The 288,358-nt window shown below is 44.6% G+C and overlaps 4 protein-coding genes across 6 annotated transcripts; 2 read left to right on the top strand and 2 right to left on the bottom strand.

Moving 5' to 3' along the window:
- Positions 1–35,210: 35,210 nt before the first annotated feature.
- Positions 35,211–53,736, top strand: Cmas (cytidine monophosphate N-acetylneuraminic acid synthetase). The gene is made up of 8 exons (XM_021164521.3): positions 35,211–35,536; positions 42,699–42,841; positions 42,965–43,120; positions 46,160–46,293; positions 48,904–48,998; positions 49,398–49,569; positions 50,376–50,529; positions 53,155–53,736. The coding sequence occupies exons 1-8, from the start codon at positions 35,283–35,285 to the stop codon at positions 53,343–53,345; spliced, it is 1,299 nt and encodes a 432-aa protein (XP_021020180.1). The 5' UTR covers positions 35,211–35,282; the 3' UTR covers positions 53,346–53,736.
- A 10,011-nt stretch (positions 53,737–63,747) lies between these two features.
- LOC110295832 (sulfotransferase 1C2-like) lies at positions 63,748–81,914 on the bottom strand. The gene is made up of 7 exons (XM_021164204.1): positions 81,882–81,914; positions 79,875–79,944; positions 79,543–79,727; positions 75,718–75,844; positions 68,474–68,568; positions 67,983–68,169; positions 63,748–64,079 (listed from the first exon to the last, which is right to left on the bottom strand). Exons 1-7 carry the CDS (start codon positions 81,912–81,914, stop codon positions 63,946–63,948), a joined length of 831 nt encoding a protein of 276 aa, XP_021019863.1. The 3' UTR covers positions 63,748–63,945.
- Positions 81,915–99,640: 17,726 nt separating this feature from the next.
- On the bottom strand, positions 99,641–242,551 carry St8sia1 (ST8 alpha-N-acetyl-neuraminide alpha-2,8-sialyltransferase 1). 2 transcript variants are annotated; one of them, XM_021165388.2, is made up of 5 exons: positions 241,641–242,551; positions 192,474–192,618; positions 161,786–161,895; positions 154,268–154,360; positions 99,641–106,893 (listed from the first exon to the last, which is right to left on the bottom strand). In XM_021165388.2, exons 1-5 carry the CDS (start codon positions 241,871–241,873, stop codon positions 106,407–106,409), a joined length of 1,068 nt encoding a protein of 355 aa, XP_021021047.1. In that variant the 5' UTR covers positions 241,874–242,551; the 3' UTR covers positions 99,641–106,406. The 2 variants fall into 2 exon arrangements, with proteins under 2 accessions (XP_021021047.1, XP_085695922.1); XM_085839796.1 differs by lacking the exons at positions 161,786–161,895; positions 241,641–242,551 and having other exon boundaries at positions 192,474–192,612.
- On the top strand, positions 172,641–173,466 carry LOC147003769 (histone H3-like centromeric protein A). 2 transcript variants are annotated; one of them, XM_085839551.1, is made up of 2 exons: positions 172,641–172,962; positions 173,106–173,466. In XM_085839551.1, exons 1-2 carry the CDS (start codon positions 172,693–172,695, stop codon positions 173,190–173,192), a joined length of 357 nt encoding a protein of 118 aa, XP_085695677.1. In that variant the 5' UTR covers positions 172,641–172,692; the 3' UTR covers positions 173,193–173,466. The 2 variants fall into 2 exon arrangements, with proteins under 2 accessions (XP_085695677.1, XP_085695676.1); XM_085839550.1 differs by having other exon boundaries at positions 172,669–173,466.
- Positions 242,552–288,358: the final 45,807 nt, after the last annotated feature.

The raw sequence follows: 288,358 nt of genomic DNA, 5'->3' as shown, positions 1-288,358 counted from the left end.
CAGTATGGTCCCATCTGTGAGAATAAAATAGTACAGTATTATGAACATGTGACCTTAACAGTTTGTCCTTTTCTGTGCCCATGAGAAAGAATCTTTGCCCACTCTTTGTTTAATTCTCTGCCTCAGATCGTGGCCTGTCCTTAGAATGATGCTGCTGGTTTCCAGTGGCTTCTAGATCTTGAAAGTGCTTGCCTTTTAAGAGAAGGAAAGAGTGTTGATGTAACTCTGAGTTCCCTGGTCTATAAAGGACACTGAGACAGATGCTGAACTCACAGTACCTCAGAGAATGTGGTCCACGCTGAGGGCCGTACAGTCAGTTCTATGAACCATACAGACAGATCTCTGGACTGCCCCATCCACCTGCTGGAAAGTCCACCATCCACATTTGTGTTTCAAACTGCAGGAAGGAAACAAGAGCTGGGGCAGAGCAGCCAATGGGTGCGCACCAGCTGTTCTTCAAGGAAAGTTTCCAGAACTCACACATTTCCACTTCTATTCATTGGCAGTGCTGGATGTGGTAAAGCAGAAATAGGGACTACTGAGCCAACAATCAGAGAACTCTGTAGGGCTCTGACATTTTGAATGGATCGGTCCCTCCATATTCATGGTTTAATGGTCTTCAGGTGGGTGGCAGAAACTTTTTTTTTTAATGGAGCAAGATGTAGAAGAGGGGATGATGGTGCATGCCGAAAGGTACCTTGAAATGCGCAGGTGAGTGACAGGAACGTACCATGGAACAGACCCAGCAATGGTCACCTCTCTCTTCCCTATAGAACATGACTGGTGAGTTCCCTCCAGTGAGCCCTAGGATAATATGCAAAGATTGTCACTCCTGACTCTGGGACAGCATGGGTTTAGAGCTGGCATCTAACTCCTCCTTCCAAGAGGCAAAGGGTTTTATTAAAGTGATAATTGAAAGTTTAAAAGTATAATAGGGGACCTGCTTTCTTCACTCCCCTTTCCTGTATTTTTCTTTTGTTTTTCTTCTCCACCCATCCATTCTTCCCTATGAACTTTAGAATCACTGTATTATTTTTATTATCCAAAGGAGTTAGTGTTTCAAAATGGTAATTTTTAACTTCTCAAGATAAGGTGTGGCCACAAGCCCTAGCTTGGGATGTACCTTGGCTGCTTGTCAGTAGGTAAGTGTTAAGTCGTGATTTTAAATAATGAAATAAGCGATTACAAACTTACCAAAGTGGGAGACTTCACCCATTTCATCTCCAAGCTTCTCTCACCTGTTGTATCAGGAAGCGTTCGTGAACCCCAAAAGACCGCCAAGGAGCCATTTCTGATGCAATAGCATTAGGGTCTCTTTATTACAAGCTTGGGCTCGGGTTCTTCTCCAACTGAACCCTGACACAGAAGGACAGAAAGAGAAGACAGAGCAGCCCCCAAGCCCTCAGCAGGACAGGGTTTTATAGGAAATGGAAGTAAATGAGGGGTGTCTATCCCGGCAAGCATCTAACTGAATGTCTATTGCAAGCCATATACAATCACAAACGGTCTGAAAGTACAACTGAAACAATCAGACTAATCTTTGATTAACTGTTGCCAGAGGTAGCTAGGGAGTAACTCTGGCCAGGGACAAGCCATGGGGTCCTTTCTGGTACTTGAGTTCTGCTTCAGGTCAAGTTCTCAGGCTTTTTTTTTTTTTTTTTTTTTAGATGGAGGCCTGTTCCAAGATGGAGTAGGTTTGGCCTCTCAGCCTATAGCACCATTCTATTTCAAATGCTTCTGGAAGACAATCTTCAATGTTACAAGTATCTCACTTATTTTAGCCTCATTTTTATAGGCCCAAGAGCAGATGTTAAATCATTCTATGCATCGTGCAGTTTAAATACCATTTATGGCAGAAATCGCTCACTTTCCACATGAACAGCCATTGTTTCCTTCATTCTTAAAATAGTTCTTGATTTCTTTCAAAGTCATAAAATGCTTCAGTGCCAAACAAAACCTACAAGGGTAGAACCAGATGACTCTGAGCAAGGCTCGTGTGCCTGGGGTATACATACCATTTGTACTGGCTGGTTTTGTGCGTCAGTTTGACATAGGCTGGAGTTATCACAGAGAAAGGAGCTTTAGTTGGGGAAATGCCCTCAGGAGATCCAGCTGTAAGGCATTTTCTCAATTAGTGATCAAGGGGGAAAGGCCCCTTGTGGGTGGTACCATCTCTGGGCTGGTAGTCTTGGGTTCTATAAGAGAGCAGGCTGAGCAAGCCAGGGGAGGCAAGCCAGTAAAGGACATCCCTCCATGGCCTCTGCATCAGCTCCTGCTTTCTGACCTGCTTTGTTGCGGCCTGCCTGCAGTCCACAACACGAACGGTTCAACTGAGAATGGCAGTTCAGGCTGAAAAGAGAGGAATCTAGACGGGGCGGAAGAAACAATGGAGCCAAGACAACAAGTTCTGATCAAGGCTCAATTTTACTAATTCCAGACACTCAGTTATAAAGGAAGGGGGAGGGAACCCAATATCCCGCCAAGTAACTCAGGGTCCAGTAGCAGGACGAACACGTGTGTGCCTCCAGGCAGCAAAGGCAGGTTCCAGCAGTGGGCGTGGCAGGACGAATGAGCCCGTAGCTCCACCTTTGAGCAAGCAGGTTCCAGGCTGGGGGGAAGGGAGGCCACACTGCTTGAGTTCCAGTCCTGACTTCCTTTTGTGATGGACCCCAGTGTGGATGTGTAAGCTGAATAAACCCTTTCCTCCCCAACTTGCTTCTTGGCCATGATGTTTTGTCGAGGAATAGAAACACTGACTAAGACAACATTTGACTGTATCCATTCCTTCCAAGCATTGTGGACTCAATGGCTGGCCCTCCAACTGCCACTGTGCACACGAGGTAAACCTGATGCTAGAAAACTGTTTTGTGAGAATAGCAGAGCAGAAGGTGAGAGGAGAATTTGATACTTGGGTACCATCAGCCCCAGACTGACTATCTCTAGAAGTCTCAGTGAAATTTGTGACCTTCTACCTGATTTATGTGCCTTTAAGTTTTAATCCCTGTGGACCGTGGGTGCTGGGAACAGGATTCAGGTCCCCAGGAAGAGCAGCAGGCACCCTTTATCACAGAGCCATCAGTACAGCCCTCTGATTTTTAAATTTAACAGATCGCTGTTCATACAATCTGCCTGGAAACAGACACATTTACTAAACATATAAATGTTATTATTTTAGAGTTTTGCTTTTGAATTCTTGGATTTCTGTCTGTTTTGTTATGTGGAACTACAAACACAACACTTCTTATTTTGATTGCACCTCAGTCATTCTGAAGTTTTGGGGTTTTTGTTCTCCATTTGCTTGTTTTTTGCTTTTGTTTTTATTTTTGTTTATAGCCATGAGTTCGGGCTTCTGCAAAGCCAATCCTGCCTTCTGTCACTGTTCTCTCCCGTTTGCTGCTGTTTTTGATTCTGCTGCAGACATCCCTGTCAGAAGCCTACTTGACGTGCATGAATGGTAGAAAAATTCTTCCTTGATGCAAGGTAAGACCATAATTTCTGATTTGAAAGTAATCGATCCATAATTCAATCACTCAAGGTTTTTCTTCATCCATTATTTTTCATCCCCTTTCTTAAAGTAAATCTACATTTTTAAGCACTTAGATGTGGTTCTGCAATCAGCAGAGGGCCTCTGCCTTAGTATATGGCTGCCCATCACAGCCAGGCTGCCAATGAAGACCATTGGTACTGCTGGGTCCAAGCTCACCCACTGGCTTTGGTCCCAAGGCCATGTTTCCATTTTTTATTAATTAAGTTTTGTTTTACATCTCAGTGGAGGCTTCCTCTCTCTCTTCTCCTCCCAATTCCTCCCCCTCACCCACTCCCCACCCACCCCTCCTCTCTTTCTCCTCAGAAAAGGAGAGGCCTCCTGTGGACATCAATCAGGCTTGGCTATCAAGTTGCAGTAAGACTAGGTGCATCTTCTTCTACTGAGGAAGCCCAGCTATGGGAAAGGGGTCCAAAGGCAGGCAACAGAGTCAGAGACAGAGAGACAGCCCCTGCTCCAGTTGCTAGGAGACCCAAAAGAAGACCAAGCTGTATATTGTTACATGTGTGCAGAGGGCACAGGTCAGTCCCATACATACTGTCTGGTTGGTGTTTCTGTCTCTGTGAGCCTCCATGAGTCCAGGTTAGTTGGTTCTGTAGGTTTTCTTGTGGTGTCCTTGACCCTTCTGGCTCCTTCAATCCCTCTTCCCTATCTTCCACAGGATTCTCCACAGCTCTGCCTCAGTGTTGGGCTGTGGGTCTCTGCATCTGTTTCCATCAGTTGCTGGGTGAAACCTCTCTGGTGACAGTTATGCCAGGCTCCTGTCATGTTTGCCTTTCTGTGTCTGGGTTACCTCACCCAGAATTGTCTTCTCCAGTTCCATCCATTTGCTCACAGATGTCATCATGTCACTGTTTTTAATAGTCGGGTAGTAAGTATTCCATTCTGTAAATGTACCACATGTTTTTATCCGTTCTTCCCTTGAGGGACATCTAGGTTGTTTCCAGTTTCTGGCTATTATGAATAAAGCTGCTATCAACATACTTGTTGATCACAACTTGCTTGAGAGCAAGTGTCACAAGGTCATCTTTTCTGAACCCAACTCGCTCCAGGCTCTTGCATCTTTAACTCCTCCAAGTTCCCACTATTTTGGGAAGTCAAGGGTTCTATGTGTGTCTGGAGTTAGGACATAGGTATATGAAGTTAGGAGAAGGTTAGGTCAAGGAAAGAAAAGAGAAAAATCCAGGGCACTATTCCCAGCCTCAATCAACACAGGATATCTTGGATTAGCTTGAACTACAGAGTGATTTCCAAGCCAACCTGAGCTATAAAAGATATGTGTGTGTGTGTGTCTGTGTGTGTGTGTGTGTGTGTGTGTGTCTGTGTGTCTGTGTGTCTCTGTGTGTGTGTGTCTGTGTGTGTGTGTGTCTGTGTGTTCTGCCCCCATACCCCCACCCAAACACCTTCTCATACTGAAAATTCATGGCACTGTTAGGGACTCTGGGCATGAGCTGAGGGGCTGCACAGCTGGCTGAGGTGGGCTCTGGCTAACTGAAAGACTGTCACGGGTTGGTTCTTCTTTGCAGCTTTCAACAAATGCAGCTATAAAAATATTTCCTCCTTCTCCCATTGCTAACCACAAAATCAGGGTTACACTAAGTGGCCAAAGGCCTTCCTGATCCTGGGCACCAGTGGTTGGTTCATAATCCATGCCTTTGTGTTTCCAGTACCTTGCTTGTGTGGAAGAGTCATGCAAGCTTTTGCTACTGTGGGAACAACTCCTTGCTGGAAAACAGATGTCAATGGCAATTTGATTACAATGAAATGTTAAGAAGTTAAACCGGCTGTGGGAAAGCAAGTCTGTACTCCTTGGGGTTAGAAAAACAGAACCACACCGCACTGACACACTTGGAGAGCTGGTGTTGGATGCTTCTTTTGGTTGTCTGTGCATAGGAAGCTGGCTCGCAGCCATTTGTACACTTTGGGGGACATTTTCATAAAGGACGCGCTTTTAGCATTGTCTGGGGAATGAATACCAATGAAACACTTTCCCGATTGACTCCCGGTCCCTTCGCAGCCATCCTACAGAAGCCATGGCAGAAGGAGCAGAGTTACAGGCCCGCTGTCACCTGAGAATGTGCTGTGCAAGATTCCCCTTTTCTTCCTAAGATGCCTCTGATGAACCTTTCAGATATCCATCTGTCCAGCCAGCACTGGGACAGTCAGGGGCTATGCCACAACTCTGGTCCATCTCAGCTCAGCGCCATGTGTCCTCCACCAAGGTCTTCAGATAGATACTGCTTTCTACACTGGACCTTTCGAGGTAAATTCACAAACTTTCCTTGGAGCATCTTCTCCTTCCTTCGTGAGGCTTCTCTACAAATGAAGGGAGTTAGGAATACACCCAATGGCCTCATCACTTTTGTCCTGGACAACTGTATACACAAAGAAGCTCTATTTTCTGCCACTGCAAAGTGAAACTGTTGAAATCCACCTGCTATCTGGTATCACACCTCATCCCTCACATTGCTTCCCTGGTGACTTCAGCTCTGCTCATGAGCAGTGGTGACTACTCAGCATATGTTTTTTAGTGAGGTGCCAGGGAACTAAGTCCTGTGGCCCTGCAGCCCTGCAGTACCTTAATTTATAAGACCCAGAGGGAGTTCACAGGAAGGTGATGTAGGGGACCCAGAAGAACCCTGAAGCACTGAAAGATCACCTGGGAGACCATCTTCTTCTAGGAAATGGTGACACACCGAGGTGAGCAGCTAAGTCTCCAACTTGTTCAATCATTAGCTCTCCTATGGGGAAGACTAACAGCAAGTCTGAATTCTAGAATATTTCACTCTTTCCTTTATGTAATCCCCTTGAATTTTAAGAAATAAATTTATAGTAATTTTTCATAGTTTTTATTTTATAATTATGATTTTTTTTTGTATGTGTAAGTAGGTTGGTACATGTCACAGTACACATGTGGTCATCAGAGGACAGAGGTCTGAGAGTTCATTCTCTCCTGCCACGATGGGTTCTTGGCACACCAACCTCGGGTTGTTAGATTTATGAGGCAAGTGCTTTTTTACCTGTTGGATAGTCTCATATTTAAATTTTAAAATTCACAAATACCCAAAAGTATAAATCGTATGGATTAATAAATACTACATATCAAGACACACTCACTTTGTGTAATCACTTAACTGTCCCCTTCTTAAGAGCATGCAAAATAGTATCCGAGGGACTAACCCTGCCACTGGAGGAACGGCTCAGCAGGTAAGAGCTCTAGACACTGTTGCAGAAACCATTCAGTTCCCAGAACACACATGGTGGCTCACAACCATCTGTAACTCTAGTTCCAGAACTCCGGTGCCCTCTTCTGGCCTCTGCAGGCTCCAGACAATGCACACAGATACCTGAACTCAAAAAACACGTAAACTCATAAAATAAAAATAAACATTTTAAAAAGAACCAAACCTAACAATTTATTAAATTAGGATATTGCTACGTGCTAAAAACGTTAACTTTTTAAAAAGAACAACTCTAATTTTGAGAATTGTTAGCTCAGTTGTAGAGTACTTGCCTAGCATGCAATAAGCCCTACACTACAGAAATAAAACTCTTTTTTAAAAAAAGAAATCTTGCAGGACATCACTTATCATTTTTAAGTTAATAAAAGAGTAGAGTTGACCAAAAGGAAAATCAAGCAATTTGCATTTCTCTGAACACCTATTCATTTACTAAACAGAGGGCACTTTAATTTCGCCTTTATGCTATCTGTCAGTCTCTCATGATAGTCTGATCTTACTTGCTAACAGGTTAAAAGAGAATGGTTATAGCACCTACTATCTTTGTTCTTCTCAGAAATACAAACCAAAACCGTGACAAGACTGTTGAGGTTGGCCTCCTGCCTCCAGCATAGCTGTAGCCATTTTGTTCCATGCCCACCAGCTATTTCATATTGTTCCTGTAGTATGCCTGCCAGTCATTGACACAGGAAAATACCTTGACTCAGAGCAGGGTCATGCTGACCACACGCTCTGTTATGTTCTGTATGTTATGGGGTTTATAATCTTGTTAAACTTTATAAAAGAGTAGAGTTGACCAAAAAGGAAAATCAAGCAATTTGCATCTCTCTTTGAACACCTACCCATTTATTCAACAGAAGGCACTAATGATAAAGGTTGTTAATCTTAAGAAATTCCACAGCTGTAAGCTTCATGGAGAGCCCACCAAATTAAAGGTCAATATGAACTGTTATGTCTAAAGTGGCTTGTGTCTGCCTTCTTCTCCTGAGAAGAAAGGCAGACAAGAACTTTTGAGGTTGTTTTACATGACCTTAAAATTGGTCCCTTAGAGCCTAGGACTGAACTAAAACTCTGACATGTGGGAAGTGTCACTCCCGTGGGACTTGGAGTAGAGCAGTCCAAATTTAAACAATATATCTGGGGAAATGAAAGAGTGTGGGAAAATTAAAGGTTGCTCTTGTGTGTTTGTATAATTTCCGCTTCGGGGCCAAACGGAGTCATATGTAATCAATGGTTTCACATTTTCTGGGACTTGGTCCAGAGCCAAATTGAAAAATAGCTTGTCTCCCACTGAAGACAATCCCCAGGCTTCGAGTCCCCTTTGTGTTGTGAGAACCGTGGTCCAGGACGTTTCCCTCATTCTGAGAGTGGGAGAGCCGAGAGTGGAGAGCGGACGTGCAGACCTGAACGCCTGTGCTGGCCCATTAACACTCTCCAGCTGTTTCAAGACATGCAATCCCAAAATAAAAGTTACAGAACATCCATGGGCCTAAAAAGTCACTCGAGGAACACCGGGGCATGAGAGAGGAAGGGACTTTGTGTGACTCTGAGCCATAGCTCAAGTACCGAAGGAAGGATGCTTTCTCGATAGATTAGCTTCAAAAGGACCATGGGGAATGGGGGTGATCTGGGCTCTATTTGGTCATTAGCTGTCTCTAGAGACCCAGGTATGGAAGCGAATGTGTCATTTCATCCCCAGAGAGTTTGGACACCAAGGGACTGACTGTGGGAGTAGAGGAAAAGTCATCTTCACACACAAGTTTTTGGTTCCGCACCGATGATGGCTCAGCCGGAGAAAGGTGCTTGCTATTAAGTCAAATCCCAGGGACCTGAACGGTGGGAGAACTGACTCCTGCAAGTTGTCTTCTGACCTCCACATGAAAGTCATACTTGCACATACACACACACACACACACACACACACACGATAGATACATAGATAGATAGATAGATAGATAGATAGATAGATAGATAGATAGATGATAGATAGATAGATAGATAGATAGATAGATAGATAGATAGATAGATAGATAGATTAAAAAATACTTATATTATTTTTCCATCCAAATTTGGGGTAAGAAAAGAGTTCCTTTTTCATGGAAAAAACAAAAAATGGAGTGGCCCGTTAGACTGTCTCCTATTAAAATAGTGTCATTGTGTGAAAATTGCTCTGTCTTCGTGTAGGGATCATGATGCTATGAAATAATTCAGCTTCACATTTCCAGGTCTAGGTTATGCAGAGGCCAAACACAAATATGTCTAACCTTTTTTAATATCTAAAATGAATAAGTCATGGCTGAGCCAGGATGCCTCAGAGATGGACCCAGAAGCTGAGCTACGGATGACCGATTTAAGACAGTGGATTATCTGATCCGAGAGTGACCGGGCAGAGTGGTGAAGAGAAGCACGGGGTGGTCTGTGGGGCGTTGAGCAGAAAGGTGGTGTGGTCTGGCTTCCGTTAGGACAAGGTCACACTGCTTCATCTGTGCAAGGCAAGAGGAATGGAAATGGCCAGGCTACTTGGAAGGCTAGCTGGATAATTCAGGCGAAAGATGATGGACTTGCAGGTGATCCTGCAGCAGTCAGAGTGTGGGCACGTGTTAAAGATGTGGTCAATGGGAGGATTGTGGGTGGGCCGGAAATAAGTGAGTCAAACGCTTTCTGCGTTGTGGCTTGAACAATTACAAAAGCAAAGTTGATATTATCTGAGATGATAAAGAGGAAAAACGTGGAACACGTGCAGTTTGAGATTTTTAAAGGTGGTCTAATTATTTGTCTGGAATCCAGAGAGGGGTTTGGGGCTGCCGTATCAAGCTGGGCATTGTCACTGAGCAGATGGTACGTAGAACTCCCCATGTAGCACACCCCATGGCTTTGTAGAACAGCAGGATAACTGGATAACTGGATTGCCTGTGAGTTCTCTGCAGCGGTTCCTGTAAAGTTAAGCCTTGAGGATAAGATAACGCTCAGAGCATGGAAAGAGTCCTCACTTCAACTATGGGCATGGGATGATACAACTGAGATACAATGTATACAGAAGGAAAAGAATTCCATAGAGGTGGTTTCCTGAGACACTCCCACAGGTCAGGAAGAAGCAGAAAAGCAAGGGAGGTAGGCAGAAAAGGAATCTATGCAGGAATCCAGAAGGAAGTGTTGTTTGTCCCGAGAGCCACAGACATGCCAGTACACCACCTATCCAAAGGAGACCTGAGGTCTGTGCCCCAGATGGAGAGTAGAGCTCATTAAAACTTTAAACACCGCTGAGCAAAGCAAAGACAAAATCCTATGCCAAGCTCAGTGATGCCCACCTGTACTCCCAGCTACCTGGGAGGTAGAGGCAGGAGGATCACAGATTCAATCGGCCTTGGCAAATAATGAGACCAAAACTAAAGGTTCAAAAATAAGTAAAGACAGGGGTTGTAGCCCAGCGACAGAGTGTTTGTCTAGCAAATAGAAGGTTCTCGGTTGAATCCCTAGTACACATAAATTAATAAACAAATACATAAATAAATAAGCGAGCGGACAAGCCTAAGGAAGACAAGCAAAATTCTGTTTTGTATACTGAGTCAATTATGATTTTCAAAATATTGGTCTTTCTAAAATACATTAAACCTATTGGTTAGTGCTCGGGGAGTGGTCTGTCTGCAGCTTAAGTAATGTGGCACTGACGTGATGAATTTATTAAGTTATCACATAAAATTGAATGCAGACGTGGACCTTATTATTGGGGAAAAGTTATAGATGAGACATAAACCAAAACATACAGTTTCACAAATAAAATTTCATTTTAAAAATTCTGATAAGTCACAGTATAGAAATTTACACTAGAGCTTTCACTTTGGGGGCAGCATTATACACTTTATTAAATCTAAGTCCTGTGATGGTGTGCCTTAAAAACTCAGGCTCTCACCATTGTGTGCTAATAGTGCCATCTACTGGCTCACCAGACAATTTTCTTTCTGGAAACAGATTTTTGAGTGTACATTTGGAGAGTTACACTGTTTCACTAGAGTGCATTCTTTCTATACAGCACTCCTAGCTTGTTTCTCTCTTCCTGTGATAAAAAAACAACCCAGAGAGATTTTCAAGGTGTACTTGGCTTACAGGTTTCCATCTGTCATCGAGGGAAGCCAAGATAGGAATTCAAGGCTGATGCTGAATCGGAGACCACAGAGGAGTGCAGCTTACTGGCTTGCTCACCAAGGCTTGCTCACTTTGCTTCCTTAGGGGCTCAGGTGGTTCCAGGACCACCTGCCCAGAGCTATCAATGCCCACAGTGGGCTGAGCCTTCCCACAGCAATCAGGAAAAGTCTCCGGCAGACAGACATGTCCACAGACTAATCTATGGAGCCCGTTCCTCTACTGAGCTTCCCTTTGCCCGAGTGTCTCTAGTTTGTGTTGAATTTTATTTAACGATATAGAGAATTAAAATGTTACTAATCAACCCAAACCCAGCCAATTTTCTATGGTGTACAAACACCAGCTAAAACATATACAAATGCAAAAGCTACTGTTACAATATATGTAGTTAAGCCATCAAATTCTGATTACCAACTGATGCAATTGTGTGTGGTGTGCATGTGTATGTGTGTGTATATGTGTGTATGTGGTAATAGATTTCCACAAAAGCCTGCAAGGGATCCCAATTTTACTTGGTAAAATATTCAAGCTATTTCTCCAATCTTTTCATTAAATGAATATATTCACAATGCTACTATAGACTTACACCTGTGTATATATTTAAATGAAAAGAAATATATGCATAACCCCATCACTTATTTAGGAAAAGTGAGAAAACAGAATACATGAGCATATATATAGGAGTGTGTGTGTGCATATGTGTGTGTACATATGAATAAGTGTGTGTGCACATGGGCATGGGCATATGTGTGTGTGGTGTATGTGTGTATGTATATATGTGTATGTGTGTATATGCGTGTACGTGCGTGTTTAATGTGTGTGTATATATGTGTGTGTGCACATATGCGTGTGCATGTGTGTGTGTGCATATGTGTGTGTGCATGTTTGTGTGTGTGTGTGAGCATGCATGTGTGCTGAGTACTATCCTACAGAAAGCAGAAGAGACTAAGTGGAAAAAGCAGGGCCAGCAACAAAACTCTTACTACGTCTTTCGCGGTGTGGGGTGTAGCGCAGTTGGTAGAGTACTTCCCTAGCACGCAAAAAGTCCTGCACCCCATACTCTGGACAGGATGGTAACATGCCTAGAAGCCTATATTGCTTAGATTTAATCGCAGAGTTTGGGAGAAGATACAGGAGGATCAGGAGTTAAGTCATCTTTGTAGATATATATGTATACATGGCAAGTTTGAGGCTAACCTGGGCTACATGAGGTTCTGCCTCAAAAGTAATATACATAAATGAATGAACCTGACCAGCTAGAGTCAGCCTCATAAATATAAATTTAGAGCACAATTCAGTGGAGGAAGAATTCGAGTTAATAAGGCTAGAGGACTAAAAGCTATGTGGAATGCTAGCGATGTAACAGTAGATTTACATAAAGCAGATCTGGCAAAATGTAAAGCAGGAAGCTGCTCAATAAGGAGAGCTGTGTAGGGCTCTGCGGGCTCTCATCCCCTTGACTAAGAAAACTAAGTAAAACTGATCCAAAAAACATACTTTGAGAATGAATTCCCAGTACAATTTATTTAATTATAAATCCATATGACTTGTTATTTATTAAAAAAAAACCACACATTTAATTTGACCTTAAAACATTCTGAGAAATTTACTAGTCAACTCTTGTGAGCTGGCTCTAGCCAGCCCTGAAGGGAAAGAGTCCAAAGCACAGGAGACTCCTCCCCTCCCTCCCGCTCTCTCTCCCTCCTTCTGCGTGGACTTCCCAGCCTTCCAGCCATGCATGTTATCTCGGAGGGACCCAAAGTACCAGATATGCTTTCATTCTGCTGAGCTTCTCAGTGCAGCTCCCAACTGCACACAGCATGCTCTACGGCAGTGACAATCACAATGACAATAGCAATGAGCTCAACTACAGTCACTAGACTCTAAGGGCACACTATCTGCTGGCCACTTGTGACTTCCATTCAGTTTTGTTAACTTTGACATCTCAAATTAGTCAGCTAGGAGAGCCACAGAATGGGGTTTAAATCCAGGTCTATCTATCTTCAGCACAAATATTTTCAACCGAAGTGAAAGGCAACCGAGGATCGAGGTCCTTTCTGTGTGTCAGGAATTATTTCATGTAGGGGACCGGAGTGAAGAGCACCAGCTGCCCTTACAGAGCACCCAAGTTATGTTCCCAGCACCCATGGTGGGTGGCTCACAACTGCCTATAACTCCAGCTTGAAGAGATCCGATGCTTTCTTCTGCCCTCTGCAGGCACCTGCCTTCATGAACACATAATTTAACATAAAATAAATATTCTTAAAATTATCTCATCTTAGCAGAGTTAATATCATGATGCTAGGCCAGGTGCTTGAAGAACCGACTTATGTGGAGCTAAGGCCTTAGCTAGTTAATCCTAGTGAGTCTAGGATTAAGGTAGACAAGTCAGGCTCAATTCTCACCCCATACATGACAAAAGAAACTTCCATATCAAGCCAATGAACCTCTAATTCAAATCACAAAAAAAAAAAAAAAGCCTTTTGTCACAGCCTTTTGCCCAATTCCTATATTTGTGCCAGTTTACAAAATCAAAAACTTTGGAATGAGACAGAAAACCTTTGTTCTCAGTCAAACAGTTTGTGTGGTTAATATTTCTCCCAGCCTTTCCCTAGAGGGATCTCTAGCTTCTAACCAGGGTATCTTTACACAAGACAAAACCAATTGCTCAGAGCTATGGGAGACTTCCAGAGGCTGCCTATGAAATAACAATGGCTGTAGGTGACCATAAGTGCTGCTCACAAGAGTAGAGGCTTATAGAGGCCAGGGACCACTCTATGTCCATATCACAGACCCCTGAACAGAACTTGTGTGATTTTCACAGTTCCAGAACATATAGTCGGATTAAGTACTCTTAGCAGTAGGTGTAATGTCAACAAGCATTCCTTGATCCACGACACTCGAACGCTGGTGGTGGGAAAAGCCAAACGTGCCCGCCAGAGACCCTTTCATTTAAGAGCAATGGCGACCTGAGTCAAGGCTGCATTCTTGGAGAACTGCCAAGGTTAGTGTGACACCAAAACCATGAAACATGCAAGAGAGGTCAAAGGGCTCTGGCAGAACAGAGCATAGCCAGCTTGGTGCCCGCCAACAGGTTTTGCCTTTCTCTCTGCCCCCTGGCTAAACCACAGATTACATGCCCTATGCTATCCACCAAGGTCTAGTCCCTTGTTTGGCCACTTCCTCCTCCTGAGGCTGACTGCCAAGGTCCAACTGTCAAAGTATTGATGTCTGGCAACCAGAAGCCCCCTTTTGGCTGCCATAATTAACATGCCACAGAAGCTGACATAGGAGGTCACCGTTTCAGAAGAAAGAATGCTCTCAGCCAGAGACACAACAATGACTCCACTGATTGTCACCTCTCCACTCTGCACTCCTCAGGCAAAGGCTGAAGTATGGTGTCAGCTTTTGCGGCTGGTCCTGTTTCTCAAAGGGAAACTAAGCAACTATGCCACAATAAAACCAGAGTCTCTCTAGAATGCAGACAATCTATGGGAGCATTTCGGTGCCTTGATGTTAAGGTCAGTGGGGAAAAACCACAAATCCTTCAGGAGTCAAGGCTTGGGTCATCCTATCCTATACTGAGGTGCCTGGTAGAGAAAAAAAAAAGACTATAAATTGAGTGATATAGGAAGGTAGTGATAAACACTAGCTAAGACATGTGAGCAGTTATTAGACAATAACCTGGGATTGTGTAGGTCTTCTAACGTTGTGATATAATCAAGACGCTTGGAATTTATTAGGACCACGTTAACTATTCCCCCTCCTATTTAAGTTACAAGATGTTGGGGGAAGAGTAACCCCCCCCAAATCCTTCCAAATGAGGAGGGATGCGGCCTCCTCATTTATTTGCGCACGTAGTGGTCGTAATGCCTAGATGGAGCCGTGGCTTCCCTGTTACACTGGTCTGAAGATTAAGTGTGAACTAGCAGAAGGTGTGTGGGGCCCAGCTGACAGCAGGTGGAGCTTGGGTGGTTCACTTTCATTCGCTCGCTCCTTCGACAGGGTGTAAGGATGTATTGGCTGGCGTTCTGCAGTGCTGTTCCTGAAAGGTATTGGAATTGGAATGGATAGGCTTGGGAAGGATGCTGTCACCAGTGTGTGTGTAATGTTACCTATCCCACTGACAGGCTGAACACGGAAGTACAAAAGAGCTGTGAATCTGCTCGCTGTCAGCCGGGATCCAATCTTCTCTTCCTTTAGATCTGTGCTCCCGGGTCTGAGGCCTGAAGACTTGAGCCAGGCAGGGCTCAAGCCCCATGGCGTCTTGTCTCAAGTCAAGAAAATCTGAACTGGGACTTACCTGGAGGTTCCTGGTTCTCACATCCTCAGGCCCTGGAGATGGCCCTGGAACCACCCAGGCCCCCAGCCTATGGACAGATGATGCTGGGACTTCTGAGCCTCCTCAGTCATAAGAAACCATGTGACAAGTCACCCACACAGATTTTGTTTTGCGAACACAAAGCGAGTTTCATAAAGAAAAACTGACAACTTCTGGAACGTTTGCAGTGAGGTCTGCGATAAATTTTCCAAAGACAGTGTGAGACTGGAAGTCAATAATATGAAGATATAAAATTTCACAAATATGTATAAATTACACAGCATATTCCTGTAACATTTTAATTCTGTGAGTCGACTCCTTAAGATAATCAGGCCTTTGCTGTTGTTAGACCATTGTCGGTTTTCCTGCTCACTTTAAATGCTTTCTTTCTGTAAGAATGCGTACAACTGTTGTCTTTAGATGAAGTGGAAACTTAGGGCTTCTTTGGAAAGTTGGTTGGATGGTGTTTTACTGGGGCAAACACGTGAAGGGACATTTCATTACAGTGGGCACAGGTGTGAAAGGCTAAGGCAGACTCCTGAAGGAATGTTTCGCTGAAGCAGACACAGGAAGAGAAGATGTTCTGCTAAAGCAAGCACGTGAAAGGACGTGATGAGGGATTCTTTGCTAACAGCACACGTGTGTTGGTCCGCCTTACATTGTGTAGTTGAGCTGCATTTGTCGGGATGCCATAGAGAGAAACGCAGCAAAACATTTCTGGTGGTGTGCTGCAGTTTGTTGTCGCTCCCAAGGACGTGGGCTGATTGGATGCTCATGCTGAGGCAAGGCACGTGGAGAACACGTCATGTTTGGAGGGTAGAAATAAGACTTGACAGAGCGATGGAGACAGAGCTTGACCTGCTGCTACAGCTGCCTGTGCAACGCTTGGGGCTCTGCATCTTTACTTCTCTGAGAGGCACAGCCAAGAGCTTCTCCGGGTGTCCCTTTTGGTCCCTCCTGATGAGGAGGCTGAGGCCTGGCTGTCTCTGCTAGGTCATGTCACCACTGTCCCTAACCTGACTCTACTGAACTGAACTGCTGGTGTATCCGTGAGGTGTTTGGTCGTTGATTGAGCTGCTGCTGCCTGCCGACCTGTGAACTGAACTGCTGATTTCCAGACAACCCAGACGGGAGTTGCTCCAAAGAACCTTTCTTAACAGGTCCACTTCCTCTCCCCACCCTGTATCCTTTCTTTTCCACTATCTCTGGTGGGAGGTGGGCTACAAGAAAGGTTAAAGCGTTTAGGAACCATCATTAAAAATGGGATTTGAAAAATAAAAATTGAGTTTAGGAAATCACTGAATCCCGCTGTCAGCTACTTTGCGGTACAAGGAATTGACGCACAGCCTTGTGTATACTGGGAAAGAACCAAGCCCCTGAGCTGCCCCCAAATGTTCTCTTTGCACCATCTGATTTTCTTCTTATGAATTGTAAGGGCTTCCAAAAGTGAAAAAAAAGAACAATATTAACCAACCAATATTAATATAATAATAGTAGGCTATCATTTAAAGAAATACAATGTCTCAAAAAAACAAAAAAAAATAGGAATACAATACTACATCTAAACACATTTAAGTAAGCTTATTATAAATAAAAATTATTCAAATAAAATTAAAATTTATTTTTTAATATGTTACTTGACATTTTAAATGACTTTGTATCTGTTTGTTAATTGGATTCTGAATGCTGTCTGGTCTTTGATGGTTTGCACGTCTTAAGAAGAGAGCTGAAGTGGTTTGCATTTAACAGTAAGCAAACACTCTGGTTGCTTCTTCTCTCTTTGCTAATTATCATGTTCATTTGATAGCTGTCACTTAAAATTTATGATCTGGCTCTAGGACTGCACTCTTCTTTAAACTCACAAATGTGTTTCTCCACATTTGCAGTCTCTTCCCAGGGATATAATTCTTACCCGGTTTTATTTTGTGTCCTGTAAGGTTAAATCAGCAAAGACAGTGTGAGAATGTATGGCTTCTCCGAGGCCCTGGGGGTGGAGGAGGAGATACAGCTGCTCACCCCAGCCCAGGACCAGAGCTTGTCCTCACTGTACTTAAGTGGACTCTGATTTGTAAAGTGTTCAATCTTCTTCTTAGTGACTTCCAGCTCCCTGCTGCTGTGCAAAGTAGCTGTGTACTTGAGGCTTTAATTTCTTCAGGTTTATGTTTTTCTGTGATGTATCTTCATGGATATTCCATGAAGCCTTGAGAAAAAAGTTTTATTCCTCTCCCAAGGAAAGGAAGTGCCCTGTCTGCTGGAACCATTTGGTCTAAAGCACAGTGGGGGTTCAGGGTCTCCTGATTTCCTGATTGTCTGCAGGTGATGAATGTATTGTGGAGAACAGGGCAGAGTTCCCCATCCATCCCCTTTCTTTTGGGTTCTGTAGTTGTCACTTGGCTCTACTGTGTCAGGTGGATATTGTAGCAGTGGTTATGTGTTGTGTCCGGCCAGCAGATCACAGCCTGGGTTCTAGCCTGGAAAGGCATTTTGGAAACCTGGAAGAGAAGAAGAGCTAGGTGGGCGAGAAAAGATGCAGCTAAGACAGGCATTCAGATCAAAGCTCAATTTTACTATTCTGCACGCAGTTATGAAGCAGGGAAGGGGGAGCTGATTCCCGCCAAATAGTCCTGGGGTCCAGTAGCAGGGTGACCACGTGTATGGCTCCGAACAGCAAAGCAGCAGGTTCCAGCAGTGGGCGTGGCAGAATGATTGAGCGGGAAGCTCCACCCCTGAGCAAGCAGGTTTCAGGCTGGGGGAGGGAAGACTACAGCTATGTCTTCCTGATGATCTTCCTCATTCCTTCCACAGTATTTGCCTTTCTTTCACTTTGCTCTGTCTGATGTGAGGGCCGCCACCTTGCCGCCTTTGGTTAACACCGCATGACACAGCCTTTCCTACACTTGGACTCCACAAGTGCCCTTAAAGCTAAATGAGCTGCTGGCACAGTAGACAGCACATGGCCAGAACTTACATTTTTGCTTTGTTTAATCCATTTGGACACTATTTGTCCTCTGACTGACTTGGAATTATCAATGAAGACCAAGCTGGCCCAAAAACTCTGCCTCTCAGGTGCTGGGATAAATGGGTGTGTACTACCACGCCTGCATTCATGATATGACTTTTTGACTGGAGAACCTATTTCATTTACCGCTGACATAATTAATAGTTTAAAAGCAGGGCCGGGCGTGGTGGCGCACGCCTTTAATCCCAGCACTTGGGAGGCAGAGGCAGGCGGATTTCTGAGTTCGAGGCCAGCCTGGTCTACAAAGTGAGTTCCAGGACAGCCAGGGCTATACAGAGAAACCCTGTCTCACAAAACCAAAAAAAAAAAAAAAAGTTTAAAAGCTTACTATTGTTATTTTGTATGTCATTTTCTGATCCTTGATAGACAAGCATGCCAAAGATACACAATAATTAGATCCTCGTACCATTCACAAAACTCAATTCAAGGTAAACATTGAAGGTAAGATTCACACACATAAAGCCACTCTAAGAAAACAAAGGGAGAGAGTGGCCTTCTTTGTTTCTTTGTGGCAGTCCAAGCTAGCCTAGAACTCATATACTCTAGTTTGGCCTCAAATTTCAGGACACTCCTGCCCTTGTCTTCTTTTTCTAAGTGCTGCAATAACAGTTGTAATCCACCAGGTCTGGGAGGGTAAAGCTTCTTGACATTAATATTTATTTTAGACTTGACACCCAAACACAAACAATTAAAACTTGTCAAGAAAAGCTATATCAAGCAAAAAAAAAAAAAAAAAAAAAAAAAAAAAGTCTATAACAGCAAATTGGAAAAAAAAAAAAAACTAACAGAAAGCTAACAACACAAGTGGGAAGATGTGTTCAAACATGTCTGGAAGGGGTCAAAATTCCACACATGTAAAACCTCCTGTAAGTCATAACTATAAAGTTAAATTAAGGGTAAAAGACTTGAAGAGATATTTGTTTACAAAAACCAAACTCAACCATTAGAGACAGCATATTAAGCCCAAAATGAGACACTATTTCACACGTATTAATGTCAGCCTTGTGGGACCATGTTACCAGACAGACGTAAGAACTGGGAAGAGTGAGTGAGCTCAGATCCCAGGAATCACAGAAAGCTGAGACCAGTAGGAGTGGAGCTGCTCCCTTCCTGTAGTTGTACCTGCTCTGGAATATGTCACCATGACACCCCACTGAGAGGAACCAGGGGCAGTCAGTCACATAAAGTAACAGCTGGAGTTCTCACGTTAATGAGGTTATCTGGATAGCCTTTGCTTTCAGCCCATAATCCTCCCTTACCAGGTATTCCTCCACTGAAAGGTATTTAATCCCTGGTTCACCCTGAATAAAGTCTACTCATCCAATATTCATCATCATATAAAGCAACATAAACAAGCAAGGATAGCCTTAGAGAGCTGCTTCATTGAGGATCGCCACGGATAAGGCCGGCAACTCAAAGGTTGTTGTGCCTAAGACTCTGGAGGAAGCCTTTCTCCCCTCCAGTCCCTCTGGTATACTCCGCCCTTGTTTCCAATCAGACCACATTCTGCCTGACCCAAGCTCCACCTCCCCTCTCTACCTGGGCTCATGGATGCCCTGAGAGCAAGCATAAACCATGGACCCCTGATCCTTACTCAAAGTGGTACCCCAGAGGTGCCCAGATACCCAGAGAGAAGACCAGGAACCACAGCCTTCATCCCAGATTCTGCTGTTTCCCCCTCCAGTTCAGTAAAGGAAGACACTGGGCTGTGGACACCTGTGCCCAGGCACCCCTAGTAGAGAAGCAGAATGCAGTATAACATATTAAGTTAGATATTAAAAAAAAAAAAGACACCAAATGTCAAGGTCACTTTAAATTTAAAATGGAGCTGGGGTATAGCTCAGCGGTAGAGAACTTACCTAGAAAAAATGAGGCCCTGGATTTAATCTCTAGCACTGAAACAAATTGTCACTAGAACCGACATATGACCTTGCAATCCCACTTATTTGTGTGTGTACAATCAAATGGAAACAAGAATCTCAAAAAGAGATCTGTGCCCCTGAAGATCTTCATTGTGAAATTGTTCATAATGACTAAAACTTGGAAATAAATTCAGTGTCCATCAAGAGATGTGAAGTAGGACAGGGAAATGTGATGCATCCCACAGTAAAATATTGCATCTTGTAAGAGGACAATCAGGGGGTGGATAGCTGGCATAGAGCTTAAGAGCACCTGTTGTTCTTCCAGTGGATCAGAGTTCAGTTCCCAGCATCTGCGTAGGGCGCCTCACAACCACCTACAACTCCAGCGCCAGGGGAATATGACGCCCTCTTCTGGCCGCCACAGGCACTGCACTCACATCATGTGTACACACACACACACACACACACACACCCCTTAAAAGGAAAATCCTTCCATTGGCAACAACAGAGTTCAGCCTGGGGAAACTACGCTAAGTGAAGGAAGTAACAAAAGAACAACCTGAATGCTTTCACTGAGGAGAACTAAACTAACGAAACTGTTTGAAACAGAACAGAAAAGAGATTTCCAGGTCTGGGAACAGGAAACCGAGGAAAGTATTGCTCATGAGCATAAAGCTTCAGAGATATAAATGAGTAGATTCTAGAGATCTCATCTTGAACACAGAACTTGTGGTTAATATAGTGCTGTGTGGAAAAGACAGGAGAGCTTATGGTAAATGTTCTAACTCTCACAAGTGTGTACGTGCACACACTCACACACACATACACACTCATACACACACTCACACACTCATACATACACACTCACTTACACATTCTCACACACTCACACACATGCACACTCATACAGACACTCAGACTCACACACTCATATACACACACACTCTCACACACATACACACTCATACACACTCACTCATATACATATACACTCACACACTCATACACAACTCACACACATACACATACACACATATGTGCGCATGACTCGTGGAGGTAATGTGTGTATTCAGCACTTTATGGTGATAGTAGCACAGTTGTACATATCTATTCAAGCTCAGCAAATGTATAACTCAATGTGTACAGCTTCTTATAGTATATTTATTATACTCCAATAAACACTGATGAGCTGGGCAGTGGTGGCGCAGGCCTTTACTCCCAGCACTTGGCAGGCAGAGGCAGGTGGTTCTCTGAGTTCAAGGCCAGCCTGGTCTACAGAGTGAATTCCAGGATAGTCAGGGCTACACAGAGAAACCCTGTCTCGGAAAACAAAATTAAAAAAATAATAATAAACAAACAAAAAAATACAAGAAACAAAACAAACAAACAAAAAACCCACTGATGTATTACTAAATTATATTCACATTAGAAAAGCTGACAGCAGAAAGAGAGAGAGAGATCTATCATTATGACACTTAAAAGCTATCAACATTATTATTTATCTGCACATTCAATCAAAGAGAATATTTCATTATAAATGGATATAAGTATGCCAGGATCATGTAAGCCAAGAATAATAGACTTTTTCAAGTAATTCATTACCTTCCCACGCCCTGCCAGGTTACAGAGTCTTAAAATTTTGCAATGTTGCTTATTTTTTTTTAATTTGTCTGTGTGCACATGCACACATAAATTTATATATTTACATGCAATGGAATTTAATTCAGCCCTTTAGTGCAGGAATTCTGCAGTAAGCACTAACTATAATGAACCTAGACAATATAACCCTATGCAAAACAAAAATCCCTTGTAACTTTAGATTTATGAAGGATCAAGTTCTCTTGCTGACCCCAACATCAGAAATAAGAAAAATTTGTCAAATAAAAAGAAAGAAACCTTATACAACTAGACAGAAAACTTTTTACTTATCGATATGTTAGAAAGCTTATGATACATTTTGAAGGTAATAAGTTGTCTTTAATAAGTGTCATTTAAGCTGACCCTGCCTCTTTGTAAGGCAAGGCACAGCTAGGTTTCTGTTTAGAAAAGACACAGCAACAACTTGCAGTGACTGTACGCTGCGACTGGAAAAGTGAGTTCCTACCATTTTAGGCAAAGAAGCACTTAACTAAAGACAAACAAAAATGCTGAATTTCAGCACAATCAAGTCTGAAAGCACTGATGTTTCTTAAGAGCATATCTTTTCTCTCACTAGCTCATCCTGGCTTTCTCGCAGTTTTAACGCACGCAGATGAACATACCCTGAACCGGAGAGAGTGTGCTTAACAGAAGCAGCAGCAAGCTAGTCTGGGTCTGGCTGTTGGCAGGAGAGGGAGCCCCGTCAAGGGAGCTCCAGAGCGCTCTCTTTTCTCTTAGAAAAAGAAGGAGAAAGAAGGCAACATTCAAGCCTTGGCAAGGAGGAAGTGAGGAAGAACCGTGAGACTCAACGGTGGGCGTTGAACTGCTGCTGAAATAGCTTACTCAGACGCATGCAAGGAAGCTTTAACTCTGCAACTCAATGAAATGGACAGAGAAAGAAACAAAAACAAGTCATGTGTAGGCAACAGGATTTACAGAGTCACGGAGCAGTCATGATGTTCGTGGGAAATGAAGAGAACCAGAAATCAGTACATGAAACAAAATATGCCAAACTCAGAAAAACAAATGACACATTTTCTCTCATCTGTAGAAACACACACACACACACACACACACACACACACGGTCTCTCTCACATACTTTCTCTCTCACACACATATACATACACACTCATATACACACACACTCAAACATACTCTGACACTCACACACACACACACACACACACACACGGTCTCTCTCACATACTTTCTCTCTCACACACATATATACATACACACTCATATACACACACACTCAAACATACTCTGACACATACTCACACACACACACACACACACATATATACATATATATATATATATATATATATATATATATATATATGTATACTATATTTGTGTTAAGTACATGAAACTAGAAAGAGGTCATGAGCAAAGAAGATGTACTAATAGAGAGGAGGAAGGAAAAGGGAACTGGAACACATGAGTCATGAGAATAGAGTGGGGGCTGTCTAGAAGAAGGAAGGGGTCCACCATAGGGAAGCAGGGGCTGGGGGAGGGCAATGGGGGACGGGATGAACTATGACAAAGTCCAATGACACACTTGTATGAAAATGCTATGATGAAAGCTGATACTTCGTACGGCACTTTAAGAAAAGACATTAATTTTTAAAATAAATTCTAGCTAAAGGGATGGCTCACTGATTAAGAGCACTGACTGCTCTGGCAGAGGACCCAAGTTTGGGTCTCAGCACCTAATGGTGGTTTACGATTGCCTGTAACTCCAGTACAGAAGATCTGATGCCCTCCCTCTTCTGACCCCTGAGAAGATCTATCTACAGATACATTGTGTACTTGTAGGTACAAACACACATCTACATTAATAAACTAAATAAAATAATAAGTAGAAGAGAATTTCAGTATGCCATCCAGACTAGATGTCAAAGCAGGAGATGCTTTGAATATAAAATGGACCAAAAGCAACATCAACTGTAACCTTGAGATGTTCAACCATTTTAGCTGTGAGAACCGATTCTACTGACATAAAAGTATGGAGGGCAATTTCATTGGAACTTCCTTAGGGCATAACAATACATTAGAGCAAAGGGAAAGTTCAAAGATAAAATCTCTTAACTCATTTGTTAAGCACAAAACAAAATCTACAAAGAAAAGGAATGGGAAGACAATGTGGCAAACAGCAAGAAAAAGAAACATTGAGATTCAAGACTGGGATGCCTTGTTTCAAAACAGTGGCAGCGGACTGGCTGTCTTGGCTGACACTGTCTGGAAACCCTCCAAAAGCAATGAGGGAAGAGAAAGGAACGCAATAAATCTATTTTGGGTGAACATAGAAGACAGTTTATCTTATCCAATTTATCCAAACAACAGAGCAGGTGGAAGGGCCTTTGATTGCAGTGAGAATCAGGCAGGCAGATGATCCCAAAGAAGTGGGGAGAAAAATATTGAAACTGGCTATCTCAGAAAGAGTCAGAACAAAAGTACATGAAGCACAAGAGGTGCGGGGTGGGGGTGGGGGTGAGTCACAGCCACTTGTGTCCCTGGGAAGTGTGAACCAACTGTAAGAATCAGCTTCTCTCTAACGCACCGGGGCCTGAGGAACAGAAAAGGAATGTTGGTTTGGTTTTTTAAACAAGGTCTCACACAAGCAAGGATGGCTTCAAATGTCCTATGTTGCAAAGGATGGCCTTGAACTTCTCATCTACATCCCTAGCGCCAGGATCATATATAGGCCCCATGCCTGGTTTCACGCAGTGCTAGGAATTGAACCCAGAGCCTCACACATGCTCGGTGAGCACTCTATGACCCGAACCACAACCTTTGCTTCCTGGCGGTGGAAGAGCAGCTTTGCCTCCCTTCAAGAACCAAACAGACCAGCTCGAGAGATGGTTCAGCTGTCAAAAACTCTTATTGCTCTTCCAGAAGACCTGAGTTTGGTCCCCAGCATCCACGGCTAGTGGCTCACAACTACCTGGAGCTCCTTCTTGTTGAGCTATGACACCCAGTTCTGTTCTGGACTCTGAGGACACCTCTACACATATGGTATTAACTCCCTCCCTCTTTCCTACTGTCCTACGAACTCCCTTGGATGGAATTGTTTCCTGAGAGACAAGAACATGTAGGAGGGATACAGACGAGCAAAGGCATGCTGAGGAACTGGCTTGACAGGCAAGGGCAGGGTAAGCATGGGAACCTGAATGTGATGCCCACCCCCACCCTGCCCCCATCCTTCAGCCCTGCTCCTGCCCCCTCCCCTGCCCTTTGCCCTGTTCTGCCCAGTGCACCTACAAAAAACCAGTGAGCATTTATAACCTTAACATTTGAGGTCAGAGACACGCAGATCCTGGGAGCTCACTGGTCAGTATGTCTCTTATAATAGTATAAAGGTAAGTTTTGGGTTCAGTCGGGGAGCTTGGCTCAAGGCAGTAAAGAGGAGAGCAATAGAAAATGACACCAGACATCTTGTGGTGGCTTCTGCATATGCCAGCCCCAGTGCACATACCTGCACACTCACACACAAAAATACATACATATGTGCGTGCATGCATGCATGCATACATACATACATACATTTTAAAGGAAATACAGAGAAATAACAGTGTTAGAAATCAGAAAAGAGGGGGAAGTTGAAGACCAAGTACAAGGTGGCACCAGAAGAAGCAGAATGGGGTTAGGTACTGCTGAAAAATACGATAAACGGCATGAAAGATAAATGTGAAGTGAAGTCACCAAGATCAAGAGAAAAGATATTAAAAGTTGGGCTGGAGGTGTGTCTTCACACCCAGAGTGCTGATGCAGCACCCAGGTTTGACAATCCAGTCGAGCCAAGAGAAAGAGGAATCCATGAAAGGAAGTCCCAATTCTCACCTTAAATAAAAGTTCAGTATCAGACGTAACTTCCGAGGAAAGAAGCCAACACTATGAAATCAGCAAGAAGCCAATTCCGTGGATGTCATATAACATTAGGAATACAGGTGTGCACATGGGGAACCTATGGGCGTTTATTGAAATATTGCTTGTTATTAGCATTTTGTGACAAGTTCTCAGGTATCCCCCAGATAGACTCAAACTCACTTTGTTGCTGAGACTAGCCTTGAACTCCTGACCCTACTGCCTCAGTCTCCCAAGTGCTAGAATTAGGGACAAATGGCTGCTGGAATTTGAGCAAAAGTTAGTACTGATAAAGATGGATATAATCATGCTTTAAATAGATTAGACAACTTAGGTAAAAACAAGCTCATTGAAAAACTCACAAACTGCTGAACTGACTCAAAAAGAAATAGAAACGCTGGGAAATCCCTTTTTAAAAAAAAAATCCTAGAAGTTGAATTTGCAACAAAATATTTGCACAGAGTCCAGGCACAGGTAAATTCACTAAGTGTGTGCACATATGCACAGCACTCACAGATGCTTAAGGAAGTAGACAAGAGAATTCTTCCTCATCCAAGCCAGGCAAATATCACAAGAAACTAGAGATGGAAGATGTCAATTCGGGAACTTTAGAAAATTCCACTGGAATTTTCTCCCCTCTTGGAAGCAAAGGGTCATAAAGACCACAGGCACCTCTCCTGTCTGGAAGGGAGAGGCTAGTTACAGTCCTCAGACCACAGCGGGGAGGGGCCAACCAGAGCTCATAGACACATTCGGATACCATTGGCCACCCACCTCTTTCCCTATAGGCCAATCAGTTTAAACGTCACACTGTTCTGCCAATCACATTGTGCCTAATGGCTGCTGCTTGGAGAACTGTATAATGGCTCAATGGACAGGCTGTGTGTGGTCATTCTCTCTCTCCATGTGCAGGGTGACCCCAACATGTTGGAACAATAAATTCCTCTTGCTTTTTGCATCAGTTCCCAGCTCTCACTCAGGGAGTCCCCAGTAAGCTAAAGCTCTCCAGCGTCTTACAAGACCACTAGACCCCATGGCAGTGATTCTCAACCATCCTAAGGCTGTGGCCTTTAATACAGTTCTTCATGTTGTTGTGACCCCCAACCATAAAATTGGCTTTATTGCTACTTCATAACTGTAATGCTGCTGCTGTTATGAATCACAATGGAAACGTGTGTGTTTTCTGTTGTTCTTAGATGACCCCTGTGAAAGGATCATTAAACCTCCATAGGGATCGGCACCCACAGATGCAAACCATTGCCTTCTGTCCTTCTCTGTCCCCTTGCTTTCTCTGCCTCTTCTCCCTTCCCCAGACCTCCTTTCCCATGTCCCAAATAAACTTCCTTTTATACTGGACCCATCATTGGGCTAAGATGGGGGGGGGGCACTAAGACACCCCTTCCCACGGCGTCATACCTCGTGTTACAAAGCATCAGTGTGTGTGTTCATACGTGCATTTGTAGGTCATAAGTCAATAGCAAGTGTCTTCCTCACTTCCTCTCCATCTTATTTTTTGAGACACTGTTTCTTTCTTGATCCTGGAGCACAGGACTGGCTGACCAGCAAGCCCTTGCATCTTCTGTCTCTGCTTTCCCAGCGTACAGGCTTGCCCCCGGCATTTACTGAGCTGTTTGTTTTTGTTGTTTTAAAGGGTGCTGGGGATCAAACTCTGGTCGTCATGCTTACGGGCAAGCATTCTACCTACTGAACCATTTGCCCAGCCTTTGAAACTGTTTGCCATCAACCTGAAAAAGTCACAGACCTCTGTACCCAAAACTGGTTTCATAATGGCATTAAAAAGCAAAGTTGGCAGTGACTTCCAGTCTAGAGATGAAGGGCAAAACACTTTCCTTTTCCTTTTCAGCTTCGGAGGCATCTGGCACGTCTTAGCCGGAATGTAACAGGAGGGGAGCCCCTCCCAGACCACAGATACCAGAATGTAACAAAAACAGAATCTGCAAATAGCACATGCCCTTAGAAAACAGAACCTGCTGCCCCGTGTGAAGGACAATCCGGGCCTGAGTAGCTTCTAATTACGACCTGCATTTTCAACATGGGATCCTGCTACAATCTACTTATTTAAATATATTTTATTTTCATAGGGGCATTAACAGGGCAGAGTAAAATTCTCCGGTTTCCTCATTTTCTAGGCTTCCTAATACGCTTCAGACCCATTTTATTATGTCTCAAACTCAGGACAAAAGGCTAACTGGGGTGCCTTTTTAACATATCAAAGAGGACCTGGCCACCAAGTTCTCCCAGACTCTTTCAGTACTTGTTAGGACTCCTCCTGACTGGCATACCCCATCCCCCTACCCTAAACTCTCCACCCCAGGGGCTGAGCTTACCTTCCCTCACCTCCCACCTCCTCACCCCCCAGCTTCTCGAATTCCTATATAAATTCAGCAATTTTGGTTACTGGTCCTTTTTTAACCTCTTGGGCTCTTGGTCTCTGGGTTCCCAGGCAGTCTCTCTGCTCCTCTCTCCTCCCACCTCACCCTCCTGGGTCAGTCTGGACCCTTCCAGATGCCTCTGGCTATGCTCTGCATCATTTCTACAGTAAAAGCTCTCCTCCACCATACCTAGGTGAGTCCTGTGGTCCTTACTGTTTTTAATAAATGCTTGTCCTTTACCAATGAGTGAGGATACAGGTGCAACAAAAGGGTTGTGTTCCAAGATTTCTGTCAGTCATTGGGAACACAGATGTCCTTCTAGCATTAGCAAATGTAATTGAGAAGAAATATCAGTGTATGGAGGGTGAGAATAAAGATGATATTGTTGGCATTTCGTCTAGGCTCCGCCCCACAGTTACCTGGCAACAGCCAGGTGTGCCTGACTCCTCTTTCTCTTGCCCTCTCCCTGCTCTCTCCTCTTTTTCTGCTCCTCCTCTTTCTCCATTCCCCCCCCACATGCTCATAGTCAGCCTCTTTTCCTCCTCCTCCTTCTCCTCCCCTCCTCCTCCTTCTCTTCCTCCCTCTCCTCCTCCCCCTGCCCTTGCCCCTGTCCCTGCCCCTGCCCCTGCCCCTGCCCCTGCCTCTGCCTCTGCCTCTGCCTCTCTCTCAGCACCCCTCCCCATGCCCTGAATAAATTCTATTCTATACTGTACTGGCCTGTGACTGGTCCCTCAGAGGGAGAAGGGATGTGTAAGGAGCCGTCCTCACACTCGCCATTACAAGATGGCGCTGATAGCACTGACACCTGTGTTCTAAGTAGTAAACAAGCAAGCTGCGCATGTGCCGGGGTAGCTTTCCACGCCATGTGCTCTGCCTTTCCCGTGACGACAACTCTGGCTGATGGGCTGCAGCCAATCAGGGAGTGACACGTCCGAGGCGGAGGACAGTCCTCCATAAAAGGGAGGGGGCTCCGCCATCTCTCTCTCTCTCTGGCTCTCTCTCTGGCTCTCTTCTCCACTGGCTCCTGATGGGGTAAGCAATAAAGTTTGTGCTGCAGAAGATTCCGGTTGCCCTGAGCGTGTTCTTACCAGGGGTAAGTAAAGCGCGGGCAATAAATGGTGCCGGAACCCGCGAGCTACTGCATCACGGAGAAGGAGCGGTTAATGAAGTGTTCCCGGAAACAGACTGTTGAGAAGGACCCGGTGTAGGTTCAGAACTCTACAGCTGGGGAACTGTGGTAATGAAGTGTTCCCGGAAACAGACTGTTGAGAAGGATCCGACGTAGATTCAGAACTCTTCAGCTGGGGAACTGATGCGCGTTTGTTACAGCTTTACAAGGTATGTCTGGTCTTGAACTTTCTCTAGTGTTAAAAGCCCTTTTATTTCTTTTCATATGTCAACAAGCAGTTAAGACAGGGTGGAGAATTCTGAACGAAATTCAAGACAGTCTATCAGAAGTAAAGCGGGGAGAGAGAGCAGGAAAAAAGAGAAAGCATGGCGCGCGAAATAAGTATACAGGCCTTTCCACGGGTCTTGAACCCGAGGAAAAGTTAATGTCAGGGAAGAATACCTGGGGAGAGATTAGAAGGAAAGAGGAGAAAAAACAAAGGAAAAAAGGAAAAGTTAATGTCAGGGAAAAATACCTGGGGAGAGATTGGAAGGAAAGAGGAGAAAAGAGACGAGTTTAAAGAGCCAGTTCTTAGTAGCTGTGAATCAGATAAAGAAATTAGCCCTTCTGAGAAAACAGACTTGGAGGAGGGAGCAGCTCGTTATGAGAGAGAAATTCGAGCTTTTAAGTCAAGAAAAAAGCCAAAAGCGGCTGGCAAAGGCCAGCTTGCTGCTTGGCCTCAGGGCAGTCGGCTTCAGGGTCATAGTGCACCTCCGCCCTATGCGGAGCCCCCGCCCTGCGTAGTGCGTCAGCCCTGCGCAGAGAGGCAGTGCGCAGACTCGTTCATTCCAAGAGAGGAACAAAGGAAGATGCAACAGGCATTTCCGGTCTTTGAAGGAGCCGAGGGTGGGCGTGTTCACGCTCAGGTTAAAGAGCTTGCTGAATCGGTCCGTAAATATGGAACCAATGCTAATTTTACCTTGGTGCAGTTAGACAGGCTTGCTGGCATGGCACTAACTCCTGCCGACTGGCAAAAGCCGCTCTCCCCAATGCGGGCAAATATATGGAATGGAGAGCTCTATGGCAAGAGGCTGCACAAACGCAGGCCCGAGCAAACGCTGCTGCTTTGACTCCAGAGCAGAGAGATTGGACTTTTGACAGGTTCAAACCTTGGCAGCCACATCTAATGATTGGGCAGTTTTAGTTACCTCCTTTTCAGGACAAATAGATAACCATTATCCAAAACATCCAATTTTACAGTTCGCCCAAAATCAATCTGTTGTGTTTCCACAAATAACAGTAAGAAACCCACTTAAAAATGGGGTTGTGGTATATACTGATGGATCAAAAACTGGCATAGGTACCTATGTGGCTAGTGGTAAAGTAGTATCCAAACAATATAATGAAAATTCACCTCAAGTGGTAAAATGTTTAGTGGTTTTAGAAGTTTTAAAAACCTTTTTAGAACCCCTTAATTTTTTAGAAATGGCTGGAGTGATTAAGCCTTCCAGTAAAGTTGCCAATATTTTTCAGCAGATACAATTAGTTTTGTTATCTAGAAGATTTCCTGTTTATATTACTCATGTTAGAGCCCATTCAGGCCTACCTGGCCCCATGGCTCTGGGGAATGATTTGGCAGATAAAGCCACTAAAGTGGTGGCTGCTGCCCTAACATCCCCGATAGAGGCTGCAAGAAATTTTCATAACAATTTTCATGTGACGGCTGAAACATTACGCCGCCGTTTCTCCTTGACGAGAAAAGAAGCCCGTGACATTGTTACTCAATGTCAAAGCTGCTGTGAGTTCTTGCCAGTTCCTCATGTGGGAATTAACCCACGCGGTATTCGACCTCTACAGGTCTGGCAAATGGATGTTACACATGTTTCTTCCTTTGGAAAACTTCAATATCTCCATGTGTCCATTGACACATACTCTGGCATCATGTTTGCCTCTCCTTTAACTGGAGAAAAGGCCTCACATGTGATTCAACATTGCCTTGAGGCATGGAGTGCTTGGGGGAAACCCAAACTCCTTAAGACTGATTCCAACAGTTCTGCCGTCAGATGGACGTGACCCACCTGACTGGACTTCCATCTAATAAAACAGAAAGGGGGAGTCGAGGAGGCTCTACCCCGAGTACCAAGAGTGTCTGTGTCTACAGCACTTTTTACACTCAATTTTTTAAATCTTGATTCTCATGGCCATACCGCAGCTGAATTACATTGTTCAGAGCCAGATAGGCCCAAAGAGATGGTTAAATGGAAAGATGTTTTAAATAACAAATGGAAAGGCCCGGATCCTATTTTGATAAGATCCAGGGGAGCTGTTTGTGTTTTTCCACAGAATGAAGACAACCCATTTTGGATACCAGAAAGACTCACCCGAAAAATCCAGACTGACCAAGGGAATACTGATGTCCCTCGTCTTGGTGATGTCCAGTGCGATAACAACAAAGGGAAAGCAGCATTGGGAGATACAGAATTGGACGGCTAAATTTGAACAGACCCTTTAAAAAATTGAGACTTGCCCCACGCACTTGGACTTGTCCCTGACCTAAGGACTATCTTTTCAACATTTTCCTTCTTTAAAGAATGGGTGGGGGTGGAATTATTTGGAGCTGTTCTTTGCTGTGGATTAGTGTTGCTTCTTTGATTGGTCTGTAAGCTTAAGGCCCAAACTAGGAGAGACATGGTGATTATTTCCCAGGCACTTGCAGCACTAGAACATGGTGCTTCCCCTGATATATGGTTATCTATGCTTAAGCAATAGGTCGCTGGCCACTCAGCTCTTGCACCCCACGAGGCTAGTCTCATTGCACGGGATAGAGTGAGTGTGCTTCAGCAGCCCGAGAGAGTTGCATGGCTAAGCACTGCAGTAGAAGGGCTCTGTGGCATTTATGAGCCTATTCTAGGGAGACATGTCATCTTTCAAGAAGGTTGAGTGTCCAAGTGTCCTTCCCCCAGGAAAAACGACACGGGAGCGGACCAAGACCCCTTTGGGTGATGAGCCTGGGAGGAGGTTTTGTGTAAAGCCCCTATTTTACACACTGGGGATTTGACCTCTATCTCCACTCTCATTAATATGGGTGGCCTATTGCTCTTAAATAAAAGAAAAGGGGGAGATGTAAGGAGCCGTCCTCACACTCGCCATTACAAGATGGCGCTGATAGCACTGACACCTGTGTTCTAAGTAGTAAACAAGCAAGCTGCGCATGTGCCGGGGTAGCTTTCCACGCCATGTGCTCTGCCTTTCCCGTGACGACAACTCTGGCTGATGGGCTGCAGCCAATCAGGGAGTGACACGTCCGAGGCGGAGGACAGTCCTCCATAAAAGGGAGGGGGCTCCGCCATCTCTCTCTCTCTCTGGCTCTCTCTCTGGCTCTCTTCTCCACTGGCTCCTGATGGGGTAAGCAATAAAGTTTGTGCTGCAGAAGATTCCGGTTGCCCTGAGCGTGTTCTTACCAGGGGGACACAAAAGCGGCGGGCAATAGGGATGCCTCAGCCTGGGCCCCGCAGAGGCACCCTCTTCCTCCACACCTTACTACACTCTACCTCAACTACCAAACAATTCCTTCTCTCTTATCTTTTTATAAAACACAACAGATATGACGGTTGGATAAATGGAGACCCAAGGCGGTTTATAGTTTACTTCCAGATATGAAACCTTACAGGACAGGTTACACAACAAATATCCTAAAATGTTTTGACACAGCTTGCTTGACCCATACACTTTATCTTTACTGGAGAGCCTCTCGAAGTATTATGCTGTTAAAAAATATGTTACCATGTGTAAAACACTACCTTTTGTGCCTGTTTGTAATCTAGCCCTCTTTTGCAACCCACAGTTATTTTAAAGCTCTCTTTTGGAGCTATGACTATATTCAATTAGCTATACTGAGCATTTTTTATATTCTATGCACTGTACTGAGCATGTTTATGCATTGCCACAGTCCTCAGAACAACCTTTGCAAGTGATCATCATTATTACCATAGAATTTAGGTTCCAAGAGGAAACGTAATTTTCCCAAGGTCACTTAAGAACCATAGATCACTGAGACACTCTGTTTCACTCGCAGGATCTTTCTGTCCCGTGCAATGATCTCTGTGCTCTGCCCACACAATAAGATTGTGGCAGTTAGAGAAATGGACAGCGTGCTATCTGGGGCATTCTGTTATTTCTGGCTTCCTCCTAGATCACAGACTCCTACACACTTAAAAAGAACAGTAGCGCCCAGCTCTGTGGCTAGGATCAGCCAGAGCCCAGCTAGTGAGCATGGACACAAGCAACAGTGTGACCTTCTTGTAAATAGTGCATCTCTCTTCTCAGCATCCTGTCTCTGACATGGGGACAAAGGAACAAAGGTAGCTCCTGCTGACTTGGCACTGTGGGAAATGGGACCAGCAGCTGTCTTCAGCTCAAGGCTAAATCAACAAAGAGCTTCTCTCTCCTTCAGGCTTTGAGTTTAAATTAGCTCCGTGTGACAACAATGTTTCCACCCAGTGCTGTTCCAGACTTTGTGTCTCTAAGGCTGATAGGCAAAGAACAGTAGAATCCAACTTGGGTCCACTTTAGAAAGGACTTGGTGAAAGTGTCCAGTACTGTCAACATTAGCTCCCTTCTTGGTTGAAAGGGGACAGTGTCTCTCCTCTCTGTATATCTTGGGTTGGCTTTCTTCAGAGTAAGTGTAGACCCCCTGGCCCTTCCAGAATACCAAATCTCTCCACCCCTTTACTCCCAGGCTTCAGACTTACACAGTCTTTTAACATCCAAAAACTCAACAAGAGAAGGATTTTTTGTTCTCACAGGAGCCTGGAAAGAGGTCTACCTTGTAGCTGTGTTCAGGAAGATAGGACGTTTCAAGGGCCAAGATTGTCACACATTGTTACTATGAAAAGAATGTGTGTTTACATGGCACCCGCAGCTGGGGAGAGGCAGCGGTTTCTCAAAGGAATATATTTTATCAGACAATTTTTTAAAAGTTTTTTTTTTTTAGAAGGGAACAGGTGTGCACTACACTGGAAGGGATTAATAAAGCTGACACACCAGCAGAAAGTAACACTGTTGGCTGAATTAGCAGGGAATGCCAAGCCCATGGGAGAGGGACGATGGCTTAAAATGTTGAGTTTGAGGCACCTGTAGGACATTAAAATGGGGTAATTTCTTGGAGAGGGAGATGAATCAGGAGCATAGGGAGATTAATGTTTAATATATAAGCATTAAATCATAAAAATAGATCCATGCTATAGTATGGACTAAGAAGTTTCCAAGTGGGGAGGATCTTCAGTTCATTCATTCATTCATTCATTCATTCATTCCTTGGGAGTGGCGGCTCAGCCAGATTGCCTCCAGTTCCAGGCCACCCTGAGCTATGCTATGAGTTCCTGGCTAGTCTGAACTATATAGTGAGTTTAAGGCTAGCCCCAGTCAGAGAGCAAAGCAGAGGATGATGATAATTGTAAGAAAAGTGAGGCAGAGAAGATAGACTTGATCCCCACAGGTTGAGACTGATTTATTGCAACAGTGAGGGGCCCCAAACTTTCTGCTGTTGCAGGTTGAGCTCATTTACAGACATATTCTCTCTCTCTCTCTCTCTCTCTCTCTCTCTCTCTCTCTCTCTCTCTTGTACTGTTTGAGAGCCCAAAATATTGTTTGTGAAACAACTAGGCTGGGGACTAAGCAATTCTTTATGGCTAGGGGCTGTTGCCCAGTAAACTCGACTCAGGTTCTCATGACCTGAATGAAGTTACATAGTATGTTGATGGGGATGGGGAGTGGTTGGAGAAGGAGAAGAAAGGGAAGAAGGAAGAAATGGAGGAAGGTGTAAGGGGAGGGAGAAATGGGAAGACGGAAAGAGGCTGGAGGGGAGGGGATGAGTAGAGGAGGACTAATTCTCATTTATTTTAGAAATCTCCAGACATTATTGAACACTGCACAAAGCGCCATTCAACTGGAGGCTCCTCTGAGCTCACCTGGCCAGCCCCACTGCAGGGTGACGGCGCAGGGAACTACAACTCCCAGCGTGCCCCGGGGCTGGCGGAGCCGTGGGCGTGGCCTACAGCTGCCACAGCAGGCGGGCGGTACCGAGAGGAGTCGGCGGGGCCGAGCTCCCGGATGTGGAGACGTTGGAGCGGCGGCGTGGGAGGAAGATGGACGCGCTGGAGAAGGGGGCCGCCACGTCGGGGCCCGCCCCGCGTGGACGGCCGTCCCGGGGCCGGCCCCCGAAGCTGCAGCGCAGCCGGGGCGCGGGGCGCGGCCTAGAGAAGCCGCCGCACCTGGCAGCGCTGGTGCTGGCCCGCGGCGGCAGCAAAGGCATCCCACTGAAGAACATCAAGCGCCTGGCGGGGGTTCCGCTCATTGGCTGGGTCCTGCGCGCCGCCCTGGATGCGGGGGTCTTCCAGAGGTGCGCATGTGCGGGAGCCGGGCCCGGGTCGGGGGTCGGGGTCCCCAGGCCTGACCCTGGGTCGCCCCTGCTTGATGGGCGCCTGTCACCTCTGGGCTGCGCAGACTGCCGGGTGCTGCAAGGCCCGGGAGGCAGCAGGTGCATGAATGGAGTCGAGTTGGGGCTCCCCAGCTTAGAGAGTCTTCCCTCACCTTTGAGAAAAAATAATTCTCTGGCTGTGAGGCTGTGAGTCAGCACAAAGAGGAAATGGTCCCTACGTGTGTATGAGGTATGACTGTTTTATGGGTGTGAATGGGTTTAGCCTACCTCTTGAACTTTGGCCTCACTAAAGGCAGTTTTATCTCTGCATCCTCTCGGCCTCCGCCGGATTGATCAGGAGTTACAAGTTGATGCCATTCATCAAAGAAGGGAGAAAAAAATCCTTTGCCAACAAGGAATTTAAATGCCCATGCTGGCTGCAACCTAATTCTGCTTGAATTTATTGCTACCTTTTGATGGTTTGGCTTTTAAGATGATTGATTCTGAAGACTATTGATTCCCCATATTATGAAGGCAGATTTTTTTTTTCACCCAACTGACATTATTTAAAGATGGGATAGCAAAAGATATAAATGTATGAGTTTTCTTTGTGTTTTGATTCAAAGGAAGCTCTGGGTGGAGCTAAAGAAACAGCTGGCTTCTGAAAATAACACGTAATAGGAAGTGTGCTGTGGAGAGATAGGGGAGTATCGTGAATTTGGTTCAGCTCAGTAAACATTTCTTGAGCCCCACTTTTTGCCATACACACGCAGGAGATAGCAAGATGGTCCGTGCACAGTTCTATTCCTTACGGAGCTCACGATTGGTTTTTGTTTGGTTTTGTGTTTTTAAACCTCTCAGAATGCAGACTGCAAAGGAGTGGGCAGTTAATTATGTATAGGCCACAGGGACAAAGTAACATCTATGAAGGGAAAAGAGTTTGAAGTCATCCTGACCATAGATTGAGAACAAAATTATTATTTATGACTCTCAGGTCCCATGTCAGGAAATGACTTTCAGAGTGGATTCAGAAAGGGTAATGGTAGAACTGGAGCAATGGCCCAGCACTTAAAAGCGCGTACTGTCTTTCCAAAGGACCCAAGTTCAGCTCTCAGCACCATTGTTGGATAGCTCACTACTGCCTGAAACTCCAGCACCAGGAGATTGGATATCCTTTTCTGGTCTCCACAGGCCCTTGGTCTCACGAGGACATATTCACACTATACAATCTTTTAAGGGAGGTGGGAGGGTAACTGATAAAGGAGATGGCTCAGTGGACAGAAGGCTTGCCATGTAAGCCCGAGGAACTAAGATCTCATTCCCTGAACCCACGTAAAATCCAAGTGAGAGACTAGTGCATCTGTAATTATAGCAGGACAGGAGAATCTGGAAACTCGTGGGACAGTCAGTTTGGTGTACCCAGTGAACAACGAAAGAGAGACCCTGTCACAAACAAGGTGGCATGTGAGGACCAGTGCCCGAGGTTGCTCTCTGACCTCCACACATGTACCAAGGCACTCATGCATGTAGTCACACAAACACCCACCACGTACACACAGGTAAGTCTTTATGTCCTGTAATTAGGTATAAGAACAAAAGATGAATCTTTCATTCAGCACATGCTGTCTACTACTATGGGACTGGTATTGCTGTCTTGAGCCAAGGGTTAGAGCAGCAGCAGGAGCCAGCCATGTAGAACCATTGACAGGCGCAGCCCCATGCCCCCTCTGGAGCCATGGACACTGATAGGAAGAGTAAGGCTTATTGGGCACAAGCCTCGGATCGAAGGTGACACCCCTGTTCCATCTCTTAAGAGGTGACGCTGTGCAGCACATGCGGGGCTTCTGAGGAGTCAACTTTAGCCCTATTCACATGGACACAAGATGGTCATCTGTTTTCTTGGTTGTCTACTCTTGATGGTGTGACATCCAGGTGTGAGCAGGCATTCCTGACCCTTGTAAACCTGAAGAAAGGTGACTGATAGGAGGTGATGTGACGGATAGCTGTCTTCCTGACAGTTCCCCTTACCCGTCACAGGCAAGGCTGCCCTATTGGTTAGTTCTTTGGGGAGTGTGGTTAAACAGTGAAAAACACACTTGTTAGTCCATGCCACATGCTGTGATGTCCAAGCTCATCTCTGCACTTCCTGGCTGCCATGAGGTGGGCATCTCTGCTGCACTGTGTTCCCTCCACCATGATACTCTGCCCCATCACAGGCCTCAGTATTTGAGCCAAGCAAGTATAGAAAGACGTCAGAAAGTGAGCCAAAAGAAATCTTTCCTTAGGTTGTTTGGTGCAGTATCCCCACAGCTACCACAGCTGAGCAACATGTAGAACATGCGTGTGGTATCAGATGAGATTTGTTACAAGAAGTACACAAGATGGTGTGCTCATCAGGAGAATCTGCCGTTTCTTGTCTCAGGGTGGGCTGTCCCTTTCTGATGTCCAGCAGAGAGTTATGAGATCCATCTGCCTCTGCATTTGTGACCATAGTCTTTGTCCACTTAAGACCATATCGTTGATTCGGTCCCGCTCTCATGACATTCCCACCTGAGAAGTTGCAGTGCCTCCAGTTGAACGGACTGTTTGTTCCAGGGAAATCATGATGGGCTCAGAGACCCCTAAGCCCTCTCTTACAGTGAACTTAGGAAGTTTTCAGTCATAGAAACTCTCTCCTCCGTGATAGGGCTGTACAGACATGTGCCTTCCCTGTTCACGTGAACGGCGGACCTTCTGCCGTGTAGCTTCTGTCATGAGGACCGGCACTTGTCTCTCTTCCTGTCTATAAACTTCATAGTTACAGAAGGTTCTTTGTGTGGACTGACTGTTTGAATACCTCTTGATGCCTCTCCCTTGCCTCTCCTGTCTTTAAAAGTGTTTCCGGTTTCTGATTTCAGGATACTGGAGTCTAGTTTCTTCCTTATTGCAGTGGCTGTGGAGGACAGCATGCCCTTTGTAGCTGTTAGTGTCTGTCAGGGTTTCGTTAGTGTCAGCACCTGTGCCTTTCCAGGAGCAGGCAGGTCTGCTTACCTTTACGTTTGAAAATCCTCACCTCATCGGACCCCACTGCATCCCTGACACATCCTCAAGCCAGTCACTGTAAAGTAGAAAACAATGCCTGCATCCCTTCAGTCAGCCCCACCTCATAAGTCCACAGACAGCCCTTATGGAAGCATCATGAGGAAGGCTAGAGAAGTCACCAAGTGAGGAGGGATCCTGCTTCGTTTATTGCAATGTATCTTTGTGAGGTCCACTGGTGAAATAGCTCAGCAGATAACTACACTTACTACCAAGCCCAAGAGTCTGAATTTGATCCCTGGCATCCACACAGTGGAAGGACAGAACAGACTTCTCCACACACAGGCAATTGTGTATCCCTCATTCCTGCACGCCACAAACAAAGTGAAAAAAATGTAGATTCATCTACACAAAATCCCACTAAGAATAATGCGAGCATCAGCTTCTCTGTAGCAGTCCTCCATCTGGAGGACGTGAGCCCTTGCTGCTCTGTAGTTCTTTGAGCTGCCTGTAGTACCTGAAGTGATAACAGTGACTAGGAGGAATAAATCCCTTCCATGGGCCAGCAGCTTAAGCTGACCAGCTCTACCCTCTAACCTGTCTGGTGGACCTCACTCTGTTTCTGGTGGTGCCTGCTATGAGCGCTAACCCTCTGTGAGGACCTGTCAGGATTAACTGGGTAAGAGAAAGGGCCAGCAGTGCTTCTCTGCTGACCCACTCTGAAAAGTAGTCCAATACTGCTTGATGCCTAAGTTTTTAGGATGGTGAGGGTGTTGACCACAACCTCTCTGTGTAGTAGTCACCACACCCACCATTGCCCCTTTGTACCCCAGCATCTCAATGTACAGGGTGGACTTGAGCATACACCTCAGAGGAGAGGCTCATTGGGGATTCAGGGAGATAATGTGCCCTCAGCCCTGATGTTAACTGGCAGTGCTTCTTTGTATCGAATGCTCTGAAAATAATCTGTCTCTTCTCATGGGCCATGGTTCCCTGTTTGTAAATGAAGAACTAGTAATCCTGAAAACGCCTTTCCTTTGACTTTGGACGGTTAATGGAAATGTGTCTTTATTCTCTCTTGCAGATGCCAGCAGACTTTTTCTAGACAGGACCACACAGTATATATTGCCAGTTTTGCGGGCCAGATGGTCTCTGTTGTAATTTCTCAGTTCTGAGCCTGTATGTTATAAAAGTGGGCATGAATGAAGGAATGGGGCCGTACACCAGTAGAACACTACACAGTCTGAGAGAGAAACCCTGTCCTATTCATTCTGATTAGCAGTCTATCTTAGATCCTCAATTAAAATGTATACATTGAGATTGAACTGGCTTTGCAGGACCCCTGGAGGACTTTGCAGCATCCTCCCTGCCTGCAGCTCTTGCTTTTCTTCCTTCAGCAAACACTTAGGTTAGGAGGAGATGGAAGAAGTATGTGGTGGCCTGACGTGTGTTTTTCAGGACCAGAGATTCTTTTGTTCAGAGCCATGCTTTGACTGGGGATTAGGGGCAGAGTTTTCAGCCTGCGCCTGATAGACGTTAACAGAACTTTTCCAGGTTACTAACTCTCCTAAGACGGTCAGCAGTCCAGAAACTAGCTGGTGAGCATATTCGCTAGAAGACTGTTCCTCGAGCCTGGAAGACCCATGATTTTCAACCACGCATCAGCATGGTGTGAGCAAATGTGAGAACAAGTTGATCTTTTGACTCTTGTATAATAGTGGTGAATATTGGCATACATTTTAGTTTCATTTTTAAGCCTTCATGTTTATGATTTGTGAGGGGCCTATGCTCTATTATCATCCTTGAAATGACACTTTGTGGTTTAAAGTCCTTGTCACAGGCACCATAGTTGGTACTGTGTGTATTGAGTTAGGTGGAGCATCAGTTCATTCCAGATTAAAGCCACTGACATTTACTTCCTGGAGTACTTTTAGGTCTGTTCATTCTCAGACATTCTTTCACTTACCCATTCCATCTGATGGCCCTCAACCAAAGAAAGGTGTGTCCACTGGTCCCTTGTGTTAAGTCACATGTCATATACACAAAGCTTTTTAGTTTTCTTCCAGATTAAATGAGCCAGTGCACAGTTTGTTACGTCTCCTGTTTCAGTGCCTCTTCCTTCTGTGGCAGGCAGCTTATATTTAATGCCCATCGCTGTATGCGCATCTATAGTTAGCAGCACCTGTGCTGTGCTGTGCTGAGCTGAGCTGAGACATGGCTGCTCGTAAGCACTCTCCAGTCCATCCATTCATCAAACACAAGCCAAGTACGTAGTAGACAACAAGAACTGTAAAGCGTGTGTGGGGAAAGTTAAGGCATTAGAAGGAGTGTGGGTACTGAATTGATTCTCAAGTCTCTCCCTGACTGCTTAGCAGGAATTACCACATTGTATGGGCCTGTCTCTACTGAAAGGCCAAGAGGAAGCACTGTCCTGAAATAGCTGTCAAACCCCAGTCCAGATAGACCCCAGCAAGCATTTCTGGGATGAGGAATAAGGGAAGGAAGGAAGGGGGACAAACTGATAAACTTTTAAATTTATCTTGCAAACATTTCAAGCTGATCCCTGGACCTCCACTGGTAATCATCACACAGTTCTTGAGCTGTAAAGTAATTGCCAGGAGACACGTGCCAGCATGCTCCTTCATTTTTCTGTGTTTTCCTTATCCTTCCCTTCACCTGCAGGTTCAAAACCCAGCTCAGTTGTTTCATTAGCATCAGTGTTCCACCGCGGGCAGGGGTGGGGAATCTGTCACCAAACCATCTACAGCACAAAAGAAATCATAAGGAGATGGGGACTTATTGACTTAATCCTCAATTTAAATCCTCAACTATGTATCCTTAAATAGATAGTGGTGGGCTGTGTGTGTGTGTGTGTGTGTGTGTGTGTATGAGTGTGATCATTCTCCACCTGATTCCATGAGGCAGGGTCTCTCACTGAGGTTGGAGCTAGGCTGGCAGACACCAGTCATCAGCAATCCTCCTGTTTCTGTCTATCAGAATTCTCGGTTGCAGGTACACCTGGCAGCCATGTCTGGCTTCTTTCAATAGGGACTAGAGGTTTGAACTCAGATCACCTAGTAAATCTACTCACCCACACAATCATCTTTCCAGCCCTTAAATCCTCTTTCTACAAGTGCAGAAGGGAATATATAAACTTAATAAAGGAAATCTAGAGGTTAGAAAGTTTCCTTAAATGATCTTGGAAGTAAGGTGTGTATATTCTTTCTCGCTCCTTAAATGCTGAATGAATTGGACAGAAAGAAAAGAGTACATGTGTATGACAGTCCAAATCTTGAACTATCTGCATCCTACCATTATTAAAGCATTGTGGTCCAAGTAACATTTATGTCCTCTATATTTAGAAATGGGAGTTTGCGAAGGTTCAGAAAAGAGAGCCTCAGTAGAGACTAGCTTGTCTGCACAGAGAAGCACTTGGCTCTCTGTCTCGGGCATACAGAATGCAGTAGGCAGCTGAGCTGCAGTGCTTAGAGCTAGGCCTTCCCCAGCCTGTGCAGCCATGGTCTCTACCACAGTGGTGAGTGCTCAGGTGTCCACGTGCTCACTGCTTTAAGCATAAAGTTGGATTTTCTGGGCACGTGAACCCAAATCTGGATATTGACTCTCTTCTAATCATCAGGTAAGCTGAGTCCAGTGCAGTGTACTTTTACATACATATTACTGACCTGTGAATGATATTTTGGGTTTAAAATGGCAAATCACCTTCAGCTCGCTTTAGATTTGACTTCTAGTGATATCTTAACGTAGTCTATGACTATCTCAAAAATACTGAGTTCATTTTTCCTAGATTGTAGAAATAGAATTTTGAACCTAAATAACATTTGTGTGTGTGTGTTGCTCTTTTGATTTTGTGCATTGTTTTGGATCTCTGTTTTTGTTTATTTTGTTTTGGGGGGCATTGAATCAAGGTCTCCCTATATGGCACTAGCTAGCCCGGGATTCAGGAACATCACCCCAACCTGCTTCCTGAGCCTTGAGGGTCCAGGCACAAACCACGATGCCTACTTTTTCAACGCCAAGTTGTGTGCATTGGTGCAGAGCTCTGCCTTACGTTGGCAGTCTCTTCTGGTGACTCGGTTATTTAACTCTCTTTTTACTGTCCAAACAGTGTGTGGGTTTCAACAGACCATGATGAAATTGAGAATGTGGCCAAACAGTTTGGTGCACAGGTCCATCGAAGAAGTTCTGAAACGTCCAAAGACAGCTCTACCTCACTAGACGCCATCGTAGAATTCCTGAATTATCACAATGGTATGAGTTTGACTACTCAATTCAGATCGTACCGACACAAGCCTTGTGTGAACATTTCATAAGATGTCAGTACTGTGTGATCACCAGGGTGGTGCTTATGCCTTCCCCTTGTGTTGTCCTCAGAGGTTGACATTGTGGGGAATATCCAAGCTACGTCTCCATGTTTACATCCCACTGACCTCCAGAAAGTTGCAGAAATGATCCGAGAAGAAGGATATGACTCTGTCTTCTCCGTTGTGAGGCGCCATCAGTTTCGATGGAGTGAAATTCAGAAAGGAGGTAACCAACTCATTGTACTAAAAGCCAAGCCTTGTTTTGCTTTGTTAGTATAAACATTGTTAGCAGAAAGAGAGCTAAGGAACAGTGAGAGTGCTTGGTGTACAGCTGCAGTAGGCAGTGACAGGATATTCCAGTCTAGAACTTGTTATAAAGCAAAATGGTAGAAACCAAAGCACGTCATCCCCCACTCTTGAGACGTTCTAGCCTATGTTTCTGTGAGCTCTGAAGCAGGCACGCCAGTTCTGAGGGCAGAAGCTTTGTGTTAGGGAGCTGCAGACAGATCATACCAGACCCTCCCCAGGGAGACCTTCAAGGTAAAGTGATGTGCTAGGCCATCCATCTGAAAGAAGCTGGGAGTGACTGAGTTAACACGGCACAACACTCAAGAGTGAGTGCCAGGGACAACTCTTTCATCTCTTCATGTGCTGTGATCCTTTGGAGCCCCTGGGAAGCAGAATACGGCTGGTGGGTGCCATCTAAACCAGGCTGGCATTTCTTGGGCTCTGTTATGTTCCTTGTTTATAAAGTCATACCTGCTATGTAATCAGTACATCACAGGTTCCCTGTTACATTTTCTATGCTTGTGACAGTAGATGTGCCGTCCAACGTGGTGGTCCTAGCAGCACTGGAAGTGCTGACTGTGCAAACTCAAATGTCTCTTAAAATAGAGATACAAATTACAGAAGAATGAGGAAACAGCTACGGCATTCACCACAGCGTGTGATTCTGACCCCCCAAATGTGTAAAGGATGGTTAGCCATAACAGCCTTCCATAGGCTCAGCACTTCGTAGACAGAGACAAGGGAGTCCTGGGAGAAGCTGGCTGGCTAGAGTCATCAGTCCGCAAGCTCTAGGTTTGAATGAGAGGCTCAGCTGCACAAAGTAAACTACAGAAAGACAGGAAAATGCCTGAGGCCAATGTCAGGCCTGCATTCTAATACACCCCACACATACACACACACATTCTTACCTGTGTCACCATCTTAGACCTGTGCACACACCAAATAGAAGGAAAAGCACACACTGTGTTCCTGCGATTTAGAGTGAATTGAGGGGTCACAGTGTCTTGCTAATAATCTTATATTTACAACATGGTAATTGTTTTCTTCTGGCATTTTAAGACTGGTTTCTGAAGCTGCAGCATGAAGATGCCACTATCTTCTATGTTTTCTCAGTGAGAACCAGCTACCATCTCCATGATTTCTCAAGTCTAGCGTGTCTCCTTCTCAGCTGCTCTTCACATTCTCTGGTTTCTCTTCTCCACAGCGTGGTGTGGCTCTGCTTTTCTTAGTTCCCCTGAAGTAGGCTAGAAACTTGCTAGTGTGTGTGAGCCCTGAGGTGTTTTTCTGCACGTTTTCTTTGTCCTCTTTCTGGAATCCATACTAAGTTAGTTTTTAGTTTCTGGTTTGTATTTCTCTGTTGACTCTGCTCTCTTTATTTCTCTGTCAGTTTTGAGCAATCAATCCTAGCTGGTGTGTGTTAGAGTATATTAATTATCTCTTCAGCCAGTTTAGCTGTTGAATTACTTCAGGTTTTTCTTAGTCTGCATATTTGAGTTCATCCATTCCCTGCTGAAATTTCCATGTTTATCCAATTCAAGCTCTTTTTCTTTAATGTCTTTAGCATACTTATGGCGATTCCTGGAAAGTTCTTGATATAAACTCTAGCATTTTTGTTTATTTCTGAGTCACTTCTCCTCCCATTCATCCTCTTGAATGTGGCTTTCATATTTCTGCTTCTCCAAGTGTCTCGTGATGTGGCAAGCACTTGCCATAAACACTGGAGTCCACATTTCCCTTCAGAGAGCACAGACCTTCCCTGTGAGACACAGGAATAAGGCGCTGATGATGGTGATGCAGTTGTACTAGACTCACTGACTGTAGTTCCAGTCACTGCCCAGTGCAGGTGCACATCACAGGAAGGTCTGTAGGTACAGTTGGCTCCCTCTCAGCTACCGTAGACAGGGCAGGAAGTGCTAGCTCAGAGTTATATAAGGACAGGAGATGCCAATACATGGTACTGTGAGGACAGGAGACAACAGCACGTGGCGCTGTAAGGAAAAGACAGAACCAGTCCTGTGGTCTTGTAAGGTTCTTGCCTGGTCTTCCAGCCTCTCCCTGGCACGGGGACTTGACGGTAGGAAGAACTGGTGTTATAGTTGTGTTTCCTATGCCTGACAGTCTGTGGCCCACATCCATCGGTTAGAATTGCTCCTCAGGTCCTCACCCAGCACAGTCTCTGCTTGGGCCAAGTGTGAGCAAGCGTGCAGACCATCCATCCTCATGCTCCATAACCCGTTTCCCAGGAGAGGGGCGTGTCCTGGCCCGTCTTGTTGAATCCTGGATTTTTAGCTGCCTGTCAATACATAGTGTACACATACATAAGGCTTTGAGTTCAGATCTCAGCACTGTGTAATACTGGGCATGGTGGCACATGGCTGTCAAGTTATCCCACCACTCAGGAAGTGGAACCAGAAACATCAGAAGTTAAAGTGATAGTCAGCTGAGTAGGGAATTTGAGGCCAGCCTGGGTTACATGAAACTCTCACAAAACAAAACAAACAAAACAAACAGAAAAACAAAAACCCAAAAAGCAAAAAGGTTCAGTGATTTAATAGGGAAGTCCTTAGTTTTCTATGACAGTTCTATGAAAGCACTTTGTACCACGCTAGGTAAATGCACACACTGCATGACTGCGTCTGGAACTAAGGAGGTCAAGCACAGAGTGACACTTGATGGCAAGCAAGTCGCGATCCTTGGAACTGTTGAAAGGTTGACGCTTGCCCTCCAAACCCTCAGCGCTGTGTACCCCTCTTAACCCTGAGTCTCTGAATTGCCTCACGAAATACCTTTCTGCTACTAAGTATTTAAAGGGAGGCGAGTCATTAGGAATCTGAGCAGTTGTCCCTTACAGTAATACCTTTTGTTTATCTAGATGCAGATGTCCGCAGTCTGAGGGGAGTTTTATTTATGCTTGTAAAGTTATTAAGTGAATGTGTCTATTCAAAGTACTGTCGACTACTGTAGCTTTTGCTTTTAGTTCGCGAAGTGACTGAGCCTCTGAACTTGAATCCAGCTAAACGGCCTCGTCGACAAGACTGGGATGGAGAGTTATATGAGAACGGCTCATTTTATTTTGCTAAAAGACATTTGATAGAGATGGGTTACTTACAGGTTTGTATATTCATTTTATAAAACTCTTCAAACCCTTGTGTGTTGTGCTCTGAGCTCTGGGAGAAGCTTGTCTTTACCATTGCTGAGGAGAAGCGAGGTTACCGTCTGGGATGTCAGCCTGCAGCAGTGCCTCCCAGGAACACTGTGGGATTCCCAGGAACTGTCTGTGGAATCTGCTCAGTGGGACATTGAGATAAAAAATGGAACGAAGGCCGAGAGCTCCTGGCATCCTGTGTTTGCACTAGCCCCCTCAGTTGTGTGTGTTACAAGTAGATTGTGGCTGTGTGGTTAAATAATTTCTATACTTTACAAACAGAAAACAACCAATTCCGCAGATCTGAGAGAGAGTCGACCCACCTAGTTTTCTCGAAGGACAACTTCTCTCTCTGGTCACCTTGGCTGTATCATTCTGTGTGTTCACTTGCTGCTCTCATTTTTGAGAGGTTGGCCGTCTCATTCTTAGAGCCTGTGTGGCTACGTCATATACTTGAAAATTGGCTCATTTTCACTATCGACGACAAGCTCTCTCTTACAGTGGGCTGTGGGAAACCTTACGTGGGTTCCCACTGTGCAGAGGGAACCACTGGCTCTGAAAATGAAATAATGAGGAGCTGTGGGCACTTAGGAGCACTGACCCCTCTCCCAGAGGACCCAGGTTCACGTCCCAGCACCCACATGGCAGCTTACAGCCATCGGTAACTCTAGTTCCAGCAGATTCAGTAGCTTCTTCTGGCCTTCTTGTGTATTGGCATGAATGCAAACAAAACACAGTCTATATACATGAAAATAAATACACCTTTAAAAATGAAATAATTCAGGACAGACACAATACTGCCAAAATTGAGATGGGCCCTATTTTACAAAACAGTGGGGGGAGCAGGTTGCAGAGCATGGATAGGAGGAGCTGGGGGTGGAGGGGAGAGGCGTGGAAATGGCTCTGGGTAAAGCACTTGCATACAACTGTGAAGACTGAAGTTCAGATCCCCAGACGCCATAAATGCCTGGGGGATGTGGTCCTGCCTGTAATTCCAGTGCAAAAAAGGGAGACCAGGCATTCCCTGGCCACCGTGGCTACCTAGGGTGGTCTGTCCCAACGAGTAGGTGGAAAGTGATTGGGGGAGACTCCCAATGTGACTCTGAGGCCTTCACACGTGTATGAGCACACGTTCTTGTACACCACACATGTGTATCCACACACGGGAACATCATGCACTGAAGACTAATTTAGTGGTGGTCCACCTTCTCAACATGCAGAGGACCAGTTCCAACTGCTAGCACCAAAAGAAAACCTCTCTGCTCTAAAAGTGCTCCTGCGACTCATGTTCAGTTTCCTTGTAGAGTCGAGGAAGGCTAGCGCTCGCACTCACTCGCTCTCTCTCGCTCGTGCTCTCTCTCTCTCTCACACACACACACACACACACACACACACTATCCTAGAAAAGAACTACTAGTTCTTTTCTAAGGACACCTGTGGTCTAGCCCTTCCCTAATGTGTAGATAAAAATTGTGTTTCTCACTGTAACAAGATTTGTGAAAACAGTTTTTACTTTTCATTCTCTCATATATTACATCCCGACTGCAGTCTCCTCCCTCCTCTCCTTCCAGTCCCTCCCCCACCCTCCTCCCCTCTCCCATCTTTCCTCTCCCTCAGATCCACTTCTCCATTTCCCTTCAGAAAAGAACAGGCCTCCCAGGGGTGTTACCAAACGTGGCATAGCAACCTGTGATAAGATTAGGTGCATACCTCATTTCAAGGATGGGCAAGGCAACTCAGTAGGAGGGAAAGGGTCCCAAAAGCAATCAGAAGGGTCAAAGACAGCCCCATCCCACCGTTAGGAGTCCCACATAAAGACCAAGCTACACAACCGTAACGAATATGCAGAGGACCTAGGGTGAAACTGGTCTTTAAAAATTAAGTTTAGTCAGCCATCAATGGGAGGAGAGGCCCTTGGTCTTTCGAGGATCATATGCCTCAGTAGAGGGGAATGCCAGGGCCAGGAAGTGGGAGTGGGTGGATTGGGGAGCAAGGTGGGGGGGAGGGTATAAGGGGCTTTGGAGATAGCATTTGAAATGTAAATGAAGAAAATATCTAACAAAAAGGAAAAAAAATAAGTTTTCCAACAATTGATCTGGTCATTGAAACAACATCAAAGGAAACATTCTTCTCTCAGCCTGTGCCCTGGACTCTGCCTCAGCCTAGTCATGCACTGTGCACCCGGGGAACCTGAGGCAGTCTGTACAATGGTACTGTAGGTGGGTAGTTCAACACTTGCCAGGGACCAAAGACCTGAAAGCCTGGTGCTGCTGTCAGGGGACAGAGGAAAAGCAGCAGATGTCAGTGTCCTAGACTCTGCTGTGGTTGGAGTGCTGGAGGGAGGGTGTCCTCTCTACCCTTTCACCTTAAATCTGGGCTGTTTAAAGGAGCAGGGGACCTGCATGGTAGACAGAATTCATTACTCACTGGTTTGGCTTGCGCCTCATTTCAGAGTGATCATTTCGGGTGTGTCGCTGGCTTACTAGAGTCTTTGTTTTCTCGCTGTAAACCCAGATCCAAGCTGCACACGCACACACGACTGTCAGAGTAACACTCAGCGTCTCTGTTGTCTTCAGGGTGGGAAGATGGCGTATTATGAAATGCGAGCTGAGCACAGTGTGGATATCGACGTGGACATCGATTGGCCGATCGCAGAGCAGAGAGTTCTGAGGTAAAGGAAGGGGAAAGCCTGAGATAGCAGTGGGCCAAAGCCCAGGTCTATCTTTAGCACATCTAACTGGCCTTGTAGGCAGAGACTGGAGGCAGTCTTTGTACTCCGTTTCCTTGAATGGGGAAGGCGTGCATATAGAACACTTGCAATGACTTTGGCGCTGCGCTGGGAGGTGCAGTCTGGCAAGCCGTACTGCCTGTCGGAGCTCTCGTTCCATCTGCAGAGCGCGAGTGACCCACAGTGCTGCTCAGAGCAGTGTCTGTCTCAGTGACCCACAGCGCTGCTCAGAGCAGTGTCTGAGTGAGTGACCCACAGTGCTGCTGCCTGCTGCTGCCTGTGGCCGGAAGCATGTTGGGACTGTTGAATTTGTGCTCACAGTTCTGTCTTGGTTTCTTTTAGATTTGGCTATTTTGGAAAAGAGAAACTGAAGGAGATAAAGCTTTTGGTTTGTAATATTGATGGATGTCTCACCAATGGCCACATTTATGTATCAGGAGACCAAAAAGAAATAATATCTTATGATGTAAGAGATGCTATTGGCATAAGTTTATTAAAGAAAAGTGGTATTGAGGTATGTGCTCCTTTAATATAATAATAGTACCTGCAAGATTCTGATTCAGAGAACATTCCAGTACTTAAGAGATTTAAAGTTCACTATTTACATGAAGGTTTTGAAGTATTGCTTGGTGTATTCCTAGAGAACTATCAACACTTGAAAGATAAAATTGGGCTTTTTTTGAGCCATTAATATTTCATACTTAGTCATATTTTAAATATATTTCTTCCTTTTCCATAGGACCTTAAACAAGGAAAATTTCCTTAACTAGTGTTGTCAACTAGAAAGGGACAAGCTCCATGTAGACTTTTAAAGTATGGCTTACTCGTGTGAATGAAATTATTAATTCAGGATAACATAGTGTATATGAGTATATTTTTCTTAAAATGAAGATTAAGCCAGGCCCGGTGGCGCAAACTGGAAACTCCAGATACTAGGGATCCCCAGGTCAGGGACTGACGCAGCTCAGCAGTGCCTTGTCTCACGTTAGACATGGAAAGGAGGCTGGGCTGAAACTCAGTAATAACACACTGCTTAGTGTGTGTGCATGACACCTTGGATTCAGTCCACAGTGTGGGAAGGAGTAAAGGAATTACAGTCACTAGGAATTCCACTATGTGATGCTCTGAGCAGATGACCGACCTACAGGGAGCAGGCTGTGTGTCCTGCGCATAGCTGGTGTGGTGCCTTGATAGGCCTTGGAAGTGAGGCAAGCTTTGTGAGGCTCAGGGGACCATTCATTTGTGATGTGAGTCTTCACAGCTTGATTCATCAGGCCTGTCTGTTTCCCTCTCCTCCTAACAGCCCCACTTCTTTTCCAGGTGAGGCTCATCTCAGAACGGGCCTGCTCCAAGCAGACGCTCTCTGCCTTAAAGCTGGACTGTAAAACAGAAGTCAGTGTGTCCGATAAGCTGGCCACCGTGGATGAGTGGAGGAAGGAGATGGGCCTGTGCTGGAAAGAAGTGGCCTATCTCGGTGGGTCATCCGAGGCTCTGCTTACCCTGTCAGATGACCAGAAGGGAGCCTCGCGAGCTCCTAAGCGAGAGCTGCAGCCCAGAGCACTACATTAGTACAGTCTGGGCCCGTGATAAGGCTGCTGGGTAGTGGCAGTTACTTCCCATCTGGTAACCAGAGGTCGCTCCCTAGGATATGTCTGGTAAAAAGAGAGAAATGGCCTTTGAAAGTCATTTAACCTTTAACTCTCTAACCTCCACATGAGAGCCCTGGTCCATGCTTACTTACCACCACTACCCCCACCCACAGGTAGCCATTGACACAGCTGTTCCAAAGTCTACCGTGGCAGTGTGTCAGAATCGGCTAGTGGACTTTCTCCAACACATACTGTGGAGTCACGCTGTCACCACCACCGTCAGTAAGCTGGAGGTGTCAGGAGTGGATGCCTTAGGACTGCTACAGAGGCTATACAATCCAGGCACAGGGCCAGCAGGCTCTGACACATAACACTTTTACTGTTTGCTTTTTAACCTACACAAGTTGTTAAGGTGCTCAGTGACTACACACAGATTGTGCACGAAGCAGACACGGACAGATGACTCCAGCCTCACGAGGCCCACATGAGCCTGTGTTCTTGAGGTGCTGGGATAACTTTGGAGCCCAATATAGAGAACAATCCAATAGCACATTTGCTATAGAAAGCACCACCCATGTGGTCCTTAGGATTCCTGCTGTACCCATTATTCGTGAGGCTCAAAGAAGCTTCTATATGAGTGACTTTGTGTGGTCATCATCAAAGAGCGAACTAAACTAACATTAGAGAGAAAAACAGAAGGCTTCGCCTCATAGAGGAACTGTGCCATTTAATGCCTGCCATAGGCCAAGAATCAGACTTCAGAAGGCATTGACAAAGGAGTAGTGATAATTATCCTGGATCGTAACGTTTGTTTGCTTAAAGAAAATGTTGCTGTGGTGAATATGTATGGCTTAAACACCCCTTCACCACACAGACACACACACAAACACAAACAAAACTTGGAGGTTAGGAAGTAGAGAATACTTCCTAAATGTTTACTTACAGAATGCAAGCACTGTTTCAGAAAGGCACATAAAAATACATGCCAGGCCTGTAAAAATGGTTCACTAAGAGCACTGCTATTCTCAGAGAATGCAAATTTGATTTCCAGCACACACAGCAGTTTACAACCAGCTGTAACTCCAGCCCAGGGGATCCAGCACCCTCTTCAGGCCTCCAGAGTCACTGTATACACAAGGTGCAGACATACATGCAGGTAGACCCACTCGTACACATAAGTCTTTTAAGATTCCTGAGCAGTGTTAGTGCTGTGCCGGACATGCTGCTGTGTGCCCATAGGCCCAGCTTGGGAAGGCAGGAGGATCGTAGGTTCAAGCTTGCATCTCAATAACTCTTGTAAGAAGAGTTTAACTTTAGACAGGATCACCTAGGGTAACGCTCGTGGTACTTCTCCATGGGAACCATTCAGTTCAGTACGTGAGTTACAGGGGAACATTTCTGTGGGTGGACAATAAGCACTGGGAGGCAGCGTTTTCTCAGTGCTCCTGGTAGTCGGATCCAGAATGGTCGCTATCTCACTGGTGGCCTCTGGTGTTTCTTCTAAATGAGGTATTAGGCAGGGCAGGCAGGGGAGGGTGGAGTTTGTTAATGTAATTTAGTATTTATTTCAGTGCTTGCAGTGTGACAGCCGTCCTACACATAGTATATGACATAGAAGTCAGAGAGCTGTTGTAGCTGGGAATGGGGGGACTTGGATTAGCAAGTACACCATGTGGGCTTGTCTCCTGATTTTAAAATTTCAAAATGAAAAAGACAGTTCAGAAGGGCTTGGAGAGGTGGCTTCAGACCCCAGTCTGAAGAGCCAGCAAGGTGGCCCAGTGGATAACAGGACTTGCTCCGGAGCCTCATGGTAGGAGGAGAGAAGCAGCTCCCACGAGTTGCCCCCGCCTTCCGTGTGCACACACACCAAGTACATGAGCAAGCCAATGACTGAGAGACCTCTGACACTGACCTGGCCTCCTCACCCCTGTGCCCACACACACAAAGACGAGTGTTGACATACTTGGTGATGTCTGACCATAATCAGTTATTCAATTATTTTAAGGAATTATTATTTATTGTGTGAGTTTGATAACTATTTTTATTAGCTATAAATGCTTAAAGGTTTGGGAATGAGGGCCAGGATGTGGTGGTACACACCTTTAACAGCACTCTGGAGGCAGAGGCAGAATCTGTCTGGGTATTCCTTCCACACTCTACCTCTAAGAAAGCTAGAGTATAGGACATAGAGAGAAATAGTGATTAAGTCATCTAAAGCTGATAATCACTACATGTGATAGCTTGGACCCTTACATGTATTTGATTTTTCACTCAACTAAGCTGTCATTTGTAATTCACATACAGAATTTCTGATCATTATAATATACACAGTAGGTAAGGGGTATACTCCGTGCTCCCTCCAGATCCCAGGCACACTTGGACTTAAAGGGACTGCTTTGTTCTGTATGACTGTTAGTGCTCCTGTGGATGTAACTATTACTGGTTGTGGTTTGTATCGTTTTGCTGGAACGTTCTGCTTTCATAGTGAATGGTTTCTGTCTCACTCACAGGCAATGAAGTGTCTGATGAAGAATGCCTGAAGAGAGTGGGCCTGAGCGCTGTTCCTGCCGATGCCTGCTCCGGGGCCCAGAAGGCTGTGGGGTACATCTGCAAATGCAGTGGTGGCCGGGGAGCCATCAGAGAGTTTGCAGAGCACATTTTCCTACTGATAGAAAAAGTTAATAACTCATGCCAAAAATAGAAAATGTTGTAGTGGGGGGGGGGGGAGATTGAAGCCTTTTTCAGTCGTTTTGCATTGTTTTTGATCAAGTCCAGAAGTATAATCTGCAGGCGTGTGATCTGATTCATGAGATACTTCACTATTCTCAAAGCTGAGTTTTCTCAAATCATGGTTCCAGAATCCATGACATAATTATGTCTGTTTTCCTCTTGATGCAAGGTCGTTACTGAAGGATTGACCTAGTCTTTCTCCGACCTCTAGTGAATGCAAGTCAGACATCATAAACAATCCACTCTGTATTGTGCCCTGTCAAACTTGTGTGTGTGGTGTTAATGATACTGGGATTTTATTTATTGTAAAGCAATGTGTCTGGTAAGACACACCTGTGTTAATAAAGTTACCGTTCACAGACTTGAAGTTTCTGTACTGTAAAAGACATGTCCTAGGCATTCCCTTCAAGCACTAGCTGTATAGATTCAGAAACAAGAGCCTGGACACCAAGTCTGTAGCATGGTGACTGCTTTGAATGTGCACACAGAGAGAGCTCACACAGGTAAATACAGAGGTTTAAATACATTCATGCCTGTGATTAGTTGATTTAGAGAGGGCAGAATGGACCATTGGCAGCTATGGCTGAAGCAATGCTACCTTCATCTACTGAACTCAACTTTCACTGTGACTTCTGTGGCCAATGCAGATTGTCCTTGATCCCAAGAGCTAGGCATCAGCTCATAAATATAGACTCTTAAGAAGCAGGAGATGTGGCTCACAAAACATTTACAACTCTCTGCCATCAAAAAACCCAAACCATTAGTGCTGACAAGTAGGTCCCTTGTGCCTACTGTATGTTGCCAGCAGTTCTGTCACCATGGGTTTGCGGTCCTGAGTCGTCCCTAGAAGGCAAGCACAAGTTAGAAAGAGACAGGTGGCCTTGTCTTCATTTCTTTGCCTCTTGTCCTCACTTTGTTCTTGATTTCCTTTGTGTGTGATTGTGTGTACTCCAAGGTTCTCGCCCCAGGTTTCACCTCTAACCTTAGCACGGACATCTCAGATCTAACTACCAACCCCTAGTCTGTAGGTGAGCCCTGGTTATACAGAAGACAGTTCACGTAACAAGCCAGAGCACTGGCCTTAGTCTGTGAGCTCGCTGACCCCATTAATAAGACATCACGGCCTAGGGACTATGGTGGCGCATGCCTCAGGCGCATGTCTCAGGAGGCTGGGACGAAAGGCTAGAGGTCAGTGCGTGTGAACTGTCCCAGATAATTTAAAGTTAGTTAAGAGAGCTTTCCTCAGTTTCTCCTGCTCAAATAGCAAGTTCTGAGTTTGATGCTGCCGGCCCTGCACCCTTTCAAGTTGTGTGAATGGTTTTCTAGGTCTTTTGTTCACATGTTTGATGTTATCTTTTGTAGAATCTTCTAGGGGCTCCATGCTGACCACAGAAAACAACCACTTCAGGTCAAACACTGGCCACAACCTAGTATTTTCAGCCCACTTCTGCTTACTCTGGGTTGCCCCAGTTAGTCAAGGTTTTGTGTTATTTTCCAACAGTGCCCGTGTTTAGCCTGTTGTCAAGTCTCACCCATATCAGCATGAGCTCTTCATTCCTCAGAAACGTTCTCCCTCGGAGCCACTGTGCGAGAAAATAAAGTACCCTAGGGCCCATGTTCCAGTCACCCAAACTGTACAAGGCAAGAGTAGAGCTTCACTGTTGAAACTCGTACTTACTTACATTCCCACTGATAGAAACCCTGGTCAAGAAGATGTGTGTTCAGCTGCGGCAGGCAGAAGCTCATAGATCACCACTAGATCCTCCCAACCGAAAATGGCCAGGCACTGATAGAGATACTTTTGGAGATTGTCTGAACAGTAACCCAGACTCATCCAGAGAACCTCAAACTTCCCAAAGCAGTTGCAGCCAGATACCATGGAGAGGCGCTTTAGTGGTGTCTGATAATGCCAAGGATGGGCTATTAAGTGAGAAACACTTGGGGTTGCTGGCAGGGCTGCTAGCAGGCTTTAACAGGATCTGGAACTTGGAATCCAAGCAAGAGAATCCCCATGGCCATAGGCAGAGAGGGAAGAGAGCTACTGGAAACTCCTTCCTTACTCCTCAGAAGACTGCGTGCCAATGTGAAGGCTCTTGTCCCTCAGCTCAGGAGAATCCATTATAAACAACAAAGATGGCTTCATTAAAGAAGGGAGCAGGCTAGGAACACCACAGGAGACAGGACCAGAGCCCGGGAGGAGTCCTAGGAGACTGGGGCAGCTTAAAGTGTGATCATTTCAAAACAGCCCAGCTTCTAACACACCCCAGAAGCTCACGGAGTCTCCAGCAAAGTAAGTGATTGGTACGCCCTGCCCTGCCACACTCACTCACACTAAAAATGAATTAAAGGGAAATACTGGAATTCAAAGACATGGAGACAGAAAGGTCTATGACACCAAGTCAAAAGAAGTAGAGCATAGATAAGAATGCAAGCAAAACAGGACAGAAGAAATGTGTGAAGCAATGATGGCCAGAAACCTTCCAGGTTAATGGAAAGAAAGCCTTGGTGGGATCTACAGGCAGCAGGAAGGACAACAGGGAAGAATGAAGATTATTCCAGGTTGGCTTTAAGGAAGCAAGAACAGTGGCGTAAAACGTTGGAATTCCTCTAAGAATGACTTCCCATCTCAATCTACATCCAATGGGATTTTCATTCAAGAGTAAAAACAATAACACATTCTTACACACACATACACACACACACGAAACAACCACGAAACCCCACAACAACAACAAAACTCATCATTGCCCAGGAGAAGAGGAGAGGGTGGTGGTGGTGATGGTAGTAGTAGTTTAGAAAGAAGAAAATGCCAGAGGTAGATTATAGCGATGGCTCTAACGCAATAACTGTTCAATGTTTATACTGTGATGGCTATGTAATAACTGTACAGTGTCTAGATAAGTGATGCCAAGTTGAGCTATCGACACAGGATGAGGTAGATACATATTCCTATGAAAATGAGTCCTGTGGTGGTGTTTAAGGGTGTTTTGGGATTCTTTCTAAACATACATGTTAAGCCCCCAGACAATCACTGGAAAATACTCACTTATAGAGGCTGAAAAGACGTCGCACTTCCTGCTCTTCAGCAGGTCCCAGTGCATTGCCAGCATCCATGCTGGGTGCCTCAGTGGCTCACTGAGAGCTGGTAAGTCCAGCTCCAGGGGATCCAGCACCATCTTCTAACCTCCACAGGCACCTACAGACCAGTGCACACACACATACACATGCACTGACACGGATTCACATAACATTTTAAAATTAAAAAAATAAAGTAAATTCAAAGGATATGCAGAGAGCAGAACACTTGGGGTTCCACCTTACCTCCTGAGTTGCTGAGCCCCTTCCTGGTCCCCAGCAGGGCTCTCTTTCCACCCTCCCCACCCTCCTCACTGCTGATAGCTGAGCACTAGCTGTGTCCCCTACTTTCTACCTGTCTTAAATATGCCCTCTTTCTTCACAGCTGGTTGCTCCATATTCATGTGTATTTTAAATGACAAAGATCAGAAGAGAAAGCCAATCTGTTTAGTGTCACCATCTTGTTCCAAGCTTAAGTTACACATGTCACCTCTTAGCCTGAAGGACACGTGCCTCTGCTGGGGGGTGGGGGGGGGGGAGGCGGGATTGCCTGTAGACAAACCTCTTGTGACTTTGTTCACCCAAGGTGACTCTCTCACTTTTCATACACGTTCAGTGACTATATGGCTACCTAGCACTGTTGCCTTATTGCTGCAGACCATAAAATTAACCTCTATATATCTTTTCTTTTAATCCACACAGATCTATAAAGGAAGTATTTTTCTTCCTCTATTTTATAGATGTGAAAATTGAGCAATAGACAGCTATAACTACCGGGGGTCAGACACTAGGTGGCAGCTCTAGAACATACTAAGGCAGCAGATGGGTGATTGGTAAGGCTTCTTCAGAGATGGCCCCTTAGCCAACTCCAAAGCTCTTAAAACAACAATTCACTATAATTAATAATTGTGCAAATATGTGTGCTAGCCCTCCCCTGGAGTGAGAGGTGTAGAACCCGGGTCTTCGATCTAATAGTCTGCATATTAGGAAAGCCCACTCAGTGGTCCGTGCGCACGGAGTTACTAGAACCCTATAGTTGAAGAAGTTGAAACCTGAAAATACAGCAGGGTAGGACTCAGGCTCAGAAACTGTCCCATGCCCTTGTTCCTCCACACTCTCCCATGACAATCATCCTCGGGTTCTCAGTCAGCCTCAGACATCGATTGCTACCAGCCCTCTCCTACAGACCCAGACCTGTTCGGAGGTGAGGTTCCCAGTGCTGACTGGCCACGTTAGTATTTCCAAGATGTATAATCCCTGGGCTTCATGACACCCTGACCCCCAAACAAACAAATCACGAGAGCCTTCATGTCCATTTAGCAGAAAGCCTGACGCTCGGACAGGTAGAGAGCAAGACGGGAAAGTCGGGACAGGATGCGGCTAAGGAAATGTCACCATGCTGCTATACACGGTGCTTCCCATAATGCACTGGTGTTCTGTCCTCATCCTCCTGTCTCTCAGGGGTCTGTTCCTGGGAAGGCACCTCAATTTAATGCAAGGGGATGGCTTTCCCAAACCTCGGCCACTTGCCTCACAGGAAATAGTGAGGCATTCAAGTTCCCTTTCTCTGATTTGTGCATTTCACGTTTGTTATAGCAGAAACCTATGTTCAGACAAAGCTGTGCAGAGTGGAACAGAAGAGAGACCAATGGCTAATGTGAGTACACCATGCCCTGTCTGTCCAGGGGAATTGCAGGCAGTTCATGCCCAGCCATAATTAGCCCTCCACTTGATTGGCACCTCTGGAGGCATACTGTGACAAGGCTTGTCACCCTCTGGCCTCGGTTTTCTTTGCCTTCGGAGTTCCCACCGGTCTCAGAGGAAACATCACTGTAACTCACTGCCTAATGAAGGCTCACAACTCAGGAGCTGGACATGCCAAACAGGATACAATTGACCTTCATTAGCAACAAAGGAAGAAAGAAGCAAGTAATATTAATATTAATAGTATCCATTTGCATAATTACCTGATTGAAACATTTCTGTCTGGGGGTGAATAAACTCACTTCTCAGTCTAGCCTATGCTACCTAGCAAGGGTTAGTTGACCACCCTCATTTATTTTAATTAAAATCCCACTTGGGCCAATTACTCAGGAATAGAGCCTTTCTCCCCAAAGCCTGTCTAATCATTAGAGGGCATTGTCCCACAGCTTGGCTGAATGTCCCCTCAGCGGTCAGTGACACCAATAGATGCTGGTGACAGGAGATTTAAGTAATGGAGAATGACCACAGACCACTGTTTGCTTTTCTCTATGGGAGCAAATTCTATGTAAGTTAATATAAACTGCCGAAATAAAGAGCAAATTTGAAATGAAACAAAATCACAGTTTCATAAATAAATAAATGTATACACACAAATTTTCCTGTTATTGAGTGATGCAGGATTTGATCCTATTACATTCTTTTATCCCAAAGGTAATGGTGATAACAGCCCCATGATTACTAAGGGTTTGTAAGCCCTCCTGGCTGAATATCACTAACACTGAAAACTTGAAACTACTCCTGCATATGTTTCAAAGAAACTGGGTGAGGTGGAGAGAACCCAAAAACCTGCTGATATCCATTTGCCCAAATCTGTTTGTTATAGTTTTGAGATGACAGCCTTCACGCTTTGGGAAAGGAACTATCCAGAGTCTCTTTATCTAAATGGAATACTGTCATTGTCTCTAATTAGCTTCCTAATTGGCTACTTGTGGGGCTTGCTGAATTGATGGCTCATTGGCTCTTGTGTCCTGTAGCTTTTCATCCAGAGAAGGAAGCCATGGGAGCCACTTCCATAGCCTACTCTGTTCCCTGAGAAAATTCCTCCTTGGTCTGAACCTGCGCATTAATCCCTCTACGAGGCTAAAGTGAAAGTCAATGGTCTGAGAATTATCTAAACTCACTATTAGTCCCCCTTTGACGCTGATTTGCAGTTGGTTGATTTTTATTGGTATTATAAATGTGTGAAGAATTTTTCTATTTGATAGTCTCACATAGTACAAGAGGAGATTGCCAGGAAAAGATAAGGTTAAGGAGGCTAGAAAGATGGTTCAGTTGGGAAAGTGTTTGCATGCAAGACCCCCATAGAAGTCCAGGCACAGTGGTCTGTGCTTATAATCCCCACACACGGAGGAGACGGAAGCAGGAGGGCACCTGATCCCTGGGGCTCACTGCTCACTGAGTCTTACTTAATTGCTTAGCCAGAAGTTCAATAAGAAAATCTCATCTCAGAAACAAGGTAGAGAGTGATGGAGAAAGATGCCAAATATTGACCTCTGGCCTACAGAAACACACACATACATACACACCCCTATATACATACACATACACACTCTATACACGCAGAAGAACTTTAAAAATACTTATAAATATGCCATGGTACTATTCAACTTTTTTTGATATAGAATCTCACTGTAGCCCAGGCTGGCCTTGAATTCACTCCGTAGGTAAGGCTGGTATTGAACTCAATACCAAATCCACACTGGCCTCAAATTTGGCAATCCTGCTTCAGCATGCTGGGATTACAGGAATGCAGCACTGTGCCCAGCTGCCTGCTCTTCTACCATAATTTGTCTTTCTTCTTGCCTTTCTGTTTGCAGACGAATGATTTCACTACACTCAGATTAGATTATCTTAGATAATGTAAATAGTAACTATGTAATGTACACCTTCAAAAGCTATAAGAAAGGACTTTTTACTGTCAGCTCACACATTCATGTTTACAGGCCCAGTGAGATGAAACATTGGACCAGCGTGTCTTCCTTCACTCACCATTGAGCACATCCATCCTGCAGAAGAGAGAAGGAGCCACCATGAGGAGACAGGAGGCAGGCTGAACACTCCGTAAGACTAGGAAGAAATGACTAGCTAGTCCAGTGTGTTGGAGCTTAAACAGAGTGGGGCGGGAACAAACAATGAGGCTTAAATGCAGACATGAAGCATTCAGCAAATACAAAACCAGGGTTGTGGTATCAGAACTGAGCTTTCTGGAAGATTAAGAACTGGAGCTTGTCTGGGAACCCAGATCACACCCCATGGTTGTCGCACATCTACTTGGCTGGGGTGGGCTGGTCCGAGCCTGGTGAACACACAATGGGAAAGGATAGGACTCTTAACTAGTAAGGGCAGGAGATAAACATTTACCTTATAATGCAAAGCTGGAATGGCTAAGAGTCGGAAGGAAAATGGTGTGACCCTGGAGTGGTGACCCTGGAGAAATGAAAATGGAGGGCAGGACATTGGAAGTGTCAGCAGTGTCAGAGAAGGCTTTTGGAGAGGGTTAGATACCATCATGAAGGGAAAGCTAGAGGAGGAACTCAAGTCTGAACATGAAGGCAGGAACTGAAGCAGAGGCCAGGGAGGAGCCCTGTTTCCTGGCTTGCTCCCCTGGCTTGCAGCTAGCTTTCATATTCACTCCAGGACTATCTGCCTAGGGGTGGCATCGCCCACAGTGGGCTGAGCTCTCCTACTCAATCAGCAATCAGGATAAAGCCCTCAGGCTTGCCTACCAGCCAATCCCATGAAGCCATGTCCTCAGTGAGAGTCCCTCCTCCCAGATGACTCTAGCCTGTGTCAAGTTGACAGAAAACTAAGTAGCGCGATGCGCATCTGTTGTGTTTTATAAAAAAGAGAAAGAAGCCGGGGATCTGTTTGGTAGAAGCACAGTGTGGTGTGGGGGGAGGGGTGCCTCTGCGGGCCCACGCTGAGGCATCCCTTCTCCCTGAGGTACCAGCTATATGACATATAATATAGAAATAGTGTTTATTTATTATTTAGGGCATTGGGAGGGGAGTTGAGGAAGTAGTAGAGATGAGAGAGATAGAGGGAGAGGAAGAGGGAGAGGCTGGCCATGAACACGTGAAGAAAGAGGGTAAGGGGAATGGGGGGAGAAGAGAGGAAGAGCATGAGGAGGGGCAAGCAGCCCCTTTTATAGTGAGTCAAGCACACCTGGCTGTTGCCAGGTAACTGTGGGGCGGAGCCTAAAAAGAATGCTGACAGCATTGACCTGCTTGCACACTCAGGACACCTCATTCTCATTCGCACTGGGGCCCCTGTCTCCTCCTCAGCCTCTGCCAGGGCCCTGCTTCTCCATCCCTTCTTTTCTCCTCTTTCTGTGTGGATCATGCTGGTACATGAAACATCTCATCTGCTTCCTTCTAAAAGGTTCTGTGTGGAAACCTGCTAGAGACAGTGGTTTTCAGCCTTCCTAATGCTGTGACCCTTTAGTTCCTCCTGTTGTGGTGACCTCCACCCATAAAATTATTTTTGTTGTTACTTCATAACTGTAATTTAGCTACTGCTATGAACTGTGATGTAAACATCTATGTTTCCCAACCCTCTTAGGATGCCCCTTATGAAAGGGTCAGTCAACCCCAAAGGGGTTGTGACCCACAGGTTGAGAACCACTCTACTAGGCGGATGCTTGGAGCCAACCATCAGGCTGAGCTCAGGGAACTTGGTGGGGGCACTGGCAGAAGGACTGGAAGAGCGGAGGGAGATTGCAACACCATTGGAAGAACAGCTTAGGATGGCCTGACCACCCAGTTCTCCCAGAGACTACACCACCAACCAAGAAGTGTGTACCTGAAGGGATCTTTGACTCCAGATACATATGTAGCAGAGAATGGCCTTGCCCAACAGCAACGGGAAGGGAGGCCCTTGGTCCCCAGGGAGGTTTGATGCTCCAGAGTAGGGAGATGCTGGAGCGGTAGGGTGGGAGAGTGTGGGTGAGTGGGGGAGCACTCTCATACAGGCAAAAGGAAGCGGGGAGGGCTGATGTGGGTTGGGGGAGGGTGGCACAGAGGTAACCAGGAAGTGGGATATCTTGGAAAGGGGGGTTGGTGGAGGTGGTAACCGGGAAGTGGGATATCATTTGAGATGTAAACAAATGGACCATACATTTAAAATTTCAAAGAGAGAGAGAGAGAGAGAGCCACTCTGCTTCAGTTTGAGAACAGAGTCTTCAAACTTCACTCTGTGTCTGTAGCACCCATAACCCTGACTGATCATGGACAGAGAGTTTAGATTCTTGGTTATATCCTTGGGTTACTGACTGTCCCCAAATTCTTATCAAAATTGAATTACAGCTTACCAATGTTACTTTACAGATCTAGAAGAGTAAAATCCATGAGATGTTTGTCTGATCTTAGTTCTGGGGGGGGGGGATCATTTTGTGCTATGAGGAGATATTGCACCCTTGTGGGACTCCCTTTCTTCCCTCTCAGTCTCATCCGTCTCCTGAGCCTGACTCTGATGGCCTCGTCCACCTTGGTCACCAAGAGCAGGTGTGAAGTCAGCTCTGCCGTGTCCTCCTAGCTCCAGGGAGAAAGCTGCACCAGATGACCTTGCTTTGACCTTCAATAACTTTATTTACTTGAAGAAGGTATGTGGTTAAAGCCACTCGAAACCATTAGAAATGTTATTTCGAAGGTAAGAGCTGCACAAAGTCAAAAAGAATGCTCTTTATTTGTAACAAATGCGTGTGCACAGAAGATTTGTACAGACTGAACTTCTTGCAGAATTATCAACTATATACAAAAGACCCCAACAGATTTGTCACTAAACATTCACCTGGGTTCATAATACACTAGGGTATAAAAATCAAAGAGTTCAGCTGAACTCAGCAAATCAAACTCCCTCTTTGAGTTCAGCATCAGGAGCAATCATAGTACAATCTTGACTTCTCAGCAAGGCTTAGGAGATTCTACTACAGCGGCTGTCCTGAGAACTATGTGGGTGAACACTGAAGTTCACGGAGATTTCATTACAGTGCCCTCTAGTGGACGGCATCGGGTAATACACCTGACAGAGAGCCGCAGCGACTGGATGAGTGTTAGGAACCAGTCTGGAGGAGAGCATGCCTACTCCAAACACTATAACGAATCAGAAGCATAGAAACCTAACAGGAAAGTCCATTTTCAAAATTGTAAAACGAGAAAATTTATAACTTGTGGTAACATTAAGAAAATGCAGGCGTGCCCAACCACGTTCGCCAATGAATGAGACCAGGTATGAGGTTTCTCCAGCTTGAGAAGATGGTATCTGTTGTTATTGTGATTTCGAAAAGTATTTCTCACAGACACTTAGAAATGTTGAAATCAAAACATTAAGATACAGGCCATGATTGTCTAAATAGGCAGAAAATAAAATTTTCTCAGGTATGTGACGATCCCTCTCCTCCTTCCCACGTCTGAGCAGCTCATGGAGGAGTTGCAATAACCGCTCTTTCTGCATAGGAACCAGCCCGGACCTCACTGAACTCGCTGAAAATGAACTGAACAGAGTTCAACGACTGGAGAATTTTATGCCCCCTTTTATTAATAATTCTGCTGTCACCAAATACGATGATAATAGAGTCTCGAGAGTGCCGCTTTTGACACATTTTTGAAGTCCGTCTTTTTCACGGAAAGAACTATCTGTTTTCCACATCAATAAAGCATATTTACATGTTTCCCAGGCGCCACGCGGCAGAGAACGGAATCCACTTCACATCCCATCTGATTGCGCGTACTCCATCATGCATTCTGCGAATGGGCATACTCCTTCAAGCATCTGCCCACGTCACTGTTTCTCATCTTCTCCGTGAATAGTTCATCAAAGACTCTGTTCTGCTTCGGAGTGAAGTAGTTTATCCAATCACCCACCACTCCTGGAAAGACAGGAAATGTATCAGGCAAGAATCAGTCTCTACCCACAACACTGACAGAAGAACTCTGCCAGCTTTGCAATCAAATGGGAGTGTTTGGCATCTCCTGGTGATTACTTCTGTGAGGGCTGCATATTAATTTCCACAGTTTATAACTACTTATTTAGAGAAAGATTTAAAATAAATAAATATTTTTGCTGGAGTAGGCCAGGACGATTTAGTCTAAATGTGACCCAGTAGTGTGAGCACAAAGGTAGCTCATTTGTTTGCCCCTTGCGAGCTTGCACAGTGAGAGCTGGTCTGAGACGGCACCTTAGGAATGGGTAGCTCACCTTAATTTCAGAAATGTCTTTTCTATAGAATGAATAGTGGAGAACAATAAACATACAGAAGTTTTCCATACAAAGTATTTGGTGATGAATGTACATAGTCTGCCAGCTTCTCTTAATTTGAAAAAAATCCTGTTTTTAAGCCCCTCAGAACTTCCTTCCTCACTTCCAATATGCTGCCCTTGTCAAACTTGGGGCTCAGGTTCAATCCCTGGAGTCTCCCTGTCCTAGGACCAACGGCGCATTACTTTATCACTACACTTGTTCTCCGTGGTCTTTTGTTTCTGATTAGCTTATAAACTCTTTCAAGCTGGGGGCTATCATGTACTCTTTGTATGTAATCAAGAGAAGACATCTTAGCCGGGCTCTCATGGCGCATGCCTTTAATCCCAGCACTCGGGAGGAAGAGGCAGGCGGATTTCTGAGTTCAAGGCCAGCCTGGTCTACAAAGTGAGTTCCAGGACAGCCAAGGCTATACAGAGAAACCCTGTCTTGAAAAACAAAAACAAAAACAAACAAAACCAAAGAGTAGAGATCTTATGTCATGTGTTCAGAAGACACACATGGCTCCATTGAACGCAGCACAATGTCACCTCCAGAAAAGAAATGCATGATGTTCTAGGAATGGCTCCTTTCTTCACATTTTACATACTTTATTAAAAGCACATATATAATATTTTTAGACAGGGTCATATTCCATAGTTGGCTTAGAACATACTATATTGATCAGGCTGGCCTTAGTTCTGCCTACTGCTGTCCCCAGAGTATTGGAATTAAAGATGTGCGCCATCATGCTCAGCCCATATGAAAATTAATATACTGAGATCATATTAAGAAAGACATCGTGAATCTGAACTCAGAAGACTGTGGCCTGTGTACTAAAATTTGCTCACCATTTGGTTTGGTTTGGTTTGGTTTTCTTGTAGCTGATGTTGTTATTTTAAAGATTACGTTATTTCATGTGTATAAATGTATGTCAACATTGGATGTGTCCAGCAGACACCAGTCTTCCACGCTCACATCCAGTGCAAAGAAACCATACACAGGTGAGCCTTCCATGCTGTTAGTTACAGGTAGTGCGGATAGAGTTTCATCGGGGGATGTTCACCAGGGTTACAACCACAGGAGGTCAGGAAAATAACCATCACAGGGTTCTCTCTCTCTCTCTCTCTCTCTCTCTCTCTCTCTCTCTCTCTCTCTCGTATGGGGTGAGACTTGAGAGCAATGATTGCTTGGTTAAGAGGAATCTCAAAGGACAATGTAATGAAACACATGGGCATGGGGCCTCGAGCCCATCCCCCCCCCCATTACTCAGCCTCTTGTGATTGTTCCCTTCTCTTTGTTCCCTTGCCTCGCTTACACACACACACACACACACACACACACACACACACACACCGTAAAAGGTCTGTTTCCCTTCCATTCTTCTCCAGAACACCTCTTAACCTCTTGCCATCCCTACCTGCCTTAAACTACCATGCTGTCCTCTGCACACGCACAGCTCATGCGGTGTGCTCTTGTCTGCTCTTCTTTTTCCCTTGTCAAGCCTTCCCACCATCTCCACCACACACTACTGTGGAAACTGCTCAGAGCCCGTGAAGAACTGACAGGTTGCCACGCGTGCCTGGCCTTGGCTTTCTGTCTAATTCGGGTCCAAATCTTTTCTTGGCTCCCTTGGGCTGCTTCGTTCTCGTGGGTATTAGGGTCTTCTGTCACTCCAGCTCTTGGCTTGCACCCAGACTACTCTGCCTGGTCGCACAAGCTGCTAATGGCTCCCTGACTGACTTCTCAACTAATTGTAATGCGAGCAGGGGTGGTTGACAATGTTTCTCACCTAAACAGTTTATGGCATCTTGCTTGGTTCTTCTGTCTCACTTCACTCTCTTCTAAGCGTGTTTATACTCTGCCCGTGCCACTATAGTACACAGACCAGCTTGTGCCAGGTCCCCTCTTCAACCAGGAAAAAAAGAGATGGGAAGAGGGAAGAAGATGGGATGGGAATAGGAAGGAGTGGGAGGGAATCAAAGGAGATGGGAGGGTTTGGAAGTGGAGAGGAGGGGAGGGGAGGGGAGAGGAGCGGAGGTAATGGGAGGGACAAGGAGGGGACTGGGGGGGGGGTTGCTTCTCATGAAAATTAAGCTCTCTGGCACCAATATCTTCTCTCCTTCGTTGTGCTTTGCACAGGCCCACTACATCACAGCACACTGTTGTGTCTTCCAGCTCACACAAAATGACGCAACTGTGGTTTGGACACGCCCCTTCGCTGGCATTGGCTCTCCAGGTGGTTCTGACCCCGCCCCCTCGCTTGCATTGGCTCTCATTTTCATAACCACTTCTCAAACTTTCAGTCCCGTATCTACCTTGAAGAGGATCTCTTCCCTTACTGGGGGCGTGTTTTCCTGCCCCCACACCCCGACCACATTCATAGTCACAGATGTCTGCTGTTAGCTCTGTGCATTCCGGTCTGGAACATGAATTTCTGGAGGAGAGATGCTGTGTTTTATTTCACTATTTGCATATTAGCTCTAGAATTAGCAGCTTATTAATACTTGCTGAATTGAATGCTTGCCTCGTTTTCTTGGCTTTGGTTTTGTGACTCTGCATAAATAAGACTAAATTTCAACAATAGCAAATTTGAAAAGTTAGGGTAATATTTGTTTTACACAAGATTTGGCAAATTGTTGCTTGGCATTGATTATATTCCTTTGGGACAAGAAGGGGAAGAGACATTTGCTTTTTAGTTAAGAATCGGGCGTGCATATGTACTTAAAACATTTTGCCTTTGTAAGAGTTGTCAAACATTTCTCCTATAGCTAGATAAAAATTTACACACTTCAAAACAGTTCTAGGGGCTGCAGAGATGGCTCAGAGGTTAAGATTACTGGCTACTCTCACCAGTATCCACATGGTGGTTTACAACCAACAATTTAACTCCAGTTTTAGGGGATTTAATGCCCTCTTCTGACCTTCTTGGGAACTGTACCCACATGGTGCAGATATATATGCAGACAGAATACTCTTGCATGAAAAAAAAATTTTTTTAAAGATTCTACTTCCAGGTATTTCCTACTTGCTTCTAACTTATATCTGGAGACTTATTGAGAGAGACTTAATCCCCTTTCTTGTATTTCTATACACATTGAAGGCTTGAAACGTAACTGCTGCCATCCTTCTGCACGCAGAGGAGATTGGTTCCAGAGTTCTCTAAGTCTCCAACATTCTGAGATGCTCATTGCTGGTACAAAATGGCACCTAAGTTACATAAAACCTGCGCGTAACCTCCTCACACATCCTCCCATTACCATCCACTGTCTACATCACTTATTACAACCTCAACACCACATACGTAGTGGGGGCTTTGCTGTTGCCTAGGAAACAGTGAAAACGGAAGTCTGCACATGCTCAGAATGGGCACAGTTATCTCTCCAGGATTTCCAGTCTTCTTGGCTGACTCCCACATGAGCAAAGAACCTGTTTTAGAAACCGAGAGCCAAGCGATCCGCAGCAAAAGCCTCAGCTGCAGCCCCCTCCTGCCCAGCAGCCACCCCCTGCCCAGCAGCGCTCCCTGCCCACACACCTTTTCTGAACACCAGGTTCCTGTCGGACGTGAGGGCACAGATGACGTGATTGGGATCACAGTTTTCTTTGGCCGCATTACTTTTCATTTCACTGAATGACGTACTCCGAGCGATCTTACCCATCTCGCTGTCATTCACGTTGATGCCAAGGAAAGCAGTTATTTTCTTTAGGCTCTTAACAAAATCCTGCGCGAAAATCAAGTTAAGTGAGCAAGTGTGCCTCTTAAACGCATACCAATTCATTCCTCGGAATTTCAAGGCGAAATCCACCCATTGTTCTGTTTGTTTTGGGCAAGGTTTCTCGGTCATCCTGGCTGGTCTAGAACTCACTATGTAAACCAGGCTGGCCTCGAACTCACGGAGATCTACCCGCTTCTGCCTCCCGAGGGCTGGGATGAAGGTATACATCCCCACGACTTCCCACGTAATTACGTAATTACGCGAGTTCTCACGTAATTTGGTTTCAGCAGCCGAGCTGCTCGAGACTTACTTTTTTCATTTCTTCATAGAAGATGAATAGGACGTTTTTATCGTTTTTGTGTTCTTCCCAACTCAAAACGTGATCAAACCAGGAACCATACACAACTGGAAGAGAAGTGCGTTAGAGTTAGTGTTTACAATGATGGCGGACCCGGCCTGGCCTCGTCCACCTCAGCACTCGCCCACGTCTGGAGAGAGACTACTACGGTAGCAAAATCAAACCGTACATTTTTCTCAGTAATTACATTCTTCACTTTTAAAGCTCTTCTAAGGAAACATCAAAAGTCAGTCATTTTCTTAAAGGGTCATTCATAATTTCAGGGATTTGTTTTGTTTTGTTTTGTTTTTTGGTTTTTTTTTTTTGTTTGTTTTTTGGGTTTTTTGGTTGTTGTTGTTGTTGTTGTTGTTGTTGTGTTGTTTTTTGTTTTGTTTTGTTTTTGTTTTTTGGTTTTTTCGAGACAGGGTTTCTCTGTATAGCCCGGGTTGTCCTGGAATTCACTTTGTAGACCAGGCTGGCCTTGAACTCAGAAATCCGCCTGCCTCTGCCTCCGGAGTGCTGGGATTAAAGGCGTGTGCCGCCACTGGTGGTGGCTATACAGAGAAACCCTGTCTCGAAAAACAAAAACAAACAAACAAAAGTTTATAAGCGTTTTCCCTGGGCTATGATCTCACTATATAGCCCAGGGTAGTTCTGAGACTCATGGTACTTCTCCTGCCTCAGCCTCTCTCAAGTGCTAAGATTATAACCATGAGCTGCCATGCCCAGTTTTAAAACTTTGTTTTTAAAAAGGCTCTTATGATGATTATTGATTATTAACAATTAAGATGTGCATAATAAATTTTGAGAATATTCTAGACAGACCGATTCAGCCTTAGGAATGTCTCTGCAGCTGATAGCATCACTATACTTCCTTGTCAAATGATAGCCTAGAAAATTTCTCAAGTCTCAAAAGTCATTACATATAGCCTCCCTAGCAACGATGATTAGAAAACAAAGCATGCTCTAGTTGTCTCTGGACACCAACTCAATTGAACACGATTTATAAAGCACAGTAAGTTTAAACGCATCCTTCCAGGGCTCAGTATCATTCCAAACTCAAACTCTAGCTTGTGCCCTCCATGTAGAAGATGCTGGCGTGGAGAACTCCTGATGCCTACTCACTCAGAACACAGAGTTTAGGAAACCCCGAGTGCCCGCTAGACACTGCATGAGATGTTTTGAATAAGAAAACTTGGAATGAATTATATATGATAGCATATTATCACAATATAATTACCTAATTAACTAACTGCAATTTTTGGTGATTTCAGATTTTGAGGAAACAAATTGCAAGTACATATATATTTCTTTTTATTAATTGATTCATTCTCACAATAACATTTCATTGTGATTTTCATACATGTAGAGTATTGTTATTTGCTATTTTTTATTTGCACACACATGCACACACACACTCATACACATGCACACACTCATACACATACATTCATACACACTTAAACACATGCACACACACACACACACACACAGTCACCACTGAAGTCTAGAATCCTCATAGGAGAGGAAACACATGGTGTTTGTCTTTCTGAGTCTCGCTTGCTTTGCTGTGTCTTTTTAAACCAGGAAGTTCTGGGATTGCTATGATGCCAACACGGAGTTGGCCTTCTACCCAGGCACCCCAGGAAATGGATAGTAAATTCCTCAAAGAGTTGCTAGCTCTTCCTTATCAGTTCTTCAGGCTGTTCTGGAGTCTGACCCAATATCTTATCGCAGCATTGCCCAAATGACCACCATGGCAGTGGAGGATTGCATGTCTAAGAGTACCCACCCTTTTCCCAGACTCAGATGCCTGCAGAAGGAAGACTGCTTTTTCTCTCATGCAGCCTTAAGGAACAAAGGCTGATTTGATCCTAATCTCAAATCAGCGGGGCCTCAGACTAAAGTAGGTCTGCCCCCTCTGCCTCCTGCCAATACCCACAGGCCCCACATGAGGCCATCGACCACAGCTCTGATGCTGCCAGAAGCCTTCAGACTGACAGAGAAGCCTGGCTCCTGCAGCCGGTGACAGCAATAGACTGAGTCATGGCCACTGGTTAAGTGAAATCAACTTTGCCCATTAGAGCTTTTTCAGAAAGAAATTAATTGTGATGTGCATTTAAGAATGACTTTCAGAGTCTGGGCTGCTCATAATTTGAAAAGCAGCTGCTCTATTTGTCATAGAAGAATATATATCCCCTCTTTCTCCAAAAGATTGGAGGGCAGCTGGAAGAATCAAGATGTTATGTTGCCTTCCCGGCTAGCAGGAGAAAGCACATTACGACTGCGCGCCGAGGAATCCCTAAAGGGTTAGATTTTTCAAGTGACAAATTGAGTTACATTTAAAATCATGAACCCTCATTTTCCAAGTCATTAACAGCCCTTCACTATAAAAAAAATTCAGTTTCTAAAATAAAGGCACACCCTTCTTTGAGGGGAACTGCTTTTCTGTCTACCCCTCATCTTTACAGTCGCTGAGTCCTCTCTCCCCACTTCTGCCTTTAGCTTATGCCTGGATTATATTCTCCTACCAACCAAAACTCCTCTTCTCCTGAATGCCTGTGGGCAGAGCTAGTTCAGGCTCACCCAATCTATATGTCTGAAAAATAAGTCAGAAACTTTGCTCACTCAAAACTTCCAGAACTCCGCCCCCTTCCTATAGAGCACAGGTGTCCTTGAGATGGTATGTCCTTTGAATAGTACCCCCCAGCCCCCAGTCTTCAATCAACCTGATCACGCTACCAAGGTCACTGAGGACACCAACCGTCAGTCACAGTCATCTGTGTTACCCCTGTCTTGCGACAGCTGTGATGGCTTTACCGAACAGCTCCTACAGTTCCCTACTGGCCCTTTCTGTCTCTGCTTTCCTCTGGTTGGCTCACTCAGCTGTCTCCCTGGCAATGCTCCCCTGCTACTTTAATGCTTATTTCAATAGACAAAAGAAGAAAAAGCCACTCAGTATTGAAGCAAAACACTTCATCATTCTCTCTCTCTCCTGCTGCTGTCAGTGCTGCCACAGGACTTTACGGCTCTGTATTTAGACTCGTGATATGTGTTTCCAACCTGTGACCCCACGGCTCCCTACCCACCTACGAGCATTGTGTTAATGCTCTATCCTATGCGCCAGCTGTTTCTGCCTTCTGCCGGATAGCAATTATAATGCATTTCTTAGTTTCTAGAAATCTCTCTGAAAATACAGCCACTGTATTATAAAGCAAAACTTTCCGGAATGGAAGGCCTAGGAAATACACAGCTCTGATACAAGGTTTGAAAGGGAGCTAGAAGTGTAAAAATGAGTCCAATGTTCAGATATTAGTTTAATTGAGCTACTAATGTGGCTTGATATCACCAGAGCATAATTTATAGTTACTGTTTAACTTGACAAAGTCCTACCGGGAAGGTAAAGTAGATGATTAATTACATAAATGTCTGTCTGTATCTTTACCCTCCTGCCTTTTTATATACATAGGAAAAACAGCTCAGGATATTGTAGCACCTTCATCATAAAATAACCTCCTTGATGCACACCTGTCTCCATGTGAAGCTACTGGAGAGTCTTCCATGTCTAGTAGAATAGCTGGATTTCTGCAGTGTCCCGAGGCAAGTACTCCAGTTTCAACTCTGAACGATCCTATAGGTGGGCCGTTCTGTTAGTCTTCTTTGTAGGTGAAGCACGGGTCTCTAAATAGTTGTGGGGCTGTCCAAAGTCATGCAGGATGACGTGCAGACCAGAACTGATGCCCTGCCTTCCACCTTAGCCACATCTCTCTTCTACACCATGTGCTGCAAAAGGAGTAACACTGGCTTCAGAGTCCTTCAAACTCCCCTTGCATGTGAAACACACGCATGCACGTATGCATCTGCACAGCAGCACCAGCAATTCTGTTGCTACTCTTCCTGTGGTTTGGTGATGACGTCTTTTCCCTGAGATGGTGTCATGTAGCCTATGCTATCCTTGAACTTGCTGTGTAGCCCAGAATCATCTTAAACCCCTAGTCCTCTTCATGCATCAATCTCCCAAGTGCTGGGATTATATATCTGTGCTCTGTCTTACAAATAGAAAAAGCGAAGTTGCTGCTCACATTCAAATAAAGCTTTGAAATGACAGACGGCGAGGACAGGGCTGACGCAAGATGACGTACCCAGGGTTGACGCAGGATGGCGTAACCCAGTGGTAGAGTCATTATAGATGAGATCCCATTGCCACTAAATATCTATTCGTTCACCCAAGGTGTAAGAGAAATGCCTGGGGTGTTTTTCCAACCATCCTCTGCCTCTCTTACCAGGATGTCTGCTATAACGGTGTGGTGCTCACTGGCTGAACATTTCCGCAGCACCCGTCAGCCTCGCTACATTCCAGCCCGGCCCGGACTGGCTCTTTGTATGGCTAAGGCCAGAGAGAACCAAAATGCAGAAGAGGAGCGAGCGGGGTTATCCTGGTACTGCCCTGGTTCCTCTACCTCACCCGGGTGTATTCACCTTCTGGGTGCAGTCATAATAAGAACATGGCCAGGTTGGGACACAGGCAGCGAGAGGGGAGGCAGCTGCAGTCTGCAAAGTGGGAAGCAAAAAATAGCATGTCTCCTCTTGAGAAAAAGCAGACTTGGGGTCTGTTCTGAAAAAAAAAAAATGTGTGTTTAGATTCTGCTTATTCTAAAGATAGAGTCGGGGCAGAGTGAGGCACGCTGACCATCTTTAAATATTTAGAAGATGATCAGGCAGCTTTTTAGACTGAACACATTGTGGCACCACGGTAATGGGAAAGATTTTGGAATAATAATTAAATCTTGGTTCTACTCATTATTTGTTATGTATCCGTGAGTGAGCTATTTGGCGTCCCTAGTTTGTCACCCCTTGGAGCTGTAAACTAAGGGTGATAGCACGTACCACACAAGGTTCTGGTGAGGGTGAAATAAGGTAATATTTACCTAACACTTAGCTAAGTGTCCGTCACATGGGAATCACACAATGATAAGAATGAACCGGTATGTGGGGTGTGTGGCCGGGTGAGGTTAATGGTCGGGGTTGGAATGTTCAAGCTTAGCCTACAGCATTCTCGGGAGGTTGTGGGAGTCACATAAAGGCCAGGTGTGTGTTTGAATCATATAAAGTACCCAGCAGCCCTTCGATGTCACGATTCTGCTAGATGTGGGCATTTGTTAAGGGGGAAACTACATCGCAAGGGGTTGAGCCGCACAATCCCTGAAGCGGGGGTGGGGGAGTGGAGGGCATGGGGGTGGGGCTGTCAGTGTTGATCTCCGGTTAAGATCAACTAGGCTTGCTGCACCCTCACTGAAACTAACTGGGAAAGCTGAGAGTCTGGCAGCAAAATTTGAAATATGTCCACTTAGCGCTGACAATGTGTGCACAGGGGTAGGGCTCAGTGGGTGCAAAGGAGAGTGCATGAAGTTGGAGGGGGAGAGGGGGTAGGGATAACGGGAAGAGATGGGAGAGAAGTAGGGAGCACTCACAGTCAAATGACATTATTCACAAGGGTGACATCCTCAAACGCTAAAATATTTAAAACTCAAAAAAGTAATATATAAGTAGGTTCTTTGACTAAGGTTAGCAGCCCAGGATGGAGTGGGGGTGGGGCATTAGCAGAAAGTCAGATACTCCAGGCTTTTAGACTGTCAACTCTTTGTGACTTATTCTTTAAGTGAAAGTTGTTCACTAAACGTGTAACTAGGAAAGACTTACAGAGACACCCAAATGCAATGGAGTTCTCTAAGCACTCGCCATTTTAAACTCCTGTCTCCTAATTTCTTCACTGCATTGGCATACTATCGTTGTTTAATATTTGTTTAAGAACTGAGTTTTCAGCTGGGCACTTGGGAAGCAGAGACGGATGGATCTCTGAGTTCGAGGCCAGCCTGGTCTACAGAGTGGGTTCCAGGACAGCCTGGGCTGCATAAAGAAACCTTGTCTTGTGGGGGAAAAGTTAAACATTTTTTTTTTTTTTTTTTTTTTTGGTTTTTCGAGACAGGGTTTCTCTTTATAGCTCTGGCTGTCCTGGAGCTCACTTTGTAGACCAGGCTGGCCTCGAACTCAGAAATCCGCCTGCCTCTGCCTCCCGAGTGCTGGGATTAAAGGCGTGCGCCACCACGCCCGGCAAGTTAAACATTTTTAAGGTTCTCCCCAACATCACTGAGTCAGAGGGAGAGGAACAAAGGCAAGGAAGGCAGGGTGGCTGGACCAGGGGCCCTGAGCGCTTTGTCAGACCAAGTCTCACGCTGCTTCCAGGATCAGCTGTTTCCTGTTACCTTTCATGAAACCAACTTGCTCACGATTTGTTCATTGGTTTCTTTGGGAGGATTTATGTATGCATATGTATTTTATTTGTTTGTGATATCTACCTCCAGGCTACCTCACTGTCTTCCGCTGAGTGTCTAATTAATTACCTCACATGGGCTAAAACAAAACAAAACAAAAACAAAAAACAAAAAAAACCCCAACAAACTCTGGTGGTATATGAAAAAAATTAAGATTTAATTTTTCAATTAAAAATTAAAAGCTAAAAAAGAATTAAGAAAAAAAGAATTAACCTCTGTTTTGAAGATTTTACAAGTAGCTCACAAATATGCTCCTCCCCACAGGCCTGAAGAATGACTATGGAGTGATTAAGAATTTGCTTTAGAAGAAACAAGGACTGCTATCTTCAGAGCATGAGTGGAAACCGGCAATTAGGCTCCATCAAAAGGTGGGAGGGAGCTTTCATTTTTGGTGAGAAAGTTCAGCGTATTTAATGAATTCTAAAAGGTAGTTGTTAGGGCTGAGCAATCGTTCACAAAGCATTGCTGCACAAGATACCAGGACCTGAGTTTGAATCCCAGCACCCAAGTTACAAGACAGCAGAGTGTGTCTAGAGGCAAGTCAGTGACCTCAGCCCGGCCGAGGTGGAGACAGGAGGACCTCTGAGGTCCCTGGATGCCAGCTGCCCTCTAAGCTCAGTGACCTCAACTCAAGGAAGGAAGGTGGGCTTGATATAGCAGGGCACACACACACACACAGAGTACACAGAGCACATTCACACACACAGTACACAGAGCACATGTACACACAGTACACAGAGCTCATGTACACACACACACAGTACACAGAGCACATGGACACACACAGGCAGTACACAGAGCACATGTACACACACACACACACACAGAGTAAACAAATCCAATTTAAAATAGGAAGGTGATGATTGCTATATTTATCATATTTACCATCTCCTTTGAGGAACAGCTCTAAAAACGCAGCCCATGTTTCCGTGGAAGGGAGATTGGGGTTGTCCCTGTAGTAGTGGAACATGGACACGGCTGTATCCTTCGGATTTCTGACGATGTAGATAATCTGTTTCAAAAATACAAACAGTTTACTCTAGGATAAAAATAGCCACAAAACAAAATATTTCCCAAAAGAAAATTGCAGGTAAAACTAACCTATGCACATTCCACCTTTTTCTTTCCCTTTCTGCCCCCCACCCCCAGCATTAGCTGATGACTAAATAGCCCTGTGCTTCAGTCTCCGGAAACCCAGTGTGCATAAGACTCATCCAAGAAGAATGTTAATAAGGACATTTTTATTCCAGAGGTCCTACAGGTGGCCTAGCTTGCTGTGTTTTAAACCAGCCCCCAGTGGCCACTGGTGCTCACAGTCCAATGGACAGCTTTTTAAACCGTTTACTAAGTGTGGTCCTGTCTTTTAGAACCTCTATCCATTGTTAGGCAAAACAACTTCTTGTTATCTATATATTAGGCAACATTTGCACACAGCAAGATTTTTTCCAAACTGTCTTATTGGAAATTACTCTTATTGGAATACTAAGGTCTGGACCTTCCCTTTTTAACAATTTAATTCTTCGCCAGAAGAACATCTAAGATTTCCTCCCAGTGCCTAGGAATACAGCAACTATAATTCAGTCCACAAACATGTATTCAGTGTGTGCTGAATACCAGAAAATATTCAATGACTCGGCTCCAAGGGTGTATCAACTAGAAAGACGGGAAGGGTTTGAGTCCTCTCTCAGTGTATAGTTGATTGACAGGCAGATAATCAAATGTTCTCTCGACAATAGAGCATTGTAGGAGCTCCAAGACAGGATTACAAAAGGAACAAGAAGAATCCTCCAGAGATCAATAGAAGAGCTAGGTAATGGAGCCTTTCTGATCATAGTCAACACTGCATAGGCTAAGGACGAGATGTTCTCTGATTTGTAACGACAGTTGGGACAGACACAGTTTACCCAGATAAGGCAGAATTCGCTGTTAATACGATGCTCTATCTTTCAGTAGCATGTTCATAGTCTAGATGTGTGTGTGTGATCCATATGAATGCTGGCCCTGCTTTACTTGAGAGACGTGTAAAGGTCAATGTGTCAGGTATGAAGAACAACCTTTACCCAGCCCCACCCAGGACACTCTAGCTTACACTCTAATACAAAGCAACCTCACAGACCTTGGGCCTTCTCTTCCTCTGCCAGGCTTCCAGAGCAGAACCACAGAAACCCAAGGCTTGCTGAACTCACTTCTAAAACTCCAAAATGGAACGCAGTAGCAAACCTGATGCCTGCACTGAGGAGCCGGACACAGCTGTTTGTCAGAGAAGCAAGTCTCTGAAGGAGCCCTGGAGTAGTGTATGTCTGCATTACAGACTTGGGGAAACAATCCAGTCAGATTTTATAGATGTTGGAGTAAACTGAGAAGCCTGAAGAAGTCACTGGAGGAGGTTAGGAGCTATAAAGAAAAGTCAGGGTGGTACTCTAGGAGACCCGGGGAAAGGGACATTAGCTAAAGCATCATGGGGAGGTGGAGAGATGGCTTAATGGTTAAGAGCCCTTGCTGTTCTTCCAGAGGACCCCAGTTCAGTTCCCAGCACTCACACTGGGCAGCTCATAGCTGCCCATTATTCCAGCCCTAGGGAGATCCAATGCCTCAGGTGTCCTTGGACACAAGCATGTGCACGCGCGTGTGCGCGCACACACACAAATAACAAAAGTAAAGTCATAATTAAGCATACTAAAATGAATAACAAAATATAAATTTCAAACTATGGATTTTCCTAACAGAAAGAGAGTGAGGGAAAATACAGATTAAGAAGTAAATACAATTATCTGTAACTCCGACCCCCCTCTTCTGCCCTCCCAACCACACATACCAGCTACACATGAGGTGCAAAGACACCCATGAAAACATACCACCTATATACATGAAATACCTTTTTAAAAAGCAGAACAAAAGGCCAAGTGAAACTGAGAGGTTTGAAGAAAGGGACATTTAGAGGGACATTCCGGTCTGATCAGCCCTGCAGAGGTAGGGAAAGTTCAACTGGCTCTCAGGCCCTCACGACTAACCCACAGGTACATCCACGGAGGACCTACATCTTTAATTATATGCAGCATTGTGTCATGAGCTGATAAGAACAAGGCGTTCAGCTTGTGTTTTAATGGACAACCAGGGGACCTGCAATTGACTTAGATAAGAAAGTATTTGCTGAGTCATTTAATATCACTCCGGTCTTCTGGAGGAGTAGGGAAGAGGCTCAATTCCTTCCCATCAGCACCATTCAGAAAGGGTGCACCTTAAGGCTGTAGAGGGGAAGAACCTGTCTCAGCCTCAGGGTCCTTGCTCAAGTGACCTGTGACCCACGCGTGTCCTATGTGTGGGACAGACACAAAACTTCCCGGCTGGTAATGATTGCTTGAGAATGTCATCAGTTACTGGAATTAGATATATTCTTCCCCTCCCTCCCTCCCTCCCTCCCTCCCTCCCTCCCTCCCTCCCTCCCTCCCTCCCTCCCTCCCTCCCTCCCTCTCCCCCTCTCTCCCTCTCCCCCTCTCCCTCCCTCTCCAGTGTTTCTTCCATGTCTCCTCTCTCCCTCTCTGTTTTGTATTTAACCCAGGCACGGAGAAAAGCCTCTATCTTTCTGTTTGATTCCCTCCCTGACGAGAAAAGCCTCTGTCTTTCTGTTTGACTCCCTCCCTGACTCCCTCCCTCCCTCTCAGAAACAGCCTGTTGGAGAGGAAAATGGTTTGTTGCGTTTTGCAAATGTAATTTAGTTAAGCTTCCACTGTTCTGACAGACAGAGCAAAACCCTGAGGCCCAGCCCTGATTGGCTGTGTTTACTTGTAGCCTCTCCTGAGGGGCTAGCGCAGAGCTATGGCCACAAGATGACTGTGGAAAGAGGGTCTTCTCTCTGTCTATACCCTGTGCACAGGTGCCTTGTTCTGATTTGTACAGTTAGACAAAGGCTGACGTGGTTGGAAGAGGCTTCGTTTCTGGGAACTTTGTACATGTCTTGTTTCTGATTTCTAAACATTATTATTTTTGTGCTTTACTTCTGATCAAAATGTTCCCTTATCCACATATTCCTAGAGATTACAGTGAATGCTGGCACCATATTCTAGAAATTCACTTTTCTTGTTGGGCTATTGGCTCCTAGTAGTGTTTTTCCTATGTAGCTACGTCTCAAGCAAATTGGGAATATTTATTACACATGAACTAAAAGCAGGATCTCTTTTTCCCTTTATCCTGGAAAAATACCTCTGTGAAAATGTAAACGAGGGAGAGAAAGCTGTGGAAATGGAAAGTGTTCTTTCAAACTATAATCGGCTTTTAAAAGAACTATAACCCATGAGTTAACAATGGTTCAAGGACACCATCCTTTAGCATTTCTTCCTATAATGACTTTTTCCCAGAAAAAAACAAAATAATAAGTATAAACAGCACTTGCTTTGCGACCGTCAAGCTCCATGACAGGGCAAGAAGCCAAGGGCCCCAGAACTGGAGAGACTGCTCAGTGATTAGGGACACTGCCTGCTCTTGCAGAGAATCAGGCTCAGTTCCCGGCACCCACGTGTGGGCTTACAACTGCCTGTAACTCCAGTTATAGGACAACTTATTCTTTCTTTGGGACTCCAATGCCACTGCATGCCCATGGTGCACATACATAGCTGAAGGCACTCACAGTTGCACATCAAATAAAAGGAAAATGAATCTTTGGAGAAAAAAAGAACTGAGTATCTGAGGCTGCCCCTGGGCAGCAGCACCCACCTTGCACTGCTTCTGTTTCACAGTCACAGGAAGCATTTCATAGTTCAGATGGGTCGGGATAGCTCTTCTCTTCAGAATCCTTTTCAGGTCTTCAAATTTAGAAACGTCTCCCAATTCAAGAGGCGATGTGAGTGTGATGCCAGCATCGGGAATGCGCTCAATGACTTCTGCCAGCCAATGGGTGCCTGCACACAAACAGAAAAGAGAATGCAGTTTTAATTAAATGTTGCAGCCAAGCACTGAGAGCACAAGTAGGTTATGTGAATGCGGCAAGAGTGACTGCTATGAGCAGTCCTGACTCTCACACCCCTGGAACCTGGTGAAATGCTAACCTGGTTTGTGGAGTAGTTTCCCTTTACACTTGCTGTGTCCTTCCTTAAAATAATTTGTTAGTGCTCCCTTCTAGACCCTTCTGATCACCAGCTCACATGCCTGTTCCCTAATGTGGCTCCCATAGCCCACAAGCTCTTCTCTGTTTATAGGCTATCTTCTTCCCTCTCAACCACCCCTCCCCCACAGTTACTCTCCCTTTCTGTCTCCCATGGAACCCAGCCCCTTCCTCTCCTAGAACACACATCAGAACACAGTTACTATGGCATATGTGAGTGTGTTCACCTCCCCCTTCACCTTTTGAAGAGTGACATATAGATCTCTCTGTATGAATAGAACAGTATCTGTTTGGACCAAGTACTTAAATCATAAATGTTCATCAGATTCAGAGAGATAAAAGGCTGATACCATAGAATCTGAAGAAAGCACAGAGTTCTGTTTGAGTTTCAGTGTTTTGGAAGTGGGGTGGGGGTGGGGGTGGTGTTGTTGTAAATTAAATCTGTTATGATTGTATTTGCACATAATGTGTGGGAGTGAATGTCACAGAGCACCTGTGAATGTTAGAGGACAACTTTGCAGTTGATCTTGACTTCTCCCTTTATCAGTGCTCCCTGGATCAAATTCATGTGCCCAGGCTAACACAGCAAGTGCTTTAAGCCACGTGCCTGCCATCTGGTTGGCCCGGTGCTCTTATGTTTGTTTGTAATACCGGGGGATTGTTATACATGGGATGACACAGGGGACCAAACCCTGTTTTCCTTTCATGCTACACAAGTGCTCTTCCCTGAACATCCCTCCCCCACAGCCAGCCGAGAATACAACTCCACACTTTGCTGAAGCAAATGATAGCTATATCCCAATTTTGCAGCAGAGAAGCTAAAGCTTGCGGGGGGGGGGGGAGAGATTTTGATATTTGAAGACTATATCCTTAAGGAGGTTAAATCTGGCTAGTGTCTTATTTCATTGTGATTTCAGTGATGTGTAACATGACCAACTTCATGGCTGAATAATAAGCACTCTGTCTTGCTTTATAAGTTTCATGTTAAGTGTACTTTACAAAGCTCTTTTTTTCTTAGATTTATTTATTTTATTAGTGGGAGTGTTTTGCCTGCAGATGTGTGTGTATCTTGTGAGTGCCTGCTGTCTACAGAAGAGGGCATCAGATTCTCTGGGATTGAAATTGAGAAGAGAGAGAGAGAGAGTGTGTGTGTGTGTGTGTGTGTGTGTTCTCAAAAACCCTGATCTTTGTGCACTTTGCTTCTTCCCACGCTGATGACCTGAGCTAACTGGTGACTACACTTCATAGCTGACTGGACTTGGCTGCTCGTTGTTGAACGCCTTAACTGTAGCCACCGTCTCTATGTGACCACTACTATGGAAATTGTAGCAGGCAACTGGATGTTACATAACAAACAAAATTATCATAGAACTAAGTCCGAGGAAGTTCAGAGTGACATTACTTACTCAATGACACCCATGGGTGTACAACTCTGTACGAATCGATTCTGAAGTAAAACTTCAGCAGGGAAAGTATTTACGACTCTTATTAGTGGAGATGAAAAAAGTTATAGACAATTAAGTATGAACTGAGCAAAGGTGGCTTCGTCATCAGGACGATCTGGGCAAGATACAATGGGAATCCATCACATAGCTATTTCGCTTATTTCATATGATATATCAACATTTGTGCACCTTCATAAATCAAATGAAGAGGAAAACTTTAGCAGAGCTTCAATCATTTCACTTGAGTCTTTTTAAAGTAAGAAATCTAAATCCTTGAAAGTCATCCCCCTACCCCCCATAAAATGTCTGAGATGGAAACAGAAACAATGTTTCCATTACTGTTGCTTCTCTGTATCTTATAGTACAATAAATAAATGGAAACAATGTTTCTACCTCTTACTCTTGCATCTCTGTATCTTATAGAACACTAAGTAAATGGAAACAATGTTTCTACCTCTTACTGTTGCATCTCTGTATCTTTTAGTACATTTTAGGGGGGAACTCACCAGATTTTGGGTAGGAAACCAGAAATATGTCATCTTCTCTAGCATCAAAAGAGTCCAAGGAACCAAGGAGTTCTTCGGAAGACATGGTAGAGAAGAAGATGCCCATGTACTTATGGAGGAGACTTGGCTGACTCTGGGATGACATCTTCCACTGACCCTATTAGAGGCTGTATACTCAGCACAGTCCCTCCACAAGCCACAGACAAACCTGGCCCTTGGTCACAACCTCAGCAGAGTGGCAGAGGAGTCTTGGTATCTCCAAGTTGATATTCCATGTGTCTATATATACCTTTTGCAGTTCTCTAGAAGAATAATTTTTAAACCACAACTGAGCCAATGTCTATTATAAAAGTCATGTTATCTGGATTTTTCTGATAACACAGGTTACAAAATGTGTCCTTCCACTCAGTTCAGGCTCATTTGCATAGAACACGACCAGGCAACCAAGGGTAATCACTGTGTTAAGATAGTACCACTAATCAAATCCTTTGTCCTAAGTAGGCAAAGTCTTTAGTCGCTATAATGAATTATGTCACTGAAAGTAATTAAGAAAATTGGGTTTCTACAGTATAGGAAGTAGTCAGTATTTAAAGTTTGAGGGGACACAGCAACAGGGAAATAAGAATGTCTCCAGGAATTGGGAAATACTCTTGCGACAACTTTTATGAGCTGTAGTTTAGAAGAAATACAGTGATAGTCAGAATACCACACTAAAAAGAGATTTCCTGAGAACACATGCAGACAGGAATCTGTAGAGAGAAGGAAGTTAATTCTTATCTCACTCAATTTTAGTCTTGGTTGGTAATTTACAATATTCCAGATTCAATTAGATATAGTAAAGAAATGCTCAGTTATTTCAACGAAACTCAGTTGAAAATTTGGCTTGTCTGACAATGGAAGGAAAATTAATGAAGAAATGGACAAAATTTTAATTGAATGTCAAAAATAGAGGTTATACTGTAGGGAAAATATCTGAAGAAAAAAGATGCCCATGTCAGTAACAGAAACATATCCATAGTAACAGATCATATACACAGGAGATGACAGAGAATCCACTAATAGAATAAACATATGAATGGAGGACAGCTGCTGGGTCCTGAGATCAGCAATGAAATGTCCTGGCTTGCTGTGTTCTAGGACAAGCCAACAGAAAGCAGAGCTTGAGGGTGGGCTGCTCACTTGGTGCAGTTGTGTAGCATGTAGGAAGCCAGGAATGGATGCCCAGCCACACAGACATAACGTAGAGTGGTACAGATCTACAATCCCAGCACCCAGCAGGTGGAGGCAGGAGGATTGGAAATTCAAGGTCCTTTTTAAAAATAAAACTATTAGCAAGATTCATTTTTGATAGCTAATTTTTGCATAACTACCCATTGGCTCCCTTTTAGATACTTATTTTTACTTAATTAAAATATAATTATTTTAAGTCATTTCTCCCCTCCCCCTCCTCCCTCCTACCCCTTGCAGGTCCTCCCCTCCAAAATTCACACTCTCCTCTTCTTTAACTTTGTTGTTATAATACACATAAACATAAATGAATAAATATACAGTCAGTACTCAGTACTGACAGTGTTTCTTGCTTGCAGGAACATGTTTCGAGGACTAAGCAATCACTCGGTATTGAAGAACCAATCATCAGGGCTTGAAAAGACTAACTCCCCCACCCAACCCCTGAGCCACCTTTTGTAAAACGCTCATAGTTCTTTATCAAGGGGGAAGGCCCATGAGATTTCCACCATCTGCACTGGGGTATCAAACTGATGCAGAGTCGTTCAGGTCTTGTTTAGGCAGCCATACTGTTGAGATTTGCATGTGTTCAGTTTCCCTAGGACAGCTAGAAAGTACAATCTCACATCAGACCTCCTGCTCAGATCATGCAATCTTCTGTTCTTTCTTTCTCCATGGTCTCTGAGCCTTGGGTGCAGGGGCTGTGTGCTAGATGTACTCACCTGTGCTGAGCACCCTGTGGTCTACTGTTCTCCCTATTTTGACCAACAGTGGTTTCTGCAACAGTCTCCATCTGTTGGGAACACAAGCTCTTTGACAATGGGTGAGAGCTACACTCACCTGTGGATACGGGAACAAGTATTTCAGATGCAGTAAAGAGTTATGTAATGGGTGGAGTTTCCTCTTTAAGACCCATGACCTCACTAGTTCTGGGTAGTTGAGTAAATTTCTAGTATCAGATGATTTCCTGCCTGTTGAATGGGCTTTAAGTCCAACTAGCCAGCTGTTGGTTATCATCAAGGGTAAGTACTGCCTTTGCTAGCCAGATGTTGGTTATCATCAAGGGGAATTGCTGCCTTTGCAGCTTTAGGGATATCTTGCCATGCTGGTCCTGTGGTTCCTGCTCATTACAGCTGGGTAGGACTATTGATCGTTTTCCTCCCTTGGCAGTTTGCATATCAATTTCCGGTACTATGGAAACTGGTACACCTCCTCAGGGAGGAGGCTTTCCCGTCAGTTCCAGCTAAAATCCTGAGTCCTATGTCCAAAGTACATGGAGCCCTTAGCAATAGGGTCTTACCTTCCATGACTGGGAGACAAGCAAGAGCAATAGCAATGGCATTTGCTGAGTCTCTTGGGCAATCCTGATCAACAATTTGGAAGGAGGTTTCTCATGCCTGATATTAAGGTTTTTACTAAAGAATCCATGGCTCTTTGTCACACCAAGTGAAATAACTTCATTTAAGATATATAATGTGTATATCTATGTAATTTTAAGATTCCCCATATCTTTTTCAAGCATGATTAGTGTAATTTATCTCGCTTACATCCTCTTCTCTATTGTCTTTCCTCCCACCTCCCCAAACAAAGCCCCTCCCTTGTTTTTCCCAGTCCTCTCTTCTTCATATCATCTGTATCCCACTATTCTACTCTCTGAGCTCCCTCTGCACCCCCAGTCCTGGTCCCTCATTCCTGGTTACTATAGTTACTCACACCTGAAGAGTTAGAGTTAGAAACCACAGATAAGAGAGAAAATGTCATGTTTGTCTTTCTGGGCCCGGGTTACCTTACTCAGTATACTAACTATCTTTCTGGTCATTCTTGGTTACATGGCAAGTTCAAAGTCAGCCTGGCTTGCATGAGATCTTGTCTCAGAAGAAGAAAAGAAGAATTTGAGAAAGGATTTGCAAACCAATGCTATTTATGATAATATATTAAAAAAAAAAACCCAAGTCTTTAAGTATTGATCTCACATGCTGTGCTCAAAGCAATGTACAAGGAAACAGTCAAGCACCGCCGAGATCATTAGTGAGTGCTTAGACAGAAATAATAGCCATCAATTCTATCGCAGAGCTGATGATTCAGGATTATTAAGGCGCCTTAATCTGCCTTATGATTTATAGTCAATTCAGTTAGATCAAAATACGAATAGGCAATCGCACTTGTCTAAATGCACATGAGTGATTGCCAGCATCTATGTAGAGACACACAAAGGTCGTAGAGTAGCCAAAGAAATCTTAAAGATGGATGCTAAAGAACAGAGGTAGCTAAGGATGATGTAGGCTGAAGCCAAGACTGTACACATAGACCAGAGGAATAGGAGAAAGAGTTCAGAAAATGATACACACATAAGTGGTCACTTGATTCAGGACAAAGATGATTTTGAGTAAGTAGAAGGATTATCTTTTCAGTGAATGAAACACATTCTTAGAAGGGACATGAATCCCACCTTATATACATTTAAGTCTTCTAGGAGAAAGCTTAGAAGTATATCTTCAGAATCTTTGGTAAGCCAAAGATTTCTTCAAAATGATAGATGAAAAGGCTAACTGTTAAAGCATTATAACTGGACTCTGTCAAGTTAGGAAGTACTGTTGGCTAAAAGTCATAATGAAGACAATGATAGGGAAGCCACAGACTGCCAGAAAAATACTGGAATTCACATATTAAGCTCTGTGTTCATTAGGACACTCTTTAAAGAAGCCCCGCTAAGATCAATATTTAGAAAAAAAATCAAGTCAACAACAGAAATGAGCATAGATATGAATATGCCTTTGTAAAGTGTTCAGCGGTAGCACTCAGGAAGTAACAGGAAGTTAAAACTATCAGTGAGGTCTGTTCCCAGCATGCCGGTGCCAAGAGCCTGGTGCAGCTACTCACGGGGAAGCAACAATCTACAGTAGCCTGCCTTACAATACCGTGAGTAGCAAGCATCCAGAATCTCTAGAAATTGTCCTAATGGTAGACGGCGGTCATAAAGGTTTATTGAAGAAGATCTGCAAATGGGGAAGAACTGTGAGTGTACTGAGAGCTGAGGCCCCATCGCTGCTTCCTCAGTGACCCTTTCCTGTGTGCTCAACAAGGACACTCCATTACAGGCAGGAAGGCCAAGGGTCTCTGGGAAGCCATTTCTCCGGCACTTCTCAGCTCCTCCAGCTCTTCAGAGGTCCTCTTCCTCAGAGAGTCAGGTTGAAAGCTAACTATGGCAGAAACTGCGGGAGATTCTAGATCCAGCACATAGCATATGAACTTGGCCACAGTGCTATCACTTAGGACAAAACAGGACCAAGAGGATATGGAGTTAAATCATCAAACTGAGCCTGCTTTGTTAACACTGGATGCTCGGGGAGGAACCAGTCTTCTGCCTGAGGTCTCAAGACCCGATACCTGCAGAGAAGATTTCAGATGTAATTAAGTAGAGGACACAACGTAAGACAGATGCTTAATCATAATCAACATTTAGAAACTGTCTTCATTCCTGTTGGCCTGCCTTCTGCCGTTGTGACAAACACCTGAGATCCGAGTTCATTTGGCTCTGGGTTTCCTAGATTTCTGACAATGGCCACTGAGCCCTGTGGATTTAGCCCTGTGGAGGCCTAAGAAATCGAGAGGGGCAGTATAAATAGCTTCTACAGTCTGAATATGCTCCTAGTCCGATTACTTTCTTAGATCAGCTTTTGCCGGTTGATTCGGAAGGGTTTTAAAATTTTAAAAGACTAATAATTTCTATTTTCCAAGGTGTCCTTTGTGCACTAATTTTGTATATATCTTTTGTTATACAGAGTTTGCTATTGTATGTAATCAGAGTCCCAGCACTGGGGAGGCAGAGGCAGGCAGATTTCTGAGTTCGAGGCCAGCCTGGTCTACAAAGTGAGTTCCAGGACAGCCAGGACTATACAGAGAAACCCTGTCTCGAAAAACCAAAAAAAAATAAAATAAAAAATAAAAAAATAAAAAGAAGAGAAAAGAAAAGGAAAAGAAATCATGAGAGGAGTGTGCAGTGGAGGTCCATTACCTTGCGGAGGCCAGGTAGCAACAAGACAGAGAAGATAAGGCCACCCTCTTATCACCTTCAGGGGCACACTCCAAGGCCACTGGGCCGTGCTCTTAAGTGTCTGCCACCATCCAACAGCACATCCGGCTGACAGGAAACCACCGGCTGTTTGCAGACATTTCTCATCCTAATTAAGGTGATTCTCACAAGCAAAACTCTTGCCCCTTTCATTTATGATTTTATTTGGCCTTCTAGCTGTTACTTTCTTATATTTCAAAAAGGAGAGAGACAGAGAGAAGAGAAAGAAGAGGGGGGAGGGAGGGAGGGAGGGAGGGAGGGAGGGAGGGAGGGAGGGAGAGAGAGAGAGAAGAGCACATGAGCTCACAAGGAGCCTTGGAGAGGTAACACAGCAGTTAAAGATGACTCAGCAGTTAAGAGTGCTTGCTGCTCTTCCAAAGGACCAAGTGTTCAGCTCTCAGCACTCAGAGAAGTGACTCCCAACTCCCTGTAACTGATACCCTCTTCTGACCTAGACACAGACACACATATATGCGCAACACTCACACACACACACACACACACACACACACTCACACACACTCACACACAAATAAAAAAAATTAAATCTTTAAAAAGCTAAGTAAAAATTCTAAAGAATCAGAATAAAGAAATATTTTCCATGCTAATAGAAATAACTACAAATAACAAAACTCCCTGCTTCCTGCAGGAAGACAACTGGGAGAGACAGGGCAGGTGGGAAGCTGTTGACCTCGTGGGTTTGGTGTGCAAATATTGTAGGTTTACATAAGAAATCCAAAATTCTGATTTTTAAATGAAAGCCCTTAATTATTTTGCCAGTGGAGGAGAACAGTTTGAAGACTGAAGAAGTCAAATGGATCTCAGGCATACATCTCTCTGGGCTAGCCTAGTCGGTCTGCTGATCTCCCTTGGGCTAACCCACAGTGACTCAGCTAGGGGAACCTTCCTAGAATCTCGCTGGGGTTTTCTAACAGAGGCAAGACTACAGTGGAGACCTGACTTTGGGATATTATCTGGGGAATCTGTGGAGGGATGTGCTAGGGGGAGAGGGGGTAAAAGGGAGAGGAGGTAAGAGCTAAAAAAACAAGACAAGACAAAAACATGAGGCATAAACAACTCTCAGAAAGTTAGCTCCAGGGAAGAGATTCCTTTTCTTTCTCTCATCCTTTCGGTATGCAAAAAAGGTGTCATGCTGACTTTTAACCCAGAAGAAAGGCAGCAGAACAGATAATGTTAGTAGTCTTAGCCTCCTGGCCTTCCTTCTGATATTATAAGTTAGCCAGCTCTGAAGGTGACCCCTGAAGAGATAATGTTAGCAAGCAGTAGAAGGAATCGGTTCTTTAGTTTAGTTATTCACTTTACATCCTGATCACATCCACTCCCTCCCTCCCTCCCTTCTCCCAATCCCACCCTCATCCTCCCTATCCCTTCCCCTTTCCATTCTCCTCAGAGAAGAGCCCCCCCACCATGGGTACCACCCCACCCTGGCACATCAAGTTGCAGTAGGACTAGACACATCCTCTCCCACTGAGGCCAGACAAGGCAGCCCAGCTAAGGAAAAGGGATCCAAAGGCAGGCAATAGTCCGAGCCAGAGACAGCCCCCGCTCCAGTTGTTAGTGGAATCACATGAAGACCAAGCTGTACACATCTGCTACATATGTACAGGGGGCACTAGGTCTAGCCCATGCATGTTCTTTGATTGCTGGTTCAGCCTCTGTAAGCCTCCACGGGCCCAGACTCGGTTGGTCTTCCTGTGGAGACCCTCTGGCTCTCTCCACCTTTCCTCCCCTGACTCTTCCACAAGAATCCCTGAGCTCCTCCTAATGTTTGGCTGTGGGTCTCTGCATCTGCTTCCATCAACTGCTGGATGAAGCCTCTCAGCAGACAAATATGCTAGGGTCCTGTCTTCAAACATAGCAGAGCATCATTAATAGTGTCAGGGGTTGGCTCTCTCCCATGGGATGGGTCTCAAGTTGGTCCAGTCATTGGTTGGCTGTTCCCTCAACCTCTGCTCCATCCTTATCCCTGTGTATCTTGTTGGCAGGGCAAAATTTGGGTTAAAGGTTTTGTGGGTGGGTTGATGTCCCCCTCCACTGGAAGTCTTGCATGGCTACAGGAGGTTGGCACTTCAGGCTCCATATTCCCTGCTGCTGGGAGTCTCAGTTAGGGTCACCCCCATAGTTTCCCAGGTACCCCGACCTTCGCAGGTCTCCAAAGCCAGAGATGCCTCTCACTGATTTCTGTGCTCTCTTCCAGCCCTCCCCCCAACTCTCCCTACACCTGATCCCCACCTGGGGTTCCACTCCCCTCCTCCCCCCCTCCCCCCCAGCTCCCTCCCTCCATTTGTCCCTGATGACAAATGCCCTTTATTTCCCCTTCTGAGTGAGATTCAAACTTTCTCCCTTATGCCCTCCTCATTATTTAGTTTCTTTGGATCTGTGGATTATAGCATGGGTATCCTGTACTTCGTAGCTAATATGCACTTATAAGTGAGTACATATCATGCATGTCTTTCTGGGCCTGGGTTACCTCACTCAGGATGGCATTTTCTAGTTCTAGTCATTTGTCTGAAAATTTCCTGATGTCATTGTTTTTAGTGGCCGAGTAATACTCCGTTGTGTAAATGTAACAAACTACCTTTATCCGTTCTTCAGTTGAGGGACATCTGGGTTGTTTCCAGTTTCTGGCTATTACGAATGAAGCTGCTATGAACACAGTTGAGCAAGTGTCCTTGTGGTATGATGGAGCGTCTTTTGGGTAGAAGGAATCTTAAAGCAGTCACATGGATGATGACAGAGGCACAGATGTCAGAGGCCCCGGCCAGGTGCAAAGGGGAGCAGAGATTAAAGTTTTTCTGAAGTTCCACTTGGGATTCTTTCTCTGGAACCTGCAGGCGCTCAAAGAATACCCTTCCATGCTGTTCTCTAGAACACACCGTGGCTTGGGTGCTGCCGACAGAAAGCTATGTGCCTTCATGGAAGAGAGATCTAGTTCCCGGAGGCAGTTGGACAAACAGAAAGAGGGCTGCGTTGGTAGAGCGCACTGGGCGGTCAGTCCCCAGCCCAGCAGAAACCACCTGTGATAGTGCATGCCTAGTACTCAGAAAGTGGAGGCAGGGGGATCAGAAATTCATAGTCGCCCTTGGCTACGTAACAAGTCAGAGGAAAATCCTGGATACAAGAGAATCTGTCTCAAACACAAATAGGTTAAATATATGCAAAATTAAAAACAGTATAAGACTTTAGACATTAATGACAAAACTGCTTTTTCTTAAGCGGCCAAGAGTAAATGACTAAATGTAATTGATGAGACTTGAGAAGATTAACACTCATGAGTTTTTCTGGGAATTTGGAGGAATTAGTGTGTTTACAGGTGGCAGTGGTGGTCCCAGTGCTGTATAGCAGTGTAGCTCCATCCTGACGGCCACACAATTACCCCTGCAGCCATCCCATGCTGGGTGCTCCCCAAGGACACTCCAACTTTCACACCCACCAATGCTCACAGCCCTTTGATGTATAGTCGCCCAAAAGGGACAAGGAAAAACTCCAGCGCAAGCATGGTGAGCATTGCATTGTGTGACACATCCTCTTGATGGAATCAGCCCAGCTATGGAAAAGACTGTGCAGTGGTCCATTCTTCCATGGGCAGAGTCCTCAAGCCCATGCTGCTGGGTGAGAAAGAATCAGACAACACAGCTCACGGCCGCCATCATTTCATTGATTCATACAAAATTACAGCTGCGTCTGGGGTGGGAGGGGGATGGATAGGCAAGATGAAACAATGGAGCAATTCGAGGGGAAAGAGGAACCTGGGTTTGATTGACTGATGTGTATTGATTGCAGAGGGTTCATGGGAATGCACAGATGTCAGTTATATGTGTAAAGTATGTATAATCTATTACATACCAGTTATACCTGAATGGGGTTGTTAAAATATTTAAATATTTAGAACCCAACAATCCAGAGGGACAGAGGGAGGGAAGAAGGGAGGGAGGGAGGGAGGGAGGGAGGGAGGGAGGGAGGGAGGGAGGGAGGGAGGGAGGGAGGGAGGGAGGGAGGGAATATGTGTGTTCAACACAATGAGGTCTTAAACATAAATTTTTATTGAAATGATCTGAGAGATGCTTTATACAATTTTGTAAGCCTTTTTAAGGAGAGATTTAATTTGTGGCTTTCTACTTGTTGTAAAGGTTATTGGAAACATGCCATTATGGTGTGAGGTATTTTTTCTTCTCCTTCTGTCTTGCTTTTCTAGGTCAGGGTCTCATATAGCCAGGGGTGGCCTCAAACTCCTGATCCCCTGCCTCCAAATCACAAGTACTGAGATTTCAGGCGTATGCCACCACCTGGATGTTGGTTCTTTTTGTTTCATTTTTACTAGTTACTTCTTACCCATCTCTGGCTGCCCCTGTAGGCTCCTCCATTTCCCCTGTTCCTTCTCCCCTGTAGCCCCCACCCCATCCCCAGCCTTTTATTGTGTCATTTTCTCTGAACCATAGAAATGTTCTGTTTCCAAAGGCAAACCGAGCCCAGCCTGACTGGCCTTTCTCCCAGGGTTTCATTTCCTTCTTAGCTGTTGGTTCTGAGGCATGTGCTGTGAGGACTGTGTGTGCAGTCCGGGAAACTTTTACACCTGGACTTTGGTATTTCTCTTTAGTTTGACAGATTGGTCTCCTTCGGAGCCTTGTGTACCTTGATTAACAATTGCTCTGTGGATCAATGCTCTGCGGGCATGGTGGGTATTGGATCAGGGCTCGGCTCCATCAGGGCTTGTTTTAACATAGTCACGCAGTGCTATTTGGTCTTTGGACTCGCAGATGCCTGTGGATCCTCCCTCGAGGAGCAGCGCCTCTGTTCTTACCCCTCCCACAAAGTCAATCGGAAAGGTTCTTCTGGAATGCAGAACCCGTTACTGAGCAGATTTTAAAATGTTTTTCCTAGCCAGCTAAAGAAACTTGACTTGATGAACCAGACAATAATTTTTTTTTTTCCGTTTGCACAGGCTAGCCTCAAGCTCACAGTCCTCCTGTCTCAGCATGCTTGGTGCTGAAGTGAGTAGCCTACGCCATCAGATTCAGCCCTGTTCTGCTTCGGCAATCCTTTCCACCTCTTTCCTAATCTCCTGCCGTTTTTTCTTTACTCTCACTTGCACACTGATGCTTGGTGGCTCTCACCACAGGGAGAGATCTTCAAGGCCGAAGGATCGAATCATCTTTACAGTCCCCAGAGAAGTCGTGGCTAAGTACTTATCCAGAGAACAGATTGTAAAAACAAGCAAACGGTTTGTCGATATTCTCATCTAGCACCTTGTGTGCTGGCGCCCCCTAGTGTCTGGTTTATGTCTAAAGACGCTCAGGTTAACGTGATTTTGAACTTATTGTCAAGGAAACCTTGTCTGACTGGGCCCTTTTATTTAAGATCTTTTCCCTCCTGTCGCTAAGATTGACTGGCAGAAGAAAGGACGGCAGCAGGCGCAGGCACAGCCATTTTCCTTGATGGCAGCTCTCTTGTTTGGCAAGGTCTCTTCACAAATGCTTTTGCTTCACTCCAGTAATGGAGGATAAAAGCATTTTATTGATTCTAAAATAGACCCTTTTCATGTTTTGACATTTCTGAGTTCGAATTGCCGCCTGCAGTTGCTGCCTCACTTCTTATACCTTAGATATGTCTATGGGCAATCATGGGGCCGTGGCCACTTCCTACAGTCAGAAAAACTTGGTTAGAGGCATCTAGGATGCACATCGGTTGAGTTGTGGACATTTATTTGGTTGTTTTTTGTTTTGTTTTGTTTTTTGTCGTTGCTGTTGTTCTGTTTTGTGGTTGTTGTTACATTTAAGTCATTTCAAGATCTTTAAATATTATGAATTTTATATGTCCATGTATAAAGTTATGGACTGTTATCCATACAAAGAGGCAGGGGGATGATATGAAAGGACATAAATTAGTATAAATTTGTTATATTTTGCAGAATGCACTGTCTACAGTGAGAAACAATCAAATTGTACAGTCCCAAGAAGAAGAGCTGATGGTGGCCGGATTCCTAGAGAGATGTGTTCAGATGCAGTTTGTCATGGACTCAGAAGTGCCACTAAAGGTGAGGGAAGAGTGTGACAGTCTTGTGACAGTCCCACTGAATAAACGCTTTTAAATCTAGTAACAAGGGATTGGTGTAACTGTGCACTTGTCATGGAAGACTGCCAAGGTGTCCATCTGTCAGTGCCTTCTTGTTCTAATGTGTGTATGTGGGTGTGGCTATGTGTATGTGTGCGTGTGGGCATACAGATGTGTGCAGAGCTCAGAGGACAATTCAAGGGTCATCCTGAGAGCCACCGCCCAGCTCCTTTGAGACCTCTTCTCTCTTTGTCTTGAAGCTTACATTAGGCTAGGCTGGAAGGCTCCTCCAGGGATACTCTTGTCTCTCCCTCCTTGGTGATCACAGGAACACAGCACAGTGCTCTGCATGGTATATGGGTGGCTGGGGATCGAACTTGGGTCCCTGTGGTTGCAAGGCCAGCACTTTACTGACTGAACCACCATTTCCTAGCCCATGTTGCCAGTGCCTTTTTAATATGTTTATACAGATCTCTCTCTCTCTCTCTCTCTCTCTCTCTCTCTCTCTCTCTCTCTCTCTCTCTCTCTCTCTCTCTCTCTTTCCAGTGGTAGGTGATTAATTTGGAGAGATGATAAAATCTAGACAGAGATTTCTCAGTTACATTGATGACAGTAAAGGCATTAAGAATACAATTATGGGCACCAGCTCTATAACTCAACCTATTGCTATGAAAATATGTCTGACTGCCAGTGACCAGCAATTATCTTCCTCCATTTAATCTAAAGCTACATGGTATTTTAAAAATGAAACTCCTTTCAAAACTGCCTCTGCCTATAAATGTCAACTGGTGGGACAGCTTTTCCTTCTGCACCAACACAGTTCGACTTACGCTGCAGTTCACGTTCACGTGCATTAAATGTTAACGGAGAAGGAAATGCTTATCCAAGGCACCTTGTCAACCCTGGCCAGCCCTGCGGTGACCTTCGGCTCAGAACCCGGATTTGAGCCTTCAAGGGCAGCAAGAGCCTCAGTCAGCAGCTTTCCAGGTCCCAAGCTTGTCTAAGGAGAGGCAGAGAGAATGCTCTCAGAAACCTGCCTTCTCGGAAACCTACCATCCTAGGGAAGTGCTAAGTCAAGAAAAACAACACACCTGAACAAAAAGCTCATCTGTCACTTAACACTCAGTCCTTGTTTAATTTTTACTCAGCCTAAGACAGGTCTTGCTGGCCTTCTATAGATCTGTCTGGCCCTGAAGAATGTCTCTGAAGTGCTGGGGTCACACACTTGCACCATCCAACCTGGCTGGATTCAGACTTTAAAATATGGTTGCACAGTAGGGGAGGGGGGCTCCTGATCCGGTTGTAAAATGCTACATGTTAAATATCAAGAGAGCAAATGAACGGTTACAAATGGTTTCTAGGACTGAAGACAAAACAAAAGAAAGAAACAGGAATAGCTAACAAAGACTCCAAAAAGCACCCAGCACCCTTAGTAAGCAGAGAGAAGCAAGTTAAAATCCGTTGAGAGTTCATCTTACTCCAGACAGAAGAACAACTACAAATTCGGGGCAGGGTTAGGAAAATGGAGACTTGTAACCACTGTAGGTGGAGTAGAAAATGGTATAGCCACGGCAGAAGTCAGTGTAGAAGTTCCCTAAAATGTAATGCTAGAACTGCCATGTTATAATTAGTCCTGGGTGCACACTCCAAAGACCCCACACCTTACATCAGAGGACGAATAGCCTGTCAATGGTTGCTGATGCTCTAGTCACACTACAGAGATGATGGGACCAGCCTAGATGGCCTTCAACTGATTAGTGGATGATAAAAATCTTAAAATCTTAATTAAAAAGATATTACACAGAAAACCACCATGTATAGAGAGCCACACTTCTAAACATTTTGAATGTAACCCAAACATCCAATCAGGAAAAGTTGGTCATGTCCGCAAACCTTCACCACTTCTGGTCAGATGGGCCTCAACTTCTCAAGATGTTAGGTCCCACACACTTCCTACTGTGCATCTCTGTCCACTCACACCTGCTTTGTACTTGGGAACAATTTGGTTTTGTTATTCCCCAGCCCAGCTCTCAAGGAAACTTAATACCCTGCTCCCCCCCCAGCTCCCCCCCCCCCCCCGAGGATGTAACTCAGTGCAATTGGTGCTTGCCTAGCAGGCACAAGGCCCTAGGTTTGATTGCCAGTGGATGATAAAATAGACACGGAGAACAGGAGCATCAGAAGTTTAAGTTTAGCTACACAGTGAGATTGAGGACAGCCTGGGCTACACCAGACCCTGTCTTGAAACCAAAGTGCTCCTTAACCATTGAAATATACAGGAGTGTTTTGTCCCTCCGAACTGATTTTGTCCATCTGCAGTGAACAGGCACAGGAGGCTCTCCATCCCAAACAGGCAGGCACCACAGAGAGGAGAAGAGAAGGGAGGAGCCAAAGGGTGTGCGTACTGTGGAGAGAGGCGGAAGTGGTGATGAAGGGGAACGGAAGTGGAGATAACGGGAGGCGGAAGTGGTGACAAAAGGTGGCAAAACTGGGGATGTGACAGCGGTGACAAGCATGAGAGGGCTGAGGTTGATGGTGGATCATGTCAATGACCAATGAAGTTGACGAGATGTTGCACAGTAGCAATGGAGTCGGCTGGATGGGAGGCAGCAGCCAAGAGCTTAAGCACACGCAGTTTGTCCCCGAACAAGCTGCCTGCACACAGGATCACCCTAAATCTTGGCAGGGTGGAGGCCTAAGATAGGATAGATCTTCTCAAAGGACCATGTCCCGAGATTCTGCTAAGGTCAGTGGCCCTGATGTGACTGAGGTCCAGGTTGATGTCCGTGAAGTGTGCGGCGTGTTTTCTCCTGCCTGCGACATACGGATATTCATGGCTTGTACCATGGCTTATCAAGTCCATGTTCACGTCCTTGGGCCATGCTGAACCCAGGGGTCATACTGATGTGAGTGGGCTGTGCTGCCACATGAGACCGTAGTGAGGACAAGGGCTCAGCTGCTATTGAGGGCCATGCCTGGGTCCATAGCCTTAAAGTAGCCTGATCTGTGTTGCTGGCCATGGCCTGGTTATCACCGAAAACCATAAGAGAAAATGGGCGACAGAGAGTTGAGAGCAATGGAGGTGGTCTGTGCTTCAGCCTGAAGCTATGATGATATCTGTAGTCTGTGCTGCCACTTAAGGCCATGGTGAGGCCCAGGTCTGTGCTGCCACAGTGGGGTATATCTGGGTCCATGGCCTTACTGCAGCCAGGTCTGCTTTGATGTCTGTGAGCAATGCTGCTGCAGGACCCACACCAATGTGAGTGGCTTCCATTACCACCCACGTCCATGGTGATGTCAAAGCCAGTCTTATACTACTGCTTAAGGACCATGTCTGGGTCTGTGCTCTGACTGCACACGAAGGTCTCTTACTGCAAAGGTCCTTGTTGGTGTCCTGTCGCTGTGCCACCACTGAGGGCCATAAGGATGTCTGTGATCTCTGCTGTAGCCAGGAGCCATGTTGATGTTCCTGGGCTATGCTGCATCAGGGGGCCTTATCTGGTGGTGGCCCTACAGCGTCTCTGCTGATGATGCCAGAAATTATGTGTAGGTGTTAATGGAAATAGTGATGATAGAAAAGGAAGACAAAATAAACATCTGCCTCAGGTATCTGAGCCTATGGAGAAGAGCCCTGGAGACATCTCAAGACTGCTTTAGAAACTGATGTCACCATCCCAGCCTTCTCTTTTGTGAGAGCTGCTGACAAAACAGACAGGACATCAGGCAGCCCTGTGGTGATCTCAGGTACCGTGGCTGTGCCTGGACTCACGGACAGGGAGCAGGGATAACCTGCTTCTTAGGATTATTCTTATGATTCTTACGATTTGCTCAGCCAGCAAAATCTACCGTGAGGGTTAACCTCTGAAATAGAGCCAGTCCTCAGGTCTCTTAGCCACCAGGAGGAGATGGATAGCAAAAGTCTCCCACTCCACCTCAATGAACACCTTCATCCAGGCTATACTGTCTTCTCCCCAACATGCAGACATGCAGACATCAGAGTAGTCTTGGCTGACATCTAACTTGATGCCAATAAACACTCACTAGCCTTTTAGTCCTTCGTTGCCCTGTTGATCATAAAAATGTTCCCAGGATACAGGGTTGGAGAGAAAGCTCTGTGATTAAGACTTGCTGCTTTTCCAGAGGACCTGAGTTCAATTCCCAGCACCCACATTGGGTGACTCACAACCACTTGTAACTCCAGCTCCCGAAAAGACAACATCTATGCCCCACCCCATGAGCACTCACCTGTGGCAGGTGTGTTCCCAATATTGAGGCTGGGCTCTACCACAACCTCCAACCTCTCAGGTTGTGACTGGAAACCGTAACTCCTGTGGCACAACCAACAACCAACACTGACAGTCACTCTGCAGGAAGAAACCTTCAAACTTTTGCATGCCCTCAAGTCCCTGAGGTGGCTTCCTGTGAATTAGAAAGGAATTTGATTACCTTCCTTTAATTTCTGATATCATCTTGCTGTATTTTCAAAATAGCCTGTGGTTTTCAATTATCCTGCTTTAGGCTTATCGGGGAACTCTTGAACACACTTATGCCTTTGGGCTCTTGCTATCTGTTTCTGAATGTTTAAGTCAAAATGGAGTAGAGCAGCTGAATTATAAAATTTATCTTGTAGGAACTAGTGATAGTTGGTGACCAAAGCTAAATCTGTTTTCCTCAGGCAGTTACGGTCACCCACATTTATATGAAAGGTCTGCCCCACCCCACGAAGCCATTCAGCTAAACACTGTGCTTCGTCTCCACTCAGAATCATCCATCCTCAAAGAGCCGTAGCCTAAAAGGCTACTTTGGAAATAAAATCAGATAAATAATAAGATCTGTACCAAGGGTATGGATCAAGAACTGTACCATAAAGGATGGATAGGGTACCTTTCTTGATGCCACTCCCTCTGAGGAAGAGTCTGACAGGACTGGGACCCAGAGCCCAGGGGACAAGGAGTTTGAAGCAATTACCTAAACAATTTTGACCAGAAGGTGTGTGGCCTCTCAAAGTCACCCACTTTGAATAGAGGAGGAGTAGCAACGTCTTGCCTCATGTTAGCAATTAATGAGAGCATCTCTGGACACACACGCTGGAACTGACTCATTACACCGCAGACAATTTTATTGTTGGGAAAAAGAGGCTCATGTGTATTACTTATGCTATAAGGATGCATAATTTCTTGTCTGCCTTATATTAAGAGATAGAATCTTTCCTCTGACTCAGAGGAGTTCTTATATGTACCATATAGTGTTTAAGTTTTTTCCAAGTCTGGATAAATGGCTCAGTGGTTAAGCACACTGGCTACACTTGCATAGGACCAGAGTTCAGTTCTCAGCATCCATGTGGTGGCTCACAACAACTCCAGTGCCAGGAAATCTGGCGCCCTCTTCTGCCCACGCCAGGCACTGCAGCTATGTGGTGCTCAGACACACACGCAGGTAACTTTTAAAATTACATTTATTCATTTAATTTACAACAAGAGTCCCAGGAATCAAATCCAGGTCATTAGACTTGGCGGCAAGCCTCTTTACCCACTGAGCCATCTCACCAGCCCCATGTGGTGCTGTTACTGATACGGTGATTATAATTCTATATTTTTTTTTCCTTTAAATTTTGCATGGGATTTTAAAGGTCCAATTAACTTTGTGTGCACTTGTGCTTGTGTGACAGCACACATGCCACTTCGTACATGTGGATGTTAGAGGTAATTTTCAGGAGCCGTCTCTCACCACGTGGGCCTCAATGATCCAACTCAGATCATCTGGCTGGACAGCAGGCTCCATTGTCTGCGGAGCGATCTCGGCAGTCCTGTAACTCAGGGCTCCTAAAACAATGCTCTTAATAAGCAGCAGGACTTCCACCCACACAGGAAAAGCAAGACAGAGAAGCCAAGGCAGGAACAAAGTTCAGAGGAGTTTGAGAAGGAAAGAACAGATGTTCGTCAGAGAAATGAAAGGACGTCAGAAGCTTCGTTGAAAAAAAAAAGCCATTTTATTCACAGGGTACATTTCCAAATATTCTCCAAGGAAGGGAGGTAGAGAAACTGAGACTTGGTTAAATCTCCTCACTGCCACACCACTCAGGAACACACGAAAGAAAAGACATTTTCCCAGTGACCTCCCTTGGGCGCATCATTGTTTGTGTCAGCCAACAGATAGGCACCATTTTTTTCAAGTCACACCATAAAGATTACCGATTAAACCAATTTTCTTACCTGCTGCATTTTATGTGAATTTTTTTTGAGAAAGAAAGAAAGAAAGAAAGAAAGAAAGAAAGAAAGAAAGAAAGAAAGAGAAAGGAAGGAAGGAAGGAAGGAAGGAAGAAGAAAGAAAGAAAGAAAGAAAGAAAGAAAGAAAGAAAGAAAGAAAGGAAGGAAGAAAGGAAGAAAGGAAGGAAGGAAGAAAGGACGAAAGGAAGAAAGAAAGGAAGAAAGAAAGGAAGAAAGAAAGAAAGAAAGAAAGAAAGAAAGAAAGAAAGAAAGAAAGAAAGAAAGAAAGAAAGAGCGAGAAAGAGTGAGCATGGGTTACCCTACACTTTCTATCCATCAAATTTGACTTTAGTAAGAGGAAGCCACTCTGCAAACCCATCAAAGGTTCAATTTTATAGTGTGATCTAAAAAATAATCTCTCCCAGAATTATTATATCCATGGATCAGTAGACTACATTACATGAGAAAGAATATTTAAAATTTCCTACTTTTACTCTTATCCAGCTTCTGAAAATTCACACTGATAAAACAGCTTGCATGTGTGTGGAATTAGAGTCTACAATACACAACGAAAGAGGCCAAAGGTAAAAATATTTCCCCAATATTTTGCAGATCAAACTACGCCATATGATAAGCATAAGTCTAGCGGTGTTACAGAATTTGTTAAAGATGAAGCAGGCTTTAAAATATTGTGATGTGCATCCTTTCTTTCCCCTTCTCATGTGTAAGATCCTTATGCGAACTACAGTAGCCGCTAGTCATACTAACTGTGGAGAGAGGGCCTATCAGTGCTGAAGACAGAACAGAAAACAGCGATAGGTTGGTTCCTTGCTTCCAAGAATACTGGAATTTTCCAGGAAATCCTTAACTCTAGGAATACTTCTGTAGTTATCACCTAAAAGACTTTAGAAAAATGTTCAACAATGCAGCAAAGGGTATTACACACCATCATCAGACTTCTCCAAGACCTATACTCTACTGTAAATGTCTATAAAATAGTCCCATTTGCTACATGTAAAAGGGTCCTTGCTGATGATTAAGGTAAAAGTTGGGCAGACATGGAAACACCTACAAAGTAACAAACACATGAAGGAACTATGTAAGTGGGGAGCCGAGCCAGGAAAAGTTAAGGCACCCTCTGCCACTCCCCACTGCCAAGTCAACATACTTTTCTATATTCTGTGGGCAAAAATAACATCGGGAAGGAGAGAGGAGAAGAGGGGAGGGGGTAGAGAGGGAGGGAAGAGAGAGAAAGAGAGAGAGAGAGAGACAGCGAGAGATTGAACTAAAACATGAAGGATAATGAATCTAAGCTACCATGGCCTCTCTTGGGAATCATGGGGACAGGAAGTTGACACCAACTCTTGCTGTGTACATCGTATATGGTAACCACATCCAGTGGTCACCATCAAGGTGACATTTCCCACCATCTTGATAGGAGAACTAAATTATAACTCATCTTGAGAGTATGACTCAAAAGGCAGGTGACAGAGAGATATGTATAGGTTTATTTCACCAAGCTCAGGTACCCAGGAGGGCACTGCTTGGAGGAGGCAGGAACCTGGAGGCTCTAAGACTGCTTAGACCCACATGGGAAACCAGGTACCACCTCTGAGTTTTCTCTATACAGCTGCCTAGTCCATGCCACATCCCTCATCTCTTCATCCTAACCCTAAAGACCACATGGCAGCACATCTCCTGTTATCTTGAAACAGTTTCTAAGATAACACACATTTGAAAGTGAGAGATATCCAGAGGAGCTCTAATTACACAGAAGCAGGACTGGTGTGTTTGGATATCACACCATAAAACTCTCGGGCAACTTTGAGTCATTGATTGAGTCCCAACAGCTTCAACCATAAAGCAAATCCAGGAAGGCTTTTAACACAACACAGAGACTGACCGCTAGATAAACAAGCAACCGTAAAATGTAATTCTTCTTTTGTGCTCCCACAAGTGAGAGTCAAGGGCTTTGGCTGCTATTCAAATGCTCATTCGATTATAGCTCACTTCTCTATGTTATTTATTCTTTTGTGAAAACAGCAGAAGAAACTACAAATGCTAGCAGCAGAGAGAACCCCAACAAGGAGGAGGAGCGGGATGCCTTCCTTATTACAGTGAGCAAGGTTCAGTTGTCAGAATAACCTTTTCATTTGTGTCATGTGTCAATCATTTATCTCTGGGATGTGTGTGAAAATGTCAAATGACATGTTAAGGCTGAGAATAAGGCAGATACTAGACACTATTACTATTCGTGTGTGTGTGTGTGTGTGATCTACAGATATAAGACTCTCCCACTTACACAACAGGAGTTGTATAGGGCTGAGACTAAATCTTGTGGCCTCACATTTAGGAGTTTATAGACATATTCTGGACTTCAGAATTCCAGACTTTCAAAGACACAGCACAGGAACTATGGGGTATTTGCTACCTCCATAGATTCAGGGACTCTGGAAGTCCACCCATATACACAGAGAAAGAGCTCTGCGGATGATCATATGCAGGGTCACACCTGGGTCACAGTGACCAGACTCTGCCACAGGATTAGCAAGTGCAAGCCTAGGCAAAAAAAATCAAAGCAAAATATGTTTGGTGATTCAAAATTTTAAATTATTGGCAAATTTTCATGCTGAGGCTCCTGTAGTTGCAAGGCTACTAGCTCAGCCCTCAGTGGAAGCCGGCTCCTCTGTTGGACAAGTGGGTCATCAAGAACAAAGGTATAGACCCCTCTGTCCCCGTGGATGCTGAGAGCTTGGGAACTATAGTCACCTCCCTTTTCACCTTGCCTCTTCCTCTCCTGAGCATACAACAGAATCAAGTTTCCAAAACTTCTAAGAGTATTTACTGCTGACCCGACTAGCCACATCAACCTGGGCTGCAGGTGTCATACATTGTTAATTTGCTTCCATCCCTGATGTGGACTGCCTGGAGCTCACACTTCTGACGACTATGGGCAGGAAAGGACCCACAACAGCATCCTCAGGCTTTGTTACTGCAGACTTGCCCTTGAGTGTTCAGACAAAGCTTTACAGCCCTTAGTCTCTGGGCTTTTTGATGAGAAGTAATCTTACCTGGTTCTGGCGGGGAAGCGTCTATACCACAACACTGTATTTCATAAGGTAAAAACCATTGGGGAAGCATCTATACTATAGCACTGTATTTTATAAGGTAAAAACTGTTCAGTGGACTCGTGACTGATTTTCTCATTAGATCTTTCCTGACAATGATTTGCCAGTGGAAGAGTCCATGAACTTGGTATTTTCAAACATGAAAAAATAAAACTATAGATGTCTGGCTTCCCAGCAAAGAAGCACAAAGGACACTACTTGAACATCTGCCATTTTAGAGAATTAACTCTCTACCTTTATTAAGATTTATTTATTTATTTATTTATTTATTTATTTATTTATTTATTTATTTATTTATTATGTGTATGTTCTTGCTTGCATTCAGTGTCCATGGAGACCAGAAGAGGATACCAGCTGTCCTGGACCTGGAGTAACAGTTAGCTGTGCGTGGGTAATTATGCATCAGAACCTGAACTCAGGACCCTGCAAGGGCATTCAGGCCTCAAGGGTGAGAGTCTCCTGTGCCCCCTCCTTTTTCAAAGTCATAAACGTGAACAATCTAGTTTAGGCACACAATTTTTTAAGAATATACTTTGGCAAAGCACTAAGAGTCATCTTCTGAGAAAAGCTCTCTCATGTAAAAGCTTTCCTTCTGCTGGGATGACTCGCTCTTCACCTAGCTTAATTTTTACTGAAGTGTGATTAAAATCAAGCAGCAGCCGCCCTCACTTGGGAGCTTGAGAATCAACAAATTCTTAAGTCGCGGTTGACTCAAAAAGAGAATTCCTGTTTGAGTATTCATTTGCAGTCTCTGCATTCTCTCTCCTTCCTCCATGAAGCAATTTTATTTTCCACATGCATGTGCACACATGTGCGCGCACACACACACATACACACACTTAAAGCATTGATCTAATTGGTGGTAGAGTGGGGTGTCATCTCTTGCCAGACACAATGAAATTAATGTTCCTATTAAACATTTCTATCATAACCCAAATCCCTTCTGAGCTGAAAGTTAAAGGTCAAATACATTAAATAGTGGACTAGGCCTAAAGCTGAAGGCCTAAATTTCAATAAGCAGAATTGAATAATACCCAATCTCTTAAGAGTAATATGCTACTCTAGAATGTTCTAAAGGATGATTCGGGAGAGGTTTCTACTTAGGAACACATATTTTACTAAAAATAATGCTAAACAGATGCACACAGCTATACACACATAGACACATACATGCACATAGACATACACAGATACACACACACACACATACACACACACCCTCTTGTTTAGCTACATCATTTAACCAGACTCACATAAAGTTACATATGACATACCAGTGAATTGTCACTATAAAATAATGAAAGGCCACAGAGATACTGTTCATGACATCCGCGTGATACCTGTGGCCTAAAGGACAGAGCAGAGGAGCAGTCAAACTTTCCTTTTGGTCTAACCTGGGGTTCCACAACTAACACTTTGCTGAGTCATTCTCTGTGGCAAGGGGCTGACCTGCAGCTACTGGACCAGCATTCATGGTCACTCCCTACTACAAGTGTGAGCACTCTTGGTCATAACAATTGAAAGTGTCCTCAGGGTCCTGATGGCACCTGAGGGAAGGGCAGTCTGCACAGGTGAAAAGTACAAACAGTGTTGGCCGGATCTGTTCTGACATTCAACTACCATAGAGAGTAGCTTTAAAATTGCACAGACTAAACACACAAATCTATCACACGGACCTGTTCTAGGAGCCAGATGGAGAGCTAAAACTCCCAGACAGTTCTCTCAGTGCACAGTGGTGTGTTTTATGAGCTTCTTGCTTAGATTTTGACCAATTAATGTATTCATCTGAACGCATATTTAATGAAATCTTTGTATGTGATGTTTTCTTAGCCCTTTTACACTTCTGGTGAAGTCTACTGATGAACATGTATTCTTCCTTAGATAATGATTAAGTACCAGGAGCTCAAAATGAGATTGTAGTCAGGGTTGTGCAGATATGAATAACACAGCTCATGCCGACTTCTAGATATCCTGAGGCTGTCACACAAATGGGAACACTAAGCCAGCTCTGCACAGCAGCGAGCGGACCACCAGGCCGCCCAGTCTCCTCAGTTCAAATGCTATCTGTAGGGTAGCCTGAATATTGGATCACTTTTGGAAATCCCCCACCCCAAGAGTACATCTCCTCAGGGGCTTGCTTGTCTTGTCAGTTAACCTTCCTTTTAAAGCCCTCTGCTTTTCATAGGCATGGTCGATACACCGAGTTTCTACCTCCAAGATGAGGCAGAACTTGTGAGTCGTTTTCACCTCTATCATGACGACAGTTGAAAGAATAAACATGGGTTTGCATATCTCCTCAGAGCTTAGCACACCTCACAGCACAAAGGTCATAAGAGAACCCCCTTCTCACCCCCTTACCTACAGTAAGCACACTGGGCCAGAATATGCCAGGAAAGCTCCCGAGCTGTGTCAAAGCTAATGTACCAAGCTGCTTAAACGGCCCTACCCACCCAGCATTAAGGACTTAAACAGCTGGTGGTTCCTACCTGCTTCCTTGAAAGAGCCACATCACATGTCACTAGGCTCAACACAGGGCCCATTTGTGAAATTTTGGGGTACAGGGAGGCACTATAAGTAAGAGAGGGGTTCACATTCTGATTTGTGTATTTGAGGGTCAGCCTTGCACCCTGTGCTGACATGCAAGCTGACAGCAACTGCCATGACAGCCTGACTGTGTCAACATGGAATGGAGCCCACACTACATGTGGCTCTCCAATACTGGTTACAGACTCTAGGCCATGCACACTCAGTACTGATGGTTACATGAGAATAATCTTTGATTACTTTGTAGAAAGCGTAGAGAGTGTCAAAGCGTATGTGTCTATATTCATGTGTGTATACATATATATGTATACAAGATAATTCATGCATGTATACATATGCGTATACACGCATGAGTTATCGTGGAAGGAAATATTCATGTTAGAGAGGAAAAGGCCCTGCCTTTGTCTATCTTAAAGATGAAGCTCTCACTCTCTGTGAGCTACGTCACCTCTCATTAAATGATGAGGATGCTTCTGCTACTTTATAAGTAAACAATATACTTGCAGGTCTAGTGATTCTATGAAAATAACAGAGCCAATGGGTTGATGTAATGGGGACCTAAAATTTAGTTTCCCTCTCAACTTCTGATGTGAAGAAATGGCTCGTGTGATCTAGACAATAGATCAACACAGTCTAAACTCAACAGAGCTTCATGCTAAGTAGACTTAACCAAAAGGAGGCAAGAAGCGATGCTTATTTAAAACCATACTAGTGGAGGGGACTATAGTCATCATAGACTTGTTTTAACGAATCACAATAATCAGCAGGAAGGGTTTTGTAAGTCTATACCATTACCCACCCATAGCCCTGAAAAGGGCAAAAATCAACAATATTTTTTTAAAAACCTATAGTTCTAATGCCAGTCTCAATAAGACGGATCTTTAAAATGATTATGATGCCAGTGTATATTGACAGTCAGCAATACCCCAGCATCTCCCACAGGCTGCCATGATGGGCCCCTCAGCCTCAGCAACAAGAGTTCATCTGGTCCTCGAATCACATCTTCTTGATTTGAACCACAGACATGTGCTCTGCCATCATCGTCTCCTTGGGGTTGTCCCGCTTGCAAATCCACAACACTATAAAAACATTCCCCGGGACATTTTATTTCTTGTTGTTCTCCAAGCCAACATCAAAAGCAGTTTTGCTTGGGTTTTGTTTGTTTCCTATCATGCCAATCCATGACACACTTTGGCAATTCTTTTTAGAAGTCACATAAAAAAAAAAAAAACTAGCAAAAATATCCCCCATCCCGTCCTTTCTTCTTCTGGAGTCCCTAGGAAGTGGGCTGTGGTGACGGCTCCTCACACGGGTCCAGCTGCATCCTCAGCGCGCCGATTTTGTGAAGATACCAAAGCTGAAGGAATTCCTCAGGCATGGCATGGTAGCCTGAGAAGGGCAAGACGTTGTCATAGTAGTGGTGGCTGATGGGTTCCCCTTGCATGTTCACCGAGAAGGGCCAGAAGCCATAGATGGACACCTCCTCACAGAGGCCCAAGGCTGCACTCACCAAAAAGAGTCCTGTAGACAGGCGCTTGGCGTGGATCCCCCTACTCTTCCAGAACTTTCCAATGTTCCGAAGAAAGTTGGGGTTAGCAAAAAGCACTGTTTGATTGGCTCCAACATCTTTCAGTGTGTAATACACACGGAGGGACGGCTCTGTGCCTGTCTTCATAGAGAAGGCAGGCATGTAGATGTAACTGTGGTTATAGATCTTCATGTTGTCCACAAACTTCTTTCTGGACCACAGCAGGTTTTCAAATCTATGGGAAACAAAAGTTCCAATTAAACCTCAGACACCGAGACAGATCAAAGCCCGCTCACACAGTCCTCTGAAGGCTTGGGTCATTCATCAAACAGAGCGCGTGAGAAACACTTTACTCGGAACTTCGCATCAAATACCCCAACTTATCAAACACTCTTACCTTGAACTTGTCAACATTCCTCAATGAAGCTCTGCTCGACTAATGTCAACTGTTTATTTTGTTCTCTCTTAGGATGTAAAATGATTTAACATTTGTGAATTCATAAAGATTGGAGGCTGGGGTGGTGGTGGCGGTGGCGGCAGTGGCTACAGTAAAAGCTACACGTGTGGTGTGTCAGAAACATAAAACTGGTTTCTTCATCTGAACATTAACAAGAATTACTTGTAAGACATCATGTTCTAGGAATGTTTAGTTGTCCATTATTCTAACTTTTAGACTATATGTAGGGCATGTTATTGCGCTACTAGACAGGCCTAAGAACTGGTGAGGTGAGGCATATTTAAAGCCCCGGAATCCCAGGGATCTGAAGTAGGAGTGGAGCAGCCCCTCCCCAGCCTTTCATGCCTGCTTTAGACAGGTAACCTCGACCACCAACTGAGAGGCTCACAGGCACTCAGTCATGGAGTTTGTCTCCATGCTAATGAGGTATCTAAATAGCCTTACCCTTTAACCAATGGCCTTCCCTTCCTTGATATTCTCATGACCTTCCCCCAAGAGGTATATAATCCCTGGTTCACCCTGCATAAAATGTATGTGCCCACATCCACTTCCAAGAAAGCAAGATGAACAAGCAAGGATCGTCTCAGAGCTGCTTCTTTAAAGATCGCTGTAGGGAAGGCCTTCTCCTAAGAGAGCCATGCCTTAGACTCCCCAAAAGGCTTTTCTCATCTCTCACCCTTCTGCTACTGCACACCCATTCCCAGTTGGACCAGATTCTGTTCCTCTTGGGCTCCACTTGTCACTTCCTGCCTAGCGTGGAGATGCCTGGAGAATGAACATGGACCCTGGACCCCCATTCTAGTCTTCCCTTCTAGGTAGTACACCAACAGTACTCGGGTACCCAGTACACCAACAGTACTCCAGTACTCCAGTACTCCAGTACTCCAGTACTCCAGTACTCCAGTACACCAACAGTACTCGGGTACCCAGAGAGGAAACCAGGAACCACAGAATTCACCCCAGACCCCATTTTCCCCTTCAGGTCCAGCATGTAGTAGTGTCTGATACCCCAAAGTGAAACACAGGCTGTAGACTCTCGTCTGGACTTTGCCCCACCTTCTCTAGCCAGTGTGTTGGCAGCGCCTGGGCATCCCAGACAGAGAGCAGAGCACAGTACCACAGCTATGTAGGAAAAGGAAGTTTTGTTACAGTTGTAGCTTTACCCAGACAGCTGCCCATATGCCTTTCTGGAGAATTCTCCTTCCCTCTGATCATCCATGACTGCCTGTGGAAAGAAATCTCTGATTCAAACGGAAGCAACTGAAATGTATGGACTACCACGTAAGTGCCAGGAGAGAAATACCATTACGGCTTGATTGTGTCTTTACCTATCTTTCACTAATCTTGCTTGCGTATGTGAGTTTGGGCATATTGTGCATTGTAGGGGTCAGTGGGCAACCTTAGGTGTCAGTCATGACCTCCCGTGTTGGTTTCTGCGTTTTGTTTGTAGCTGTATAAGCCAAGCTAGCTGCCCCCAAAGCTTCCGGGATGCTATTGTCTCTGTCCCTCATCCCACCATGGAACCGCTGAGATCACGGATGCCGGCTACTGTGCCCATCTTTATGTGCACTCTGGAAATCTGACCTCTGGTCCTCATACTTGCTCTGCTTCTCCTGCCAAGCCGTCTCCTCAGGCTAATGCCTCATGTTTTAACTCAAGAAATCCAAGTCCCATTAAGGAAACAGAAGTGTTACAAACACAGCATAACGTGTCTCAAATTTCATACTTGATAGATCTGCAAAGGATCATAGCATGCAGGAGAAAAAAAACACAAACAAGCAAGCAAACAAACAAACAATAACAACAATGAAAACCAATCAATCGGTTAAGCCTTGGAAGAGAGTGGGGTCAGAGAAAGCCATGGAATGGATAACACTTCACAAGCTCTTGCTAGGGAAACAGAGGAACATAAAGCTAGAAGACCATAGGTAAGTGCATAAAACGCCATGAAAATTAGGTAGGCTTGTGGGTCCTGGGACGGGAAGGTTAGGCTGGTTTAGACAGTGGCTGAAGATAAGGCGAGCTGTAAAATATCTCCCTTATCTCTAACATTCTGCCCTCACCGTCACCCTGTGGTGAGAGCCCTTCATGCCGCAGTGGTTGCCCACAGCATATCAGTGTCAGGCTGCGAAAGAGGGTTGAGGAGGTAAGTTTAGGAAGTAAAGAGGCTGACAGCTGGGAGAGCAGATAAGAGGCTGCGGATGCAGGGTAAACAAAAATGAAACGGGTGAAAGGGAAAAGAGTAGGGGAGGGAGGGAGTGATGGAGAGCAGGGGAAGGGAAAGAAGGGAGGGAGGGAATGGGAAGAGGAAGAAGGAAGGGAAGGGAGAGAGTGGGAGAGAAGGAGAGAAGGAGGAGAGGGGAGAGAGGGGGAAGGAGAGAGAGAAGGAGAGAGGGGAAGGGAGAGAGAAAGGGGAAGGGAGAGGGGGAGGGAGAGAGGGCAGGAGGGAAGTGGGCAGAGGCAGGCAGTGAACTAGTACAGTAAGACTTCTTGAGGTCAGTTGTCCTGGTTCACATTCTCCACAGGGAGAGCAGCAACAGCCATGAGCAGAATGGAGCCAGACTTAGGTCCCTGCAGAGACAAAGCAGGCCTCTGTTGTGAATGTGTGAGAGTCGCTGTGACGACCCAGATTCAAAGCACTGGGGCAATCATGGCTCTTCATCTGTCGAGAGGAAGGAAGGATGCCTCTCAAGCCCAGAAGGATGGCCTCCCAGACTGTCTGCATGCCCTTGACCCGGAAGCCACGTGAGCCATTTCCCCAGGGCACCAACCACGGGAAAGGTGATGACTGTGTCTCCAGAAGTTACTCACCTAGAGCAGTGGTTCTCAACTTTCCTAATGATGCCACCCACCCGTTAATACAGTTCCTCACACGATGGCGACCCCAACTATAAAATTATTTTGTTGGGACTTCATAACTGTAATTTTATATTAGGTAATAACTGTAATTTAACCCAAAGCGGTTGAGACCACAGGCTGAGAACCATTGCCTTAGGAAGCTCAGAAACATTAGTCAACCATTTTCTAGACTGGTGCCAACATCTCTCTGATGAATTCTCAAGTTGGACCTGGGCTCTGCTCAGCTACTCAATCGTTTCCACTCTTGCCCACCCACATCCTTCGCTTTTCCTAATTTCCAAAATGCCTTCCAAGCAATGAAGAAGCAGCAGACACACAACCTAACTGAACTACCCTGTGCTTTGTCTAGAATAACCTACAGACTTCATTGATACCCCACGGCCTGGAATTCTGGTCAGTCCACTGCTGGACATTTATACCCATCTGGGTCTGTGAGATACACTCACTTAGAAGATGCAATGGTTACTGTTGCCAGTTCGAATGGGTTTACTATATTCCCCGTGGAAACATACACTCCTGTGTGTACCCACAAAGGTATTTCTAGAAAGGGTCCTGTAAGGAGGGAAGACTAGCTGTAAAGGTGAGCCTCACTCATCCTTGGGCTGAGGCCAATGACTGGAGCAAAGGAGGGAAAGCCAGCCGAATCCCAGCATGCACCTCTGTTTCCTAACTGCACACGTGGTGCAATCAGCCACCTGCCGCCATGCCTATCCGGTTGCCATGCCTGTCCCTCCGGGATGAACAAATGCTTCCCTAAGCCTTCCCTAAGCTTCCAGGTGTTTCTCACAGCGATGAGAAAAGACATATACAATGGAGCATTCGTGTGAGTGATCTCTGCCTGTCCTTCAGTGCCTCTTCTGCATCCCTAACTACACCCTCCTCCCCTTTGTCCCTTACAACCAGCTTTGTACCTCTTCCCAAATGCTCATACTCAAAGGAGGATTTCCCCTCCTCTAGGGAATCACCCCCTCTGGCTTCTAGACATGGGAACTAGCCTCCCTTCCCCAGCTTTAATTAACCAGTTTCTGGCAGTTCAAAAATGTGTTTATTCCAAGTATGCAACGTAACCGTGGCGCAGGCAAACACACCATGAAATGACTATTACAATAGGCTAGAATTTGATTTCAAAAATTCTTCTTGATACACCCACCCTGTGAGCTACACGCTGTCTCTCATCTACCATCAGTATCCTGGGACAGTTGTTTTCCTTCCTTATTGCCTCCAGCAGAAACACAAAGTAGGTAAATAAAATGTAATTTTAAAACTGTCCTCAACTCAGCTCTGTGATTGTTCACTGCCTAGCTGATGCAGTTACCATTTATTGATCAATAGTTTAACAGTGTTGGTTTTGAATTTTGCTAACTTGTTATAAAGTCCTGTTAGGACCACAGAGGAGTGGCACTAGCTCTGCCTTCTGACCCTGGCTAGGGTTCTGTGTGCACCACAACTCACTTCACACAATTAGAGTCACTTATCCATTTGCCACCCCAGTGACACCCCCACAGACTCGTGAAGACCCAAACCAAACACTTACAGTGAACCCCCTCATCCTCACTGAACCGTTTAATGGCCTTCTTTGGCTACTGCAGTGGCTGAAGCCCACCAAGCACTGAGTGGTCTGAAGTAGGAGCAATATCATGATTTGGATACTAACCTAAGCTACATAATAAATTCCAGGCCAGCCTGAGCTACAAAATGGAAAAACACAATGCACAGCAGGTAGGATTGCTCAGTGGGTATAGGCAGGATGAGGCTGCAATCCTGGGAGTCACCCGGTGGAAGGAGAGACTTGACTATGGTGCACCAGTGCCTACTTGCATGTGTATACATAATAGACAAATGCATAAACAAAGAACAGTAGTAATAGGAACTAAACTAAAATTAGTAAAAGTCAGTGAATTTCTAAAAAAAAAAAAGAGTCAATGTATCTGTTAAGGCTGTATATACCCCGGAGAGGAGAGAATCCATCTATTTAACCCTCTACATTTTATACTATAGCTCAGAAGAGCTGTGTATCACATACTAAAATTAAATGGAGTTCTCAGTTCAGCAGCCCATATACTAAAATTACATTAAGATTAAAAACCAAAACAGTACTCATGCCTGTAATCTGAGTATTCAAGGCTGAGGAAGGAAGGTTGGTTGAGTTTGAGGCCACCTGGGGCTACCCAGAGAACTCCAGGCTATCCTGGGCTACATATCCAGACCTTGTTTCGAAAGCAAAGCAAAACTTTAAAACAAGGAAAACTGAGTTTTTATTTAATGAAGACACTGAGATACTTAAGAACCTTAAGAAACAAATTCGTGCTCCACAAGCAAACGTCAATATAACTTCTAGTAGAGCAAGACAGCTACTGGAAATATAGATAACAGAAAATCAAACGGAAACCTGTGGGCTTTAGATTCTCGGAAGATACTAACAAAATTGCTGACGCCACGGAGCAGAGCGCTGTCCTATGAAACATAAGACAGCTGCCATAGAAGGGAAATAGCTCTGAAAATATTTACAACGGAGCTAAAAAGTGGCTGGGCACCGGTGGGACTTACCGTCTAAAGCACTGGCGCAGAACAGACTCCAAGTCTCAATTGATGAGAAGATTAAACTGTTTGGTTAACAGGTTGCTGGTTATTACACATTGCCAGGATTACAAATTGAGCAAGGTCTACAAACAGAAAGGCTCTATTTCTCTCTCCCTTCATTCAATCTCCAGAAATAAGACAAACGATGGTTTTTCAAAGATCCATAGCCACAGTGAAAGCAAGAAAGGAGGCAGACTTTTGGGGACCCCCCCCTCCGTGGGTTGCCAGGCTTTGGGGAAACCCCCTCCATAAAAATTGTCCACAGAAAACAAAACAGAACAAAAACCATAGAGAAACCAAAGCAAGAAGCAACTTGAAGAGTAGAAAAGGTGACACATCCTGTGCCCACGGTCAGGAGACAGTCAGCAGGTTATCAGTATGAATGTGAGGTATTAGGGGCACACAGTGGGTCAGACTCAAACGCCATGCTCTGTCTGTTATCAGTGCATGGGTGAAGAGGTAGTATGTCCAGGCAGATGTGTGCTCAGCCTGGGGTAAACTGGCAACATTCTGTGCACACAACATCCACAGGCAGACTTACATAGCCCAGAGGAATGAAGGAAATTAACCCTCACCAGCACAGGAACAAAGATCTGCACGTGACTGCGTACAATGACTCCTGGGAGTCACCCAAGAGAAACCTAGAGTGTCACAGTCTCAACTTCAGCAAAGGCCACCTTTAACAGGTCCTGACATAAGAACAGAGAGTCGAGACTTCAGAGCACTGGGGACAGCCTGGAACTCAGAAACTGAAGGAGCCAAGACCATTAGAAGATCAAAAAGAAATGTCTTGAAATCTATATTAGTCTGTTTAAAAATATTAATCATAGCAGCCCTATTTATAATAGCCAGAAGCTGGAAAGAACCCAGATGTCCCTCAACAGAGGAATGGATACAGAAATTATGGTACATTTACACAATGGAGTACTACTCAGCTATTAAAAAGAATGAATTTATGAAATTCCTAGCCAAATGGATGGACCTGGAGGGCATCATCTTGAGTGAAGTAACACAATCACAAAAGAACTCACACAATATGTATTCATTGATAAGTGGATATTAGCCCAAAACTTAGGATACCCAAGATATAAGATACAATTTGATAAACGCATGAAACTCAAGAAGAATGAAGACCAAAGTGTGGACACTGTGCACCTTCTTAGAATTGGGAACAAAACACCCAGGGAAGGAGTTACAGAGACAAAGTTCGTAGCTGTGATGAAAGGATGGACCATTTAGAGACTGCCGTATCCAGGGATCCGTCCCATAATCAGCTTCTAAACGCTGACACCATTGCATACACTAGCAAGATTTTGCTGAAAGGACCCAAATATAGCTGTCTCTTGTGAGACGATGCCGGGGCCTAGCAAACACAGGAGTGGATGCTCACAGTCAGCTATTGGATGTATCACAGGGCTCCCAATGGAGAAGCTAGAGAAAGTACCCAAGGAGCTAAAGGGATCTGCAACCCTATTGTTGGAACAACATGATGTACTAACCAGAACCCCGGAGCTCTTGTCTCTAGCTGCATATGTATCGAAAGATGGCCTAGTCGGCCATCAATGGAAAGAGAGGCCCATTGGACTTGCAAACTTTATATGCCCCAATATAGGGGAATGCCAGGGCCAAAAGAATGGGAATGGGTGGGTAGGGAAGTGGGGGGCGCTATGGGGGACTTTTGGGATAGCATTGGAAATGTAATTGAGGAAAATATGTAATAAAAATATTAAAAATAAAAAAATATTAATTATGATTGGATCCAGACTAGGGTGATATAAAAAGGAGAATAGGTAACAAGAGTTGCTGGCTGTTAAAAAATAGAGAGACATTATGGGTTCTGGCAGAGGGACGCTCCAGGAATACAGCTGCATGGTAGTCTCGATGCCATCCATCAAATAGTGTTGGGCAGAAGCCGGAACCTCCAGGACAGTCATCTCAATATCCGTGATTGCCCTAACAGGCCCAAAGCGGGGCAATTGCAAGGGGTTGCTGGGGCTCCCACAGGAATGTAGCATGAACCAGTGCTGCACAGAGGGCCTCTGTAAGTCTCAGAAAAAACTTAAGTCGAGCGGAATGGAAAACAGTGCACCAAGGCTGTTTGTCCGGCGAGCTTCGTGTTTGTAGCCAGCAGCGCGCAGGCATGACCTGAGCGGGGAGCCCAGCAAAGCACAGTGCGCAGGTCTGGCCTGCTGTGAGGGCCACGAGAAGAGAGATCAATCTTTACTTTCCCACAAGAAATCAATACATACATTAGAAATTTTAAAACTGTAATTAAGCATGCTGCTTTCAAATCAAAGAAGAAAAAAAGTCAGCCAAAGACACTGGAAAAAATTGATTTCTTGAAAGATGACTTGAGGGTGTAGGGGAGGGGGGCTGAGGGGAGACAGCTGCTTTTCTTTTTCAGCTTTATTGTTCTCTTAGATTGTTAAAAAAAAAAACTGTGGGTGTGCATCATTTTTATAAAACTGAATATCTAATTTTTAAGATCCTGAAAAACTTACAAAAGTGTTAAAATTTTTATGTCACTAAAAAGATAATATATAAGTATGTATGCATCTATGTATCTATCTACCTATATATGTGTGTGTATATATGGACATATGCACATATGTATACATGTATGATTGCATTATACATGTATATGCATGTGTATATACATGTAGGCATCCATGTATATATGTATATATGCATGCATGTGTGTGTATTCATGCACGTATATATGCATGTATGCATACATGTATGTATGGTACTTGTGCATATGCATGTGAATGCATGTGTACATAAATATGTGTATTGTACATGTATGCATCCACATATGTGTGTATGTGTATGCATGTATGTATGTATATGTACACACATAAAACCACAGATATTAAAAATTCACAAGCCAACATAGCGAGTCTTCAGTTTAAAAATATACATTTTTAAAATATAGGATAGAAGCTTCTAAAAGTGCCTGCACATTTTGTTACAAAAGGGAAATCAATATTATGAAACACCTGCTGTAGAGGCCACACTGTCATCAAAAAGTATTAAAATAAGAACTCAGCAACATAAAGACATACACACTGTGGGAGAAAAGCTCTTACAAAGATGTCTGTAAGAGGAGGTCTGTCAGTTACCCATCCACGTAGTGTAGACAGCAAAGCCAACTGAAATATTTATTGGAGCCAGCAGAGATATGCGTTTGCACAAGATAATCTTACTACACACAGTCATGGAGGGTTTTTTTTAAATATAACAAAATATTTCAATTATTATTATAACACAACTCCACACAACCCGAGACAAATTTAACAAATGTGTGATATTTTACAGAGACATTAAAATGGATAGTGTTTTTTTTTTTTTAGTCTTCCCCACATACATGTGCAAATTCCACATAGTCTCAATTATTATTTTAAAGTAAAATTTGAGATGAGCCTGAATTTCACCGGAAAGGTATAAACTAAATCAGAGCATGTATTCAGGACCACACTCAGTGAAGGAGTGGTGGAAGGTGGACGGGACTGGGGGAGAGGCGACTTGCAGTGCCAAATCTGAGCATAGAACTGCAGTAACTCAGGAGGCCCCAGAGACTGGGTACACCTCTCCACACTTGAGGACTCCTCGTCTGATTAATGACTTTTCAAACTAGCTTTCGTGAGATTGTACATGGACCAGGACTGCCAGGTAATCAACAGTCAGAGCCAAGATAAATGTTTGCTCCATCGTTCAGGAAATTTAATTTCAGATAGAATTAGGATACCTATATACAAACTGAGAAAAACACAAGGGTTGTCTGTAAGACCTGGGGACACAAAAAGCTCCCTACCATAACAGCAAAATCCAATAAGCAAAGGACTGATAACTATTGCTTCCAAAATAGACTTGTGGGTGGGGCACAGTGGGGCACATCTTTACTCCCAGTTCTTGGGAGGCAGAGAGAGACAGCTAGATCTCTGTGAGTTCTAAACCGGCCTGGATTCTTATTTGTAATATTAGTGATAATCTGTGATAAAGAGTGACACAATTAAATTATAGAAATAGTCAACAAATTTCCACTTAGGAAGCTGGGAAGATGGTTCAGTGGGTGAGAGCACTTGCTACATACACATGGGTGAGGGGCTGAGTTTGGATTCTCAACACTTATGTAACACACTAGGCATGTTCTCACATGCCTGTGACCCCAGTGGTGCTGGGGATAGGGGAAGGAAGAAGACTGGGGCATGATAGCTGCTAGCCTAGCTGAAACACTAGCTTCAAATTTATGGAGAGATCCTGTCCCTAAGGATTAAATAGAGAGTGAATGAAGAAGACGCCCAATGTACTCCCCTACCCTCTGTGCGCAAGCACAAGCATGCACCTGTGACCACACAGGTGCAGGTACCACAAAGGTGCAGATACCACACAGGTGCAGGTACCACACAGGTGCAAATACCACACAGGTGCAGGTACCACAACAACACAGGTGCAGGTACCACACAGGTGCAAATACCACACAGGTGCAGATACCACAACCACACAGGTGCAGGTACCACACAGGTGCAGGTACCACACAGGTACAGATTACCTCATAAGTACAATACCACATACAAACCTCACACTCTGCACACCAAGGCTCTTGCTTAACCCATGCTGTTCTATCTAAGCCTGGTGTAGCTCTGTGAAGGGGGACCCTTCTTGCTGTAGCTCTGTGAAGGGTACCAGGATGGTGGGAAGGAGATCTGACTGTTATAGGGACTGTAACAGACAGCTTCTCACTCAGCTTGGCCTACAGATCCAAGCTACAAGGTTTTTCCTATGGAAAGTTACATCCCACTCTCCTGCTGACTGACAGTCATTCACTTGTGACCTGAGCCTCACACCCTCTCTACTTCTCCAGGACCCCATGTACAACATCCTCTAAGTACCCTTTATCTCTATCCAGGTGATGGCTTGTATATTCTTGGACCAGGGAGTGGCACCATTTGGAGGTGTGGCCTCGTTGGAATAGGTATGACCTGGTTGGAGTAGGTGTGTCACTGTGGGTGTGGGTATAAGATCCTCACCCTAGTTGCCTGGAAGTCAGTCTTCCACTAGCAGCCTTTGGATGAAGACTAGAAATCTCAGCTCTGCCTGTGCCATGCCTGCCTGGATGCTGCCATGCTCCCACCTTGATGATAATGGACTGAACCTCTGACCTTGTAAGCCAGCCCCAATTAAATGTTGTTTTTTTATAAGACTTGCCTTGGTCATGGTGTCTGCTCACAGCAGTAAAACCCTGCCTAAGACAGCAGTCTACCCCTCATTAACCCTCATCCCCACAAGGTCACTTATCCAAGATGACAAATTAACACAAACAAAACTCTCCTCTGTGGACTCAGAGTTTCAGGTCTATAGGGAGTCAGAATGGTGCAGACTTAATGCCATCTTTTGTTCAGCCTAATGTCATGTGTCTCACTTAACATCTTTAAAACTATTAACCTTTTTTATTATATTTATTTTATTTTAATTTTTATTGGATATTTTCTTTATTTACATCTCAAATGTTATCCCCTTTCCCGGGTTCTCCCACTCCTGTAAACCCCCTATCCCATCTCCCCTCCCCCTGCTTCTATGAGGGTGTTCCTCCACCCACCTACCCACTCCCATCTCTGCACCCTCCATTCCCCTACACTGGGGCATCTATTGAGCCTTCATAGGACCAAGGACTTCTCCTTCCATTGATGCCTGACAAGGCTGTCCTCTGCTACATATGCAAACTGGAGCCATGTGTACTCCTTGGTTGTTAGCTTCGTCCCTGGGAGCACTGGGAGGTCTGGTTGGTTGACATTGTTGTTCTTCCTATGGGGTTGCAAACCCCTTTAGCTCCTTCAGTCCTTTCTCTAATTCCTCCATTGGGGACCCTGCATTCAGTACATTGGTTGGCTGTGAGTATCCACCTCTGTATTTGTCAGGCTCTGGCAGGAGACAGCTATATCAAGCATGCACTTTCAGCATGCACTTCTTGGCATCCACAACAGTGTAGGGGCTTGGTGACTGTATATAGGATAAATCCCCAGGTGGGACAGTCTCTGGATGGCCTTTCCTTCAGTCTCTACTCCATACTTTGTCTCCATATATCCTTCAGTGAGCATTTTGTTCCTCCTTCTAAGAAGGACTGAAACATCCACACTTTGGTCTTCCTTATTCTTGAGCTTCATGTGGCCTGTGAATTGTATCTTGGGTATTTGGAGCTTTAGAGCTAATATTCACTTAGTGCATACCATGTGTGTTCTTTTGTGATTGGGTTACCTCACTCAGGATGATATTTTCTAGTTCCATCTATTTGCTAAGAATTTCATGAATTCATCATTTTTAATAGCTGAGTGGTCTTCCATAGTGTCAATGTATCACATTTTCTGTATCCATTCCTCTGTTGAAGGATATCTGAGTTCTCTCCAGCTTCTATTGTATTAATAATAAATAAGGCTGCTATGAACATAGTGGAGCATGTGTCCTTATTACATCTTCCTTGGGGCATCTTCTGGGTATATGCCCAAGAGTGGTATAGCTGGGTCCTCAGGTAATACTATGTACAATTTTCTAAGGAACTGCCAGATTGATTTCCAGAGTGGTTATACCAGCTTGCACCCCACCAACAATGGAGGAGTGTTCTTCTTTCTCCACATCCTCACCAGCAACTGCTGTCACCTGAGTTTTTTATTTTAGCTATTCTCACTGTTGTGAAGTGGAATCTCAGGGTTGTTTTGATTTGCATTTCCCTAGTGACTAGGGATGTTGAACATTTCTTTGAATCTGTAGATTGCTTTTGGTGAGATGGACTTTTTTACTATACTAATCCTGCCAATCCATGACCATAGGAGATCTTTCCATCTTCTGAGATTTTCTTTGATTTCTTTCTTCACATATTTGAAGTTCTTGTCATACGTGCTTGGTTAGAGTCACACCAAGGTATGTAATATTATTTGTGACTATTGTGAAGGGTGTTGTTATTCTAATTTCTTTCTCAGCCTGTTTATGCTTTGAGTGGAGGAAGGCTTCTGATTTGTTTGAGTTAATTCTATATCCAACCACTTTGCTAAAGTTATTTATCAGCTTTAGGAGTTCTCTGGTGGAATTTTTGGGGTCACTTATATATATATATATATATATATATATATATATATATATATATCGCATCATCTGCAAATAGTGATATTTTTACTTCTTCCTTTCCAATTTGTATCCCCTTGATCTCCTTTTGTTGTCTAATTGCTCTAACTAGAACTTCAAGTACTATATTGAATAGATAGTGAGAGAGTGGGCAGCCTTGTCTAGTCCCTGATTTTAGTGGGATTGCTTCAAGGTTTGCTCCATTTAGTTTGATATTGGCCTCAGCTTTGCTGTGTATTGCTTTTACTGTTTAGATATGGGCCTTGAATTCCTGATCTTTCCAAGAATTTTAACATGAAGGGACGCTGAATTTTGTCAAATGCTTTTTCAGCATCTAATGAAATGATTATGTGGATTTTTTTTTCTTTGAGTTTGTTTATGTAGTGGATTACATTGATGGATTTCGGTATATTAAACCATCCCTGCATTCCTGGGATGAAGCCTACTTGATCCTGGTGCAAGATCATTTTGATGTGTTCTTAGATTTGTTTTGCAAGAATTTTATTGAGTATTTCTGCATCAATGTTCATAAGGGAGATTGGTCTCAAGTTCTCTTTCTTTATTTGGTCTTTGTGTAGTTTAGGTGTAAGCGTAACTGTGGCTCCATAGAATGAATTGGGTAGTGTTCCTTCTGTTTCTCTTTTGTGGAATAGTTTGAAGAGTATCGGTATCAGGTCTTCTTTGAAGCTCTGATAGAATTCTCCACTAAACCCATTTGGTCCTAGGGTTTTTTTTTGTTTTGTTTTTTTGTTTGGTTTTTTGTTTTGTTTTTTGTTTTTTGTTGGAAGACTATTAATAACTGCTTCTATTTCTTTAGGAGTTGTGGGACCTGCTTAGATGACTTATTTGATCCTGTTTTAACTTTGGAACATAGTATCTGTCTAGAAAATTGTCCATTTCGTCCAGATTTTCCAATTTTGTTGAGTATCAGGTTTTGTAGTAGGATCTGATTTTTTTTTAATTTCCACAGTTTCCATTGTTATGTCTCGCTTTTCATTTCTGGTTTTATTAATTTGGATACTGTCTCTGTGCCCTCTGGTTAGTCTGGCTAAGGGTTTATCTATCTTGTTGATTTTCTCAAATTACCAGCTCCTGGTTTTCTTGATTCTTTGTTTTGTTCTTTTTGTTTCTATTTGGTTGATTTCAGCCCTGGGTCTGATTATTTCCTGCCCTCTAGTCCTTTTGGGTATATTTGCTTCTTTTTGTTCTAGAGCTTTCAGGTGTGCTGTCAAGCTGCTAGTGTAAGCTCTCTTCAGTTTCTTTTTGGAGGCACTTAGAGCTATGAGTTTTCCTCTTACCACTGCTTTCATTGTGTCCCATAAGTTTTAGTATGATGTGTCTTCACTTAAATTAAATTCTAAAAAGCCTTTAATTTCTTCATTTCTTCCTTGACCAAGTTATCATTGAGTAGAGGGTTATTATTCAGTTTCCATATGAATGTGTGTTTTCCATTGTTTTTGTTGGTATTTAAGACCAGCCTTAGTCCCTGGTGGTCTGATAGGGTGCGTGGGATTATTTCAATCTTCTTGTATCTGTTAAGGCCTGTTTTGTGGCCAATTACATGGTCAATTTTGGAGAAGGTACCATGAGTTGCTGAGAAAAAGGTATATCCCTTTGCTTTAGGATGAAATGTTCTATAAATATCTGTTAGATCCATTTGGTTCATATCTTCTGTTAGTTTCACTGTGCCTCTGTGTAGTTGGTGTTTCCATGATCTGTCCATTGCTGAGAGTGGGGTGTTGAAGCTTCCCACTGTTATTGTGTGGGGTGCCATGTGTGCTTTGAGCTTTAGTAAAGTTTCTTTTATGAATGTGGTTGGCCTTGCATTTGAAGCATCGATGTTCAGAACTGAGAGTTCGTCTTGGTAGATTTTTCCTTTGACCATTATGACGTGTCCTCCTTATCCTTTTTTGATAACTTTTGGTTGAGAGTTGATTTTATTTGTTATTAGAATGACTACTCCAGCTTGTTTCTTGGGACCATTTGCTTGGAAAACTGTTTTCCAACCCTTCATTCTGAGGTAGTGCCCATCTTTGTCACTGATGTGCATTTCCTGTATGCAGCAAAATGCTGGGTCCTGTTTACATATCTAGTCTGTTACTCTATGTCTTTTTATTGGGGAATTGAGGCCATTGATGTTAAGAGATATTAAGGAAAAGTGATTGTGGCTTCCTGTTATTTTTGTTGTTAGAGGTGGAATTAGGTTTATGTGGCTATCTTCTTTTTGGTTTGTTAAAAGATTATTTTCTTGTTTCTACTACTAGGGTGTAGTTTTCTTCCAATGGTTGAGTTTTCCATTTATTATCCTTTGAAAGGCTGGATTTGTGGAAAGGTATTGTGCAAATTTGTTTTTGTCATGGAATATCTTGGTTTCTCCATCTATGGTAATTGAGAGTTTTACTGGATTTAGTAGCCTAGACTGGCATTTGTGTTCCCTTAGGGTCTGTATGACATCTGCCCAGGATCTTCTAGCTTTCATAGTGTCTGGTGAGAAGTCTGGTGTAATTCTGATAGGTCTGCCTTTATATGTTACTTGACCTTTTTCCCTTACTGCTTTTAATATTCTTTCTTTGTTTAGTGCATTTGGCATTTTGATTATTATGTGACAGGAGGAATTTCTTTTCTGGTCAAGTCTATTTGAAGTTCTGTAGGCTTCTTGTATGTTCATGGGCATCTCTTTCTTTAGGTTTGGGAAGTTTTCTTCTATAATTTTGTTGAAGATATTTACTGACCCTTTAAGTCATAGTTACTCCCAGTGTTGAGACAACACTCTCTTCTATACCTATTATCTTTAGGTTTCATCTTCTCATTATGTCCTAGATTTCCTGGATGTTTTGAGTTAGGATCTTTTTGCTTTATGCATTTTCTTTGACTGCTGTGTCAATGTTTTTTATGGTATCTTCTGCACCTGAGATTCTCTCTTCTATCTCTTGTATTCTGTTGATGATGCTTGCACCTATGACTCCTGATCTCATTCCTAGGTTTTCTAACTCCAGGGTTGTCTCCCTTTGTGATTTCTTTTTTGTTTCTAGTTCCATTTTTATATCTTGGATGGTTTTGTTCATTTCCTTCACCTGTTTGATTGTGTTTTCCTCTAATTCTTTAAGAGATTTTTGTGTTTCCTCTTTAAGGGCTTCTACCTGTTTACCTGTGTTCTCCTGTATTTCTTTAAGGGAGTTATTTATGTCCTTCTTAAGGTCCTCTATCATCATCTTGAGAAGTGATTTTAGATCTGAATTTTGCTTTTACAGTGTGATGGTGTATCCAGGACTTGCTATGGTATGAGAATTGGGTTCTGATGATGCCAAGTAACCTTTATTTCTATTGTTTATGTTCTTATACTTGCCTCTCGACATCTGATTATCTCTAGTGCTAACTGTCCTCGCTATATCTGACTGGAGCCTGTCCTTACTGTGATCCTGGTTGTGTCAGAACTCCTTAGAGTTCAGCTGTCTCTGTGACCCTGTGATTCTGGGATCCTGGGATCCTGGGATCCTGAGATTCTGAGTGTGTCAGATCTTCTGGGAGTCAAGTTGCCTCTGGGACCCTGAGATCCTGGTGTGACCAAGCTCCTGGGATCCCGGGATCCTGTGATGCTGGGCGTGTTAGAGTGCCTGAGAGTAGATATTTCTCTAGGAGTTGTGAAATTGGCTGGGTGCACCCAAGGTCTATTCAGGGCACCTTCTCAGACCGAAAGGAACCCGTGCCATTGCTTGGGTGGGGTTCATGGGTCCCTGGATCCCACTGGTCATATTTACTCCCAGTGTTGGGACAAATATTGTGTCCTCCTCACCTCTGATCCTATGATCCTGGGGGTGTTAAAGCACCTAGAAGTGGAGTTTCTTCTGGGTGTTGTAGAACTGGCTGTGGAATTTTTGCCCAAGTTCTGCTCAGAGCACCAGCTCAGACCAGAAGGCATAAATATTAATCTTTAAAACGTATTCTTAGCAGACCACTCTGTTTCTACCAACATGAAAACTAAAACAGTCATCAGATGTTGTCTGAGACTCAACCCAGTCTTCCGGCTCTGTTTTAACCTGCCTACCTGTGGTCCCCACAGAAATATTTGTCAAATGAATTGACTTAGGATGTTCTTTGTTTTGTAGCTAGTACAGTCTCATCTAACCTCTTCTGCAGCTGAACTTGTCTTTGTGGGAAATCTGAGTCCGTGTGCCCAGGCCATGGTTGCTCATATGTAGCTCAAGAATAAACTGTCGATTTTTGGCTCCAGACAACCAGACACCTTCGGGGCCAGAGGACAGGTGTCCGCCCGGCTCAGGAGGCTTCTGCCTCAGGTTCCTAGGGAGCCACCTTTGTTCCGGGACTCCGCAGTGGGCAGTCTGCAGGTGAGAGTGTGGACTACAGAGGCTAGCAGCTTCTGGGACAGGCGAGAGCCACAGAGCTCCTGAGGCAGCGCCATTTTCGGCTCCAGACAACCGTCCACCTTCCTGGCCAGAGGACAGGTGTCCACCCAACCTGGGTGACCTTTGCCTCAGGATCCGCGGTAGCCATCTTGGTTTCAGGACTCCGCGGAAAGTAGTCTACACAGGGGAGAGTGTGGACTACTGAAACAACGGATTCTGTGATAAGCCAAAGCAACACAGCTTCTGGGAAAGATCCTGTTTTGGGCCTTCATCTTCAGCCAGGAGGAGGTCCAAACACCAGATAACTGTGCACCTTCCCTGAAAGAGGAGACCTTGCCTGCAGAGACTGCTCTGACCACTGAAACTCAGAGGAGAGAGCTAGCCTCCCAGGTCTACTCATAGAGGGTAACAAAATCACCAGAGGAACAATCTCTAAACAGAGACAACTATAACAACTAACTCCAGAGATCACCAGATGGCGAAAGGTAAACGTAAGAATCTTACTAACAGAAACCAGGACCACTCACCATCATCAGAACCCAGCACTCCCACTTCGCCCAGTCCAGGGCACCCCAACACACCTGAAAAGCTAGACCTGGATTTAAAAGCATATCTCATGATAATAGTAGAGGACATCAAGAAGGACTTAAATAACTCACTTAAAGAAATACAGGAGAATACTGCTAAACAAGTAGAAGACATTAAAGAGGATATGCAAAAATCCCTTAAAGAATTTCAGGAAAACACAACCAAACAGGTGATGGAATTGAATAAAACCATCCAAGACCTAAAAAGGGAAGTAGACACAATAAAGAAACTCCAAAGTGAGGCAATGCTGGAGATAGAAACCCTAGGGAAGAAATCTGGAACCATAGATTCGAGCATCCGCAACGGAATACAAGAGATGGAAGAGAGAATCTAAGGTGCAGAAGATTCCATAGAGAACATCAGCACAACAATCAAAGAAAATGGAAAATGCAAAAAGATCCTAACTCAAAACATCCAGGAAATCCAGGACACAAGGAGAAGACCAAACCTACGGATAATAGGAGTAGATGAGAATGAAGATTTTCAACTCAAAGGACCAGCAAACATCTTCAACAAAATTATTGAAGAAAACTTCCCAAATCTAAAGAAAGAGATGCCCATGAACATACAAGAAGCCTACAGAACGCCAAATAGACTGGACCAGAAAAGAACTTCCTCCTGACACATAATAATCAGAACAACAAATGCACTAAATAAAGATAGAATACTAAAGTAGTAAGGGAAAAAGGTCAAGTAACATATAAAGGCAAGCCTATCAGAATTACACCAGATTTCTCACCAGAGACTATGAAAGCCAGAAGAGCCTGGACAGATGTTATACAGACACTAAGAGAACACAAACTCCAGCCCAGGCTACTATACCCAGCCAAACTCTCAATTACCATAGATGGAGAAAACAAAGTATTCCATGACAAAACCAAATTCACCCATTATCTCTCCACGAATCCATCCCTTCAAAAGATAATAACAGAAAAAAACCAACACAAGGACGGGAACCACGCCCTAGAAAAAACAAGAATGTAATCCCTCAACAAACCTAAAAGAAGACAGCCACAAGAACAGAATGCCAACTTTAACAACAAAAATAACAGGAAGCAACAATTACTTTTCCTTAATATCTCTTAATATCAATGGACTCAACTCCCCAATAAAAAGACATAGACTAACAAACTGGCTACACAAACAAGACCCAACATTTTGCTGCTTACAAGAAACTCATCTCAGAGAAAAAGATAGACACTACCTCAGAATAAAACAATTTTCCAAGCAAATGGTATGAAGAAACAAGCTGGAGTAGCCATTCTAATATCGAACAAAATCGACTTCCAACCCAAAATAATCAAAAAAGACAAGGAGGGGCACTTCATACTCATCAAAGGTAAAATCTCCCAAGAAGATCTCTCAATTCTGAATATCTATGATCCAAATACAAGGGCAGCCACATTCATTAAAGAAACTTTAGTAAAGCTCAAAGCACACATTGCACCTCACACAATAATAGTGGGAGACTTCAACAAACCACTTTCACTAATGGACAGATCATGGAAACAGAAACTAAACAGGGACACAGTGAAACTAACAGAAGTGATGAAACAAATGGATTTAACAGATATCTACAGAACATTTTATCCTAAAACAAAAGGATATACCTTCTTCTCAGCATCTCATGGTACCTTCTCCAAAATTGACCACATAATTGGTCACAAAACAAGCCTCAACCTATACAAAAATATTGAAATAGTCCCATGTATCCTATCAGATCACCATGGACTAAGGCTGATCTTCAATAACAAAATAAATAATAGAAAGCCAACATTCACGTGGAAACTTAACAACACTCTTCTCAATGATACCTTGGTCAAGGAAGGAATAAAGAAAGAAATTAAGGACTTTTTGGAGTTTAATGAAAATGAAGCCACAACATACCCAAACTTATGGGACACAATGAAAGCATTTCTAAGAGGAAAACTCATAGCTCTGAGTGCCTCCAAAAAGAAACTAGAGAGAGCACACATTAGCAGCCTCACAACACACCTAAAAGCTCTAGAACAAAAGGAAGCAAATTCACCCAAGAGGAATAGAAGCCAGGAAATATTCAAAATCAGGGGTGAAATCAACCAAGTGGAAACAAGAAGAACTATTCAAAGAATTAACTAAACGAAGAGCTGGTTCTTTGAGAAAATCAACAAGATAGATTAACCCTTAGCCAGACTCACTAGAGGACACAGAGAAAGCATCCAAATTAACAAAATCAGAAATGAAAAGGGAAACATAACAACAGATCCTGAAGAAATCCATAACACCATCAGATCCTTCTACAAAAGGCTATACTCGACAAAACTGGAAAACCTGGATGAAATGGATAAGTTTCTAGACAGATACCAGGTACCAAAGTTAAATCAAGATCAGGTTAATAATCTAAACAGTCCTATATCCCCTAAAGAAATAGAAGCAGTCATTAATAGTCTCCCAACCAAAAAAAGCCCAGGACCAGATGGGTTTAGTGCAGAGTTCTATAAGACCTTCAAAGAAGATCTAATCCCAGTTCTTCACAAACTACTCCACAAAATAGAAACAGAAGGTACTCTACCCAACTCATTCTATGAAGCCACAATTACTCTGATACCTAAACCACAAAAAGACCCAAGAAAGACAGAGAACTTCAGACCAATTTCCCTTATGAATATCGATGCAAAAATCCTCAATAAAGTTCTTGCTAACCGAATCCAAGAACACATCAAAACAATCATCCATCCTGACCAAGTAGGTTTCATCCCAGGGATGCAGGGATGGTTCAATATACGGAAATCCATCAACGTAATCCAGTATATAAACAAACTCAAAGACAAAAACCACATGATCATCTCGTTAGATGCAGAAAAAGCATTTGACAAAGTCCAACACCCATTCATGATAAAAGTCTTGGAAAGATCAGGAATTCAAGGCCCATACCTAAACATGATAAAAGCAATCTACAGCAAACCAGTAGGCAATATCAAAGTAAATGGTGAGAAGCTGGAAGCAATCTCACTAAAATCAGGGACTAGACAAGACTGTCCACTCTCTCCCTACCTATTCAACATTGTACTTGAAGTCCTAGCCAGAGCAATTCGACAACAAAAGGAGATCAAGTGGATACAAATTGGAAAGGAAGAAGTCAAAATATCACTTTTTGCAGATGATATGATAGTTTATATAAGTGACCCTAAAAATTCCACCAGAGAACTCCTAAGCCTGATAAACAGCTTCAATCAAGTAGCTTGATATAAAATTAACTCAAACAAGTCAATGGCCTTTCTGTACACAAAGGATAAACAGGATGAGAAAGAAATTAGGGAAACAACACCCTTCTCAATAGTCACAAATAATATAAAATACCTTGGCGTGACTCTAACTAAGGAAGTGAAAGATCTGTATGATAAGAACTTCAAGTCTCTGAAGAAAGAAATTAAAGAAGAACTCAGAAGATGGAAAGATCTCCCATGCTCATGGATTGGGAGGATCAATATAGTAAAAATGGCTATCTTGCCAAAAGCAATCTACAGATTCAATGCAATCCCCATCAAAATTCCAACTCAATTCTTCAACGAATTAGAAAGGGCAATCAGCAGATTCATCTGGAATAACAAAAAACCTAGGATAGCAAAAACTCTTCTCAAGGATAAAAGAACCTCTGGTGGAATCACCATGCCTGACCTAAAGCTCTACTACAGAGCAATTGTGATAAAAACTGCATGGTACTGGTATAGTGACAGACAAGTAGACCAATAGAACAGAATTGAAGACCCAGAGATGAACCCACACACCTATCGTCACATGATCTTTGACAAGGGAGCTAAAACCATCCAGTGGAAAAAAGACAGCATTTTCAACAAATGGTGCTGGCACAACTGGCGGTTATCATGTAGAAGAATGAGAATTGATCCATTCCTATCTCCTTGTACTAAGGTCAAATCTAAGTGGATTAAGGAACTCCACATAAAACCAGAGACACTGAAATTTATAGAGGAGAAAGTAGGGAAAAGCCTCGAAGATATGGGTACAGGGGAAAAATTCCTGAATAGAACAGCAATGGCTTGTGCTGTAAGATCAAGAATCGATAAATGGGACCTCATAAAATTGCAAAGCTTCTGCAAGGCAAAAGAGACCGTCAATAAGACAAAAAGACCACCAACAGATTGGGAAAGGATCTTTACCTATCCTAAATCAGATAGGGGACTAATATCCAATATATATAAAGAACTCAAGAAGATGGACTTCAGAAAAACAAATAACCCCATTAAAAAATGGGGCTCAGAGCTGAACAAAGAATTCTCACCTGAGGAATTCCTAATGGTAGAGAAGCACCTGAAAAAATGTTCAACATCCTTAATCATCAGGGAAATGCAAATCAAAACAACCCTGAGATTCCACCTCACACCAGTCAGAATGGCTAACATCAAAAATTCAGGTGACAGCAGATGCTGGCGAGGATGTGGAGAAAGAGGAACACTCCTCCATTGTTGGTGGGATTGCAAGCTTGTACAACCACTCTGGAAATCAGTCTGGCGGTTCCTCAGAAAATTGGACATAGTACTACTGGAGGATCCCGCAATACCTCTCCCGGGTATATATCCAGAAGATGTGCCAACTGGTAAGAAGGACACATGCTCCACTATGTTCATAGCAGCCTTATTTATAATAGCCAGAAGCTGGAAAGAACCCAGATGCCCCTCAACAGAGGAACGGATACAGAAAATGTGGTACATTTACACAATAGAGTACTACTCAGCTATTAAAAAGAATGAATTTATGAAATTCCTAGGCAAATGGATGGACCTGGAGGGCATCATCCTGAGTGAGGTTACCCAATCACAAAGGAACTCGCACAATATGTACTCACTGACAAGTGGATATTAGCCCAGAAACTTAGGATACACAAGATATAAGATACAATTTGCTAAATGCATGAAACTCAAGAAGAATGAAGACCAAAGTGTGGACACTGTGCCCCTTCCTAGAAATGGGAACAAAACACCCATGAAAGGAGTTACAGAGACAAAATTTGGAGCTGTGACGAAAGGATAGACCATCTAGTGATTGCCATATCCAGGGATCCATCCCATAATCAGCTTCCAAACGCTGACACCATTGCATACACTAGCAAGATTTTGCTGTAAGGACCCAGATATAGCTGTCTCTTGTGAGACTATGCCGGGGGCCTAGCAAACACAGAAGTGGATGCTCACAGTCAGCTATTAGATGGGTCACACAGCCCCCAATGGAGGAGCTAGAGAAAGTACCCAAGGAGCTAAAGGGAACTGCAACCCTATAGGTGGAACAACAATATAAACTAACCAGTACCCCGGAGCTCTTGTCTCTAGCTGCATATGTATCAAAAGATGGCCTAGTTTGCCATCACTGGAAAGAGAGGCCCTTTGGACTTGCAAACTTTATATGCCCCAGTACAGGGGAACACCAGGGCCAAAAAGGGGGAGTGGGTGGGTAGGGGAGTGGGGGGGATGTGGTTATGGAGGACTTTTGGGATAGCATTGGAAATGTAAACTAGGAAAATACCTAATTAAAAAAAAAGGAAAAAAATTATTTTTGCAAAGGGCCTGTAAGTTTTATTTTGAGAATGTTAAAAATAAATCCCATAGTTTTTATTTAAAAAAAAAGTAGGAAAAAAAAAAGAATAAACTGTCTCTCTTCCCCTTTGAGGTGAGAAGTGCATTTTGTATACACCTAAAACGTACATCTTTAGGCCTGGGAATGGTGATGGTGATCATTAAGGATTTCCCTTGAAGCAGGAAGAACTGTGTTTGATCCTCAGAACTCATATGAATGCTGGAAATGGTGGTGTGGACTCCTGTTTCCACAGGAGTCCTTCTTGGGCTGGAATTATAGGTCTGTTGCCATATCCACAGCATTTATCCTGTCTCTGCACAGAGTGAGCAACTGACATCAACATTGGGCTTTCCCATGCATGTGCACCCACACACATGTGTTCGCACCTGCAAAAAAACATACATGTACACACACATGCCCATCAAACCCCATGCATGAAAGTAGAACAAGAGCAGAGGGAGCTCTTCCGTGGCTTTTTACCAGCTTCAATGGAGTCCAAGCTGTCCCAGTAGTCAAGCCCTTTATGATGTAACCCCTGCTTATGCCTCCTCCAGCCCTTCTTGTCACCTGTAGCAGCTGGCTGCCTTGGGTTGCCCCACCGGTCCCTGTACCTGGCTTCTCTCAGACTTGAGCATTGAGCAGGCACTCACTGCTCCTTCTGCCTGCCTCGCCAGCTCCCATGATTCCTTAGGACTCTGCACTGACTCATGGCACCACGTGTGGGGCTCCATTGTTTTCTCTCTTGATTCCCTTACCGCTTGGTTCTATGGTTCTATGTTGTCACCTTCACTTTCCTGTCTTCTTTATGGAATTGCTAATGTCCTTTCTTTACATCTATGTCCTCTCAGCTCAGTGCTGTGCTTTTCAAAGGGCAGGAATCGGGAAGCTTTTGTTGAGTGACTAAGGTCAACAGTGAAAGTCAACAGCCAAAGGCTCCTGAGCCATCACCACACCATGCATTTCATTCATTTCAAGGCACGATACAAGCATGCAAAAGGCGTCTCCCCTTTCAGGAAAATCACTATAATGCAAGAGACATTCCATTGTTCATCAAACACCACTTTCTAACACTGCTTCTTCTTCTTTTTTTTAAAAATGCAGACACAGCCCTTACCTGAAACCAGAAAATGAGTAATTAGATACCAAAATGGCAGCCTTGCCTACAAGTCCCTCATTAGAAGCTAGCTCATCCTTTTTGTAAACACATTGTGCTAATTTCTGGAAATACCAAGCTTTCTAAGAAATCACACAAGCAGTTTTAATCTCATGAACTCCTTAGAACATACGAATCTCTTTTTCTAGAAGGAAGGAGAATGGTTCTGACAGTAAGTATCCTTCTCTCTCTGGCGGTCCCTAGGGCAGCAGTCATGCTAATGTGTCTGCTTGTCCACATGAAGTAAAGCCATAGTCAACTTTAAGGACAAAAACCAACTCATTTTGAGGCCGTACAGAAAGAGGTGTGCCTAACCTGTGGAATGCCACCATTTTTTTAAAAAAGGACTTATTAATTTTATTTTACATGTGTGAGTGCTTTGTCTGCATGTATGCATGTGATGACGACATGCATGCCAGCACCTATGGGGTGTCAGAGAAGGGAGTCAAATCCCCTGGAACTGGAGTTACAGATGGTTGTGAGCCATTGTGCTGATACTGAGACTCAACACAGGTCTTGCACCAGAGCAGCAAGTTCTCTAAGCACTGAGTCATCTCTCCGACTTGAATGCCACCCTTTAAGTAAGAAGGATTATGACCCTGTTGACATAAAACAATGTGCGCGTGTGTGTGTGTGTGTGTGTGTGTGTGTGTGTGTGTGTGTGTGTGTGTTGGGGGGATATGTATGTTCTCCACATAAGTCAGCATGAAGCATCCAGCTCCCTGGAACTGGAGTTACAGGCAGTTGTAAGGTGGTTGTGAGCCTCCCAACATAGACTCTGAGAACTGAACCCAGATTCTCTTCAAGAACAACAACGGTTCGTGACAGCTGAGCCATCCTTCCTGCTCGGATGTGAGTTCCCTATGAATTACCTTGCTTTACCATTCTCTCTTACTGTCCGCTCATCCTGCCTTGTTGCTTCCGGTTATTTACAGAGATATTATTTAAGATTAGTCATGTGTTTGAATTTTGACTGATAGAAATAACGGGATCTGAACAGCTACTGGCCTGTGTCTGCGAATCCTTGTCTAAAAGTATATGCTGGCCCTGTCCTGTTTAATAAGTGGATTCTCTCCTAAGTTCTGACTTGATTCCACAGAGGAGACATTTCTGTAGCAGTCTTTCAGATGTAAAGCCCCATGGGTTGGCCTTGCTAGGAAAGAAGAAAGGATAGACAATAGCTGTGTTTCCTTCCTGGAATGCCATATATGGGAGCTTGCATTGTCCACACAGGGATCCTCTTAATTAGAAGAGACAGCGGGATGTGAAGAGATGAAGTGTCCAGTGTGATATTACATTTTCCCTGTGGAGAACATACAAATCCCCCCAACACACACACACACACACACACACACACACACACACACACACACTCACACTCACACTCACACACACACACACATTTAAAAATAAAACTGTGGGCTGAAGATGGCTCAGCAGATAAAAGTACTGTCTGCTCCTGCAGAGGACCTGGGTTCAATTCTTAGCACACACATGGTGGCTCACAGCCATCTGTAACTCCAGCTCCAGAGCATCCAGCATCTTCTTCAGGCCTCTAGATATACATCATGTTCTACATCATGGATGTACATCCATGCAGGCAAATATATATATATATATATATATATATATATATATACCTAAAATTGCGTCTTTAAAATAATGGTAAAGCTCATTTATAGTAGAATAAGAATATCAAAGGATCTCTATGAATTCAAAGATGATAAGGCTAAATTGAAGTAGGGTTTGACAAGAGAATGAAGCCCCCAGAATGGTATAAAATGAAACGCTTCTATTTTATATCAAAGAACTTTGCTGTGCCATGCAGGCTCTAGAGTAATTAATTGGACTCCTCTTGCATCGAGTATTTTTAATTTATTCTGGGGACCACATTCACTTACATAGTGATGGCTTTCATTATCCAAGTATCATGTCAATGAAAGTTTGGGTCAACAAAACATCACAAATCTAAATCACATGGCATCTTAGTTTTATTATATGTTTATAGTCTCTCGTCATTTTTCAGCTGAAAAGTTTTTTAAAAATCAGTTGAATTTCCCTTTTGCTTTTTGACGTAGACTCAACTTGTACTAAAAATGTAGGAGAGTGTGGTAATTTGGATGAAGACTATCTCACGGGTTCATATATTACAGTGTGTTGTCCCCAGTTGGTGGCATTCTTGGGGGAGGAGGGGTTAGGGAACCTTTAAGACATGGCGCCTCACTGGGGAAAGTGTATCACTAGGGGCAGGCTTTGAGAATTTATAGCCTTGCTCTGCCCACCCTGCCTCTAGCTAGGGCTTTAGCAGGCTGAACACGGGCTATTCTGAGTATAAGGCAACTAGTGGGGAAGCCCCCTTGATGAGAACGTCTGCTATAACATCATCATGAGCTAATCATTGCTAAAATGTTCAGGCTACTGAAGAGTGTGCTTGTAAGTGGTGGAAAAGCAGATGGAATATTCCCTGTCTGTACCACATAGATGTCTAAGACTACTTCTGGGGGTGGGGGGATGCCACTGACATATGAGGGTGTCACTTCCTCCAGAGTGACAGCATCCTCTCCCATACCCAGAACCCACTACTTTGGAAACAGAATCAACCGCCAGTCTTGACCCTCACTTTCACATAAACCCTTACAATCCACTGGGATGTGAATTCTCAGAAGTGTCCTGCCACTCCCCAGGCACTTTCCTCACACAGGTGAAAGCAGAACCAGAATGTGGCTTGTGTATAAGCACAACATAGTACGTCCAAACTTGTGAATGAAATCTTTGCGTGGGAACTCAGCACCCTGTAAGCTCCGGCCGGCAGACTGGTTTCCGAAAAGCTCGACTAAAAGCAGATACTCTAGAATAGAAGTTACTTCCAAACCCTGGGTGAAAGCAGACAAGGCAAGACAGGTGTCATTCACATCCGACTAGGAGGGAAGAGGACCCTCCTACTCTTAGTACCATTTAACTCTTCCTGGTTACGAAAAGCAAGCTGGTAATTATTTAATGGTAGAAAATTAGGCAACAAAATTAAGTACAAAGCAGTATACTTGACATCTATTGAATGTATAGTAATACATATTGAGTGATGGCAGAGACATAGATTGGGGTGGATACAGATGAAATAAATGTATAAACAGAGGAAAAATCGTAACTACCAAACAAGCGTGCCGTCCAGAGTCAGCTCCATTAACATGCTCACTTCTATCTTGTGTACACACTAATAGCAAGAATAAAAATGTACACACAGGTACATGTGAAGAAGACACTCACACACACATGCACACACAAACGGGGGGGGGGGGAGAGAGAGAGAGAGAGAGCGAGAGAGAGAGAGAGAGAGATGCCTTTGTCAATGTTTCCATTTTCACAGCTAGTAAGAGAAACAAACAAAAACCCATACCCAACATTTGCTAATTCAACATGTTTTAGTGTCTCTAAAGAAACACAAGACTCAAGACTTCAGAGCAGCTTTCCCCTCAGGAGGTCCCTTCTGTCTCTGTGGACCTTATTAGCTCTCGCCACTGACCCGCAGTTAGAGTCACCACTGCAATGAGGCTGGCTGATCTCAGACCCAGAGCCCCTATCTGCGGGGGCAGGGCTGACACCTCTGACCTGTGACCTGTCTACTATGCCAGAGACTCTCATCAGTTCTTGCTCAGCTGTGGCCATCTCCTGTTCTGTCAGTATGTTTGGTGATTTGTATTTTTCCTAATGGAAATATGGAAATGTCATGATGTTCAAAATGGCTCATTAGGGTACAGAGAGTGAAATGTGTGCCTCAAGGTTTATTCCTGGATACCCCTTGCAGCCTTTATGATAATTGCCGCTTTTATTTGTGACTAATGTTTTGGTTTGGGGGAGGGGTTTGAGAAGATACATCTTTAAAAGGCTTGTTACTGGCACACACACAAACACATAGATACACAGATACACACACACACATAGAGAAGGTTTTTCCATGGCAGACATGAGTTGTGGATAGTGACAATGTAGGTACAGGGAGCTTGAATTCAGAGCACATGTTTGTCTTAGGTAAATATATACACAGGTATAGGTATTTTTATGTTAAAGTACATAATTCTATAGAATCTTATTTAATATCAATAGGTAAATAAGTTAATTCTTTTATTCTATTAGTTTCTTTCCTCGTGACTGTGGTCAAACACCTTATAAGAAGCAACTTCATGGAAAAAAAGGCCATGTTTGCTCATGATTTGAGGATACATCCATCAAGACAGCCTGTGTCTGATATACCCTCTCTCCCCATCAACATCATAGCCACGCTGATTTGCCAAATCAGCCCTCATCTGTAAACAAGGAAAGATAGAGTGAAAACAGGGAGAAGAAAGAGAAAGAAGACCCAGGGTGGAACAGGAGATGATGTTAAAACGGGAAGAGGAAGACCCTAAACAAAGAGCAGGATGAAGTCAAGAGATCCAAGACTTTACATCATATAGAGTTCTTGAGGTACAAAGGAAAGGGGACAAAAGTCACTCCCTTCCTTTCGCCGGTCTATTCCATACCTGCCATGAAGAATGCACACTGAGCAGAGAACACAGCAAAGAGGCGGCCACAAGAAGGTATGTCTCACTGGCCGCACTCGACACCAACAACTAATTATACACTCATGTATCTCACCTCCAATTATTTCCAACAGCATCCTGTCAACAGCAGCCCCGCGCCAGCCCAGCAGACTGTGATCCTGAGATCCAGTCACTGGGCAAAAACAGAGCCTCAGAGTTAATTATATTACAGTGGTTGGAAACAGAACACCTATTTTCATTGCATGTGGTGATGATCCAAATGTGAGCAAGTTACATCAGCGTTTAGAGGGAACTCTTTTTCCCTGCCCACACCTATTTTGGATACTGGGCAAACAGCAGTTTCTCCCAATCTGTCCTGAGAAACTGTCTGCTTAGGCAAAAAAAAAGTAGAGTAATATATAAATATATATATATATATATACATATATATATATATAAATTTTTATATCCAAATACATACACACACATACATATCCAAATATATTTCTGTATCCAAATACATACATACATACACACACACACATACACACACACACATATATATATATTACTCTATTATTTCTCTAAATTATAAATAATGCCACTATTCTTCATCCACTTTTCAAATCTAGGAAAGAAAGTTCGATAAAAAAAAAAAAAAAAGTCCAGGCCATACTCTAGCATGTCCTAAACTCTAAACTGCAATGTGTTAGGGAAAGAGAGCAAATATATGTATATTAAAGGTAAGTATAATAAAAGAAAACAGAACAAAAAGTTCTCTTAGCTGCATTTCTCACTGCTGGACAGAATACTTGACAAGAACAACTTAAGGAAGGAAAGGTTTACTTCGGTTCCTGGTTAAGGCACCATCCATCTTGGTGGCAGGGACTTGAGATAGATAGTGGATACCCAATCCTGCCTGCAGCCCAGAAGCCTGGAAGCAGAGAGAGAGGAATGTTCTTGCTCAGTGGCCTCTCTCTTTTCTATGCAGCCTGAGGCCCCAGCCCACTCGATGTACCCACATTCAGGATGTACCCACACTCAGATGTACCCATACTCAGGATGTACCCACATTCAGGATGTAGCCATACTCAGGATGTACCCACACTCAGATGTACCCACATTCAGGATGTAGCCACATTCAGTATGGTTCTTCCCACCTCACCTTCCAGGTGTGCGTGCCCAGGTGTTTGTCTCTGGGTGACTTTGAACACTGCCAAGTTGACAGTGTTAACCAACACAGTATATTACATTTTAAACATATCAGTCCACAGTTTTTAATGGGCAGACAAACTGTCAGTCATTGTCTTAGTTAGGGTTTTACTGCTATGAACAGACACCATGACCAAGGCATCTCTTATAAGGACATTTAATTGGGGCTCTGTACTGGCTAGTTTTATGTCAACTTGACACAGCTGGAGTTATCACAGAGAAAGGAGCCTCAGTTGAGGAAATGCCTCCATGAGATCCGGCTGTAAGGCATTTTCTCAATTAGTGATCAAGGGGGAAAGGCCCCTTGTGGGTGAGACAATCTCTGGGCTGGTAGTCTTGGTTCTATAAGAGAGCAGGCTGAACAAGCCAGGGGAAGCAAGCCAATAAGGAACATCCCTCCGTGGCCTCTGCTCAGCTCCTGCTTCCTAACCTGCTTGAGTTCCAGTCCTGACTTCCTTTGGTGATGAACAGCAGTATGGAAGTGTAAGCTGAATAAACCCTTTCCTCCCCAACTTGCTTCTTGGTCATCATGTTTGTGCAGGAATAGAAACCCTGACTAAGACAGGCTCGTTTACAGGTTCAGAGGTTCAGTCCATTATCATCAAGGGGGGAACACGGCAGTATCCAGGCAGACATGGTGCAGGAGGAGCGGAGAGTTCTGCATCTTCATCTGAAGGCTACTAGCAGAATTCTGTCTTCCAGGCAGCTAGGATGAGGGTCACACCCACAGTGACACACCTACTCCAACAAGGCCACACCTCCTAATAGTGCCACTCCCTGGGCTGAGCATATACCAACCATCACATTGACAGACTCTCATGATGCTGAAGCACAGCTGGCCTCACAGGCTAGAACTGCAGGATCCTCTCTGTTCCATTCCAACAGCTTTCTTTCAGGAATTGATTTGCATTAGAAAATGTCTAATTTGGCATAAAGGAAAATTTCTAACATTTAGGAAGAAAGAAAAAAAAAGCCACTGTCGAACTTGGAATTCTTGTCACAGTTGACAGGAAAAGCTATCTACTTAAGATGCTAAAGGCATTTTTTTAATTTAAAGTAGCAGGTGACCTAGTTACTGGTCAGTCGGGGAGAGGGCAGATGCACACTGTCTGTGGAACTTTCTAATTAACTGATATTGTTTTCTTTTCCTCCATGCTTAATGCGGTTTGAACGTGAAATAGGCCCCCTCTGTGTTTGGTTCCATGGCCCTATTTGGGGATGCTTGGGAACCTTTAGGAAGCTGAGTCTCACTGGGTGAAGTAGGTCTCGGGGGACAGGTCTTGGTGTATCACCCAGCCCCACTACCTGTCTGCACGGATTTTGAGTTGCTCGGATGTGAATAAGCTGCCTCAGGTTCCCATGGTCAAAGCTGAGGTCTGTTCCTGCCACTGTGTCATCTCTGTCACAGTGGGAGACGGATCCTCAAACCTCAAGCAAACGCCGCCTTTCTCCAAGAAGTTGCTACTTACGGAGTGTTTAATTAACCACATTAATGAGGAAACTAACTAATGGAACAGATATAATTAATTTATTTGCCTGCTAACCTTAAATAAGATTCTATGTAATCATGTACTTTAACATATATATGTATAAATGTGTATGTATGTATATCCATATAGGTATTACTTGACAAACACAAGGTCTGAATTCAAACTAAACTAGCTCCTTATTCCCCTGTGCCTACCCTGCCACTAGCCACACAAGTTATGTCTGCAGCGGAAAAGCCACATGTGGCGTGGGTGTTAACAAGTCTTTTAAAAATATCTCTTCCCACCCCAAACAGCAAAAACAAAGCCACATGCATATTTATTCTCTTCTCCTGCTTGCCTTCATTAATTCCTCTTTTTATTGAACTAACATTGTTTGCTGGTCTTGATGAAAAATGATGATCATAAAATTAATTCATGATCTTTTAGGAAAGCTTAAAGCTATAACTCAGAAAGGGGAAGAAGGGGAAACCACAAGTGTTTGGAAAACAGAAGCTGCCTTGGCTCTAACCGGAGAAAGGCAATAGAAACAGTTTTGAATCCTGGGACAGTTTTCAAGAGCACTTGCTATCTGTTTCTGCATTCTTAAAATAAGACCATATACAAATATATTTTGATAAGGTTTTACTATGTAGCTCTGGCAAAAAAAAAAAAAAAAACAAAAAACCAACAAACAATAACAAAAACCTTTAAGTCAAAAGTATTTCACAGTTATTTAAAGATGGATTTTTTTTTAATTTTAAGATTCGGATTGTTAAGGGTCTAGCAAATACATGGACTGGGTTCCCATATTCACAGGTGCAATAAATATATAGAACGGATTTCCAATATCCACAGCAGAACTCACACCTTACTTCATGGCCAGCCAATGAGATATTGGCTTAGCCAGTGGGCAATAGGTCCAGCCAATGTGATGAGGGCTCAGTCAATGGCACACAGACCCCGTCAATGGGATGTGGGCTCAGTCAGTTGGAAGAGGGTCCAGTCTATAGGATGCAGGGTCAGTCGATGGGAACTAGGTTCAGTCAATAGGATATGAGTGTAGTCTGTGAGATATGGGTTCAGTCAATGAGACGTGAATTTCTGAGTGCCCTTAATGCTGAACTGAGGTAAATGAGGAGAGAGTTGGGGCCCCTGGATGAGGAAAATAGTTTCCTTATTCTACTGTCTAGTGACTGCAGCAGATGGCTTTCAGAGTTCTCTCCATTTCCCTCCATTAGACCACCCCCATGGCCCCAAGGGTCTTCAGCAGAGCCTTTATCCATAGACTAACTTCACTGGGTTTCCCTGCAACATCTGAAGCCGGAGTGTTTTTAACATCTCGGAAGGAAACACACAATTCCCAGGTACCTTTTGCCGTCTCATCATTTAGGTGTTACACATTTCCAGATTGTTCTTTTATGACTGATTTTGTTAGAGGTGTTTTTACTAAAAGGGTGGGAACGCTGTAAAGGTTCTCAATCCATGTTAATTCTTTTCTTTTTCTCCACAAAATGCACCAATGAACACTCCCGTCGGCAAGCAGCACAGAGTCTGGGGACATCCACAGTTTCTCTCTTTATTTTTGCTACTCTGGTAGTTAAAAATAGAGGATGTGCTATTGTGATGCTAAAGTATTTAATTATTAACGAAGCTGAATACTTACTAACCTTAGGGGCTGTCTGTAATTACCTCCCCCATCTCCACAGCCAATCATTTCCCAAGGCCTCCCCACTTTCCATGAACGTCTACATTCTGTGTCTACAGAGAAGACCCATCCTTTCTTTGGCTAAGGCAACTATAAGGCAACTATTGTTTTCTAAACGGTGTGACTTTCCCTTCTTTTCATGATTTTCTGATGAGAACAAATTTTAAAATTTGGAGTCAAGTATAAATCAGCTTTCCTGCCACCTCTGCAAACAAAAAGTACTATTGCCAGGAATGGAAACGCACACATATGAATGCATTTTACTTTTGTAGGTTGCTCCTTATTTCTGATGAGCTCACCCTGGACCTGGATTGAATTTCTGTCCTCCACCACCCAAAGTTAACATACATTCTAGACCGCAAGATATGAACTTGCAAATGGGCTCCTTATAGACTGTCACAGTTAGGTCAAAATGAGGGGATGGCTAGAGTGGTCCCCAGCCCAATGCCCTTATAAGGGAGAATCTAGAGAAGCCGACACAGGAAGGAGGCCATGGAACCACAGAGGCAGAAAGAGGAGGGTTGAGGGTTGACTTCTGGCCAACCACAGAAGCAGCCTGAAGTGGAGAAGGCTCCTTCCCAGAGCTCCAAACAGCTCAAAGAGCACACAGCCCTGCTGAAGCCTGTCTCCAGGACCGTGGAGGTATGCACTTCTGTTGTTTGAAGGCACTTAGTTTTTGTGAATTTTTCCAGCAACGATGATGATTAATCTTTGAAAAATATTTAATTATGTGCATTATTTATTTGTGTGTGTGTCCCCATGTACACATGTACCACAAGATGCTTGTGGAAGTCAGAGAACAACTTTCAAGTCACGCAGTAAAGGGGAGTAACAACCACAGTAAAGACAATGTTATGGGGATGGAGAGATGGCTCAGAGGTTATGCTCTTCCAGAGGTCCCGAGTTCAAGTCCCACCAACCACATGGTAGATCACAACCATCTGTAATGTGATGTCATGCCCTCTTCTGGTGTCTCTGAAGACAATGACAGTATACTAACATAAAATAAATAAAATCTTTAAAAAAAAAAAAAAGATGATGTTACCTCCAAATCCCAGGAGATCCTTTTGCCATTGTGTGCTTTCCTAGTTAAAGGAAAGGCCAGAAGCAACAACTTACATTCCATCCGAGTGGATGCCTTGAAAGGCCTTCTACCATTGGTCCCTTACAAATTACTCATAGAGAAAAGGTCCCTGAGGTCATCTGTCCGTCCATCTGTCCATCCATCTGCCTATCTGTCCTTTCTTTCTTCCTTTCTTCTTTCCCTTTTCCTTTCATGTATTTGGTCTTTCTCTTGATTTCTTTTTTTTTTTTTTTTTTTTTTTTTTTTTGGTTTTTCCTGGAACTCACTTTGTAGACCAGGCTGGCCTCGAACTCAGAAATCCGCCTGCCTCTGCCTCCCAAGTGCTGGGATTAAAGGCGTGCGCCACCATGCCCGGCTCTTGATTTCTTTGTAGGTATATATTTGTGTAAACAAGGTCTCTCTCTCTCTCTCTCTCTCTCTCTCTCTCTCTCTCTCTCTCTCACACACACACACACACACACACACACACACACTGGAATCCACCACTAACCTGGTTATAGTTATGTAGCCGAGGACTTTGAATTCTCCATGCAGTAACTACCAAGTGGCCCTCCACCTCCCCATCCCCAAGTGTGCTTGCCCTCTTCCCTCCACCTCCCCATCCCCAAGTGTGCTTGCCCTCTTCCCTCCCACCTCCCCATCCCCAAGTGTGCTTGCCCTCTTCCCTCCACCTCCCCATCCCCAAGTGTGCTTGCCCTCTTCCCTCCCACCTCCCCATCCCCAAGTGTGCTTGCCCTCTTCCCTCCACCTCCCCATCCCCAAGTGTGCTTGCCCTCTTCCCTCCACCTCTCCATCCCCAAGTGTGCTTGCCCTCTTCCCTCCCACCTCCCCATCCCCAAGTTTGCTTGCCCTCTTCCCTCCACCTCCCCATCCCCAAGTGTGCTTGCCCTCTTCCCTCCCACCTCCCCATCCCCAAGTGTGCTTGCCCTCTTCCCTCCACCTCCCCATCCCCAAGTGTGCTTGCCCTCTTCCCTCCACCTCCCCATCCCCAAGTGTGCTTGCCCTCTTCCCTCCACCTCCCCATCCCCAAGTGTGCTTGCCCTCTTCCCTCCACCTCCCCATCCCCAAGTGTGCTTGCCCTCTTCCCTCCACCTCCCCATCCCCAAGTGTGCTTGCCCTCTTCCCTCCCACCTCCCCATCCCCAAGTGTGCTTGCCCTCTTCCCTCCACCTCAGACAGTCCTGGAGACTTCTTTCCTCTCAGCCTTCAAGGCCCTGCTGTCTCACTTGTGCACCTTGGTCTGAACATTGTGAAGCGGACAGAGAAAGAAGAGCAAAGGTGTGACAGGCCAGCTAGGAGAGAGCAAGGCGCTTGACTTTCAGAGTCTCTTCTGTGTTTCTCCGTGAGTCACCATGGCTTTCCATCTTCCCTGGGGGGTTGCTGTGCTATTCTAATTATACTGCCTTGGTTTATGATTGTGACTCCAAATCCAGCCCAGCCCCCACCCTCACCCCCTGCAGCTGATGGAAATTCCCCATAATCTGGTACAGAACATGGTGATTCTAAGGGGTTTTTTTTAATCTATTTATTTATAGTGATTTTATGGTGATTTAAAACACTGAAATATCATATCTCCCCAGAACTGCACATAAACTGCACCCTGGTACTTGACAGAGTCTCACTCTAAGTCAAACACTCAGTTGGTCACAGAGAATAAAGGGATGGGGGAGGGGCTGACCCAATACCTCTGGAAGGCTAAGGCTTGTGGCTGTGTGCATGCTCAGAGGTTTCAATGAGCAGATTCATAAGATAGATGAGCGATGTTGACGGGCAGACAGGTGGTAAGGGCCAGAGGTGGAGGCATGTTGCATGAGGGGGCTGTCGCACACAAGAACTCATAGAAGCCGTGGTTGTCTGCACCAGAGCTGCAGGAGGTCAGTCAAGATTCTAGCACGGAGAGGGAAAGGGCTCATGGGGCCCCACCCTTAGCTGAGCAGCTATTGGCAGTTGCTGGCCACAGAGTATGCTTTTTCTTTAGTGGATAGGCCTATACTATGTGAGTATGAGTAGCATTCACATGGAGTGTGTTGGGGAGGAGGTGGAGGGAGTGTGGGGGATTGATGCATCATATACATGCATGAAATTCTCCAGGAATAAATTTTAATTAAAGAATGGCTGAAGATATCATGGATCCAAGGAGGGTTGGTGGGAAGAGTGACTGGTGCATTGTGGGACACTGAATGTGAAGCACCTGTAGGACTTCTAAGTGGACCTAGACATACGGCCATCTGAAGTACTGAAGGCACTTGATGTCTGGGATAGAGCTATATTAGTGGTGTTTCTGGCCAAAGCTGAAGAGCCTGGGTGAATTCTCCAAGGGAAGGTGGCCTCTCTATGATCAAATCCTCAACAGGATGAAAGTTAGGGAAGGAAGGATTTACTTGATCTTGGGATTTGAAGACATACAGTTTATCACATTAAGGAAGAAAGAGCAATGGGAATTGTCCCCAGTGGTGGCAGCAGGGGGCTGCTTGCTCACATCTGGGAAGACCCACAGCTGGCTTTCTCTTTCTTCCCATACGGAGATGGTATGGTCCCCAGACAGTGCTGATCTCCTCTCTCTGACATACAACCCAGACCCTCACAGACACACTCAAACCTATGCCTTCCCAGTGCCAAGCATAGCGTGGTCTGATCAAGTTGATATTCAAAGTTAAGCTTGCCAGACAATAAGTAGAGAGAGGAAGGGAGAAAGAGAGAGAGCCTCAAAAGCAACACTGGAGAACATCATCGTGAAGGTAACAGCGAGAGGGAGAAATCCACAGCAGAAGCCCAGCAGACAGGTGAGTATGGTGGTCCTCTGGGGAAAACTGATTTCAAGAACACAAACATAGAATCTGAATCATAAACATGGACAGCTGCTGATTTCTACCTTCCAAATTGTGGAGCCTCTACCACCAAATATTTATTTAATAATAGCCAGAAAGTCTTACACAGCAGAAATGCTCTCTCCTCAGAAAACATTGTCATCTAATAAGACTCCGTGTTCTTGGGATGTTTAGCAATACCGGGCACAGGTTATTATTCAATGCATATTTGAGATACAAGCCTCCTTCTTTCACAGAATTTATGGCATGAGATGCAACTAGCCCAAGGGAAAAAGAAAAGTGGGGGGGGGGTGAGAAATAAAGCCTGTAAGGGCCTCCGGTCTGAGGGAAGCAGGAGACGCTCTGGCTTCTGCCCTCTGTGGCACTTGGAAGCACAGAAGCCTGATCTGTTCCCATTAGTTCCCAAATGCCATTGTTAATCTTAGCATCTTCCGTCCTGGGAAGATCGAGCTGTCGAAGTGCTATGAGGCAAAGACCACAAAAGATTCCTTTCCAATCTTCTGCCTAAAATACCTTCCCAGCCCTCGGCCCCCAGCCCCACCCCCGACAAAGTCAAGGTGTCTGTATTTTCTCCGCATAAAGAATCCGCTGTTTTTGTGAAAACACTAAGCTCTCTACTGGTAGCGCTGGTTAAAATACAAATACACAGAGTAGAATAAAACATGAACCCTCATTAACTACATAAATGTGTCCATAAGGACTAGCTTATCTGAGGTCTCATTACCACCTCAAGGAGAGGAACATCCAAAACAAGGACATTACCAGGGGAAAACAACAACAGGATAGCTATTGTGGAGGGGGTGGGGCTGGCAGAAAGCAACTTTACAGTGTTCTGGCTTTTCTTCTCTTTGCAACAATACTCTGTTTTGTTTTGGGTTTTGCTCTTATTATTATTTATAAGGGGAGGGATGTCAGGAGGTGGATAGGGTTTTATTAGGTAGCCCAGACTAAGATCAAACTTTAAAAATAGTAATAATAATAAAAGCCCTCAGTGTCCTGAACCACAGGAGTACAGCACTGTAACTTGGGCCACTGAGATGGTCCAGGACAGGCTAATTTTCTTAGTGCTAGCACTCAGGGTCTGATGTTTAGAGTGTGCTGCTGTGGATTCTAAAATGCCAAATTACTAAAAGATGGACACTGACAAAGCGGAAGACATGGACTGGAAGACCGGAAAGGCCCTCTGAGTGCCACATGGTGAGCGAAGTCACAAAACACAGTAATTATGAAATTTCAACATGCAGAGAAAAGGAGCTGGGTGGGAGTGTTCAGGAGCTGAGCCAGGAGGATTGCCACAAGTTTGAGGCCAACCTGAGTAAGACAGAAGGGAACCAGGTTGGAATGCAGAGTACAATATAAGTTCTGGTCACATATAAGGAGATCAGGACACAGAGTCATTGGCTCCCCTGAAACCTGACCCTAGAAAATGCTGGATGAATGTCTTCAACAAGCTGAACGGATTTCCAAGTTAGGATAAAATTCTGGGGCTAGAAAGATGGCATGAAGGATAAGGGCACTTGTGGACCTTGCAGAAGACCAGAGTTCAGTTATGCACACCCATGGTGGGTAGCACAAATTTCGGCTCTAGGGGATGTTATGCCCTCTTCTGGCCATCAAGGGCATTGCACTTAAGTGCACGTGGAAGACACCCCCCCCACACACACACATGGGAGGTACATAATTAAAAACAAAATCTTCTAAAAGGCATGTTTAGAGCATCCATAGAATATAAAAGGATATTGTTGTCAATGGCAGACACACAGGGTCTCAAAACCTTTGCTTTCTGTTACTCTTCCTGAGGAAATGCTAGGAGAATATGTATTCAAACAATACAAAGCAAAACAGAACAACAATAAAATAAATAAATAAACTTTCCCAACAAAAAGATGATTCAGGCTCCTGGAGTTCAAAAGCTCCCCCCCCCACCCCTCCCCACGTTCAGGTAAAGAGCTCTATTAATCTGTAGGGCACCAATGAAAGAAGGTTTTGGAATGATAAGTCTTGCACTAGAGAATAAGATGTGTGTATGTTTCAAGGAACGGGTCCATTCCTAGAAAAGGCCACTTCCTGTTACCACTGATGCTATCTGAGCATCTGGCTAAGATCTGAGAACTTGTAACAGAGGTGAGTGGTACAGCCGTATCTAATGGCAACAGCGAAAGTCCTCAAGCCAGCACAGCTGCTTAACACTGATCCATTAAAGCTGAGCTGAGCGATCACCGTGCAGTCTTCCACTTTGGGTCTTGATTGCCAGGTGTTGTATGCTGCGGGGGTGGGGTGGAGAGGGGGACCTTTTAATATTTGTTCAACTTGGAGATATCGGGTTGAAGGGAAATTTATTACAAATCATTTATGCCTTCTCCCAGGACTAGTACTTCTAAGCTTCCCCAGAAAATTCCTGAGCATACAGCCCCTCTCACTTTTAGGGAGATCGCCTCTTCTGGCCCTCTTTGAAGGTCTTCCTTGGGGGTTGTGACTCAAATAAAAACGCCAGAGATCTCCTTATGAGGCTCTGACTCCAAGATACTTTTGGAACATCTGCCCCTGTGCTTACTCAGTAACAAGATAATCCGAACAAAATAACGTTTAAAAGGTAAACAAGATTCAGCCAGCTAGAGAAGTTGGCAGAAGATCAGGACAACACCTCTTCTTACTGTACACTCGGGCGTATAAGATTGGGGCCCCGTATATAGTATTCCCCTTGAGTAAAACATACAGTGATGAAGTTAGGTTGGCCAGAGTTATCTCTGCCCTACACTGGGGCTCATACCTATAGACAAAGAATGGTATGGATAAATGATAAAAGAATGAATCATTAATACCTTCCCTTCTTAGAAAGGTTAGCTCATGCAGGCCTACTGTGGTGTCCGATGACCAAGGATCAGAGAATAACGAGATTAGACATATAAATAAATTCTACAAAGGTATAAACATTGGAGATTTTCTTTCTGTCTAGTGTCCTTGAAACTGCAAGATTTTTTTTTTAATTTATTTATTGATTATATGTAAGTACACTGTAGCTGTCTTCAGACACTCCAGAAGAGGGAGTCAGATCTTGTTACGGATGGTTGTGAGCCACCATGTGGTTGCTGGGATTTGAACTCCGGACCTTCGGAAGAGCAGTCGGGTGCTCTTACCCACTGAGCCATCTCACAAGCCCGAAACTGCAAGATTCTCAAAAGTTGGGTTCTGGAGTTGGTGAGGGGAAAGAATTGTAAAAGATAACTCTGTCCTGTCACGGTCTATCAATGATGACGACACTTATGACCAAAAAATAAGTTAAAGCTCATGTCCGGGACAAAAATTACATGATCTATGTGTTGGGACAACATGGGTCTGAAGAGGTCAGCTCAGGAACTTTAGAAAATCCCACTGGACATCACACACACACACACACAGCAAAAGGCCATAAAGAACCTAGGCACCTCCCCTCTGGAAGGGAGGGGCTAGTTACACTCCTCAAGCCACAGGGAGGCAGGTACCCCACCAGCCACCTGCAAGGAAGGGGTAGACACATTCTGCGATTGTTGGCCACCCACCTCATTCCCTATAGATCAATCAGTTAAAGGGTCACACTGTTCTGCCAATCACATCGTGCCTAATGGCTGCTGCCTGGAGAACGCTATTAAGGCTTGCCCAACAGGCTGCGCGTGGTCATTCTCTCTCACCATGTGCAGGGCCACCCTAAGATGCTGGAACAATAAATTCCTCTTGCTTTTTGATTCCTGGCTCTTCATTGTTCACTCAGGGGATCCCTGGTAAGCTAAGACTCGCCAGAATCTTACAGATCTATCCCTGTTGGCTGGGTTCTGTATAAAGAAGCACTCTGACTGCCAGTCAGTTGGGCTACAAGTTCCTTCCATGAAACAGAAATTGGATACTATTAGCCAAGAGGGGAGGAATGAGGAAAAGATGTGGCGCAGTCCTCTAAAGATGCAGTGTGAGCCAACAGGAGAAGGGATCTAAGATGGCCTATGTGTTCTTAGTGGCACACAGAGGAGCTTCCAGTGTTCTCTCTTGGGCTGTTGGGCGTAGCTAGGGAGAGGTGGTAGGAGCAAGGAGAGCAGAAATTATGCTAAGATGGGGACCAAGCTGGGAATGTGGCTCATGGGCTCCGTGTGGTGGCTTGTAGGGAGAGCAAAGGCCACCTACCGGGGCATGGAAGGAAGCAGTGGGAACTGGCTCGGCAGGGACAGTGACTCAGAAAATATCGGTATAAAAAGATGAACAGCAAAAAAGAGCAGAGATACTGATAGAGATTTGTGGCAATTTATCTTAGACAGAAGTGATCACTGTAGATCACCCAGGCTGGATATGGAGAGCATCTAGCCAGAAGCTACCTCCACACGCAAGTGTTTGGTGGTAGAGTACTTCTGCAATAAATAGCTTAGCTCCAAGCCAAATGGAAATAGGAGGTCCTGTCAATGACATTTTAATAAAAAGCTTCTCTGTAGAAACCCAGGGAGGCCTGCGGTCTCTTTGCCGCTGGCTCATGATGTTGTGGTAGCTACGCTGTGGCTTGATTGTAGATTGGCCCACTCACACTTTCGGTTCATTAGTGTTTATCAAATGTGTATTCCTCACCCTTCCATGCATTTTGTTACTGTTTATAACAGCCACTTTTCTATTGCTGGGTTAAATCAAGACCACACAACTTACAGAAGAAAGCTTATTTGGCATTCCAGGAGAAAAGCATCTATGGTGGCAGAGTGGGGGCGTGGTAGCTGTAGCTGGTTGCTGAGAGCTCACATCTTGAACCACAAGAAGGAAGTAAAGAGATAAATAGCATTCGTCATCAAACCCTCGAAACCTTTCTCCAATGGCCTACCTCCTCCAACATGGCGACACCTCCTAAGCTTCTCCAAACAGCAGTACCAATTTTGGACCAAATATTTAAACTCATGCCTGAGACTATCAGGACACCACATTCAAACTACCACACTGTCAGAATCATCAGAACATGGGATGGAAAGTCCTAAGTAAATCTTTCCTGTTAAGTAGTGCTTACAGCTTGCATGTGAAATGTCTCCCCACAGGCTTGTGTTTTTATACTTGGTCCTCAGCCAGGGATGGTGTCTGAAGAAGCTGTGACATCTTTGGGAGCTCTCACTAAGGAAGGAGGTTTGGGACAGGCTTTGAGATATATGAGAAAGCCCATTTCCAACCCTAGCTCTCTGCATCCTGATGTACACACACAAAGTCACCAGATGCCTCAGCTCCAGCTGTGTCAGCTGTAATGGGTTCCTGCTGCCACAATAACATGCCACACCTCAGCACCATGCAGCCACCTCACCACCAGGCTACCATCTTACCACCTCACCACCATGAGCCACCTCACCATCTCAGCACCATGCTGGCATCTTTCTTACGACCATGCTTTTTTTACCATGATTGACTGTACTTCTCAAATCATGAACAACACCCACAACAAATCCTTTCTACCTTAAGTTGCCTCTTGTAGGCTTTTTACGATCCGCAAGAAGACTAATTCAAAAGCAAGTTCACCTTTTATGTCTTGAAATCATCTCTCTCCTAGTCACGGCTCGGCTGTGACCCACTATAAACCCTTAGCTGTAAGCTCTCCAACCACTTTCCAAAAAAGAGAAAGAAAAAATCCAGTGACGGAGAGAAGAGAAGCCACTGAATGACCTGGGAGTCAACCTCAAATCTACTACTCATTTTCCTCTGAAAGCACATCCCTTATCTATCACAAATGCTTCCATTGACAGATCAGGATGCATCCTCACGGCCCATGATGGTCAGTCCAATGCTCAGGATGGTTCTTGCTTTGCTTTAAGATTACATATGCAAAAAAAAAAAAGATGATGTATGCATTTCTATTACAGTTGATGCTATTCATTAATTATAACACATCTAATACTGTAGATTCCTACAGCTGTACTCTAAGGTTTAATCTAACATCTGGAAAATTCTTTCTTTTCCTTCCGGTTCATTAATTCTCTCTTCAGTTGTGTCTAATCTGATTTCAGTCCACTTCATCAGTTATTCCATTCTGTTTAGCACATTCATTTGGCTATTTTACTCTTTATTGGCTTAGCTTTTTTTTTTCTGCTGCAATGATTTCATATTTGTAACTTAGCATACCTGACAATTTTAGAAAGTCTTTCTACATAGGCATTTATACCTCTGATTTGTTTGTTTGTTTGTTTGCCTTTTGCCTCAGACGAGCATGTTTTTGTAGTGCTTGACTATGAGAGCACATTTGTTTGAACATGATGCATGAGAACTCTGAGAGAGTTCCTCTGGATGAATTTATGCTATCACCTGACTGGACACTGAGGGCTGCTCCTGATTGTCAACCACACAAAGCCACTCATCCAGTTCACATGGGGCACACACAGCATGGCGTGCCTAGGGCCTGGGCTCTCACTGGAAGTTTCAGTGTGCAGCCTTTACAAGTTTTGGGACCTACTTTCTGCTCTGTGTGTTTGGATTTGGGAAGATGAGAAGCAAGTAGATGCCCTTTGGAATTTTTTTTCAATTTTTTATTAGGTATTTTCTTCATTTACATTTCAAGTGCTATCCCGAAAGTCACCCATACCCTCCCCTGCTCCCCTACCCACCCACTCCTACTTCTTGGCCCTGGCGTTCCCCTGTACTGGGGCATATAAAGTTTGCAAGTCCAATGGGCCTCTCTTTCCAGTGATGGCCGACTAGGCCATCTTTTGATACATATGCAGCTAGAGTCAAGATCTCCGGGGTACTGGTTAGTTCATATTGTTGTTCCACCTATAGTGTTGCAGACCCCTTCAGCTCTTGGGTACTTTCTCTAGCTCCTCCACTGGGGGTCCTGTGTTCCATCCAATAGCTGACTGTGAGCATCCACTTCTGTGTTTGCCAGGCACTGGCATAGCCTCACAAGAGACAGCTATATCAGGGTCCTTTCAGCAAAATCTTGCTGGCGTATGCAATGGTGTCTGCGTTTGGAGGCTGATTATGGGATGGATTCCCGGGTGCGGCAGTCTCTAGATGGTCCATCCTTTCGTCTCAGCTCCAAATTTTGTCTCTGTAACTCCTTCCATGAGTGTTTTGTTCCCAATTCTAAGAAGGGGCAAAGTGTCCACACTTTGGTCTTCATTCTTCTTGAGTTTCTTGTGTTTTGCAAATTGTATCTTGGGTATTCTAAGTTTCTGGGCTAATATCCACTTATCCGTGAGTACATATCATGTGAGTTCTTTTGTGATTGGGTTACCTCCCCTTTGGACTTTCTTATGTGTTTAATAATGCATTTAAAAGTATGTTTAACCCAAGACCAGATGCCTCAGCTCCAGGTATTACGACAGGAGATCACCTGGAGGAGCAATCTGGGTCATCAATCAGCAAAGCTTCATGAACTCGGTTACCGTATCTCAATTTGTCAATAGTCGTGAGATGAATAATTTTATTCTCAATTGACAGAGAGGACGTTAAATAACCCAGGCTACAAAGAGAGTGAGTACAGAAGTTTCAAACTCAGGAACAGGTCTGTTTAAGGCTGAAAGTTGTGGAGGTTTTAGTTTGGCTTTACTGGTGGTACCAGGGATTGAACCCAAGGCTTCGTATGTGGGAGGCAAATACTCTACCACTGAGCTATATACCCAGCTCCTGACACCTCTGCTATTCACCACTGTGGAACATTGCCTCTCATATAAGCACCGTGCTCTCATAGCCTCCTGGGTCACTTCTTTCTCATCTCTACTCTAGGTTCTGTTCTAGTTTTAGGTCTCGCTTTCTAATTCCCTGCTACACTACAGACATCAAACTGAACAGCCGACCCTTGGTGCTAGCACTGAAACACTGCCCTGAGTTTGGAGAAGAGAAAAAGGAAGTCAGCCGAAGGGATAGAAGTTTCAGGAACACCATCTAAGACACAAGTCATAAACTTTAGAAAGAAACTGCTTTGATCTTTTCAGGACCAAGTTACTTTCCTTAAAAGTCAGAGTATAAATTTAAAAAGTGTGTTTACAATATGTTTGCTAAGAAATTCGGGAAATGGATCAAGCAGAAGGAACTGAGTCTCAGCACTATGTGAGAGCCAGGTGCAGGAGTGGGAACCTGTAAGGCCAGCCAACCTTGAGGAGACAGAGGTGGGTGGATCCCATGGCTTTGTTGCTCCGCCTGTCAATCCAGATAATCAGCAAGCACTAACTTTAGTTAGAGACCCAGTCTCAGAAAATAAGATGGAAAAATAATTGAGGAATACACCCAATGTCAACCTCTGGTCTCCACATATATGCACAGATGAATGAACACACACGTGAACACACACACATGTGAACACACACATGCACACACATGAGAGGTGAGGGAGAAACGGAATGAAAACAAGTCTGATGTTGCAGAAAAACCTCCAGACTACAAAAGGAAGCCTGCCTAACGGCTTCTGAGGAGGCCTCTGGGTGGGGGTGGGGCAAAACTATCTCTAGAAGAAACGCAAACAGGTTGTGCCTTTATCTTATTCAAGGGACAGGCTCTTGGCAGATCCCCATACCTTATTCTTATGTTGAATAATTAGGTGTCAGGGAGAGGATTCCAAAGTGACATGGTAACACTTACTTGAATCTAAAAGGCAGGCTCTGTGGCAGCCTCGGTTCTCACAGGAGGACATGTTATACCCAAAAACATTCAGAGATTTTGACAACGTCTACATAAAGCATGTAAGAGACGCATCAGGAACCGAAAATCTACAATTTAACTCTTGCTAACAATACTGGGTAAACTGCTAACAATGAAGAAAATGACGGTATCTTAAAAATGATTTTGAAGGCTACATGAAGAAACAAGTTTGAAGTGCAGTTGGCCAGACTCGAGAGGGTGCCTGTGTGCTCCCCTTCCTGTCAAATCCTGTGAGTTCACCTGGGTGCTTCCTCAACTAGAGACTGACCCCAATGCTTCCATCATGGCTGCCACATTTTCTGGAATGAATGCAAAAGAGAATGACTGGCCCAGCTTGAGACCCATGCCATGACAGAGAACCTGACACTCCTGACAGCTTGACACACCCTGACACTGCTAATGATGCTCTGTTATGCTTGCAGACAGCAGACTAGCATAACTGTCCTCTGAGAGGCTTCACCCAGAAACAGATGCAGAGACCCACAGCCAAACACTAAGCAGAGCTTGGAGAATCCTGTGGAAGAGGGGGAGGAAGGATTGAAGGAGCCAGAGCGGTCAAGGGCACCACAAGAAAATCTACAGAATCAACTAACCTGAGCCCATAGGGGCTCATAGAGACTGGTCTGTCAACCAGAGAGGCTGCATGGGATGGACCTAGGCCCTCTGAACATATGTAACAGTCCTGCGGTTGGGTCTTCATGTGGGACTCCTAAAGCAGGAGCAGGGGCTATCTCTGACTACATTGCCTGCTTTTGTATCCCTTTCCCCTAACTGGGCTGTCCTCAATAGAAGAATATGTGCATAATACTACTACAACTTGATAGGCCAAGTGTGGTTGATATCCATGGGAGGCCTCCTCTTCTTCTCAAAGAAGGGGAGGAAGGAAAGTCAGGGGAAGGGGAGGGAGAAGGAAGGGACAGGGAGGAGAAGAGGGTTGGGAAGCTAAAATTAGAATGTGAATTAATTAATTAATTAATATTTTTAAAAAAGGATCTTCCACCTGTCACAAAAGGTCTGACATAGCAGAACCAATCTATCCTCACCACACATTCTTGTACATTCTGAAGACATTGCTGTCTTGATGCATGCGTGTGGTAAATTGGTCATTTCTTTGTTTTTGTTTCAACATGTCAGTTCACAGTGGCTGATCACAAAGTAGGACCAGTGCCAGCGCATGACATAGGAGTAGTAATGAGTGGGCAGGATGCTGTGCTGTGCTCTGAGCAAAATATTCAATCCCCTGTCATTCACGCCACTTCTAGCAGAGAGAAGCCAAACCCCAGAGGAAGCATGAAATACCTAGGATGAGGACGGATGCCTGTAATACTGGCCTGGTTTATTTACGATGCCCTCCTCCATCCTTCCTGCCTGTCCAGATGGCTTCCCTCTTTGTCTGCAGAGAGGCTGAATTATGCTCACTCCCTTTAAGATGCAAATGATTTCACAAACCTCCCTCTTTGGTTCCCCCCACAAAGAGAAACCAGGGCGTCTTACCTCTGGCGAATTATGCTGGGGTTCGCTGTCACCAACTGAGTTTTGGAGCCGACATCTCTGGTGTACTCACTTGACAAGGGAGGAAGGTTGCACCTAGAAAAGCAGAAAGGGATGTTTTAGAATGACTCACGCACTTGTAAATCAAGTCTGTGATTAGAACACAAAGAGGGAAGTCGGCTCGATTGATTTACAAGTAACCGTTTTTCTTTCCCTTTCCCTCTTCATATGCTTTAGAGGACGAATTAGCCATTAGCATCATCAAATGCTGGGGGGGATGGGGGGCTTGGTTGTTTGGTGCTGTTTTTGTTTGTTTTTGTTTTTGGGGTGTGTGTGTGTGAGTGTGTGTATATGTGTGTAAGTGTGTGTATATGTGTATGTAAGTGTGGGTGTGTATGTGTGTGTGTGCATGCACGCTGTTTTAGAAGAAGTGACAGAAGTAGCTGATCTACCAAAAGAAAGAAATGTATCTGTTTTGTTGTTTTTTAAAGTGTGGTGTCATACACCTGCAATCCTATAGTTGAGAGGTAGAGACGAGAGAATAAGGCAACCTTAATTTTATAGTGAGTTTGAGGTTATCCTGGGCTACAAGAAACCTTGTGTCATAAATAAATAAATAAATAAATAAATAAATAAATAAATAAATAAATAAATAAATAAGTGTGTGCTTGAGAAATGGCTCAGCTCTTAGGAGTGTTTAGTGCTCTTGCAACAGACCAGGACTCAGTACCCACGTGGCACCCCATAATATAAATATAAATCCAACTCCAGGACATCCAATGCCCTCTTCTGGTTTCTGCTGGCACCCATACACATGTGATGCTTATAAACTCACACAGACTATGCAAATTCACACAGAATAAATCTTTATAAGTAATGAAAAAAAGAAACAGCACTTGAAGCGTCAGGATAGAGTATGTTAAACTTGATGTGAGGGCTCAGGAGGTAGAGGGCTTATGTCACTACCCACAAGCTCTACACATAAACACTGATGAATTATGCTGTTCACCCATGGTTTTCTTTATTTTCCAAATATTAACATTATAGCAGCACTTTCTGGGCCACGTACATCCGCTAACCTAACTCATGAATATTTTGTGTATGTAGCCAAGGGATAGGTTGGTTAGGGTGATGACACAAGGGCTCATTGCCCAACAAACTGTGAGAGCAGTGTGTGTGTGTGTGTGTGTGTGTGTGTGTGTGTGTGTGTATGTGTGTACACTAGCACACATGTGCATGTACATGAATATACACAAGTGCACACATGTGGGAACAGAAGCCAACATGAACTGTCTTCCTCTGTCACTTTCCACCTTATTCTTTGAGGCAAGGTCCCTCACTGAACTTGCAGCTCACTGATTGGCTGCACTGCCTGGCCAGGGAGCTTCAGGCATCCTCCTGTCTCCATTTCATGGCACAGGGACTATAAATCCATGCCTCCGTGCCTGGCTTTTGTTTGAGTGCTGGGGGTGAAACTCAGACCCCTAAGCCTGTATGGTTAACACTTTCCCAACTTAGCCATGTTACCAGCCCCAAAAGAGATGTGTTCTCCATGAGAGGAAGCAGTCACCCCACTTGGGCCCCCAAACTCCATCCCTACACTAATCGTCTCTCTTGGTTACGATGCCCTATGACTGTATATAGTGGGAAACACAGCTATTTCACACCCACAGCTGTGACTCTCTGTGGGCATCAGGAGGGTCATTCATTTCTCTGGCCACAGTTCCTCCATGAACTGAAACTAAGACAATGACTTTGCTTTCCTTCCTGAGCCATAGTAAGGACTAGGAAACCTCAGCTGAAAGTCTCTATTCTAATGCCAAAAAAAAAAAAGGAGAGAGTACAAAACTATCATGTCAGAAATCTGATTTTTGTATACAGTGTAAATTCTCTCCTCTCCAGCCACATGTCTGACTTGACTCCTGCCACATCAAGGCATGTCTAACTTGTATCGTTTATTTATAGAAAAAGTTGTTTTTACAAATACTGTGGTCTCTGTGAGCTGTTATATTTTCTCTACCGATGGATGTGCCTTGGGAGATGGAATTGCCCACGCACCTGTCAGCTGATCTGCCCCCATCCCCAGTTCCTTTTTCCTTTGAGCCTCATGACTCCAGCCACACCAGGCCAATGGGGTGGAACTGTCTCCACATTGATTTAAAATCTCCCTTTCATCTGTGTATGGGTAATAAAACTGCATTTTCTGGTAAACACACACAGGTAGGTCAGTCATGCTCATTGGAAGGAAGCAGTAGACACCAGAGAAAGCAGAGGAGTTGCTGGTCACCAAGCCCTCTCCTGAGGCATCTCCAAGCTCATGGTGATATCACACTCCACATGGCTTCCTGGGGAGTCCTGGGGAAGAGTGGACTCAGACATCAATACGAGGCTGCATCTGGCCACAGTCCGAATCAGATCATGATTGCATGATTTAACTGATCTTTGCAAAGACAAGATGACTCCCAAATAAAACACAAGCCAAGATTTGGATGTGTTCCTTAAGGAAGATTTGATCTTGACTGCCCTTATATCTGAGGATGAACTGTAGTTTTTAACCCTTGCTAGAGAGTCCTCCTAACCTGTTTTGCCAATAACAAATTAGTTTTCATGTATAAATATTTTGTGTCTGTAGTGAGTTTGGTCAGATGCTGCATGCATTGGAATGCTAAATACTGGCCCCTAAAGCCTAGTTTCTTTCCCACAGGGAATTCTCATATAGACTCAAGTGACACTATGTGACCTTGCCTCCCAAGTTATTACTGATTGGTTAATAGAGATGCCTGTAGCCTATAAGGGGTAGAGTTGAGATAGGTAGGGTTTGAGGTTCCCAGGCTTAGAGTTCCCAGAAGAGAACCCTGAAGAGGAGAAGAGGGAGGGAGAAAGAAGGACGTCGTCCTGGGGTAAGTGAATCATAAAAATAAGGCCATGAAGTCTAGCCATTTGGAGTTAAGAGCTGCCCAGATGGAATGTGGCAAATTATAAAGTGGGGTTATCAATGGAGAAATAGATTCTAATAGCATAGAGGGTAGATATCTGCCCAGCACCTGTGCTGATCAAGGCTTATTATAAACGTAAAAGTTGTTCATATTTTTTTCCGGGAACTGAATGATCAAAAGCAGGGTAGAAGCCCCCAGTTGAGATGAAATATCTCCACATCATGTGTCCTTCTATGTTCCACAATTCGTATGCCTGGATCCATTTATATCTTCTAACACAGAGTAAAAACTTCAAGAAAAGTTTTGTCAGTAAACAAACAAATAAAACACCTGAAACCAAAACAACAGCAAAATTCACAAAAGCAGCTTCTTCCTGTAACAGAGGGGTTCTCGGAGCAAGCGAGATTTTACGTGTGGCTTTCTGAAATCTAACGATAGTACATGTTGGTACAGCATCTGCCTTCTGTTCTGGCTAAATACTCCTTCCCAGCATAAACAGCAGGGGCCTATTCTGTATCTCTTTTCTTAGGAAAAATGTACTATGATTTCGGTTCCTCAATTCCTAAATTGATAATTACATGGATTTACATAAATGGCCCATTTAACACAGCCAAATTGTTTCTAATAAGGCATAATTGTGTAAAGCGTCCCAAAGTTCACATTATCGCTTGTTGGCACAACTGAGAGACAGCAGTGGCTTCAAGTGCCTTCATAGTGGTATGCTTGTGATCCAGACAGACAGCCAAGCACAGAAGAGTGAGGAGTTCTTTGAATTGGAGAGTAAATGAGGAATGGATAGGGGCAGGCGAGATGGCTCAGCGGGTAAGAGCACTGACTGCTCTTCTGAAGGTCCTGAGTTCAAATCCCAGCAAACACATGGTGGTTCACAACCACCCATAATGAGATCTGACGCCCTCTTCTGGTGATCTCTGAAGACAGCTACAGTGTACTTATTTATAATAATAAATAAATCTTTGGGCCTGAGCAAGCGGGGCCAACCAGAGGGAGTGGGGTTGACCAAAGTGAGCAGAAGTCCTAAATTCAATTCCCAACAAACACATAAAAGCTCACAACCATCTGTACAGCTACAGTGTATTCATATACATTAAATAAATAAATAAATAAATAAATAAATAAATAAATAAATAAATAAATCTTTTTTTAAAAAATGAGGAATGGATAGGAGACTCAACAAAGAGAAAACAAAGGGGTGTGTGTGTGTGTGTGTGTGTGTGTGTGTGTGTGTGAGAGAGAGAGAGAGAGAGAGAGAGAGAGAGAGAGATTAATTCCTGTGCATATCACCTAAAAGACTCTCACCATACTATGACCAAGAGCCACACAGTCTATTTTCAACATATCACCATTATTACTTCTGCCTTGTAAATGTTCTAGAGAAATTGAATTCAAGAGTTTGTGGTGGATGTTGCTGTTGCTATAAGACTGGGTCTCCTGTAACCCAAGAGTGCCTCAAACACACTATGTAGCCAAGGATGGCCCTAATTTGCCTTCCAGGTGCTGGGCTTACCACCTTCAGTTTTATGCAAGTACTCTATCCACTGAGCTACATGCCTAGCCCCACAGTATTATCTTTAAATTGCTGCTTTTGGTTAAACAATAAATGTACACTTCGAAAAATGGGAATTTGTTCTTAGCATCTCAAAGGCTTTGTTTAGAAAATGTCTATGCAAAGAACATTACGCAAACATTGAGGGACAGGCCTGGGGGACATTGTCAGCTGTGATGTGGGTACACTGTGTAGGCAGGCCTATGTGGAGACCCCTTCCCCCCGCTTCATGTGCCCATGCCACACGCTGTCTAAATCCCATTTATTCACTACATGTTTCATTTTGAAAATCTAATAGTGTTTTAATTTTCTAGCTATGCCACAATCTCTATGCTAAACACCTATTCAAAAATAGATCTGTTAGGGGGCCAAGTTATACTTAAAATAATTTATCAATTACTATTACTCTTGGGCTAGCAAGATGGTTCAATATCTGGAAATGCTTTCCATGCAAGCCTGATGACCTGGAACCTGCACGAATGTGGAAGGAAGGCTATGCAGTGATATGTGAGCTTCATAAAGAAGTGCTGTCATGACTAGTATTGGCACACATACACACACAATAATAACAAAGAAAACAGTACTCCCACTTACTAGCCATAACTAAGCCTTTTAAATATTTCAAATGTGTTACAAAAACAGTGCTATTTTGGAAATCAAGGAGCTCTGAGTATAAACGATGCCTTTTCTGAATTCGTGTCCACTTCCTCAGCTCGTTCCTCCTGTGAGCATTACACTGAAGGCTACGCAGTGAAGCTTAGTCCCAGGCACTCAGTAGCTATGACCGTGTGTGACAGCAACAGCAGATCGTGTAAAAGGCCAACCTAAGTGTGTTTAGTTGGAATAAATGGGGTACCACGAGATAACCCCCTACAGTACTTAGGCATGCTCTTCTACATGTTATTCATCGTGCTAATGGTAGTCTCACACATACACACAGAGTCACACAACACACAGACACATACACTCACATACATGCAGCACACATCCTACATACTCAAACGTACACTCATATACACATTCACACACATACAATGCATACTCCACATACTACACACAAAAATACACACTCACACACACACAATCCACACACGCATATACACACACTCACACTAACATGCTCACACACATGTAATACATACATACACACACACACACACATCAGGAGTAATAGAATCTGCTAAGAAGCTTGGTGCCCCCCCCCCCCAGGGCTATGGTTAACTGAGAGCAAGAGGAGAGGCCAGCACCTCCGCTCTTAACTTGTGTCTACACTCCGGGTGCTAATGCAGGAATAACTTCTTAGCCCTTCAATCCAGGCGAGGAAAATGTCCTAGGATAGACCTCCTGCCCCAGATAAGGCAGTTATGTGTTTTTATGTGCTTTTATGTGTATGTGTCTGTGTCTATGTCCGTGTGTTTGTGTATTTGTGTCTGTGCTTGTATCCATGAGTGTTTATGTATATGTTTGTGTGTGTTTGTATGTATGTGTGTGTATATCTGTGTGTGTGTGTCTTGTGTTTGTGTATTTGTGTTCTTGTGTCTGTGTGTTTTGTATGTTTGTGAGTGGGTTTGTGTTTATGTGTGTTTGTGTTTGTGTCTGTGTGTGTAAATGTGTATGCGAGTGTGTGTTTGTAGCTGTGTGTGTTTGTGTATATATGTATGTGTTTGTGTCTGCATGTGTTTATGTGTGTATATGTATGAGTGTATGTGTGTGTGTGCATGTGTGTATATGTAGAGGCCAGGGATTTAAAACAGTGTTTTTCTGCAGCCACTCTCCACTGTATACTTTGAAGCAGGGTCACTCACTGAACCTGAAGCTCATTAATTCATCTAAACTGGCTGCTCTATAAGCCTAAGACATCCTCTAGTCTCCATCTCCCTAGCTCTGGACTTATAGAGATGCCTAGCTTTTTAGGTAGATGCCAAAAATTGAACTTGAGAATTCCTGGTTACAGTATCCCTGGGTTCCTGGCTCATAGTTATTCCCATGTCTTTGAAACTTCAGGGTTCATCTCAAAGATTCTCCCAACCTCTCAATGTTCCTTTGCTCTCTCAACAGACATGTTTTCCTTTTCTGCACTATGTCCCAGATAAGCTGAACTCTGTCCTGAGGGGCCACGCTTAGCCTTCAGCTCATTCTTTATTCTACATTTCCCTCACCCCCGACTCCACAACTGCACCCTGAGTGGCCCTGTCCCTTGCTCCTCCTTTAACTCCATCACACCTCTCACTGCAGAGCCCACTCTAGCCTGACTACGTTTCATGATGTGTCTCCTCACAGGGTTTCTCTCTAGAGCCTTCCCTTGTGACACTCCACCTTTCTTCCTCCTTAGCTAGGCAAACTCTGCCCCAAGGCAGTCACTTGCTGGGCCCTCAAAGTGTCTGCTCAGACACAGCCAGCACGGGGTGGCTTTCTACAGCCTGAAGGTGTCTTCCCTTAGGTCAAGCTCAACAATTTTTGTCACTGTCCTTCACCAAAGCTCACGCCCTGTGCCGCTCACTCCTTAACCAAGCTTCCTTCTTATGCCAAGTTCTCTCCCTCACCCTCCGTGCCAGTTTCAGTCACACACAGACAAACCCCCTGACTTTAAATTGCACTGGCTCTTTCAAATACTTCTGTGGAAAACTAAGAAGAAAAGAGTACACTCCCAGTGACTAAAATGTTCAGTCATACAGAGTTAGTCCCAAGGAAAGAGCAGTTTTCAAGGTCTTCATCACCCAACTGTATAATCTCCAGGAAGATCTGAGCCCTCATGTTCCCCACTCCGCCCCCATTAGCAGCAAAGCAGTACCTCTGCTAAGGGAGCCTGCTGAGCTTTGAACTTTCTTGGGGGAAAGTTCCCTATTCCCCCCACCCCCTTAGTGCACTCCTAACCTCTCTTGTATACCAGTTTGAAGAGAAGCTAAAGACAAGCGACAGGAAATTAATTGCAAGCCACTAAGTTTGAAAGGCCCGGGGCTTATGGAAGGGTTAGGGAAAGGGAGAGAAGTCAGAGGCCACACTGTGAGTGCTCTCTCTTACCGCATGACAAAATTTGCTTCATCTATTTGACGGCCACAGCCACTCATCTTCAGAATCCCACCGTTTCCCACCACCGCACATTTCTTCAATGGCAGCTGGAAGGGGGTTGCCTAGCAACAGAAAACAAGGCGGGTTTTCACTGCAAAGAACACACAACTGCTCTGAAATCATTATCGACAGCAGACCCCGAGGAATTTGAAGGAAGTCCCAGCAGGGCAAAAAAAGAGTATCAGGAAGAAAGATGTCACTGATTTGTTGGGAAACAAGCTGGCCTGATTCTTTGGGGAGGAAAAAAAAAGAATAACACAAAACAGAAACAACAACAAAACATCCCTAGAATATATTTAAATGTAACATTCTTTTTTTCTTTCTCAAATTGACTGAGCACCTAGCACAGGATGTTTGCTAGGGAAAGCTGAAAAATTCAAACTAAACACAGGATTGTTTCTAAAGTCATCAAACAGGACGTAGAGTCAAAGGAATTCTGTTTTCCTGTGTGATTCCAGTGACACGGCAGCCATTCGTTCTCAGAAGGTTTTTGGGTGTGTCTTAGGCTAACTGCTGGGGAAAACCAGAAGAACACAGAAGTGTCTGAGGCTTCAAGATTCACAATGAGAAAAATGAAGAGAGTACAGGGTGACGAGAGTATGAACTCCCGCCACAAACTAAACAGTACCACGAAGGTGCTGACTTTGCTGAAGAGAAAGCCATGCCAACTGTGGCATGCCACCAAGAAGGAGTAGGTGGTGCTGTGCTCCAGCACACAGACAAAAGCTTGTCACTTGAAGAATAAGAGGAGGGCTAGGGAGATCACTCAGTCAGTAACGTGTATGCCCGGCAAGCATGAACCCCTGAGTGTAAGCCGCTCTTGTACTCACACTGGATGTGACTGTGTGTACTTGAAATCCCAACATGGAGCGGGGGGGGGGGGGGGTCAAGTTGAAGACAGGGAGATCCCAGCATTCACTAACAAGCCAGAATCATCAGCTTCAGGGTAAGTGCAGTTCCCTTCCCTCAAAATTAAGATGGAAACCAACTGATAAAGACACACAAGGTTGACTTTTGGCCTTACACACACACACACACACACACACACACACACACACACACACACGCATGCATTCATAAAGAGAGGCAATAATGTTTGCTGGAAGAAAACGAACTACTATAAGCAGAACACCCTAGGTGGTTCTGTGTGGAACTCAGGAGACATCAAGGGACAGGTGACTTGTGTCAAACCAGACAGCATGTGACTTTCTCCTGTAAATATCCAGCTAGACTGCAAAGAGAATGTTCTGTGTGCCCAAGTGCTCCAGCCTGGGGCACTATTTATAGTGTCGGGGAATATGGAAACCCATAATAGTCCCTGAGAGTGAAATGAATCATTTGGCCCCTTCTAGCTGGGTCAGCAAGAACTGCCAGGTACCAGAGCTCCTTGAAGTGACTGGAACAGAACACAGTTGTTGGAGTTCTTGGGGGAAAGACCTTGTAAACACATGACTAGTCTAGGAAACAACTAGATTGAAAGGCCATGCTGGCTGAGTGGTATACAAATAACACAGACTATATCAAAGATAAAATGGAATTAGCTCAAGAATATACAGTAGAAGGTTTTTGCCTAGGCATGAGGTAATAACTCAACCAGGAAAAAAAAATTCCCAAGAGTCTCTGCTTTCATTGGTAGCTGAAGGAAACAATTAGTCTAACATGAGATTTTATTCCCTTCATTTCTAGTAGTAAAATGAGCAGCCAGAGCTACATAAATACTTGTGATAAATATTGGTGGTGTCTGAAGCATAATGCCTAAGTATTTGTCCACTGGGAGAAAAGAATCGCCTGCATTACCACCCCAGTGATCACCCCAATAAACGTCAGAGTGGGGTGCCTGAGGAGAGGCTGGCAGTGGAGAACATCCGACAGCTTCACTCAGGACAACATATACTTCTCTTAGTCATTCCTCAAAGGCGCATTTAGAACCAACACTTGAACCACGGTGCTATCTATCATATCAGTGAGATGGAGAGCTAAGCTCGGATGCTCATGTAGGCTGGTGCGTATACCCCACCAAGGTTTGCTGGGACCCATGAGCGGTGGAGACCAAGTATAAACCTTGTGCCCCTGAGACTCACACTATGCTGGAGAAAATAGAGAAGGGTGAAGGAATGTGGAAAGGTAAACAGTGGAACAGACGGTGAGGTGGTCTTTGGAGAGAGACAGGGGACTGGCATGAGAGAGTCCAGAGACTTCCTGAGAGGAACTGCAAGGTCAGCAGGGTGACCAGCCACGCACATAGGAAGCCCCGAGCAAATGTGTGTAGGACTTGAGAATGTGTGAACATAGATCGGGGTAGGCTCCCCCCATCCCCACCCCCCCCACCCCCCCCCCACCCCCGTGCAAAGATCCTGAGGAGGGAACATTCCTGGGGTGAGATAGAGGGGCAAGAGCCTCTTTTGTCTGCAGAAGGCAACGATAAGTCAGCAGGACGAGGGGAGGAGGAGAGGGGAAGAGGAATAAAGATTCGAGTGGGGAGCTGGGTGAGCGAGCCGGGTAAGGTACCATGAAGACAGTGGGTTTTATTCCAGGATGAGAGTCAGAGAGGTAGCATTGTGATCCGTGCTGAAGTGTGAACAAGCTCAACGGTGTCTGGCCAGGGAGGAGTTGTCAGTGATATCCCGGGAGTTTAGTCACCTGAAATAGGGTTACAGAGGTGAAGAGAGCCCTCAGTTCTGGAGGGATTCCGGAGGAAGTGCCAAATAGATTTGCTGGTGTTCAGAGAGGAAGTAAGGAAAGAAAGCAGGGGAAGAAAGGAATGAGGGAAAGGTGCCTTTGTCTTCAGCATAGAACCAGCTGTTTCCTGCGCTACAGAAGATCACAGCAGGGGCGAGTCTGGGGGACTGATTAAAAGCCCAGTCTTGAGAAAGTCAAGTGGCTGCCAAGTGGCCTTGTCCAGTAGGTGACCGAGCAGGCAGGGAGCCGGGTCTGTGTGGAGTGAAAGGTGGAGAGAGATCAGGTATTTGGATTTAAGAGCCCAGCGTCAGAACAGAACAGAACAGAGAAGAGGTCTCAGGGAGCCTAGCAAAAGGAAGGCAGTGACTGAGAAGGAGGGAAGTAAGCCGAGTGCTCCTAAAAGATGAAGGGCAATAATGCTGAACTTGCCACGGGGCTGGGCAACACGGAGGCCACGGTGTCCTTGACCAGGAAAGGAGCAGCAGTAAGAAAATTGACCTGAGTCTGCTGATGTGGAGCTATATAAACGCATATCTACTCAGATATAGAATAGAATAACGAATACCAAATGAAAAATGCTGTCAATATGTGAATACACCGTAAGGGTCTTATATAGCCATGCCGTGATCGTTAAGCCAGGGGAGAAATTCCAGGCATCCCCCACTAATAGTAGGATTTATACATGCAAGCTGCAAGCCCCTTAGTTGTTAAAGGGTAGACCCTGAGGGATAGAGTCATTTTGGTTGGAGGCACGACTGCAGGAATCTTCAAGCCGAAAGCATGAAGAGAAGAAAACAGCAGGTAAGGAGAGGCTGTGAACACACAAGCTGGCCTCCAGTAAGGCCGGGCCTCCAACAAGGCTGTGCCTCCTAACTATCCCCAGACAGTGCCACCAACTGGAGATGGAGTGTCCGAATGACTGAGCCTATGGGGGCAATGTCGTTTAATTCAAGAGTGAATATGAGTGACCCTTCTCCTGCTCTTTCTGGGTGGAAAGTGGAATTTCCTTTGGATGCAGCAGACAGATCAAATTCATCTATCTCCAAACCTGAAGAACAAGTCCTATCACTCGCTAAGGTGAAGGTGATCTGCAAAGCTGACCAGGGTCACACCTAATCTTCTACACACTGCACCACCTGGGCCTCTCTCTAGCTCTGGTAATTAAGTTCTATGTTTATTCAACAACCATTGAGGAACATCTATTGTGAGCTGGAGCTGTTAGGAAAGCTGGAGCACACCCAGTTCCTACAGCTTATATCTAGCAGAACACAAACCAGGCTTTAACAAAATGGCAGACCATATAGAGTGCTGAGGCTAAAACGTGCAGGGCTGAGACACTGAGCAGAGGCGGGGCTCCTCACCGTAGAGAGTCCTTGAGGGACTTAGTAAATGGATGCAGATGAAAATCAAACTCTCGGGTGTTTTGCACCAGGAACAAGAGTGAAATACTTTTGAAGGCTAGGAGACTTTTTCAAAAAGTTATCTGTGTTGTTGAACTTGTGCTGTGGGTACAAATTTCCCTCACGGTGCTCTGAGAGAGGTCCGAGGGCGACTCTGTACCTTTCCTTCTCTCCTTCCACCTTTAGGTGAGTTCTAAGAACCAGACTTTGGCCACCAGGCTTGGACAGCAAGCACCTTTAACGATTGAGCGATCTTGCCACCCTTGGGAGCTAGCAGATTGTGTCAGCAACAAACTCCAACAGCCAACTGTGAAAATACTCCTAGCCAAAAACCTGGCCTGTGGGGAGAAAAATCCATTAACATCTAAAAACCTAAGCTTGGGGGCTTGTTCCTTCACCATAGAGTACACCCCTAAATGGCTTTATAATTAAGTGAATGAAAAAATTGCTAACCAGAGCCATTCACAAAGCCAAGCATTTGCCCTTCCACCCCTGCCCGCACTGTCTACACAGGAGAACAGAGTCGAGGACCGCCCAGGCCAGCAGCAGAGCCAATGCTATGACCTCAGATGCTGGTACAAAGTGGTCAGTGCGCCTACTCACAGCTCTTAGACACAACAGTTGTCTAGAACAAGTATCCTAGTCCAGTTACTATTTCTGCAATGAGACACCATGACCAAAAGGAAGCTAGGAGAGAGAGGTTCATCTGGCAAACACGTCCACATCACTGTTCATCACTGGACCAAAAGTGCCAAAACAGAACAAGAAAACCACAAGAAAACATGGCATTCATTTCTTGTTTCCATTGCTCTCCTTGATGTCAGTTCTGCTTCTCTTTGCTCCCAGTTGGCTGGATTTTGCTTTCTAAGACAGAGTCCACTATGTTATCCAGCCTGGCCTTCAACTCATGATGTAGCTTAGGCTTGCCTTGAGCTCCTGATCCTCCTGCCTCAACCTTCCACGTTGCAGGCACGATACAGCCTTCAATTATTTTTTAACATATACTATAGGTTAGATCTGATAACGTATACTATAGATTTGATCTGATAACATATACTATAGGTTAGATCTGATAACATATACTATAGGTTAGATCTGATAACATATACTATAGGTTAGATCTGATAACATATACTATAGGTTAGATCTGATAACATATACTATAGGTTAGATCTGATAACATATACTATAGGTTAGATCTGATAACATATATTATAGGTTAGATCTGATAACAGATACTATAGGTTAGATCTGATAACATATACTATAGGTTAGATCTGATAACATATACTATAGGTTAGATCTGATAACAGATACTATAGGTTAGATCTGACTGTTAGAATTCTCACTGTACTTTCCCACTTTGGTGTCATGCTCTTCAGTGCTGATTTTTTTTTTTTTGCCTGATATTGACTCTTCCTCCTCCTCCTCTTCCTCTCCTCCTCCTTCCTCCTCCTCCTTCTTGCTTCCTGCATCACTTTCTAGTTCCTCTTTTAGCTGTGGTCCAGACCCTTTCTTTGTTGCCCCTTTGTAGGGTGGATATCATAACTACTTAGGAACCAACACCATTTTAGAAGTTTGAGACAACCACGCTGCCGTAAGTGGAGGTTTGCTGGTTTCCTTATAAATGGAACATCAGGTGGAGCCCTCTTAGTGAAGAGTTAGTGCTAATGTTCACCCCACACAAAGGGGACAAAGCTGGAGGGGACGGTTCTTGCCTTTGTCGGTGGTGAGAGTAATGAGGTCCTACCACTGTTACTTGTCTGTTCAGTCCACTGTTTCCCTCCAACCTCTGTTCTCTTTGATGGCAACAGAGAGCAAGCTCTTCTTGCCAGTTACAAATTTAAAGCTGGAAAAAAAAATCACGAGACTACTGAAAGAGTGACTGCCAGCATTAGGTAGAGAGCTGAAATCTTGTCAGACAAGAAGAAGTTTTGCTTTGCTAACCTTATAAATGACCCAAAAGGTTGTCACCACCACGTCAACTGCTATTAGCCACCATGTCAAAACATATGCCCACATTTCCTCATGAAAATTTCAGGGATTTGACCATAAAGACATCAACACACACGTCACCGCACCCAGACTGGTCATTTCTCTGTCCCCTCACCTACCATTGGAGATGGACGCCCACACTTAATTATACTTCACCCACACACATAATTTAATTTCTTGCACATATGTTAATTATACCCCCAACCTAAGCATCCAAATATACCCCCTCCTTTCTTCACATCTAATTATAGCCCCCTCTTATGAATGTAATTACACTATCATCCACCCATCTAATTATGCCCCCTCAACATATCTAATTGCACCGCCCTGTTCAAGGACCTAATTATATTGGAAGCAACACAACAATTAAGCCCCAGCCCTCCACCAATATCCCTCAGATGCGTACAACTGTGTCTCTTACCCAACTGCTTCATTTCTTCAACTAAGGATGAACAATTTTCCAGAAGGAAATCCCTAACAAGCATGGTACCCGATGGCCAGGCAAAATTGGCACAAATTGAGTCAAAGAAACCCCAGCTCCTTCCAGGAGGTAAAGAAGTGTGCGTTTGGTTTTGTCAGCCACTTGACAAAGCCTTTGGAAGTCCAAATCAATTTCAGTTGTGTTCTTCCTTTGCATGTGTGAGCATTTTTGTGATGAAAAACATCTAGTAATTAGTTCATTTCAAGGAAAATGCTTCTTATTACAGATAGTTAGTTATTGAATTCTTTGTTGAACATTACCCCAAACTTTCTCTAGGGATATGTAAGTACTGACTGTAGAATATTTGCAGAACAGTTTTGCAATTATGTAAGAACGATTTCACAAAAATGTTAATGCTAAGATCTGTACTCTCCTCTCTACGAACATTGTGATTTCGAAACGGAAAGTCAGCATTATGTTTTCTACAAAGCACACAAGCTTTGGAAATTGAATGAAGCGAATATTTATATGCTGTTACTTGTGTATATGTATGTGTATTTGTGTATGTGTGTATGTATGTGTATGTGTGCCTGTATGTGTGTGTATATGTATGCTTGTGTGTCTGTATGTCTGTGTGTGAGCATGCATGTGTGTCTGTATGTGTGTGTTGGTATGTGTACATATGTGTCTATGTATATATGCGTGTGATGCATGTATGTGTATGTACATAAGTGTGTGCATGTGTGTCTATATGTGCGTGTATATGTCTATGTGTGCTTGTGCGTCTGTCTATGTGTGTGTATATGTGTGCATGTGTGTGTATGTCTGTGTCTGTGTGCATGTGTGCATACATGTGTGTATGTGTGTCTGTATGTGTGTGTGTGGTGTGTGTGTGCACATGTGCTTGCACATTTGAATATGTCTGCTGTCCAGAGAGCTCTAAGGAACCCTCCTGCCTCTATTTCTCTGGTACTGGAATTACAAGGAAATAGTACACCCAGCCTTTAGGTGGGTGCTGGGGATTCAACTCAGGACCTCTTTCTTGCATGCCCATCATTATTACTTTGTCCATTAAAATGTGTTGCTCAAACAACTGAAAGAAGTAACCCTTTGAAATTTTGCATATTCAACTTCATCTGTTGGCTCAGGACACAACCCCATACGGTTTGATTCCATGCGACCATTCAGAAGACTTTTGGAAAAATCTTACAGTCAATGACAAGTTAATTACTTAGTGCTGTCATTTCTGTCTCCCAAATGGCAAAGCAATGACTGAACTGGATCTTATACCGTGCCTGTGTATGGCCACATTTCAAAAGTCATCAAAATGGCTAAAGTGGTGTAAGGAAATATGAAGAGCATGGAGCATTTCAAAAGCAGCAGGAAGTTTTCCCCACAGCAGAGCTGGGAGCAGGAAAGAGCCGCTCACCCATCCCAGCTAGCCCTGCCCATCACAGCCAGCCCTGCCCATCACAGCTAGCCCTGCGCTTGCACTGCCTTCATTAGAAGGAGCATTGAGAGGTTCTTCAAGGATATGGAGGGGTACACCTTCCTGTTAATGCAGCAGGTCTCAACCTGTGGGTTGCGGCTCCTTTAGCAAACCTCTGCCTCCAAAAATATTTACATTTCAGTAGCAAAATTACAGTTATGAAGCAGCAAAAGAAATAATTTTATGGTTGGGGGTCACCACAACATGAGGAGCTGTCTTAAAGGGTCACAGAGATAGAAAGGATGAGGACCACTGTGTTAGTGAATGTCACCCCTAAACCTCACCAGCCTGCACCCGACTCCCAGCTTCAGTGGCTCCTCCCACCCTCTCCAAGCACAATCCCTTGGGCTTCTAATTTGTGTGGGGCTCCCTCCGTCCATAAAATCTGAGGACTGGGGCGTCATATCAAAGTCAAAGTGGTCAACAGGCACTGCTTTAGTTTTGTATGAACCAACAGTACCTTGGCACCATAGGCTAGAAATAGAGTTGGTTTCTGCTTGGTTCTGTCTTCAAATCATTTCAACATCTACTGCCTCAGAGGCCCTTGAGTCGTTCTCCTCAGTGTAACTAAGAGGACACACCACACACACACACACACACACACGAGAGAGAGAGAGAGAGAGAGAGAGAGAGAGAGAGAGAGAGAGAGAGCTACTGATTATATACAAATGGCCTGTAGTTCATCCTATAGCAAATACTCAGTCACATCCTAGTTCCTCCAAAATCAGGCCTGCTGTAAGACAATCACTCTCAAGCTACAAGTCCCACCATGTTCCCTGACACAGATCTTCCTTCACCAAGCTACCCAGAACCCGACACCAGCATCTTTTGTGCCCACATGGCCTAGGCAGGTGCCCAGCATCCCCATACCTCCTCTCCTGCTTTCCTTACCCCACTCTCTACCCACAGGATTGGGTTATTTTTTTTCCCTTCAGATCTGCAGGTACTGTGCCAGACAGGATACACTCACAAGCTCAAAGAGCACTTGACAATGCGAGCAGATTAGATGCAAGTTAGAATTCATCTATGCTCAATGAGTCATGAGAGCTGTGTGTCAGAGCTGTGTGCATTGGCTTGTAAATCTATACGGAATCAGATGAAATCATTTCCTCGGCACTGCAGAGAGCTTAGGGTGTACTGTCTGTAATTTTGTCTCAATCTGGAAGCCTCTGTTGATGTTTCCAAACAAGATACTTCATGGAAATCACTCCCTCCACACAACAAAACCGTCATCAACGTATAGGCGGGAGGACACAGCTGACCGCAGACTGGGTGCCTGTCCCTGATCTCCTGTTTTCTCGCTTATTTCTAGAAGCAACCTTGCCACCAAAAGGGACACAACAAGACTCTTCCTCCCGTTCCCCCATAATCAAGAACTGTGGACATCAAGTGACATTCAACTAAGGACATTTGACCAATGACCAATGTTTGTTGTCAAGCCACCAGCTACTGGGCACTGTGCAAGCAGCTAGGTCAGAAGTTCCTGACCTCTGGCTGGCTGTTTGTTCTGTTAAAGGTCACATGAATCAAGAGTTCCATCTTGTCTTCGGCTATAAACAGCGTATAAGTTAGTCAGTAGCACAGTGGATTGCCGAACTGTTAACCCAGTATCACAGGTTAGAGACTTGAACAGTACCAAGATCATTGCCTACTAACTAAATATGGGCATCGAGAAAAGAAAGCAAGAATGATGGCCTTGTGTGCAGCTATTTTATCTATTAAACAACAAAGAAACGAAGCCTCAGATGCATCGCTTTAGGAAGAATTCTCCCTGTATTTCCCCAGCTCTCTGAACAGCACTAAAGGGAGTGAAGTTAACTCCTGAACATTCTTTATTCTAGGAAGGTTTCCTAAACATCACCGGGAGCTCCCCTGATAAGTCTCCAAGCACTTAACTCAGGGAGCCTCTAAATCTCCCACTGACAATCCTATGTCAACTTCCTTCATTCTGCCTTCTATCCCTTCTTCATAATGTGACCTCCAGAAACTGGGCTCATCAGCACCGATAGTTATGATGCATGTTTCTGGTACCTGGGCTGGCTAGATTTATGTCAACTGGACACAGGCTAGAGTCATCTGACAGGAGGGAACCTTAACTGAGTAATATATCCATAAGATCAGGCTGTAGGCAAGCCTGTTGGGTATTTTCTTTATTAATGTTTGATACAGGAAGGCCCAGCCTATTGACTGGAGGTGATGCCACCCCTGGTCCTGGGTGCTATAAGAAATTGGGATGAACCAATGATGATCAAGCCAGTAAGCAACATTCTTCCATTGTCTTTACTTCAGTTCCTACTCCAGGTTCCTGCTTGAGTCCCTAACCTGACTTCTCTCAGTGATGGAGTGTGACCTGAGAGCCACGAGCTGAAATAAACCCCTTTCTTGTCAAGTTCCTCTTGGTCAGTGTCTTACCTCAGTAACATAAAGTATTAATATAGCCTCACTTTCACACTGTTGAAAAGACCTCTGGGTAGAGCTTAGAGGTTGGAACTGTCCCATAATATTCTTATATAAAACCAATCCGATATTTCCCAAACTCTCACACACATCACTGTCAACTGGACTAGAATTAATATCTTCATTGGGTAACAGGGCAAGACAGTACAGAGGTTCCTCCATCTTCAATTCTTACTGAGGCCATTTCTGGTTCAACTAGAACTCAATCTCTTTGATGGAGAATCCCATGGAAAACCATCCAACTCTGTTCTAGGAATCCAATGTTAGGCTGTCCTAGATAACTTAGCTTAGCTACTGTTAAATTCTTGTGTATGTGGAACTGGCTCCAGCTTCTGTTAAAACTGCTTGCTTCGGGTTTCGGCCGCAGGACCAGGAAGGCTTAGGGAAGGCGGCGGGGCCCGGCCCCTCGAGGCCAGTCATGGGCCCGCGTCGCAAACCGGAGACCCCAAGGAGGAGACCCTCCAGCCCGACGCCCGGACCCTCGCGACTGAGCTCCAGTGTAGGCTCTCAGACACTGCGCAGAAGACAGAAATTCATGTGGCTTAAGGAAATCAAGACTCTGCAGAAGAACACAGACCTCTTGTTCAGGAAGAAGCCTTTCAGCATGGTTGTAAGAGAAATATGTTGGAAGTTCAGCCGTGGTGTGGACTTATGGTGGCAAGCCCATGCCTTGTTGGCCCTTCAGGAGGCAGCAGAAGCTTTCCTCGTCCACCTCTTTGAGGACGCCTACCTCCTCTCCTTACATGCTGGTCGGGTCACGCTTTTCCCCAAAGACATTCAGCTGACCAGGAGGATCCGAGGCTTCGAGGGCGGACTCCCCTAAGCTGCCAGTGGAATGTGTCCACATTACCTGGAAGCATTTGGAGTTGCAGCTTGACAGTGGTGTCGGAGGAGCTGGCTGGGTTTTGCTGTTTTTAAATACTGGCTACACGGTGCCCTTAAAACTGTCTGTGAAAGAGAAGACTGTGGCCTTCCCCTGGCACAGAGGTCTGCCCACTCGCTCCCATGGACACGAGTGTTTGCAGACCAAAGGTCAATTTGGTTTGTGAATTGTTCAGTCCTATGGCTGAAGGTATCAGACACCCGATACCTGCCATGGTATGGTTATTTCACTCTTACTGTTCTGTTTGCAACTTTTACCATTAGTGTTTGTACTTTTATTTAAAATATAAGGAAGAGAAACCTGAATAAAGCGCTTGAATCTGTTGTATGAGAGCTGTGGCGGTCCCGCTGTATAAATGCCTGCCTTCCAGAGTGACCTCATCCTGTCATCCGTGTTTGCCTGTCAGTCAGCAAACATGCAGCTCTTCTTTAAAACCTAAGTAGAATTACATACAAAATCTTTTCTTTCTTCTCTTCAAGACTGGGGCTTGAATTCAAAGATTTGTACATGCCATGCATGGACTATAATGTTGAACTGCATCCACAGCCTGAAGTAGATGTCTTTCTGGTTCCTACCAGTGAATTCCTATCAAAAACGTCTAGAGAGTCTCTCTCAGAATTGGACATCGTATCTTTAGCTCTAAATCATATAAAACGTATCATACCAGTCTGGAATTTTAAAATGTGTTTTTGGTATTTTTACAGATTAATTTTAGCTTATTTGGGGAGAAATAATAAAAAATAAATAAAAATAAAAATAATTCCTTAATGAAAAAAAAAAAACTGCTTGCTTCAAGCTGAAGTTGTCCTGCAATTGCTCACCAAGATGCCCAGATGTGGTTTCTGCCTTTAAAGACCCTGCATTCTGGACATTTGGGGCCATATCTAGGTCCCCCAAAACTTGAGTGTGGTCCTAGCTAGCTGGAATAAGGGCTATCAGTTGCCTACAAACTATGTCTGAGCAGTCATCTCTGGTGTCCTACACATAATAGTGATCTCCCTCTCCCCCTCTCCCCCTTTTCCCCTCTCCCCCTCTCCCCCTCTCCCCCTCTCCCCCTCTCCCCCTCTCCCCTCTCCCTCTCCCCCTCTTCCCCTCTCCCCCTCTCCCCCTTCTGCCCCCTCTACCACCCCCTCCCCTCTCTCTCCCGAGTGTATGGGTATGTGTGGAGTGTGGTATGGTGTGGTGTACCAGAAAGGCTGCAGTTGACGGGAAGACCCACTTGCTCGGGTTGCACATTTCTACCTATGGTCTCTAACTGAAAAGGGAGGGGGTTGGAAGAGTAGAGGTTTTCATCTCTCTCTGCTTCCTGGCTATTCCTGTGACTAACTGCCTCACACTCCTGCCTCAGTGGTTTCCTTCCATGATAGCTACTCTCTCAAACTACAAATCCTTATAACACTCCGTTTTACCTGGTTTCATATCAGGTATTTGGTCACAGGGATAGAAAAAGTAAACAATACTCAGCCCCAGAACATTCCCTGACCAATCTCACCTTCAAAATGGGACTAATATTTATATCCTGTCCAGACCTGTGCAAATACAAGGACCTGAGTTCAATTTCCAACCACTCATAGGAGCTGAACGTGGCTATATGTGTCTGTACATACATGGGAGTCACAGACAGTTGCATCTTGAAAGCTTGCTGGCCAGGCTAGCCAAGCCAGAAAAATGGCAAGCCTTGGGTTCAGTAAGATACCACGTCTCAAGGCAAAGAAGCAGAAAGTAATGAAAGAAGGTACTGGGTATTCTGTTCTAATATCCACATGGGGATGTGTCAGTTCAGTAACCTATGTGCACACCACGGTGTCCAGCACACAAAGAATTGGATCTGAGATTGACTCCACAGGCATATACATTCACACAAACATGTGCATGCACAGCCATGCACAACATGCTGGCATATGCTTCAAATGGGGTTTTAACACAGTAGCAGCCAGATCAAGTCCATCTGGAAGACAGATGTGGCTTGCATGTGGTTATCTACAACTCAGGCAAGACTACAGTCGACTCAGCTACTCAAAGTGCAGTAGTCATAGGCAAGGCAAACCTAAATTATTCAGAAAAAGACAGGAACACACAGGTTTTAGGGAACTTCTTGTCTATGGATGAGAAATTCCCCTTCTTCTCCCAGACTTCATTAGAAGACAGCTTGACAAGAGCACACCCAGGATTCTACATGACAAAGAAAAGTTCCAAAGGGATTCTGAAGCGCCCCTGTGATTTCTACTGAGAAAACATGCAGACTCCCCTGTCACTCCCCGCGGCTCCCTAGCCCTGTGCTGCAGGCTTCTTATGCTTTCTAAACCAAACTAGACTCATTTTACCAATCCTTTGCATTCTGCCTTGATGGATTAAGGTATGACGAGTCTCTTTCCGTTTCATAATACCTGCGTGTTATTAAACTGCAATGGTGATTCAGAGTTTAATCAGGTCCTTAGTGTTGAGTGGTGCCTGTCATTTTTGCACACCTTTGAATGATGGTGGTGCACACACCCATCTATCCTCCTGGCCCTTTGGTGGTTGAGGCAGAAGGATCCTAAGTTCCATTGACAACAAAAAATTTTTGAATTGGAATTGCTTATAGTTGGGGCAGTGGTTATCAACCAAGTCTATTCTCTCTTTGATATGGATAATAAAGATCAGATAATTTTACAGAAATCTCCAGACTCTCTTTTAGGTAACTTTTAGATATCTCTTACATAATTTTATTAACCCAGTCCACATAGTATCTTTCCTGCTGCCCCATGACCTTGAACACTAATCCAATCATTTCCCTAAGAGACACCTTTAGTCAGACAAGTAATGTACTACTTGGTCAGGTAGCGAGGAAATGTTCAAGCAAAGTCTGCTTGCAGAGAAGACTGCATTGCTGCCTCAACTTCCTCATCAGGCTTTCCTGTAAAGTATGCATCTATTTCTACATGAAAAATTCAACAAGCTATCCCAGATCTCATTACATTATAATGGGAGAGACTTCGTTACAGTATTATCACCAGAGCGGGAAGGCGGGGGTCACATGAACAGCTGAAGACAAAGATTTAGATCTCAAAAGGGCTGAGTTAAGTCCTGACTTGGGGTCCACAGCTTTCTAGAAGGAAATTTTAGCCAGGAGCTTAATATCTAATCTCCAGCACACAAGAAAAACAAGGCTACAACAAAGAGCAGGTGGGCGTGGCCCTGTGGCCTATAGTCCCAAGAATGAGAGGCGCAAAGACAAGTGCTTGACAGCCTAGCCAAAAACAGCAAGCTGAGGGTGTAAGGAGGTATTCCAGGTCAAGGGGATCAGGCAGAGAGAGACATACCTGACGCTTTATTGTGAGCTCTACACTTGCACACATGAGGATGCACACCCACAATCAAATTATGAAAACACACACTCTGTAGTGTAGTTTTTCTAATATATTACATTTTTTGTACATTTTCGTTTGTTTTCTAGATATTTTACCTAGCAATGTTACATTTTTAGGTGATCGAACCCATTTATTCATTTGAACTTATCTTCCACTTCTAATTTAAAATAAAAACAGTTTTAGAATTGAAAATGTTCCACGCGATATATTCCTCTAAAATGGCATGTTTATCTCTTCTTCTTCTCGTCCCTGATTTGTCAGGATAACCTACAAAGTGATGGTTTCATCATGGTACTTTTATATGTATGTCATTAAAAACTCTCAGAGTTGACCAGGACTCTATACACGTGTCATCGTGCTATGCTCGTGCTAATATGGTTCATTAAGAACTCTTGTCATTGAACACGAGTCATCCTAGAACTTGGGAGCCTGGTTTGGGAGAGTCATTGATGATCAGGCCATCGTGGGCTACTGCCACATATGCCATTACAAGGTGGTGCTGGCTAACGCTGGCCACCACCCATAAGTTTGGGTAAACAACCAATGTGCGCATGTGCAGTAGAGTTTTTTGCGGAGTCACTGCCTGACCCAGGGCATGTAAATGAGGTACTGAATGCATAACCAATCGGGTGTAGATATGTAAATGAGGTATGTAAATGAGGTACTAAGAGCATAACCAATCAGGTGTAGACATGTAAATGAGGTACTGAAAGCATAACCAATCAGGTGTGGACACGCCTCTCCTAGGCCTATATAAGCAGCGCCAGTTCTGGGCTCAGGGTCTTTTCGCCTCTGCAATCAAGCTCTCCCAATAAACATGTGCAGAAGGATCCTGTTGTGGCGTCTGTTTTGCTAGCGAGTCGGGTGCTCACAGGCTATGTAGTGAATTTCAGGCTAGCCTTGGCTACAGTTTGAGACCCTGTCTCAACAAACCAAAAGAGAAGGAAGAGACTGAAGGTGGAGAGAACAGGGACCCATCAGTCTCTGTAAATTGTAAGCACACATTCAACTTGCTGTATTTGTATCTGTGCTAGGTATAAAATCCTAACTAATGGAAGGAAACAAAATTGGAAAGTCACCAGAACGTCTATTTTCCTATGTGTCGGCCCTATTTACTTGTATGCTCCCTTTCTTACACCATCTCTCTGGCATTGGTGTTCCCTGAGTGAGGACAGTTTCTCTGACTGGGAGGGAGGGAGGGAGGGAAGGGAGGGAGGGAGGGAGGGAGGGAGGGAGGGAGGGGGGGGGGGGAGGGAGGGAGGGAGGGAGGGAGGGAGGGAGGGAGGGAGGGAGGGGGGGAGGGAGGGAGGGAGGGCCTGGTCTGGGAGTGTCTGGGTATGAAGAAAGGTGTGGTCTGGGTGTGTCTGGTTGTGAAGAAAGGTGTGGTCTGGGTGTGGGGAAAGGTGTGGTCTGGGTGTGAAGAAAGGTGTGGTCTGAGTGTGTCTGGGTGTAACAGAGGTTGATCTCTTTGTATTTGTATTTCTCAGGGATGGCTAAATTTCCCTTTTCTTGTCACCTAGAACTTCAGGGAGGTGAAACCTTGATTGGTTGTCTGGCAGTGGCCTAGAGGAGACCTTTGGCTCATCCATCCTTTAACCAACTCTATGAGAAAAAGAATACACAGACAGTCTAATGTTTGAGGCTGAATCCTCTTTATGAATACACTAACTAAACCTGATAGGAAAACCATGAAAGCACTATCAAGTTTGGGGCTGGCTAGTTTATTTCTCAGCCCTTTGCGAGCATAACTTCATCAGAGAAAACTTTGCAGAGAGGTAGAATGATATTATATATAAACCCTCCATGTGCTGTTCATGTCAGCCAAATATTCTACAACCATCTTGTAGACGCACAGTTCATAAAAATGACCCAAGTCGTGTAAATGGCCATGGCTATGTACATGAAGCACAGGAGCAGAGCAGGGGACCACTCAGTGGGTCCCTTAGGGGTAATCAGTCGCCTTTGTCATAACCTCAGCTTTCCTTGGCTACGAAAAGAGAAAATACCTCTACTGCTTATTAAATTAATTAAATAAGGGGTGGGAAAATGGCTCAGGGGTTAAGAGAGCTTGGTGTTCTTCCAGAGGACCCAAATTTGGCTCCCAACACTCAGGTTTGGCACACAACTGCTTATAACTCCAGTTCTGGGGGTCTGACCCCCTCTGGCCTCTGAACATGCACAAAACTGGTGTGCACACACATGCCCACACACATGCACAGGTACACGAATAAATAATATAAATAGATAAATAACTAGATCGATAAATAAATACTTGTTAGTCATTAAATCCAATGGCAATGACACATGCCAAGGCTGGCACTAAGGAATCCCAGTCTTTGCTACTACCAAAGTCTTAGCTATGAAACTTCGAATCACCCACACTGCTCTGAGAACATCTCTGCTTCTTGTCTCTGTTCCCTAAGCCATCCTCCCACACTTCCCTTCCCCACCTCCTAGCCCCGTCCCACCCCACCCCCACCTCACCAGTTTTCTGTCAACCATCTGGCAAAGCAAAAAGGCGAGAATCCTGTGGCTTTGGCATAACCCAAAACACCACTGTGATTCCCTTTACCTGTGTTCTTTTCACATACACGGCAACGGTCTGCAGCATCAGCTTCCACTTCTTTTTTATTAGTGAAGTACAGTCTGCCTTTCTCCCCGAGGCTTTCTGACTCTCATTCATGCATCTCCTGCCTTATAAATCTTGCCTGCTCAGTGTTTATCTTCGGAAGCCATAACCCTTCGTCTTCTAAGTCTTTCCCTGCTTCTATTTGTTCTTCCAACAAAAGGTCAGCCGTAAAGCTACCAGATACATTCTCAAGTCAATGGCTAGGATTTACTTAATTTCTTGACCTGTTCTTGGCTGGCTTTTGAAAATGGCAGAGTGCTTTGGTACTTCTCTCTCAGGGCCATTTCCTTACAATGTGATTATAGTCTTAAAAAGTAACTTTTGGACATTACTTATGTTTATGACTTTTACTAATCTCAGCAAAGTCACCAGGCTTCCAAGTCAAAGGCCCATTGTTCTATTCCACACCTCTTCAGCGGTAAAAGTTCCCAGGGGTTGAAAAATTACGATTGTCTCTGGCAAGGGGTGGCTGAGAGGCTGTATCAACTGGCCCGTTTCCTACACATATTGAGTGCTTCAAAATGAAAAGATATTTTCCTCCATCAGCTGAGCCAAGATAACTTGAAAACAGTCAGGCTATATGTTAATTTCAAAACGTGAATCCCACTCATGTATTCTGTGGGGAAATTGATCCAGAAACATCTGCCGTAGAAAGACTGGATTAAGGCAGAGGACCATGCCTTAGCATCGGTCCTGAAACCAGCAACAGGGAGACGGACGAGAGGCCAGGTTCTTAGGGTTTTGCACTATGCTCTTTTTACCATGTCTGGTTGGAAGGTGGACGGAGACGGGCCACACCGACGTCTCTCTATAAATCTTCTGACAAAATAGCAATTTCTCTCTGCCGTGTCTCACAAGATTGGGTGTTTCACAACACCTGCGACCTTGTAATGATACACTACCTCTCAGGAGTGACACAGAGCTATGTGTTAGATCCAGGCTTCGGTGGAACACTTCCCCACAGGCTCTTGTGTTTTAGCGCTTGTTCTCCTGGGAGCTTTGTCTGGGGAGGTGGTGGTGGAGTCTTTAGTGGGGAGCAGGCTAGAAGAAAAGAGTCTCTGAACGTGGTGGGCCTCGCTTCTACTTGATCTTTGTCCATGTTCCTGGTCCAAAACCATGTGAACAAAGTGCCTGCCACTTCTGCCACATTAGCCACAGCCCCAAGGCTGCTGTGCCTTCCTGCTCATGATGAACTGTACCGTCAAACTGCAATCCAAAATGTATCCTTCTTTCTTACGTTGCTTGTTATAGATATTTGAGCATGGCAACAGAAAAATCCACACAGTAACAAAAGGAGCTCTCTGTAGCAGTCAGCTGAAAGTATCTGTATTCTCTCCCTAAAGGCTTTAGGCTGGGACTGCCCAAACACACTTCTTCCCATGTATAGCTGTCACCTCCACTCTGATAACGAACCTCCGTCTCTTCACAACAGCACAGACCAGCAGGAGCGGCATCATAGTTCAAAAGAGACCTTGACATATCAGCCAAATAGGACATGCAGAATATTTGGGGGCGGGGACACAATTATGAACAGATAACTAATGGGCAAAAGAGAAAGTTGAACACATAAAATAACATTAATAAGATACCGAGTTTGTTTGTATGTGTTTGACATGAAAAAAAAAACTCTAGGACAAATATTTGTGCTTGTGAGAAAAAGAAAAACTGGGAATCAACTCACTCATTTATTCATTTATTCGTTCATTCATCCTGCTAAACTGTATTGAGTCTCTATTATATTCTAAACATTCTATGTGAGAGATGCTGCAGGTTCCTAACACCCCCTAATTGAGTATCTTCTCTACGAGCTTTCCAGGGACACAGAGAGAGGGCCCCCAAGTAGCAAAACAACCCCCTCCCCCCAAATATTAAATTCAAACAAAATCAAAAGCATAAGCAGAAATTCATGAAGAAGAGGCCAGGAGTTCCCAGGAAAGGGGATGGTGTGTTGGAATCTCTGTTAAATTAGGAAGCACACATATTTATGAAGACCAGTAAGACAAAGTATAAAGGCAGGAGCAGCCCTGTGGAAAGTGATCCTGGAGGCCCAGCTGACACCAGGTCAAATGGAGGTGGAAAGCAGTTAAAGCATTTGTTTGCCTTGGTCTTAAAGTGAATGGGAGGACAGTCGAGAGCTGAGGGCAAAGCACAAGCAGCCAGAGTCTTAACTTGCACTTAAAGAAAGGTTGCTGGGGCAGCAACTTGGAAAATGGACCAAGAGGAGGTCACATCTGATGTCAGGAGCTCATTAGGGGGCTGGAGAGATGGCTCAGTGGTTAAGAGCATGGACTGCTAGGGGTCCTGAGTTCAAATCCCAGCAACCACATGGTGGCTCACAATCATCCATAATAAGATCTGACGCCCTCTTCTGTTGTGTCTAAAGACAGCTACAGTGTACTTCCATATAATAATAAGTAAATCTAAAAACAAAAAAGGAGCTCATTAGGAGTTGTCTGGAGGATGCTGGGATGCTGGGCAGGGACTCCTTGTTACATCCAAGGAGATGCTAGCCTAAGGTTAATATTGGGGAAAAATTTAAATGTATATAAGAAAGAACATTAAAATTTCCGTCATCTCCATTGTGGATTGAATGTTCCCTCCAAAATGCAGGTTGAAATTTACTCGTGTTACAATATCATTAAGAGGCAGGGGCCTTTAAGAGACAATTGAGCCATGAAGGGTAATTAAAGCCATTAGCCACTGCAGGAAAACTATTATTGAATTCAACTACAGTTACCTTGATCTCATCACCTTTTCACACCTTAATACAGAATCCAAAGCTTGAAGATCCTGAGTGTAGATCAAGAGGAATCAAAAATCATAAATTTAAAAAAACTATTCATTCGCCATTTACAAACCTTCATCTTGCTCCCAAAGGCACTCCCCATGCTAAACTTCTCCGTGACATCGCCGGACACCCACTCTCTAACAAGCTGCCAAGATAATGCCTTAATTAATGATGTGCCCAAATTCTCTCCTTCCCTTAGATTTTTGATTCCTGTGTTGTAGTTGGGCTCCACAGAGCTAGACACAATAGAGAGTAAAACCTAATGATCTTGTCTGAAAAACCCTACAGCCTTATGGGACCGGATCTCATTGTCTCTAGACAGCCTGGACTCTGTCAGAAGTTCAGAGCCCAAAATGAGAACATGGTGCGACCTCAGAAGTGATCCGGGACAATTAAACCTTGAGAACTGTAGGTCGTGCTTGTCCCTTCAGACAATAGTCTAGGAGTGGGGCTTAGGTCCCAAGTCCACACCTGCTTGCAACTCCAGCTCCAAGGGATCAGACACCCTCTTCTGGCCCTCACAGGACCAGGCACATACATAGTGGTGCACATACATTTATGTAGGCAAAAATGATCACATAAAGAAATAATAATTAAAACTAAGAACACAGACAGTAACTACTCTACAGTCCTGTGGTGATCTACTGCTCTTGTTTTTTTCAGTAGCACTTTGGAGAATAACAGACAACAATCCACTGCAAAAGCTCTGGCTCAGTTTACTGGAAATTAAAACTTTATTTCACGTTATCCTTTCCATTTATCCTGTTATCTGTTTATAATAACAGAGATGGACATACTGCAGAATCTGTAGCTTTTTATCAGTAGTCCATATTCCCCTGTACCCTCACTCGGTAGAATCCTACACTGTCTTGGAGAAGTGATTTCAGCCCTTGGTTGGTGGGGAGTGCTTCTAAATCACTTCCTGGTGTCACCAAAATTCCATGGAAAGGCTAAGTCCACAAGTGCTTTGGCAGACGAGAACGTATCAGGACTGGAGATGTGGCCTAGTTAGTGGAGTGCCTTGCCTAGCATGCATGATGATGCCCAGGGCTTATTACCCAGTACTGGATCACCTGGGTCTGGTAGTATTTGCCTTCAACCCCAGCATTCAAGAGGTAGAGGCAGGAGGATCCAGAGTTCAGAGCATCTTGGCTACAGAGTGAGCTGGAGGCCAGCCTAGTCCACTTGAGACCCTGTGTAAAAACAAAACCTAACAAACAAAAAACCAACAGTGATAATGACATCACGTGCTTCTCTGCAAATTAGTGCAAGGGCACTTTTACATCCCAAACATGTTTTAACTTTGTTTCCGAAAATACTACAAAATTTAAAGACCAGAGGTCGTTCATTCTATCTTAGACATTAGAAAATCAGATTGGACATAGTTAGTAAAACTTAAATAGTATCATAAATGTCATCAGGAAAAGGCCAAGGATGGACCTGGATCTTTATGCTGTATTATCCTCCATTTAACCAAAACCATCAAGGTAAGTTGCCTGGGTTACTCACTGATGATAGAGGAATTGGTTCTAGATTCCTACAAGAAAGCAACATGCAGAGGATGCTTGAATTGAGTCTCTGTGGGGACTTGGAATTCTCTTGTATAAATATCAAACTAATGTAATTGCTTGTTTCTCCTCAGAGTGGTTTAGTAGGTCACACAAAGACAGAGAGATGCTGTACTGTGTAGGACTTGGCAGCCTCCAACTCCACATTCTTGTTTTTCTCCTGAATGATCACAAATGGAAAGCCCCCAGTTGTCCCAACGTAGGGAAAGTGGAAGTCTTTAAACAGTTTCAAAGTAGCAAATAACAGGGGATAATTCACCTACAAAAGATCCTGTCTCTCCCAGAAATAAACAAATGATACAATGTGTTAAGGTTTTGGTGTACGAATGTGTATAGCTTTGTGTGTGCTATGTATGTGCTCTGTGTGTGTGTGTGTGTGTGTGTGTGTGTGTGTGTGTGTGTGTGTATGTGTTCAAGTGTGCATATACAGGTCAGAGGTAGACATTCTAAGTCTTTTAAAATCACTGCTTTTTTTTTTTTAAGTTTCTTGATGAGCCTGAAGCTTGCCAGTTAGCTAGCCTGGCTGTGCCAACACAAGTAAGGGTTTCTCACAGTTCCTTCCTGGGCTGGGATTATAGGCACTCGTTGCCACATTCAGCTCTTACCTGGTCCTAGGGATTGAACTCAGGTACTGATGCTTGTATGGCAAGCACTTTACTAACTTAGCCATCTTCCTAGGCACCTATAAAATCTTTGGAATTCATGAAACCTTTGAAATCTTCCTGGCTAAGTTTCCCATTCCAGCTTCATGCCCAGCAGCTCTGGACACCTGACCTGGTGTCTGATACCTTTCAGTCTCTCCGTGTTAGTTCCACCCGTGAAATGAAAAGAATAACAACAATGTTCAGATCAGTTTAAAGGTCAGACTAAGATGATGTGACAAAAGCCAGGCACATAGTAGGTGTTGGCAAATGCAGTGTGTTGTCCTGGAGTTCAAGCTCTGGACTACCGAGCCTCTCTTGCAGCTAGACCTGTGCATGTGACTCAGTCCTGACCAATGGCACAAAACATTAGTGCACCAGGACTTCTCTTGAGTCTCCCTCTTCCTCTTAGGATCCTAGAACTAAGGGATTTCCTTGGCCATGAGCTAGTATTGTTTTGGGGAAAAAAAAAAAAAAGCTGATGGTACACAGAAGCCAGGACCCACTCCTGAATGACCTGTACCCTCTGCTTCCTATTACTTGAGATAAGCAAGCCCTTATTCGGTTATCAAACAAGAGGTTTTAATGGAAACCTGACAATATAATGAAACACACACCTGCCAATGCTCTGTGCCCTACAAATTCAGTGCCCTTCATTTCTATACAGTTGGAAGGATGTGTATGTGGCAAAGTGACTACAGTAATGCAACTATTGATAGCAGGATACAGATTTCACTAGGAGAAAAAAAGAAGTTTCTATGAGACACAGGAATATCCAGGAGCTGAGAAAATTACATCTCATGCAGGTCTATGAAGGGGGATAATATGCACTGTCATTTCAGCAAAGCCAGTTTCAGAGACTATTTTGGAATGTCCTAGTCGGCTGCCCAGAGGCCAAGGACACAGCCTAGCCAGCCAAAGGGGAGCACAGTGGGAAGCTATGATTAAACTAACAAGCTGGGAGCCAGTGTTAGAGTGGCATGTTATCAGCATGTTTATTCCCTGTACATGGCTTTGGGGAATATTCTGAGGAAACTGGTTTAGTTTGTGACTATTCTCCATAAGGAGAAAGTGTGAAGCTCACCACATTTGTATTGCACCAAGAGGAATATTTTTTCAGATCATCTCAGTGCAGATGTGTGCAGATGTGGTTTCTGACATTCCAGTGCCTTTCTTGCTCAATTCTAAAGAAGTGTATACTTATCCTAAGGAAAGTGTTTTAATCCAAAATAAATTTTATTCAGTAATTCCTGCATGTACTAGACCATGAAGACTTAACAGGGACAGTCCCTGGGTTCAGTGCCCAAGAACATACAACAGGGAGAAGGAGTAGAAGACCCTTAAGTAATAAGGAAAATGCTAATCCGATATAGGGACTATCTCACATGAATATACATGTATGTGGAAGTCAGAGGATAACCTAAGGGGTCACCCACTGTCTTAGTCAGGGTTTCTATTCCTACACAAACATCACGACCAAGAAGCAAGTTGGGGAGGAAAGGGTTTATTTAGCTAACACTTCCTTACTGCTGTTCATCACCAAAGGAAGTCAGGACTGGAACTCAAACAGGTCAGGAAGCAGGAGCTGATGCAGAGGCTATGGAGGGATGTTCTTTACTGGCTTGCTTCCACTAGCTTGCTCAACTTGCTTTCTTATAGAACCCAAGACTACCAGCCCAGAGATGGTACCACCCACAAGGGGCCCTCCCTCCTTGATCACTAATTGAGAAAATGCCTTACAGCTGGATCTCATGAAGGCATTTCCCCAGCTAAAGCTCCTTTCTCAGTGATAACTCCAGCCTGTGTCCAGTTGACACATAAAACCAGCCAGTACACCCACCTTGTTTGAGGCAGTATCTCACACTAGATTCTAGCTAGACTGGAGGACCACTGAGCCCCACTGACCCACACTGGAAACTGTAAGTGTTTGTCACTATATGCAGCTTTTATCCCATGAGCACTGAGGATTTGAACTCAGGTCCTCACGCTTGAACAGTAAGCACTTTACTGATTAAGTTATCTATCTCTAAATCGTCTTGCTACTCTCTGTACACCCACACACCCTGCAAGAACTAAAGTGGCCTGGAGTCTGTGGTCAACCTGAGTTGATATGGCAGCCAGGAAGCAGGGCAGAAAGTGTGCCTTCAAGAATGGCTTCCTCCTCCTTCTATTCCTGTTCCACCTGGAGCCCCACCCTATTTGATGACACCACCTATATTCAGGATGGATCTTCCCTCCTAGCTGCCTCCCCATAGGCCAATTATCCCTGGTCATGCTCGCTCCCACAGACACATCCAGAAGTGTGGTTTTCTTATCCAGGTATTTCTTAATCCAAACTGGCAAGTGAGACTACCTAAATATTTCAGGTGACAGAAATCTCTTAGCGTAGACTCCCCATCTTTGAGAGATTTAAAGCTTAATCCAAGGATCCTTATTAAGAGTTCCAGCAAAAAAAAAAAAAAAAAAAAAAAAAAAAACAAATTATCAAAATAAAGTCAGGTGTCCATGCCTAATCATGTTTAACAGTTGTTTTAACAACATACATCCACAGAGCCATTTGATATAACTTTTGATATAACTACATGAGAACTTGCTCCCCTCCAGGTCAGTCTGAGTAGGACTTAGACATGACGTCCTGGTAAATGGGTAGCTGGAAATGGGTTTCAGTAGGACATGAGGAGCATCGTACTCCCACAAAGATGGAAGCTTATTCCTCCAAGGCTCACCGCAAAGTCCTGGAATCAGGAGGGAACTTTTCAGAAACGGTAATAAGTACAAATGCAATTGTGCAGGTAACTGTCATGTGTCAGAATTCAAAACTTTTGATGATCATGCTACAGGCAGTTGTGAAAGGTCCAAGGGAGACTTGGCAGAATGTGACAACAGAGCTTTGGTGTGATATCTCCAAGATACGGTGCCCTCTAGATCCTTATCTAAGGACACAGCCCTAAAGAGGACCCAAAACACTCTGCAATAAACACGGGCACCTTTCTCTCTCTTCTGTTGTACCTTGGCAGCAACAGTGAAGTGAGCAATAGTGGCCAGAAGAATAATAACGATAAGAATGCTGGATAACACAGTGGAGCACTGTGACACCACAGTTGAGCATGTGACACCACAGTGGACACTGTGACACCACAGTGGAGCACAAAAAAAAAAAAAAAAGAGTGCTGGATAACATTTGTACGGTATGTGGAGGGACACGCTCAGGGGCCCACAGACCTTGTCCTGATCACTTCCTGTTATGACTTCACTACACTTCCTGTCTGCCATGATATGAACAGCTCATCTGCACACTGTCTATAGACTCTGAGTCTGACCACAGGCCTTTAAAGGGCTGACCAGTACAGGCAGGGGAATCCAAGCTTGTTCCTCAAACCAAGCAGAGCCTGTTCACCTGCTTTCTGGCTCTGATACTTTCCTATCAGCAGCAACACAAAAGAGAGCAGGAAAGTAGAGGGCAACTTAGTTTGCTTGTAACAAACAAGAAATACCTAGGAGAATAGGGAGGTAGGCAACTCCATGTTGCAACTAGTTTTTCAGAGTGTTAACAAAGTAATTAGTCATTTCAGAATCTCACAGGAAAATCAACATATAAGTTTAAAAATCTGCTCACTGAGTGTTTTGCACAGTTATGCACACATGGTGATGTAATGACTTCTGGTTCCTACAGAAAGGCACATTTTCCCTTTATTATTCTGAGATGATGACAGGCACAGGATTCATCCACACACACTTGAAAAGGAAGTGCTTCCTTTCCTCCCCTTCTGTGACAGCAGGCTAGCTTGTGTCTCTTTAATCATCTCTTCCCCTCTAATCTATTTCCTACCAGAAAGCTGACTGTCAGGTGGCATGGCTGAGAACCCTCAACTACAAAAGGCCTCATTTGCCTTGCTTTTAACTTTCATCTTACTGTTAAAGACATGTTTTCCCCTCATCTTCACTTAGCTCTTCAGTATCAGTCCTGAATTTCTCAGTCTGTCTTAGAACTAGGTCTTGCTGTGTAGCTCAGGCTGCCCTTGAACTCACTCTGTGCCTAAGACTGAGTCTCCTCCTGCCACACCCACTCCAGTAGTGACTGTGACAGGCCCAAAAGCTTGGATGCAGTCCCGAGGCCAAAAGTTCACAGAAACTTAGTCTCCTGGAACCATGGCATCCTGTAAAACGAATGTGCCAAATCTGTCCTTGCTATAGTCGGTGAATGGATCTGTGTGCTTTCCTTCAATATTGTTTTATTAGTGCCTTTAAGGACTTATTTTGACATATAGCTAGGTTAGATTAGCCTCCACCAGTGTTCCAATGTCCTAGGCAATCCTTGAGCCCACCCTGGGCTTGGAATTCAGTAAGAATGTTACCTATTCAGTAACATTCAGAATTACCTCTAGTATTGTAAGAGAGACAGTGAAAGAAATCAGGCATTACAATTTACTTGAATGAAGCTAGAAATCTCAGGGCTAGTGTACATAGTAAATACTTAGAACAATAGCCGAGTCACTCCCATACACAGGAATACACAATGGCCTAGGAAGAAGGTGGGTTGTAGTTTTAGGAGGAACTGGAGTATTGTATTATTCATGAAAGGGTTAGTAGTACAGAACTCCCCTGGTGCGTGTTGTTCACTGGGCCCAGAGGAATAGCATAAGCAGGTATTTACTAAGGGACCCCTGATGGTGGGTTTAACAATAGACTAGCACTGCATCAGACCTTTCACATGGCTCCTGTGAATAGCTGACTTTACATAGGGCTGATCTTATCTCAATTGTAAACATTGCCTGGTTCCTGCCAGTCTTTTTGTATGCATTTTTTTGTTTCGTGTCAGATAACTTCAATGTACCTTGAATGACCTTAATGTATCGCTTAACTTGTTTTCTGTAATATGTAAGTCTGATGCTTGCTTTGACAAATTACATTCAGATACAACACTCCCTTGTGTTCTCGTTGATTTTTTCACTTTTTGCCGACTCCCTGACCACCTGTACCGGGACCCTGATTCTCTCTTGGATTGAGGGGGCATCTGAGGCCAGTCGGCAGCATCCTCCGTACAAAGGACAGAGTAGCATGGGTGCTGTCTATTCACAGAGTGGTGACATAGAGTGAGATCAAGCATGTCAGGTGCTGCAGCCTTCGATGTGGTCTAATGTGTGAACCTTCTGCCTCAGTCTCCCCTGTGCTGGGATCACAGGTGTGTGCCAACATGCCTGGCTAGTACTAACTTCATAGAATCTCACTCACTGGTTCAGGCTGGATATCTCCCTTTCATTACCATCTTGCTGGAGCTTGGGAGTTAAAGGCTGCCTGTCTCCCACTTCTAGGCAATGAGTGGTTTGGATGCAGATTCATCTTTGCATGACATGTACTTGAATAAGACTTGAAGAAGAGAAGTCCTGAAACCCACGTGCTGGACACTGTTTCTTCTGAAGGCAATCATGGCCACACAAATGGCAACGGTTCTAGAATCTTCTAATCCTAGAAAACTTATGCCACAATCTGGAACTCAACTCTAGGAGTGGCATCTTGACTCCTGCTTCTCTCTTCTAGTGTTAGAAGCACCAAACTCCCTTGACAAATTATCTTTTTACCTAAAGTACCTAGAGTGATTTCTACACATTTCCTACCCTGACTAAGATGCCTAGTCTCAGGATCCAGCACATGAGCAAGGGAGATATTAGCACTGGCCATCAGAGGTTATACCACACACTGATAAATTAGTCTACACTGCCACTCTGTAAAGAGATAGGACCCATGTTTCTCTCCCCATCATACAGAGACAAGAGCTGAGTCTCAGAAGAGATGGGGTACGTTATCCAACAAGTTTCGTTGGTAAAAGATAGAGACATTTCTTCCACTTTCCTTTGATAGTAGGAGTCCTCCACAGCACAAACCAACCAAGTACAAGAAGCACACGAGGATTGGCACAGAATCAAAGCTTGATTTCCTAGCATGTGTGTATGAGAGAATGTGTGTGCATGTATGTGGTATAGTGTGGTACAGTGTGCTGTGCCTGTATGTGGTTCATATGTATAAGCACATGAGTGTGTACTCCCACAAGCACACACTTGGAGGCCAGAGGATCTCCAGTGTCTTCTACCATTCTCTGCCTGCATGTCTTGAGGCAGGGCCCCTCATTGGAGTAGAAGGTCACTGATTTAGCTAAGCTGGTTGGCTAGTGAGCTCCTGGGACCTACCTGGCTCTGCTATCCCACCCCCAGTCCCATCCCAATGCAGGGGCTGCAGGTGCATGCAGCCATGCCCAGTTTATACACAGACACTGGGGAGTTGAACTCAGGTCCTCACACTTATAGAATAAGTGTTCTTGCCACCAAGCCAGCTGCCCAATCTATATTTCCTAATTTCTATTTGCTTCATCTTATTTATATCAGTGTTTGCCAGGATATGTGCATGTGAGCTACATGCATGCCTGGCGCCCACGGAGGTCAGAAAGGGAGTCAGATCCATGGGAACTGGAGTTATGGGCATTGTGAGCCACCTAGTAAGTGTAAACCCAGGTCCTCTCCAAGAGCAAGAGTTGCTCTCCCTCTCTCCAGCCCCCTATTTACTGTTGGTTCCCTCCTGCCCTGCTCTTTAACCAGCATACCTTCTAAAACTATGCAATTACACTGTCACACCCAAGGGTGATCTAGCACATATAGGACCTTCCCTTTTGTTATTGTTTTATTTGTTTTTGGTTAACATAACCAAGAATAGGTTTTGTTGTGACATCTTCATATGTGTAAGTGATTATACTTTGTTTGGATTTTTCCCCCAGCCTTCCCCATCTCCCCTCCTTCCCTCTTCCGATCCCTCTCCATCCCCTAAATATCTCTTCTCTCTGCTTTCATGTCACATACACCCATCATCCTTTTCTGTCCTTCCCCATATCCTCTAGGTCCTTCCTCACTCTCATATGCTTATGTGCTGCACATACACACACATACACACACACACACACGCATGCATAGACACACAGACAGACACAAACAGACACACACACAGAGACACAGAGAGAGACACACACAGATACACACAGAGACAAACAGGCACATGCACAGACACACAGAGATAGACACACACAGACAGAGACAAACACAGAGACACATACATACAGACAGACACATACAGAAACAGACAGACACACACAGAGAGACACACACAGAAACAAACACACAGACAGACAGACACACAGACACAGATACACACACACATGTGTGTGCTCATGCTACAATTCTGTAAGAGAGAAAACGTGTAATATCTATTTTCTGAGTTTGTTCTATTTCACTTAACATGACGATCTCCGGTTCTGTTCATTTTCCCACTAATGACATGATTTCATTTTTCTTCACACACGGACCACGGTGTCTTTACCCATTCCTCTGCTGACAGACATGGAGGCTGGCTCTATTTCAGCTACTGTGAGCAATGCAGAAACAATGTACCTATGCAGGTATCTCTGTGGTGTGCTCACTAAGAAGCCTTCAGGTATATGCTCAGCAATATGGGCTCACTTTGCAGAGGCTGTGACTCTGGATCGAATGGGACAGATGTATAGGCCTCTTTCTTAGGACTGTGCTTGTTACTTATGCATTACAGGGTTACTTGAAGCTCAGTCCTACTATCTAACCCTGACCATTGATCCTCTTTCAAGGCAACCATTTGGCCAAACTAAAGTTACCCAAAAGACTTGGGAAGACCAAAACTCATTTCTTAGCTTCTCCCTAGTGGTTGTTTACCAAAGATCTCCCCACCCTCCGCAAACAGGTCTCTAAAATAAAAATTGTCTTTTTCAAACGAGTTAATAAAAATTGTGTTACTACAGTTTTCAGAAACCCAAGCAGGAAAACACTGAGGAAGCAAAGACTGGCTTAGAGCACTTCCAAGGTGCTCAGACTGAATTCTTTCTCTCAGTATCCAACAGTCCTCCACCTCATAGCAAGAATCTAGCCACAAGGGCAGCAAGCTAGAATTCTGAGAAGACACAGGGTCCCCATTCCCCAGTGGCAGCATCAGTCCTAAGAAAACATTCCAGCATCTCAAATCTTCACCACTGACATCAGAACATGAGGATGCCAGCATGGCCTGACCAGCCTTTGCCTTAGTTTCATTCTATTGAGGTCTAAGTGACAGATAGCTGCGGATCTATAAGGTCCTTCTTGCTAATATTTTACTTCCACCCTTGCCTCAAAGCAGGAAACATGGAAAGACACGAGAAAAAGGTATGCAAGATTAAGATGGGAAAGAAGATGGGAGAGGAGAGCCCAGTGGGCTAGCAGAGCCATGTAACCCCGTCCTACCAATCGTGAGAAACAGAGTGAGTCATATCACAATGCAACAGACTCCACTCACCTGGGGGAAGAGGGAGTACGTGGAATTATCGATGGTGAACGAGTATAAGAGCTCCCCATCATACCACAGGCTCTTCCCCATGGGGGAGTTCGTCTTAGTCATAGCAAAGAGATGGGCAGGGTCACAGCAGTCTTCCATTTGTCTCCTAGGAGAGAAAGAGATGAGAACGGCAGGTTAAGTGAGCAGCCAGGTCACTCATTTGTCATCCGCACAGGAATGTGCGGCCTCACCCCGGTGCCAGCTCACTCTGCAGACTCCACAGTGCAGATCACGCTCTGAGTGACTCCCACTCCTAGTCACTGAGTAATATTTCACTTAAAAATATTTCAGGAAAACATTCTAGCTCTCAGGTGTGTCTGAAATATGCTCAGAGGCAAAACATATGCATGACCCTTGGAGATGCATGGATTAGTCCAGCCATCTGGGTCCTGGAAAGACTTGAGCTGGCTCTGAAGGGCAACTAGGCTTTTGTGGCAGCAGAAACACACCTGCAGCCAGGCTGTAACTATCGGGTGGTTAAAAACAGTGTGGATGAATGCTACAGGCGAATGAAACGGAGTGGTCCAAACTAATATGCCAGAAACTAAGGGCTCGGTTACAGAGAGTTCCTCAGCCGCCCCTCTGAATAGAAGCAGGCGTGAAAGGAATACTATGGTCTAAGACAATGGTGAGGCAAACTGCCTTCAGCACTCCTTTGATATAAGCCTCTGTGGAAACTGACAGTTGAACACTCTGACCTCTGCCTGCCTTGGCTGTTCACCCTCCATGTTTGAAATAGCGCCCTCGCTCAGGATTGCCTGCCCTGAATGTTCTACCCTGTAGACTCCTGTTGGTTCCTCAACTACTGGCCTTGTTACTGCTCTATGGGTAAACCCATCAGGCGCTGAGCTTTAATGAGGAAATGAGCTGGCACTTGGGAAGACAAACTGCAGACACGATGGCACACCTCGAATGCACCAGGAAGCATCTACTAAAGCACACTGCTGGTGTGACCGTGAGTTACCAGAGGGGAGTAGCTAACATCTCATTAGACATGCTAGGTTATCTTGGCTGGCCTCCCCCCTTCACCCTAGTTTCAATGGGAAGAGGGCAGGGGATAAAAGTCTTACCCCCTACCACCCCCCCCACATCAAAGATGTTAATGTCATATTTTGCAACTATACCAGCATTCCATTTGTCATAGACTGTTCTTCCCTTTCCTGTCCCATCCACCACCATCGCCATCATTGCCATCATCATCATCATCATCATCAGGCTCTCTTTGTGTATACCAGGCTGGTCTTAAGTTCATCACCCTCCTGACTACTGAATGCTAAGGACTATTCGCTACCATGCTCAGCTCACACGTTATCCCTATATTTTGTCAAAAGAGCACCCTAGTAAGCTACATGATAAAAGACAATCTCTTAATACAGAGAGAAGTCCCACCTGCATGAATGTAAACTTTGGGGAGAACGCACTGAGTTGGGGTTTCCTGTCATGGGTCTGGTGATATCTCACTTTCTTTTGTTCTTAGAGCAACGAAAATTATTGTTGAGTGTCATTAAACTCCATTTGCATCTACAAAAATGCACCACCTGTGGTTTAAAGACATGCCTGGGCCACAGGAAGAACACACATACAGGCCGATGGGCCCATGTCTAGGCTGTTTCCTCTCTGTTTGCCAATTACTCAGAGCCATATCAACCCACTTCCCCTTTCTTTACCTAAGGAATCTTTTGCACAAATGGGCCCGGTGCCTGCCAGACAGCACACGCCTTCTGGACAGGGCTTCCACTCAATTCCCACCATACCATGGAGCTGGGCAGCCTTATGATTCTCTCCCCACAGTCTGTCTCAGCTCACATAACCAGCACCATGGCTGGATGGGGCTCTCTCTCAAGTCTTCCTGGCTTTCCCCAGACCCTTGCATCCAGACTGAAGCTCTCACCCTGGACGCCACTAACTCCTGACTCAGTATAAAGACTCACAAAGGAAAACCTTGCCAATGTCGAGTGACACAGCACTGCCTTCTGCCTGGCACCTGACAGCTTACAAATCACATTCATGTGCGTTTCCTCTCTGAATTATAAAAAGCAAAAACAAAATCCAAAACAAAAACAACCACACAGGGGGAAAAAAAAATCCAGCCTCTCCAACATTTTCTCTCTCTCCACAAATCCTCCACACCCACCTGTCCTGCTGACCTATGAGGTGCTAAGGGAGCACAAAGAGAAGATGACCATGCACATTCCTCATGCCAGGGGGGCCTCACCCAGCTCGCCACCTACAGAGGCCACGGCAACAACTTCAAAAGCAGCAGATGAACCAGGGACACTCTGTATTTCCAGCACTGGGTGGCTGAGGCAGGAGAATAAGAAATCTACAGCCACCCTGGGCTACACAAGAATAAAAACAAAGCGGAGCCATTAGGTGCATCAGCAGGAATATCATCACAGAATGTGTAATGAAGGGTTTGGTTTATTTTTAATTCTTAGGTAACATTGTGGTAGGCTCTTGAGATGTGAAAGTAGATTCAAAAAAATAAGAAAGCAAGAAGAAGAAGGAAGAAGGAAGAAGAAGAAGAAGAAGAAGAAGAAGAAGAAGAAGAAGAAGAAGAAGAAGAAGAAGAAGAAGAAAGAGAAAGAAAGAAAGAAAGAAAGAAAGAAAGAAAGAAAGAAAGAAAGAAAGAAAGAAAGAAGAAGAGGAAGAAGAGGAGGAAGAGGAGGAGGAAGAAGAAGAGGAAGAAGAAGAGGAAAAGGAAGAGGAAGAGGAAGAAGAAGAGGAAAAGGAAGAGGAAGAGGAAGAAGAAGAGGAAGAGGAAGAGGAAAAGGAAGAGGAAGAAGAAGAGGAAGAGGAAGAAGAGGAGGAAGAAGAAGAAGAGGAAGAAGAGGAAGAAGAAGAGGAAGAAGAGGAAGAAGAAGAAGGTGGCGGCCAAGGAAGCCATCAACCAAATGGGGAACAGAATGCTCAAGATCAAGAGTTTGGAGGACTAGAGATAACAAAATTAAAATGCCAGACAGATCTATTGTTAGGTATATTTTAGCTGCTCTTATCACAAATGAAAGTAATTATCAGATGACAAACTCTTAATCTGCTTCGCTGCAGTGAACAGTGAACACTTTATCCCCTGTGTATCCCCTAAACCTTAAACACAAAATAAATGTATTTTTAAAGTGGAGAAGGCCCACCAACAAGCTAAGTTACCACTAGTGTCTGCAGAGAGACATAGCCAGAGGCTCAGTGGACATCTGTGGTCGCTTAGAAGGAGTAGAACTTTGAGTTATGTCCAGCGCTCTGGGAGTGACCTCTGTCCTAAGCTCTGGCCTAGGAGAAACTGGCAGGATGAGGGACCATCCAGGACATTTTAGCCAGGAATGCTGCCACAGATTTATGAGGTAAGAGGATGCAATTCTATTTGCCAGAAATCATGGTACCGGTACTAGGACTGCAGCCTCTAAGAACTGTCAAGCTGAACCGAGTACACCATCTCTGTCCAACCTTCGGCAGCTTTCAAGGGGAGACACAGAACGATCAGCTTTTGGAATTTTTGGCAATTTGTTTCCCTTCCCTTTTCTCATGCTTCTCATACTGATAGTAAATGATACCTACGTGTGTATGTGTGTGTGTGTGTGTGTGTGTGTGTGTGTATGATAGTAAAAATCACACGGTTAAAAAAGGCAGAAGGAAGACTCGGGCAGAGTTTGGCTCAGTCACTGAAGTACTTGCTTGCTAACTCCAGGACCTAAACACAATCTGCAAAAGATTTATAAAAACCTAGGCATGGTGGTATACACCTGTAGTCCAGTGCTGGGAAGAAAGAGAGGTGGCCCTCTCTTTCCCTGGGGCCACTGGCGAGCCAGCCTAGCCTATTTAGTGAGCTCCAGGCCAATGAGAGATCTTATGTCTAAGAACAAGGCAGATGGTACAGAGGACTGACACCCGGAGTTGTCTTATGGCCTGATGGTGTATGTACACACACATAAACACACATAGTACAGAAGAGAAGCCAATTTATTCAGTGCTACGCTCTCCGTTCGAGTCAACTGGACAAGCCGAGAGGCTTAAAAGTCACTCGTGAGGCAAAAGAGTTTCAAGGAAGCTCTCCTCCTGGAGTCTAGCGTTCCCTACCCATACAGTAATTTTTCGTTCCCGCGTTCCATTCCCGCCTTAGTCTAGTGTATGGATCCACGTGCTCTCTTTCAATATTTTCCTATCATAAGTGCCTTTTAAGATTGAATTCTGACATAGCTAAAGCCATCCGCCAGTGTTCCAACAGTCCTATTTCGTCCTTAGCAAGACCTTGGGCTTGGAATTCAGTACTGCCCCTGGTATTACACTATCTCTTTGAGTAAAAGTTAGGTCACTGCCCTTCACAGGAATCTACCATCAACTAGGAAGAAAGAAGTTTCTGACCGTAGGGGAAACCAGAATAGATGCTTAGAATTATAGCTGAGTTACACCTATTTACAGGAATTTACAATGGTTTAGGAAGCAGATCGGGCTGTGGTTTTAGAGTATTGCATTATTCATGAGATGGTTAGCTAGAACGGAACTCCCTAGTTAGAACCATGACTTGGGTATGAAAGCCCTTGCCCTAGGAGTGAAAAGTTCTCACACCTGGCTTCTATGACTATAGCTGACCTTAGATAGAGCTGACTTTGTCTCAGTTATTTTATTGCCCAGTTCCTTCCGATCTTTGTGTTTTCATTCCTCTGTTCTGTGTAAGAATCATTAAGCATCCAGTTACCTCATTTGTACCTTGCGGGTATGTCACCCAACTTCTTTATTGTCTTCTGTATAAAAAGTCTGATGCTCAATTCGAACATTACACTCAGATTCCACACGAACTCTCCTGTGTTTGTCACTCATTCATCCACGCTTTGCCCACCCGCATCGAGAGACCTGTTCCACGCAGACACAGGGACCCAGAGATGATTAGAATCCCAGTCTCTGACGTGCTCCCATATAAGATGCTGCAGTCAGACCATAGAGTGAAAATACGCTTAGCCCAAGAAGCACTGAGGAGGAAGAGGTCGCTCAGGTCTCAGGCCTAGTGGGAGCTGGGGCAGGGGGGTCACTGGTCATGAGGCCATCACCTATGACAGAGCTCTTCAGCTGTGGGTCATGGCCCCACATGTGTTCCTGTAACTGAGTATGGGTCTGCAACACCGGTAGAAAGGGTGAAAGGTTCATAGAACACACAGCAGGTGAATTCGAAATCAAACATCCAGTGCATCCCAAAAGTATTTCTGGAAATTGTCGCTTGTGTTACAAGTAACCTGAGAACTGTAAACTGGACAGGATCTAGAATTGCCCAAGAGACAAGCCCCTGAAGTACTAACTAGATGAGGTCGGCCTCCAGAAATGCTTGTGAAGGGTTTACCCTGGTGTGGTTACTGGGCGGTGTGTGTGTGTGTGTGTGTGTGTGTGTGTGTGTGTGTGTGTGTGTGTGCAGATCCACCCTGCGAGGGAGCAGCACTGTTGGCTGCACATGAGCCTCACAGGCACAAGAGGAAGGAGACGGAGCATCACCAGTCACCACTCTCTGCTTCCTGACTGTGGAGGCAACGTGTCCAGTTCCCTCAGTTCCTGCCGCCAGGACCTTCCCCACCAGGAAGGGCAGTGTGCCCTCCAAGTGTGAGACAAGAGATCTTTTCCCCTACATCGCTTTTGTCAGGACCTTTATCACAGTAACAGGAGAGGTAATAAGACATGCAGTTTCACTGCTTCCCGGGGTTGTGAACACACAACACGCTCGTTTGTGCACTTCACATGCCCAGTGACCATGGACACAGCCTGAAATAGCTCAGCACAGACAGTTGTGTGTTATGACCAGCAGTGATTTCACGTGAAAGTTATCTGATCTCATAGAAATAACACGGCTGGAGTAAAGGCTCTTAGTATCTTCCCACCACCATCACTGAACATCAAATTAGTTTATCTTCACTCTATATTAGATTAGCACATTCATCCCATTAGTAATTTTGCTTTCATCTTTGATGAGTGGTAAATTATATGTATATCAAAGAAGTGTTTTAAACAGTTTCTCTATGATTTGTTATTAGTAATTATACCTATCAGTTGTTACTGATAAATGTTTAATTTGTATACTTCTTTATATACCTATATACCCAGGGTCACATAAAAGTTTCTCAGGTAAAAAAAAAAAAAAAAAAGGTCACCATGGGTAGAGTTTAAGAACAACTGGTCTACAAGCAGCTAGTATCTGTTTGTGCCAGTAAACTAGGGGAGTTGCAGAGGTCTGAGATTTTGAAAACACTCAACAAACAAGAGTGATAAAAAGGACCACTCCATTATGAGTACCGAGCCTCAGAAAACCTTTCTGAGACTCTTTCAGACGCCAGACTGAACACGTTGGTCCCTGGACCTGAAAAGGGCTGGCCAACTGCCATTCAGATGCCTGGCACTCTAAACTCTTTCCAAGTTCTAGCTGAACTGAAACAGGAGTGACTGAGGATTCTATCTTGTTCTTGGTGTTTGACCAGAATCTACTGTTACATTCCGTTTTAGACTCAGCTTTGGGAAAGCTGAATAACCAAGAAAAATGAGCATTTATATCTATGACACTTCTGGCATCCCTAGATACCTATGCATGTGCCAAACAACTGTGCAATCACACGCCATCGCTACCTTATCTAAGCAGGACATCTGTGTGGCAGCCCAGGAAGAGAGCATTGTGCCTGCATACTGTCTGAAACTGAAATGCAGTTTAAGTTTCTGACAAGGGGTCAGGGAGGAAATAGAATGAAAATCCCCTTATGTGTCTTATATGCTCTTGTACGTCCCAGCTCCCATTAGCCTGGAGACACACAGTGCACAGCTGATACATCAGGAAGAAAACGATACAGTCGTAAATCTATGATGAAGCCTACCAATGTTGCATACGAAAGTATGAAGAAGTACTAATGATGTCAGCACATGAATTTGACAGGAACATAGAATATTATGAAAGCCAATGTTTGGAAGATAATATGAGGAAAAATAATAGAACATCTGTTTAATCAACAAGCAAACAATTTTTTAAAAGATTTATTTATTTTGCATATGAATACACTGTAGCTGTCTTCTGACACACCAGAAGAGGCCACTGGGTCCTATTACAGATGATTTCTGGGAATTGAACTCAGGGCCTCTGGAAGAGAAGTCAGTGCTATTAACTGTAGAGCCATCTCTCCAGTCCATAACCACAATTTTTGAAATAGCAATATACAGAAGATAAAGTGGTTGAGGTAGTATATTACTGATGTACTAGCATTTAAGACATTTAAACAAACTAACCATCTAGAATGATTTCTAGGGACTAAAGAGATGTCTCAGCAGTTAAGAGCATTTGTTGTTCATCCAGAGGACCTAGGTTGGATTCCCAGCACCCACATGGCACCTCTCAACCATCTGTAACCAATTCTAGGGGATCCAGTGCCTTCTTCTGACCTCTGTGGGCACCAGGCATGCATGTGGTACCTAGACATACATGCAGGGAAAGCACCCATACAAATAAAATAAAAACAACTTTTTAAAACTTTGAAAAATAACAATATCCATTTTCAGTTATTTATTTTAATTTTAAAGACAGTTGGTTAAGGGTCAAGTGGGGAAAATGCTTTAGGTGGGAACTCTTCATATTCTGTCACAACAAAGTTATGGATTAGATGTGAAATTTGCACCCAAAATTTCCATGAGGAATAAGACTTCTAAGAAGAGTATCATTAAGAAACTATGTCTGATGCAGTCATGCTGGAAAATCCTTCATATTCCCTTTATCCTTATTCCTTTATCTCCCCACCCCACCCCCGCTTTATGTCTCTCCACAGTACTGAGCTTGGCCTGAGGCTGTCTTCTTACTATATGGCCTTGATCACTGTCTATCTTCCTCTATTAGTAACTTGTCTTATTACTGGGATCACACGCCTGACAATCATCAAGTTGAGGGAGGAAGGGTTTGTTTGGGCTCACGGTTTAAGGGATACAGTCTGCTGTAGCTGGGAAGGATGGCAGCAGAGACTGTGTAGCACCTTCTCTCATTTCCACGGTGGGGAAATGGCAGACAGTGGGTCTGAGCTATGTAATCTCAAGGTCCGTCTCAGAGAAGTACATTCCCCAGCAAATCACCTCCTGAAGCTTCTATAACCTCCCAGATGTGCAAACAGTTGAAAGACCAAGTGTTCAAACATATCAGCCTACAGGGAATGTTCCTCATGCCAGCCACAACAGGCTCCAGGGTACAAAGCACAAAGCTCCAGAAAGAGAAAGACTCCTCTTATTCATAGTGGATTGTTCCACTCCTAAAAAGCTGCTTCAGCCATTGAAAGGGGTGTTAAATATGATTGGGATAGATAAAAATTGAGGGGGAGGGGAGGAGAAAGAGGAGGAGGAGGAGGAGGAAGAGGAAGCAGAAGCGGAAGTGGAAGCAGACAGTCAGTTTTGGGGGGCTCTCTATGCAAATTTTGTTCTTACCAATCAAAACTCAAATTTAAGAACTCTATTTCTTACCATTTTCACCTATAGAAACCAAATATCAAAGCAAACAAAAATAATTCTTGTAGACTGACAAACATTGACAGCAATAGAAGAGGAGAGTTTCTGAGACCTTGAAATCTACTGAACACCAAATTCAAGTTCCTTTCCCTGTTGCTGAGCTGCAGTGCAGTGAGAACAACTGCCCTTGGGCACACAGACACACAGCCAGGGACCCCAGGAACAAGCCACCAGCCGATAAATTCATTTTTTTTCATCATAAGTGTCAAACTTTCAAATTTGACTTTTAAAACATTTGACAGGGATTTAAATACAATCCCATCATCCTAAAATTCTTCCTTGACTGACAATATTTGACTCTGGTCAATTATTGGTTTCAATATTTAACTTTTGGCCAAAGTATATATCGAAGGCACTTCTTCCAGATGGCTGTCAATAGACTTTGCTATAAGCTACCCTGGGCTAAGTTCCTGAACTTCCTTTTTCACTGCTTTATGTTGACTCCTTTTGTAATGTCACCTTGGTGAAGGTGCCCAAAGTCCCAACAGCAGAGGGTGGCTCTGAGAGTGAGATCCTAGTGAGATCAGCCCTTCATATGGTCTCAGTAAGTATTCACTCTACTGTCCTTGATTGCTAAGACACTGTCCTTCTGTCCTGCCAGCCCCACACAACCCTAGTTCAAAGCTGTTTTCTCTGCAGACACATTTCTGTCTTTTAAAGATTAGTCATATTTTTAATCATGTATATATGTCTACGTGTGGCTAAGTACACATGAATGATGTAACCCTGAAGGCCAGAAAGGGGAGTTAGATCCCCTGGGTCTCGAGTTACAGGAGGTTGGGAGCCACCTAGCATGGTTGCTGGGAACTGAACTCAGATCTTCTGCAGCAAGTGCTCTTGACCACTGAGCATCTCTCCTGCCCCAACATAACCGCACTTAAATGATGAAGAGGATTTACTCCATTGTGTACATAAGCCAAAAAGGACTCTGCATTTGTGGAGTCTGGTGCCGGACAGGGAAGCTAGAGAAGCCTTTTAGTACCCTCTAGATGGTAGATTTCACAGCAGTTATGGAATGTTAAAACCAATAATTGACCAGAGTCAAATATTGTCAGTCAAGGAAGAACTTTAGGATGATGGGATTGTATTTGAATCCCCGTCAAATGTTTTAAAAGTCAAATTTGAAAGTTTGACACGTATGGTGAAAGAAAATGAATTTATCGGCTGGTGGCTTGTTCCTGAGGCCCCTGGCACTGGGGCCATCATGAAGTTATATTTTCCCTTGATTGAGTGAAATCTTTGTCTGAAATCAATTTCAAAGCAAGTTTTAAACTGGGAGTCAGGGCTGGGGAGTAACTCAGTAGTAGCTCCTGCTTGGCATATGTGAGGTCTAGGCTTGGCCCAGAGCATCCCAAACAGTAGTGATAACCATAAGATCTAAAAATAAATTTAAAAAGATGGGGTCACTATTGAGTATGGCAACTGTAGCAGTCTGAATGTGAAATGTCCCACATGCGCTCATATGTTAATACCTGGTTCTCCAGCTGATGTGGTATTTGAGAAGTTTCTGAACCCTTTAGGACGGGGCACCTAGCTGGAGGAGAGATGTGAGTAAAAGTAGCAGAAGCTGTGCTGAAGAACAAGCCCTTCAGTCCTGACTTGGTCCTTGTGTCCACTGGTCTGTGTAGCTAGGGAGATTGCAGTGTCAGGTTCTGAGAATGAACGGGCACAGCTGGTCCGAGGCAGGAGACCAGAAACACTGAGCAAAGTACTGTGTCTCAGCCAAGCCCCAGTACTGTTCCCACCAGGGCTTCCATCTTTACCCTAAATATATTTTAAATTTTATATACAGGTGAGGGGAGAGGGTGTGCCAAGTCACACACAGAGAACCATCTGTGGGGTCTGGTTCTCTCTTTACACTGTGTGGTTTGTACTGAACAAACTCAAGGTATGAAGCTCGCCTACAAGGCCATCACCTGCTGAGCCATTTCCTCCACCACATCTAAGAGATATAAAGTACACTCTGGAGGTCTGGAGAGATTGCTCATCAGTTAAGATCATGGGGTGCTCTTCTGGTCTCCATGCAAACTGCACAAACATGGTACACAGACATGCACACAGTGCAATAAAAATAAATAAATCTAAAAAAGAAAATTAATTCAAGTATATTAAAATGAAATCTATACTATCTTCCTCAATGTTCCATCAAAAGCTGTCAGGTAGTGTGGAGAAGAAATGCTTTCGTTACACTATTGCCTCAAATAATGTTTCCTACAGATATAATAGGAAGCCTTTCAGGGATTAATCTTTAGATTAATTTTCCAGAACTGCAAACAAAGAGCAAAACAGCTCTTATCCTCAGCTGAAGAGAGCCTGTGGCCTTGCATTCCACGGCCTTTGCTTCTTCCTAGTCGAGATGAGTGTGCGATACAGAAAGATGAGTGTGTAATTTGCATTTCTCAACAATGGGCAGAGCAAATGGGGAAAGCGCTTGGAGCCTGAGTATCCCAAAGACCATCTAATTTTCCTAATACATATGTATTTTGTAAACCATCTGGTAAATATAACTGATCCCTTCAGAATTACCCATTTGCTTTTTAAGGAGGCATAAGCCGGCGGGCTGTTTTGCAGGGTACATTCACTTATTCAACCAATAAATACGCATTTAGCATCGTCTATACGCTCAGGGCTGGAGGGAAGAGGGATGGCAAGATCAGGGGCTACCCACACACCAAAGTCCTTTCGGTTCTAGGGGAAGGAGCTAACCCAAATGAGATAAACATTTGCGTGCTCTAGGTCCGGACGCGTGATCTTCAACTGGAGCATTTCCGCTTGTCCTCCCTGGGTGAGCGGCCTTGGCTGACACAAAATGAGACAGTTATTTCACCAGATAACTCTGGCTGAGCTGAAACTTGCGATGTAGACCTGGTTAGCCTCGAACTCAGCGTGATTTGCCTGCTTCTGTATGCCAAGTGCTGGAATTACAGACGTGTGCCACCTCTCCTGGCTGTTTTTTAGTTTTATGGACATTTCCATTACTACCTCTGTTGTGACTGGACCAATTTAAGTTTCTACCATTAGTTAACTGGGGGATCCTTTTTCCCCTAAACCCTGTTCAGCATCTGTTAATGACTGCTGTTCTAACTGGACAGCGTCATTAAGTTCTCTGGCACCTCGTGAGGTTGAACGTTTTTTTTCATGCACTTTTGGCCATTCCTGCTTTGTCTTGAGTTGTAGTGGCAGTGTTTTTAGGGCAGTGCTACCTTGCACCATCCAAAGGCGGTACAGGAGAGCCAACAGCAAGTAAGGAGACCTTGCAGAACGTGTGGGTCATCTGAAGGAATCATGACAATAAGGATGCTGTGCATTTTTCATTAAGATTCAGTCCTTTTTTTCCACTGAATATTTTCTTTCATGATTTGGCTTATAGGTGCAGAATCCATAGTTGTGGAAGAATACTGTATCAAATATAATAACTGTGGTCACGACACACACACACACACACACCTTTGCTCTTATCACACCTAGAAAGAAGCTTATGAGAAATAATGTCTGTGAAAGATGCACAGAAATTGGTAAAAAGGGCAAAGGAAAAACAGAAGCTAATGAAGAGAAACACGCAAATGCCAAATTATTCTGATTTTTCTTATTTCTTCTTCTTCCTCCTCCTCCTCCTCTCCCACCTCCTCCTCTTCCCCCTCCTCCTCTTCTTCCTTCTCCTCTTCTTCCTCTTCCTCCTCCTCTTCCTCCCCATCCTCTTCTTCTTCCCTTCCTCTTTCTCTTCCTCTGCTTCTTTGTGAGACAGGGTTTCTCTGTGTACACCAGGCTGGCCTCAGACTCAGAGATCTGCCTGCCTCTGCCTCCTCCTGAGGGCTGTGATTAAAGGTGTGTGCCACCACTGCCCTATCCTGATTTTTCTAAACTAGGAGGCTGAAGCACCAAGCAGGAAGGAGTCAGGGTCTGTGCTTTGCCTCCCTGGATTGCAGACCCACAAAAGCAGCCCAACTCCACACCCACTCAATGCTGGAGCTCACTGAGAAATTTTCAGAGCATAATTGTCTTCGTCATGATTCACAGCACATACTTCTGGCATTTCTGTGAGAACAACTCAAAATTCTTTTTCTGAGAACAATTTTGGCTTTGTGCTATGACCCATTTTCACAGGCGAGAATTCTGTGTAAACACGAGTCAGGGATTCTTGATTTTCCTTACAGAATATTAACGGTGCCACCTGCTTGTCTAAAACATATGGGTCTCTCTTTCCTCAGCACAGAGTAGCAGCATCACAGCTTGTCAACAACATTTAATTGACTGTCACCCAGTTTCCATTAAATATGCAATTAAAGGAACATGTGTTTAAGAGAGAAAAGGAGATGTCTTAGCTGACTTCCTCCTGGGAGGCCGACTTCATACTCTCCAAACAGCGAGTGAAATCACAAGCGAGAACAGGCATCTGCATCATGCCAGCGCGGCTATTTTAAAGCATCTACCCTATAAATCCATAGCCGTGATTAGAACTGCCTTCGCATCAAGTGGGTCAGCCCAGCTCATGCCCATCACGCTGGGCTCATCTTGACCGACCATCGCCACTGACTGGTTCCTGGTATCCGCACTTCATTTGGAATTGTTGGTGAATATCACTGAGGCCCTCACCACAGAAAAGTGCAGAGGTAGTTGAGTTGACAGCAGAAACTAAGGAGAGGTGTGGCCTTAGAAGCCCAAACAAAGAGAGAGATGGTTTGTTTTTAAACTGAAGGCTTTGAGAATATAAAAGATATTTCCACTGTAGATGGAATGAATCATAGGATGAAAAGTGAATTAGAAAAAAAAAAAAAAACTTGGCAAAGGGAAAATGATAGGACAAAAGGAATATTTAAATTTTGTCAATGAGATAATCAGATCCTGAAATCTATGGATCAGATAAAGCCGGTGTGATATAGTTATGCTGAGACAACAGCAGCAGAGTCTGACAAAGGAGAGCGTGAATGTTTACACCCACAGCGAAGTAAAACACAGGTGTCAAATCCCTATAAGCTCGACACTTTTAATCATTTTTCTCCTTTGTTTAATGGAAGTGAATCAGTAAAAAAATATCATTTACTTTCTTATTTAATGGCATGCTGGGAAGCCCTCCACCAGTGAGCGACATCCTCAGGCCTACGTTATCCAAAAATTCACAAGAGCAGCTGGTTCAAGCATCACTAATAAGAATGTATCCCATATACTCAAGGTCAAGGGCACAGCGTAGTAGCCTTTGCTAGGGAGTCCCTTCCAGGTTTCGGGGATGTAATGTTGGACTTTTCGGAGAAAATATTGACTTGCTTCGTGGTCCCTCAGTGGAGACAGACATTTGCCTACTTTGGAAATCACTTAAGAAGCTACAAGGAAGTTTTGTACGTATGTGTAAATGTTTGTGTGTGTGAGGTGACACACGTGTGTGTAAATGTTTGTGTGTGTGAGGTGACACACGTATGTGCAGAAGCATGAGTACATGCGTGCACGTAGGGGCCAGAGGTCAACCTTGTGTGTTCTTCCTCAGATTCTCTCCTGGGGTTCCAGCAAGCCCCAGAGACCCACTTGTCCTGGCTTCGTCAGCACTTGGGTTGTGTCCATTTTTACAAGGGTTCTGAGACTCGAACTCAGAGTCCCATCGTTGCATGGCAAGTGCTTTTCTATAGTATCACCCACCCCCTCAGAAGTCTATTCTTTAAAATATTCACTTAGTGTTTGGAGATGGTTTAGAAGAAATAGGTTAAAAAGGACAAGGTTTAGCCACACTTGGGGATCCATCCCACATGCAGACACCAAACCCAGACACTATTGTGGATCCCAAGAAGTGCTTGCTGACAGGATCCTAATACAGCTGTCTCCTGAGATGCTCTGCTAGATCCTGACCAATACTGAGGCGGATGCTCACAGCCAACCATTGGACTGAGCACGGGATCCCCAATGGAGAAGCTAGAAAAAGGCACTGATGCTTGAACCAGCTGCTCTTGTGAATTTTTGGATAACGTAGGCCTGAGGATGTCGCTCACTGGTGGAGGGCTTCCCAGCATGCCATTAAGGACTGAAGGAGCTGAAGGGGTTTGCAGCCCCATAGGAAGAACAACAATATCAACCAACCAGAGCCCCCAGAGCTCCCAGGGACTAAACCACCAACCAAAGAATATACATAGAGGAACCCATGGCTTTAACCACATATGTAGCAGAAGATGGCCTAGTCGGGCATCAATGAGTCGGGTCTTGGTCCTATGAAGGCTCAATGCCCCAGTGTAGGGGAATGCCAGGGCGGGAAGATGGGAGTGGGTGGAGGGGGAACACCCTCACAGAAGCAGGGTAAGGGGGGATGGGATAGGAGGTTTGCAGAGGGAAAACCGGGAATGGGGATAACATTTGAAATGTAAATTTAAAAAATATCGAATTTTTAAAAAAAACAGTACAAGGTTTAGCTCCTCCTGGTCAGTTCAGAGTGGAGACAATTTGTGCAATTAGAGCCCATGTGGAAGTAAGAGCCTCTTAGAGTTAAGCAGGCACACTGTTGAAAGCCTTCCGCAAGCAGCAGTAGAATTATGCTTTTATTAACTCGCCGTTTAAGGTTATAATGATCGGCTCGTTTTTAAAAGCTCTGTTTGTTTTCCCTCATGTGTATGCTTTGCCTGCACATATTTATGTGCACCAAACCTGGATCCTCTGCAAGAGCATCAGTTGCTCCTAACCACTGAGCCAGCTCCCCGTCCCCAGTAGAGACTCTCTTGAAATGAGAATTTATCTCTTAGCATTTATCAGCGTCAGCAGCCACACCATAGCTGATGTCTCCACACTTAGATGTGGGGATGTATATCCATGCATTGCCTAGAATAAAAATTTTCAAGTGGATTGGATGAATCAAAGATTATATTCCATTGGGGGCATCACCTGTTTCAAGGAGCTGTTGTGTCTTATGTGTTTGTTCTTTCCACTTTTGCTTTTAGTCAAGTGAAATGTGTTCATTGTTTAAGTGAATACAAGGCAACAAAATAAACTTCCCTTTCCAAGTCCCCATTCCTGTGACTCTGCAAAAAGGCAAAGGTATCATACATAGATATCACACAAAGAATGCACATTGGCTTACTACAAAAGGACGTAAAAATAGCATGTTCTATTCGTTTCTTTTCTTTGGGCTGAGATAAGAAATACGCTGACCAAAGCAAGTTAATGAAGAAAATGGTTCTATTGTTTCACAGCTCCAGGGTCGGGTCTGTCATGGTGGGGAACGAGAAGTAGCTGGCTACAGTGTATCCACACTCAAAACAAAGGGAGATGGATGCTGGGCTCAGCCCTCTTGCTCCATGCTCTCACAGCCCAGAGACACTGTGGGGGCCACCCGCAGCGGTTTTCCACTTTAATTAACTGTGTGAAGATTGTTCTCCATAGACACACCCAGCTGCCTGTTTCCTGGAGAGTTCTAGGTATTACCAAGACCAAAACCGACAGTAACTAACCACACAGATCATTTGAGGGTAGCATAAAATTTCCTCCTGGAAGAAGAAGACACAACAAGCAGAGCAGGTTTAGAACTTTTGCTCCGTAGTCTGGCTGAGAACGAAATCCTAGAACATTTAGAAATAATTTTCTCTGAAGATCTTGAAGACTTTGATTGTTTCCTGAATCCCAGTGTCCCTACTGAGAAATCTGACTCCATTCCATGCGCCATCATTTGACGAAACAGCCCTTCCTTCCTACTGAGAAGTTCTGTTTTCACAGCTCCCATCCTCCAGGGGTGCAGGAAGTTTTCTTTGGGAAGATGATAAGGAAACCCTTTTCTGTGTAGGCTTCGACTTCCTGCATTGCCCGCTTCCTGTGTTGTTTTTCCCCCACTGTAGTCGGACCTGTCTTTCATGTTGGAGGTTTCCTAGAAGTATTTCCTGACTCCCAGTTGTCCGATTTACGCTTCAGGGACACTAAACGCAGGGCATAGCTCTTTAGACTTTAACTGGTGACTGGTGCCGCTGGTCCTCATCAGAAGGTGACTACTCAGTTGGATCCCAGCTTTTCTTGGGGAGCCTCGTGGGTCAGTAGGTTTAAGCCTGCATCTGGCATTCTGGGAGAGAAGAGGAAAGATCTCCCTATTTGATGCTCAGCCTCTCATCCGACTATTGCCCTGTTCTCCACTAACATCCCAAGCAACCATTCTGAGCTTCTTCTTCAGCCTTTCTCTAGGTGGGCAAGGCCACATCCGCAGCCTGTGGGAGGGGAGACCTGGACTGCAGCCAGCCAGTTCTTTTGGTGTAAGCACGTCAACCCCATACTTCCTCGGTTTTTAAAGAATTCCGTCTTTTAAGAATTAAATGGGGACTGAACGGCCTCCTCGCTTGCTCCACACCATAGACACTCAAATGTTGGACTTCTTTGCTGTCCCAGTCAAACACCACTGGACTGTCTGCTCCTTGTCTCCTAGAATTTTGTTTCTATCTCTCATCTGCTATTTATTGTCTCTGCTTCCACTATCTTTTCTTCCTACAAGTTTAAGCCTGTTTATATTCTCTTCTTATTTTATTAGCCTTTTCTGAGAGCTCAGAAAACCAAAAGCCAGATGGTATTATCCACTTCAACTTTTAACATCTTTCTTTTAACTTCCTCAACTTGGAAATTTATGGTACTTTCTGATTTTAAAGTGTGTGTGTGGAAAAAAAAAATTACTGAGAGACTACCAAGATAAAATTGACACTTATTTCCTTAAAAGAATGGAAATGATATACCATGGCATGCGGGGTTTGTCATTTTCATCTTGTAAGTGTCTACATATTTGTCATGGTGTTAGGGATTGGACACATAGTCCAATCCAAGCAGGTCCTCTGCCTTAGCCACACAGACATTTCTGTATCTTTTTGGTGTCTCGAATCCATAGAACTTTCTCACTTTGCAGACATTTAATATTTAGACACCATGAAAATGAAGGGGTAATTGTTGGTTGTTAGAGAAAACTCTATGAAAAAGAAATTAAAAGTTAAAAAATATTACGACAAGATAAAAAAATACGTTAATGTTCGTTCTCTCCGGGTCTGGTTTTCAGGCTCTCTTCAAGCTGCACTTGATGCTTAGCTCCGTGTTGTGACAAAAAGCAACATCAAGTAGGAGAGGTTGCTTTGCCTCATTGTGTGGGAGTATAGCCCACTACACCAGGGAAGGCAGCATGGTGGCCAGTGTGTGAAGGCAGCTGGTGATCTTACAGTCTGAAGCAGAGGGGGGAATGGGTGCAGATACTCAGAGAGCCACTTCTTCTTACCCTTGTTATTCAGTCTGGGACCCCAGTTCATGAGACAATGACTTCCGTGTTGAAATACATCTTCCTTTTACCTGGAACACTCCCACAGACGTGTGTTCCTGGGTGCGTCCTAATCCAGGACACCCAATAAAGAGTTTACACCAAGCCCCTCTCCTTGTCAACCTGACACCAAAGCACCTATCATTAAATCATAACATTCCACCCTTCACCAATAGTCTCTCCAATGTCGTCTCCCAATATAAAACGCACTCAGTTTGTTTCTGAAGGTCTTAACAGGCAGACGCTATGGGGCAGATTAAGTTTAGAGCCTCTACAGACTCAGGCACTCTCCTAATTGCAGACCCCTGCAGAATTATAAACACGAGTCACACACTAGTGACATATAACGGCAGAAAGCAAACTCTCTTATTCCCTGATGAAGAAATGGAAATGCTAGACCAAAGCAACCCATGACGATGAAACCCAACCAGTCGGCCTTCTCTTTCTCTCATGTCTTCCTCATCCCGACTTCTCTTAAGCCATGACAAGAATGTCATCCAGCCTAGCAACTGCCCCTTCTCCTCTGATTGCTTCTCCCTCTTTCCTGATAAATTGACTCTCCTCTCTCTCATCATCTCAATGAGGTCATATGCTCAGGCTCAAACTTTCCCTTACTTTACTCATCTAAAAGGGCGACATCATAGCCACGATCCTTACAACCATGCTCAAAATGCTAATAATTTCATCCAATGTACTGCCTAGTGACCCAAGTAAATCTGGGCAGCACCATCAGCACCTTGTCTTGCTTTTCTTGGAGGATAGGATGACTGAAAGCAGGAATTCCCTCATTGGGTTGGCTGTCTCCCACCAGGATGATGGAAGAGGGCAGGCACAATGGCTCAGCAAAGCCCTCAATGGCCCAGCAAAGCCCTTGCTTCCATGCATCCTAATTTCTCTACTGACAGGCTGTACTAGTTACTCCTCTTGCTTCTATAACTAAAAGCCTCTTATGGGTAAGAGGCCTGGTTTTGCTTTACAGCTTGAGAGGATAGCCATCATTGTGGGGAAGGGCAGAGGTAGCAAGGTAAGCCATGTGCTCACACTGTATCCTCAGTTAGGAGCCAAAGAGTAGACAGGATGTGGGGTTGGACTATGAAATCTCAGGGCCTGTCTTCAGTGATCCTTTCCCTCTGGTGAGGCTGTACCTCCTAAAGGCCCTATAACATCTTAAAACTATTGAGGTTAGATCTTTTAATGTGTATTATAAAGATAAATACTGGCTCCCAAGGCCTGGTTGCTCCCAGGAATGAGAGAATCCATATACACAATGTGACCTTGCTCACTAATTTAAAACTAATGGTTAAATAAAGATGCTGATAGCTAATAGTTGGAAGGAAGAGACATAGGTAGGGTTTGGGGTTCCTGGGCTTGGGATCTGGGAAAACCACAAGGAGGGGAGGAAGGTGGAGAGAGGATAAGCTACCATGGGGTAAGAATCTTAAAATCATGGCCATGAGGACTAGCCAGTTGGAGTTCAGGGCAGCCCAGAGGCAGTACAGAGTAAGTAGTAACTTGGGGTTATTGATAGGGAAGTAGATTCTAATAGCATAGAGGGGTAGATATCTGTCCAGCTTTAGTCCTGTTAAAGGCTTATAATAAATTAAAGTCATGTGTGTCTCTTATCTGGGAATTGAAAAATCAAAGGTGGGGTAGAAGCCCCTGATTAAGATTAAATATCTCCATAACAAAAGCAGTGCTATGCTCCAGGTGGTGGTGGTGCAGGACTTTAACTGTAGCACTCAGGAGGCAGAGGTAGGCGGATTTCTGAGTTCAAGGCCAGCCTGGTCTAGATAAGGAGTTCCAGAACAGCCAGGGCTACACAGAGAAACCCTGCCTTAAAACAAAACAACAAAACAAACAGAGCCAGTGCCATGCTAGAGACCAAGTGTTCAAAGCATGAGCCTACGAGGAACATTTCACATTCACACGTTGGTCCCACAAGCACAGGGCTATTTGCAAAATGAATTCCTTCTATTTCAAAAGTCCCTGGTAGTCTTTAATAGCTTCACAATTGGTCAGAAATCTGAAGTGTTGTTAAAGCCATCTGTAACCTCGGGCCTTTCCACCCATACCCAGGTTCATGAAATAACAACTCTGAGATTCCTTACACATGAATAAATGCTTAGACCAAAAGCTTAGACTTGTTTTCTGACTAGCCCATAACTTATCCCATTTAATATATTCTAAGCCATGCCACATGGCTGGTTACCTGGTCCTCAGTTTCATACGACAGTCTTCTGAGAGTTCCTGGGTGAATCTTTTTGCCCTCACTATTGTCTTAAGAATTTCTCTCCCTCTGCTGATGTTCCACCTTCTAATCTTGCCACAGCTCATTGGCCAATCAGCCTCTAATGACAGGTGATGCTTCCATTCAGTTCAAGAGATTATCTCTACATTAAAGTCTCTTCTGGGAACTCAAAATAATCTCTTAACTGGGAGCCCCTATAAAATCAAGCAAGTTACACACTCCCAATATACAATAGTATAGAATAAACATCTCTATTCCAAACAGGTAAAACTTTAGTTTAGCAATAAAAGATGAGGCCATAGCAAAAGCAAAACCTAGCAAAGCCAACACCAAATCCTAGAGCTACATATTCAACATCTGGGACTCACAATGGAGTCAGCTGGGTTCCATCTGCCTTGGCAGCCCCACCTCTTCAGTTCTAACATCTACAGTAGATGCAGCCTGTTTTCTGGTTTAGCTTCACTTGCGCCTATATCTCTTCTGAAATTCCACAGTTTTACCCAGTGGTCTCTTAGGACATTCGGGAATCAGACCCTGCATTTTCTAGAACCTTAGTGCAAGCCTACACCAATGCCTCATTCTTGCATCTTCATTTCCTGCTGAACTGGTTTCAGCTGCCTGATGGTGCCAGTTCTGCTGCCATCCCACTTGGACCCGAACTGTAGTGATGCATGTATATATGGGTGTTGGTGGCTGAATTAAAGGAAACCACTTCCCTATATAGATGAGAACTTCTTCAAGGGCACACTCACTTCTGGCTCTCTCCTTCCCAATTGAATTTGTATTTTCACAAGTTGGAGCTTTTGATTCATAGGCTCTTGTGCAGCACAGGTCCCAGTGAGCACACACCCCAGTGAGCAGCACATGGGGTTTCTCTTGAACAATACTAATCTCTTAGCCCTTGCATCTGCTTTCTCAGCACCAGCCTGGTCAACAACTTTCAATCTGTTCATGTTCTTCCTTATCAAACTACACATTTTTCACCTTATATCCTAAAAGAACAGGAAGTGGGGTCAGGCTATGGAATACCAAATCCCCAATCAATGACCTGTTTCTTCCAGCAAGGATCCCTATCCTAAAAGCCCCACAACCTTCCAAGGCAGCACCACACAGCTGAGGAAGGACACGCGCTGCGAGCATTGGTTGTCCACATGCTGCTCTCGGGCTTTAGTCAAGTCTCTGAGCTTTCTGTTGTCCCATATTCTCGCTTGCAAAATTAGTTGATTATAGATGACAGACGTCTAATAGGCTGTGCAACACTCCCAGCATATCCAACGTGGTTATAAATGGTGGTGGTTACTGGGATTCTGACAGTAAACATGAGCTGTTTTCATAGCAAAGGGAAGCAGTCAGATAGTCCAAGAGGGGAGTTTGAGAGATGACGAGCCAAGAGGCATAGACTGCAGTAAAACAGAGGTCCGGCTCTAGTGTTCTATCGCTTTTCGGCACAGCCCTCAGCAAGGACCCAACTCCAGGCAGCATGGCTGTGAGGAAGGCAGAGATGCGTTCTCTGCTTAGGTTAGGTTAGGGCTACAGTGTGGTGTGCTGGAAGAATCCTCCACCCAGACAAGAATGCTCAAGCAACACCGAGTCTCAGAAGTAATGACGTGCTCTCTTCTCATTAGAGAGGTGTGTGTGTGTGTGTGTGTGTGTGTGTGTGTGTGTGTGTGTGTGTGCTCATGTGGCCCTACTTGCATGTGAACGCCAAAGAACAACATCTCGACTACATGGGTCCCAGGCAGGGAATTGTTATGTTAGGTGACAGTCACTTGTATCTACTGAGCCACCTTGCTGGCCCCCGGGGTTGGGGGGAGGGTGGTATGGAGGGGAGATGAAGGAGATACCTCAATCAGCAAATGTTTACCTTGCACGCTCAAGAACTTGAGTTTGATCCCCAGAAGTCATGTTTAAAACTACGTGTGATAGCAGATCTGGGGAGGGAGAGACAGATGGCTCTCTGGCTCCCTGGGGGTTTTGCTGGCAGCCCATTTTATTTGGCAAATTCCAGGCCATTGACAGACCTGCCTCAAAAAAGGAAAAAAAAATGATGGCAGGTATAAGGAATGACACCAAGTCTTCTGTGGCCCTAACATGTGCATGCACACAAGGCACACCTGTGGTCCTAACATGTGCATGCACACAGGCATACCTGTGGCCCTAACATGTGCATGCACACAAGGCACACCTGTGGTCCTAACATGTGCATGCACACAAGGCACATGTGTGCCTTTACATATATGGATGCCAAGAGGGTTTTTTTTTAAGTGATTTTTTTAAAGTGTGTTTTTTAAAGGATTATCACACAAAAAGACATCAGGAGCCTCCAAGGCCTTCGAGAAGTCTGGCCACAGACACTGTTGACTGTCCCACACTCTTCTTCCCATAAGACGAGTTCATCAACACGGCAGCACCCACTGAACCAACCAAAGGCAAACACAAGCCGACCAGAAGAGCTGACAGAAGCAGCAGCCCCTGGAAGCCTTCCAGCCGGCAGCTGTGGACTGTTCCAGGCACTCTGATAATGGCAAACATAATTAGTTTTCCTCAGCACAGAAAAATAGAAGAACTGATGAGGTCAAAACCCATAAATTAATTCAATTCAATGAGAGTTTCTGTTTGTTTGAATAAATCTTCTAGGCCTGACACTGTGGGTCACATAAGATGTACAAGACGCAGACAATGGAGAGTAAGAGAACCACTCACTCCTTCAGTCTTTCATCTGTCTGGTATTTATTGTGCATCCTGTGTGACAAAGGCTTTGTGCTAACCTTTGAGACTGAAGGTGAGTAAGACCCAGCCTCTGCCTCCAAGGGTTCCGTGGATTTGGAAAGGCAAGCAGAAGATGAGCATCCTCACCCACACATCCAGGTATGGTGGGGGGAGGGTGCACAGTAGGCCTCCAAGAGCACAGGACGGGAGTGGTGAACAAAGGAGATGGAGGAATGGCCAAGGGTGAGATGCAAACAGACCAGACAGATGGTGAAGACTTGTTTGGAGGCAGGAGGTAGAGGCAAGGGGCAGGAGAATAGGAGAGTGTTTCCATAGGAAAAGATAAAGCAGAGTGAAGGAATAACCTAACAGACCAGTGTCAACCTGTAACTATTTTTCAACAATGTAACAAAACTAGCAGCAGGCAAAGAAGAGAGTCTTTCTATTGTAAGCTTTTGTTTCTAAGCACATGTAACATCTAGTGTGAAAGGACAGGATCTTATAATCTCCTTACTTGCCAAAAATACAAGACTATCAACAACACTGCGCTTAAACATCTTTTTGTCAATTTCTAAATCCCTAAATTTCAGAAAGTCCTCGCTTGAGGTAGTAACTGTGCCACCAGCACTTGGTGTGGTCTGTAAGCACAGTTCACATGGTAAACAAGCATGCAGTTATTTACAAAGCAGATTCAACTTGGCAAGTAGACAGGGGTTCAGTTATGACTGGTGCAGTAGGCTGAAGAAAAAAAAAAGGCCCCTAAGAGCCCACAGGGAATGGCACTATTAAATGGTGTTCTTGTTGGAGTGGGTATGTCACTTTGAGGTCTTAGATACTCAAGCCAGTTCTTTGCCTGCTGCCTTTGCATCTGTTTGTAGAACTCTCAGCTCCTTCTCCAGCCCCACGGCTGCCTGCATGCCACCATGCTTCCCACCATGCTGAGAAGAAGCCAAACCTCTGAACTCTAAGCCATCCCAATTAAATGTTTTCCTTTATAAGAGTTGCAGTGGTCATGGTGTCTCTTCACTTCAATGAAACCCACACTAAGACAAGGGGCGTTATGACCTAACGTCAGAGACCTTCAGGTTTTATCTCCTAGACAGGAATTTGTGAAAACAGTGCTCTTTTTTTCCTGATGTTACTGAGACTTGTATGTTTAAACTACAATTGGGGCTGGGACAATAGCTCAGCTTGTAAAGTGCCACTGTAGAAAGCAGAGTGGGACAACGTAAGAGGGTGGGGTGGCATTCACTGTAATCCCGGTGCTGGGGAGGAGGAGACAGAGGCATCTAGTGGCTCACTGGCTGGACAAGCTTCCCTACCTGGTAAGCTCCAAGACATTAAGAGACCCTCTCTCAAAAAACAAAGTGAGTCTGGTGGTGGGGGTACACATTCTTAATTCCAGAAATTGGGAGGCAGTAAGTAGCAGGCAGATTTCTGAGTTCAGGGCCAGCTTGGTCTACATAGAGAAACCCTGTCTCAAAAACAAACAAACATACAAACAAAAACATTCAAAGTGGATGATACCTGAGGAACAACTCCTGAGGGGTCTTCTATGTACCTACACACACATACACACACATACTCACACACACACACACACACATGCAGACAGACACACATGGACATGCATATATACACACATATGCACATACACACATATATGTCCATGCATATATACACAGAGGTACAGACAAGCATGTATACCCATGCACACCTGTGTTCACACATACACACACACAAAGAAAGCTCAGGACAAGTACATGAATCTCCATGAACTCCAGAGGGTTTTTTTTGTTTGTTTTTGGTTTTTTTTTTTTTTTTTTTGGTTTTTCAAGACAGGGTTTCTCTGTATAGTCCTGGCTGTCCTGGAACTCATTTTGTAGACCAGGCTGGCCTCGAACTCAGAAATCCACCTGCCTCTGCCTCCCGAGTGCTGGGATTAAAGGCGTGCGCCACCACCGCCCGGCTCCAGAGTCTTATTTCAAAGGTGGAGTTAATATCACAACGTCCCCCTTCTCCTCTTAATAAATACATACAGTAAATGTTCCATCCAGACTCTATTTCCTGGGTCACTTCTAGACAGCATACTGGCCCAACAGGATCCTAGCAATGGGATCCCGGTGATAAAACAGAAAGAAGTGAATGACATCTTTGCATGGACTGTCATTCAGATTTATAACAACACTCTCTTCTCCGATCACCTGGAATTTTTTTAGAAGAATTATGAATATTTAGTTATCAAATACTAGCTTATCACATCTCCATTTACCCAGGAGTCTCATTCGCAGTCTGCACGGAAGCCTGGCTGCCGCGTCGCACTTGGCAGAGGAACAATGGCTGCTTTGTGTGGGAGCACATGCATAGATCTGAATCTCCACAGTCATCAGCAAGGATGTGTCTGTCAGAGTGGTATCCGTGTGGCGTGGTGGGCAATGGGCTATGACTTTTCAATTGCTATTGCTTTTGTTGGTAAATACAAATTAGCCATGGCTGGATGAACCAAAGGTGAATTATGTTTGCATTGAAAGTGTCAGCCGAGAATGGTCGTTACAGAAGTGTAGAAGATGCAAAAGTAATCGGGTATTTGAATTTCTACAAAGCCCTGAAGGAGTATTATAAACAAATTTAAAACTTTACAAAACTATGTAGGCAACACTCTTGGGTATGCCATCATTGTTTGTCTTATGGTGCAAGGGAGTGAACGGAAGGCCTGGGGCAGGCTGGCAAGAACTTGGCCCTTGAGCTACAACTCCAGGCCCATTATTCAAGGCTAAAATCTTCTAAAACATTTTCATCAGAGCAATTTATTAACTCAGTAAACATGTTAATTATTTGAGAGCATCAGCCTAATCCTTTGGCATATAAGAATGAGAATTCACAAATTAACCACTACTGGTGTATTTAGGCTTGAGAACCATGTTCCAATGTTCATAAGCTCTCTTGTCTCTGTGTGGTTTGAATATGAAATGTCACCCCTCTTACCCCCAGCTCCACCACAGAGCAGGTGTTCCGACTGCTTCCTCCCCAGTCAGGGGTACCGTTTTGGAAGGTTCTAGAACCTTTAAGAAGAAGTGGGTTGGTAGGGCCATGTCTTCAGGCTTTAGATCTCAGACTTCTTTCTGTCCTCTTTCTGCTGCCTGCTCGAGGGGTGAATAAGCAGCACCATGCCCCAGCAGCCACAGCCTGGAATGCACCCATTTGAGGGGATGCCCTATACCCTCAAACCATGAGCCAGAAAACGCCCTTCATCTTCAAGTACCTTTGCTGGGTAATCTCATCACTAGAGCAAGCAAGAATATCAAACACACCCGCTCAGGCAGTACAGACACCACCCCCACCCCCACCCCCACCCCCACCCCTGCATTGTACTTTGGTCCTTCTGTCTGTGCAGATTGATTGGTTCAGATTCTGGCCCCGTTCACAGCAACACATCCTTCTTGAAATAGGAGGATGTCTTAAACTTGAAATAACAGGATATTATAACTGACAGACAGTTGTGAAATCAAACAGGAGACCTTCAACAAATCCCAAAAAGGAATAAACAACGTCTAGTTCAAATCAATTCTTACAGAACATGAAAGAACAAAGATATAGTTTAAGCCTAGGATCAGACAAGGGATGGCACAGACTAGAATGGACAAGATAGAATGGTAAAACTCTAGTCTATGTGTGTGTGTGTGTGCGCGAGAGCGTGCATGTGTGTATCTGTGTGTATATGTGCAGGTGTGTGTCTGTGTGTATATGTGCATGTGTGTGCATGTGTGTGCATGTGTGTGTGCATGTGTGTGTCTGTGTGTATATGTGCATGTGCGTGCATTATGTGTCTGTGTGTATATGTGCATGTGTGTGCATGTGTGTGTCTGTGTGTATATGTGCATGTGTGTGCATGTGTGTGTGCATGTGTGTGTGCATGTGTGTGTCTGTGTGTATATGTGCATGTGAGTGTGTTTGTGTGTGTCTGTGTGTACATGTGCATGTATGTGCATGTGAGTATGTGAGTGCATGTATGTCTCCCTCCCTCTCCATATTCCTGTATCTGCTTTCTGCCTTTAGTTCAGTAAACCATCTTCACTGCAACTATCTCCCTGTGTGTGCATTTCTGTCACTGTTTTCTCCTCAGCCAGAATGCAAGAACAAAGAACCCCCCCCAAAATTGATACCTGCACAGAACACAAATGTTGAGACTTCCCTTTTGCACATGTCTGCCCCTCAAAAGAAAAAGTCCAGAGAAAGCACCTGGGCTGTATTTGTCCCCTGTGAGTTCACAGGAGTCTGCGTGTGCTGTGGAATGAGATGCAGTATTTGGACTAAGCACATTACAATCCTTACAGACATGAGCTGACTATACACTGCTGGCCATGTGTAGGGGACCTCAGGTCTAGCCCCCGGCACCTTCGTAAAAGCCCAGTGTGGAGGTGCCACTTGTTATTCCAGAGATGGGTGGGATGACAGGTGGACCCCTGGACAGTGTCCAGCAAGCTGGATCTAGTCAGTGAGCCTCTGGCTCAGTGAGTAACCATGTCTCAAAAGGACATTGGTAGATGGGCTCTGATAAATGACACTCAAGGCTGATCTCAACTTCCATGTGCACACAAACACACGGCTATGTGCAACTACATACATAAACATGAGTGCACATACACATGCTTATACACAAAAGAACTGAGCTGATCTATCTGAGGAGACACACAAGAAGTGAATGGGATATTGTGAGCCCTCAACCAATGCAGAGTCCTGATAGCTCAATCCCAGCAGAACGAGGCACAGCTGAGATGCAACGGGAAAGAACTGGGAAGCCATCCAAGAATGTACCTGAGACAGGGCAGCCTTTCGATATCTCTCCTACTGGCCTAAGTCATGTTCACCAAAAAGACAAGGTCGCCAAACAGGTGGCTAACCCCCTCAATTCATGAGCTCACACCAATAGCTAACTTTGCTCACCAGAGTGTCTACTGAGCAGAACACGTGAAAACAATTAATGCTTTGCTAATAAAGTGGCTGTCATGAGACATTTTAGAACCCCACCTGACAACTGGAAGAAAATGTTAAAGAAAAATGGGGAAATAATAGCAGGCCCGGTGGGCAGAGGGAAATACAATTCCTGATGCAATTAGACCAGGGTATCTGGAGAGTATCAAATTTATCTGGCCGCTCCCTTTGAGGTAGCAGTGCTTGAGGCTCTGATCTTATTTAATATATGTTTAGCTCCTCTCTCTCTCTCTCTCTCTCTCTCTCTCTCCCTCTCTCTCTCTCTCTCTCTCTCTCTCTCTCTCTCTCTCTCTCTCTCTCTCTCTCTCTCTCTCTCTCTCTCTCTCTCTCTCTCTCTCTCTCTCTCTCTCTCTCTCCTGCCTACACCTCCTCAATGTTGGGATTACAGGTGGTAGGTACCACCACACACAGCCTGTGTGGGCTTAGCGATCAAACCCAGGACTTGGCGGATGCTCAGCCCGCTGAGCTACAACCCCAGCCCTCCTCCTTCTCTTCTGTGAAATTTACAAAATCATTTTCTCATCCTAAGGGGTTTTGCTGAATCTCTTAGCTTTGTGCATTCTGGGCTACCCTGCCTGCATTCTAGATTCAGCTCACAGAAAGAGTGACACTTTAATCGTAATGAGTGACTGCCATCTGTACACATTACAGAGGTCAGCATGATAAGTCAGTACATGTATATATGGTCTACGGCCATAAAACCACCTAGAAGATCCTTTCTTGTCAACTTCCATATTGGTGAGTCTTGAATATTTCCATCTCCTTACTTAAAACAACCTCTCTGTTAACATACAGTACACATGTTTATGAAGTAGAGAGTAGTATTTTTTCATTTGTAGCAATTTTTATTACGGTTTTAAACTATGTGTGTTAGTTGGTATGTGCACGTGAGTGCAATTGCCTGTGGAGGCCAGAAGGGGGCATCAGGCTCCCTACAGCCTGAGTTACAAGCAGTTGTCAGCTACCTGAGGCAGGCGTTGGGAATAGAACTCCAGTCCTCTACAAGAGCAGGACGTGTTATTAGCATCCGATCTGTATCTCCAGTCTCCATTCATGCTGACCAAATCGTGAGTTAACATTTCCACACCTTTACCATTTGTTTTATGTAAAACCTTGACATCCCTCGTCTAGATATACAGGGAATATCTGATCTGCTACTACAAATGTGCTGCCCTTTCATGTAATAGAACTAGAACTGATTATATTTCTATGATTTATAAGTCACTACCTCACCTCCTTTCTCTCTGCAAGACTCTGGGATACTATTGTATGTTCAGCTGGACTCTTTCATTTGTGAGAACCAGTTATATGTGTTTTCTGCATCTGATTTATTTAATTTACTATAATATCCCCTTGTTCCATCCACCTTGCTGGAAATGAGCCAACAGCACTCTGCTCACAGCTGGTTATATTCCACTGAAGAGGTGCACCACCATCTTGTCAGCCCTTCACCTGCTGATGGGCATCTCAGCAGACATGAGCAGCAGTGGGTAATGACTGTAGATATTTCTTGGATGAACAGATGCCACACTTGATGGACATGCAGCCAGAAACAGCTGTATAGACAGATAGTGGGACAGCCACAAGGCACAGCAGAGTCATCCTGAGCTTTCTGAGGTCCCCCATACTGACTATACCATTTTATATTTTCGCCATGCACTTTGATATGTGACTTCACCAACGTGTTACTTTCTGTCCTAAAATAAACAAACAAAAACCTTCAACTGATCCCTTCGCTGTGGGTTTAATCTGCATCTCCCTGCTGCTTATCAAACCTCCCTGGTACTCAGCAACTCTAGCAACACTCTTTCATAGATTTATTGGTCATTTGAGTTTCTTCTCAGAAACAATATTTAACTCCTATCTCTGCCAACCTATCACACCAACAGACAGACAGACAGACAGACACACACCCCACAGACCACAGAAACACACAAAGAGACAGTCAGACAGAAACACACACCACATACAGAGAAAGAGGGAGGTAAGGAGGGAGAGAGAGAGAGAGAGAGAGAGAGAGAGAGAGAGAGAGAGAGAGAGAGACCCCACAGATACATGGTCCTGGTACCATGAAAACATACATACATACATACATACATACATACATACATACATACATCCCCCGAGCAGGCAACAGCTCCCAACCCTCTATTGAGTCCTGTCCTAGCTGCTCAAGATCTCCTGTCACTGACTGTACTGGCTAGTTTTGTGTCATCTTGGCACAGCTGGAGTTATCACAGAGAAAGGAGCTTCAGTTGAGGAAATACCTCCATGAGATCCAACTGGAAGGCATTTTCTCAATTAGTGATCAAGGGGAAAAGGCCCCTTGTGGGTGGTGCCATCTCGGGGCTGGTAGTCTTGGGTTCTATAAGAGAGCAGGCTGAGCAAGCCAGGGGAGGCAAGCCAATAAAGAACATCCCTCCATGGCCTCTGCATCAGCTCCTGCTTTCTGACCTGCTTGAGTTCCAGTCCTGACTTCCTTGGTGATGAACAGCAATGTGGAAGTGTAAGCCGAATAAACCCTTTCCTCCCCAACTTGTTTCTTGGTCATGATGTTTGTGCAGGAATAGAAACCCTGACTAAGACACTGACAGAAACTTGAAAATCAAGCATATGAAGGGGTTTGGGGTTTTGTACTTCTCAGGTGTGGGCGTGTGTGTGTGTGTGTGTGTGTGTGTGTGTGTGCATCAAAGGCCTGAAGTCAGGAGTCTTCCAACATCACCTTTCACCTTAGGATCTGAGGCTCCATCTCTCAGTTGAACGCAGAGCTCACAGATATAGCACATCTGGCTCTCCATTTTGCTCAGGAGTTGGTGAGGTCCCCTGATCCAAGCCCTGAAATACAGATGGCTGCTGCATCTCCTTGGCAATTATGTGGGTTCTGGGGGAGGAACCCCGTCCTTCATGTTTGCATAGCAAGCACTCTGACCAAGAGCCATCTCCCCGCAGAGACTAGTTTCCTGTCTTTTGCACAGTCTGTTTTACCTCTTGCTTTCCATTCCTCCACAAAAGATCTAAGCTGTTTTCCTTCCTTCTCTCTGGGGCTCCCCCTCCTAAAATAATGACCTTTCCAGAAGCCGGATCCATTTAATTTCAGCCTCTCCCAGGGAGCTGTTTCCTGCCTAATGGTTGAGAAGCACAGGAGGAGAGTGTAACAGGAGACGGTGGGGAGGGGTGGGGAAGAGAGGACTTCAGAACAGCCAGGGAAGACAATCTCAGGTAGGTCCCAGAGCTCGGCTCACGGTGCCACAGTGCCACGCCTGGACCTGCAGTTCTTAGAGCCAATCAACCTCCTCATGCTTCTGGTCACCACAATGGCAACCGTGGTTATGAAGTCAGTGGCAGCAACTTGCATTCTGGGATGGGTCTTGGTGACTAGGCTTACTGTAGCTAGAAACAATATGCAGAGAGGCTAGAAACCAGCAAGCACCCAGAGGCATTTCCAAGTTCTCTCTCTCTCTCTCTCTCTCTCTCTCTCTCTCTCTCTCTCTCTCTCTCAAATTTATTTATTTATTTTATGTATGTTGAGTACACCGTAGCTGTCTTCAGACACACCAGAAGAGGGCATCAGATCTCATTACAGATGGTTGTGAGCCACCATGTGGTTGGTAGGACTTGAACTTAGGACCTCTAGAAGAGTAGTCAGTGCTCTTAAATGCTGAGCCATCTCTCCAGCCCTGTTTTTTGTGTTTGTATTGTGTGTGTGTGTGTGTGTGTGTGTGTGTGTGAGAGAGAGAGAGAGAGAGAGAGAGAGAGAGAGAGAGAGAGAGAGAGAGAGAGAGAGAGAGAAGACAGCATTTTGAGGTCAAGTTCTTTCCGTCGTGGGTTTCCAGTAAGGAAGCCAGGTTCTGAAACTTCCGTGACAAGCCATTTTACCCCCTGAGCCAACTTGCTGGCCCCACATCCTTTCTACTTCGGTTGCACGGGGCAGTGTTCAGAGAGTGAGCTGGGAGCAGAGGACCCTGAATTTGAACCCTTGCTCAGCCCTTCTCTGCCTCTGAAGCTTTTACTCTGTTCCCTAAGCGAGCCGTTGACTCGGGGTCACAGAGCTAGAAGCCAGTGGGTACTGAGAGCCAAGTAAGGAGAGGCAAGTAATGAAACTCAGCATGAAAACTGCAGAAGGAGACACCAAACTCATACTCATTAAAGAACAGGGAAGCATAAGAAACAAATGTGAGGAAAGAGGGAACTATCACCGTTTACAAACGATGTACATAGATCAGTCTATTCCTAGCAAACTGGAAGGGACGAGCCAGGAAATTGTTACTGTGAGACTTCTAATGAGAGAGCTGGATGCAGATGACTATCAATACCTTTCTTGTATCCAAACAACAGCCTCGCAGACACTGCAGGGCCAACGGGATGCTTTGTGGTGAGGTCACAGAAGAGTGACGGGCGGGCTTGACAGACCTTTAAAGTTATCTCAATAGAACTGTGGCAAGCTATGAAAAACAAGCCTGAATACTCTATCTAGGGAAGTAAAATAAGCTTTGAATATTAATGAAATATATCTTACGCTCGGGCAGGAAGTTTCAATTTTGTAGTAAGAATGAATAAATTACTGAAACTCAAATAAGAAGTTTCAGCGAAGTTGAAAAACTATCTCAATTGCACCTAAGAGAAAATTATGACAAGAAATAGTTAGCGGTTCTTTATCAGATATTAAAATAGCCCAGCATCTGGGAAGCAGAGACAAGCAGATTTCTGTGAGTTAGAGGCCAGCCTTTTCTACGCAGTGAGTTCCAGGCCCAGCTACTATCCCAAACGAACAATAGCAACAAGAATCCTAAAACTTCTCTGAAAGGCCACAGCAATTGAACAAGTCTGAGTTTTGAATGAAAACTAGAAGAAACCTGAGGAAGCAAAGTCACACTTTTAAATTAGACTCACACATAGAGAGGGTCATCAAGTATGGTAGACATTTCACAGCCCTGGGAAGGGTCGACTTTGGGTTTGGCTTTATTTTAGTGGTGGCACCAAACTAAATAGTGAGGCTAGGTCACCAGCCCAATCATAAAAATACTAGATGAAAATGTCTTAGGACACAAGGTTTAAAAGTCATAAGCAAGGTCTGAAGAGATGGGTCAGCAGTGAAAAGCATGTGATGCCCTGGCCAGGCCCTGAGCTTAGTTCTCAGAACCTGTGTCAGGCAGGTCTCCAGATCCAGGCAAGGTGATGCCTCTGGCTTTCTGTGGGCACCCACACTCATGGGGACATACCCACACATAGATACACTATTTAAAAAGAATAAAAGTAAATCATTTATAAATAGTCATCAAATTTAAAAATTGCTGACGTCAATTTTCTGATGATTTCTAAAGTCTTTATAGAAAAAAATATTAACATAAATGCAAGGGCAGTCAAAGACCAAACCCTGGGGAAACATCTACCATTGATTTGCTCTGTAAAATGCATGCAGGGTGGAATACTAATGAGGGTGTACTGATGGGAGAGGAGAGAACATGATCAAAATGACTGGCTGCACGCTTTGATGTTTAATAATCCAATTTAATAATACAGTAAACTTAATAAAAAATTGTAACTGTTTTGCAGCTGTTGTTAGAGGTATATAACAAGTTACCCCCACCCTTAGGATTCATGTTCTCTCTGTTCTGCAGCTCAGCTCAGATCATCTCGTGACACTGCAGTCAAGCTGTTCGCTGGGGCTGCAGTCTCCAGAAACAAGGGACACCCTTCTAGGCTCCTGTCCAGGGCTGCTGCTGGCCTCGATTCTTCCCTGGCCATTAACCAGACCTCAGTCTCCTACTGCACAGGCTTCTCCTTAGACTGCCCACAGTGGGGCAATAATCCAACAGAGAGAAAGAGGCCATCCAAATGAAGCCATAGGCTGCTCTTAACCCAGTCTCAGAGGGAGGGATGCCCCATCATCTCTGCAGTATTCTGTTCTATTTTAGACGTGAGTCTCTAAATGCAGCCCACACTCAGAATGAGAGAAGACAACACAGGGCATGAGGACCAGGGAGAGGGATGCTGGGAAACTGAGAACCCTCCTGGAGGCTGTGCATCAGAGTACAGGATAAATGATAGATGCATGATAGGCCATAGGCAGACAGGCAGGCAGACAGACAGACAGACAGACAGACAGGCAGGCAGGCAGGTAGATAGACAGAAAGGCAGGCAAGCAGACAGGCAGGCAGGTAGGCAGACAGGCAGACAGACAGACAGGTAGGCAGGCAGGCAGGCAGGCAGATAGTTGATAAAGATGATAGCTGATAAAGGATAGATGATATGATAAATTATACATGATAAATGATAGATATACATATAATTAATCAATTATAGATAGAAGATAAATGATAGGTGATAGATAACTAGATAAGTGATAGGTAACAGACATATGGATGCTAGATAGGATGGATAAACACTAGAAAAACAGTAATAGATAACAGATGCTAGATACAGACAGAAAACTGACAGATGACTAGGTAAACGATGACAGATAAATAGATGCTCGATGGATAATGAATAGATAATTGACTAAATGAGAGATCGGATGATGATAGAGTAGCTTGGCTGACAGATGACAAACATAGATGTGGCTGATACAGACACATAAATTCATCTGCAGGAAGAGGATTATACATCCCTGCTTGCTTAAAATAGCTCTCATGCGTGCCAGTCGTCCCGACAAAAACTGTAGATTTCACCTCAAGTATCCTAGCTAGGCACCACTCGGAAGGCTATACGTGGAAGTCTACCATGACTGGTCGGCAGGGCTAAGATCCAGAGATCTTCTATACTGCCTCACACCCTTCCATTAAGCTTTAGTTTTATTATAAAAATACACGGTTTCATTTTACACATGTGCACTGCAATTCTGAGATACCTTCATGAATAACACCGAACATCATCACAGACATTTCAGAGGCAGGCTCCAGAGCCCAAAGAAAGTTCTCTGGGGCTTTCAGCGGCCAAGCGGAATGGCAGCCGCTACATTGTTACACAGAACCTCTCTGCTGAGCGCTGCCACTCTGGCTTCTCACAGGAGTCCAGGCTTCAGCTCCGTGACCACAGCACAGTTAATAATGTATTTCCAGGGCACACGTCTCACCTATGCCAAAAGGAGGAAGGCCAGCACAGAGGCACTGAAGGGAGCAGGTGAATTCTTTACTATGGAGACATCAGGCAGATGCAGATGGAGGTGGGAGGACCCCTTCCTGGCCTGGTGAAGGCTCAAGGCTGTGGTTTTAAAGAAAGTGAAAGGGGTAGATGGGCGGTAACTCCCATCCCTAGACTGCAGCTTTATAACCTTAACCTAGGATTCATCCTCTCAGCAAAATGTGTGGTAGCTCGTGTGGTGACTCTTGCCTGGAATCCCGGTACTCAGGGAGGCTGGAGCTGAAAGGATTGCTGCGAAGTTCTGAGCCAACCTGGGCTACATAGTGAGCAGTAGACCAGCTTAGGCTTTAAAGTGAGACCCTATCTCAAAAGAAAAGATACAAATAGCAAGACTGAAATCCTCAGTGTGAAGACTAAACACCGCCTACAAAAAGGAAGGTACCGAGCCCTGGAGAAAGGCCATTCACCCACAGGATAACAGCTAAGTTCCTTCATTTTCTTGGACTTCAGTCTCTCCACTAACATACCAGGATGATGTCACCCTACAGGGTCACCAGGATGATGTCATAATACAGAGCCACCAGGATGTTGTCAGCACTCATCCAGAACTTATCAGAGGGAACAACACTGAACATTCCTTGAATGCTGGTCACTACCATTAAAGACCCATCTTGGGCAAACAGTATAGCCTTTTCTCTGTAAACGAGGGTCAATAACATGTTCCTCACTTAGTGCTTGTGACTGTTAAATGCAACATATAATGCATAAAACAGAATTAACATAGGGAAACCAAGAATAAACAACTATATTACTAGAAATATCATTGTTTAGAAAACTAAGCTTAAAATCTGGGGTTAGTGCAACAGACACATTGTGCAGACAGCATGTACCATGGTGCTCACACGTAATTGGGGCTCGGTAAATGTTAATTAAATCTGAACTTAATTTCCCATATTGCGTCTCTATTTTAAAAGCTTTTGGACTATGTACAAGTGATAAATCTTGGAACCTGATACACAAGGAACAATCTCACAGCATCTTGCTGGGTCTTTCGTTTTGTCACGGGGTTTTCAGTGGGCTTTCATGCTGGAGGTGCAGCAGGTGAGGTACATGGTTACATCCCCGGTCCCCAAAAGGGCCACTATAGAGACTAACCAGCAGGCCAGCCCTGTCTCCTCATGTGGCTAGCACAGCCAACATGCTGAGGAGTGTAGATTCTTCCCTTCCTGAAGAAGAGAGAGGACATAAGAGAACACAGATCTGAAAGCTGGCCAGGAAGGCATCGTTCCCCGGTTTGTTGGTAGACATGATCTACTCCTGAGCTCCCTGGGATAGGAGAAGCAGCAAAAAAAGAGCTGACAGTAGGAGATGACACAAGGCAAGACAGCAAGGCACAGTCACAGAGAGAAGAGAAAAGGGGAGAGGAAAGAGATGGAGGAGGGAGAGGGAAAGAGGGAGCACCATATTGTTTGCTCAGGGTGTGCTTTTGTGGTAGATCATTTGCTCTATGTATGAGGCTCTGCATTGGAATGACCGGGCTTGAGGATACAGCCCCTTATTCAGTGAGTAACTGTATCACAATAGGAGGCTGTTTCCTCTTCTCCGAGTGCCCCACAGAAACCACCGTGACTTTTCAAGTTAAGAACGCCATCACGGTTAGAGACTAGCTTCCTCTCAGCCTGTTAGTAAGCAGGCCAAGGCAGAGAAGAAGGAGGCCTTCTGGCACCCAGTGGATACACACAGGGAAAAACTGAGAAGGTAGGCAGGGGCAGCAATGGAGTGTCATGTTCTTATCATGGCTACCACTTCTCCATAGACAGAAGGAAAACATGGGAGGAGATGTATGGGAGGCTCCAAACCAACCATCATAAATATCAAGGATGTCTACAGCAAGGAGCAGCAGACTCCATCCCAGATCAATATTCTATTCCTGGGCTGTGAAGAAAGCTGAGTCAGAAATGAAAGAGATGCTACAACCGACAAGGAGTGGAGCAGTGACAAGCCAAGATGACACCCCTGGCCTGGAAAGGAAGGGAAGGGCCTCTTGTGGGTAGCATACACTAGGATTCCACGTAAGAACACTGGCTGTGAGCAGAGGGTGGGCTCTTCCCCCACCAGAATTCAATCAAGGCAGAGACTCATCAAACCAGCTAAGTAGGAGGGGAGGTGGGGTGGGGTGGGATGCTAGTGACGGCTGTAACATAGTTTCCTCCAAGACTGAAACAGTCCTTAGCTACTTAAAGGCAAAGTAAACCACTCAAAGTAACTTCCGGAAGTTTCTAAAACTGACCACATTCACTTACAACCAGATTAAGCAATAAAAACTATGAGTCCCTCTTAAAGGGGGAAGCCAGATACAAAGACTCTGAGGCCAGACCAGCTGCCTGGAAGAAGCTGAAACCACGTGCCAGAGTCGCTTGGCTCCCTCCAACCTGTTGAGCTGCCTGCAGGCTGGCCTGTGTGGTCCAAGCTCCCAGCTTTAGGGAGCTGTCACCCATACTGGGTGGGCTTTGTTGATTCACCTGTCTTTGAGTCATTTCTGTTTCTGTTAGTGACCCTTCTCCCACACTCCTGTAAGTGACCCCTTCCCCACACTCCTGTAAGTGACCCCTCCCCCACACTCCTGTAAGTGACCCCTCCCCCACACTCCTGTAAGTGACCCCAGTAACTCTCATGACTCACCAAGTTGGACTTGGTAGCGTGCATACTTTGATCTGTTGTGATCTCCCTGTCTAGGCTGGATAGCCATGGGTTAAGTCTCCCTTGAAAGTTCTGTCACACAACACAGTGGGGCCATTATTAAGAGAATAAAAGACAGACAGACATGGTGGTGCACACCTGTAATTCCAACACATGGATTTGGAATTCAAAGTCACCTTAGCTAGTTGGTAGTTGGTAGGGATGCAAGTAATGAGACAGGAGTTCTAGGCCAACCTGGACTTTGTTAAAAACAAAAAACAAAACAAAAAATGCTGGTTCAGAAATGGAGTGAAAGGAAAAAAATGGTGTGTTTTGTTTTCCCTCCAAAGTGAGCTTCTTCTCCCATCCCGACTCCCAGGGTCTCACTGCCCAGCCCTGCCCCCATCCTTACCCCAGGTGGCTGGGTCAGTACAGCAATAGCTTAGGCTATTCGTGCTCCCACCCAAGCCAGCCTGCACCTCAAGCTGTATCCTATGGGTGAGAGCTGTTAGCTTGCCCCAAGGACAGATGTCTGCTCCTGTTTTAAAGTGCTCTCTCCCCCAATATTCAGAATGCTCAGGATAGAAAGAGTCGGTAGGTATTCCTAGACCTAGATATGGGCCACCATATCTGACTTTATTTCCTCTCCTCCTTCTTTTATTTTGGAGACAAGGGTATGATGTGGATCAGGAAGGTCTCAAATGAACTCCCTATGATACCGAGGGTGACAAAGGAGATCACAGGTGGGACACCTGTCAGTCATGGAACAGGCCTAGAACTGAATGAACTAGAATGGTTTGGGCGCTTGCTGTACTGTACCAAATATAGACATACACCATAAATTCTGAAAGGGACATTGAATGTGTGCTTATTTTTTTTCCCATTAAAAAAAAAATGAGTGGAAGGCTGTAGATGTATCCTAGTTGGTAGAGTGCTTGCCTGGCATGTACCAGACCCTGGACTGCAACCCAAAGACCACATACACCAAATTCGGGCGTGCAAGTCTGGAATCTGAGCACTCAGAGAGGCAGAGGCAGGAGGAGTTCAAAGTCACCCTGGGCACATAGGGAGCTCATTTGAGACCTTCCTGAGACACATCATACCCTGTCTCTAAAATAAAGAAAGGAGAGGAAGTCAAGTCAGATGTGGTGGCCCAAACCTGTAATCCCAGCACTCAGAAGACTGAAGCAAGAGATGAGTCCCAGGCTAGCCTGGATTGCACAGTAGGTCTGCATCAAAAACAAACAACACAGTTGTGGGACTGGAGGAGGATGACATGCTGTGTCTTCATGTGCTCCATCTGGGAGGATATGAGCAACTGTGACCTCACGGCTTAACATGACAAACACTGTCTGGCACAGGGAGACCCTGAGTTGTTCCTGAAATAATGAATGGAGGTGCGCTGAGTGAGATAGAGTCTCATCAATGGAGCCTTACCTCAGAGGTACCCAGACAGCTGTCTACCAGCTTCCAAGGCTGTCCTGTTTCAATCCATCCAACAGATATGTGTTAGACATTTAGTGAGATGGGGCGTGAGGTGTGAGACAGATAAACACGAACAGCTCTGAACACTGGCCCCCAAACACCACAGGATGTCTCCTGTGGCTAGCCACTTCACAGGACAATGACAAAGGAATAGCCTCTTGCTCTACACCATACAATGACCAAGTGCTGATCTAACTAGAGGTCATTGTGGGGCTTTGGTCACTTTGTGACCCAACCTCAGGCCACTGCAGACACGCCCCACCTTCTAATGTTAGGGAAGTCTCAAAGCTGCTGTTGCAGTTTGCAATGTTTCTCTTTTGCCTTGACATAAGATCAAAAGTAAGCCTTCTCTGCTTGAAGTAAAATGGCCTTTCCACTTATATTACAATCTAATTTAATTGCTTAAGACCAAGTTTAAAAAAACAAAAAACTTGTTGGAGGTAGTTTGATAAGACTATCCTCTGTACTAGAATTGGGAGGGTAATTGGGGAGAGATAGCCATGTATGCCAGTGCCCCCCAGATAAAGGCCCTCACAGGGAGGGGCCACTGTCAGGTCAGATCCAGTGTATGGAAGCTCTCTTAGCTGCTTTGACCTCCTGAAAAGCCATCTGAGGAGGTTTCATCCATCTACTAGTCATTGGGCGCCTGGGACTTACGCAAGCACCCTCTGCTGTTTTCAAAGATGGAAAAACCCAAAGTGCCCTTGGCCAAAGTCAAAGGCATTTTATGAGCAACCAACCATCTGAGGCAGTTCGGGAGCTGATGGTAAGGACCACACTGACAAGATGTTAGTTCTTAGGCAGCTGTGGTGGCTCGCCCCAGTGACCCCAGCACAGGGGAGGTTGAAGCAGGAGGACTGTGGTGAGTCTGAAGGCTACAGAGAGCCTGTGACACACATAAGCAAGCAAACAAAAGAGGATGCTGACTGGAGATACTTCTACAGAAGAGAGTCTGTAATGGATGCACAAGGAACAGACAGGTGCTTTAAACGTACACAGAAGCACGGGATGTCTGGAAACATGGGAAAGGACAGGAAAGCTTGCTAGATGCCATTTATTTTACAAATAAACGGTGTTGCCTTTAACACTATTTCCAACAAAGACCTTTCTTTTTTTTTTTTTTTTAATCCCAGGCCAGCTCTGATGACCTTCAACTCCTGATTGTTCTGCCTCTAATCTCCCAAGTACTAGGATGGCTGTCAATATGTCAAGTTTATTCAACACTGGGGTTTCAACCCAGACTTCTCACATGCTAGGCAAGCACTCTACCATGTTCTCTGCCACAAAACAGAATTCTTGAAAGGATTCTTTATTTCTCTGTAAATATAGTCATTCGCCCAACAGACTGAAAAGTTTTTAAAGGGTCCATATACAACTTTGTCAGCAGCATGAATTGTCTTTTATGAAAGCTAGCTCTTCTGTATAGTAAGTTGTTGAAAACAACAACAAAAAACTTGTAATAAATGTTATTCTTCCAAAATAAAAATCATAAAACCATATCGTCACAATTTTGAAAATAACAATTATATGACAGGATGCAAATGAGCGAGGTTTGGGAATAAGGAAGATAAAAATCTAAGTCTGCAAACGGCACAACTGAGTAAGGAAATACGCAAACCATGAGCTTACGCTGAGTACCACGGACAGAATTAAGGAGGTTTTTTTTTTTTTGTCCTTTTACTAAATTTTAAATTGTTTTGCATTCAAGGTGCATTATTTCCAAAAATCAGATACATAATAATACTGTAGTATGCTTAAGCAAACGTGAGGGACATGAAGTCATTGATCTATTGCTCATGTCAAGTCACGGAAGCGGGGCACCTATGCACCTCTGCACCTCTGTACCTCTGCACCTCTCACCTCTGCAACCTCACCTCTGCACCTCTGCACCTCTGTACCTCTCACCTCTGCACCTCTGCACCTCTGCACCTCTCACCTCTGTACCTCTGCACCTCTGCATCTCTCACCTCTGCACCTCTGTACCTCTGCACCTCTGTACCTCTGCACCTCTGCACCTCTGCACCTCTGCACCTCTGCACCTCTCACCTCTGCACCTCTCACCTCTGCACCTCTCACCTCTCACCTCTGTACCTCTGCACCTCTGCATCTCTCACCTCTGCACCCCTGCATCTCTCACCTCTGCACCTCTGTACCTCTGTACCTCTGTACCTCTGCACTTCTGCACCTCTGCACCTCTCACCTCTGCACCTCTCACCTCCACACCTCTGCACCTCTGTACCTCTTACCTCTGCACCTCTGCACCTCTCACCTCTGCACCTCTCACCTCTCTCCTCTCACCTCTTACCTCTGCACCTCTGCACCTCTGTACCTCTCACCTCTGCACTTCTGCACCTCTGCACCTCTCACCTCCGCACCTTTCACCTCTGCACCTCTCACCTCTCTCCTCTCACCTCTGCACCTCTGCACCTCTGTACCTCTCACCTCTGCACCTCTCTCCTCTCACCTCTGTACCTCTCAACTCTCAACTCTGCACCTCTCACCTCTGCATCTCTGCACCTCTCACCTCTGCACCTCTGCACCTCTGCACCTCTCACCTCTGCACCTCTGTACCTCTCACCTCTGCACCTCTCTCCTCTCACCTCTGTACCTCTCAACTCTCAACTCTGCACCTCTCACCTCTGTACCTCTCACCTCTGCATCTCTGCACCTCTCACCTCTGCACCTCTGCACCTCTCTCCTCACCTCTGTACCTCTCAACTCTCAACTCTGCACCTCTCACCTCTGCACCTCTGTACCTCTCACCTCTGCACCTCTCTCCTCTCACCTCTGTACCTCTCAACTCTCAACTCTGCACCTCTCACCTCTGCATCTCTGCACCTCTCACCTCTGCACCTCTGCACCTCTCTCCTCTCACCTCTGTACCTCTCAACTCTCAACTCTGCACCTCTCACCTCTGCACCTCTCACCTCTGCATCTCTGCACCTCTCACCTCTGCACCTCTGCACCTCTCACCTCTGCACCTCTCACCTCTGCACCTCTGCACCTCTCACCTCTGCATCTCTGCACCTCTCACCTCTGCACCTCTGCACCTCTGCGCCTCTCACCTCTGCACCTCTGCACCTCTGCACCTCTGCACCTCTGCACCCAGCCCCAAGGTCTGGGTAGTTTTTCTCTCAGTGACACAATTAGAAGATGGCTCTCCAGACAAAGAAATCAATCAGCTGCGTCAAGATTATTATAATTGCCCAAAGCTGCCAGACTCCATCCCTTGTGGTACTACATTAGCAAATTTCTTTTCTAAGTTAAAATGTTGTTGTTGTTGTTGATGATGATCGATTTAGACAGGGTGTCAAGCTCACAGCAGTCCTCCAGAGTTCTCAGATTACAGGCGCATACTGAGAGGTGGGATTTAGTTACTAGATTTCAGATTTTATAAAGTCACAGGCCTCGTTTTGATTCCTTCCATCCCCCCACACACACATTGGCCCATGAGAAGTGTTCTGAGAAAAAGCATGGCTGAAAAGCAAATGGCCGATGACTTTTATATAAATTATATATATATATATATATATATATATATATATGCATATGTGTCCATATATATGCATATGCATCCAGTATAGAAGCTGAGAGTACTCCAGAGGGTTGCATTCTATTGCTACATAATCCTTCAGCGAAGGGACAATGGTAGGCACAGAATATGCCTCCATGGCTTCCCTCCTAAGTGTGGATGAATAACTAAGGATTATTCAGCACCTCATTCCCTCAATGTTACTAAACAACAACAGTCAAGACCCAAAAGGTCTAAATAAATCGTTTGAAATCCTAGCACCCTAAAGGGAAGTAGACCTAGGAAAATCAAGAGTTCAGGGCTACCTTCTACTACATGATGAACAAGAAGCTAGCCTGGGCTACATTAGATCCTGCCTAAACAAACAAATAAATCCTTTAAAGTTACAACTCATTAATAAATAACAGAACAAGGGCCATAAACTGAGTCTCCAAGACCCCAAAGCAAGGCTCTTTCAAGATACAAACAGCCCTCCCTGTCAATCATCCAGGTGAGAATGGTCCTAGCTCCCATATTAGCTTCTGACTTAACTTTCTTCACAAATGCACAAAGTCAAATGACAAGTCAAAGGAACAGAGAGGCTAAGCAACTGGCTTATGGTCACACAGCTCCCCACAGAACCAAATTTGAGCAAAAGCTTGAAAGTCTTGTATTTCACTAGAAACTTCCCGATACCATTAAGAGAGACTATAGAATGACTGAAGTGAGCATCATTCCAAGACAAACCACCGATTTCAAGCAAGCACCACTCTAAACTGATGTATACAATCATTCTGTTAGCCCAACTAATTGCTAAAGTTGCCCTCTGTCTTTCTTGAGAAGCAGAACAAATTCTACAGAAATAACCCGTTCTTGTTTGTTTGTTTGTTTGTTTTTGTTTTTGTTTTTTTTAGACAGGGTTTCTCTGTATAGCCCTGATTGTCCTGGAACTCACTCTGTAGACCAGGCTGGCCTCAAACTCAGAAATCCGCCTGCCTCTGCCTCCCGAGTGCTGGGATTGGGACAAGATCTTGATGTGATTGAAAAGTACTCCAGAGCCCAAGCAAGTCTTGAAGTTCCTGACTCAGTCTCCCCAGTAGCTTCAACCATAGGCACGTGCCATAAAGAAGACAGAGATGCCTAGGGAAGTGACTCTTGCCATGCCAGGATGAGGGTCCGAGTCGGAAACCCAAGTTTGAATCCCTAGATGCAAGGAATGGGTATAGTACCACAGGTCTGCAATCCTTGCTCTTCATGTGTGAGATCAGAGGTTTGAGGCAGGGGAATCCCAACAAGCTTGTAGGCTCGTGTGGGCCATATGCAATGGTGAAACCAGAGACTGTCACAAAGTAAAAAGTGGGGTGTGCTGACACACCTGCACCTGCACACAAAAAGATAAAAGAACTACAGGAGAGGAAGAGGAGGGGGGTGAAGAAGGAAACAGAGGAGATGCCTTTAACACAGCCCCAGAGGGGAGGAGGCTAAAGGAAGGCAAGCTAAGGAATGTCCGTCCCCATGGCATGAGCATCAGTTACACGCTAGATCTTGGCGTGGGCATTTCTAACTGCCTGATCTGATCTCAGAGCAAACTTACAAGGAAAGTTTTACAGGCCAATGGTTAATGAAGACTCCCAGAGTGCCATTAGGTTAATGGGAGTGACTGTAGGAAGCATTGTTTACAGTCACTGTCACACAACCCCAGGAGGTGAGGAGGGACGAACTGGACTGGTAAAGAGCAGGGAGATGTGATCCTAGAAAAGGGGAGCTCAGGCACACAAAATCAACATGGTGAGGTCTGATCCAGGACAATCGTGAGTCCGATGTTGCTACATTATGCAAATCAAAGCTGGACTGACGATGGTACCGGAGAAAGGAAACCAAGGTGTGATTATGAGAGATACATCCATGCCTCGGTTGCCCACTGCCATCAGAAGAGAGCAGGAGGTTTAAATTAAACAGCTCCTGACCGGAAATCCACCTCCACCATTTTGCTCCTGGGTAGAGTTGCCTTAGGGACAAGTACTAAGAACAAGGCCGAGCACATTTTATATCCAATAAATTCCAAGAATAGATTTTATTTTCTATGATGATTATTGCCGAGACCCTTCCATGTTTTAAGCCATAGCGTAACTATAACATTTTATTTTGGGTTGCATCTTTGTTTGTTTGTTTGCTTGCTTGTTGTTGAGGCAGCTGCTCTTCATGGCCTTAAACTTATGATTCTCATCCTGTCAGAGTCTCCCAAGTTTTGGGACTACAAGTATGTACCAATATGCAGCTTCTAGGTTACTTCTTGACTATCGAAACATACTACACCACTTTTTTCCAAGATGTACTTTCAAAGTTGGTTCCATAATCTCTCATGAGAGCCATTTAATATCTATGCCATACATTGACAGATACACCCTTCTCATCAGGACAGTGTGGCACTATCTGAAGCTTTGAGCCTCCATGGCTGGAGAGGCAGACAAATAAGGGTTCTTGTTGCTCTATGGTCAGCCTGCCTGGCCTACTCAGTAAACTCCAGGCTCAGCAAGGGACCCTGTCTCAACAAAACAAGGTAGATGATATTTCAGAAATGACACCTGAGGTTGACCTCTGGCAGTTACATGCATGCACACACATGTACACATGCACCCACACACGTGTCTTGCACTCCTGTGCATATACACAGAGCCATTTTGATGAATTAATACATCTTCCATCTCCCAAATTCCCTGGTGATCTTAACACTGCTAGTGTTGGTCCCCATCTCACAAGTAACAAGCCGTTAAGGCAGTTAGAGACTGGAACCAGTCTTCCACTGACCCCTAAGCCAGCCTGTCTCCTGAGTCTCCATTGGTGGCTTGAGAAGTTTCCACACAGGAACCACATCCTCCCGTCTCTCGCAAACACAGGCTTCTTCTACCCACTACCCCATTTTATTCTCCTATGACAAGCCCTCCCCCCTCCCTGAAAACTGATCTCCCTGCTTCCACTTGATATCCAAGGAGCAAGTCTTGAACTTCCCCTGTACCTGGCTTACACTTCTGTTGCCATGCCCCTGAATCAGGCAGAGATGTGGCTGGTATTCTGTGCACACTTACTGCTCTATGGACCTTGTAGAATTCTCACACATCTAATTTCACAAGCTGGGGAAGAAAGCCCTGAGAGTAGCTTGTGTCACCAATGATCCACAAATAGGAAGAGTCACAACCACAATTGGGTCAGTCCCAGTGTCTTCCTCCCTCAGCCGTGCAGCCTTTCCTGGGTGGCTCAATGTCCAGTGGGTTACTGAAGTTTGTTCTTCCTGTGGGCGTCTAGAAAGTCCTTCTGTTTAAGGAATCAAGGCACATTCATCTTTATTCGTTAATACAAGTTTCTCAAGAGAATTGGGGTTGACAAAGCAGGGGAGGGTGCTGTGGAGGTGGCCCAGCAGTTAAGAGCATTTGCTGCCCCTGTACAGGATCCTAGTTCCCAGCACCCAGTTCACAACCATCTGTAACTCCAGTTGCAGAGGATCCAGGGCCATTTTCTGTCCTCCATGGAGTCCAGGCACGCAAGTAGTGCACATGCAGATGAAACAATTATAGCCATAAATTAAAAATAAACAAATAAATCCTTTTAAAAGAAACCATATATAAGGCCCTCGCGGAGCTGAACTGATTACAAGATTGTACTAGGTGGCTCGCGGGGTTGTGATGTCATGACTGTTACCATGTCAGGTGATAAAAACAAAACCTTACACATTAGTCCTGGATGGAGGCTCATTTTTAAAGAGCAAATGGATTGGGTAAGGAGCTCGTGGAGAGACAGGCATCCCTCTAGCTTGGCACGCCTCACCATGTGAGCCGTCTGTCTAAAGGAACAGGAGAAGAGTGAACTTCTAGAAAAGGGCCAATAATATACTACCTCGTGAGAGCCGGGTTAGTTTACAACCGTCACAGCTCTGGGCTGCTATGATGCTGTTTCCTGGCTCCTTGACAGCACCGCCACCAGAGAAAGTTGACCCACAGGTTCTGAGGCAGGAAAAGTAAATCAGAAAAACCAGGGGGAATCCAATGAGTGAGTGAGCACCTGAGACACTGGGTTGGAAACATACAGAAGTCCTCTCCTCCGTCAACACAGCTTTGGAAGGTGCTTCTGGTTTATTTACTTATTTGCTTTGTCATATGTCCCTAGTGAGAAGTCAGCTCCTCCACACTAAATGCCCAGGTCTTATGGGCTTGACCCATATAAGGTGCACAGCAATCACACGCTAGACATCAGCTAAGTGACTACAAATACATGCCTACATGTATATCTCTCTATATGTACACATATCTATATTATCCCAGGATTCAACAGGTCTGTAACTGTCTCCCCACATAAATATGCATTGCCTATTTGTGTATACATCTTTGTATCTACGAAGATGTTTAAGACTAGAATAACAAAGTCACATGCTTGCCAAAGTGGAAACTCTAACACTGCCAAGACCTCTAGTTCACCTGTCTATCAAAACCACATACTCCTGCCCACCAGCTAATAACACGGATGTCCAAAAATGAGGAATTTTATAAATGTTCAATGCAAAAAACAGTGTTTTAAGCTTAACAAACATTAAATTTCCTAAGTCTTTCCAAATTCCTTGTCTCTGTTTATTAATAATCAATATGATCGAGGAGGGAAGCATAGATAAATACATCTATAACTGTGACAGGTGACGCTCAGAACTCCAACATGCAGGCTAGATTCCATCTCTAAAGTTGTACCATTTGCAGGAAATTACATTAGGACAATCACAGACTCACCACTTTCTGGACCCACAAGGTAGCAGATACTGGGTATCCTTTTTTATATATAATTTAAATCTTAGAAGGAAATACGATTGTCTACATTTTATATAAATAAGAAAGCCAAGATTCCAAGATTTAGGTAACTTCCTGGAGATATTTGCTCTGGGGCCAGTTATAACACAGGCTCTGGGCAGACTCTGGATTCTAATTTGAAGTTTAGCTTGTTTTCAACGAAGTAAGTGGTTTTTGCAGCTTTGCAGACCCCGAGTCTGAGGATGCAAGCTGTACTGAACTAAGTCATTCTCTGAATGCAGAAACCAGGTTAAAGGATGAAGGTCACCCCGGGGTTAAAGGCCACAAGGAACAAATGTATCCCAGAAACCACTTGCCTCTGTTTATCCCACCATGAAACCTTTTGCTTGTGACAGTGTCCTCTCAAAAGCAATCTATTTTTTAACAAGGCTTCAATATATATAACAGGTCCTTTCATCAAGCCAATGGGAGTTCTTTACTCCTTTCCAGCCATTTCTTGAACTGAGAAGCGCCTTCTGTCTGCAAAGAGCCACAGGGTGGTATGCATTCCACCTGCCTTGAAGCCCAACAGTCAGCCCTGCTAAAGTGGAAAAGAATTCGTCTTTGTGTACTTTCAAGGACAGTGGAATTACTTTAAAAACTAACAATGGCAGAGTGAAGATGGTCTGGCTAGGAAGAAAGAGAAAGACCTCCCCTCTAAATTTGAAAGGAAACAAACATTCCTCTCGATTCTGGGAGAACTGTTTAACCTCTAGCCTTTCCAAAAGTAGGGAAGGAGGGAAATTATTTATTTTTAAAGATTTTTGCTTTAGACCTTAATAGCAGTGGGAAAGGTTTCTATTGGCTCTTGCCTGCCTCTCAGCTCCTCCCACAGACCACTACCAGAAAAGACCAGCAAGGCAATAAATTGGCGCCAGAGCTGAAGATGAGAAGGCTCTGCCCCGGGTCCCGGTGCGGTCCTGGTCCGAGCCGGCCAGTTCCCCCATCATGCAGGTAACATGCAAAGAGACTGTTGTCTGCAGTCTAGCTACCCAACTTCTACTGCGAACCTGTCTTCTGTTCCTCAAATTAGCACCTCCCACAAGAGGAGAAACCACCGCTGGAGAACCCTGTGCTGTCCTCTTTCAAACGCGGCCTTGGGTTTTGTCTTCTGAATCCAAGCCCTTCCCTCACATACACCTCCCACAAACATTCCTGAGACTAAGAAAAAAGGGGACACTGGTGCTTTGGAGTGGTAAAGTGGTAGAGAGTCCGGCACCTGCACTTCGTCATAGATAATGAATGACCTTGGGCTAGTAACTTGTTCTACCGAAGAATTGGTCAGAAGAGAAAATATGTCATCAAAAATTTCTTGAAATTTCAACACAAAAATCGTGCAGGTCCGATCCTTAGTGGGTCATGGTTCCGTGTTCCGGGCTAGCAATGGGCACACTGCGCAAAGCCACGGTGAAGGCCTGGCTAGTTTTCATGTTTTCGTGACTGGAGGTTTGCCCATCACTCCTGCATGGTTGATTTATGTTACAAACTGCCCCGGAACGCTTCTTAACCTACTTCTAGCTTACTTCTCTTTAGCACCAAACATCTACGGAGGCTAAGAAATAAATTCTCTGAAAGTAACAGGCTCTAAGTTGTTCTGGGTCTCCCTTCCCACAGAGATGGGTCAATTGCAAATACAGTACAGACTAGGGACAGACAAAAAAAAAAATCTTTGATTTCACAAAGGTACCTTGAAACGTCTCTTGGGATGAGGGATGGGACAGAGACCCTGACTTAAGTCTCTAGGTTGGGCACGGCACAGAGGGCACAGGACAGAGAAGCCTCACAAGTAACCCTGTCTTCTCACACTAGCAGGAAGGGATGCTGGAGGGGAGCAACGGCCAGCAGTAGGTACCTGAAGAGCCTGGCTGACGTCTGGTTTGTCCTCCAAGCCGTGCGCTGTGCCAGCACCCCTTGCACGATCTCCTTCTCGTTGGGCAGCCGGTAGACAGGGAAGATGTAGAGCCAACAGAGGACCACCACACAGAGGGCACTGGCTCCTACGGGTAGCCGGGTACGCGGGAATTTCCGCGCCAGCATGGCCATGGCCCCTCTGGACGTATGTAGGGCCCGCCCGCAGGGGCTCATCGCAGCCTCGGTGTCCCAGGGTCAGTTTACCCTCAGCACAACGCTGGACAAAGTGGCAGTGAAGGATGCTCCAGTGGCCGGCCCCCCATACACACACACCTTTGGCTTTCCAGCTCGCAAACGCACAGCTGGGGAACCCCCACGCCACGGCCCCAGAGGTCAGCTACAAGGATCTTCGCCAATGCAACTTTTACTGGGATGTCTTGCTAGAGGAAGTGGCCTCCGGGCACATCACAAGCCTTAGTCTCTTTCCCTGCAGGCAGCGGGCGATGAAGGAGTCTAAGAGCAGTGGGGCCGGTGACTCCCGCCCTTACTGCAGCATCACCGTCGCCCTCGGCTGGGGTCCTGGAAGAGGCGCGGCTGGCTCCCGGACGTCTGATGGGTTGTGTCCCTTCCAGAAAGAGATGCTCCTGCGCCCTGCACCGCCCTTTCCCCGCCTCCTGCGCCGCCGCGGTGACCGGCACCCCCCAGATGCGCTCTCCGCGCCACACCAAGTCCTTGGAAATTTCCACGATGGCCCGGGACCGCTAGCCCACCCCTGGCGCCTCGGCCGCGCCCGCCAGGACCCTCACTCCGCGCCCCTCACGGGCAAACCTAGAACTCTCTCTCATCAGTTCATTCAGCGGTGCGCCGCAGCCTTCTGCTGCGCCCTGGACTCCGCAGACACGCGCCCCGGGATTGGTGGAAATCAAGGTCTCCCCCGCCCTCCCCCACCCGCGAAATTGCCTCCCGTGACCTGCTTGGGGCCGCGATGCTAGCCCAGGGTGCAGGCCCCTCGCCGCTGCCCTTGTTCTCTGCAGAGGGAGGCAGACAATAAGAGCAGCAGCCCCTCTGGTGCGTGCATGCACACGCGCATATGTCTATCCCGGAGTATGCACAGATTGGGGACCCGCACACCTTGTGCCCAGGCTGCTGTCTCCCTCTCCTTTCTGCAATTGATTGGTTATAACTGAGCAGTGAGGAGGCTGGCGAATATTTATTCCTTCCTCGGCTCCCTTAATCAGATCAGCCCGTGCTGAGCTACGATTCCATGCACGCACTTGCGTGCACGCGCGGGCGCGAGCTCACACGCTCAGGCACGCACATACACGTCCGCGCGCGCGAACACACACACACACACACACACACACACACACACACACACACTGATGCTACTGGGCACAAGGGGAGATGCATGCTCACTGGGATCCACCACCTTGCCTCCACCCTTCCGAGAACAGAGGGGCATCCTCATATGCATGTGGCTGGCGTTCTCCCGCAGACCTTGGAGGAGATAACGCCTCTGTAGACTAAAAAGCTGTTTATTCTTAAAAGGCTGCAAAGACAAGCTTATCACAACCACGACCTTGGAAACGTGCCACCCGCCTGGACCCGCCTAGTGGAGAGACTCACTGTAAGCCATTTCTGCTCGCCCTAGCAGAAGTCGGAAAAGGCTCGGGTACCTCCTAGTGGCAGTCTCTTCTATTTGCTTAAGCATCCTGTGCAAGGACAAAGAAGAAAGTCTGCAGCCTCCAAAACCAGCTAGCTTAGTCGTCACAGGACTGAAATCTCAGGCCACAGTTCCATTTGTTCAGCCAAGAGCAGCACTCCAGACGGCGCACAGTGACTAGTTTGTGCCCTGCAGTCTTTTTTAGCACCTTCAGTAGGAAGAGGTGAAACTTGAGACTTTGGTGCCAACCAACCTCTCCCAGCATTGCAATGCTTTTCTTAGGAAGACTGCTCAATGCTCCCCAATGGAACCAAATACCGTTAGTTAAAATAAAGACTGCCCTTGCCCCTGTTAGAAGCAAATAAAGACTGCTCATGCCGCTGTTAGAAGCTTGCTGCTCTTTTAGAGGACCTGTATTCAGTTCCTAGTACTCACTGTGGGCAGGCAGCTCACAATTACAAATCTGACTGGGGAGGAGGAGGGGTGGTCTTCTGAAGGCACCTGCACATACATATACAAACCTCCACACAATTACAGGCACATAATTTTAAAATATAATAAATGTTAAAATAAAATGAAGATCCCTCTCACCCCAAACTTCCTCTGTTCTAGGAAAGCCCGATGGGGGACATTTCCCATCTTTGAGGGCTGTAGACACATCATCAATCACTTTTCCTCCCTATAACTTAAACAAAGCACAAATGATCCCAATTTCTCTTCCTCCAGGTCTCCATATAGCTGAATTTACAGTAAACGAAATAAACCTACAAGCAAAAGATCATACAGGGATCATGAGGACCCATGAAAACCTCTCCCATTTGTACTGTGTTACAATGTAACACACTGTAGTGCTTCGTTACAATGTAACACACTGTAGTTCTGCGCTACAATGTAAACACACTGGTATCTTCTTTCCCAAACCCTGGGCAACCTTTATCTGATGTTACCCTCTGGTTCTCAGTAGCATTAACAATGGCTACAGTGTTATTTTCCTCACCTTTCCAGGTCTTCAGGGTGTCATGTCTGTCAGCATATAGTAGCCACAGTCTTAAATATGTTTTTCCTCCCTTCCTATATACAAATCTACTGACTCATTCAAGGATAAGTGGCCATTAAATTCTCCCTGGATAATATGGTAGCCCCAGACCACCTAAAATACTAGCTTCCGTGCCAACAAGGCGTTTCAATGGGTCAAAGCACTTGCCATCCAAGCTTGGAGATTGGAGTTCTGTCCCCAGAACATATCATAGAAAGAGAGAGTTGACTGCTGAAGTGTGTCCTCTGACCCTCACATCTATGCCATGACAGGCTCACTCATACTCATTACACACACATACAATAATAACAATGGCAATTAACAACAACAATAATAATAATAATAATAATAATAATAAATAATAATAAAATGATGGTGATGATGATGCCGTCTTTGTAGCGTATTACTCAGGGATCTGTAGCCGCTGTTCTCATTCCCTTTGACCTACCCCAGATGCTTCTGGAAATTTCTGATTCTAGTCAATGTTTAGACGCTCAGATGAGCTTTTCTGTTGTAAACACTTTCCGTACAGAACCCTTCCTCAGCCACTGGGACCTAAGACTGTTCTACATGAGAACTCCATGGGTCGTGTCTACCTGACTGGGAGAAAGCAGGGAAGGTAGCTTTCATTCTTCATGTTGGCTCAACTGCCAATGCAAACCTGTCCACATGCAAACTCAAGAAAGGACTGCTTCTTGGTTCTATAAAACATCCAGCCTCAAAATTACTTGGACCATTGCTAACTCGGCACTGTGTAAAGTGAAGTGTTAACTCCTGTGTCTTAGGGTTTTAAGTTAAATATCTTACCTGACATCAGGGCACGTGATTTAAATGGCTTACAGCAGGGGGCTTAGGATTCTGTTGTAGTCTACATCTGATTATCCATCCTGAACACATGCATGGTTTGCTCGGGGACTAAATGATCAGGCATGTTAAACTCTATAAATGGTTCCTAGATGGAACCCTGGTCTCCGTGTCAGGCTAGCCTTGCTCAAATCCCATCTGTTACGTATTAACTATTAATCTACTAATATTAATCTATTAATCTAAACTCCAAGCTGCTCCAAGCTAGTTTCATTACTACGTGTGTCAGTTACCAGGTGGCAAAACACCACACTCAGCAACTTAGAAGAGGAGGGACTGGTGTCAGCTGGTGCTCACAGACGACTCAGTCTACCATGGCTGGCTCTGTTTTCCCAGGCCAGATAAGAAGGCACCTCATGGTGTCTGCTCCTGCAGATACTCCCTTTAAGTGTGACCCACTTCCTCTCCCTACCTTTCACTTCCTTCCAGTAATGCTATTATATTATGAGTTCATGAATAAAGTAAGCCACTGGTTAGCTTAGAGGCCTTGTGATCTAATTGTCTGGAAATGTTACCACAGACACACAAAGCTTGCCTCACCGATGCCCTGGGCATACCTGCATGCAGTCAACCCGACAATAGAGGTGAGCGTCTTTCTTTCTTTCTTTCTTTCTTTCTTTCTTTCTTTCTTTCTTTCTTTCTTTCTTTCCTTTCTTTCTTTCTTTCTTTCTTTCTTTCTTTCTTTCCTTCCTTCCTTCCTTCCTTCCTTTCTCTTCTTTCCTTTTCTTTTTTTCATAGGACATGATTTTAATATTTTCAACTGTTAATATTCAACAAACAGAACGGTTGATTTAAGATATAGTTCACTGTTATGTCTCCCTTCTTATTTCTGATTTATTAATTTGGATACTGTCTCTGTGCCCTCTGGTTAGTCTGACTAAGAGTTTATCTATCTTGTTGATTTTTTTCAAAGAACCAGCTCCTGGTTTTGTTGATTCTTTGTATAGTTCTTTTTGTTTCTATTTGGTAGATTTTAGCCCTGAGTCTCAGTATTTCCTGTGGTCTACTTCTCTTGGGTGAATTTGCTTTTTTTTTTTTTCCCCTAGAGTTTTCAGGTGTGCTGTCAAACTGCTAGTGTATGCTCTGTCCAGTTTCTTTTTGGAGGCACTTAGAGCTATGAGTTTTCCTCTTACCACTGCTTTCCTTGTGTCCCATAAGTTTTGGTATGATATGTCTTCATTTTCATTAAATTCTAAAAAGCCTTTCTTTCTTTATTTCTTCCTTGACCAAGTTATCATTGAGTGGAGCGTTGTTCAGCTTCCATGTGTATGTGTGCTTTCCATTGTTTTTGTTGGTATTTAAGACCATCCTTAATCCATGGTGGTCTGATAGGGTGCATGGGATTATTTCAATCTTCTTATATATGTTGAGACCTGTTTTGTGACCAATTATATGGTCAATTTTGGAGAAGGTACTGTGAGAAAAAGGTATATTCTTTTGCTTTAGGATGAAATGTTCTATAAATATCTATTGGATATATTTGGTTCATAACTTCTGTTAGTTTCACTGTGTCTCTGTTCAGTTTCTGTGTCCATGATTTGTCCATTGCTAAGAGTCGGGTGTTAAAGTCTCCCACTATTATTGAGTGGGGTGTGATGTGTGCTTTCAGCTTTAGTAAAGTTTCTTTTATGAATGTGGTTGCCCTTGCATTTAGAGCATAGATGTTCAGAATTGAGAGTTTATCTTGGTAGATTTTTCTTTTGATGTGTATAGAGTGTCCTTCCTTATCCTTTTCTGATAACTTTTGGTTGAAAGTCGATTTTATTCGATATTAGAATGGCTACTCCAGCTTGCTTCTTGGGACCGTTTGCTTCGAAATTGTTTTCCAATCTTTTACTCTGAAGTAGTGTTGGTCTTTGTCACTGAGATGCACTTCCTGTATGCAGCAAAATGCTGGGTCCTGTTTATGTATCCAGTCTGTTATTCTATGTCTTTTTTTGGAGAATTGAGTCCATTGATGTTAAGAGATATTAAGGAAAAGTGATTGTTACTTCCTGTTACTTTTGTTGTTAGAGGTAGAATTATGTTTGTGTGGCTATCTTCTTTTGGGTTTGTTGAAAGATTACTTTCTTGCTTTTTCTAGGTTATCGTTTCTCTTCTTGTGTTGGTGTTTTCCATCTATTATCCTTTGTAGGGCTGCATTTATGGAAAGATATTGTGTAAATTTGGTTTTGTCATGGAATATCTTGTTTTCTCCATCTATGGTAATTGAGAGTTTTGCTGGGTATAATAGACTGGGCTAGCATTTGTGTTCTCTTAGGGTCTGTATGACATCAACCAGGATCTTCTAGCTTTCATAGACTCTAGTGAGAAGTCTGGTGTCGTTCTGATAGGTTTGCCTTTCTATGTTACTTGACCTTTTTTCCTTACTGCTTTTAATATTCTTTCCTTGTTTAGTGCATTTGGTGTTTTGATTATTGTGTGACAAGGGGAATGAATTTCTTTTCTGGTCCAGTCTATTTGGAGTTCTGTAGGCTTCTTTTATGTTCATAGGCATCTCTTTCTTTAGGTTAGTGAAGTTTTCTTCTATAATTTTGTTGAAGATATTTTCTGGCCCTTTGAGTTGAAAATCTTCGCTCTCTTCTACACCTATTATCCTTAGGATTCATCTCCTCATTGCATCCTGGATTTCCTGGATGTTTTGGGTTAGGAGCTTTTTGTATTTTGTATTTTGTTTGACTGTTGTGTCAATGTTTTCTATGATATCTTCTGCACTTGAGATTCTCTCTTCTATCTCTTGAAGTCTGTTGTTGACTCCTGATCTCCTTCCTAGGTTTTCTAACTCCAGGGTTGTCTCCCTTTGTGCTTTCATTATTTCTATTTCCATTTTTAGATCTTGGATGGTTTTGTTCATTTCCTTCACCTGTTTGTGTTTTCCTCTAATTCTTTAAGAGATTTTTGTGTTTCCTTTTTGGGCTTCTAGCTGTTTACCTGTTGTAGTGGCTCTTCCTGGCTGTCAACTTGACTATATTTGGAACAAACTACAATCCAGAATTGGAAGGCTCACCAGTGACCCTTATCTGGAGGCTTGGAGATAGAAGTTTCTGATTTGGATCTTGGTATGGAGATCTTGAGGCATAGTGGCTATGGATTCCAGAAGATTAAATCTCCGAGTTCAAGGTCATCTGGGATTAAAGGTGTGGTGGGACACACCTTTATTCTGGGCTACACCTTTCATCTGGGATTAAAGGTGTGGTGGAACACACCTTTAATCTGGGCTACACCTTCTTCTGGAGACAATATAAGGACATTGGAAGAAGGGAGTCTCACTCTTGCTCCTTCACCTGCTTGCTGTGTGAGACTGAGTAACTGCTAGATCCTTGGACTTCCATTCACAGCTACTACTGAACCATTGTTGGGAATTGGGCTGCAGACTGTACATCATCAATAGATTCCTTTACTATATAGAGACTATCCATAAGTTCTGTGACTCTAGAGAACCCTGACTAATACACCTGTGTTTTCCTGTATTTAAGGGAGTCATTTATGTCCTTATTAAAGTCCTCTATCATCGTCAAAAGAAGTGATTTTAGATCTGAATCTTGCTTCTCTGGTGTGATGGTGTATTCAGGACTTGCTATGGTGGGAGAATTGGGTTCTGAAAATGCCAAGTAGCCTTTGTTTCTGTTGCTTCTGTTCTTATGCTTGCCTCCTGCCATCTGTTTATCTCTAGTGCTACCTGCCCTTGATATATCTGACTGGAGCCTGTCCTTCCTGTGATCCTGGTTGTATCAGAGCTCCTCAGAGTTCAACTGTCTCTGTGATCCTGAGATCCTGGGTATGTCAGAACTCCTGGGAGTCAAGCTGCCTCTGGGACCCTGAGATCCTGGTGTGACCAAGCTCCTGGGATCCTGGGAGCCTGTGGACCTGGGCTTGTTAGAGTGCCTAGAGTGGAGCTTTTTCTGGGTGTTGTGAGACTGGCTGCAGAGTTCATGCCCAAGGTCTGCTCAGGGCACCAGCCCAACCAGAAGGAACCTTGCCACTGTTGGGCAGAGTTCCTGAGTGCCTGGGTCCCACTGATCCCAGTTACTTCCAATGTTAGGGCAGATGTTGTGTCCTCTTCACTTCTGATCCTATGATCCTGAGCGTGTTAGAGTGCTTGGGAGTGGAGCTTCCTCTGGGTGTTGTGGGACTGGCTTTGGAGTTCATGCCTAAGGGCTGCTCAGGATACCAGCCTAGACCGGAAGGATGAGATGAACCACTTTCTTAGGAGTGCGTATGACAGAGTGACAAGCTGTAGCAGAGAATGGCCTCAGTCCCTTCATGGTTGCTTTGCTTTAGTGTGCATGCAGGGTTGTGTGAACATGTTCATGCATGTGTGCAGAGGTGAGGACAACCTCCAGTGTCATGGGGACACGGGGCTAGAGCTTCCCATGCAGGCTAGGAAAGAGGCCAGTATCCTCAGAGAGATATACGTCTCTATCTCACCAGCACTGGTATTACAAGAAGGAGCCATCACACCCAGCCTGGCTTTTTTGGTTTAACATAATGTCCTCCACATGCATTTCTGTTGGCAAACATGACAGGGTTTCACTCTTTTTAATGGCTGAGTAGTCCTCCATTTTATAAATGCACAAAATTTCTGTATCCATCATTTTATGAGCATTTGGGCCGTTTCCATCTCTTGACTGCTGTGAGTAGTGTCATTATCATAGAAACACAGGTTCCCTTTGATATTTAATCACAGAAGGTAAGGGAGGAGTATGCCCCAGCTGCTGATGGAGCGTGTTAGCAGGTACCAGTTCAGTTCACTGACTTGTTAAGTGGGCAGAAGATGACTCTGGTGTCCAGCAGGGAATCCTCAGCTCTACACTAATAACCATACCTGACACAGTCTTGAGGAGACATCAAAGGGCTGTATTAACTGAGTAAATATCAAATCAAAATCAAGCCTTTCAGTCTGACTTCAGGTGTCTGACCCCACTTTCCACCTCAGCGGAGATGGGGTCTCCTGCTCACCCCTGAACATGCCTGACGAGCAAGCCTGTGAGTTTCCGGGGTCCTCCTGTCTCTGCTTTCTATCTTGCTTTGGGGAACACTGGGATTACACATGCACATCATCACGCCCACCTTCTTGAACATTGTGAAGATCTGAACTCAGCTCATCGTGCTTGTACAGTGAGCATTGTACCCTCTGGGGAATCACCTCAGCCCTTAGGTGAGGAACTTTTAGAAAAATAATCAGAGAAAAAAAGAACAGTGCTGAGCGTGGACAAGAGATGAGGAAGATAGAAACATAGGGAGATTTTAAGTCAAAGAATGACTAAGTCCACAGAACTAACACAGCATAAAGACTATAATAAATAGAGTAGTGTTATGTTAGAGATTATTGTAAAAAAAAAAAGTTGATATTAGCAGTTCATGTCACCAAGGACAGCAGCTGCACATGATGGTATGATACTTGGTTCCATTATATGACCCATTTACCTTCCATCCATATCCCATAATATATGTTATAAGCCTCAAAGATAAATAATAAAATTATTTAAATATAACAGAAATTGAAATTAATACCAGAAATACAGTGTGTGTGTGCTAATTCTCAACAGCTTGCCTCATGGCCATGTTCCCTGAGCTGGAAGGGATCGGGGGAGGGAGTAGTGAGTGATTTATACTATCTGATTTATTGTGACTCAGATCAATCAGTGAAGACCCCAGTTGTTGTGTCCGGCCAGCAGATCACAGCCTGGGTTCTAGCCTGGAAAGGCATTTTGGAAACCTGGAAGAGAAGAGGGGCTAGGCGGCGAGAGAAGGGAATGAAGCTAAGACAAGATTCTGATCAAAGCTCAATTTTACTATTTCCAGACACTCAGTTATAAAGGAAGGGGGAGGGACCCGATTTCCCGCCAAACAATCTCGGGGTCCAGTAGCAGGACGAACACGTGTGTGCCTCCAAGTAGCAAAGGCAGGGTCCAGCAGTAGGCGTGGCAGGACGAATGAGCAGGAAGCTCCACCCTTGAGCAAGCAGGTTCAAGCAGATGGGGGAAGGGAGACCACACCCAGTCATGGGAGAAACCCAACACACCAAGTGACTGGGCGTTGATACAGCCTTGGTTAGCTAAATTTCTTCTTCTCTATTCCAATCTTAGAAGAAATTCAGGAAAAGTTCCCCCTTTCATAGGAAGGAAGGACAGACATTTGACATCACTTTCTCTGTGAGGTAGTTGATCTCTACAGAATATTTTTAGCAGTGTGATAGGTTAAATTTTGGAATCAATCACAATCAAATGAAAAGTGAGAGGCTGGAAAGACGGCTTGGTAGTTTAGAATGAGCACTGCTCTTACAGAAGATCAGAGGTCAATTCCCAGCACCCAGGTCAGGTAGCTCACCACCTCTTATATCTCTGGCTCCAGGAGGATCAGACCCCTCTGGCATCTGCACATCACAGAGAGAGAGAGAGAGAGAGAGAGAGAGAGAGAGAGAGAGAGAGAGAGAGAGAGAGAGAGAGAGAGAGAGAGAGAAATCCTGTACTGATGAACATGGGTGTCTCATCCTCAGAGGAGAAAGCCCACACTGGTTTGAAAACAGCACTGGTACAGAGGAAGTAGATCTGTGTGGCTAAAATGCAGTTCAGTTAGCTACGTATCTGGTGTGATGCTGGCCTTGACTGTCATCTTGATGGGATCTAGAGTCAAGTATGAGACCCACTTTCGGGCATGTCTGTGAACGCATTTCCAGAGAGCCTCAACTAAGAGAGAAGAACACCTCCATCGTGCCCTGAACTGACCCAAACAGAGCACTAGCATCCAGCTCTCTGCTTCCTGGCTGTGGAAGCAATGTCACGTGACCCACCATCTCAGCCGTGCCCTCCCCAGCAGGATGGACTGTGCACTGCAACTGTGAACCAAATTCCTCCTTCTGTCAGTTGTTTGCTGGTATTCTGTTATATCAAAAAAAGCAATGGACAGAATAGCCCCCAACACCATGACCCCCCAACACTGTGACCCCACAACACTGTGATCCCCAACACCATGACCCCACAGAAGAGAGAAGAGCACCTCCATCGTGCCCTGAACTGAACCAAAAGGTGACACTTTTAAAGAACATGTAACAGAGTGTAGTGTAGTGGATAGTTGCTTCTGACTGTGGATACCATGTAATTAAACACACATGCACAAGCATGCATACACACACACATTGTCCCCCAAACACATTTCTTGAGTTTTATCCAAACCACAAATACACAGTAGCAGCAGTTGCTAAGCCTTGTGACCAGCACTGGCCTCCGTGTGCTCACAGAGATATGTGAGTCTTGGCAGTGCCTGTTGGTGGGTGGAGATGACTCCTTACGCCTTGAACTTGAGATCTGGAGAACCTGTTCAGCCAGATAAGAAAGTTAGAGGGACTGTTGGTCTATGTGCCAAGGGATGCTGTCTGTCCCTAAACTGAGAGAATATAAGCTACGCTCTGTGGGTAGACATTGGCACACTGGTTACAGAATCTAAGAGGGCAGTGTCCATGTACAAGAGAGGGCTGGGCCACACAGGTACATGTGTGGGGAAGTCTGGCCAGTTTAAACCATGTCAGGATGCCACTGGTGAGTGTGTGCTTCATATTGTTTCTATCATGCCCACAAAGACACAGATTAACAGATATCTCCACTCTCCATGGCATGAACTGGCTATGACAGACTAGCCATCTTTCCTTTCGGAAGGCTGCCTTTAGTTCAGACTTGAGTAGACTTGGTCCCTGAGGACAGCGGCATGCACGTTTTTATGTCTCCTATGGCACCACTGCCTTGGCTCCTGTCAGCAGAACTGCAGGAAGACTCGGAGCCGCGGTGGCCAATACCAATTGTCAGCCTGACAGGATCTAGGAGACAAATAGATGCTCAGCATTGACAAGATCCACAGTCATCTAAGAGACAGAGATCTGACTGAGCACATGTGAGGGATTTCTAGATGGGGGTGACAAGGGAAGCAGGTAGCCCCATTCCATGGGCTGGGGTTCTGGACTAAATAAAAAGGGAGAAAACATCCCAATGACAGCATTTGTCTCTGTCTCCTCACATGCAATGTGACCAGATGCTTCATGCTCCTGCCTCCATGCCTTCTCACCATGAGAGGCCATCTCCTCAAACCATGAGCCAAGCAACTCCCTCCTTCCTTAAGCTGAGTCTTCTCAGTGGTCTGACCACAGCAGCAAGAAAGTGTGAGGTCTTCAATCCGGTTTTCACATTCTCAAGTATTTCACATTGTACAGGATAAAAATCTCTCAAGCCAGGCATGTTATTTGGAACATCAGACTTTGGGTATGTTACATGTTCGTGTGCATGTGTTTACAACTGTGTGTGTGAGGACAAGTGCACACATATGTGGAAGTCATGGGTCTTTTTCCAAAGCTCTTCCCACCTTTGTTATTTTAACTTTTGATTGATTCTTTGTGAATTTCTTATCATGCACCCAATCCTGCTCATCTCCCATCCCTTTCTATCCACCTTGCAAACTCCCTCTCAAAATAAAATTTAAAAACTTTAAATTTAAATAAAAATATATTGCCATGGAGCTGCAGTGTGTCAGTTTGTTACCCGGCTCACCCTTTTGATCAAACATTTTCACTTGCAAATGTTCACTGCAATGGTTCAAGGCTTCTGCTACACTATCGATGCTGGATCCTCACAGGAACTCCTCTCAGATATCCTGTTGATGCCCTGTGTTATGGAGATCCTGCAGCTTTGGATCTGTAGGACCTGCCCCTTCATGTGCTCCAGCAGTTCGTAGAGGGTGTAGATGCTGGGGTGAGCCCTGGATCCAGACCTGAGTGATAGCTGAATTAGTCTACCAGTTCAACCATACCCATACCTGCAGGATGAGCTGTCCTGTGCTGCCCAGGCAAGGTGCAAGGCCAGCTCTCCTGAATGCCTCAGCCAGTGAGGAGTAGAGCTGGCTCTGCATAGCCCTTGGCCATCAACATGGTCCCAGGTGGCAGCCCAGACAAGGGACATCCACATGGCCTCTGGTGGTAACGTGGGTCACAGACATGTTGTTGCATGGCCAGAGACCCAGACTTGTCCCTCAACAGCAGCATGACCTGGGACATCACCATGGCCTCTGGTGGCAGGGCAGGATGCTCGCTCACATGAAGCTGTTCCATAGCACCCTTGAGTCTCCAGTTCTACCTCACTTCATAATGTTCGAACCCTTCTGCTTCTCTTTCTCTTCCATCTCTCCACCACACACTTGTGGCGGATCCTGCTTTGGGTGAGCCTCTGGGCATCTTTGATGTTTGAGAGAAGGTTTCTCACTGAACTGACAGCTCAGAAATTTGTCTAGATGGCTGGCCAGTGGCTCTTCCTGGATTTGCCTCCACAGAGGTGGGATTCTAATTACAAGTCACTGTCCTTAACTTTTATGTGGGTGCTGAAGTGAACTCAGGTCTTCCTGCTTAGACTGTAAGTATTATATACTAACTCAGCCTGGCCTCATCCCATGGATGTAGTTTTCTATGTACTAGTGTTTTAGCCCCAAATGAGACAGTGTAAATACCCCATTTCTTTTAATTTAATCTTTTTGAAAATGTATGTGTATGTGTGTTTGGGCTGTACATATATCTGTGCACCATGTTAGTGCCCAGTGCCTCTGGAAGCCAGGAGAGAGTATCAGATAATCTGAAACTAGAACACAAACAGTGGAGAGTCACCATGTGTCTTAGTTAGGGTTTTACTGCTGTGAACAGACACCATGGCCAAGGCAAGTCTTATGAAGAACAACGTTTAATTGGGGCTGGCTTACAGGGTCAGAGGTTCAGTCCATTATCATCACGGCAGGAATATGGCAGCATCCAAGCATGCATGGTACAGAGCGAGCTGAGAGTTCTACATCTTTATCTGAAGGCTGCTAGCAGAATACTGACTTCCAAGCAGCTAGGATGAGGGTCTTAAAGCCCATACCCATCGTGACACACCTACTCCAACAGGGACACATCTCCTAAGAGTGTCATTCCCTAGGCTGAGCATATGCAATGCATCACACCATGTGTGTGCTGGAATTCAAGCACAGGTCCTCTGAAGAACAGCTGGCACCTCTCTAGACCCCTAATTAAAAATGTGTTGAGACAAGTCTCACTACATAGCTAGAGCATTCTTTGAGCCGGTGATCATCTTTTGCAGTCTTCTAAGTGCTGGGGTTAGAAGTGTGAGCCTTGCTCAGCCTCCCTCCCGACCTCATGGTGAGTCATGTAAGTGGCTTTGTTTCCTTACATAAGAATGTTTGAACATCTTCCTTATTGTTCCAATATAGATCGGCTTCTTTTGTTTTCATCCCTCTTTATTAGCCCTTAGTGTCATCCATAGCTGTTATAATAAACTCTATTTGATCTCCTCTATTGGAATGTCAGTTTTGTGACCTGAGAACACACGGCTGAAGTTCAGAGCTTTAACTATGGGATATTTCCTTTCAATAACACTGTGTGGTGTGGGTATCTTAAGGCGTGAGGGAGGGGATCCCAGGTCCTCCTCCTTGATTCTTTTTTTTTTTTTTTTAAGATTTATTTATTTATTATATGTAAGTACACTGTTGCTGTCTTCAGACACACCAGAAGAGGGCATCATATGTTACTACAGATGGTTCTGAGCCACCATGTGGTTGCTGGGATTTGAACTCATGACCTTTGGAAGAGCATTCAGTGCTCTTATCTGCTGAGCCATCTCTCCAGCCCTCTCCTCCTTGATTCTTGCCACTTGATGGCATTTATTTCATTTGTCTAAATGTCAGAACCTTCCTATATGCTGTCAGAGAGACACTAGATAGAAATAAATGAAGTGCTAGATAGATGATAGATACATAGGTACATAGATAATAAATAGATGATAGATATATGATTGATAAATGATAGATACATAGATGATAGATGACAGATAGATTATAGATAGATAGATAGATAGATAGATGATAGATACATAGATACATAGATAATAAATAGATGATAGATATATGATTGAAAGGTGATAGATATATAGATGATAGACAGATGACAGATTATTGATTGATAGATAGATAGATGATAGATACATAGATAGATGATAGATAGATGACAAATAGATAAATAGATAATAGATAGATACATGTTCCATATGTTCCTACATGTAGTTAGAATTTCTATTACTTTAAATGATTAACTTTCAGGTGAATCTAAGAATTAAGAAAAATAAACTTATTTATCATGCCATCTTAGTTTCTGCTTGGCACTATTTCCTTCTCTTGGGAGAACTACTCTTTTTTTTAGAGTCATACTTCTGACTTCCCTGAATGTAGACTCTAGCCTTTGTTAGTTAAGGTTAATTTTATTAGATAAAAATCCTAGGTTTATACCGGGTGGTGGTGGCCCACACCTTCAATCCCAGCACTCAGAAGCTGAGGGAAAACAGATATCTTTGAGTTTGAGACCAGCCTGGTCTACAAAGCAAATTCCAGGACATCCATGACTGCACAGAGAAACCCTGTCTTTAAAACAAAACAAAACAAAACAAAACAAAACAAAACAAAACAAAACAAGTAAATAAATAAATAATCAATGAATCAATCAATCAAAGGTCTGAGATGGTTGTAGTAGCATATGTCTCTAATCCTAGCAGTTGGGAGGCAGGCAGATTTCTGAATCTCTGAGTTCAAAACCAGCCTGGTCTACAGAGGGAGTTCTAGGACAGCCAAGGCTGCACAGAGAAACCCTGTCTTGAAAGACAAAAACAAACAAACAAAAAGATGGCTGAATGACACAGAGCACTCTTCCGGAACCCCCAGTCCAATGCCCGTCACCCACACGCCCCTCACAGCTGTTTGTAGCTTTAGTGGTAAAAGATCTAGCGCCCTCTTCTGGCCTCCTCAGGTGCCTGCACTCACATGTACATACCCAAACATGACAAATATGCATACACATAATTAAAGATAAAATAAATCTTTAAAATAATAATAATAATTAATGGGCTGGTGAGATGGCTCAATGGGTAAGAGCACCCGACTGCTCTTCCGAAGGTCTGGAGTTCAAATCCCAGCAACCACATGGTGGCTCACAACCATCCGAGATCTAACTCCCTCTTCTGGAGTGTCTGAAGACAGCTACAGTGTACTTACATATAATAAATAAATAAAATCTAAAATAATAATAATAATTAATAAATGGAGCTCTCGTGCTCTCTTCTGTCCTCCTTGGGTAGTGTATGTATACAGTGCACAGACACAGATGCAGGCAAAGCACTCACATACACATTGAAATAAATAAACAAAAAATAAATAAAGATGTGCAATTGGGAAAGATAAAAGGGAAAGAGGTTGATGGTGATGGAATGAGAGGGAGGAATATAAAAAGAATACATCACACACCCATGAATATCTGCATCAAGTCCTGTTAGTCCGTCTAATTAGCATATGCTAATAAGAGTATACACAAGCCTCATAGCTGATGCAGGAGCTAATGCTTTGTAAGTTGGAAGTGGGAAATGGCGAGAACTGCAGTCACCCACAGTGGATGATGGAGTTAAAGGAGAGATTAGGTTTTAGAGGGCAAAGTCAGGAGCACCAGGGATAAGAAACATAGCATGGCAGGAGGTAGTCTAGCTGACAGAGAGGAGAAAGCACAGGTCTCTGGGCCAGTGTGGGCAGACCGGCTGGAGCTGGAAGAAGACCTAGCTAATGCACACTTTGCTGCAAAAGACTCTAAGAAAGCCCTCACCTATTTCAGAAAAGAGGACCCATACCGTCCCACAGTAAAGGAGTTAGCCAGGAACAATTGGTAGCCACAACAAAGAGCCTAGAGAGTTAACAGCTCTTGAGGAACTTGCAAGGCAGGAGGTAGCATCACAAACCAGTGAGAATTCATTAGCAGATGGTCACATTCAACAACTGGCCAAGCAGGCGTCAGGGGTGACCCAAGGCAATATTCCCTTGAGGGAAGTCAGGGCAGAAACACAAGTAAGGAACCTCAAAGCAGGAATTGATGCAGAGGCCATGGCGAAACACTGCTTACTAGCTTGCCCCCCATGGCTTGCTCAGCTTGCTTTCTTATACAACCCAGGGGAGGCACCACCCACAGTGGGCTGGGCCCTCCCCCATCAGTCATTAATCAAGAAAATGCCCCACAGACAGAGAGACATTTCCTCAAGTGAGATTCCCTCCTTGCAGATGACTGACCCTAGTTTGAATCAAGTTGGCACAAAACTATCCAATAGATCCCCATGACTGGGTGCGCAGCATATAAACACAGCATGATCTTCTCCCAGGCTGGGCCAGGGACGCGTGTACAGAATGTGGAGCTCGCTAACCCGCCAGCTGATGCAATTACCTATTTGTCCACTCTCAGTCGAGTCCTACAATGAAGATCAGGCAAAGAAGCTGAAAGGGTTTTTTTCTCTCTTGAGAATCCTCCACACCCACTTTTAGCTGTTTCTTTCATTTTTTTTCCCTCAATTTCTCTACGTAAAGTTTGCTACTCAAACTAGAGAGGCTCTTGCTGTTCCTGTAGAGGACCCTGGTCCAGTTCCCAGCACCCACATAGTGGCTCACAACCATCCATAGTTCCAGGTCCACGGGATCTCATGCCTTCTTGTGGTCTCCATGGCCACCAAGCAGGCACATGGTGCATGCAGGTAAGCAAAGCACCTACATGCATAAAATACACACACAAAATACACACACAAAATACACACACAAAATACACACACAAAATACACACACAAAATACACACACAAAATACACACATAAAATACACACACAAAATACACACACAAAATATATACATAAAATACACACATAAAATAATCTAAAAAATAATAAGTAATGTGCCGGTGAGTGTCCGCATCTTTAATTTTCTCTGGTTCAAGAAAACTGAGAAGCCACTGTCTCTGGTTGAGTCTTAAAGGCCGTTTAGTTTCTCGTGTCCAAAAGAGAAGCACAGCGGGCTGAGAAAGGCCCCGCTGGAAAGACAACCCGTTGAAAACCCCAAGTCACTAGGAACAAAGGAAAGATGTGCACACCTGTGACCCCAGCACTTCTGCGATGGGAGCAGAGGCAGAAGCTCAAGAACTGCCTCCCACGAATGACCCTCTGCCTCCAATGAGCAAGAGACAAAATAAAAATTAAAAATTAAAAAGGAGGAGGAGATTTTGACACACATTTTCACAAAATCCGGAGGCAAAGGTAGAATTACCACAGCTGGAGCTCACTGTAATTTATTCTGAGGTTATTTAAAAACTAGAGTGAACCATTACTAAATATCTACCAGAATATCCTATCAATTAAATAATAATTAATAAAGTAATGAAAGACTAACTAATTAACTAAGAGCCATTGGCAGTACTAAATTCTCGCAAGCGTGCAAAGCAGAGAGAGCTCCCATCCATCTCTGTTAGGAAGGCAGCCTGACAGGCTGCTGGGAAAACCTGACATTGTGAGACAGTCTGCAATCCCACTCTCCTTTATTTATCCAAAAGAAACAAAGATGCGATTCACACAAAAACCTGTACGCAGATGTTTACAGCAGCCTAATAGATAGTTGCCAGTGTGGAAGTCACCTAAATACCCTTTCACTGGAGACTGTCGAATTCTGGAGCATTTATAAAAGGGCCCTGAGTCGACAGAAGAAAACAGCCATCAATCAGTATAAGAACAAATCTCCAAGCCATAAGTGGAAGGAGCCATGCACTCCACACGCTCTGCTGTACAATTCCACTACCTCTCGTAGCAGCAAGGGAGGCTCCCACAGGCACCACTTAGCTCACTGGTACCAGGCACTGGGATTCTGCAGGAAATGATGACAAGAAGGTATCATGATAAATCACTCTGGCTGTAAAGCTGCTCTGCATTTCAATTGTGGTAATGCTGATGATATGACTATGAATAGTTCACAACTCAGAACTGCAGCTAAGAAAGTTTTAACATCACCATGTGCAAAATTAAAACCTAATCTTCTTAGATCCTTTCCCGAGTGCTTTTAATCATCCCAAGGATTGGCTCCCTCCCCCAGTTCTGCTGCTATATAAGGAGAGCCGGCAGCAGTCTAGCCTTAGAGTTCAGCCGCGCATGGGGTTAACTCTTTCCTTACAGGCCCGGAAAGAGAAATAATGAAAAGATTAAAAATGTTGTAGGTGGGAGGAATTATTTTTAATTGCGGCGATTCTCTCCACGAGGAAGAAAATTAGCAAAACTATGGAAGGCTCCAACATTTGGGGAAAATCGCCTGAAGGCAATAGACAGGAGAGAGAAAGAATTAACCAGGTGACAGGGAAACAGGAGGGGAAAATGGGGATAGGAAAAGTAAGGATAAGGTAGCAAAGAAGAGGAGGAAGAGAAAACAAAGGAAGTGAGGAAGGAGAGGGCAATTGGCTTGGCAAGGGAAGATTAGAAAGAAAAATCAAATCCTGTAAGAAGTGAGGGCCACAGGAGAGTTTTTGGATCTTTGTTATGCAGAATATTATTTCCCAGTGCTTCAGCAATAAAGCAAAACCAAAGACAACCAAGTGCCGAGTGTTACTTCTTGAAAAATTGATTTATATTTCTCATATAGTGAAACAAATTATGGAGCATTCTCGCTGCAAAAATATTGCCAATTATTTTCCCTCAGTGCTGGAAGTAAAACACCACTGTCTAGCTCAGAAAATGAAATTGTCTAAATGTTCTTTTTATAGGTGTCCCAGATGGCAAAAAATGTTTCCTCCAGAGATGTGAACTTGAAAATGACATTGAAATCAACTTAGAAGACAGATAAAGATGTGCTCAAAGTTACAATCTATAAAGATAGGATGCCTTAAAACATTGTAACGGTACAATATGGAGCTAGCATCTCATGCTACAAGAAATAACACCAGCCCCTTCTAAGCATGTGGCATTGGTTAAAATACCCTTGGAAATACAAAGGTAGACATGCTACTGAGAACAGTAAATAATTAAAATAATTAAAGGCTAACAGAGACAACCAAATTGCACGGGTTGTCACGCGATCGCCGCATTAGCTTTCAGATGAAGTCAGAATCTCCTCAGCTCTATGCTGTGTTTTCCAGAGTATACACCTAAGCATGGCAGAATGCTTACACTATCATTGACACCTAAAACACAGTTGCCTTCACATGCCTTCACGTGAGCATTTAACACAAGCATTTAAAGGGCTTGACGTAGCTCTCAGTTGGCACAGAGCACTTGCCTGGCAGAACAGAGCCGTGGCATGGGTGTAATGACACACGCTTATATTCCCGAACTCAGAAGATGGAGATAAGACCATCTTATCTGCAACCGCATCCCCAGGTTACACAGTAGTTTGAGGCCAACCTGGAATATCAGTAAAACAAAACAAAAATTTGCAAAACCTGGTCAATTCAGTTCTGTGTTCTAAGATCAATGTGTTCGTTACTCTGTTGCTATGATCAAACAACTTGACTAGAAAAGGAAAAAGAAAAACAAAAACTTATCTTGGCTTACCAGTTGAGGAACCCACAATGTCAGAGGACACATGGCAGCTGGAAAATGAGAGATGACATCTTCAACTGCAAACGAACTAGAAATGATGACGGTACAAACTCCCAGTGTCCATTTCGAGGAACCTACTTCCTCCAGCAAGGCTCCTCCTCCTACGGGTTCTATAACAAACTGGGGACCAAGCATTCAAACACTTGAACATTTGAGAGACATTCCTTGTTGAAGCCACCATAGTCGTGTTATAAGGCTCTGATCCTCATTACGTAGCCCAGGATGACCTCAAACTCATGGCAATCCTCTGCCTGCTGAGATTGCAGGGATACGTCACCACACGCACTTACATACAGTTCCCCAGAATCACCCTCTGACGGTCACCAATCCCCTTTCATTTCCCAAAGCCAAACCCAGCACATTTGACATCTCAAGCTTCCCTGCCTTTGCTGGCTTCCTGGCCTCTCTCCCAGTCTCCAGCTGTTGCATGTTCTGCAGGCTCCTGATCGCACCTGTGGATCGGCAGTGCACGCAGGGGCTAAGGACCGAGGAACACAGCCAGCCGGTGTTTCCCCTTGAGTCCGGTTCTCCAAGCCTCGGCCTGCACTCTTGCTACTTCTTCATTACCGATGGTTTACAATCGAGGCTCTTTTGTCCTTCCAGTCTGGCAATATCTAGTGATTCCATGCTTATGACAGTTGAGGTGAGAGTCGGGTCCAGGTACTGGTTGCATCTCAGTGTGGGCAAGAACAGTGCTCGGGGTTCTGAAGTACACAGGACCGCCTTCTCCCGCCACAACGCATTACCCTAGCCAAAACAGCCACATTGCCACTGCCCTGTATCTCTTTTAACATCTTTATCTCTGTCTAGATATATCACTGCATTAGAGATCTTATCTCTATTGGGGGTTTCTGAACTGGGAATTTTGGGAACGGCCGATAGATGCATTTGGTTCTAGGAAAGAGGCTGGGCTCTGTTCCCTTCCGAAAGGCACTAAGAATACATTTAGGTTCACCAATGCGGGTGCAGAGACAATTTCTAACACTAAGAAGGGATTGAGCAGATGATTAAATTCCATCCAAACTGAGAAGGGACCAGTGATGGAGACTGCTCTGGCAACCAGGCAAATGGGAGGATATGAACTGGAATTGAGAATGTCTCTATGTCGCTTGTGGCCGGGCCTATGTGAGAGAAACAGCAGCAGATGTCCCTCACCAACAGCAAAGAAAAAGAAGACAAGAAGACAGTCTGGCGCGGACATCGTGAAAGGCTGTAAGTGCTGTGCTGTCTCGGGTACACTTTACTGTCTTCTCAGCACTTAAGGAAATGTTCAGAGGGCTAGAGATGACTCAGTCGTTCAGGGCACTGACTGCTCTTCTGTGGGATCCGGGTTTGATTCCCAGCTCCTACACAGCAGCTCACAACTGTCTATGACTCCAGCCCCAGGGAATCCGATGCCCTCTTCTCGACTTCTCAGGTACTGCACACTCTTGGTGTATAGACAAAACACCCACATATGCAAAATAAAATAGAAAAAAGAAAAGTTTAAGGGCCAGAGAGGTGGATCAGCGGGTATAAGTGCTTGCAGCCAAGTCAGATACCCTGTTCAATCCTGTGGATGGACAGGACCAACCAACCACACAGGTCCGCTGGTCTCTACATGCACATCATGGCAATGTTCATTCCCCGGCACCTGTGTGCCCCTCTCACACACACACATACACACACACACACACATTGTACTGGCTGGTACACTTGACACAAGCTGGAGTTATCACAGAGAGAGGAGTCTCTCTTGAGGAAATGCCTCCATGAGATCCAGCTGTAAGGCATTTTCTCAATTAGTGATCAAGGGGGGATGGCCCAGCCCATTGGGGTGGTGCCATCCCTGGGCTGGTAGTCTTGGGTTCTATAAGAAAGCAGGCTGAGCAAGCCAAGGGAAGCAAGCCAGTAAAGAACATCCCTCCGTGGCCTGTGCATCAGCTCCTGCTTCCTGACCTGCTTGGGTTCCAGTCCTGACTTCTTTTGGTGATGAACAGCAATGTGGAAGTGTAAGCTGAATAAACCCTTTCTTCTCCAACTTGCTTCTTGGTCATGATGTTTGTGCAGGAATAGAAACCCTGAGTAAGACATATATGCACACACATTTTACATTTAAATAAATACATTAAAAAAGACTAAAGACAATAATCAATAGTTTATGTATATATATATATATATATATATATATATATATGGAAGTTTTAATTGGCCACATTAGAAACTTTTGCATTATAGTTGTTCAAAGTTTTGTGTATATTTGGGGGAAACTAGATTATAGATTAAATTACTATAAATTCGCATACAAATAAAGTGTTGATCTCTGTATGCATACAACACATTCTCCATAAAGCTGAATATTTAACAAAATGCCACATGGTATTTGTCCTTGGTTTAAGTCTTTCTGATTCTAAGGTCATAATAAAAGAAAAATCCAGGGGCAAATGCACTGATTGGAGAGGAGCAAGCTAGCTCTTCACGGACATCATCATCCCTCCACACACACACAGCGCGCGCGCGCACACACACACACACTCACACACACACACACACACACACACACACACTCACACAAAGAGCCTGTGTTGGGGCTGGAGAGGTGTGCTTAAGAGTTAAGAGCACTGGCTCTCCTCTGGAGGACCTAGGATTTAAGTTCAATTCCCAGCGCCTTCATGACAGGCAGCCTACAACCATCTCTAACACTGTTCTAGGGACTCTATTGCAGGCACCAGGCATACAGACAGTACACAAGCATAGATGCAGAAAAAATCATGTATATAAAGCAAAAACAAAACCAAGGGTCTATGTTTAAGAACTGGACTTCTGAGCTGGTGAGATGGCTCAGCGGGTAAGAGCACCCGACTGCTCTTCTGAAGGTCCTGAGTTCAAGTCCCAGAAACCACATGGTGGCTCACAACCATCAGTAAGGAGATCTAACTGGTGTGTCTGAAGACAGCTTCAGTGTACTTTCATATAATAAATAAATACATATTAAAAAAAAAGAAAAAAGAATTGGACTTCTTGGGATCAAGTCTGTGGTCATTTACTTAATCACAGAATCCCCTATGTAAAGTATCGAAGTGTTCAGCTAGTAGCCTATTTTATTCATTTATAAGTGAGAATAACAACCCTGGTTGTTAGGGCTGAGGCAAAAACTGCATGAGGCAAACCCTCTAGGGGCTTTGCACAATGGTGACAGTTTTTTTTTGTTTTTTTTTTTTTTTTTTTTTTTTTTTGGTTTTTCGAGGCAGGGTTTCTCTGTGTAGCCTTGGCTGTCCTGGAACTCACTCTGTAGACCAGGCTGGCCTCGAACTCAGAAATCCGCCTGCCTCTGCCTCCCGAGTGCTGGGATTAAAGGCGTGCGCCACCACGCCCGGCGACAGTTTTTATTATAGTGAGTTTGCTTTGTTGGGGGTCAAACACGGGACCTCCAGCGTAGCAGGCCGGTGCCCCAGGCATGAATCCCAGCCATTGTACCGTTATTATGTCACCCTGACAGGGCACTGAGGGTGCCCGCCCTACCCATTTGGACAGGCAGAATTGCTGCTGCTTTAATTATGCTATAGACCTAGCCCTGAGAATCTGGAGTGAAACTAGCCACAAACTTTCAGAATTTGTCTCTGCCTTAAGCAAACTGCAAAGGAAAGATAAAGTCAGGGTTGGTAAAATGTTCTGTTTCATGAACTCCAAACGTCAACAGGATTGACCAGAAACCCAATGTACCTACTGAGTCCTGTTTAATAAACGTTTTTAGTTATTAGTTTTTCAGTGGGAGTTATGTGGATATGTGTGGACGTGTGCACGTGAGTATAGACACCCCCAGAGGTCAGAGACACTGACTTCTTCTGGAGCTGACTATGAGCCACTGCAGGGAGCCAGAACCAAACTCAAGTCCTCAGAAAGAGCGATGTGCACTCTTAACAGCTGAGGTATCTCCCCAGCCATGATGCTGGAGTCTAGATCAGAGATGTTTCTTTTAGGAAACGAAGAGAACAGAACTTAGTTAAGTCTATAGGGCTGAGAATTCCTAGTCCATCCCCACCGTTGGGCATTTCATCTAAGATCCCTCCCTCTAGGGAACCCCTGTGGTTAAATTAAGGAAAGGCTAGAAGAAGCTGAGGAGGAGGGTGACCCCATAGAAAGACCAGCAGTCTCAACTAACCTGGACCCCTAAGTTCTCTCAGACACTGAACCACCAACCAGACAGCATACACCGGCTGATATGAGGCCCCAACACATATACAGCAGAGGACTGCCGGGTCTGGACTCAGTGAGGAAGATATACCTAACCCTGGAGCAGCTTGAAGCCCCAGGGAGTGAGGAGGTTTGGTGGGATGGGGGGCTGTGGGGACATCCTCTTGGAGAGGGGTAAGGAGGAATGGGATGAGAAATTGTCAGAGGTCAAACTGGGAGGGGGATAACTACTAGACTGTATTTAAAAAACAAAAGAGCAAAGAATAATGATAATAATAAAAAATATAGAAAACAATCTGTAACCTGAATCATTTTTATGTATTATTATAACTCCTGATGTTAGATTGAAAACAATCTTTTTGTACATATGCCCGAAGTTTACTAAGTGCTGATTAAATACCTATTAACAGGTGTCCATTTGAGCTGGCAAGATGGTTCAGCTGATAAGAGCACTGATGGCGCTTTCAAAGGTCTTGAGTTCAAATCCCAGCAACCACATGGTGGCACACAACCACTTGTAATGAGATCTGACGCCCTCTTCTGGTGCATCTGAAGACAGCAACAGTGTACTTAATAATAATCAGCCTTTGGGCTGGAGCAAGCAGGGACTGAACAAGCAGGGCTGACCGGAGCGAGCGGGGTTGACCAGAAAGAGCAGAGATCCTAAAGTTCAATTCCCAACAACCACATGAAAGCTCACAACCATCTGTACAGCCACAGTGCACTCACGTACATCAAATAAATAAATCCTTTTTTAAAAAAAAAAACCCATAAGTTTAGAAAAAATGTTTTTAAAACAAAACAAAGCAGGTGTACATTTAAGCACACTACCATAATGTAGGTTCTTCCCAGCTTTTGACACTACTTTTCCACGCCTAAGCCAATTTATGTTGGGCTGCAAGGGCAGACAAAGCAAGCTATCTTTTGGCTACAGCCACCTAGGTTGCTTCTGAGCACAATAATGATGTGAGAAGCAAAATGGGTTCAAATGGGAACAAATCAGCTGATTTGCTCTAAAGGAAAGTAAGTAAGACAAATGGAAATGTGAGATGCTCCTGCCTGTCTGTCTGTCTGTCTGTCTGACTGCCTGCCTGCCTGCCTGCCTGCCTGCCTGCCTGCCTGTCTCTATTACTTTACCTGTGTTTAGACTGGGTCTTGCTGCATAGTCTGACCTGGAGCTCACAGTCTTCTTGCTTCGACTTCCTAAAAGCTAGGACCACACGCCTGTGCAACCGCACTCATTTTCTCCCACCTTTTAAGTATGCAAATGTGCACCTGGGTGTTTCTGAGCTGGGTCACTTGCCTTGCTAAGTAGAGGGGCTGCTAAGGCTGAGCTACGGTGGCTCCCGGAGAGCCCTGTGCAGAGCGATGTAACAAAAGCCAAGAGAACCCCCTGATAGACCAGGCTATCCCGATCCTACAGTGAATTGGGTTTTCAGTTCTGTGTTTGCCTGCTGTACTATTTTGGCAAAGTCAGAGGCTCAGTGGGGTATATGTGCTATACCCAGAATTGGATCAAACAGCTTGATTTTTCCATAAATACAGTTTTTACCTACAAGATATGAAACAATAAGTGGGTGGAAGAGGAAGGTGTGGCCTGGAGTCACAGAATCCTGCTACCCTTGAGACAGGACTGGTGGTTCAGTCTGGCTGCTAGTTGACAGAGTTATTGGGCCTTCCATAGGTATCCCTGAGCATCCGAGGCCCTGCTGTACATAGCTCTAACTCAGAGTCAGCACCATAATGTGGCTTCATTAATGAGTTTCTGTGGATCAAAACTCTCAAGCGGCTCAATGTCAGCTTTGCAGTTTTTAACTTGACTGCTGTCCCAACGTACAGCTACACTAATGTAACAGTTTCCAGTTTCATAGGGAGTTCACAGTTCCCAAGTCCCCGGTCTTGGGTCCTGGGTCCTAGGTCCTGGCTCCTGGCTCCTGGCTCTGCCCTTCTCCTCGGGACTAACAGCAGCACTGCTCTTGATGACCCAGCTAGTGAAATGTTTTCATCAAGTGTGAGCATTCTGAAAACCACTTCTCTGGTGAATGACCAGCAAACACAAATAGCACTGACTTGGGGCCATCCTCAGCCATCATCCCATGTGGACCTTCCCACTTAAGATGAGAGACATGCGACCTGCAGGAGCTGCCTACCCAAAGGTGGCATCAGTCATCTGATTTAATAAAGAAACTCAAGATGCATTCTGTTTAAAACCAGGATTCAGTCACTATCTGATATCGTGTGTGTTCTCTGTTACTTTAGCAAGAGTCCTAGACAACAAAATAAGGCAAAGAAAATAATATCCAGCAAAATATCCTGAGAGAGCAAGACAATCGGCATCGATACCACAAAACCTTTTTGTAAGATTTATTTTTAAATCATGTAGACCTGCGAGTGTCTGAACGTTTGTGCATGTGCATGCAGTATCCATGATGGCCACAAGAGGGCGATGCACTGCCCGGAGTTGCTCAGTGCTGGAAATTGAACTCAGGCTCCCTAAAGAGCAAGCACTCAACCTCTGACCAGCCCCAGGGACTCTTAGCAGAGTGGGCGCCAAGGCTACTCAGTGCAAGGGCACCGTATAAACAGAGCAGCAGTCTCCTAAGGCAGCAACAACCTACAGAAGATCATTATAAGTATGATACCCTTATCAACAGTAATAAGATTAGAATGTAGAGGAACTAAGGTAGACGTTTATGAAGGACTCTTGAACTCCATCAAGGACTCAAGGAAGGATGAGAGAAGCACTCATGGACGGACAACACAACAGCATGCTGTGACTTCTCCCTCGACATAGACACCCAACGGTTATAGAAAATATCTGTAATTTCTCTATGATACCAATGGATCATGAGAGACGCTCGAATCTAGATAAAGGAGAAAACACCTTGGAATAACTAGCAGCATTTTGGTAATGGATAAGAGAGATCTATCGCCAAGTGTCTCCTCCGCAGCAGTCCTCATGTGCAGAGCTCCGGTTCTGTCCACGTTCTGTGACCTACTTACCATCTCCAGGTCATTCCGAGGGTACGTCCTAATGGAGCTTAGGTGAGTCATGGCCTGGTGCTCTTTGTCAGTCTGAGGTTAGATGTGACACGTGACGGTGACGTAGATAACACAGGAGGGGAAGCTTGCCACAGGCTTCCTGGAAAGGTCCCTTCACTCCTGAAAAGACAGCCCTTCTCCTGAGGAGGTGACCTGATCTATCCCAATATGTTTTCTGCGATGACTTAGAATCATTGTGCAACCAGGAGGAGAAGCCAACATGCCGATCTCAGCTGAACAGGAAGTTGGGTGTGGACCAGATTACTGCACTCTCCAGTGCTCTCGGTCTGGGACTCCCCATTCACAGCGCAAGTGTTGTTCCTACAGTGCTGCAGTTGTGTTTAAAGAGAGAGAGAATGAGATGTTAAATACCATGATGCGGAAACTGGTGAGATGCATTTTAAGTAGAAAAATCCAAAATAGTGTAATTTTTGAAAAACAAAAATATGCATCTATTGTTTATAATGACAAAACACATATGCATTATTCAAGGAGACAGAAGAATGTGTGTGTGTGTGTGTGTGTGTGTGTTTAGATCAGAGGACAACTTCCTTCCACCTCCTCTCCTTCCACCCTGTGGGTCCTGGGGAGTCAACCCAGGTTGTCAAATTTCGTAGCAAGTCCCTTTACCAGCTGAGCCGCCTCACTGGCCCAACTGTGTAGTGGATGGGGTTTTTGTTTGTTTGTTTGTTTGTTTTTGTTTTTTGTCATGAACATATATTACTTCTTTAAAATGAAGCAAAAAGGGAGGAAATGGTGATTTTTTTTTCCTTCAGGCCAAAGGAGTGATAACTGAAGGGAAAAGCTACTTAAGGCTCAGTTGTGAACTGAAAGCACAGACACAGCAAGCAGCAGTGATGCCAGTAGCATCCTGGGGAGCAAGGCTCCTGCTAACCCACGACTTAGGTTCAGGAACCGTGGAAGTCTTGCCACTGACGGCTGCTCTACAACAAAGTGTGGGTGAGGACACTGGAGTCTGGATGGAAGGGTTGTGGAATACCTGTTCCCAGCTGGCTAAGAGTCGCGGCTGTCAGGAAGTGCCCGCCTGCATCGTTTGCAGCCATGGATAGGGTGCTACCTGCTCACTAAGTGTCCCAGATGATGTTGGAAGAAGTCACAGACAAGTTGCTAAGGAAATATACATAACAGAGCAGCTCAGGATTCAGCACCTATCCGTGTGGCACTGGGAGAGTCGTCTTGCCACGGCAGGCACCTGTTGGCAGTTGGTTGGATGGTCAAGAGTTAAACCATCCAGAAATGCAAGTAAGAAAGCCCTGTTGTGGGGGCCAGATGGATGGTTCTGCTTCAAAGGTGACCTTCCTGCTTTTGCAGAACCAGGTTCCGTTTCCAGCACCACAGGGCAGCTCACAGCTACCTAGAATTCCAGCTCCAGGGGGTCCCTACCCTCCTCTGGTCTCTATAATATACTCCTGCATGTGTATGGTACACATATGCTCACACAGGCAAATGTATGTGCACATAAGATTAGTAAATCTTCTTAGAAAAACATCCTATTATTATAAATGTAACCCCCCATTATGACAGTCTCCAGGAGGTAAAAGACAAATTGGGCCAGGGCCAAGAAGTGGGAGTGGGTGAGTATGGGAGCAGGGCTCTTAATTGACTTTTTTTTTTTTTTTTTTTTTTTTTTTTTTGGTTTTTCGAGACAGGGTTTCTCTGTGTAGCCCTGGCTGTCCTGGAGCTCACTTTGTAGACCAGGCTGGCCTTGAACTCAGAAATCCACCTGCCTCTGCCTCCCGAGTGCTGGGATTAAAGGCGTGCGCCACCACCCCCGGCTCTTAATTGACTTTTAAAGTTACATTCATTTATTGTATTGCTGACGGCAAAGCCCATGCCATGGCGTGCATTGTGGAAGTCAGAGATAAGCATGGGGGAATCAATTCTCTCCTTCTACTATGTGGGGTCAGGGGATCAAACTCAGGATGTCAGGCTTAGCAGAAAGTGAATTTACTCCCTGAGCCATCTCAGCAGCAGAAGCCTTAATTTGAGCCGGAACTCACCTAACTGTGTGTGGTTGCTATGCTCTATTCACAGAACCCCCACCAAAGCAGAAAGCCCACTAAGGGCACACGCATTATAGTACCAGGGCCCTGACAGAAGAGGCACAGTTGGTCTCCTCTGTGTAGAAAATGGCACTAATGTGACAGTAATTGGTGGAAGTTATGTGTTCAGTTCCCTCCTGAGCTAATTGCTTTTGTTTTCAAGGTTATATCATACACGTTTCCCCTTTATACAACCCCCAAAGGGCCAGTGGGTACTGTGATCTCTCTCTCTCTCCCTCTCTCTCTCTCTCTCTCTCACACACACACACACACACACACACACTAGGAAACAAGCAAATGGGGCTGTTCCTATAGCTGCGGCTGGTAACAGCATTGTTAAATGAGCCACAGCATCAGAGCTCAAGAGCTCAGAGGACACTGCCGGTTACTAGCAGCAAGAAACATCAAGTGTCCAGTCTGTCAAGGAGACCGACTGTTATACTTTTGATGATAGGAGATAACACTTTTAAACATGTGGGCCTAGTAACTTAACTCGAGATGATTTACGGAAAGCCACGTCTGACGGTGAATCTAGATTGTCAATTTGATGGGATTTAGAACCGCTGTGGAAAGAAATCCCTGGGCACATCTGTAAGGGATTATCTAGATTAAGCTAACTGAAATGGAAAGTCTCATTAGCAAACTAAATGTGGACAGAGCCCTACACAGACGAGAGGGCAAGCTGAGCACAGGCACCCACAGCTTTCTGCCTCCTGACTGTGGGTGCCACGCAGCCAGCAGCCTGGCCCCCGCTTCTGTCCACATGCCTCCCCTCCATAAATAAACGCTTTCTCTCTTAAATTGCTTTTGTCTGATATTTTGCTACAGGAACCAGACAAGCATCTAATATGCTGTGTCTTTTAAATTTTTCTGGGTCATCATTAAGCATTAAAATACTTCACCACAGTGGCTCACGGAAGAGAGACACACGCTAATGATCTTGTTGGCTTGACCTTGATAATCAAACCATTCTACAGTTAGTTCTTTTCTGAAACACTTGTTATAATATTCACAGAGCTTGGCATTTTCCTTTTGAGTAAAAATGAATAACTACTGTATGAGTATTTCCACCAATGGCTTGTTACGTGCGATACCTTGGAAATCTCTGCCACTTTATGAGATTGCCAACTGATCAAGTTCTCTTGGTATGGCTCTTTAAGCATTAAAGTCAAATGCCAAGATAGCTGAATTCTGGCCAGATTTTAAAAGGAAAATTACTTGTTAGCTCTCTGAATGTAGCATGCATCAGCTCTAGAGACAAAACAAAACCTAATGGTGTATTCGGAAGAGGAAGGACCCCACTCAATTCTTGGATAAGCAGGGCCCTTTTTCTATCAACAAACCTTACTGATCAAAAGCCCGTCTGCTCAGCAAGATGGCCAGTGGTAAAGGGACTGGCTGCCAAGCCGATGGCCAGAGTTTAGCCCCCCAGCACTGGTGGAGGGAGAGAACTGTCTCTTGCAGGAGAGCCTCTTACTTCTGCTTGTGTGCCAACTTCACTGTCAACTTGACTAGATTTAGAATCACCCAGGAGAGCTACCTCTCTAAGAACAATTCCAGAGACGTTTACACACAGTGGGGAAGACCCATCTTGAAGTAGGTGGCATCACCCTATGGATCATGGATGGAAAAAAAAAAAAAAAGGGAGAAAGAGAAGAGAGTATTCTAAGCATCCTCTCCCTCTTCCTGTCCCCTCTCCCTCTTCCTTTCCCTCTCCCTGTCCCCTCTCCCTTTCCCTCTCTCCCTGTCCCCTCTCCTCTCCCCCTTCTCCCCTCTCCCCCATCTTCTCCCTCTCCCCCTCTCCCCACTCTCCCTGCCCCTCTTCCTGTCCTCTCTCCCCTGTCCCCTCTCTTCTCCCCTGTCCCCTCTCCTCTCCCCCATCTCCCCCTCTCCCCTCTCTTCCCCCTCTCCCTCTCCTCCTCAGTGTAAATGAAAAGCGGCCAGACACTTCATGCTCTTGTAGCTATGAAGTCACGCCATGATGGATTGACTCCATCCTCAAAACTCAAGCCAAAATGAAGACTGCTTCTTCAAGCCACTATTGTAGGAAACTTTGTTACAACAAGGAGGAGTGTAACTAAAACCTAGGGGAGATAACAAGGACAGAGCTTTAAATGAGTAAGGCTGAGTATCAGCTTACAGATCTGCACCACCAGGACTGGCAAGACGCCTCAGCAGGTGGGGCTCTTGCTTCGAAAACCTGACTGTCTAAGCTCAGCCCCAGACATGTGTTCGGGGCTGCGGTGCACACAGCAGACTGACCACACCTCCTCAGTCAGACAGCAGGAAAGCAAGGAGAGGGCTTACTCGCGTAGTATGAATATTTTTATGGAAAGGTATTTAATGTTCATGTTCTGGTACTTGAATTTCTGAAGGAGTAATAAACTGCTTTGTGACATGTAGGGAGCCTGACACAGGAAGCTGCCACACCGAGCTGAGGAGGGCTATTGAGACACACACCATTTCTGGATAACGCACACTATAGGGTCTTCAGTTCCATGCAATCTCAGTCCCCAGAAGCAAAACAACAAAAGAAACCCTTGGGAATCTGGGAAGAATAACAATGTCGTTCAAAAGAAAAGATTGACCCCCTAAGACTGGAAAATGTGTGCAGTAATCAGAAAGCTCTCTTCCTGATTTTCCATTTCCCAGTTCTTGTAATCACAACACAGCACACATCAAGGCTCTGAGCTTCAGGTCAGTGTGCATATTTCCTTTGGAAGAATTACAAATGCCACAGACTCCCTCGTTTCAGGGTCTCTCAGCCCTCCCACTTCCCTTCTACCAGACACTAGGCAGACACATCCCTGCAGGCCCCTAGAGCAGAATAATTAATCACTTTACTGTCTTTGGGTACACAGTCATGTCTGGAATAAATCGGACTAGTCTGAAAGGAGAATTTAAAGGTGTATTGCCATACAATAAAATAAGAAAATATATTAAATTTAAATTATACATTATATAAATAAATATGTATTTATATATTATTTATATTATTATATAAGTATAATATATTATATATAAATGTTATATATAATATTAACAAATTATATTGTATAAATAAATAAAACATATAAAAATAAAGCATTAAGTGGAAGGTGGTGAGGACCCTGCAGGTTCTACCCCAAAAACGAGGAAGAACTTTGACCTTTTCATGATGTCTGTCTGTCTGTCTGTCTGTCACTTACGTTCTTTTTAGGCAGGCAGATTACAGGAACTTGGCATGCTTATAACCAATTAGTTTAATTTAATTGCACCACACTGGCAGGAACAAAAGCTTAAGGAGTTGTTTGTTTACGATTACAATCAGCACTTCAGGGAAACTGGGGTGACAGCATGCTTATGTGTGCGTAAGCCTGAAGTTTATTGGTATCCCCAAGGGGTTGATTCCAGGTTCTTCTAAAGTGACGAAAACGTGTGGGTGCCCAGCCCTTTCTGAGCAACGTCACACTGTTGGCGACTAATCCTCCCTCCGTCCTTATATTCTTAACCTCTGGGTCATTTACAAGACCTACTATACTTCAAATACTTGTCACCGCAGATACTTCTTATTCTGTTTCTTCTGTAGGGTTTCATTTTTATTTGATGTGTGTGTACCTCTCCATTTTGTTCAATCAACAGAGGGGAGTCTGATATGATTGTGGTTCTCTATGTGAGCTATGATCTACTTTTATTTCTCTTTAATAATACACGCCTTCTGGTCACTTTCCCCCTCCTCCCTCCCCCTCCCTGCAACCAAACAGGGCCAATTTGTTAGCCTGGTTCTACCTCTCCAGGTATTTTCTTTCCATAGACGTCTGTAGGTTACAGACTAGCATCTCAATAGTTTCTTTACGCCATTCTTATATTCCAGCACGCGTTTTTACTACATGTTCAGAAAACTTTGTCTTCTGTGCTTTTGTAAAGGTCTTTCTCAAGAACCATGTGAGTGACGTCACGAGTTACCTCATGCCATGGAGACCTTCCAGGACTGAAAAGGAGGCCAGAGGCAGAAAGGGTGGGAACTGACGTCAGAGAGGGAGGCGGGGCAAGGAGGCAGGGAAGATAGGAACTGACATCAGAGAGGGAGGCGGTTCTCTCCACAGATTTTACTCCATTCTATGTGCTGTGTGGTAAGAGCCCATGGCAGGCAGGTTTAGTCACAGGGTGTACGCTGCAGTCTGTGGAGCAGATCTCTCTCTGCTTGTGGCTGCTCTTAAGTTTTTTGTTCCAAATTTGATATTTTAAGACTTTCTCCGTGTTCTTGATGTTTAACCTGCAGGCTAATTTTAGAAAAGCCTTTCCTAAAAATTATACTCAAAGGAATTTTTGTTTGTTCATGAAACAGTCTATGTAGTCCAGTCTCCCTCAAACTCAAGATGCTTCTGCTTCCACCTTCCAAGTGTTGGTACCACCACAGACCTGAGGACCTTAGGCTGCTCTGGGTGACCCTCCACACAGAGAATTTCACACATTATTCCTTGGGCAGCTTCCACATGTCAGCCTAGACAGCCACTAGGCAAGAATTGCCTCATTTCATCTACAGACAAAATACTGTCCAGAAAAAGGACACCCTATGCAGAATAATTCACTGATAATCTCTGCCAAGACAGGGTAGTCAGCCCTTCAAAATTCTGCGTTACGCCGGGCATGGTGACACACACCTCTAATCACAGCACTCTGGAGGCAGAAGCAGGCGGATTTCTGAGTTCAAGGCCAGCCTGGTATACAAAGTGAGTTCCAGAACAGCCAGGGCTACACAGAGAAACCCTGTCTCAAAAAAACCAAAAAAAAAATAAAAAATTCTGCATTACAAAGGTCTGTCAGATGATCCTGGGCAGAAGGCCGAAGGCTGATGTTCCAATGTTTTGAAGTATAAGGGGCTGTTACAAATTGACTAAGTTTTGGAAGCTATATTTTGTGCTTCTCATATTTTCAGGTAATATTAGTCATTCTTGGATTTCTGATGGGGTTGAAGACTGGTTAGTCTCATAGCCAACCCAAGCTGTTTAGCATTGAGAAATATGATATAGATTTGAGAGGATGGCATACAATCTAAAGCCAGGACATGAGTCAGGTGAAGAATTAGAAGTCTTTTAAATTAGGATCGATGACAGAGTGTTCTATTTAATTGACAAAAATGGTGGACTGGGTGCTAGGTCTATCTTGTTCTTTATAAATTACACAATGGTAATAGTTGTGCTCAATTTCTATCTGAGATAGAAGAGTCTTTTAATTGCACAGAAAGGAGGAAGTGCTGTGGATAGCCCTGGCGGTGTTTGTATTTTAAGACTTTTTTTAATGCTAATTCTGCTTTCTTAGGAAGGGTGGTGGAGGGGAGTGAATACCATACACAGGGGACTTCCTGTGAACCTGCTCCCCACCTGGTAAAATAAAGGCTGGAGCCAGGGACTGGGCAGTGGACAGGAAGGTGGAGCTGAAAAGTTTGGGGGAGAAGGAGGAGAGGGAGAAGGTAGAAAGAAAAATGGAGCAGAAGCACGTGGCCTGGAGACACCGCAAGTTATAAGGGGTCTCATAGATAGGGAATATAGTAGTGTAGTGGTAGATCTGCCCAATCTAGGCATGCAGCTTGTATTCATATTAACTGATTTGTGTTTTCTTTGCCTGGGCTTATTTTTTTTAATTTTTTTTAATTGGGTATTTATTTCATTTACATTTCCAATGCTATTCCAAAAGTCCCCCACACGCTCCCCCACCCACTCCCCCACCCACCCACTCCCACTACTTGGCCCTGGGGTTCCCCTGTACTGGGGCATATAAAGTTTGCAATACCAAGGGGCCTCTCTTTCCACTGATGGCCGACTAGGCCATTTTCTGACTCATATGCAGCTAGAGACACGAGCTCCACGGGGGTACTGGTTAGTTCATATTGTTGTTCCACCTATAGGATTGTAGATCCCTTTAGCTCCTTGGGTACTTTCTCTAGCTCCTCCATTGGGGACCCTATGATCCATCCAATAGCTGACTGTGAGCATCCACTTCTGTGTTTGCTAGGCCCCAGCATAGTCTCACAAGAGACAGCTCTATCTGGGTCCTTTCACAAAATCTTGCTAGTATATGCAATGGTGTCAGCGTTTGGAAGCTGATTATGGGATGGATCCCCGGATATGGCAGTCTCTAGATGGTCCATCCTTTCGTCACAGCTCCAAACTTTGTCTCTGTAACTCTTTCCATGGGGTTTTGTTCCCAATTCTAAGAAGGGGCAAAGTGTCCACACTTTGGTCTTCGTTCTTCTTGAGTTTCATGCGTTTAGTGAATTGTATCTATATCAACCCAGATCCAGAGGAATGGATACAGAAAATGTGGTACATTTACACAATGGAGTACTACTCAGCTATTAAAAAGAATGAATTTGGGCTGGTGAGATGGCTCAGTGGGTAAGAGCACCCGACTGCTCTTCCGAAGGTCCAGAGTTCAAATCCCAGCAACCACATGGTGGCTCACAACCATCCGTAATGAGATCTGGTGCCCTCTTCTGGAGTGTCTGAAGACAGCTACAGTGTACTTACATATAATAAATAAATAAATCTTAAAAAAAAAAAAAGAATGAATTTATGAAATTCCTAGGCAAATGGATGGACCTGGAGGGCATCATCCTGAGTGAGGCAACCCAATCACAAAGGAACTCACACAATATGTACTCACAGATAAGTGGATATTAGCCCAGAAACTTAGGATACCCACAATATAAGATACAATTTGCTTAGGCTTATTTGAGTTGGAGATTTACCGCAACAAATTGGCACCCCATTGAAGTGATGGCAGCATTTATCAGGGTCTTAACCGAGGTCACCCAGCTCCGTGTATCTATTTCAAGCCTGGCATCTCTTCTAATCACAGTTAAGTACTTTCATTGTAATAGTTTATGCCGTCAATCCATCCCTCGCCCATTTCTCATTTTATTTGCCAATCACCTAGTAAGGAGTTAGGTCAAAAATCTTTATTCCATCTTTTCTTTTTAACTGATTACCAAAATGGTCAGTGCTGCTGGAGATGTAGCCCACTGCCAGGATGCTTACTTATGTGGGAGGGAGGGAGGGAGGGAGGCCCTGGGCTCAGTCCCCAGTGCTGCAAACACAATGGTGCTGTTCAGTGGCTTTCTATTTTAAAACGATGATCATCACAAACCTGCGGGATGTGACTCAATGGAAACTACTTGCCAGCATGGGCAAGGCCCTGGACTTAATCCCCCGACGTGAGGAAAAACTTAATTTCCAACACTTAGGAAACAGAGGTAGATAGGATCATGAAGTCCAGCCTGGACTTCACAAGATCCCATCTCAAAAAAAAAAAAAATAAACAAATAAATAAAATAACCCAGATGGGAGCTGTAGCTCTGAGCACCCGCTCAGCAGGCACCAGGGTCTGCATTCCTTCCCTAGCACTCCGTGAATAAATAAATAAGGCAAAACTGCTGACCAGGAGCAAAAGATGGCTTGTAATGCCCGTTATAAGTTATGATACTCATGGCTCAGAATATGACAGGTCATTAGTCTCCCATGATCTAGGCTTATGGAAGGGTAATTCGTTGTGAGTAATATCTCTAGAAGAGGTTGGCTATTAGTGAGAACCTCTGGGGCTTTGCAGTTTGAAAGGAGAAAATACATTCTATGAGTAATTGCATGCCATTTTCAGTGGCTGCGGAAATACTAGTAACTAAATATCTTTAATGGTAATATTAGCAAAAAAATTGGCAGGGCACTTGGCCCTCTTTAGTACATGTAATAAACTGCAAACTGCTAGGCTAGGATGAGATTCAGTCTTTAAATATCAAGACCAGCTTCCTCCTAATGCGGCTTGGGTTGACCTAGAAGCTTAAATTCAGAGTATGCCAGGAAGAGACGATTCCCAGGCCAGTGTGACTTCTCAACACTGTGCCTCTGGCAGACAGCTTCTGTCCCGTGTTGCGCAGCCAAAACAGAAGATGTCCTGAGGTGACAAAGTCCAACAAATGATCTCTTCCAAGTTAACTCCGAACCAAGCCAACCAAGCCAAGCAGTCTGCTGATGGAAGTGAATGTCTACTCTCAGTCTTCCACTGAGGCTCTGGTGCATAAACCGAGGAAAGAAACAGACAGGAAGGAATTCATGACAATAAATCAAATACTAGAGCTAACCAGAAAACATGGAAACAAAGTGGAAACACAGTAACTGTCTTTTTTTTTTTTCCTTCTCAGTCCTTTCATTCAGATACAAGAAATCTCTGTCTTCTGGAACCTTCTGCCTCAGCACTGCTCCAACTCCAAGTCTTTCCTATCTTGGTAGAGTTCAGAGGTCACTCTGCTCCACTTCCTGGATTGAGACCTGTGAATATGTATTTTATTCCTGTCTGTAAACCTCCGATTATTCGCTTGGCAAAGCTCTGTACAGTGTGCCCTCAACAACTACAGTCAAGGACAGAGAAAGCGGGCATCGAAGGATGCAGATCCTCAGCGTGCTGTCTTCTCACATGAGTTACTGTACCACTCCTCAAGGAAGGGAGGGGAAGGGAGACCACCCAACATGCAACAACAAAGCAGGATTCTTGTGTGACCTGGGGAACTGAACCCTAAAAGGCCAGATTGCCCAGAGTATTTTTTTAATAGTTCATTAAAAATTCTGTTACTGTACATTTTACAGCTTTAGCCATTGGCAAAGCATATTTTTCCCTATGCAGAGGTAGGTAAGTTTAGCAAGTTTCTAAGCCAACTTCACTTTTGTCCTTGTTGGGGCTTCATACTGAGGGCTCGCTTACAGCCTCAGAGGGTGAGACCATGACACCATGGTAGGGAACATGGCAGCAGGCAGGCATGGCAGTAGAGCAGTGCCTGATAGCTTACATGCTAAGAAAGCAATCACAGGGCAGAAAGAGACACCCTGGGAACAGAACCTCAAAGCCCACCCCTAGTGACACCTTGTCCAACAAGGCCACGCCTCCTAATCCTTCACAAACTGTTCCACCAACTGGGACCAAGAATCCAAACTTATGAGCGTATGGGGGCCATTCTCCTTCAAATACCACACGTCTCAGAAAAACAAGATCAAGACCAGGGCTAGCTGTTTTAAAGATGCAAAAGACTTGACAACCTTCAGTTAAGTTTTTCAGTGTTTATTTATTTATTTGGTGCCAAGCCATCACCCTATTCTTGCAATTTCAAGATGTATAATTTTCTTACTTTGACATGTCTGAAATCAGTGAGTCTCCCTGACTGCCATCTACCAGGCCGCCAGCCTAGATTCTGGTGGGATAGAGATCTCCAGCGAGGGGAGAATCTCTTGGAAAGGAGTAAGACTTTACCAACAGCTTTGTTTTGTTTCTGAGACAAGGCCTCGCTATGTATCCCTGGTCCTGGGATTCACTGTATGATCCATTTTGTCTAGAACTTAAGCCAACACTCCAGACTCTACCTCCAGAGTTCTGGGGCCCCAGGTGCGTGTTATGAACACTGTTGCACAGTCTGCAGCAGTGCATAGAACAGGGTGTAGAATGTCAGGTATTTGGTCATGTACTGAGAAAAGTAGCCAATGTGTTGTCATAGATGAGCAGAGTTTTAGACACACCCGATTTGTGTTGCAATAAGACACACACTGAGAGTCAACCATAAGCATCCATGCAGAAATGAAAATACACGCACGCAAGTAAACAGAAACCTGGGACACTTGATATCAACCTTTCTACTCTTCAAAAAGTTTGCCAGTGCTCTAAATAGATAAAAACCGATGCTAACATCAAAGGTTATATCAATTTAGGATTTAGGTTTGGTGCTTAGCACTGCCCAACTCTCACAAAGAGAGAGGAAAGGGAAGCTACATTAAGGGCCTAGCACAGAGAGAGGCAGGAGGCAGTTTTACTGGGAGAGTTACACAGACAGGTTGAAGAAAGAACAAGCTAGACACAGATGAAGACAGAATGAGCCAGGAATGAGAAGGAACCAGAAGATCAGAACAGACCGCCAAAGTCAGTAGGAGACCAAGCAGAGCAATTCAGTAAGAAACTAAGAGAAGCCAGATTGGTTCAGTCAGCTTGGAGAGGAGTTTGAGCCAGAACAGCTGAGTTGAACCAGGCAGTCAGAGCTCAGAGCCAGGAAAGGGGTGAACTTACTCAGCAGCAAGTCTCAGAGGCTGAACATTCTAGGCCTAGATTAGATTATGCGGAGGCTAGAAGCTTCCAGGTCTAGGCCTAGGTTAACAGAGGCAGTAAGGCTTCAGAGAGGACAATTATCACGCGAATAAAAGTCACTTTTACCAGATCCCCTGCACTGGGGTTAGAGACGTTGTGAACCACCATGTGGGGCTTAGGAACTGAACCTACATCTTCTGCAGGAGCAACAAGTATGCTTAATCACCGAGCCACCTCTCCAGCTCCTTACTTTTACTGTGTGTGTGTGTGTGTGTGTGTGTGTGTGTGTGTGTGTGTGTGTGTGTATCTGTATGTGGATAAAAGAACATAAATTCAGGAGTCCTCAGTGTGTGTGTGTGTGTGTGTGTGTGTGTCTGTATGTGGATAAAAGAACATGAATTCAGGAGTCCTCGGTGTGTGTGTGTGTATCTGTATGTGGATAAAAGAACATAAATTCAGGAGTCCTCAGTGTGTGTGTGTGTGTGTGTGTCTGTATGTGGATAAAAGAACATAAATTCAGGAGTCCTCGGTGTGTGTGTGTGTATCTGTATGTGGATAAAAGAACATAAATTCAGGAGTCCTCAGTGTGTGTGTGTGTGTGTGTGTGTGTATGTGTATATCTGTATGTGGATAAAAGAACATAAATTCAGGAGTCCTCAGTGTGTGTGTGTGTGTGTGTGTCTGTATGTGGATAAAAGAACATAAATTCAGGAGTCCTCGGTGTGTGTGTGTGTGTGTGTGTGTGTGTGTGTGTGTGTGTGTATCTGTATGTGGATAAAAGAACATGAATTCAGGAGTCCTCAGAGGCCAGAGTTGTTAGATTCCCCTGAAGTTGGAGTAACAGATGGTTGTGAGCCACCCAAAGTGGGTATTGGCGACTAAACTAAGGTGCTTTTGAAAAGAAGCAAGCACACTTAACCTCTGAGCCATCTCCCCAGCCCCAATAATATCATTTTAATTTCAAACACTAGGTTTTCTTCCATTTTATATGCAATAAAGATCAGCCACACCAATACTGTGCACCGGGGCCTGTGCTGTTCCTGGCAGACCTTTGGTTAATGCCCCAAGACTAGCCGAAACAATGCAGGAAACAGTTTACAAACAGATGATTCTTAGACTAATCCAAAAATCTGAGCAATAAAGGGGGCGGGGCTTCATCTATCCCATTGTCCAAGAGCAGCGGGCTCTGGGGCAGCACTTGGAGATGTCTTCAGCGCATGCCTCTGGAACGAGATAGCAATAAATATAAGGGGCTTTCTGGAAATGCCCTGAGGGAGCCAATGGCAATCGATATATGGGGCCCACTCGCTCTCACCTCCTTCCACCCATTATAAATTGATGCTTCAGCTCCTGTTTCCCTCAGGGGAGCCACTCCAGTAACCGAGGTGTTTGTGCCAGCACAGAGCCTTCCTGAGCTGATAAGCATTTCCAGAGTCCGTACTGGGAGTCCATCCTGCCTGAGTGCTTCACTTCAAAGAAGAGAATGAGAGTGCTGATAATTTAAATTTTGAGGCGGCCCATCAGACGTAAGTGCAACAAGAGACGTATAGCTTCCTCAATTTTCACATGTAAGGAATCTTTACATAAAAAATGCTATCTTTACAAAAACTGGTTTATCTATAAAAGTGCAGCAAATACCACACAAGTCAGTGAGAATGATTGAGCCGGTTGTGTGTTACAGAAACATGCATGACTTTGGGTCCTGCAGGTAGCGTGCAGCCATCTTCTGCCCTGTGATTAGAGTCCATCCTGTTTTCTTGGCCTGCCTTCTTGCAGATTCTCTGAAAGCTTCTCAGAGCGAAGAACATGCTCTGGTGGCTGACAGTAGTACAACCAGAGAAAGGTCTCTCACGCACTTACACACTCACATACTAACTCACACTGACTTACACACTCACACTCTCACACTCACATACTCACTCACACAATCACATATACATTCACACATACACACACTCACATACTCTTACACATATACACTCACATACTCGCACTCACACTCACACATACACAATCACTCACACACTCACACATACATTTGCTCATTCACTTACCCACTTACTTACTCAAACACACACTCACCCACCCACCCACTCACACACTCACATTTACACATTTACCCACCTACTCACACATTCACACACACACACACACACACACACACACACTCAGTCACTCAAGACGCACACACTCATTCCTGGGTGTCTCAAGTCACTTTGTGTTGCTGTAGGAACATACTCAACAAAAGCAACATGTGGGAGAAACTGTCATGGCTTGTAGCTCTAGAGGGTCAGGCTCCATCCTGACAAGGCCTGACGCAGGAATGTGGGGTGGCCAGTCATATTTCACCTCCAAACCACAACACTAAATGTCGGGTATTCTGTGAGGAACCATGGCATAGTTTTCTAGAAAAAGTGCTGTGAACCCAGACATGTATAATGAACTCAGCCACGTCCAAGATGAAGGTGGAATAAAGACTTTCAACACAATCTTTAGGTGTACATAGTCCTATTTAGTTACAAACTTCTCAGAAACGCACATGAGATACAAGATAAAAATGACACCAAGGGAACGAAATGATAGCTTAAGAAGCAATACTAAGCAGGCATCAGAAGAGATAAGAGTGGTTATCAAATGTGTATTTATAAAGGAAAAGCCATCACAGCTTGTATGTGAATATGAATGTTAGAATCGTGAGTCACAGGCAATGCCATTAAACCCTTGCTTACTGGGGAGGACAGAGAGACTCTGAGCCCAAGCACTTGGGAAACTAGAACATCACAACTAAGTGGAGAGGACGGGATGAAGCTTGCTTGGAATATATAGTGCTTGTCCAGGAGGCACAAAGCCCTGCTTCCATCCTCATCACCATAGAAAGCGGGTAGAACTAGCTTGTGATTGTGCATGCTTTAATCCCAGTACTCAGGAGGCAGAGGCAGGCAGAGCTCTGTGAGTTCAAAGCCAACCTGGACGATAAAGCAAGTTCCAGACCAACCAGAGCAGCATGCTGAGACTGTCTCAGAGTTCGTGTCATCCACCTGTAAGCTTAGTGCTTAGAGGGGGAGGCAGGAAGCTAGGTAGTTCAAGGTCAGCCAGTACAGGCTACGTGAGACCATCGAGAAAAACAAACTAATGGAAGGAAGGAAAGAAGGAGGGAAGGAAGGTGGGAGGGAGGGAGGGAGGAGGGAGGGAGGGGAAAGAAAGAAAAAGGAAGGAGGGAGGGAGGGAGGGAAAAGAAAGAAAGAGAAAGGAAGGAGGGAGGGAGGGAGAGGGAGGGGAGAGAGAGAGAGAGAGAGAGAGAGAGAGAGAGAGAGAGAGAGAGAGAGACTAACTAAAACTATGGAGTCAGTTTTGTGTTGCCAACGACCCCCGAGCCTGAGGTCTGCCCTGGAGTGTGACTGACAAACCCAGTGTCACACCATTGAAGAAAACTGATTCCCCCTTTCCCAGGAGTCACCAAGTACAAATAGCTCCTTGGCGAGGGGTGCAAGCTGGCACTGCGGAGGTGGAGGCAGGAGGATCCTTACGTTTACTGTCCAGATAGTCTGTCAAATCAGTGAGCTCCCAGGTTCAGTTAGAGACCCTGTCTCAAACAGTAAGATGGAAAGAAATGGAGGAAGACAGTGGTCGTTGAGTGTTAGGTAAAAGAAAAGGGTGTGGGGAGCCGGAGATGGCTAGCTTCCTGGAAGAAGGAAAGTTAGCAATTGAGATGGGCTAAAAGCTAGCCTCATTCACTCTGTACTGAGCAGAGCTCTGAATGCCAAGAGATTCCTGGAAGAATTGAGAAGTGCTGCTCCAGGGAGCACACAGACAATGAGACAAACAGGCTCACGGCTGACACAGAGAACAGTGGTCTTTCCAGGTCAAGCCAGCCACCCCACTCCCTTCAAACAAAACCTAAGCAGGTCAGGGCCCTCGATCTTCAGCTCTTAGGAAAAATGAGAGGCAAGGAAAGGTATTGGAAGGTGGTTTTTAAACAGCTTTGCACCGTGGGCTGGGGATGTGGCTAAACGTGGGCAGCTTCACACCATGGGCTGGGGGTGTGGCTTAAAGGTGGGCCATGTCTACCTTCGGCCAGGATCTGGCCTGAACGAAAAGAACCAAGTCAGCTGAGAGCATCGCATCCCTGACTGCAGATGTAATGGATCCTCCTCCCTCACGCTGTGACGCCAGGATTCCTCTGCCATTATTATATCCTCAGGCCATGAGGCAGAGTATAAACCCTCTCACCTTTGAGCTGGTGTTTTCTTACAGAACAGGGAAGGTAGCAAGGATACCACTTCAACTAACTGAATCTGGAAATTCCTCACAGGCACGTGCAGAGATTGTCCCTTCAGTGACTCTAGATCCTGTCAAGTTGACTGTCAATACTAACCCCCATTCGATGATCTAACTAAGTCTGGATTTTAAAGATATGTGGGAGGAGGGGGAGACAGAATGGTGCATACAGCAAACAGACAATTCATTTTCTTCTCACGTATACCTGAGATAGTTATACAAACTGAATAAGCAACCAGAAACCTATCAACAATTTCCAAATAATTTGTCATTTAGACCAAAATATTCTATTTTTTAATGCAACTTAATTAGAAAAAGATAAAGCGTGTGAAGAAATGTCCCCTAGAAGACTAGAAACATATTTCTAAATAATTCATAAACACAGAAATTGAAAGGGTCATTCTAAATATTCAGAATTAAAACAAATAAAAGCACTATGTAAAACTTGTGGGAATTTTAAAAAGGAACTCGCAGGGGAAGTTATAGCTCTATGAACTTATTAAAAGCTAGAGAGAGTAGCAGTAAGCATGCTGAGGACTGAATCCATGGAATTAGAATCAAGGGCAATGAGAACGGCCAGAGGAGGAACAAGGGCACAGCAAGGCTCACTGACATCACCTCATAACCACTGTCGTTCACCTGATGTATCTTGTAATCTATATGAAGGTGGATCACAATAAAAGTATATACTGAAAAGTCTAGAGCAACCATGAGCACTCTTTTAAGAGGAGTTATAACTTACACTACATAGGGGAGATATAAATTAAGAAAAAAAAACTGTCCTAAAGGAAGACAGAAAATGCATGTATGTATGTGTATATGTATGTATATATGTATATATGTATGTGTGTATATGCACATATGTGTATATGCATGTATTGAAAAACCAGGAAAAATTCAGACTCCCTAGCACCAAGAATGTAGGTTAGCCAGTTCAGTGACCCTATTCCAGGTTGACCACAAAAGTTAGATTAAAATCCTGAGAACAGGCCGGGCGGTGGTGGCGCATGCCTTTAATCCCAGCACTTGGGAGGCAGAGGCAGGCGGATTTCTGAGTTCGAGGCCAGCCTGGTCTACAAAGTGAGTTCCAGGACAGCCAGGGCTATACAGAGAAACCCTGTCTCGAAAAACCAAAAAAAAAAAAAAAAAAAAAATCCTGAGAACAATCTTGAGAAGCAGGGAGTTTCCCCTTGTGATTTTTAGTTCCCCCTTGTGATTTTTCACTGGTATTTTCAGCATTTTCCAATAATGCTCTCCCTACCACCTTGGGTTGTGGGTTTTTCCTTTAAATACCCCCTTTCCCAGCTACTTGGGGCCAAACTCCTCTACCCCTGTGTGGAATACTAGTCAGCCCCAGCATGCTGGTTCCTGTCAATAAACCTCGTGCGATTGCAGCAAAGATGGTCTCTTGTGAGTTCTTTGGGGGGGGAGGGTGGGTCACGACATCCCGAGACTTGAGTGAGGGTCTCCCCTCTCCAGGGGTCTTTCAGTATGAATGCGAGTATGTATGTGTGTATATGTATGTATGTGTAGATATGCATGTATGTATGTGTGTATATGCGTGTGTGTGTGTATATATATATATATATATATATATATATATGCGCGCGCGTGTGTGTGTGTATACACATACACTAGAACATATGGAACAAATAGGGGAAAAGGCAAGATAAATTGTACTAGCACTATATTGATAATTACATTAAAATGGCCATAGTTCTTGCTTTAAAAGGCCAAGACTATTCAATTAGATGAACCAAACAGAACGCATACATGGGGGTTTCACTAAACTCAAAGTGAAATCAAAAGAAGAAAGATGAAAATGTGTAAACCACCCAAAGCCAACTGAAGTAAAAAAACGGATGTTGGTGTGGGGTGCAAATCAGCAGAAGTGTGCTAAAGATACACACAACAGATTAATCTCATACAGCTGAAATGGCTATGCAAAATCCAGACAAAGTGGACTTCATAGAGAGGGACACTGCCAGACAGAAGCAGCACACTAAACCATAGTAAAAGATTTAGTAATGTAGGTGCTCATAGCAACAGAACTGCAAAATAAACGAAGCAAAAAATAAAACAAGTCAAGCCGAAAGGTGACGACCACCACCGCCACTGAAAGGTGACTGCCACCACCACTGAAAGGTGACCACACCACCGCCACTGAAAGGTGACCACACCACCGCCACTGAAAGGTGACCACCACCGCCACTGAAAGGTGACCGCCACCGCCACTGAAAGGTGACCGCCACCGCCACTGAAAGGTGACCGCCACCGCCACTGAAAGGTGACCGCCACCGCCACTGAAAGGTGACCGCCACCGCCACTGAAAGGTGACCGCCACCGCCACTGAAAGGTGACCGCCACCGCCACTGAAAGGTGACCGCCACCGCCACTGAAAGGTGACCACACCACCGCCACTGAAAGGTGACCACACCACCGCCACTGAAAGGTGACCACCACCGCCACTGAAAGGTGACCGCCACCGCCACTGAAAGGTGACCGCCACCGCCACTGAAAGGTGACCGCCACCACCACTGAAAGGTGACCGCCACCGCCACTGAAAGGTGACCGCCACCGCCACTGAAAGGTGACCGCCACCGCCACTGAAAGGTGACCGCCACCGCCACTGAAAGGTGACCGCCACCGCCACTGAAAGGTGACCACCACCACCACTGAAAGGTGACCGCCACCACAACCTCCAGTATCATTAAGCTTTTGATTCCCCAGTCAATAACCAACAGAACAAGTAGAAGTCGAATTAGTGAGAATATAGAAGAGTTTAAAACAGATACATATTACCTGGAGAGGTGGCTCAGAGGCTAAGAGCACTGCCTGTTCTTGCTGAGGACCCAGGTTCAATTCCCAGCACCTCCTTGGTGGCTCACAGCCATCTGTAACTCTAGTCCTCCAACAGGGTTGCACACACATGGCCCACAGAGTAGTCTGCTGAGTGACAAACTGTCTGTATAAAATGGAGCCATCAAGCTCATTCTGTGTGTGGTTTTATGCATCAACAGACAAGTATGTTCACAGATATGACATAAAA

This window comes from Mus caroli, unplaced genomic scaffold (assembly GCF_978045245.1).
Source record: "Mus caroli unplaced genomic scaffold, Mus_caroli_1 scaffold_7, whole genome shotgun sequence".
NCBI lineage: Eukaryota > Metazoa > Chordata > Mammalia > Rodentia > Muridae > Mus > Mus caroli.
The sequence above is the reverse complement of the archived record's forward strand: the minus strand, read 5'-3'. Positions and strand labels throughout refer to the sequence as shown.

Excerpts from the sequence above, each read along its gene's own strand:
- Cmas (XM_021164521.3), top strand. The coding sequence starts at position 35,283 with ATGGACGCGCTGGAGAAGGGGGCCGCCACGTCGGGGCCCGCCCCGCGT. Across the intron at positions 43,121-46,159 it reads GAGTGAAATTCAGAAAGGAG|TTCGCGAAGTGACTGAGCCT; the intron begins GTAACCAACTCA and ends TTTTGCTTTTAG. Across the intron at positions 49,570-50,375 it reads TAAAGAAAAGTGGTATTGAG|GTGAGGCTCATCTCAGAACG; the intron begins GTATGTGCTCCT and ends CTTCTTTTCCAG.
- LOC110295832 (XM_021164204.1), bottom strand. The coding sequence starts at position 81,914 with ATGACATATTTCTGGTTTCCTACCCAAAATCTG. Across the intron at positions 79,945-81,881 it reads GGTTTCCTACCCAAAATCTG|AAGGGAGCACTAACAAATTA; the intron begins GTGAGTTCCCCC and ends AGAAGGGTCTAG. Across the intron at positions 68,170-68,473 it reads TCTATGAAGAAATGAAAAAA|GATTTTGTTAAGAGCCTAAA; the intron begins GTAAGTCTCGAG and ends ATTTTCGCGCAG.
- LOC147003769 (XM_085839550.1), top strand. The coding sequence starts at position 172,693 with ATGGGCCCGCGTCGCAAACCGGAGACCCCAAGGAGGAGACCCTCCAGC.
- St8sia1 (XM_021165388.2), bottom strand. The coding sequence starts at position 241,873 with ATGAGCCCCTGCGGGCGGGCCCTACATACGTCCAGAGGGGCCATGGCC. Across the intron at positions 161,896-192,473 it reads CGTACTCCCTCTTCCCCCAG|GCAACCCCCTTCCAGCTGCC; the intron begins GTGAGTGGAGTC and ends TTCTGTTGCTAG. Across the intron at positions 154,361-161,785 it reads GAAGCAAATTTTGTCATGCG|GTGCAACCTTCCTCCCTTGT; the intron begins GTAAGAGAGAGC and ends CTGCTTTTCTAG.